The sequence below is a fragment of the Homarus americanus genome, unplaced genomic scaffold (genome assembly GCF_018991925.1).
Source record: "Homarus americanus isolate GMGI-L3 unplaced genomic scaffold, GMGI_Hamer_2.0 scaffold51859, whole genome shotgun sequence".
In the NCBI taxonomy this organism is placed as follows: domain Eukaryota; kingdom Metazoa; phylum Arthropoda; class Malacostraca; order Decapoda; family Nephropidae; genus Homarus; species Homarus americanus.
This window is the reverse complement of record NW_024711292.1, coordinates 2,542,662-2,746,575: the sequence shown is the minus strand read 5'-3', so window position 1 is coordinate 2,746,575 and position 203,914 is coordinate 2,542,662. Positions and strand designations below refer to the sequence as shown.

The 203,914-nt window shown below is 41.2% G+C and overlaps 4 protein-coding genes across 8 annotated transcripts in view; 2 read left to right on the top strand and 2 right to left on the bottom strand.

Moving 5' to 3' along the window:
- Positions 1-35,739: 35,739 nt before the first annotated feature.
- Positions 35,740-155,457, bottom strand: LOC121864587 (putative mediator of RNA polymerase II transcription subunit 24). The gene is made up of 3 exons (XM_042363693.1): positions 155,222-155,457; positions 140,337-140,782; positions 35,740-35,939 (listed from the first exon to the last, which is right to left on the bottom strand). Exons 1-3 carry the CDS (start codon positions 155,293-155,295, stop codon positions 35,740-35,742), a joined length of 720 nt encoding a protein of 239 aa, XP_042219627.1. The 5' UTR covers positions 155,296-155,457.
- Positions 155,458-156,016: 559 nt separating this feature from the next.
- LOC121871911 (FUN14 domain-containing protein 1-like) lies at positions 156,017-169,638 on the top strand. Of its 2 annotated transcripts, XM_042374610.1 has the most exons (6): positions 156,018-156,139; positions 159,963-160,165; positions 161,780-161,882; positions 162,637-162,732; positions 164,856-164,943; positions 169,356-169,397. In XM_042374610.1, the coding sequence occupies exons 2-5, from the start codon at positions 159,993-159,995 to the stop codon at positions 164,934-164,936; spliced, it is 453 nt and encodes a 150-aa protein (XP_042230544.1). In that variant the 5' UTR covers positions 156,018-156,139; positions 159,963-159,992; the 3' UTR covers positions 164,937-164,943; positions 169,356-169,397. The 2 variants fall into 2 exon arrangements, with proteins under 2 accessions (XP_042230472.1, XP_042230544.1); XM_042374538.1 differs by lacking the exon at positions 164,856-164,943 and having other exon boundaries at positions 156,017-156,139; positions 169,356-169,638.
- Positions 169,639-178,790: 9,152 nt separating this feature from the next.
- Positions 178,791-195,832, bottom strand: LOC121871718 (progestin and adipoQ receptor family member 3-like). 4 transcript variants are annotated; one of them, XM_042374426.1, is made up of 9 exons: positions 195,746-195,832; positions 195,129-195,258; positions 192,700-192,840; positions 189,103-189,265; positions 187,670-187,822; positions 187,267-187,346; positions 186,620-186,743; positions 183,141-183,231; positions 178,791-179,543 (listed from the first exon to the last, which is right to left on the bottom strand). In XM_042374426.1, the coding sequence occupies exons 3-9, from the start codon at positions 192,828-192,830 to the stop codon at positions 179,401-179,403; spliced, it is 885 nt and encodes a 294-aa protein (XP_042230360.1). In that variant the 5' UTR covers positions 192,831-192,840; positions 195,129-195,258; positions 195,746-195,832; the 3' UTR covers positions 178,791-179,400. The 4 variants fall into 4 exon arrangements, with proteins under 4 accessions (XP_042230360.1, XP_042230275.1, XP_042230193.1 ...); XM_042374341.1 differs by having other exon boundaries at positions 192,700-192,844; positions 195,132-195,258; XM_042374259.1 differs by lacking the exon at positions 195,129-195,258 and having other exon boundaries at positions 192,700-192,838; positions 195,741-195,832.
- A 2,661-nt stretch (positions 195,833-198,493) lies between these two features.
- Positions 198,494-203,914, top strand: part of LOC121871627 (protein unc-119 homolog B-like) — a 107,837-nt gene continuing 102,416 nt past the window's right edge. Inside the window, exon 1 of the mRNA XM_042374065.1 lies at positions 198,494-198,674. Coding sequence (XP_042229999.1) covers positions 198,587-198,674 — 88 coding nt within the window. The 5' untranslated portion in view covers positions 198,494-198,586. The remainder of the gene's footprint in view (positions 198,675-203,914) is intronic.

Below are 203,914 nucleotides of genomic sequence, written 5' to 3'. Positions count from 1 at the left end.
TTATTGTTGCTGTTGTTATTGTTGTATCGTTTGTTGCGGTTATTGTTATTGTTGTAACTAGTTATTGTTGTAAGGATTGTATTGCTCTTTGTAGTTATTGTTATTTTTGCAGTTGTGGTTATTGTTATTGTTGCTGCTGTAGTAATTATTGTTGTCTTGTAGTTATTGTTATTGTTGCTGCTGTAGTTATTGTTGCTGCTGTAGTTTTTGTTAAGGCTGTAGTAGTTTATTGTTTATCCTTGTAGGTTATTGTTGTTGCTGCTGTAGTAATTCATTGTTGTCTTGTAGTTATTTGTTATTGTTGCTGCTGTAGTTATTGTTGCTGCTGTAGTTATTGTTGCTGTAGTTATTGTTGGCTGTTGTAGTTATTGTTGCTGCTGTAGTTATTGTTGCTGCTGTAGTTATTGTTGCTGCTGTAGTTATTGTTGCTGCTGTAGTTATTGTTGCTGCTGTAGTTATTGTTGCTGCTGTAGTTATTGTTGCTAGTTGCAGGTTATTGTTGCTGCTGTAGTTATTATTGTTGCTGCTGTAGTTATTGTTGCTGCTGTAGTTATTGTTGCTGCTGTAGTTATTGTTGCTGCTGTAGTTATTGTTGCTGCTGTAGTTATTGTTGCTACAGATTTATTGTTACATAGCATATTAAGGCTAGTTATTGCTGCCACTTGTAGAAGTTATTATATTGTTGTTGGCTAGTTATTGTTGGTTGCTTGTAGTTATTGTTGCTGCTGTAGTTATTGTTGCTGGTTGTAGTTATTGTTGCTGGTTGTAGTTATTGTTGCTGTTGTAGTTATTGTTGCTGCTGTAGTTATTGTTGCTGCTGTAGTTATTGTTGCTGCTGTAGTTATTGTTGCTGCTGTGTTATTATATAGTTATTGTTGCTGTTAGAAGTTATTGTTGTTGCTAGAAGGTTGTTGGTTGCTGTAGTTATTGTTGCTGCTGTAGTTATTGTTGCTGCTGTAGTTATTGTTGCTGCTGTAGTTATTGTTGCCGTTGTAGTTATTGTTGCTGTAGTTATTGTTGTTGCCAGTTATTGTTGCTGCTGTAGTTATTGTTGCTGCTGTAGTTATTGTTGCTGCTGTAGTTATTGTTGCTGCTGTATTTATTGTTGCTGCTGTAGTTATTGTTGCTGCTGTAGTTATTGTTGTTGCTGTAGTTATTGTTGCTGCTGTAGTTATTGTTGCTGCTGTAGTTATTGTTGCTGCTGTAGTTATTTGTTGCTGTTGTATTTATTGTTGCTGCTGTAGTTATTGTTGCTGCTGTAGTTATTGTTGCTGCTGTAGTTATTGTTGCTACTCGTAGTTATTGTTGCTGGCTAGTTATTGTTGCTACTGTAGTTATTGTTGCCATTTTGTAGTTATTGTTGCTACTGTAGTTATTGTTGTTGCTGTAGTTATTGTTATTACTGTAGTTATTGTTGTTGCTGTAGTTATTGTTGCTGCTGTAGTTATTGTTGCTGCTGTAGTTATTGTTGCTGGCGAAGTTATTGTTGCTACTGTAGTTATTGTTGCTACTGTAGTTATTGTTGCTGCTGTAGTTATTGTTGCTGCTGTAGTTTATTGTTGTTGCTGTAGTTATTGTTGCTTTGCCAGTTATTGTTGCTGTTGTAGTTATTGTTGTTGCCAGAAGTTATTGTTGCTGTTGCATTTATTGTTGCTGCTGTAGTTATTGTTGCTACTGTAGTTATTGTTGCTGCTGTAGTTATTGTTGCTGCTGTAGTTATTGTTGCTGCTGTAGTTATTGTTGCTACTGTAGTTATTGTTGCTACTGTAGTTATTGTTGCTGTTGTAGTTATTATTGCTGGTTGTAGTTATTGTTGCTGCTGTAGTTATTGTTGCTGCTGTAGTTATTGGTTGCTGTTGTAGTTATTGTTGCTGTAGTTATTGTTGCTGCTGTATTTATTGTTGCTGCTGTAGTTATTGTTGCTACTGTAGTTATTGTTGCTGCTGTAGTTATTGTTGCTGCTGTAGTTATTTGTTGCTGCTGTAGTTATTGTTGCTACTGTAGTTATTGTTGCTGTAGCTATTGTTGCTGCTGTAGTTATTGTTGCTACTGTAGTTATTGTTGCTGCTGTAGTTATTGTTGCTGTTGTAGTTATTGTTGCTGTTGTAGTTATTGTTGCTGCCAGTAGTTGGTTGTTGCTGTAGTTATTGTTGCTGCTGTAGTTATTGCTGTTGTAGTTATTGTTGCTGCTGTAGTTATTGTTGCCGCTGGCATTTTATTGTTGCTGTTGTAGTTATTGTTGCTGCTGTAGTTATTATTGCTGCTGTAGTTATTGTTGCTACTGTAGTTATTGTTGTTGCTGTAGTTATTGTTGCTGCCGTAGTTATTGTTGCTGCCGTAGTTATTGTTGCTGCTGTAGTTATTGTTGCTGCTGTAGTTATTGTTGCTGCTGTAGTTATTGTTGCTGCTGTAGTTATTGATGCTGCTGTAGTTATTGTTGCTTGCTGTAGTTATTGTTGCTGTTGTAGTTATTGTTGCTGTTGTAGTTATTGTTGCTGCTGTAGTTATTGTTGCTGCTGTAGTTATTGGCTGTAGTTATTGTTGCTGCTGTAGTTATTGTTGCTGTTGTAGTTATTGTTGCTGTTGTAGTTATTGTTGCTGCTGTAGTTATTGTTGCTGCTGTAGTTATTGTTGCTGCTAGTTCGCTGTAGTTATTGCTGCTGTAGTTATTGTTGCTGCTGTAGTTATTGTTGCTGCTGTAGTTATTGTTGCTGCTGTAGTTATTGTTGCTGCTGTAGTTATTGTTGCTGCTGTAGTTATTGTTGCTGCTGTAGTTATTGTTGCTGCTGTAGTTATTGTTGCTGCTGTAGTTATTGTTGCTGCTGTAGTTATTGTTGCTGCTGTAGTTATTGTTGCTGCTGTAGTTATTGTTGCTGCTGTAGTTATTGTTGCTCTACAGTTATTGTTGCTGCTGTAGTTATTGTTGCTGCTGTAGTTATTGTTGCTACTGTAGTTATTGTTGCTGCTGCAGTTATTGTTGCTACTGTAGTTATTGTTGCTACTGTAGTTATTGTTGCTACTGTGGTTATTTTGCTGCTGTAGTTATTGTTGCTACTGTAGTTATTGTTATGCTGTAGTTATTGTTGCTGCTGTAGTTATTGTTGCTGCTGTAGTTGTTGCTGCTGTAGTTATTGTTGCTACTGTAGTTATTGTTGCTATGAGTTATTGTTGCTACTGTAGTTATTGTTTGCTGTAGTTATTGTTGCTGCTGTAGTTATTGTTGCTGCTGTATAGTTATTGTTTCTTGTTGTAGTTATTATTTGCTGCTGTAGTTATTGTTGCTATATGATTATTATTTGCTGCTATGTAGTTATTGTTGCTATGTAATTATTGTTGCTATTGTGATTATTATTTGCTGCTGTAGTTATTATTTGCTGCTGTATTTATTGTTGCTGTTGGCAGATTGTGTTGCTACTGCTGGTTATTATTTGCTGCTGTAGTTATTATTTGCTGCTGTAGTTATTGTTGCTGCTGTAGTTATTGTTGCTACTGTATTTATTGTTGCTACTGTAGTTATTATTTACTGCTATAGTTATTATTTACTGCTGAATTATTATTTTCTGTGGTATTGTTGCTGGCTGATTATTGTTGCTGTTGTAGTTGTTATTTTCTTACAGATTACAACTTATTTGCTCTTTCCTTGATTGTTGCTTGCTGTAGTTATTTATTGCTGCTGGCAATTGTTGTTGCTGTTGTAGTTATTGTTTGCTGCTGTGGTTGTTGTTGCTGCTAGCAGTTATTGTTTGCTGCTTTCAGGTTATTGTTGCTACTGCCAGTTATTGTTGCTGCTGTGATTGACACCATTTGCTTTCCTTTCCTTAGTTATTGTTGCTGCTATAATTAAAAGCCATTGCTCACTGTGTTATTATTTGCTACTTTCCTTAATTGACCCCATTTGCTATTGTAGTTATTATTTGCTACTGTAGTTATTATTTACTGTTGTAATTATTATTGCTACTGTAGTTATTATTTGCTACTGTAAGTAATTGTATTATTATTTACTGCTATAGTTATTATTTGCTACTGTAATTATTATTGCTATTGTAGTGTATTGCTGTAGTTATTATTTACTGCTATAATTGTTATTTGCTGCTGTATTTATTATATACTGTGGTATTTGTTGCTATTTTGTAGTGTATTTGCTGCTGTAGTTATTATTTGCTGCTGTAGTTATTATTTGCTATTGTAGTTATTATTTGCTGCTAGTTATTGTTGCTGCTGTAGTTATTGTTGTGCTGTATTTATTGTTGCTGCTGTGGTTGTTGCTATTTATATTATTATTTGTGCTGCTGTGGCAGTTATTGTTTGCTGCTGTGTTTATTGTTCTGCTGTGAATTATTATTTATACTGTAGTTATTATTTGCTACTGTGGTGTATTTATACTGTAATTATTATTTACTGCTGTATTATTTATTATTGCTACTGTAGTGTTATTATTTGCTACTGTAATTATTATTGTGCTGCTGTAATTATTATTGCTATTGTAATTATTATTTGCTGCTGTAATTATTATTTGCTGCTGTGGTATTATTTGCTACTGTAGTTATTATTTGCTACTGTAATTATTATTTTACTGCTATGTAATTATTATTTGCTATATGGTGTATTTGCTACTGTAATTATTATTCTTCTTTCCTTAGTTATTATTGCTGCTGTAATTATTATTGCTGCTTCATAATTATTGTTGCTACTGTGGTGTGTTTTCTATGAATTGTTATTTGCTGCTAGTTATTGTTTGCTACTGTAGTTGTGTTGCTGCTGTGGTGTGTTGTGCTAGTTATTGTTGCTGCTGTGGTTATTGTTTGCTGCTGTGGTTATTGTTTGCTGCTGTGATTTATTATTTTGCTGGCAGTTGTTGTTGCTACTGTGATTATTATTTGCTGCTGTAATTTAACCCATTTGCTTTCTGTGGTATTATTTGCTGCTGTAGTTATTGTTGCTGCTGTAGTGATTATTGTTATTGTTGCTGCTGTAGTTATTGTTACTGATGTTATTGTTATGGTTATTACTACTACTGTTACTAGTTTTCCTTTCTCATCCTGCACCAGATGTCTTGGCAACAACACCCCGTAATGGTACACTAGACCAAGAGTTAACCAAACACTCCAGTAACGCCCGGCTACCTGACTCCTTGTCCGGTAATGAAGTAATAATAAAGCTCAGGAGACACACCAGGGTGATCCAGTAAATTGTGGGCGACGCGTCTCCTTTGTTAGCCGCCGCAGCCACCACCACCGTCACCACCACCACCGTCACCACCCCCGTCACCAGCACCACCGTCACCACCAACACCGTCACCAACAATGCCGGGTTAAACAAGTGGTGTAAATAATTATTCTTTGAGGAGGTGAGGAAAGTTTCACAGCTGCCTTTACGATTTAGAGGACAAAATCTACACTAAGACTCGCTGGGGCCTTTTAAAATCTATCCTAAGACTCCGGGCTTAGAACACCGGTCCAAGAGGCAAAAGACTACAGTAACCCGAAAACTGGCCTTAAGACCCCCTCGGACCTTGGATGGAACTCCCTAGACACCCCTTGGGAACCGGCTAACAGGTTTCCCAGCCGGAAAAACCAAGGATTTTTTTAATTATTTTTTTTAGTTCCAAAGTGGTTGTTGAACTGAAGATAACTCCTGAGAACCGGCAAAGTGGCTCACGTGCTGTGGGAATGACACCAAAATCTGAAACGTAAAATAAATCGAGTGCAAAACATTGAGTTATCAGTGGTGATGATGATGAAGAAGAAGAATAAAAGAAGAAAAAAAGAAAGGAAGAAGAAAAAAGGAGGAAGAAGACAAAAAGAAGAAAAGAAGAAAAGAAAGAAAGGAGGAAGAAGAAAAAGGAGGAAGAAAAGACGAAAAGAAAGGATGAAGAAAAAAAAGGAAGAAGAAAAAAGAAAAGGAAGAAGAAAGAAGAAGAAGAAGAAAAAAAAGAAGAAATGGAAAAAAAAAAGAAAGTAAGAGAGAACGAACTACTACAACACCACGATAAAACAAACAACATACAAACAACCAGGAAGACAAACTCGGGAAGATGAGACAAGGTCGCTGACGGAGACAATCTACCCCACCCGCCCAAGAACTTCTGTAATAGCGAGTTTTCTCTATCTAACAGCTTGCAGGGTGGTAAAGGCAGTATCTCCTGCAGGCACTCCTGACCTTTCACAGCTCTACTCCTCCATCCACACTATCAACTCTCTCTCTCTCTCTCTCTCAGTCTCTTCCACACACACTCTCCTCCATCCATCCATCCACTCTCTCTCTTCCCCACACACTATCCTCCACACTGTCACATACTCTCTATCTCTCTCCCACACATTCCTCCACACTATCACCTCCCTCTTTCTCTCTCCCACACATTTCTCCACAGTCATCCCCTCTCTCTCTCTCTCTCTCCTCCTCTCTCTCTCTCTCTCTCTCTCCTCTCTCACACACATTCCTCCACTATCCACCTCCCTCTTTCTCTCTCCCACACATTTCTCCAGGTCATCCTTCTCTCTCTCTCTCTCTCTTCCACATTTCTCCCACAGTCATCCTTCTCTCTCTCTCTCTCTCTCTCTCCACACATTCCTCCCACCTTCACCTCCCTCTTTCTCTCTCCCCACATTTCTCCCACATCATCTCTCTCTCTCTCTCTCTCACACATTCCTCCACACTATCCCTCCCTCTTTCTCTCTCCACACATTTCTCACAGTATCCTTCTCTCTCTCCCACATATTCCTCCACACTATCACCTCCCTCTTTCTCTCTCCCACATTTCTCCCACATCATCTCTCTCTCTCTCTCTCTCTCTCTCTCTCTCTCTCTCTCTCTCTCTCTCTCTCTCTCTCTCTCTCTCTCTCTCACATTCCTCCCACACTATCACCTCCCTCTTTCTCTCTCCCACATTTCTCCACAGTCATCCTCTCTCTCTCTCTCTCTCTCTCTCTCTCTCTCTCTCTCTCTCTCTCTCTCTCTCCACATTCCTCCACACTATCACCTCCCTCTTTCTCTCCCACATTTCTCACAGTCATCTCTCTCTCTCTCTCTCTCTCTCTCTCTCTCTCTCTCTCTCTCTCTCTCTCTCTCTCTCTCTCTCTCTCTCTCACATTCCTCCACACTATCACCTCCCTCTTTCTCTCTCCCACATTCTCCACATCATCTCTCTCTCTCTCTCTCTCTCTCTCTCTCTCTCACACACATTCCTCCACACTATCACCTCCCTCTTTCTCTCTCCCACACATTTCTCCTAATCATCCTTCTCTCTCTCTCTCTCTACCACACATTCCTCAACACAGTCACCCCTCACGCCCACTCACTCCTTCGTATTAACATCCCACTCATCCGCGTCATCTGTCACTCTATCTTTCCACTGTATACAACCTGTTACCTTACAAGGACCGAGTTAATGAGTAAGTTGTGGTCAGACGAAGGGCTAAGAAACAGGAGAGTATTACACGAGCATTGGAAGGTCTCAGAAGGTGTTGATATTGATGGTGTACGTAAATAGTGTTAATGTGGGTTCCTTTTGTAAACACGTTCATATAAGACACATGAGAATTATAATAAAATACTCAAACGAATACACTTTCACACGCACGCACGCACTTACGCGCACGCACAGAACACACACACAGTAGGAGCAACAACAACCACAGTAACACAAATATGAGTAACACCATTAACAAGGAATACTAGCACAAGCAAAATGAATAAAACTATGGACCAGCAGTTGCAGAAGGGGCGGGCAACAGCTGCAGAAGGGCGGGCAACAGCTGCAGAGGGGCGGGCAACAGCTGCAGAAGGGGCGGGCAACAGCTGCAGAAGGGGCGAGCAACAGCAGTAAACAGCACAACCACAGGTAACAAGAGCAACAGCAAGGAGCAACAGCAGCGGCAGCAACGTGGGGAGCAGTGACCCCGGAAGACGCCCAGCCCCCTACGTACACACGCTCACACCACCACGCACACAACTCTCACTACACACGTACACACAGACACATAAGCCCTATGTACTCTATTCTTATTATCAAAATCAGTTAATATTTTAGGATCACCATCTTACCACAACCTCCCAAGATGTATACTTTTTATCCTCACTACATAATGATGTCACTGCCTGTTTGTCTTCAGCACTTCCGCAGCAAATTGACAAAACCATTCCTGACCGAAGTTTGATTTTAGCAGGAACGAACCAATAAACACTGCCAAGCCCCAAGTGTTCCTTTCTGCAAAATCAAGACATACAGTAGTTCTGATATGTTTTTTGACGATTCTATATGGTGTCGAAGGTGCAAAGAAAGTGGTGTAACAGATAGTAAGATATGGAGAAAAAAAATACTTGTGTGCATTGGGAATTCCAGGTATATTTAATAATAACAAAAATGCACTTAAAAAACCGTAGAAAAAAACATGTACTATAGCTGACCCTCCACAATAAAACACTAATCAATATTTAAACTTTTTTTAACCAACATCAAAACACGACACTGAGTAGTTATACTGATCTTTATTATCATTCATAGTCTTGTTATTGTTTTACTGTCTGTGTGTTAGTCTCATTGCTGTCCAACTATCAGATGCTTTCAGTAATTCCCCATAAACATTCAGAAACGAATTTCCTTTTGCTGATTAATTTTCATTTAGTATTATTCATTTAATTATATTTGGTTATTACTTCTTATGTTTAGATCTGGAGTAGTTAATTAAGTCACCACCAAAGTTTTGAGCTTAGCATGAAGTAATCATGAGGACGGAAATAACATAAGTTAATTATAAATCTTTGTTCAGTGTACCCAGCTACAATAAGAGGGAGACTGTACACACACTGTCCAGATGATGCAGCTATGGTAGAGGGAAGAAGTATCACCAAGAGAGTGGGTGACTGTACACCTACTGTGTGGGGAATAAACATCAAACACACTAAGCCAGAGTGTAAACACAACCGAGTTAATGAGGAGGGAGGGGGTGGGAGGACGGGCGTGGGCGGGTAAGCAGCCTACCGTCGGCTAGCACACTTGAGTGAGGGTGTGTTTGGCGGGCGGGTGGGCGGGTTTGGGTGGGTGAGCACCACCAACACGCCCACCTCAACACCCGCACTGCGCGCCACCCACACACCACCACACACTTCCTGCTTTATCATCCGCCACACACACTCCAGCCTATTTCCTACACCTCTTCCTGAATTTATAGGTGAACAGTTCAGGTAGTCTCCTGCCACCACTCACTGAATGCCGTGCCTAATCCTGCTAGAAAAAATCCACACGTAGAGAATAAACATGAAGGAGTAAAAGGTAGTGGTGGAGGGGACGGGTGAGCGCCTCCTGTGGAAGGTGAGTGCCCTCTCCCGAACAGCTGGGCCTTGAGGGTGAGATGACAAGGTGGGAGCCAAGGTGGGGGGGTGCGGGCCAGGACAGGACAGATAGTGAAGGAATATGAGGGGCCCGCCCGGCCTCCTGGCTACTGGTGGAGGTGCTGGTGCAGGGCGAGGACGAGACAGCGCTCCTCAGCAAACAGTAGCCCCTGCTGTGAGTGAACTGCGCTGGGGAAGAAACAAGCTGGGAGCGCGCGCGAGAGCCTGCCCACTCGGGAGAGGATGGAATATTCTTTACAACTCTGAGCCGTCATTCAAACACTGACGATACTTCCTCAACTACGGTACGTAATCTGTAAATTTTTGTGTGCTTGCTTGTGTTTATTTTCCTATCACCAATTAACATTTATAAAATGTACCCACCACTAGTAGGACATATATATCTCTGCCCAATAGCTAAATAAACATTATGTTGCTACAGTGTACAGTACGTGCAACACACTAAAGTAGTATAGCAACATATCTATATAATATATCCTCTCTCTGCCCACCACCACACACACTATACCTCCCTCCACAAACTCCTTGCTATCTTACGTTTAATCCCCTCTCTCTCTCTCATACATACTGTCCTCCATAAACCACCCTTTTCCTTTCTCCTTTATTCTTAGTCTCCCCTTAACTTGCATCCAGGAAATTTAATTGCAAAATTAAATAAATATGACGGAAAGGAGTGATGGATAAACCCTCCCTTAGATTACTGAACTGTTCACGTATGAGACCAAGAACCACAATTCGAGGAGAGAGAACTAAAAAGTAAGCCACCAACAGCCATCTTTATGTTCAGCAACGTGAACAATTGTCAGTTCCTAACTGCCGCCAACTCGAGAGACAATAACAAAGTAAAACTGTGTTCACCATTAATAGTGGCGCACACCTCCCGTCACCCTGAGGAGTGAGGGCGGGGGTAAACAAGAACCAGACAGGATAAAGCTTTTAGTGATGTTCCGTACAGCCGTACAAGGAAGTTGGTGGGTAAGACTAATAGTGAAGTAATGTCGTGGCTTAAACTACACCCTCTGGGTCACGGTTTACGGCCTACCCGAGATTCCTCACCAAACCCACAATCCCTGACCACGATGACCGCATGCGGCTAAGGGAACCAACACCTGACAACAGTGTCTGAGGAACTACAGAACCTAACAAAGTTGTGTTAGCAATTATAACCACTTTGCACGAGTTATTAAAATAACACACACATACACACACATGTGTGTGTGTGTAATGTCTACACCACATCACCCCCCAAACACTTCCCACTAACTTCTCCCAAATCCATTGTTCACAGTCAGTGACGTAAAATTCGGAGTAAACATTTAAACCTTAACAATGGTCGTCAGCAATTCAGTTTAAAAATATAACCAGGCGAGCCAACCCATTGTGAACCTCAAAATCCGGTTCCTGGCAGTTTCTTTTTCTCGTCACTCAGGATCTGACTTTGAAATTTGGGTAACCCTGCGACTGAGCCTTCATGAAGTTTGTTACAATGTGTTTGAAAGTGTCATCAAATTTACCTGCATTCTGATATTCCAAAGAATTTAAGTACTGTACACCTGGGATAAGATTCTATTAGACCCTTGAATTGAAATGAAACAGTTTATTTGCAAAAAACACAGATACAGAGTGGATAATAATAACAATATTAACATGGCTGAGCCAGTTGAGAACCTGAGCTCTCCTGTAGGCACCTGATATATACTATACATTTATCTCAAGGAAGTATTATGTAACATTTAGTATCATCTGGAATAGTACAATAGCATGGTGGTAATAAGAACATCTCATAACGTTACCACGGTTATCACTTCAATGTGACCAAAAGAGTGAGAGTAGAGGGTAAGGGCTCACGGTGTTAGGTTAAGTTAGGTTAGGTTAGGTATTTTTCCCATAAAACAAGGTCTGAACGTGAGGCCACCTACAATAGTTGCCATCCCAAGACGGAGATTTCAACACACCAGAAATAATGATCCAGGCCCAGAAAAGGTTTGTCCCGCGGGCATCTTAGGGACAGAGTGCATACTGAACACTGTATACTATGCCTTCGGTACCCAATGAGGCAGCATAGCCGGCAGTGCCCTCCACTTCCTCTGCTCTAAAGTTTGGTGCCCATTTACAGAGAGCCTCGGAATCGAACCAGCTAACTCTAGGCCAGGTAGCGAACTCTCTATGTACTCGGCCGCCGCAAGGAGGATAAATAGTGGTTAAGTGGAGGAGGATATTGAAGAAATATAATGGTGGTGATGGTGGTGGGGCTGTGATAGTGATGGAGGGGCTGTGATAGTGGTAGTGATGGTGGTGGTGGAAGGGCTCAACACGTGACAACACAAGCTTGGGGATGCATGGACGGGGGGCAGTGACCGACCTCCATGACGTAACCCTCACTCACACCCTCCCTCCACACCCTCCACCAACATCTTTCACAATTCTTGCCACAACCGGCCTTCGTTATTTTCAATGTCACTTAATCTTATCGATCTCACCCCTCCCGTAATCCATATTCCTGTCGTAAACACCACCACCACCACCACCACTCGCTCCTGACGCAACACCACCAGCACCACCACCACTACACCACACCTCACCTGTCCTCATCACCACCACCACTCTTGCTCCTGAATCCAACACCACCACCACTACCACACCTGTCCTCACCACCACCACCACCACTCTTGCTCCCTGACACACAACAACCACCACCACACTACCACACCTCACCTCATCACCACCACCACTCTTGCTCCTGACGCAACAACCACCACCAAAACTACCACACCTCACCTGTCCTCATCACCACCCCAGGCGCAGCAACCATTCCCATACACTACCCTTGTCTTCATCACCTTAGCCATCTTAATCAGCGCACACACACACACACAATTTGGTCCTACTGCTCTCTCCCATTCCTCTAACCACACACCTCCACATTCCACTTCCGCATCCACGCACACACCTCAACCTTCCACTCTCCCACTACACAAACACACACAAACATTCCTCACACACAAACACCCTACACACCCTCACATACAAACACTCCCCACACACACCAACACCCCTCACACACACCAACACCCCCTCACACACACAACCTCCCCACACACACACCCCCACACACACCAACACCCCTCCACACACACAAACATTCCTCACACACAAACACCCTACCACCCTCACATACAAACACTCCCCACACACCAACACCCCTCACACACACAACACTCCCCCACACACACACCAACACCCTCACACACACCAACACCCCTCCACACACACAACACCCTCCACACACACAACAACCCCCCACACACCAACACCCCTCACACACACAACACCCTCACACACACAACACCCCACACAAATCCCCACAAAACACCCCTCCAACTCCTCACAAACAACCTCCCTTACATACACACCTCACGTCTCACTCACCAACTACACACATCTGTACACCCCATTACCCCCTAGACACCATTACACTGACCACCACCTAAAACCTATCACCAGCAGGTATACCTTAATAAGCCTAGGAACTACCCCCGACTCTCCCATATACTGACGCCGTTATACAATGATGGCAGAACAAACACATTTTTTCCTCTCTCTCTCTCCCCCTCTCCTTCTCTCTCTCTCTCTCTATATATATATATACCGTTTAACACTCTTCTTCTGTTCCTCTTTCTCTCCACCTTTATTCCTCTTGTGCCACGCCAAACAATGACCCGACAAACCAACTTTTCCCATTGTGAGAAAAACAGTTGTGTGCTGAAGCATTTAAATCCGATTACGATTTGGAAGCTGAAAACAATGGTTCAAAACACAACGGGGCATTTATTCAGTCCCCATGTATGGTTTAAGGTGCCATGAGGTGTAATGAAAACGCTAATTTCATGTATGGTTTTAGGTGCCATGAGGTGTAAAGAAACGCTAATTTCATGTATGGTTTTAGATGCCATGAGGTGTAAGAAACGCTAATTTCATGTATGGTTTTAGGTGCCATGAGGTGTAAGAAACGCTAATTTCATGTATGGTTTAGATGCCATGAGGTGTAAAAACGCTAATTTCATGTATGGTTTTAGATGCATGAGGTGTAAGAAAAACCAACTTTCTCGTACCGTAAAGAATGTGTACAACAACGTGACAATAGTTCGGGTAAAACAAAAACAAAATCCATATCATCAATTTTACAAAAACAAAGCAAACACACCAACACTGTATATGAACTTGAATACAATGCAAACGTAAATAAAAGCATCACTATGTTTATTTCGTACACACAAACACGCCAATCAACACGGAATCCATCCATAAAGGCTAACAAACATATCATAATAATCTTAACAACATTCAAATAACAACAAAACTAAAATGAATATATAATAATAATAGGAAACACTAGAATAAAAGTAGAGATAAGGAAGGAATGTGGGAGGGTGATGTGGGAGGGCGTGGTGGGGTACGATGGTAACGTCTACCTGGCTATGATAGAGTGACCTTAACTTGTGGTTATGATAAGAGTGACCTCGACCAGCTAATGACACAGTGACCTTTGTTATGGCAAACTTTTATCTGATGTATGATCGCGAATTCTTAATTTTTTGGTGAGTGTCATTTGTTTGCTTTATGTAAGGTCACCAACTGTTTGGTTTTAAGTAAGACAGAGTCAACAGTTTCACAGGACACAGTGAGTTCCTTTTTGTATAAGATTGTGAGCTATTTGTATTGTTTGATTGTAAACTGCTGGTTAAACCTAAGATCCCCAGACTATTAATTGATTAAATAAAAAACCCAACTAGCTGTCCGTCTCCAATTACCACATCCACACCTTGAGCATATCGTTGGTACACCTAACAACACCACAACAACAGTGAACAAGTGCAAGGAAGAGTTTCAGTTGTGAGCCTATCTCTGTTCCTGCCTCCATCCTTACCACTCCCTGCTCCACCTCCCCTAGGGCATGGCGGTGATGAATTTACAAGTAGGTAGTGGTTAGGAGAGGCATACATAATATGCTAGCCTCGAGTCCCCCCCCTCGCATCCCTCCTCATTCTATCCTCCTGTTCCTTCCTCCGTTCTCCCTTATCCCTCTCCCTACCTTTAGCCTTACTGAGGAGGGAAAGTTCAGTATGATTTCAGTAATTTACGAGATGTCCCAGTAACAACAGCGTCTCTGTTGACCTGTAAACAAGCCCTGGCAGTAGAAGTAACGTGCGCTAATAAACTGTCTCCCGTAAAAAAAAAAGATAAATCGTTCGTTTTCTTGTAGTGTCAACAGGACGATGAAAGGAAAAAGCACACGAGTTGTTATTGTGACCGCTACTGATACTTTACAGCAAACAGAACCGTTCCTCAGGGGACAAATAAGGTCACAGTAAACAATATTAATTCTAACAAATCCAGTGTCCACAATACAAGGCCATTATGGTTGTCTGTGTGTCACTCCATATATACTCGTGGGTCACTGGAACAAGTTTGTAGATGTTTGTTTATTTTGGCGTTTCTTTATGGTGTTGTGATCTGTTCTTCTGACATCAGCTGGCTCGTGATACTAACCTTCCAGTCTATTAACCTATGTTTTGACATTCATAGGGATAATGACCTAACATATAGAGTATTCATGACGGAAGAAAAATCAGTTGGTACTAAATTGGAAAAGTATTATTTTTTCCCCAGCTTTATATTAGTATCAACCATTGAACATTGTGAGAATAAATCGCAACAAGTGTTTCAGGCAGTAACTAGCCACACAGACCAAGTGCGCGGTACAAAACTCAACACCATGACAATCAGTAGAAGCTCTTAATTGTACAGGTAATTACATCTCCTTTGCATTGGTTGTGGATATGTTTATCACCATCCACCTGTATCAGTCAGAGAGGAAGTACTACAAGACCTAGTACTACAAGACCTGTACAGTGTTTACATTATAACTGTATCAAACTGTTAGCCCGATGTTAGTTTATCCTTCCATTTGGAAGATAAGTTTGTCACTGTATAGTTGTATATTTACACTGGCTGCTTAACAACTTTTATGTGGCTTTGTGTATGCCCGAATGAGAACAGATAAAACGGTGTCTTATGTAAAAGTGAGAAAGGTGTCATCAGTTTGCTGGAAGAGCTAAAGAGGAGCCGATGGTGATGAAAACAGGCGTAAAGTGAGGTCAAGTCGGGCATAAAAGTAGGTACATCAGGCGCTAAGGAGCAGAACATTACAGCATTACCGATGGTCTCGCGAGTAAACTCTGTATTTTATAAACAGTCAAGTAGTAGTACGAGAACTAACAGGGGCAGAGGAGAGTTTAGTTGACGTGATCGATGAACAGATTAACTCTCCCCCGCCTCCCTCTCCTCAAGACCAACGAACATAAGGCTATATAACCCGGATAATTAAGCAGTAAGGGACGGGAGGGAGCATACTTGGTGAGATCGGTGGGCAGTTTGGGCGCGCAGGAGCGCCGAGCTTCGGACACACTCCTTAGTTGATCCCTCCTGAAAAATGAAGGAGGACAACGTTTACACGAAGGAGGAAAACAATTCCACGAAGGACAGACACATAACGTTTAAACGACGTAGGAATACATGGTTTTTCGGGCGAGGAAAACATTCTCACGAAAGAAAAAAAAATGACACGAAGAACAAACATTTACATGAATTAAAAATATATATACGGAAGAGAACAAATAAACGCGAAAATGAGAAATCGTACAGTACACGGAGACAACACGTACACGGAGGACAACACGTACACGGAGAAAACACGTACACGGAAGAGACAACACGTACTGTACGTACACCAACTGATAATTTAAGTTTCCGAAAAGCTGTCAAGCTGAGGTTATGTGGGCCGTGTGTAGTGTGGGCCGTGTGTAGTGTGGGCCGTGTGTAGTGTGGGCTGTGAGTAGCGTGGGCGTTGAGTAGCATGGGCGTTGAGTAGCGTGGGCGCTGAGTAGTGTGGGCTGCGAGTAGTATAAGGTGTAGGCTGTGAGTAGTATAAGGTGTGGGCTGTGAGCAGTACAAGGTGTGGGCTGTGAGCAGTACAAGGTGTGGGCTGTGAGTAGTATAAGGTGTGGGCTGTGAGTAGTATAAGGTGTGGGCTGTGAGTAGTATAAGGTGTGGCTGTGAGTAGTATAAAGTGTGGGCTGTGAGTAGTATAAAAGTGTGGGCTGTAAGTAGTATAAGGTGTGGGCTGTGGTAGTATAAGGTGGGCTGTGAGTAGTATAAGGTGTGGGCTGTGAGTAGTATAAGGTGTGGGCTGTGAGTAGTATAAGGTGTGGGCTGTGAGTAGTATAAGGTGTGGGCTGTGAGTAGTATAAGGTGTGGGCTGTGAGTAGTATAAGGTGTGGGCTGTGGTGTTGGCAGGGAACAGCACAGCCGCTACAGTGTCAATGACCGCATCCAAGAGGTGTTTTGGCAAGGCTGATGGTGTGCTCATGGGGAGGGGCAGGCAGAGGGGCAGGCACACAGGCAGAGAGGCAGGCAGACAGGCAGAGAGGCAGACAGGCAGGCAGGTGGGGGAGGGTAGCAATGTAGTGGGCAGGTAGGTAAATAGGTAAGTAGTAGGGAAGGTACACTTGAGGTAGAACAGGTGATAGCTGGTGACAGGGCGTGCCACGTTCAGCGAGTCCAATGGCTCTCCAGGTCTTTGCACACACACACACACACACACACTTCACCCATCTCTACATGTCCTTCCGCTGTTATGTACACTATCGCCATAAATATTAAGTGATATGTGTGTGTGTGTGTGTGTGTGTGTGTGTGTGTGTGTGTGTGTACAAGCCTGGATCAACGTTGCCCCCCACCTCCTCCTCCTCCCTGGTGAAGGAGGCGGCACTGGCTCAGGGTTACTGACCGGCCTCCAGGCACCCCCACCACTCCCCCCTCATACTACATCCTTCCCCCCCACCCCCACCGTCACCTCCAGTTATCCCATCCACACCCCCCCCCACTGCACGCCTCGTATCCCTCCACTTCTCCTTGTCCTCCTCCACTCCTCCCCTTACCCTCTTTCTTTTTTTTCCTGGTTTTGTTTTTCCTATTGTCCTCTTCTCTACCCCTTCTCACCTCTTGTCCTTGATTTTGTCCTTGTCTTTTCCACTTCGTGTCATTGACCTTTTCTTCTCTACAGCTTGTCCTTGCCTCTGTACCTCTTGTCCTTGTCCTCTGTACCTCTTGTCCTTGTCCTCTGTCACCTCTTGTCCTTGTCCTCTGTACCTCTTGTCCTTGTCCTCTGTACCTCTTGTCCATGTCCTCTGTACCTCTTGTCCATGTCCTCTGTACCTCTTGTCCTTGTCCTCTGTACCTCTTGTCCTTCTCCTTTTACCTCTTGTCATGTCCTCTGTACCTCTTGTCCATGTCCTCTGTACCTCTTGTCCTTGTCCTCTTTACCTCTTGTCCATGTCCCTCTTACCCCTTGTCCTTGTCCTCTATACCTCTTGCCCTTGTCCTCTGTACCTCTTGTCCTTGTCCTCTTTACCTCTTGTCCATGTCCTCTTTACCTCTTGTCCTTGTCCTCTTTACCTCTTGTCCATGTCCTCTCTCCTCTGTACCTCTTGTCCATGTCCTCTGTACCTCTTGTCCATGTCCTCTGTACCTCTTGTCCTTGTCCTCTGCTTACCTCTTGCCCATGTCCTCTGTACCTCTTGTCCATGTCCTCCTGTACCTCTGTCCTTGTCCTCTGTACCTCTTGTCCATGTCCTCTGTACCTCTTGTCCATGTCCTCTGTACCTCTTGTCCATGTCCTCTGTACCTCTTGTCCATGTCCTCTGTACCTCTTGTCCATGTCCTCTGTACCTCTTGTCCATGTCCTCTTTACCTCTTGTCCTTGTCCTCTGTACCTCTTGTCCATGTCTCTGTACCTCTTGTCCATGTCCTCTGTACCTCTTGTCTTGTCCTCTTTACCTCTTGTCCATGTCCTCTTTACCTCTTGTCCATGTCCTCTTTACCTCTTGTCCATGTCCTTACCCTTGTCCATGTCCTCTTTCCTCTTGTCCATGTCCTCTGTACCTCTTGTCCTTGTCCTCTGTACCTCTTGTCCTTGTCCTCTGTACCTCTTGTCCTTGTCCTCTTACCTCTTGTCCTGTCCTCTTACCTCTTCCGTCCTCTGTACTCTTGTCCTTGTCCTCTGTACCTCTTGTCCTTGTCCTCTGTACCTCTTGTCCTTGTCCTCTGTACCTCTTGTCCTTGTCCTCTGCCCTCTTGTCCTTGTCCTCTGTACCTCTTGATCTTGTCTTCTGTACCTCTTGTCCTTGATCTTGTCCTCTGTCCTTGTTCCTGACCTCTCTACCTCTTGTCCGTCCACTCTACCTCTTGATTTTGTCTTGTCTACATTTCCCTTAACCTTTGTCCTCTCTACCTCTTCTCCTCTCTTCTATTTTCCTCCGCCCTCCATCTCCCCGCTGCTACCCCCAGACACTGCCTCTTGGACCCTCCACCCGCCAGGGACTGCTAACTCTCTTATCTTCTTAACACCGCCCTCCTCCGCCCACTAACCTTCACCCACCTGCCCACCTCCCTGCTAACCTTCACCCACCTCCCACCTCCCTGTAGTAACCTCCACCCACCTGCCCACCTCCCTGTACTAACCTCCACCCACCTCCCTGTACTAGCCTTCACCCACCTTCCTGCATTAACCTCCACCCACCTGCCCACCTTCCTGTACTAACCTCCACCCACCTGCCCACCTTCCTGTGCTAACCTCCACCCACCTGCCCACCTTCCTGTACTAACCTCCACCCACCTGCCCACCTTCCTGTGCTAACCTCCACCCACCTGCCCACCTTCTGTGCTAACCTCCACCCACCTGCCCACCTTCCTGTACTAACCTCCACCCACCCACCTTCCTGCTAACCTCCACCCACCTGCCCACCTTCCTGTGCTAACCTCCACCCACCTGCCTGCATTTAATATAATCAGTATTTGGACTATCAATGATTTAACCAAGCCTAAAGGAACAGGCAGCCACTCTTGTTCATCTACCATCACAGTTATAAGCTGCAAGGTGTAGAACCAGGGCCAGTGTACTGTACAGGCAAAGGGTCACCACACACTACTACTGAGTACTACCAGTGTACTCTACATGCCCAGGGTCACCACACACTACTAATGAGTACTACCAGTGTACTCTACATGCCCAGGGTCACCACACACTACTATACTCTACATGCCCAGGGTCACCAACACTACTACTGAGTACTACCAGTGTACTCTACATGCCCAGGGTCACCACACTACTAATGAGTACTACCAGTGTACTCTACATACCCAGGGTTACCACACACTACTACTGAGTACTACCAGTGTACTCTACATGTCCAGGCTCACCACACACCCCCGAGGAACATCCACAAACTCACTTGACCGCTCGGTGGATTGTGGATTGTGAGGTGGAGGGCGTCGCACGTGCCGGCGGGGGATGTAGCAGGGCCACTGTCCTCTCCACACCCTGGGTCAGCACACGCCCCCTGGGGACGCCCACACACCCACCCACCCGCTAGATGGAGGCTACACTGCACAGTGCTGGCCCCCGAGGGACGCCGATAAAACCAACTAGTTTTTCAAGGCAAGTTAAATTATTTGTGGACTAGGGAGGAGAATGACAGCCTAGGGGGAGGATTCGTGCCAGCCATCAAGTTGTGGTAACCTGAGAGTCGAAAGAGCGATGACCTCGCCCCACCACTATAAAAGAACATGTTAATCTACTAGTAACGTGAGCTGAAAATTCATTATCTCCCAACTACTGCATCCAAACCTCTTCTATTACATTATGAAAGTCGATGGCTTAAATTGACTGTAAATAATATGCAATAATAATGTTTTGGTTTTTTTTTACGAACACGAAGGTGAAGGTTTGTAAAAATCGAAGTTATTACCAATAAGAGCAGACGATGCCCCCGACTGCTGCTAGAAGGAATATTACTTCCCTCTGTACCATCGTTCCTCCGGGATTTAGGAGGAAGCTTAAGTGACGTAATGGCGTGTGTGGAGGAGATGTATTATGGTGGTGATGGAGGGGGGAGAGGGGGAGAAAAAGGATGATTTACAGGCAAAACCCTGACCTTCACTCCACCCTCCCTCGTCACCCCTCCCTCCACGTGCTGTTAGTCAACACGAGAGGCGTCATTACCACCTGCCTCCCACGTGTTGATATATAATAGACGACCTACCACAATAGCAACACCTTAGCCAGTGACCAGTGGAGAGAGGGAGGGTAACTGGCTGGAAACAATGCGGTATTATGGAACGGGAGGTCGTTAACACCTGCTGCTGCACCACCACCACCACCACACGCGGACCACCAGTTTTTCCAAACACAAACATTCTCAACTCCAGTCTGTGTACGAACTAACTACATACACACATATACATACTCAATACCTATTACTATATACCTATTGCACACATTCCCATTACCATATTATTTACAATTTGATAAAACTGGAACCCCAACAGAATATTACTACTGATAACAAAATGATACACATATTATTTATTGTGATAGGTTTCTAAAAAAGATCCACACTTAAGGTTAGGTTAGGTTCTGTCTACCTACCGAGTTCTTAAGAAGTAAGTTGGTTGGAGGCAAGAACAGGCCCGTAACTACAGTCTAATGACGAGATAGGAAGTGATAAACACCAAAACGTGTGTCCTTCTGTGCCCCCACTGTGCATTCTCCTCTCCCCAACCGATGCACAGTCGATGTTTACGGACATCCCACACAACACATCAGTCCACCAACTCGACATATTTATATTAGTCAAAAACTGTTTGTCATACATCTGAGACGTTATACCACTACGTGTAAATACCAGTAGTGTATGTGTTACCTGCCTGGTGCGTGTCATACCTGTAGTGTATGTGTTACCTGCCTGGTGCGTGTCATACCTGTAGTGTATGTGTTACCTGCCAGGTGCGGTTATACCAGTAGTTGTGTTACCTGCCAGGTGCGGTTATTAGTGTATGTGTTACCTGCCAGTGCGTGTCATACCTGTAGTATGTGTTACCTGCCTGGTGCGTGGCCATACCTGTAGTGTATGTGTTACCTGCCTGGTGCGTCATACCCAGTAGTGTATGTGTTACCCTGCCAGGTGCGTGTCATACCGTAGGTATGTGTTACCGCCAGGTGCGTGTCATACCAGTAGTGTATGTGTTACCCGCCAGGTGCGTGTACACCGTGGTTACCTGCCAGTGCGTGTCATACCCAGTGTATGTGTTACCTGCCTGGTGCGTGTCATACCCAGTGTATGTGTTACCCGCCAGCGTACATACCAGTGTGTATGTGTTACCTGCCAGGTGCGTGTTATACCAGTAGTGTATGTGTTACCGCCGGTGCGTGCCACCTGTAGTGTATGTGTTACCTGCCTGGTGCGTGTCATACCTGTAGTGTATGTGTTACCTGCCTGGTGCGTGTCATACCTGTAGTGTATGTGTTACCCTGCCTGGTGCGTTTACCGATGTTACCTGCCTGGTGCGTGTCATACCGAGTGGTGTTACCGCTGGTGCCTGGTGCGTGTCATACCTGTAGTGTATGTGTTACCCGCCTGGTGCGTGTCATACCTAGTGTATGTGTTACCTGCCTGGTGCGTGTCATACCTGTAGTGTATGTTACCCGCCTGGTGCGTGTCATACCCGTAGTGTATGTGTTACCCTGCGCGTTGCACCTGTATGTGTTGCCTGCCTGGTGCGTGTCATACCTGTAGTGTATGTGTACCTGCCAGGTGCGCTATTGCCTGCCAGGTGTCATACCATAGTGTATGTTAACCGCCAGGTGCGTGTCATACCTGTAGTGTATGTGTTACCACCTGGTGCGTGTCATACCTGTAGTGTATGTGTTACCCGCCTGGTGCGTGTCATACCTGTAGTGGGTTACCCCTGCGTCAACCAGTGTATGCCGGCGGCATTCTGTAGTGTATGTGTTACCTGCCAGGTGCGTGTCATACCAGTATGTTACGCTGCATTAGTGCATGTGTTACCTGCCAGGTGCGTGTCATACCTGTAGTGTATGTGTTACCTGCCAGGTGCGTGTCACACCCGTAGTGTATGTGTTACCTGCCTGGTGCGTCATACCCAGTATGTGTTACCCGCCCGGTGCGTCATACCTGTAGTGTATGTGTTACCCGCCAGGTGCGTGTCATACCCAGGTATGTGTTACCCGCCAGGTGCGTGTCGCACCAGTAGTGTATGTGTTACCCGCCAGGTGCGTCATACCTGTAGTGTATGTGTTACCTGCCTGGTGCGTGTCATACCCGTAGTGTATGTGCCGCCAGGCGTGTCATACCAGTGTGTTACCTGCCTGTGCGTGTCATACCTGTAGTGTATGTGTTACCTGCCTGGTGCGTGTCATACCTGTAGTGTATGTGTTACCTGCCTGTGCGTGTCATACCTGTAGTGTATGTGTTACCTGCCTGGTGCGTGTCATACCCAGTGTATGTACCGCCATCATACCTGTAGTGTATGTGTTACCTGCCAGGTGCGTCAAGTTCGCCGTGCGTTATACCTGTAGTGTTTACCCACCTGGTGCGTGTCATACCTGTAGTGTATGTGTTACCTGCCAGGTGCGTGTCATACCCAGTAAGTGTGTTACCTGCCTGGTGCGTATCACACCCAGTGTATGTGTTACCCGCCTGCGTGCCATACCTAGTGTATGTGTTACCTGCCTGCGTCATACCTGTAGTGTATGTGTTACCTGCCAGGTGCGTGTCACACCGTAGTGATGTGTTACCTGCCAGGTGCGTCATACACCCAGGTGTGTTACCTGCCAGGTGCGTGTCACACCAGTAGTGTATGTGTTACCTGCCTGGTGCGTGTCATACCCTGTAGTGTATGTGTTACCTGCCAGGTGCGTGTGTCATACCTGTAGTGGTGTGTTACCGCCAGGTGCGTGTCATACCTGTAGTGTATGTGTTACCTGCCTGGCGTGGTCATACCTGTAGTGTATGTGTTACCTGCCAGGTGCGTCATACCCAGAAATAGTGTGTTACCCGCCAGGTGCGTGTCATACCAGTAGTGTATGTGTTACCTGCCTGGTGCGTGTCATACCCTGTAGTGTATGTGTTACCTGCCTGGTGCGTGTCATACCCGTAGTGTATGTGTTACCCGTGCGTGACACCTGTAGTGTATCCTCCCAGGTGCGTGTCATACCTGTAGTGTATGTGTTACCTGCCTGGTGCGGTCATACCTGTAGTGTATGTGTTACCTGCCTGCGCCCGCAACCTGTAGTGTATGTGTTACCTGCCTGGTGCGTGTCATACCCAGTGTATGTGTTACCTGCCAGGTGCGTGTCATACCTGTAGTGTATGTGCACGCCAGGTGCGTGTCATACCAGTAGTGTATGTGTTACCTGCCAGGTGCGTGTCATACCTGTAGTGGTTTTACCTCCTGGTGCGCATACCCGTAGTGTGTGTTACCCACCAGGTGCGTGTCATACCTGTAGTGTATGTGTTTACCTGCCAGGTGCGTGTCATACCTGTAGTGATGTGTTACCCGCCTGTGCGTGTCATACCTGTAGTGTGTGTTACCCGCCAGGTGCGTGTCATACCTGTAGTGTATGTGTTACCTGCCTGGTGCGTCATACCTGTAGTGTATGTTTTACCTGCCTGGTGCGTGTCATACCTGTAGTGTATGTTACCTGCCTGGTGCGTGTCATACCTGTAGTGTGTGTTACCCGCCAGGTGCGTCATACCTGTAGTGTATGTGTTACCTGCCAGGTGCGGTCATACCTGGACCTGCCTGGTGCGTGTCATACCTGTAGTGATGTGTTACCCGCCTGGTGCGTGTCATACCTGTAGTGTATGTGTTACCTGCCAGGTGCGTGTCATACCTGTAGTATGTGTTTACCGCCAGGTGCGTGTCATACCTGTAGTGTATGTGTTACCTGCCAGGTGCGGTCACCCCCTGTAGTGTATGTGTTACCTGCCTGGTGCGTGTCATACCTGTAGTGTATGTTACCCGCCCGGTGCGTCATACCCGTAGTGTATGTTTTACCCGCCTGGTGCGTGTCATACCTGTAGTGTATGTGTTACCCGCCTGGTGCGGTCATACCTGTAGTGTATGTGTTACCTGCCAGGTGCGTGTCATACCTGTAGTGTATGTGTTACCCGCCTGGTGCGTGTCATACCCGGTGGGGGTGTTACCTGCCTGGTGCGTGTCATACCTGTAGTGATGCCGCCATACCTGTAGTGTATGTTTTACCTGCCTGGTGCGTGTCATACCCGTAGTGTATGTTACCCGCCAGGTGCGGTCATACCTTAGTGTATGTGTTACCTGCCAGGTGCGTCACACCTGTAGTGTATGTGTTACCTGCCTGGTGCGTGTCATACGTAGTGTGTGTTACCCGCCAGGTGCGTTACCCGTATGTTACCCACCTGGTGCGTCATACCCAGTGTATGACTGCCAGTGTGTCATACCTGTAGTATGTGTTACCTGCCTGGTGCGTGTCACACCCAGCGCCCAGTGTATGTGTTCCGCCGCGTTCATACCGTTACCGCCTGGTGCGTCCCCAGTAAAGCCACCACCTGGTGCGTGTCATACCTGTAGTGTATGTGTTACCCCAGGTGCGTGTCATACCGTAGTGTATGTGTTACCCACCTGGTGCGTGTCATACCTGTGGTATGTGTTACCCGCCAGGTGCGTGTCATACCCAGGTATAGCACCCGCCAGGTGTGTCATACCCGTATGTACCGCCGTGCGCGTGTCATACCCAGAGGTATCTACCTGGTGCGTGTCCAACCTGTAGTGTATGTGTTACCCGCCAGGTGCGCTCATACCTGTAGTGTATGTGTTACCCGCCAGGCGCGTCACACCTGTAGTGTATGTGTTACCCGCCTGCGTGTCATACCTGTAGTGTATGTGTTACCCGCCTGGTGCGTGTCATACCAGTGCAGTATGTGTTACCGCCAGGTGCGTGTCATACCTGTAGTGTATGTGTTACCGTCCTGGTGCGTGTCATACCTGTAGTGTATGTGTTACCCGCCCAGCGTCATACCCAGTATGTGTTACCCGCCGGTGCGTGTCATACCTGTAGTGTATGTGTTACCCGCGACCGAACTGCCGGTGCACCAGTGTTACCTGCCTGGTGCGCGTCACACCAGTGTATGTGTTACCCGCCTGGTGCGTCATACCCAGGTGGTGTGTTACCCGCCCGGTGCGTCATACCGGTGTATGTGTTACCTGCCTGGTGCGTCATACCCGTAGTGTATGTTACCTGCCTGGTGCGTCATACCTGTAGTGTGCGTGTTACCCGCCTGGTGCGTGTCATACCTGTAGTGTATGTGTTACCTGCCTGCGGTCATACCCGTAGTGGCGGTTACCTGCCTGCGCGTCATACCTGTAGTGGCGTGTTACCTGCCTGGTGCGTCATAACCCAGTAGTGTAATACCCGCCAGGTGCGTGTCATACCCGTAGGTATGTGTTACCCGCCTGGTGCGTCATACCTGTAGTGGTGTGTTACCCGCCCGGTGCGTGTCACACCTGTAGTGTATGTGTTACCTGCCCGGTGCGTGTCATACCAGGTATGGTTACCTGCCTGGTGCGTCATACCCGTAGTGTATGTGTTACCTGCCTGGTGTGTCATACCCGTAGTGTAGCCTGCCCGGTGCGTCCATACCGTAGTGTATGTGTTACCTGCCTGGTGCGTCATACCTGTAGTGTATGTTACCCACCGGTGCGCATACCTGTAGTGTATGTGTTACCTGCCTGGTGCGTGTCATACCTGTAGTGTATGTGTTACCTGCCTGGTGCGTCATACCCAGTGTATGTGTTACCTGCCAGGTGCGTCATACCCTGTAGTGTACACTTCCTGGGGCAGGTGGTCCAGTGTTGGTCCACACGAGTCACCGAAGCCTCACGGTAGACAAACACTTCACCCTACACCTGCCCTATGTACTCATTGGCGAAGGCCCGTCTCTTTCTCTCTCTCCCTCGTGTGTGTGTGTGTAACACCAGACCAGTAGTTCCTTACCAATAAACTCCATCTAAACCCACTACACCTGTCGCTCTTCCGGCGGGGGGATGTTGTGAGAGTACTGTGTGAGGCCCACAACACCTGCACCCCTCCCCACCCAACAAAACACACACACACACACACACACATACACCACACACATGCGGATCAAGGATGTCCGCCACAAAAACGGTCCTTTACAGTGAGCCAGATGGCTTTACTACGCCACTCTAATACGTCACACACACACCCAACATACAGCACACACACCCACTCTAAGTACGTCACACACACACACACACACACACACACACACACACTCACCGTTTTACACACACGTCATATAGTATTTGGTCAGTTGCCCAATAAACTTGCCGTCGAGGGTGACCATCTATTACTTGGGCTGTGACTGAGAAAGGTGCACCATTAACTCTGGGCTACAAGTGTGACCCTAAGAATACTGCACCATTATCCTTCATAAGTGGTGTCATCCTGAGACGACACTACAGCCACTCTTAAAACACCAGTCAATCTTGAAACACTACAGTCAAGCTTAAAACAGTTCAGTCACGCTTAAATCACTACAGTCACGCTTGAAACACTACAGTCACGCTTGAAACACTACAATCACGCTTAAAACACTACAGTCACGCTTGAAACACTACAGTCAAGCTTAAAACAATATAGACAATTTTAAAACACTATAGTCAAGATTAAAACACTACAACCATGCTTGAAACACTACAGTCAAGCTTAAAGCACTACAGTCAAGCTTGAAACACTGCAGTCAAGCTTGAAACACTACAGTCAAGCTTAAAACAATATAGACAATCTTAAAACAATATAGACAAGCTTAAACGACTATCGTCAAGCCTAAAACACTAGTCGCACTTCAAACACTACGGCCATGCTTGAAACACTACAGTCAAGCTTGAAACACTACTGTACAGTCAAACTTGAAACACAAGTCAAGCTTGAAACACTACAGTCACGCTTGAAACACTACAGTCACTCATAACCCCTACATTGTGCTGTGAGGGAGGTGTGGTGTGAGGGAGGCGTGGTGAGAGGGAGGCGTGGTGTGAGGGTGGTGTGGTGTGGGAGGAGGCGTGGGGAGGGAGGGTGAGAGGGAGGTGAGGTGGTGTGGGGTGTGAGGGGAGGTGTGGCAGGCGTGGTGTGAGGGAAGGGCGTGGTGAGGGAGGCGTGGGGGAGAGGGAGAGGTGTGGTGGGGAGGGTGGCGTGGTGTCTGTGTGAGGGAGGTGTGGTGTGATGGAGGTGTGGTGAGGGAGGCGTGGTGAGGGAAGTGTGGTGTGAGGGAGGTGTGGTGAGGGAGGCGGGGAGGGAGGTGGTGTGAGGGAGGCGGTGTGAGGGTGGCGGTGTGAGGGGAGGCGTGGTGAGGGAAGCGTGGTGTGAGGGGAGAGGTGTGGTGAGGGAGGTGTGGTGGAGGGGGGGCGGTGTGAGGGGGGCGGGTGTGAGGGAGGTGTGTGGTGTGAGGGAGGCGTGGTGTGTGAGGGAGGTGTGGTGAGGGAGGCGTGGTGTGAGGGAGGCGTGGTGTGAGGGAGGTGTGGTGTGTGAGGGGAGGCGTGGTGTGAGGGAGGCGGGTGAGGGTGGTGAACGGTGTGTGGGGAGGACTAACGATTGTGTTGTGTAGTAAGGTTATGAGTGATAATGAAGTGGTAGGGGGCTGACGTCCTGCCACACAGGGTAAACTTTATACCACATTCTCTCCCCAGCGGCCTCTAGTCTCTATGTGTCGCTGATGACCTCCGGCCTCGCTGAACTAGAAGATCCTCCCTATTACACAATACGTTCTAAATATTGCCTCACCTTCACCACACTGTATGATAACCTCCGCCCTCGCCCTCCCGGATACCCAGACCTCATCTATCACCCACCACACAATACCTCCGTAATATTCCCTCACCTTCGCCACAACACAAACATTACATATATCTGACTCTACCTTTGTGTACCGTCTGCATGTAGCGCCATAGATAAAGAAATGAAAGGAGTTGTTGTTACATTTGTGCCAAGGTAAAAGGTATAACCAAGACACAAATGAGTGAACATAAAATATGACACAACGAAAGTTCAAGGTGGCACATTCACCAGTGCTTGTGACTGGACCATTCCTCGCCCTGTTTGTCTATCTGTCTTATCCTGTGGCTGGCTAGCCTTTCTGATCATTATTCCCCCTCCCCAGGGTGGGTAGGTTATTTGGGGGCAGCTGTAGACGAACACAGGAAGCGGAAGAGGGAGACGCCCATCTTTGCTCATTTAATTTAACATTAAGCTTCTCCCTCGCGGCTACCACCACCAACACTGCTACTGCCGCCTGCCACAACACACCGCCACCGCCACACACATACAGTATAATGAAGGCAAGTAATGTATCAGCCTATTATAGCTAGATACCTAACTTAGTCATTGTCCTTTTAAGGGAGGTGTATTAAACCATGCCACGACAGATATTGGTCTAGGTAGCGTTCGCCTAACGTAGTTTTTATGAACATGACAGTGAGGGTGGGTTAGGGTGGGACGTCAGGCGGTTAACCGCTCGTGCTGCCGCTGGTTTTACGGAATGGGTTCAGGATAAACAAAAGCTCTCTATTTGTTTACTAAATCAAACATATATGAATTTGTTCGAAGCACAATAATTTTTCCTTCATTCTGGTGTTCAAAATATTAACCCAGTAATTCTATACACGTACAGTACAGCACGTGACTGGTGCCACTACGTTCTTTTTTTACGACTTAAGTTTTCAGGTAAGCGAGCACAAATTGAGCCCCACAATATATAGAAATTAACGCCACATGAAATAGTAGTGTGTAATCTTAACTCTTCTCTATTTCCACTAACTATCCACATCACACTTCTCTCACTTGGGTTAAAGGGAAAGGCTTATTTTCCACACACTCAACCGTCGTCTTGATGTTAACCTGGCATCGATTTTAGGATCTCCTCCTACCCCCGGAGATCAATGAGAGACGAGACATACCCAGGAGACCATAATATAATCACTCCCACCCACGCGTCCTCCCACTCACGTGTCCTCCCACTCACGCCATATGACGCTTATTAAACAGAGGGTGACGTTCGCTTCATGGTTCAGTAGCCACCACTCCACTCCACCACTACCCCTACCACTCACCCCACCACTACCCCTACCACTCACCCCACCACTACCCCTACCACTCACCCCACCACTACCCTACCACTCACCCCACCACTACCACCGCTCACCCCACCACTACCCTACCATCACCCCACCACTGGCCCCTACCACCAACCACTACCCCTACCACTCACCCCACCACTACCCCTACCACTCACCCCACCACTAACCCTGACAGGTGTTAGGCGGAGGAGAACAGGTGCATGAAGCTGTACTAATTCACCATCCTCGTTCATGTACTCGGAAACGTCTCCAAGCACGACCAGAATATAAAGGCTCTCACAATCCCTATTTCAGTCAACCAAGGTTTAAAAGAACTTCGCAGCCAGAATAATGATCCACTTCAAGGTATTATTTAATGTAGTTTAAAAAGATAATAATAATATAATTTTATCTTCTACATGCTCGTTCTACTTCAATCATTTACGTCTGGGTGTCTATATGGGTGAAGTTCATTGCCGCCTCCAGTAACTCTGTGTTAGTTCATGGGAAAATAAATGAGGGTATGCCTATTTATTCTTTGCGATGACCAATAAAAAAAAACAAAAAAACATTATAAACAAGGATAAAAAGATCTGCCCCTTGGTGTTTCTGTGACGAGGACGGTATTACCTCAAGTGTGACTAAAACCAGCACTGTACTGTACTATTAAAACAGCGCCAACACGAGCCATGAACAGTGTCTACCGTTCATCTCTATCACCAGTGAATTGAATGAAGTTATGACAGACGTATATTCGCCACAACATTCTGCATACAAGGGCAGAGTTTAGTGGCACAGTACGATCAAAAAGACTCCACAAGGCGCTGTTTTATTGTTAGGAGCATGAACGTCTGCGGAAGGTGGAATACGGCGGGTACTGTACTCACCACTGGAAAGCGTTGAAGTGGAAGTAGACGAGGCCCTGACCGTAGAGGAAGGTGGCGTCTTTCCAGAAGTCGTTGGACCGTAAGTTGTAGAACTTCTGGTACGCAGACATCGCTGGAAAAGGTAAACAATAACGTTAGCACAAACACATTATACAGTACAGCATACACAAATCCTAACAAGAAATCATTAATAATTCTTCACCAGTTCACAATACGACATTATACTGTAGAGCCACACATATGATAATTCTCACCACGTCTTTCAAACAGGATCACTAATATATACCAAAGGCGGGATAACAAGTATGATGAGAGAGCATCAGGATGTTTATGACAAGGTGGACTCTGGGACAAGTTACAAGTCACCAGTACCAACAAGGGCACGTCCAGGTGGATCCCACCTTGATTCTTACACACACACACACACACACACACACACATTTCAAATTATTCTACATATGAATCATACAAACAAATACATAAAATACATATGTTTATTTTCAATCTACTCCCTACAACTTCTCCGTCCCCTCAAAACTACATAGATCAACATACAGACGCTATTTACAAGTCACTATACCATACAGTTACTCCGAGCCTGTTGGGAACTGTAGGGTGAGTCAGTCTGAACTACTGGGGCTTAAACAGAGGTTGGGTGATGGGGAGTAGACGAAACTAAGAGGTCCCTAGACACGTTCCTTAGTTACTGCAGCAGACAAGGATGACCATCCACACTAATTGGTCAGTAGAACTCATAAAACCAGACAGGGAAAAACTCCATTGAGGTGTAGAATTGATTAGTTATCTGGTGGAGGGGAGGGAGGATCTTGTTAACGACACAACACCTCTACACCACACCAAACCAAACCACACCATACACACACCTACTGCCGACGAGATAGCTAATGCCAACATAGCTAGCCCACATAACTAACACCAACATACCCGCACCACGCATAAATAACACCAACATACCCGCACCACGCATAAATAACACCAACATACCCGCACCCCACATAAATAACACCAACATACCCGCACCCCACATAAATAACAACATACCCGCATCTCACATAACAACAACATACCCGCACCTATACATAAATAACAACATACCCGCATCCCACATAACTAACACCAACATACCCGCACCCCACATAAATAACACCAACATACCCGCACCACGCATAAATAACACCAACATACCCGCACCACGCATAAATAACACCAACATACCCGCACCCCACATAAATAACACCAACATACCCGCACCCCACATAAATAACACCAACATACCCGCACCCCACATAAATAACAACATACCCGCATCTCACATAACTAACAACATATTCAGTATCCCACATAACTAAATAATGAACAAAGCTACATCCCATTTTGAATTCAAAAACTGTTCACGCCAAACTTAACCAACGAGGCTAAAAAACCAGAAACAAGATAAAAGCCAAACTCAGTGATAATAAACTGGACAGAACTAAGCCCTTTAAAATTATTCATGTTAGAGCGATGTGATAAGAGCCAATGGCGGGCAGAAACCAGACACATCCAGTTAACAAGAGCCAGAGCGAGCTGGATACAACTAGAGCTAATAAGAGTTAGCATAAGGTCAACTAGAGCCAACAAGAAGTTGCGAGCGACACAACTTAGGAAAGCCAATAAGAGTTACAGTCGACACAACTTTAGAGCCAACAAGAGTTACAGCCGACACAACTAGAGCCAACAAGAGTTACAGCCGACACAACTAAAGCCAACAAGAGTTTCAGCCGACACAACTAGAGCCAACAAGAGTTACAGCCGACACAACTAGAGCCAACAAGAGTTACAGCCGACAGTTTTCACCACGGCAGGGATTACATATCACTTGACCCCGGCGAGTAAAGATCAACAAGTCCATTACAGGTGTGAGAAAAAGTTGTCCCCACTGTGTATGTGTGTGTGTGTGTGTGTGTGTGTGTGTGTGTGTGTCCAGAAATAACTAGATAATTACTGTCAAGATATATCAGCCATCCCTGGTCTCACGCCGTCAAAATGGTCACCTCAATGGTTTTGTCCACACTACAAGATTATTATTATCTGTGTGTGGGGTTTATGAGTGAGTGTGTGTGTGTGTGTGTGTGTGTGTGTGTGTGTGTGTGTGTGTGTGTGTGTGTGTAGAGCGAGTTCATGAAGTAGGAGGTGTGTCAGTAGCGGGCCCTCCATACATGCGTCACCAAACACCTATATAAGCTTTAGTTGTCGTGCAAGGTGAATGTCAAGCTTGAAGTTTGGGCAATGCGTGGGCTGAGTCACTGTGTCGCTGCTCGCTTGTTAGTCCACCCCGGCTATACAGTCTGCCTTACATAAATACTAATACAACGTTGTGCAGGAGACGGACCTGGCCAAGGGCACATCTCGGTACAAAGAAGAAGGAAAGTCTATGAATATATTATAAAAAGTGGAGATCCCTCAAGGTGAATAAGGAGTGGGAATAACATACAGGTTAGAGGTAGTCTAAGAAAGATTATCTGCATCATATGAAAGGAAATGAAACAAAACATAAGACAGATGGGGGGTGGAGGGAGAAGGGAGGACATGAGGAGGAGGAGGGAGGAGGAGGAGGAGGAGACACGAAGAGAGGGGGACAAAAGGAGGAGGGGGGGAAATGAGGAGGAGGGGGGACACGAGGAGGGAGGAGGGAGAGGAGGAGGAGGGGAGGAGGAGGAGGAGGAGGGGAGGAGGAGGAGGGAGACATGAAGAGAGGGGGGACAAAAGGAGGAGGGGGGGGAAATGAGGGGAGGAGGGGGGACATGAGGAGGAGGGGGGACACGAGGAGGAGGGGGGGGGACATGAGGAGGAGGGGGGGGGACACGAGGAGAGGGGAGGACATGAGAGGAGGAGGAGACACGAAGAGAGGGGACAAAAAAGGGAAGAGGGGAAGACACGAGGAGGAGGGGGGGGACACGAGGAGGAGGGGGGACACGAGGAGGAGGGGGGGGACACGAGGAGGGGGGGAGGACACGAGGAGGAGGAGGAGACACGAGGAGGAGGGGAGGACACGAGGAGGAGGAAGAGACACGAGGAGGGGGGGGGGACACGAGGAGGGGGGGTGGGGACACGAGGAGGAGGGGGAGAACACGAGCAGAGGTGAAGGAAAATGAGTGGTGCATAAGGGATCCATGACCCATGGCAACAAGTGACCTGTGATCCCGACCTTTAGGGACCCCGGGGTCACCACCCAGGGAGTTACAGCACCAGGCGTCAAGGAGCTACGACCCCCCTACAACATGTTCCTGCGTCATCACCGCTCTTACCCACCACAAACACCTTCTAATTAGTATCCTAGCGCACAACGTAATAAAGAATTATGTTGGTGTATTTTTAGTCATTATTAACAGTACCTCCACAAGAAAAGAGACTAATAAACAATAACACGACTAAGTATAAATTACATGTTTAGCGTGATCGAGGGGCGTTAAACTTACAATATTCTATTCAGGGAAGAATTCAAGGTCAGAGCGAAGCAGAAGTACAAGTGGGTATTGCACAGGCTGGTGCAACAACATATGAAGAAAGATGCCTACCTTACTGAAGCTACCGTAAGGTGGCAACAGGGCGACAGAGGGAGCGGTGCACCTTCTGGCCAACACTATACCACCTGAGTGATAAACTGAGTATTACCTTCATTTTCATCAGGGAGAAATTACCTTGCAAATTAACCTATTGTGTTCATTAATGTATGTGTACTAAGTCAACACGTCGATACAGCTGTAACTAAAAAAAAAATATATATATATATAAATCTACGTACAACTGACGACTGAATTGTGCGCAAGTCTGTGTGTGTGACATAACCATAATCGTAAAACACCACAAGAAAGTCCCCCCCCCATCCATCACCTCACCTCCACTCCTCAGATATAAATGACAACACACACGGTAGACAACACACACGGTAAGCCAACGTTATGAGTCACCCGCGTTACTACTCCACCAGTTTACTGCTGCGCCAGACCTGCCTGTATTAACTATTCATCACAATGACTAACTCGCGTCCAAACTGATACGAAGGTCTTTTACGGATCACTAAATGCAGGGTATTGTGTGGTGACATTTCCTTAACAACACACTCATTCTTTCTTTACTGCTATTGAATCACTCACACGTCGAGAATAAAATGACAACCCAAAGAATAAAATACAATAAATATAAAGCAACTAAAACATTAATTAACACACCCATTCAAAAGTTAAGTGAAATATTACATTATAGGTTTTAGCGTATATTTGCTCAAGGACGAACAATGTTTAAACACCAGCATCTCCTAGACTAGAGGCATATGTCTAGCTCCAGTCTAGACCATTGGGATATAGATAACATGTGGTCTTAGGGATTTGTATATCATTAAGATGAATCATATGGACAATACAGGTTAACAGACAGACAGACAGACAGATACAGATAGACAGACAGACAGAAACACAGACAGACATATGGACGGTCACACGGTCAACACGGGTCATGATACACCCCCACCGTATAAAAAGCGGCACTGGACCTTGGACCTTTATTTGTGACCTTGATTTGATCACTGACTGACGGACCTGCTTCTTGTTCTTCACACAACGTCTGGTGATGATGATACAAACGTATATGAATCTTCATTAATTAACTTCACTGGCTCAACAGTTATGGCAGCAACAGGAAAAACAACAACAACCACCACAACAAAAACCACAATAACAATAATAATAACAACAACCACCACCACCACAACAACAAAAACAACCATATCAACAACAACAACAAAAACATACATTTATCTCATTAACTCTTTCTGTAACCTTAACTTTTGACGTAAGATTCCAAACAAACTAAATCACAAAAATATGTATATTATGGCGACCTTGAACTAATTCCACCCCTAACAAGCACACCTAGAAAATCAAGTGGACGCCCCCCCTCCCCCAAAAAAAAACCAAGTGGTTTCCCGGATAAATGATGTTCACTTAGGATAAATCAAGAGTGAGAATAAAGTGAACTGATAAAGGATTCACAGATGACCTGGATCGTTATAATGCTCCTTCAGTGTGGCGCGCGCGCGCGCACACACACACACACACCCCAATTACCCAAAAAAGAAAAAAACTCAAGCTTTTAGCAAGGTAATTTGTCATCATCCACGATAACCCACAGATGAACTTTATACTATTACCATCGATCTTCAAAGACCTGAAGAACGTCAATAACAGTCTCACCTAATCAACAATGCATTAAACACTAAGATAATTTTTATACAAACAGCAGAAAAAACTCACAAATATTCCTCGCCTTTCCAACCGAGAAAACTCAATTTTACACGGAGAGTAAATTACGCGAGTTTATGTCATGTAAATCGTGAGCTTTTTTGATCTTAAGTTGAGCGAGCATCCATCAGCAGCGTTGACGGGTACCAGGACATGGGGAAGCCTTGTAAGCTGGGTACCATGGCCATGGGAGAGGTCTTGTAAGCTGGGTACCATGGCCATGGGAGAGATCTTGTAAGCTGGGTACCATGGCCATGGGAGAGGTCTTGTAAGCTGGGTACAATGGCCATGGGAGAGGTCTTGTAAGCTGGGTACCAGGATCATGGGAGTCCTTGTAAACTGGGTACCAGGGCCATGGGAGAGACCTTGGAAGCTGGATATCAGGACCAGGTACACGTGTGGTTCCTGGTAATTAAGAAGGATGGATGGGCCGTCTGGAAGGCTGGAACCCGTCGACCGTCAAGACCAACGTTAACACTAGTGATGAATGAACACCCAAAGCTCATGTCCCCAACGCCCTATCTTGCCACACCAAGGACGAAACCTCCAATATTATATATACACTCTCTTTCCCTTCAATACTTTTCATCTCTCGAAGTAAGGAAATGGCTGTGCCTCCACCTGCCTGTACAACCACCATATCCAAACCAGTTTCCTACCCCCCAGTACACATGACTTACCCATACACTTAACCACAACCACCACAGTCTCCACCACAAAACATTTCCTAATCACAGACAGACAGACAGACAGACAGACGGAGAGTCATGTACCTGTTTGAAGATGTGGTTTATACAGGCAGTAATGGTTCACGCCTTCAACCCCAATTACTAATTATATTGATCTTTATATAAGGGAGCAACCTAATCCTCTACACTTGGGTTAAGGTTCACCCTCACACCTAACCTAACCAAACCCAACCTAAACTAACCTAACCAAACCAAACTAAACCAAACCAAACCAAACCAAACCAAACCAAACCAAACCAAACCAAACCAAACCAAACCAAACCAAACCAAACCAAACCTAACCTAACCTAAACTAACCTAACCTAAACTAACCTAACCAAACCTAACCTAACCTTAACCAAACCTAACCTTAACCTAACCTAACCCGATATTCCAAACAATCACTTGAGGGAAAAAATATAAATACTCTTACACAAGTACAGTTCAATACAAAATTTTTTCAGTATGGGAAAAACACGGCCAAGGGTCCAGGGACTACCAAGGCTCGTGTGGTGTACAAGAAACTCTCTGTCCACTTCTATAAGCTGTCGGTCTACCTCTATAAGCTGCCTGTCTACATCTATAAGCTGCTTGTCTACCTCCATAAATAAGCTACCCGTCCACCTCTCTATAAGCTGCCTGTCTACCTCTATAAAGCTCCCCGTCCAGTTCTTTAAAGCTCCCCGTCCAGTTCTTTAAAACTCCCCGTCCACCTCTATAAGCTGCCTGTCTACCTCCATAAATAAGCTACCCATCCACCTCTCTATAAGCTGCCTGTCTACCTCTATAAATAAGCTTCCCATCCACCTCTATAAATAAGCTCCCCCGTCAACCTGTATAACCTACCCATCCACCTGTATAATCTCCCCGTCCACCTCTATAACCACCCCGGCGACTTCATGACCGCCACTCAACACCCTAGTCGTTCCTCGTTCACTCCCCGGAAGCCACCAAGGTCTACAACAATCCTGCGAGTTTATCTCATGAATATTTTAAAAGTTAAATACCACTTGCATCACAAAACCAACAAAAATAACATCGTGAGGCAATTAATCGACAACGAAAATTAGATTGTAAGGAGAGTCCATCGTGAGGCAATTAATCCACAACGAAAAATTGATTGTAAGGAAGTCCATCGTGAGGCAATTAATCCACAACGAAAAATTTATTGTAAGGAAGTCCATCGTGAGGCAATTAATCCACAACGAAAAATTGATTCTAGAGAGAGAGAGAGAGAGAGTCCATCATGACGCAATTAATCAACATAGAGAGTCCAACGCGAGGCAATTAATCCACAACGAAAAATTGATTCTAAAGAGTAGTCCCCAAATTATAGATTCCTCCCATTCATTCCCAGGCCTTTAAAGCAATATAAAACAAGCTTATGACCAGTGTATGTTTAGAAAAGCTTACTGTACCGGATATTATACAGGAACCCCCAAAGAGGTGAAGAAGTAATACACAATAAGTGATCTGAAAGGGTCCAGCATCAAGGGAGAGGAGTGTGTTATACAGAAAGAGGAGAGTGTGTTATACAGAAAGAGGAGAGTGTGTTATACAGAAAGAGGAGTGTGTGTTATACAGAAAGAGGAGAGTGTGTTATACAGAAAGAGGAGTGTGTGTTATACAGAAAGAGGAGAGTGTGTTATACAGAAAGAGGAGAGTGTGTTATACAGAAAGAGGAGTGTGTGTTATACAGAAAGAGGAGAGTGTATTGCTACAGAAGAGGAGTGTGTGTTTTCTAGAGGGAGAGTGTGTTATACAGAAAAGAGGTGTGTGTTATACAGAAAGAGGTGTGTGTTAAACAGAAGAGGTGTGTGTTATATACAGAGAGGAGTGTGTGTTATACAGAAAGAGGTGTGTTATACAGAAGAGGAGTGTGTGTTGCATACAGAAAGAAGTGTGTGTTATACAGAAAGAGGTATTGTGTTATACAGAAAAGAGGAGTGTGTGTTATACAGAAAGAGGTATTATTTATAGAAAGAGGAGTGTGTGTTATACAGAAAGAGAGTGTGTGTTATAGAAGAGGAGTGTGTGTTATACAGAAAGAGGAGTGTGTTATACAGAAAGAGAGTGTGTATTTATACAAGAAAGAGGAAAGGTGTGTTATACAGAAAGAGGATTGTGTGTTATACAGAAAGAGGAGAGTGTATTTATACGAAAAGAGGAAATTATTATGTTATACAGAAAAGAGGAGAGAGTAATGTTATTTATACAGAAATTAATGTGTTATAGAAAGAGGAAAGTGTGTGTTATACAGAGAAAGAGGAGAGTGTGTATACAGAAAAGGAGAGGTGTGTTATACAGAAAGAGGAAAGTGTGTTATACGAAAGGAGAGTTGTGTTACCACAGAAGAGGTGTGTATTTATACAGAAAGGAGGGTGTACCCATACAGAAGACAGATACTATGATAAATGGCCTCCACCACTCACAAAGACAGTCATAACCTACACAAGATGCCGCCCTAAGTTGTGCTAACCAAGTCGCTAACACACTGATTAACTTGCCTACCTCAGCACACCACTCACGTTGTCTCCTCACCACAACACCTGCTAGACCTTCAAGGATGAACTACACGTATTTCCAATATTTACTCAAGCCCATTTAATCAATGTTATTTCACATTTTAGTTCGCATACGCTATTTCCAACACCTCACGTTAAGTGCAGAACATCTGTGGTATGTGTGGTGAGGGAGCCTTGGTGGGGTGAGCCTTGGGTTGGGAGTAGAATCTCAGGTGGGTGAGGCATGGGTTTGGGGTAAAGTCTCGGAGGTGTGGTGAGAGCCTTGGAGTTGGGTGAGGGAAGCCAACTCGGTGGTGGGGTAGGCAACCCCAGTGGGGGTAGGCCTTCGGTGAGGTAAGGCCTTCGGGTGGGATGAGAGGCAACGGTTGGGGTGAGAGCATGTGGTGGGGGCTAAAGAGCCTTCGAGGGTGTGGTGGGAAACCTTGGAGTTTGGAAATTGAGAGCTGGGTAGAGGTAGAACCTTCGGTGTGGTGAGTAGGTTGGGGTAAGAATCTCAGGTGTGGTGAGAGCGCTTGGGTTGGGGTGAGAGGAGCCACTTCGGTGGGGTGAGCCTTCGGTGGGGGGTAGAGCCTTCGGTGTGGGGTGAGAGCCTTGGGTTTGGTGGAATCTCAGGTGTTGTTGCAGAGGCCTTGGGTTGGGGTGAGAGCCGCTACGGTGGGGGTAGGAAGCCTTCAGGTGTGGTGAGAGCCTTGGGTTGAGGGTAAGAATCTCAGGTGTGGTGAGAGCCTTTGTTGGGGGTAAGAGTCTATAGTGTGGTGAGAGCCTTCGGTTGGGGTAAGAGTCTCAGGTATGATGAGTGCCTTAGGTTGGGGTAAGAGTCTCAGGTGTGGTGAGAGCCTTATGTATAGAGGTAAGAGTCCCAAGTGTGATAAGAGTCTTAGGTTTAGTAAGAGTCTAAAGTGCGGTGAGAGCCTTAGGTAGGGTTAAGAGTCTCAAAAGGGGATAAGAGTCTCAAGGGATAAGAGTCTCAAGTGGGGTCAAGCGTCTCAAGTGTGGCGAAAGAGCCTTAGGTAGGCGTAAGTCTCAGGTGGAGTGAAAGAGTCTCTCAGAGAGAGAGAGATGAGTGAGCATTTCCTGGTTGGCCCCTTAACCTCTGGCCTCCCCCCGCAGTGGACCAACACACCCACAGTGCTGATCACCTTGGCCGCTACACCCTGCCACACACACACACACACACGTACACAGTATGCACCCACACAGGCACCTACACTCAGTAAACATGGGAGTGCACACAACACAACACAACACCTCCCTCGGCCACACTATGCACCTACCCCACCTACTAATAATAAACTGGATAATGTAGGTTAATTTGCACCAATAATAAATCATACAAAACTATATCTAATGGCCAGTTTAAACAAATATTCAATACCATCTTGACAAGGTAATCAATTAAATTCCTGTATCTTGCAAGAGAGAGAGAGAAAAAAACAACAACTTTACGAGCAAAGAGAAATGTAATAAACTTAGTGACCAATAAAAACTCCCCAACGAAGGCTAGCGTCCGGGTTCTTCTCTAACCTCCCAAACCTTCCCTTAGGCTCTGATCCATCACACTGTTACTAAACCTCGTGTAGAGACGTAGAACAACTCGAGCGAAAATATTATATAAGTAATCTGAGTTCTTTTTTGATGGTAGAAGTGAAAATTTCTGATGACGTCAAATGGAATCGTATACAATCGTGTCTGCAGGATTTATTTATTTTTTTTATTATTATTACTATTATTTCTTTTTTACGAAGAAAGCTTCAGTCACGGATATGACTTCACCGAGGCCAGACCTTGTACGGAAAACTAAAAAAAAAAATGAAAGGGTCTAGGAGTATTTTAGATGATGTAACACTTGCTACTTAAAGAGGTACAAGTTATCAGGCGTGAAGGGATAGAGTTGCAGAGTTTAGCTGAAAAGAAACAAACTTGACGACGACCCACACCCTCGAGTTACCAACAGATTCACAGTAACTTGGTGTGGGTGGTGGTGGCACACGTCGGAACAATCACTGATATCAAACCCTAAGAGATATATTCCTGCCAGTGTGCCATGAGGGACGTTTTCTGGTGAGGACATAATTGTTGTCTGCTTTTATGATTTTTTTTTCTGCACCCACGAGAGCTTGTTCATTCTCCTATACCTCCCCTACAGTAGTACCCCTTTGCCTATACCTCCCCTACAGTAGTACCCCTTTGCCTATACCTCCCCTACAGTAGTACCCCTTTGCCTATACCTCCCCTACAGTAGTACCCCTTTGCCTATACCTCCCCTACAGTAGTACCCCTTTGCCTATACCTCCCCTACAGTAGTACCCCTTTGCCTATACCTCCCCTACAGTAGTACCCCTTTGCCTATACCTCCTCTACAGTAGTACCCCTTTGCCTATACCTCCCCTACAGTAGTACCCATTCTCCTATACCTCCCCTACAGTAGTACCCCTTTGCCTATACCTCCCCTACAGTAGTACCCCTTTGCCTATACAGCCTCTCCTACATTATATCTTCTAATTAATTTCCTACATTCTGAGCTGTCTCGTTTTGTCCAGTCACTCCCTTCTCTCATGCGATGCAAGATCAGTCACCTCTCTCTTGAACCCTTGTTGCTTTTTTTTTCTATCCCTTTCTCATCACTTTCTCTCTTTTCCCAATCCTCCACCTTTCTCTGTATCTCCCTCATCCTCAACCTACCCTTTCTTTCTTTCATCTTATCTTCCTCATCAACCTTTCCTAACTTGTCCCTCCCTCTTCTCTATCTCTCCTTTCTTCCCTCCTCTTCCCCTCCCCCCCTCCCCCCACCTCCTTCTTCTTCTCCCGTTCTTGAATAGGGTCTTACACAAGAGCTGGGGTGCTGGTGTCTCCCAGTTTTTGGGTGTGAGTGTGTTGGTCACGATGTTGTGAGTCCCGTCTCCTTCAACAGGGGTAGAGGGGAGGAGGGGAGGCATCGAGCACACCCTTGAATGAATCGTGACCTCACCAACTCATGACTTTGCCCGTAATTCACCTTACATGGTCACTCCAACTCACCCTTCTCCTGTTGTCACCGAAGAGAATGAGAACAGTAATGATGATACATAACAAATAATTTTCAAAGTACAGTAAATATGTTGCTTCTTTGGTTCCGATCATCAAGAGACCCTCGAGTATCCAAACAAGACAAGATTGTTAAACAGTCCTGATCTCTTAGTAACAAAGACTCAAGCAACGTCCACCCTGCAGAAGCGAGACTCGGGATAACTCAAACTAGCAAGGCAAAACGAGAGAGGAGATATGTAAAAAATCTTCAATCAGGATATTTTAAATGTTATATAAGACTGGATGATCTAAAGTAAATAAAGATGAAATATGATGGCAATGGAACCCTGAAGGAAGATGATCAGCTGACAAACACAGGAAGAGGTGGTATGACGGTAAACAGAAAACACTCATAAGATACGACCCACCGAATACAGAAGACTCCAGAGAAACTTAGCTAATGCTTAACTGTTAAGTCTTAAATTTATGCCTACAAGGATAATCTGGTGGCGGCAGATATTACCCATTTATGACAGACTATATGAACCACTCTATATGAACTCTGCGTATGGACACCATATACATTATTTTCGTAAGTCTAAACATGTTTCTACAATACTGGATATCGATTCTATAAATTAAAATAGGCCCTACATCAGTAATAAAAAGTCTCGAAAAGGAAAGCAAATTAGTTATATATTACCATCTTTCACCAACTTCACAGTCAATGGTGCAATTACCAAATCTGTCTCTCTATTTCACCTTAAAAGTAGAGAAAGTATCTACAAGGTGTGGGGTCCGATGAATATCAAAATGAACACTACGACTCCTGTTGTCTCGGTAGGGTTGCCAAAATCCTTCGTCCGTTATGTAATATTGTCTCGCAAAAAAATCTACAGATGCTTTTTTGTGGCGAGTGTACCGTACCACTGTCACCCAGGCACAGAGTTTTTGCTGCTGCACATTTATTTACCCCTTAAGACTTTTTGGAATCTTTCTCTGGGTAAAAGTTAGTGTTGCCCTGTAAAACGTGTTCACCAGCCATACAATATATAGCATACGACACCAACAACTTTTTTCCACATACGCTACTGGAACTTCTGCAAAAACTATAAAATAATAAAACTTGTTATATCTATTTTTTTAACCTAACTGGCTATACGACACCTCATAACACCTGACTGATAAGCAGCATCGTGAGGAACTAACTACTTAGACACTGTACAAAAAAAAATCATAATTAACACATGTATCAGCAAGTCAGGAACAGGATTGGTAGCTTGGTAGCGTTGAACTCTCCATCCTTTGCCACCCACCCTCCCCACACACAGACACACACACACGCGGAAACAACTAGACATCACACACACACACACACACACACACACACACACACACACACACACACACACACACACACACACACACACCATTTACTTCCATTATTTGTATTTAATTTTACATATTCAGTCCCACGCTTGGTATTCATATATACTGTAATTACGAACCGTTTACCACATATTTTGCATTTATTCATTCATTTATTCATTAAACTCATTTATGTTTCAAATATGAATAACAACTAACTTAATTCCTATGGCTATTCAAAGTTTCAATTCAATCATAAAAATCGACTTACACAGCAAAGGAAAATAGCTCAAATCATCATCAAAACACATTCCTCATTGCTACCATCATAACATTCTACTAATGTACAGCTTTACCTAACTTACTTAATGCAAAACTCTACTGATCTCAAAATAATGAAGGATTTTACTAGGAGTCACCGAGTCAAACAACACAAGAGAGAGAGAGAGAGAGAGAGAGAGAGAGAGAGAGAGAGAGAGAGCAGGTTGAAGGTGACGTAAGAGGATAAACAACACTGACCTATGACTGACACACACACACGCGCGCATCATCAGTCCCTAAGAGCACAGCAGTTATATGATTGATACTTGTCTCGGTGATGAAATGGCTACCTTAAGCATGGCCAAAACTTGTTAAATACCTGAAAATAAAAAAAAAGGAGCAACGGAAATACGAACATGGCTAAAAGAGTAACACTAATGATAAGAGATAACGGAACAATATTCATCCAGACATAACTGCATGGTTTACTGATATGCTCGATCATATGCCACTGGGCGGATCTGAGAGATGAACACAGACGGAATGGGTGATTATTTCAAGGTCATCGAACCACAAGACAGTTTTATTACAACAACAATAACCCCCCCCCCCCTCTTATACAACGTATACAACAACAAGCTGCTCCACTATGTACGAAAATTTTCACCAATGAGAAAATCTATCCCAGACAAAACAACTTTTCTCTCGGCTTCCTTGTTGTTGCATTGGGTGTCCTTGACGCCACCAGCTGTCTGGTGAGTTTGAGAGAACTGCGTACAACGTGCTGGTGTCCCCCAGACGGTAGAAGAACAACGACTGAATGCCAAACACTCATTGGTAGATAAAATAAATTAATCCTAAATTAGAACTTAAAAGAAGTACAACAAGTTCACTACAGCTGGAACGTAATGTTTGGCATAAAGTACCAGTTAGCGGCCATACACACCCTCTGTAGTAACGCCAACCTTCACACAAACAGGAGTTGCTTAAAAAAATTGTGAGCAGTTCATTCCCATTACCTTACGATTAAATATCGCCAAAAGCAGAAGCCAACAATCTCACCCTCATCACTTACCACCCAGCTGTTTTTGAGTCATCGTGGGCCTCAACAAACACAAAAACTACTTTGTGAAACATTCTCACAGGAAGCCTTGCTAGTGGTCTCGGTCTCTTGTTGTCTGCCTGTCTGTCTGTCCTTTTTCGTATTTTGTTGAAAATAACCAAAGTAATATCGGACACTTAACTTCTACATGTACACGTTCACAAGCAACAAATTTACTTAACGAAGGAAGAGAAACATACAGGCCTGACAGAGAAAGGTGACAAGGAACATGGAACAATGCAAGGACAGGTGGAACAAAGACAGTCTCTCACACACACACACAGAAGGACGAGTATGCAGAAGCAGGTCGCAGATGATCCCCAGCCAGCGACCTGATATCTAAAACCCGATCTTAAACGACCTGTATTCAACGACCCGTAGAGAAGAATCATCTTGACTGGTCAGGAATCATACGCACACGAGTGAGAGACACCAACACTTTCACTTTAGGTCCCTGGTAGTTCTGTCCCAAATTCACAGACTAACAGAGGCGAAAGAGTTGACTAAACTCTTCCTGTAACTCCCAATGTTGAGAAGCGTTATTTTGTCCAATACTTTAAGGTGTAAAACGAGTTTATAATCTACCCGGTTGTTGGCCTCGCTCAAGACTGCTGCTACTATATGTCACTCAGAGAGGCAGAGAAGCAAGTGTTCACCCAACCTAACCTAACCTCACCCAACACTATATAATAATCCGAGACATGTTAATGCCTTTATTCTTAATCGACTCGTGAAAAAAAATGTTACGGGGAGTCACAAACGACACAATATGCTCGTCCAGGCTGGTTGTGAGTAATTACATATTAAAGGTTTAGTTTCTTTGATCTAATTATTACATTGCAATTTCATCTTAATTATTACCATGGAAATAGGAATTTATACTCGACATTTATACACCACATGAACCAATGAGGAAGATAAGGACTACAGAAGATTTTCCTTTGATGTTCACTGAAGCTCGAAATTTAGGTCGGAGTCATGTGAGTGTGGTAGGACACACCTGCACCCTCAGCTGCACCACCACACCACACCAAGTTTGGAGACCATGTACAGTACAGTATGAAAAATATGGCCCAGCGACGTACTGTATGATCAGATGAACATACCTTAACAAGACCCGTTTTTAGATGGGTGAATAAAAGTACAAAGTGTTGAGAAACATAAGAACATTTCACTAAGACAAGATAAACATCCACGAGAGGAGTGTCCGTCGTCTGACCTTACATGTCAGAGGTCAACGCCGAGTTAACCTCCATTCATACACTCGCCCGACCAAGCGGAAGTTCTTAGCCTTGAAAAGAACAAAAAGCAAAAACTATCCTTGGCAAATAACAAAAACATATAAGCGGTAATGTACTCTTGAAGTGATGTTAGACTTGGTGATGCTAGTGATGTTGTGAAGTAGTTAATGTCACATAAAAGCGCCTCCAGTTAAGGTGTACACATCAACTACTCACTCATCCCAAGTTACTGTGAGTGTGGCAGCCCAGAGACACCCCACATGTCTCTTAGTCCTTCCTGATTGGTCTTATGTCCTTATGGTAGGTTTTCTCCCTAGCCCCTTCCGTGCCCCTCAGCCACCCACCCTCAGTGCCCCTTACACCTTCCCAGACCACACGTTTACCAGACAAAAACTTGTCTTCCCCCCCTACACGGTTTCACAACAATAAGTTTAAAGAGCATTCCTTGCGCCAAGCTGATGGGGCATCCTCACTACAACTTTCCCTCGTCCTTCCCCCTCACTCAAACATACAGGTTCCAGCCTTCACATCCCCCCCCCTCCTCCTCTCGCTTCAGGGAGATTATAGCGATAGTGAAACAACTCTCCCGGCACCTCCCTAGCTAACTATTACGCGAGGGAATCTTTTTATTTATATAACACATTAATTCTCCCGAGTCATCACACGTGAAGCAAACTTTCCTGTGCCATTAGAGTTGAGAATAATAACGTGTGGTTGCGCCAGTGTGTGAGCAGGGTAGCGAGAGAGGGAACAGTGAGGGAAGAAGGCCCCGGAATAGGTCACTACAATGCCAGGCGGGGTCACCCAGTCCGGTTTTATTCCCAAGGGCTACCACTGCTAACACCACCACCTTCACCACCATCAACCATTGCCTTCTTCAATCTCTCTGCTGACAGTACCACCACCACCACCCGCAGCCATGGCTATCACAGCGGAAAGGTTATCACCGTCACCTCCACCGGGAAATCCTCACTAAGAGATACAGCACACTACCCAGTACCCATTCTGCTGTTATTCATGTCTGTATCTTGTGCCTTTTCTATACCTACCATCTAAGAACAGAGAGAATAATAAAATACACGTGAAAAAAAAATCAACAATACTAGACAATAATTCTTTCCTAAGCATATCATGTATGCTAATGATATTCGTCTCTAAGAATATCATAGACTAATTAATTATTCAGATAAGGCTCAATCATATTCATAAAATGTCTTTTCTGAGTATCATAAATTAAATAATTTGCCAAAATCCCAAACAACGATTCAAGACCCTAATCCTTTTATCATTTTATGTTTTCATTCCTGTAGCATTCTGAAAATTTCATTTGCTGCTTACTACTACTACTACTACCACTACTACTTTTATCTTTTTTTTATTGGCCTCCATCCTCCCCCAATAGCCATACCTTCGCCACCATTTTATTACCTTAATATTAAATATCCTAATACATAAGTAGCTATCCTAGCTGTGTTGAGTCAGTTGAGCCGCAGATCTAAACGGCATTCGGTGACTGTAGCCTCATAGTCAATATCTGCAACTGTTGTCGGCTTTGGGGCAGATGCTCTCGTTCCCCTGAGGCAGAGCAAAGCCGACTGATGAAGAGAGAAGGACAGTCGACATCTCATCCAGGTTTTAACCTAACTTCTGGGCTGCTGCTTCTGTTCGTTTATCACCTCCGCGAGTCTGGCGTAGAAGCGTCTTGTACTTGGTCCCATCCCACCAGAGGTTGTGAACACTACTAGATGAGTGAAGCTGCCTTGATCAACGTTCTGAATTCTTTCCCCGTATGCCCTTATCTTGTCGTTCTCGTTCCTCCTGTGTGCAGCATCGAGACCTAAGTTAAGGTGACAAGCAGCCATGGGATCAAAAATCCTGATGTCGAAGAAGGCTCGCTGTCTCCGCATCCAGAATCCTCGAGCACTGAAGTCAACACGGGCTTCGTTGGATGTGTTTGAAGTCCTATGTTGGAAAATCTCACCGTCCAATGGCAGGAGGGTCGGTTCTACCCTGACATCATGGCAGATTTCCTTCAACATATTTGCTGTGAGATCCCTTACTTCGTCATGCCTCATGCATATGAAGCCCCCTTTCTTGCACACCATGGCATGATCGATGTCATAGGAAGAGCCACACACGCATTGGGAGGGATCCCAAAATTCCCATAAAACTTCGTCTCAAGGAATTAAAGACAAGAGCAAAATATAATAAATTAAGAATATAAATAAAATAACAAAAAATCAGTCAAGATAGCAACACCCAGAGTGCCAGGTGTGAAGAGGCATTAATGGGATCCCCACACCCTTATCACCACCAGCACCACCACCACCAACCACCTCCACTATCACCAACCACCTCTATCAGTTCCACCAACACTATCACCACCACTACCACCAGCACCACCTCTACCAGTAGCCTCATCAGCAGGTGCACACCACTGGATCATGAGGAAGCGTGGTACAAGGTAGACAGGACAGGTGGGATGGAGGGACCAGTTCATGCCACACACACACACACACACACACACACACACACACACACACACACACACACACACACACACACACACACACACACACACACACACACACACACACACACACACACACACACACACACACACACACACACACACACACACACACACACACACACACACACACACACACACACACACACACACACACACACACACACACACACACACACACACACACACACACACACACACACACACACACACACACACACACACACACACACACACACACACACACACACACACACACACACACACACACACACACACACACACACACACACACACACACACACACACACACACACACACACACACACACACACACACACACACACACACACACACACACACACACACACACACACACACACACACACACACACACACACACACACACACACACACACACACACACACACACACACACACACACACACACACACACACACACACACACACACACACACACACACACACACACACACACACACACACACACACACACACACACACACACACACACACACACACACACACACACACCTTAATACCACCAAATCATTACATATTACTGTATTATTTCTTATATAAAATAATGGTACAGAAACAAACACACAATCGACCATAAGAATATATATATAAAAACACAACTCAGTATCAATATACATTATAAAGTCACAACATCAAGTACACACACAAACAATCAAGGCAACTCTTACCTAACTCACACACACACCTGTTCAATTACCTCCTACGTAACTGACCATTCTGTACAGTGTGGTCAGTTCTTTAAACAAAAAAATATTATGGGGAACATTAATCAGTCAGAACGTTCTCTCACACATGACCACGACTCCTACTAGTATTTCCTTAACACGTTCTCATGGCGAAATGATACATAACCATTACGTCACCTAACCTAACCTAAGGAAACGGATGTCATGACTCATAAACGATGCGTGTAGTGAGGATTGGTCATGAAGGAGGGGATAGAGGAGGGTCACGAGGGGAGGAGCAGAGGAAGGTCAGGATGGAGGAGAGCAAGGCCGCGTAGATGGAAGGGGAGGGGGAGCTATGAGGGAGGGGAGGGGCAATGGAGGGTCATGAGGAAGGGAAATGGAGGGTCATGGGGGAGGGCAATCTCGGGTCAAGGAGCTGGGGGCAAGGGAAGGTCATGAGGAGGGGCCAAGGGAGGGTCTTTAAGGAGGGGTAGTGTGGGGGTGAGTGTCATGAGGTAGGGAGGGGAGTGGTCCACCTTCCTGTCGCAGGGTGTGGGGGGGGGGATGTCAGTGGGAGCCAGGAGCAACCTCGGGGGGCAGGCACGAGCCCGCTCTCCTGGCCTCCAGTATCATCCACCCCGTCATCAACTCCCCTCACCTACCATTACCACCACCTCCACTATCACCACTACCACCACCTCCACTATCATCACTACCACCACCTCCACTATCAACACTACCTCAACCATCAGTATCACCAACCTCCATTACAACCACTACCATCTTCACCATCATTACCACCACCTCCACCACCTCTATCACCAATACCTAGACCACCAGTGTCACCACCTCCACTACCACCACCTCTGTTATTACCACCACCACCACCTCCACCACCAACTTCCCCATTACAAAGACCATTTCCCCAGTAACACGCAATCCACCTCTCCCCACCTACAGTGTCGCTTCCACTAGTTCTTTACCTTTACCTTTAACATTACTACCACCACTATCTCCACCACTACCACCACCATTATCTACACAACCACCACCACCACTATCTCCACCACTACCACCATCTACACAACCACCACCACCACTATCTACACTACCACCACCACTATCTCCACCACTACTATCTCCACCACTACTATCTCCACCACCACCACAATTTCCGTTTTGTAATCACTTTTAATATCATCACTTACTAAAAGACCACACGCATCACTTCCACCACTGCCACTACCATCTCTACCACTACCTGTACCACCATCACCATCTTTTACACACCACTACCACCACCATCACCACCACTACCACATCTACCACCACCATTAACTATGACTCCAACATCACCACAACCATTATTTCCACCACAACTTTCATTCGCCAACACACACACACACCTCTTATACCCTATCACCATCATCGTGTCCCCAACAGCTACTTCATTATCACCTGTTCCTCTGCCCTCTTACCTTTCCACATATATACCACTCTCTCTGTAGCCTACCATGTATGTGTCTCACTCCCCTTCACCACCATTATCACCACCATTATCTCCAAGCACCACCACCATCTCCACTAGCACCACACCTTCACCCTCCCTCACTATCCACCTCACACACGGGATCCTTGGTGACGACGTGGTATCCCTGCCTGGCCAGTGTCGGAACCACGCCCATAATATAACACACACACACACACACACACACAATCAAGCACACACACACACACACACACACACACACACACACACACACACACACACACACACACCATTATTCTTGGGTGGTAATACGCCATTCATTTCCGTTTCACCCACTCACCTCTCAGGTGTCACACGTCAACAAACCACAATACACAGTGTTGAGAAGCTGTCAAGGTTATGTTAATTACCGGTACCTGGCGAGATCAACAGCCAAGATATTACTTGTTATTGTCGCAGTTTACTGTATAAAGATATAGTCATGGATTCGGCCAATAATGATACAGCATCAGTATGATTACACCTGTGTGTACCATGAATAAATAGACCACTTACCAGAGTTCTGCTAATTACATGACGTAGTCGGGTGGCGTGATTGTATCTGTTAAAGCTGCTACTGAGTCTAGAAGGATATATCAGTGTGGGGATAACAATATATACCGTAACGAGTATACCGAGAACCTGCTAATTACATTATAAATATGACGTAATTATCTGGCAACATTATATTTCTTTATATACATTATCAAGTTTTTAAAGTCGTACAATTATCAAGAGACATTAATGTGAGTACTTCCATCTCTACTGAAGTCCTGTCCAACAATTGCCGAGGTAATGATTCTAATCAAACGTGGCACTGCTGATTAATTGGCTAATTATAATAATTGATGACAATAATCAGATTTCTGAGGATATACACAAAGTATGTGTTGATACCGCTATAAAAGTGTAAACAAGAGACAGCTGATTGCCTGGGACACAGACACACACACACACACACACACACACACACACACACACACACACACACACACACACACACACACACACACACACACACACTACTCTAATTATGGAGACATTTTGCTTCACTTAATTAAAAATATCCGGTTAATCAATTCATGGTGCGCAAATGACAATGGGAGATTGAACGCCTGACAAGAGTTGCTCCTGACAGCTGGGGGGGGAAGGGGGGGGTGGTTTGTTCCCCCAACTGTAAGATAACAACAAATCCATAACATAACACAAAGGTTTTTGATGATCCTTGTGCAACCCGGAACCAACTCACCCTATATATATAAAAGGGTTTTCTTACGGATAAAATACCTTAATAATTTACCTGTTACTGATTAGTCCCATTTAATAATTTTACAGAGTACTGGTCAGTGGATGGTGAATCATTTATACGTCGATTTTTTTAATGAAGTTGGCTTCTATAACACTCAAGAGCAATAGAGGGGTGTGAAGGACTGATGGAGTATGATAGTGAGAGTGCCAGGTGTGTGTGTGTGTGTGTGAGGGAGGGAGGCGTGGCAGAGGTTAGCCAGGTGGGAGGGAGAGAGGTGGTGTGGTGGTGGTGACTGTGAGGAGGGAGCAGCAGCAGTTTACCGCCTCCCCACCAAGGGCCATCTTCCCACTATGTAGAGACGTGACTTTCGCCCTTAACTACGCGCCACACATACACACTCGGCCTCGGGGACAATACAACACTCTCCAGTACCAGACACACACACACACACTCTCCTACTTCCTAAAACTCCAACATCAATTTCTGCCACATAATTACTACTGCTGAAGGACACGTTTTTTTTCCCTTGTGTTTTCCGTGGTGGAGAGACATACATGCCATCATATCCACCTCGATGTATGGGATGTATTCGTGTATGAGAGGGAGAAAGTTCCAGCTGATGATGACGAGCTGTCAGACATTCTACACGAGGAGGAGGACGTACTGGCCATGGGCTTCCTACCAACCATGAATAATAATATTTCATTAACCACGTGACGTCAACAAACACAAATCTAGATAATATTTTCACAGAACAATCTGGAAATAATGTCTCGTACAAATATCCATCAATAAACAAATATAAAATAAGATTAAAACGGTATAATAACATAACACAAGCAGCTAATCAACGAGTTACCTGTTGGAATTAGTAACGGGAAACAACAACGACTGTTGCTTTCTGTGAATAAATATTTACATAAATAAACTGTAAACTTGAAGCAATCAGATAAAGGGGTAAGTTTTGTAATGAATCAGACATTACAAAAACCCCACTTTGTTCTTGGATCTGCCGGACAAGAGCCAACAGCACATCCGCACCATCAACTCGGTGAGGGTGGAAGATACATGGAAGGGAGACTTCGCGGAAGGTATTCTACCAAGAACACGCAGCCCTAAATATAACTTCACGGACACTCTTAGATGTCGCAACACCTTTCCTGCGTCCTCTTTCCTCATAATAGATTAGTTGTAATCCTCGTATGGCCCGACCCTTGATGCCGTGGCCTTAGAGTGCCCGCCCTTGGTGCGTGTCGTGGAGCTGGTGTGACCTATCTAATCGCCCAAGACTATTAGAATGCAGGCAACGTAAGGTGGTGGTTTTTTCCGCCTTGAACCATATGAACACACGTCATGTTATTCTGGAGGTCAACATTAAATGAACACGAACACTGACCGAACAAATAAGAACTGAACCAAACATAACCGAACCTAATCTAGCAAGGTATTCAAAATTCAAAGAATCTGATACCATGATATTTTGTTAATTTTAATCCTTGAAGTGGTAAGATTTCGTCCAAACATTACTATAAAAAAAATACGTACTACGGACACTCAGAGAAGCGAGATAAATAAGGTAACAGGCAGGGGGTAAACGAAGTATGGTGTTCTAAGGAGATGGTAAAAATAGAAAGCCATCTTGTGACGGTCATTAGGCAGTACACTAAGAGAGGTATGAGAGACAGATGCTTACAGACGAGAGATGAAGGAAGCAAATGGTATGACAGAACACACGGAGGAATGATGGTAACACGGAGACAATAAAGAGAGGAGCAAAGAACTAAGAAGACTATAGGAGGTAGATTATCCAGACACAAAGAGAACTGAAGGAGACAGGAGGTGGTGTATCAAGGAGACAAGACACCTGGAGGAAAATCATGACGAGCGAGGTGGTGGCTGCAGCAGGTGGGGCGACGGAGGGTGGACGTTCGTGCTTGGTGTGTGTGTGTGTGTTAGGGGGGGGAGAGGGGGGCGTGAGAAATCCTCGATCATGGCGGGTAGATGACAAGAGCCAGCGACCACACTCCCGGAACTGAGCTTTCAGACGGGAAACTCCCTCCCTCCTCTCGCGGCTCCACATCACCAAACTTTCAACGGGGAACACTCACGATTAATGTCCTCCAGTAAAACCCGCGACTGGGAACAAACACCGCTGCTGCTGCTCTTCTAACAGGACTTGTAATTGCCTTCTTACGATGAAGCACTAGTCATCCGGTAAGGGGCGTTGGCTGATGCTACACATACACAACACAGGAACGACTCCCCCCAAATATTATAACCATCAGCTTTTATGAATTTTTTTTTTTGGTCATAAATAAGTAACTGCAGCGGTAAACAGACACGAATAGGAATAAGACCAAAATAAGAGGTACAGGTGCAGACAGGTAGTTGGTAGGTGGTCGCTGAGACAAACAACGACTAGATATGCCAGCACAAACCCGTACACGTGGAGACAATAGTGTAAAAATAAACTCACAAAGAAGGAGCTACGCAGGTAAAGGCTAGCTAGACAAGCAAGAATCAGAACAGCAAACAAATGAAGGCAGGTGTAGACAGAAGGAGAGTTAGCCGGACGTCGACTGGATGTGCCACGACTCGACGCCACAAATCACACCAACCAGTCATCATGGCAGCCACAAGGATAACCAGATTTGGCACCTCAACTTATCAACACATTTACCTCCAACACTTATAATAACACCCAAGATAATGGCCGGCAATCCTTCACAACTATAACAATAATCATCCTATAACACCCATAATAACCCCGTGATAATATACCCTCCCCTCAATATATAATCAAGACACATTAAGTATAGAATTAAACACAAGGCATTTTCTATAAACTGGTCTTTTCGTGACTCACATGGATCTGGCCACACTTCTAATGGTTCATCTGATCTGAACTGTGGTACAACGTGGCCAGTACAGTTAGTGACCACCGGTACTGATCTCTCAAGTAATCATTTTTTATTATTATTATATTTTCTTGCGCTGTCACTATAGGAGGTATATTAATTGAGATAAAACCACATACTATTATTAGTACCTGTGGTTCTTAACTCCCGTATTATCCTAGAGTTACCAGGAGTTAATTTACTATTATTACTATTGACACCTCATGTAACAACAAACGCAACTACAATAACACAACATATAAGCTTGGCGTTACTGTCTCCAACAAGAACACAATTATGTGATGTCGACCCAAACAAGACCACACATAAGGTAGGTGTTGCTGTTCTCCACATAAACACACACAAGATACTGAAGGCGTTGCATGAGTGAGTGACCTTGGTGACGTTAGTTAAGTTCCCTCGTACCTTCACTAAGAATTCTTGCTGTTGTTTTGTGCTACAGTGACTGTCATTCTACCATATGCTTGTTGTGTCACCCAGGCAACACAAACATAATAGCTGTACAATAATAGTTTTCCCTCTGGCCTATTTTCTTACACAAGCTTCCGAGTGTCCATTTACTTACCACACACACACACACACACACACACACACACACACACACACACACACACACACACACACACACACACACACACACACACACACACACACACACACACACACACACACACACACACACACACACACACACACACACACACACACACACACACACACACACACACACACACACACACACACACACACACACACACACACACACACACACACACACACACACACACACACACACACACACACACACACACACACACACACACACACACACACACACACACACACACACACACACACACACACACACACACACACACACACACACACACACACACACACACACACACACACACACACACACACACACACACACACACACACACACACACACACACACACACACACACACACACACACACACACACACACACACACACACACACACACACACACACACACACACACACACACACACACACACACACACACACACACACACACACACACACACACACACACCGTAGTACTGCTATTCACGACTATATATTCAAGCTTCAATCACAAGTGTTTCTTTATTACTTCTACTCGCCTTAATAAATGAGCAGCAGCAAAGAAAAACGATAACACATCTTTGGCAAATAAAAGCAATAAACCAACTGAAGATCATTAACAGCGGAGTAAAGCAACAAGCAAAATTAAAGGCTTTTGAGAGAGAGAGAGAGAGAGAGAGAGAGAGATTCAGCGGGGAATGGAAGCTCGAGGAGAAAAAAAAGAGAAAGAGATGAAGAAAGAATGAGGTGGAGAAGGAGGAGTAAGAAGAGGTGTGAGAGGCAGAGCGCGGAGGTTGGGTTGAGCTAGTGAGCCAGCCAGATGACCTTCTGGAAAGTAGGTAAAGGCCGTGCCCTCGGTCAACCCGGCCTGGCTATACAACACTGTCCCCCCCCCCCCACCTCACCCTTCTCCTACCCCAATTCCACTACCTGTTCCTCTCAATCTGCTGTGATCCGTAGCCAAAGCCCCAAGATAGGAGACGCCAATAACCCTATGCCTGTCACACCAATACAATCCAACGAGAAAAAACAAACTTAGGTGTAGTCTAATGGCGGACTAGATAAGCGGTACGTGACGTGGGTACCGGCCATGTGTGAGTGTGGGGGGTGGGGTGGGGTGGGGTGGGGAAGGGGAAGTGGGATGAGAGTGCCACCTTGACCCTAGACAAGTGAGGTGACAGCGCCCAGGTGTTCAGATAATATAGAGTTCCGGTGTTATACTTGTTCTCCCCACACCCCGAAGTTATTGACGAGATCTAAAGCGCCTTGGTATAAAAATAGTAACCCAATCAATGACCACTTATGACCGAAATACTGTGTTAAAATGTTGAGTAGAGAGGACAAGACGTTAGAACAATAAGCACGTGGAAAGAAATGTAGGAGGTAGGAGAGACAGAAATGGAGGGAAAGGGATAACAAAGATAGGGGATGAGGGATGAAGGGTAAAGAGAGCGTATAGGGAAGAAGGTCGAGGAATAAGAGATCTTCCCCGGGAGAGTAGAGGCAGTTTGTGTTATTAAGGTGTTCCCTCCCTGCTGCTCATCCAGTCAGTCAGTGAACTAGCGGGGGATTACGGTACTTATCTTAAGAACCCTCTACATCCACCTACCACCCCATACGCAACCACACACCTCTCCCATATCCATCATCACCCCCACCACCACATCTTTCACTATCATTACAAACCCAATACACTAACGCGGGAGTGAGGGAGGGATTGCGGGAGGGAAGGAGGGAGTGCGGGAGGGAGGGAGGGAGGGACACCGAGTAGCGGAGCGTTATACGGGACTTGCTCGCTCTGCCGTTACTCTCTGTCCCGTTCATTCTGCCGTTGTTGCATCTCATTCATACCCTCTTACCTGTTGATACCCCGTTGTTTATACCCTCTCACCTGTTGATACCCCGTTGTTTATACCCTCTCACCTGTTGATACCCCGTTGCTTATACCCTCTCACCTGTTGATACCCCGTTGTTTATACCCTCTCACCTGTTGATACCCCGTTGTTTATACCCTCTCACCTGTTGATACCCCGTTGCTTATACCCTCTCGCCTGTTGATACCCCGTTGTTTATACCCTCTCACCTGTTGATACCCCGTTGATACCCTCTCCTGTTGTTGATGCCCGTTGTTTATACCTCTCACCTGTTGATACCCCGTTGCTTATACCCTCTCACCTGTTGATACCCCGTTGCTTATACCCTCTCACCTGTTGATACCCCGTTGTTTATACCCTCTCACATGTTGATACCCCGTTGTAAATACCCTCTCCTGTTGATACCCCGTTGTTTATACCCTCTCACCTGTTGATACCCCGTTGTTTATACCCTCTCAGGATGATAACTTGCAGCCTCTCATACCTCCCTAGGATGATAACACAGCCTCTCCTTACACTCTGGGATAACTTTGGCCTCTTATACCTCCTGGGGTGATAACACAACCTCTCATGCCTCCCTAGGATGATAACACAGCCTCTCATACACTCCTAGGATAACACAGCCTCTTATACACTCCTAGGATGAGTAACACACTCATACACTCCTGGGATGATAACACAGCCTCTCCTTTGCTCCTAGGATGATAACACAGCCTCTCATACCTCCTGGGATGATAACACGGCCTCTCCTTACAATCCTAGGATGATACCCAACCTCTCATACCTCCCTGGGATAACACAGCCTCTCATACACTCCTGGGATGATAACACAACCTCTCATACACTCCTAGGATGATGGCACACAACCTCTCCTTACACTCCTGGGATGATAACTTGCAGCCTCTCCTTACCTCCTAGGATGATAACACAACCTCTCATACCTCCTAGGATGATACCCAACCTCTCATACCTCCCCTGGGATAACACAGCCTCTCATACCCTCTCAGGATGATACCCAGCCTCTCATACACTCCTAGGATGATAACACGGCCTCTCATACACTCCTAGGATAACACAACCTCTCATACACTCCTAGGATGATAACACAACCTCTCATACACTCCTAGGATGATAACACAACCTCTCATACACTCCTAGGATAACACGGCCTCTCATACACTCCTAGGATGATAACACAACCTCTCGTACACTCCTAGGATGATAACACAACCTCTCATACACTCCTAGGATGATAACACAACCTCTCATACACTCCTAGGATGATAACACAGCCTCTCATACACTCCTAGGATGATAACACAACCTTCGTTCACTCTCGACAGCACATGCTTAAAAGGTCAACTCAGAGCCCACTTTTTTCAGTGTTATTGCAGGATCTATTTATAAAATGGATAAAAACTTGAAAAATATATTTGTTGTCACAGAGTTTTAGCACAAAACCCGATAAACAAAGACTAAAAAAAAGACCAATGAAAATTTCCCCAAACTGGGCCTGAGGTTATCATGAACAAGAGGCCACGAGGTCTAGAACATAGTTATTATCCTGGTGATAAATTTTTGTGGAAACCTAAACAGTGTATATTTGCTTGTGTATAGTTACTGATTAAAAATTTATCTGAATAATTTGAACATTGATTTCTAATGAATTTATATAATATCCTGCAATTTAAAAACACCATCTGAAAAGAATATACGGTAATGCAACTTCCAAAAGAGAACCCGAAAAAATACGACACTTTTTTCGTATTATAAATATTACCCCTTTAAAGTACAACATTAAAATAGGTAAAAACTGATGACGGATGAAAAGGTAATGAATAATTGACAACATACACAACCACACTTGAAGGTTATTCTTATAAAAATAAAACTTGACATAAAATCCAGTTAGTATTTAAGATATACGACCGGGAGTCAGATCAGTGAAGTCTTCTTTCCTTCCCTTACATGAGGTCACCGGGAGCATGGGTGACGTCAGACGCTTTCTCCAGCAGTTTATATCATCAATGTAAATTTTTGAATCAATTTGTGCGTGATTATTAAGTCTGTTGCTTGTGTGTTTCATAAGTCAGTTGCTTGTGTGTTTCATAAGTCAGTTGCTTGTGTGTTTCATAAGTCTGTTGTTTGTGTGTTTCATAAGTCTGTTGCTTGTGCGTTTCATAAGTCTGTTGCTTGTGTGTTTCATAAGTCTGTTGCTTGTGCGTTTCATAAGTCTGTTGCTTGTGTGTTTCATAAGTCTGTTGCTTGTGTGTTTCATAAGTCTGTTGCTTGTGTGTTTCTATAAGTCAGTTGCTTGTGTGTTTCTATGTCTGTTGCTTGTGTGTTTATAAGTCAGTTGCTGCTTTGTGTGTTTCTTAAGTCTGTTGCTTGTGTGTTTCATAAGTCTGTTGCTTGTGCGTTTCATAAGTCTGTTGCTTGTGTGTTTCATAAGTCTGTTGCTTGTGTGTTTCATAAGTCTGTTGCTTGTGTGTTTCATAAGTCTGTTGCTTGTGCGTTTCATAAGTCTGTTGCTTGTGTGTTTCATAAGTCTGTTGCTTGTGTGTTTCATAAGTCTGTTGCTTGTGTGTTTCTATAAGTCAGTTGCTTGTGTGTTTCATAAGTCTGTTGCTTGTGTGTTTTATAAGTGCCTGTTGCTTGTGTGTTTCATAAGTCTGTTGCTTGTGTGTTTCATGTCTGTTGCTTGTGTGTTTCATAAGTCTGTTAAGCTTGTGTGTTTCATAAGTCTGTTGCTTGTGTTTCATAAGTCTGGTTGCTTGTGTGTTTCATAAGTCTGTTGCTTCTTGTGTGTTTCATAAGTCTGTTGCTTGTGTGTTTCATAAGTCTGTTGCTTGTGTGTTTCATAAGTCTGTTGCTTGTGTGTTTCATAAGTCTGTTGCTTGTGTGTTTCATAAGTCTGTTGCTTGTGTGTTTCATAAGTCTGTTGCTTGTGTGTTTCATAAGTCTATTGCTTGTGTGTTTCATAAGTCTGTTGCTTGTGTGTTTCATATCTGTTGCGTCACCAATATCAGACCTGTCACCTCCTGCATCACTTACCTAAACTCTTCCTCTGGAGTTGACTTTCATGTTTACATTAGCAACACTAAATAGACTCTCTGACGACTGGTATTTTTTACTCTCACTGCTCGTCACAACACACTAACTAAATATATTCTTACATAACCAAGTGTACTAAAATGTGTGTGTGTGTGTGTGTGCGCTTGTATGTATGTATGTATGTATGTATGTATGTATACAAACAATAATGGGTACTATTCTTCAACATTCCTGATCTCCTGACGAGTATTTTCCAGTACAGAGGAAGAGTGACTCGCCAGTAGTACCTGAAGCTGTAGTCCCATGTAATTTATTATTTTCCCCTGCATGATAAAGCCTCAAGAGCTTTAAGTCAATTCAAGAGTTTTGGCATAAAAAATAAAATAATATACACGAAGGCCAGAACAGAGATTTTAAATCCAGTTTTTATATGACTTACTGAACATAATTACCTAGTGTCTATCCCGCTCGACCAGGAAAATGATTACCCAGGCCCTAATAATCATATGTAACAGGAAACACCAGATGTGGACCTCATACAACCACACGATACCCGCCCCCACCCCCCACCCACCCACCCACTCCCGCCCTCATAGGTAAATACTGTAATACCATCGATAAACCCAAGATACGAAACTAGAAATTACCGAACACATTTATAACAATTACACATTAACATTACAGAAAACTCGATACAGCATCACCCAGGAATCTTAAGTGTTATGGATCCCCGAAATCAACGTCAGATAATTGCCAGGTAATTCTCAGGTAACTAAGCCAAAGTCCATCGATTGACGTCACACTTACCCAACTAAACGAGCAATGTTTTTACTGATAACATTCTGAGAAGCATGACTCGTTAACACCACATGAAGACGCCTCACAGCAGATAACTGGAAACATGACTTGTCTACAATAACTACTCATCGACAACACTCAATTCCCTAACCTAATTTAAACTAACCAAACCTAACCCAACCTAACCCAACCCACAAATACTCCAAAACTCGACGCCTATAAAGGATTATTGTAAGATTTGATAAGTATAAAAAAATAACACTTCTAGACTGACTCGTTATAAAAACATGCCGATATATTCCTGGACCTGACTATATAAAGATTGGCTATTTTTGTAGAATGAAAAACTACCAATGCTTCCAAGGACTTCAGAGCTGTGAAGCGAGTGTTGGAGCTGAGACAATACACTCAGGGAGTCTTCAAGCCAAGCCAAGCCAAGCCAAGCCACTTCCCTCATAAGAACTTGGTGTAACGTGGCAACTCCTCACTGCCAATCAACACCATCACATAATTGGTCTTGTTTTTTTTAAGCCAGTGGATCACACGATGACATTTGGCTCATGACGAAGGCTGGTGTATGAGGCGCACGCGCACGCACACACACACACGCGCTCATGACAAAGACTGGAGTAAGAGGAACACACACACACAACTACTACTATAATAATGGTTGCCCCTCGTGTAACGAGGATGGCCGGCCCAAGAGCCACCCAGGCTTGAATTTGTTTAAGGTGTAGAAGCTGTCGTCAACACAACAACTACACCCTGAATTAACGAGCTGCATGACCCAGTGTCAAGGAATAGTCCGAGAAGACTTGCTAACCATTACCCCGGAACACGATCCTTCAAATTGATTAACATCCATGTTCCCAAATAAACGCTCATGACAAAGACTAGAGTATGAAGAACACATACAAACAAACATACACAAACACACGTACACACACTAACGTACACCCATACAGACATAAACGTACACAAAAAAACATACGTACACTAACACACACACACACACACAAATGTACAAAACATACGTAAACCAACACAAACAACCACACACCCACATAGATAAAAACGTACATAAACACCCATACACACACAAACACACGTACACCCACACAGACAAATGTACATACAAACACCCATACACCCACACACAGACAAACGTACACACAAACACACGTACACCCACACACAGACATAAACGTACACACAAACACACGTACACCCACACACAGACATAAATGTACACACAAACACACGTACACCCACACCCTATTACCCAAGCACAGACATAAAGTACACACAAACACATGTACACCCACACACAGACAAAACGTACACACAAACACACGTACACCCACACACAGACATAAATGTACACACAAACACACGTACACCCACACACAGACATAAACGTACACACAAACAAACGCACACCCACACACAGACATAAACGTACACACAAACACACCCACACACAGACATACACGTACACACAAACACACGTACACCCACACCCAGACATAAACGTACACACAAACAAACGCACACCCACACACAGACATAAACGTACACACAAACACACGTACACCACACACAGACAAACGTACACACAAACACACCCACACACAGACAAAAGTACACACAAACATAAACGTACACACAAACACACGTACACCCACACACAGACATAAACGTACACACAAACACACGTACACCCACACACAGACATAAACGTACACACAAACACACGTACACCCACACATACATAAACGTACACCCACACACAGACATAAACGTACACACAAACACACGTACACCCACACACATACATAAACGTACACCCACACAGACATAAACGTACACACAAACACACGTACACCCACACACAGACAAGAGAAAGGTGAGGGCAGCAGGTGACCACTCTGACCTTGACTCGGCTGTCACTTTGGCCCCACCTCACACCACATCCGCGTATATACCCATCCACCTACCTGGCTCATCCACCTTCATCCATATGACTCACCAAAAACCAGACACCTGACCCATTCAATGAGACATGACTCAACCTATACAAGCAGACCTGATCTCTGACTCACCAAAAACCAGACACCTGACTCATTCAATTAGACATGACTCAACCTATACAAGCAGACCTGATCTCTGACTCACCAACAACAATCCATATGACTCATCGACTAACCACCTGGTTCCATACCACATCCATCTAACTCATCCATATCCATCTATCTGATTCATCCACATAATTCGAACCTATCCATCGACTCTAAATTCAATCCAATCTGTTCTTTTCCTTCATCTAAACCTATCCCACCCACCCACCCACCCACCCACCCACTACCATCCAAATGATCTACAACCATCCACTTCGCTCATCAACACACACACACACACCTATCCATACATCCACACTGACCTTATCCAAATACATCATAACAATCTACCACTGAGCTCATCCATCCACACCTTAACTGGATTCACCACTTCATCAACTCAACTCATCCAACTCATCACTGTCAACTTATTCATCCAAGTCCGGCCGGCGAATCTAATCTCATAAACACCTGTGCCTTTTGTTGGTGATCCTAGGAAGTTGTGATCATAAATTCATGAACAATATCTCGCAAGTTATTCCCAGAAGAGCAGGAGGCTGTGCTTGCTCAATTTTCTCTCTCTCTCTCACACTCACACACACACACACACGGGTCTGGTATAAAAAGTGTAATGCAGTCTATAATCTCACTCAGAACATCGAAATACCTCCAGTCTCGACCTTTGTCACATGTCTGTAGTCAGCTCGTGGCCCAGGTCCTCCCCTCCCCCCTCACGTTTCTTTCTCTCTCTCCTTCCTCCTCCTTCATCATCAGCCAGAATCTAAGGTCTTCTACAGTACATGATCCAAGACTATTGTTCTTTCGTCACGTGGTTCCATACTCTAAAACGTCCTGTATCACATAACCTTGGTGGTCCATGTGATAAGGCAGCCATTACTGTTTAAAACCCTATATACTCTTTCTATGGCTTTGGTCTCTCTGGTCTAACTCCCTTCCCTCCCTTTTCTTTATCTTCCTCCTAGTGGTTCCTTTACCTACTCTCTCTCTCTCCCTAAAAAAGACCCACAATGCAAAATCAATCTTCCTAAGAAAGTTTTCACCCGGGTTAGACAGCTATGAATATATGTACGTAAAATAGTTCTTGCGGGATATCTTTCCTTAATATACCAATATATATCATTATATTATATTTTCCACCTCTACTATAGTAACATTTCTGGGGTGATAAGAGGTTTATATATGCGGTGGGATATCGTGTTAGGAGATATTTACAAAGTTATCGTAATGGAAGTTGAGACCTTATGCTTTACGCTACTGACTGACGACTTGGAGATGCTGTTGGTTATCATTCCTGGGTAATATTTGTCGAGGCCGTGTCAACAGTCAGTCTTTCAGCGTCAGTCAGATAGTTCAGCTCTCTCGCGCGCGCTTGGGACATACTCGTGAAACAATAGAAGACTGACGGACGGGACCTGTGACTTAAGCCAGTGGCGATAACAACACCGCCTACACTTACAAAAGATCAACGTCAATGAACTCGGAGCTAACTTCACACTGGCACTGTTTACAAACATTGTATAACTTACTACACTACTCCCGGGTACTGGTGTTCTTACTTATATGACACACTTGTTCACACCTGCACAAAAGACAATTCCGATAGTATATAATGCACTGTACAGCCATCCATTCAACATACCTAGAGCCGATATACAACGATTTAAACCTAAAACTATAATATCAGTTTTATTGATTTCAAGGACGAGGAAAAAGTTTTCAATAAAGTTTTATATAAATTGTTAAGTTATTATTTTTATCAACACACACATGAAGGTCCGCATACTTTTGTCCTTACCTCACTAAAAAAAAGAAGCTTATCTTCATCTTAAGTAAAGGTGCAGTAAAATCCTGGAAGGTTTACCTCATCAGAGTTGGACATTCTTAGGAATAACAAACTGCATGGTGTATACTGTCAATGTAAATAAGATAAAAACCCAAACACACTATATGACTTTACTTAATTTATACTCGAGCTTATAGGACACTAATAATGTACATAGTCTTTCGAGAGCCATTCACTTAGAAATACACTTTTACCTGCATTACGTAATATGTAAGTTCTCTTCGTTGAAAGACTCACAATAACAAATGTGCCTTTATTACCGGTGACTCAAAAGGCATAAGAAATTACTACCCTACTGATAACAAGTATGTCCACACCGTTCACAGAAATACTTAACACCGGATACGTTTTCAATTTAAAATACACCCGTAATACAGTGAATATACAAGCATTACTGAACCATTCTGACAACGAAAGACAATGTTTCTTGTGGACGAATAATTCCACGCGGTAGTAACGTATTATTAAGTCACACACACACACACACACACACACACACACACACACACACACACACACACACACACACACACACACACACACACACACACACACACACACACACACACACACACACACACACACACACACACACACACACACACACACACACACACACACACACACACACACACACACACACACACACACACACACACACACACACACACACACACACACACACACACACACACACACACACACACACACACACACACACACACACACACACACACACACACACACACACACACACACACACACACACACACACACACACACACACACACACACACACACACACACACACACACACACACACACACACACACACACACACACACACACACACACACACACACACACACACACACACACACACACACACACACACACACACACACACACACACACACACACACACACACACACACACACACACACACACACACACACACACACACACACACACACACACACACACACACACACACACACACACACACACACACACACACACACACACACACACACACACACACACACACACACACACACACACACACACACACACACACACCATATCAGAATAAGCAGAATCTGTTATCACTGCTGGTTCCTCTTCCCGACGAGGCACGTTCTTGTCAGAGATAAAATTATGGATTATTTGAATTACAACACCCCACACACACCGGAATGATGTCGCCTTGAAGAAATGAGAAACATCAAATTGAGTGATATAACAGACCAGAGAAATCGTCTACAGTAGTTTCAAGGATCAAGTGGCGGGAGGATTCGGAACTGCTAACTGTGTTAGTTTCTGAAGAAGTTATATCCTTCCTCGGGATACTTGAGAGAGAGAGCCGAGGCAGAGAGAGACTTGCCTGGGGATAAAAGCGATTAATCACACAATAAAAATAAACAATAAAAGTGATATCAGCTGAGCAACGGGGAATCTCCCTTGAATTTTAGTTTGGTTTACACAGGTGGATAATGTCGACAGGTTTGGCAGGTACCAGGTACACGCGCACACACAACACATACATTAGCACCCCAACATGTCATAAGCATAGGTATATGGTCATATCATGTTGTGACGAGCCTTCTATATGAGACATGATACCTCACACATTTCCCTAATTTATCTTCTACTCAAAATATCCTATTCCTGTTGTCTTACCCACCTTAAACTGGTTCTTACGGCGACTTACGTATCTAGTTCACATGGGTTATCTTTACGACCGTCAACGTTTCAGCTACTCCGATCGTAAATTCTCTTAACGTCAATTCCTCTACTTCCTCATACCGACATTCATTCCGCACTCTCCTCTCCTCATTTCTTAATACTCTTCCAAGTGTTTTCTGCCCCTTGTTGGTACTTGTCATTCCCCCCATCTCAAGTTAACTCACTCCCTACTGGCAACACTGTCCAGTCCACCAAGTACTGTAGAGTCAGCAGTCAGTCTTACCTTATCCTTTACCTTTCCTCTACAAGGGATTACCATTATCAGGTACCAGAAAAGATCACAAGAACGCACCCCCCTTATCCTTGGCCTCTCATAGATGGGAATATTAATATCAGGTACCATAATGGGTGACGTGGATGTATCCTTTACCCTTTAGTTCATAGGATAAGCAGGATCAGGAAAGTGGGCAGAGAGTAAGGACTCCTCCCTTATCCTTTACCCTTCCATGGGAGTCCCACCATCAGATACCAACCAAGAGGGATAGCAAGCACGCCTCCCCCACCCATCCTTTATATGGGAGTCCCACCGTTTACCTCGTCCCAGACATTATGTATTTACCTGGTCATCTCACAAGGGTAATTGTCCCTAACGCTGACAGGTGAAATAGACAAGTGATGGTCCAACTTCCGAGTGGGGGGGTTCCTCCCTGCCATAGTTTAGGCCACTCTTTGAGGTAATTGCCCATTGGAAGATCACTGTCTCCTTCAGGACATTCCAGTCGGGAGATAATTATCGCTGAGTATGGGAAATATCTCCCTTTACCATCGGGTAAGGGAAAATATCCCCTGGGCAAAAGGTAACAGAATTATCCACGATGGCCGCACACCTTAATAAGTTCGTTTAGCATTTTATACCACAAGTGACCTTCCTAAAGCTCTACCCTTCAGCTCCATCAATGGTGTACCATGGTGGGTCTTTTGTCTCCCCACTGCCAACACACCACGTCGTCCTCCATTAACCCACCCCTTCACAATTCTCTCCCTCCACCTCAAAATCACCGCCTCCTCTTAACTCTCAACCTTCCTCAAATTTCCTCTAAACCACAACCTCTTGTTAAACAATAACCCTTACTGCTTCTCTTACGACGAGCGTGTCCATTACCCTTATAATGTGCACGTCCACTCTCCCTACAAGGTACACATCTACTCCCCCTACAACGTACACGTCCACTCTCCCTACAAGGTACACATCTACTCCCCCTACAACGTACACGTCCACTCTCCCTACAAGGTACACATCTACTCCCCCTACAACGTACACGTCCACTCTCCCAACAAGGTACACACTCCCCCTACAACGTACACGTCCACTCTCCCTACAAGGTACACATCTACTCCCCCTACAACGTACACGTCCACTCCCTACAAGGTACACATCTACTCCCCACAACGTACGTCCACTCTCCTACAACGTACACACGTCTACTCCCCCTACAACGTACACGTCCACTCCCCCTACAACGTACACGTCCACTCCCCCCACAGCATGCACCTCCCTCACCAATATAAGCGTCTAATCATCCCATTCTACAACCAAACAACAACTCAATTTTACTTTACTTCCACTGTCCTCAACCTCCCGGTCTACCTCGTCTACCTTCATTACACACGTGCCCCGCAAACCCAGCACACCAAGAAGAGATTAACAGCACCACATGCCCTCAGTCAGCATCTCCGGCCCCGGGTCACAAGAGAGTAGAAGCCAAAGAGGTGATGCGCAGTGGCAGGGCGTGTGTTCACAGCCATTATTGCTGGTGGGTCTTCCGGGGCAACGGGCGGCTTGAAAGCAGCAGACACAACCCTGTTTCTCTAACCTGCTGATTTTACACCAGGTAAGACTTCCTGCTCCTCCGCCTCTTATTCTATCTGCTACAGGCTATCACTCAACTCTTCCACCTGTTCCTCCAACTACTCTTCCACCCGATCCATCATATACAGTATTACCAGCTCCTCCACCTACTCTCCCCATAGCCATCCACCTCTTATCTATATCATCGTCCTAGAAAGTGTTCGCCCACAGCTCTCATCCATGGGTTGTTCACTCTATTCTTCCACTTACAGTATCTCCACCTGCCAGTGCTAACTAGCTCCTCCACCCATTCCACAACTAACAACCCTCTTACATTCCACCAAAGCCCACCACACAGACAACATCTTCACCAAGTCGTCCATATCCTCCCAAACAGCTGGCTTGTCCCCCACATGCTGGCCTCCATCCTCCTACACACCCATCCTTAAACACACTAACACTTGGCTGCCACCTGACGCATTTCAATCCTCACCAAGTCTTCTAGAGAGAAACTTGATAACCTTAATTAAAAGGTTCTTCTGGATGTAGAGGCTGTCATGATGTGTAGGAGGGTATAAAAACCAGGTTGATCAGAGTCATTTATGAACTTTAAAGGCAGACTTCAGATAAGCCGGGTTATGGTGCACCTGCTGTTGGGGAAGGTCGTGAGTGACGGAGGAGGACCCGACGATGCTGTGTTCGCCCCGCACCATCACCCTGCTGCGTCATTTTCCGCGCTCTCACCATCCCATGACCGGAACAATTCTGCATAGTTCTTTTACCTTGTTAACTCGCCATTTTGGAAGTATTTTTCTCAAAACCCCCATCTGTCGCATCATCTTCAACTGTTCCTACATGTATTATTTCACCTGCGTCATCAACTACAACCAGCCGTACCTCTCTTAACGCTTACATCTGTTTCATTAACTATTTCCCACGCTGCTTTTCCATTTAATACCACCAACTCCTCTTCTATCCCATGAACTACAACAACTCTATTTGCCCCCCCCCCCCAACTTTTTTCTCACGTTCTGTCTCTTACCCTTCCCGTACGTTCTTCGTGCAAAGTTAGATGTATAAATATTCACTACTAGCCAGGGCAGGATAGGCCAAGAAGGCTCAAGAATTTAGATTATTGCGTCGCAGCCAGCAAAGCAAGAGAGCAAGAGTGTGGCGCCCTCCGCCATCATCACCCGTCCTTTGATCCTTCTGACAGAGGTCGTGAAGGAAGTGAAGCGAGACGAGTCTTGTCCAGGAGCCGCCATGCAGTCGATGATAAAATGTGGTCCTTAGAAATGGACAAAACAGCGAGTTGTTAGCAGAAGGGCGCGAGGGAGTGGTGGAGGTAAGGCAGCGGCGGAGGAGGCATTGTCCTTTGGTGTACCATCAGTTTCGGTGTAACGTCCGAGGGGTGTTTGGCCCGGTTACCGCGCGCCCGCACCTCCCACCACAACCAACCCGCCCCCCTGCCCTCTAACTCACGCACAAATTTCTACATGCAGTCCACGAATTATAAATCATCAATTATTATGTAGAGAGAAATAAGGAAATATATCAGGTAACAAGATCACTTAAATCACAAATAAAAATAACACGACGGAGACCCAGCCTCGGCAGGTGAGTGTTGCCTACTTCCTTATACAGGTACACTCGCGCTATTTTATATTAAACCTCCTTACAGCACACTATAGCTTTTTATTAATTAAAATACCATCAAATAGTAACTATGACGGTAGATAACGCTATATACAACAAAACAATTGAGATTTAAATGAAGAATAATGAAGGTTAAGTTGTGCTGTGTGGCGGGCAAGGAGCAGTGGGACGAGCCAATGACCTTCACACACACACACATGGCGGTTGTTGCCATCCAACACACGTCGGCTTCCTGCACTTGGGATTTTCCTAATGCTCGCCACCTTACCTCGTCTCTCTCCCCACCCTGGCATATACCCCGGTTAGACATGCTTGTATTATGAGGATACTGAAGGAGTAAGAGGTATGTAAAGGGCACAAGACGGAGAGGGAGGGTGAGTGAGTGAGGGCGTCCAAGTGTGGGAATGTTAGCGTGGAGGCGGCGGGGAGGGGGGAAGGGAGAGAGGGAGGACGAAGAACCCAGGAGGGAGGAACACTCACCTGTGGCCCCGCGCCACTTGGTGTGTGTGTGTGTGTGTGTGTGTGTGTGTGTGAATCAGCCGTGTGTTCGTTGGCCTCATCACCTCCTGTACTCACTCACACCTTTCTCACCCTCACTCACCTCCATACTCACACCTTCAATCTACTACCAAATATCCCCAGGAATACCTACACAGGACTACTGGTCGACACTCTGGGCTATCCACAACACCGGGCCAGTCACGTACATCCGTGGGCTGCTCTCACTCCTTTCTTGTTTCTTCTTCATGCCAACTCCTTCCTACGTCTATCACTCCTCCCTCACCCCCCCCCCTTGATATTAGGGAGACTCCATCCTCCCACTACACCTACGACTCCCAAACCACACACTCCCTATTGTGAGGGAGGCGCCCAACTTGTAATGTCCTTCCTCCTAGGTAATCATTCACACCTGTCTGCACCATTAGTCAAAAACTCCAGAAACTGTAGTGTATACAGATATCCCTCGAATAATCTCTTCAACGCCTACAACACTTTATCTATACCTTAATATCCACCTCTACAGTATCTTACCTCAACATAGGAAACAATTCTTACAGATACACTTTATACTTGGAGATCTGGAATTTAACTCGGCTCAAGGGGAGTGCAGTCTCTTACTTTACCCTTGACCATTTAGTTATTAATCAACCATCCAACGTCACCAGAGGTATGTGATAAGGTGCATTGCCCTCCCCGCCCACCCCCCTCCTTGGTAATAAGATTGTGGGCTTCCTTCTATCCTCGGGGCAACATTATGAAGGAATAACACATTCTCCCAGCGCTCAGTTCCACGTTCTGGGGGGCTATAGCTTAAGGGTTCCATGTTTCAGCTGAGTTATGAGGACTAAAGACTTCCTTCTCACCCCCTGGTCCACCGTATGATGGGCTACAGCTGTATGATGGGGTTATGACCATGACCACATTATGAGGAATACTGCCTCCCTTAAGTGTCCCCATGACATAATGAGGCATTACCTGTAACACCTTTTCTTCCTTTGACCATCACCAGGGCAACGATAGGTAATATTATAACCTATCCTATTGTCCTCATGACCACGATGAGTATCAGGCTTCCTTCTGTGGGCCTCCCTAGCAACAAAAAAGGTGGGGGGGGAGGGTAGAGGGAAGGGGGAGAGTGGAGAGGGGGGAGGGGGGAACTGATGGTCGGGATTAATTTCATATGTGCATTGGTCCAGCAGGTCTCCCCTACATGCTCCACCTGACCACCACCACCAATAACCCTGAGGCGTTCAACCCGTCCTCCTACCTAGCCCTTCCTCGGGATTATCACCCCCCCCTCCCCCTCCCTCCTTCTCCCCACTCTTACCTGACAAACTGATGGTTTCCTGCTCTCTTCCGCCATAATAAATCATAACAAAACTCTGCAAACACAACTAATAATAACAGTGATTACGTTAATAATAATAGTAATAATAGATAATAATAAAAGTTACGGGGCAGCAAAAAAACAATCAACTACCACAGGTTACAATAGGGTGATGTTCTTTTTTTTTGTTTATTTCCAAGTAAAACAACGCCACTGTCATAAACATCAGTTGTTGTGTAATCCGAACTGTCATCTTTCCTAGGTTTTGCCCAACTTGGTACACCGATGTTGGAGTGAAAAATGTTACACTTTAGGTTACAATACGAACTAAAATAATGTTAAAAACACTTGATCAGGAAGGAAATACTGACATCTCTCTCTCTCTCACCTTGTCCTCCACTCAACCTCTTAGTACCTCCAGTGTTCAGAACCTCGCCCTCCAGTCAACCTACAGCGTCTAGTACCACGCCCTCCAGCCAACCTCCTAGTACCTCCAGTATCCAGAACCTCGTCCTCCACTCCAACAGCCTCACGCCTCCAACCTCCAAGTCACGAGAGAATTGTCCTCACCAACACAATATTACGGGTCGACAATCACCAAAAGTCTTCAATGTCGTTTTGTACACCCAATGACCCCCCACCACCACATACCGACGTGTCTTATCTCCTGTAATACAAAAATATACATAAAAATACAAGAGAAGAAAATGTATGTATATAATGTAAAAATAAAGTAAGAAATATATTAAAAGTGATGATTGAGTGAGTAAGTAACCTAAAGTAAGTAAATAAGTAAGTTAGTAAGTAAGAATGAAAGTACGTAAGTCCAACATATATTAGAAATAAAGACAGATCTGACCTACTTGGTGATCTAAGCAAGTCAAACAACGCGTTCAGTAGTTAGTTATTGTTGTTGTCGTAGTTGTTTTCATCCTTGAACACTGTTGTTATGATAGATGTAATGGTGGTAAATACGAGGATGATGAAAATGATGAAGATGATGAAGATGATGATGATGATGATAGTATAATAATAATAATAATAATAATAATAATAATAATAATAATAATAATAATAATAATAACAATAATAATAGTAATACTAATAATAATAATAATAATAATAATAATAATAACAATAATAATAGTAATAATAATAAGGGAGGTGGTTGTATTAATTCACTGGGGTGTGTTTATGAATAGTTATCGTAAAATTACTCACCAAAAAGAGAAGAAAAAGATGAAGAAGATGAAGGAAAAAACGACAAGAAAGAAAAGAAAAAAAAAGATGAAGACCAAGAAGAAGGACAAAAGGAAGGTGGGGGGAAAAAGAAGCAAGCGAAAGAAAAATGGTAGATGTAAAACCAAAGATCAGAGGAAAGCGAAAGAAATAAAATACGTGAAACATTAAACAAGAAAAAAAATACAACAAGCGACGTCTGGTTCACGGAAGTAAGAGACGAACAATCGAGACAAAGTGCGCAATTTACACTAAGTTCAGGGCAACACTAAACCACAAGTGCACCCACCACCATAACAACAACGACTACAAGTCCTAGGCATAATAATAATACTGTAATAATAACAATGATAATAGTGTACAAAATAATAATGATAATAATACCATAAAAATAATACACTACTACTTTTTTTAAATGGTCTCCAGCCTCCCCCAATAGCCATACCTTCGCCACCATTTTATTACGACTAATAATAATAATGCTGTAATAATAATAATAATAATGAAAATAATACAGCATTGTAATAATTGTATAATATAACTGAAAATAATACAACAATAATATACAGATATATAAATAATTACTATTATAAAAAATAAAAAATAAATCTACTGTATATATTAGGTAGTCCTTAAAACATGGGTAAAAAAATTCTCGTGACGTTTGTAAAATGTTCAGAATCTTTCAACAAAAATAAACTACCATGTACTTGTACAGTACAGTATGTAACTACCAAATTAAATAAAGAATTGAACCATGCTTTTGTTGAAAATTTTCATTATTAATTGTTTGAGACGTACTGTTAAAAGAACTAGAATTAAGTTATGTATAGTAGTAAGTAAAATAGTAATAAGAAAGAATAATCCGAAAAAAATTGGAAGATTATTTTTTTCGTAAGGATAGCGGACATATACACTAAATATGTTTTGTGAATGGAACTCTTTTTTTTAGGTATTTTTCTCACGGGAAAAAAATAAGAAAGTCCAATTTATAATTTTTTCAAGAACTGTTAATAATTTTTTTCTGCTCACAACCACCACAATACAGTAACAGGGTTTACAGAGGCTTATGTTAACGAAATATGTAAACTATTACAATCATAAATCCTACACCTCTCGACCACCATTACCTACAGTAACACCACCTCACCACCACCAAAACCGCATCACCCCCACCAAGTCACCTCACCACCGCCTCACGACCCACCAACTCCAAAAAACCCCGACCACCACTAGCAACAAATACTAGAGAGTGTAGAATGCAGTTCACTTCCCAGGTAACGTGCCTCAGGGTAGACGCGGTCGTCATTCATCCAAGGGTTTTGTACTGTCCCTTTCCTTATGTCCACTTGCTCCTCCCTGTCTTGGACTTTTCCCCGTCCCTCTCCTTTATAAACTACCTGATTTGATCCCTCTCTCCCTCTTCACCCTTACTCCCTACTTGGCTTGCATTGTCCCTTGTTCACTTAAACTTGCCCTTAATGCAAACCCAGCCCTCTTTTCCACCCTTCATGCTAACCTAGGCTTACCCCCCCCCCACCCCTCCTGCCCCCAGGCTCCACACTGCACCCGCCCGACTTTTACGTAGCAACCAGGTGGAGGGTCGTCATCCCAGGTAAAGCGATACCGACCGGCCCCTCTTTGTTGTCCTTTAAACGAGGCTCAGCGTCAACACAAACTCGTCCGAAAACTACGTTAAATTGTTACCAGGACGGATGACGACCCCAACCAGGTAGGTAACAATCATCTTTTCCTCGCCTCGTCAACTGACACTGATGACACCAGCCAGATGACAACTTAGTTACTACGTCACCGTCACTTTCACTCATCCCACCATAAATGTTTACCCAAAGTTATACTCGGGTAAGCAAACTTCTTTTCTGATTACCTGTAGCATTATGAACCGCCTTTACATTTTCTTTAGATGTATCAAGATGTTTCTGTTGACACACACACACACACTTAGCGCTAGAAAAAGTAAGAGTATAATAAAGTTTAAAGCTCCGATACGCCGGCGGGCTTTAGTCACTTGTAGGGTAACCATCTCATGCTCAGTGACCCTCACCCCATCTTTTGGTACCTACCTCACCCCCCCCCCCCAGGTAATCCAACTACTGGACTTTTTTGGTGATGCGTTGCCACTTCCTATGTCCTACCGAAGCCGTAGTTTAATATTTTCAAATCCCATGTTGCCCACAGTACTGACTGTTATAACTGAGCCAGTGAAGTAGACTTGTCAATGGACACCAATCACTGTACACCATAGCAGGTGTGTTACTTAAGAGCACGTGTGAGCCTCAGCTTGGTCACGTGAAGTAACCTCGGGTCTGGCTTCCTCCCTGGAGGGGTGGCCGGTGCCTTCGTTCTCTGGGTAAAAACTGAGCAGTAAACCGCTCCAGTTTACTACTATTTACATTATACTATTATTTCCAGCAGTTGATCATCTTGGCTGCGTGTGTGTGTGTGTGTCGTGCTTAAGAAGGTACTTGCAAAAAATAGCAAAGATTTAAAAACCTCGAGATTCAAACTGTCACCATCATATTAACCTAACTTAACTAAACCTAACCTCACCTGATCTAATTTAAGTAAAGTTTTGTTTGTTATACTGTGTTCGTAAACGACTTCTTATGTGAAACACAACAAATGTTACCATACATGAACTGATTTCCATCAAGTTACAGCAATAAAAAAAACAACAACAATAGGTTTCCCTATCTGGCTAAACCGTCAGATTTAGGGTAGAACAATACACCAAGGTAGCCTGCCCGACAACACACACACAGAGGCCTCCCGGATACAAAGTCACATTGGTCAACTACGGTCATGCCCCCCCCCCCCACTCCCACGTAACACATCACGTGGCTCTCGACATTATCACAAGTCACCATGATACATAACAATAAGGCGCGCGGTACTCACACAAACAGTACATACATCTATAATTCACGTGATCTAAATAACACACAGGGTCAAAATTCACGTGTTTCCCATAATATATAGTTCATAAGTCACGTGACACACCAAACACCTCGTTATGTCACTTATATGAAAAAAAATTCTTGTCATGCGTCAGTGATCCGTTATATAAACGTTCATGCATAACTCTGCCACTATATCATTATAAGGCCACGTGCGTTACAGGGCACCAACGTTATACGCAACGATGCGCGTCATATGAATCAAGCGTGTTGTGTTATATAATTCACGGGACTAATACTGCTGGGAGTCACATACTGTACGTCATGATATTACTACTTTAGAGGCTCATAATTATGTGTCACGTTATCACCACACATAAGGCCTCCATCACCCGCCTTCAATATAAGAGATACATCAAACATCACCCCCACCCCACTACTTTCCCTTCCTGGTTCTCACTCTGAACTTTCCCTCTCATCTCAGGTAGGTAGCTATTCAGGAAGTGGTCAAACACCTACATTCCCTTCCATTTCTCTCTCTCTCTTTCCTCTTACTTTCCCTCTCATCTCAGGTACCCAAGGCGGAGTCATAGCTTTTACTCTCTCTCTCTCTCTCTCTTTCCATCTCAGGTACTCCCAGACGTCATTAAAGACCTTAACTTTCCCTCTCACCTTAGGTCACAGCTCAGGGCGGCGACACCACCACATGGCGCAAGAAGGTAATCCCGAGTACCTGAGGCTGACATACATCTGTTAAAGCTCCGGACTTTTAAACATTTTCTTCCCCCTAACTGAAGCCCAGAAAGAAGCATTTTACTGACTGACTGACTTTAAACTACGACGAAAAGCTGGGAAGACGACAATGGCGTCGAAATTGTCCCTAGACTCTTACCATAGTTAGATAGATTCCATCATCCCCAGCTAGGAAAAAATATATCAGCCTCGAAAATATATCCTGAGGCTTTGGAGTATTACTTTCTTGGGTAAATCCTTTCTCTATTTACCTAGAGTCATCCAGTAAGGCTCAACATGTAATAAACAACTGTATGGTGAACATTTATCCATTTAAGGCCATTAATACATCATACACCATCAATGAGAACGTTTATACACCACCAATGAGAACGTTTATACACCATCAATGAGAACGTTTATACACCACCAATGAGAACGTTTATACACCACCAATGAGAACGTTTATACATCACCAATGAGAACGTTTATACATCACCAATGAGAATGTTTATACACCATCAATGGGAACGTTTATACACCACCAATGGGAATGTTTATACACCATCAATGGGAACGTTTATACACCACCAATGAATGTTTATAAATTACACCACAACAAATACGATGTTTACAGAATACAGTGTCAACAACATATCGTCACCAAGAATGTTTAAAATATACAAATAAAAATATAATCTCCCTACAACATTGATTACAATACATATCAGCAATAATGTTTACAATATACACTGTCAGCAATAATGTCTATAATATACACTGTCAGCATCAACGTCTACTATAAACTGTCAGCAACAACGTCTACAATACAAACTGTCAGCAAAAGTAATAGGAAGTAAACATGGAGCAGGAGTGATTTTTATTGAGTCTTGACAGAGGGAGGAGACCCCAAGGCATTTCCTCTGTGGTACACACTATCTGCTGAAGGGGTCTTCTTAATATATAAATAGACGATAGAGATGGTAGGCTGCCTTTACAAAAAAAAAAAAAGAAAAAAAATACAGGAAGTACAAATCAAATTTTTTTTAAATATATTGTTTGACTTTAACTACACACAAGTATCATTTACAGAAACATTAAAACTCAGGAAGTAACTAAAATAATATACGAGATGCACCTCTCGCAGCGAGGCAGGGAACACTATAGAGAGAGAGTGTGTGCGTGTGTGAGTGAGTGAGTGTGTGTGTGTGTGTGTGTGTGTGTTACTACCTCCTTCTCTCACGTCCTCTTGCTCCCCGCCGATCCCCGTTGCTCCCCTCGGCATTCCCCGTCTTTTCTTCCCTCTATTCCCCCTCTCCTCTCCACATCTTTCCTCTGCCCATCTTTCTTTCCCAACATTTCTCACTCCCTACTCCCCCCTCCTCTCATAACAACCAACCTTTACAACACCCCCCTCCAATTTGCTTCCCCCACCACACGTAGCACCCCCCTCTCTGGTTGGCCACTATACCTGTACTAGACCACGCCCCTCGCCCCACCTCCATTGTGTCAGAAAAGAGAAGAGGGCGAAGGGTAAAAATGGCGGAGATAAAAAGGATAAGGAGGAAGGGAGGGTGAAGGATAAGGAGGAAGGGAGGGTGAAGGATAAGGAAGAGAGGGTGGAGGATAAGAAGGGAGGGTGAGGGAATCGTTCAAGAGGATGGAACAGGGGCGGGTTATGTAGAGTGGAAGAGGCAGGAGATGGACACGGAAGAAATACTAAACAGTGTAGGACGGAGACTTGGATGGGAGGCCCAACCATGTCAGTATTGTTGCTGTTGATCACTTTTATATCTGTATTAATCAAGTAAAATAAACTGTTTCACTTAAAAAACATCATTATTATGCGGGGTGAGCGAAGACCACCTCAGGTTAGGGGAAAGGGGAGCGCTAGAGGGCCATGAAGAGTGTAGTAAAGGGGGAGTGGGTGGGAGAGAGGGGCAAGGCAAGGCAGAGAGCGTACAGTAGTAGGAGTGTGGGCCAGTGGGAAGTGAGGACGTCTAGAGGACAATGGCCGGACGATGAGTGTCCACCACCACGTCACCCAGAACCACCACACCCACAACACTGTGTCATCTCCTCCCGTCCTCAAATTACCAGAATCTTTTACTATCCTCCCAAGACAATAATTTATTTTAGTACACACACACACATACAAACGAATTCCTGTTTTCGTACAACTAACAGAACCAAATAAGCACAGCAGATATAATCCAGTGGCCGCCTTGGTTCCTAGTAGTGCACCAACTCCATGAAGTGTTGAAACCCATCTACCGAGTAATTAACGGGGACCCATACCATAATACAGCACCAAAACAACAACCAGTCCTGTGACACGCTAACGGAAGCTACACGCCTGGGGAACGATGAACCTCCTAAGCCAACAATGGTGTGTTCTCACTCGGTCTCAGCTGCAAGACCTCACCGCACCCATCAAACCAACTCCTCACTAGAAACCAAAACCACATATTCTAAATTTTTCATTTTTTTTATTTCAAGATATTTTCCCCTAAAATAAAACTAAATATTTCAAAATACTGTATCGTCAAAAAAAAAAGGATGATACATAAAGAAGTTGGTGAGCAGTGATGTTATTGACCCAACAACAACCTGCTGGTCTAGTTCACAGAGAATCAAGTACTGTATATAGACTTTGTAGTGCTCCTTGTTATATCATTTAGTGAGAGATACAGTGGTACGACTTTTTTATGTAACAAGAGAAGCAGTATGACTATCACACATACAACACAACACAAGGTTACTACACACACAGCTTATTAATCAGACAAGTGGACTCCCTAAATGTTCATTAACAAAAACAATCTTAGACGGGGAGCGACTACAATATTTTATTAAGCAATCTGTCATCCTTTTACAGAATATTCAGTAATCCTGTCGAGACTGATATCAATAGTAAAAACATCAATAATAATAATAATAATAATAATGCCAGTAAAAGTTTTCTTTCTGTTAAAACCATAAATGTATCTTGTGAGATATATACAACCATGCACACATAATATAAACACTAGAGGCATGAGTATTAATAAACAAGAAAATTATTATAGTGGCAAGTCCACGATAATGAAGAAAGTGGATGACCAGGTCGTCGTCAATTAAGTTTCTACCAGACCAGACGGGTCAGGGTCAACACAGTTTTGGGGTCAGCCTGCCCCGTTGTGTGTCGTACTGCCAGCCGGCTTGTTTGATAACTTAATTACAAGCCTCTTTGCTTATCAGCCAGTATATATATATATATATATATATATATATATATATATATATATATATATATATATATATATATATATATATATATATATATATATATATATATATATCACGGAGACGCCTTTAGCCACTATGTCCGCCGAGTACCACCCAACTCTACAGTTTAGTAACATCCCCCAGAAGTGAATGGATAGACAATGAGAATTATTATCAGGAAACATGGCGGCCATGATATCACCCCTATTGTCAACCATTTGTCCGAAGTCACACAAACAAATAAATTAGGAAGCAAACGAGTATAAAATGTTATAAATATAATGGTTATACGATAATATGGAACTGTAAGCTATCGACAATCGATTGGGAAGTTTCATAATTTATAACTAACTTATTTTGCACAAGTAGAGTACTGTGCATTAAATCTAATTGCATTTAGCCTGCAAAAAAGATAGATGGTGAGTCGATAAACATATGTGTTTTGACAAAGGGTTGCTAATTGTTCCCACACTGTCGGAAAAATATATTCAAGATGTTGGGAATACTGACATCTTTAAAACACACTAAATTACTAGACGCGAAGGAGGAGGGTGTCGGGGGAGGGAGAGAGGGCGTTGGAAAGGAAAGACGTGAGGTAGAGAAATATATTGAAGAGACGTGTGGTGAGGAAGAATGTTGGGGAAGGAGGGAGGGGGGGGCGAGGGGAATTGGAGAGAGAAGGGAGGATGAGAGTGAAGCACGATACAGAGAGAAGGGGTGAGGAATAAGAGCAAAAAAGTTAGCGGAAGGGACAAGGCACAATGCACTATCATGGTGGTGGTAGGGGCAAGGGGAGACAGAGGGAGGGAGGAAGAGGGAGGGAGGAAGGGGGGATAAAGACAAAGGACACAACAGGGAATTTAATTTACACAAGTTTGCAGCGCGTGTCGGGGTGGGGGTAGGTGGGTGGGGGTAGGCGGTTGGGGGGAAGAGGTGGAGGTTAGGGTGAGGTTTAAGGGGTAGGGGAGTGGTGAGAGTGACAGCAACCCTCCGTACACGACACACCTGATCCACCATATCGAGGCACCTGCACTCCTCCACAAGGCTGTAGTAACAACAAACCATATAGAGATCGGTCTTCCCTACATATACACTTCATCATACGCACAGAGTTCACTATCCCTTACGCAGACGTCACCATCCTCACGTAAAAAACTCCTCTCCTAACGCATGCATTCTTAACCACCAACTCTACCTACACCCTTCCCTCCCACAGCATTCACACCCAAAGTAATTAAATACACGATACCGCACCAATGCTAAACAAACACTACGATACAACAACTGCACATTATGGTGAAGGAGTAACATAACTACTTTTTATAATGTTGAATACTCGGGCATGAGAAGGTAATAACAGAGGTGCCAGTTACTGTGTTATTATAATATGCGGGCAGACATTAATTCTCCAGGCCAAACCTCACAAGGATTTTCTCGATAACAACACCGCCCCCCCCCAATCTCTTCCCCACAAAACACACACACACACACACACACACACACACGGCCGAATTCGCCTGCAATAAATAATGATCTCACCTTCCAAAATAAACAACAATTAGTAAGGTAGAGGGTTACCGAAATACGACTGATTGAATGGCAAACAAAATATGTGTGTGTGTGTGTGTAACAATAATAATAATAATAATAATAATAATAATAATAATAATAATAATAATAATAAACGGTTTATTAATAGAGTTGCAGCCGGTGGCTGAAAATATACAGACTTACATTTGATTTAGACATAATGATATAATATGCACTGAATACATTTACAGGGCTGTACAGTACATAAATCAGGAGTTGTTTATTATTTTAACAATAGAGGGGATGGTGCTGTTCTTATATCTATCGGTGCGGGCTCTTATGGGCTGAATTTTGTTGTAGTGGCGGACTGCGCGAGTTGGGTGGGGTGCTGCAGGTGGCAGGAGGCGGCGATGGCGAGGGTGGTGCAGTAGTCCACTGCCAAACCTTTCCAGTGCTTGGTGGTGGAGGTCACTGAGGGATGGCATTTCCAGGGTGGAGAGAGCGATGGTGTAGCCGGAGTATTCTGCGCCGAGCATGATTCTGCAGGCCCTTTTCTGTACCTTCTCTAGCTGACGTTGTTGGGTGGAGTTGAGAGAGCGATGGTGTAGCCGGAGTATTCTGCGCCGAGCATGATTCTGCAGGCCCTTTTCTGTACCTTCTCTAGCTGACGTTGTTGGGTGGAGTTGAGAGAAGACGACCAGGCTGGTGACGCATACGTTAGTTTGGGAGAATAAAGGCGTTGTAGATGGTCCTCAGCTCTGGCGTGGGTGTCCCAAGTGTGTGTGTGTGTGTGTGTGTGTGTGTGTGTGTGTGTGTGTGTGTGTGTGTGTGTGTGTGTGTGTGTGTGTGTGTGTGAGACAAACATAAAGGACAGACACATCCTCATCAGATAAGAACTCTCTCAGGCGCCAACCAACCAACCCCCCACGGCCCTCCCAGCTTAAACCAAGAAGGTCAACAATATATATACTGATCTGCCAGAACGAAAAGAAAAGAAGAAAAAATAAAAACAACTCCCCGTGACGACGAAGGGATGAGTAACGACACACCAGATAAGGGCAACATGAGCGTCGGGAACAAAAACAAAACAACAGGAATTATGAGAAAGGAAGACCATGGAGGCGAGGTGAGGGAAGAGAGAGGTGAGGGAAGAGAGGAGGGAAGAGAGATGAGGGAAGAGGAGGTGGAGGAATAGAGGCGGGAGGGGGAGGTGGGGAGGAAGAGAGGAGAGGGAAGAGAGGTGGGGAGGGAAGAGAGGAGGAAGAGAGGTGAGGGGAAGAGAGGTGAGGGAAGAGAGGTGAGGAACAGAGGTAAGGAAGAGAGGTGAGGAACAGGGGAGGTGGGAGGAAGAGAGAGGTGAGGGAAGAGAGGTGGAAGGAAGAAAGGTGAGGGAAGAGAGGTGAGGAAGAGAGGTGAGGGAAGAGGAGGTTGAGGGAATAGAGGTGAGGGAAGAGAGGTGATGGAAGAGAGGTGAGGGAAGAGAGGTGAGGGAAGAGAGGTGAAGGAATAGAGGTGAGGGAATAGAGGTGAGGGAATAGAGGTGAGGGAAGAGAGGTGAGGGAAGAGAGGTGAGGGAAGAAAGGTGAGGGAACAGAGATGAGGGAACAGAGGTGAGGGAACAGAGGTGAGGGAACAGAGGTGAGGGAACAAAGATGACGGAACAAAGGGAACAAAGCTTAATGAGAACGAGGAGTAGGAGAGGCACAAAGAACAAAATAACACGATGAGAGACAACGAAACGAAGGCATAACCAGACACAAAGAACGTGAGCCATAATGAGACACACAGATTACGACACATGCAGGATAAGGAACCAGATGAGAAACAAATAAGATGTACTGAGAAACAAATAACAAGAGAAGTAGAGAGAAACAAATAACAAGAGTAAAGTATTAAGAAACAAATTAGTGAGAAACAAATGACTAGAGAAGTAGAGAGAAACAAAAAAGAGAAATACCGAGAAAAAAATAACAAGAGAAATACAGAGGGCAAAAAATAACGGGTGTATAATGAGAAACAAATGGAAATAAGAGACAGTGTGAAGGATTATTGGTAGAAGTAAAAAAAGAGCACGAGACAACATGAAACAAAAAGAAGACCAAGAGACCAACAGACAATAAGAAAAATTATACAGCAAGACCGAGAAGCAGAAAAATTGGGGGAAACGAAATAAAAAGAAGGGAAAATGAATAAAAAGAAGAAAAACAATAAAAAGAAGGAAAACGAAATAAAAGAAGGGAAAACGAAAAAAAAACAAGGAAAAACGAAAAAACTACTAAATGAGTGAAGGAAAGAAATCAATGCGACATATAAACACATCAACAACATCAACAAAACATCAACACAACACAAGACAACATCAATGCAACACATCAACATAACACCAACATAACACACCACAACACAACGCTTATCATATGTGCAACGATGTCTCTCTGTGGTCATGATGCAGTCGATGTAACAAATAGCCCGGCCAAGAGGGTTATACTCGAACACACGCCAGCCACACAATGCTTCCTTAACCCTGGTCAAGTCAAGGTCGGTCAAGTAAACGTCCTGGATGGAAATTTTACGAGGCGGAAACGTTCAAACCAAAAACGTCCATTTACCCAAAAGTTCAGGGGCCGAAATGTGTGGTGGAACTGAAGTAGTATTATTATTATTATTATTATTATTATTATTATTATTATTATTAATATTAATATTATTATTATTTGGGAAATTAAATAAAAACTAATATAAGGAACAATTATAAACTAAAATTCCACATCATGATAAGTAACTAAACACACACACACACACACACACACACACACACACACACACACACTTCAGCGGCTTTCCTTCATACATAGGTAACGGTGGTGGTGTTGCATTTACAGTGTTTTTTGTTCCATACAGTTTTTGTTCACTAAGTCAACAGGTGATATGAGCCAATATTAATGTAATTAAACTAAATTAAAACAAAAAAACTGACTTAGCGAGCTGAAATTATTTATCTTCAGCTTCACAACACATACCGTACACCTAGGGCAAGTGGGATCTGGTGTGTGATGGTGTGGGTGATGGTGAAGGTGTGGGTGATGGTGAAGGTGTGGGTGATGGTGAAGGTGTGGGTGATGGTGAAGGTGTGGGTGGTGGTGATGGTGTGGGTGGTGGTGAAGGTGTGGGTGGTGGTGAAGGTGTGGATGGTGGTGAAGGTGTGGATGGTGGTGAGGTGGTGGTGAAGGTGTGGATGGTGGTGAGGTGGTGGTGAAGGTGTGGATGGTGGTTATGAGAAGGATGGTAAGGGTGGTGATGTTGTTGATAGCAGGGATAGTGGTGATGGGAATGATGGTGGTGGTGAACTAATGGTAGGAATGGTAGTGATGATGAGGACGGTGGTGGTGGTGATGGGGGAGGGGGGAGACGGTGGTGATAGCAAGGAGGGTAGTGATACCATCTTTCACTCATTCCCACAACAACATTCAAGGACACTTGTTATAGCGCAGGTGGCCAGACAGGTGTTGTGCTGTGTGTGTGTGTGTTGTGGATGTGTGGATGCGTCTAATATCCACCAAACAAACCATTCACACATACGCACCTACCCCAACACGAACACGGATCAACACACATCTCAGAACACTTGCAATTTTCGTCGACCTCCTCTCGTTTTCTCTTCCACCAGGCCAGCTCCTCTTTACAGGGGAGATGAGAAGTACATTGGGAGAGAGGAGTGTGAGGAAGATGGAAGGAGTGTGAGGAAGATGGAAGGAGTGTGAGGAAGATGGAAGGAGTGTGAAGAAGATGGAAGGAGTGTGAAGAAGATGGAAGCAGTGTGAGGAAGATGGAAGGAGTGGAGGAAGATGGAAGGAGTGTGAGGAAGATGGAAGGAGGTGAGGAAGATGAAGATGGAAGGAGGTGTGAGGAAGAAGGAAGTGTGAGGAAGATGGAAGGAGGAGGAAGATGGAAGGAGTGTGAGGAAGATGGAAGGAGGTGGGAGGAAGAAGAAGGGATGGAGTGTGAGGAAGGGAGGAGAGGAAGATGGAAGGAGGTGAGGAAGATGGAAGGAGTGTGAGGAAGAAGGGAGGAGGTGGAGGAAGAAGAGAGGAGAGAGGAAGATGGAAGGAGTGTGAGGAAGAAGGAGGAGTGTGAGGAAGATGGAAGGAGTGTGAGGAAGAAAGGAGGTGGAGGAAGAAGGAGGAGCGTGAGGAAGAAGGGAGGAGGTGGAGGAAGAAGGGAGGAGGTGAGGGAAGGAAGGAGGAATGTGAGGAAGGAAGGAGTGTGAGGAAGGAAGGAGGAGGTGAGGGAAGGAAGGAGGAGTGGAGGAAGGAAGGAGGTGGAGGAAGGAAGGGAGGTGGGGAAGGAAAGAGGAGTGAGGAAGGAAGGAGGAGTGTGAGGAAGGGAAAGAGGACTGTGAGGAAGGAAGGAGGAGTGTGGAGGAAGGAAGGAGGAGGTGAGGGAAGGAAGGAGGGAGGAGGAAGGAAAGAGGATTGTGAGGAAGGAAGGAGGAGGTGTGAGGAAGGAAAGAGGAGTGTGAGGAAGGAAGGAGGAGTGTGAGGAAGGAAGGAGGAGTGTGAGGAAGGAAAGAGGATTGTGAGGAAGGAAGGAGGAGTGTGAGGAAGGAAGGAGGAGTGTGAGGAAGGAAAGAGGAGTGTGAGGAAGGAAAGAGGACTGTGAGGAAGGAAGGAGGAGTGTGAGGAAGGAAGGAGGAGTGTGAGGAAGGAAGGAGGAGTGTGAGGAAGAAGGGAAGCAGACTTCACCAGGTGGGGTATATTAAGAGCTGGGGCAGGCGTGGTCACTAAGCCTGGCTGACGCACCGCTACCAGATAATTGATAGTTAAGTGTGGGGGCAGAACACACACACACACACACACACACACAAAAACACAAATACACACATAAAAACACACACACATATTCATTAAACCAGGGACACCAACTATCTATTGTGTTTGTGCTCTCTCTCTCTCTCTCTCTCTCTCTCTCTCTCTCTCTCTCCCTCCAATTCACAATCTAACTTAACACCGACTCATATATATAAAACATTCACACATCTCTCATAATACTACTAAACAATAATAACCATAATAATAGCCATAAAACTAAAACAATACAAATTCTCAGTAACACCAAGACTGAAAGTGACAACAACAACAACTAACACCACACTGTTAACCTGTCATAATCACTATTCCCATTATCACCATCACAGTCATGTCTTCGGCCAAATGCCCATCACCATCCTCTTTACTCTCATTATCACAACACTTATAATAATTAGGAACACAATCTTCATCATGACCGCGGCCATCATCCCAGGCAGCAGCACAACAGACGCACACAACAAATAACAGGTCTCCCTTCAGGCTGTGGAGCTATTATAACGGGCGGACAAGCCAACGTCCACCAACATTTGCTTGCTTGCTTGCTCCTTAACACAACACCAGTACCACAACAACACACACTACACCGTTACCCTCCTGCCACCTCCCCCCCCACAGCCGACCACCGGAAGTGTGTGGGCGTACTGGCTAATAAGACACAAAGGTAGAAACCAACTTCCGGTATCCTTAAGCCACCAAATCTGGGCGTAGCAGAAAAAAAGTCAGAAAAAAGAGCAAGAGAGAGAGAGAGGGTCGGGTCGTGAATCAGACGGTGGAGGTCCTTGACGCACCGACAAGTTCTCCTCCAGGTTGGACACCCCCGATACAGCCAACCACGCATTTAACCCCACCTGTTTTATCCCGCTAACTACTCTTCTAAATATACATCATATTTATCTACACACATCTGTAAGCTACGGTTCCCCCTAAACTGCCTTAACAGAGGTGAGGTGGTAATAGGCTTCGTAATAGTGGGTGTGATCTCTTCGCGGGACCCGGATCTGAAAGAGTGGCTGTAAGTCTCGTCATCACCAGGTAACCCAGAGCACACACACCTCACGCTAATGATCCACCTACCTGTTTCGCTCGCTCCCGAAGTAGTTATCATCCACTTGCCCTTTTATTATTGACTTACCTTGACCTACCTACGAGCGAGGTCATCCCAGGTTATCACAAAACAATAACAAAAACTGTGATTATTGAATGAGGTTGCAGATCCTATACATAAATATATAGAAGGTTTAAAAAAATAATTGCACGCCGAGTACCCAAGAACTTTTTGTTGACATGTGGGTTACCAGTTTATAATTTGCCACATACTGTCTGGAGACGATACTTACCCTACCAAGTCTTAAAAATTATCAAACAGACAAAACAAATATAGATAAACGAACGTACAGACAGATAGATAGACATAAAAAACTGCCACAATAAAATACATCTGAAAATAAACACCCAAGACACAATTATGTACACAAGATTTAAAATTACATAGAAACACACTTGTTCACCGTCACCTGAGCTCCCATGTTGTGTTCACGGTCAAGTAAACAATGAACCATCACGCCCAGGACACGTGACTTGTCATCTGACCTCTTTGTTTTGTGGTCGGTAGAGACTGAGGACGTTAACTATACGAGCAACAGATGATACCTAAACCTGAAGTTCCTATTTGTATACACAATTCACGGCAACTCATCCTCGTGTATGTGTTAAATATACTGGCAGATCATGGTAACCATATCTTTGGTGTATAATTTTAGTCTAAACATGAAACAATGACATCACGTGACAAGAATACACCAACATAATGAGGGACGTGTGCCCGTGGGCCGCCTTTTGTACCTACTGTAAAACTTGTGTGATAAATCTTAAAGTAACTTGGTGGGAATGTTACAGGTTAAATGAGTTTATATGATCACTCAGATGACAAGAACACTGAAGAAGACGCGGTCAGGTCAAACACAACACAATCAGTTTTACATGTTATGTATTAACGCTGCCGACTAGCACTAGTGATCCTTAGGATAAACAAGCCGAGTACTGAAGACTAATCAGACAGGTGTTTACAGCAAATGATCACCCTACTGTTAATCTATTCTGATCTGTCCTGGAATTCTTAAAGACTTCGCCACTCCTTCTGGCAATGACCCCTGAGTGTCTTTCTACCAAGGTTATTGACACTCTTTATTATTCACACAGTCACTCCCTGTCTACCCGACCTACGTTAATGACCCATATTTGTCTTCACTACGCGGTCAGTAACTCCTTGTATTTACTATATCGTCTACATCATACAGTACACTCCTCACTTCCAACCCCCTAATCTTCCTATACTCGGGAAGTGCTGCCATGTACCTTCCTTAACCAAGAACAGATTGTCTGCCTCCACTGGTGACAGTACAAGCGTCACTGACACTCTCTTGTCTCCGGTTTACCTCTGAGGTGACCCTCTGTGTCTGCACTGTTCCACTTTACAACAGCAAGTACTGGTCATCTCGTGTCTTCATTACCCAGGTACATTATACTCTACTCTCTTACACCTACCAAAACACAGTAAGACCTAAAGATAAAAGACCCAGACATTATATAGAGTCTCAGGGAACAGAGACACAGCCCTGGGACACTACACACTCAGGGCTAGGACTTAAAAGAAACAAGACCACAGAGGAACGAGGTAAGGACAACACACCAAGAGACTGGGGGTATAATTTAGAGGGAAGGACTCTGGAACACGAACCCATGAACCCGGAACAATATGTAGACACAAGAGTACGACCTGAAAGAAGAGCCCACTGACAAGATCTTTCAATAATGAGTTTGAAGGGTACAGCAGTATGAAGGAACTCTGGGACGCGGCCGACAAAGAAAATTATTCCCTGAGTTAATAGGACTGGTGTATCTAAAACCTTCCCTGTACGGTATTAGCCACAGTTTTAACAGAGACAAGGTGAGTACAAAACCTTACTAGCTCTCTCGTACCTCCACATCCACCTGTCACAACACCCAACACAACCATTGACAGACTGAGCTCCAATATTACACCTTTATTTATATTACATTTTTTACTACGTATCACCTCTATATGAATACGTCACTTTTACTAAGTCACTTATTCACCGTTACTAACTAACTAATTTGCTTAAGAAACTTACCAAATCCATTTAATCTAAAATGAACGGATTTTCAATTAAGCTTAATTGAATTCAGGTGCGCCTTAACGTTAATGTATATGTGATTCACTCGCTCCAGAAAGAAAATTAATTTACAGAGGGGGAAAGTTGCTGGGGTGACAGTACTAGATTCTAAATATAATAAAACGAACGATAAACAGAAAGCTGCCCATCCACACGTTTAAGCATGTAATGGTCAGCCGGGAGGCGCGAGGGAGGTTGACAGCGCTCTCAGTGGTGGTGGTGGTGGCCCCAGGTGTCATTTACACAGTCGGTCACGGCTCCTGGTCAACTCCTCCACTGATCTTGGTCAACGTCACGCAAGGTCTCGGTTGTCGTATTAGTGGCGCCTCGTAAATTCTCAGCAGTCATCTCTCTTCTCTCAACACCGTCACCGATTCATTTTCTTAAATTTTCTGGTGTGTGTGTGTGTGTGTGTGTGTGTGTGTGTGTGTGTGTGTGTGTGTGTGTGTGTGTGTGTGTGTGTGTTACTGTATATCATGACCACTGCCGCTTCTACTTTGATTTTCTCTTATAAATAGCACATTTTGTTTAATACTACAATACTATCTCAGTTTTTTTTTCACATTAGGAAACCTAATAACCCCCCACCGTATATGGGCGTATATACAATTTATTTTGCATAGCTCTAAACAGATCTTAGCCACTACCTTCCCCCGAGGTGATATTCAACAGTGTAAATTCAGCTTCCTGAAAGTGGTCAGGTCAGCCAGACTCGTTAATTGGCTACATACATGATGTCCTTCGTGCCTCATCCCCTGTACCAGATAAAAGTAACCCCGGCAGACGACCATGGCAAATTAATCACTAAACTATACCATAAGAAATTTATCAATATGCCCTGATTATAAAATTCATCGGCAAACCTCGATGAAAAATGATGATGTGAGTCACACAAAAAACTAGAGTGGACTGAAGCACAATCTAGATGAATGTGTTTTACTGCTACAGTTAAATGGTGCGTGTAATGCACATTAATTGTCCTGGCAATTCCATTAATTTTCTTGACATTGCTGTTGATCTCCAATTATCCAATACGGTTAAAATAATCTAAAACATTAGATTCATGGTGGGTGACGTCCTTGTCGGATGTGTTATCTTCCAAGGTCACTGACAGTCCGCGTTCTCACCTGCTGAAAAGTGAGAGTGGGTCCCATAGGCATGACTACTCTTCGGTATATAGCCGGGCCAGTACCGCACTCTAACGCCTATTCCGTAGCTGGGTCGACTCGGGGTGCCCCAACCAGTGGTCACATGTGTGACTGGAAGGTTGTTACGCTCCGTTCTCCAGTACTGATAATTTCTGAATCAAATGTTATCATCCTGACGCAACACTTTACTACTCTTGCAGTTTACCTGGTCCTGGAGTGGGTCAACTCCATGTAGGTAAAGTGAATTATAAAGCCAAAAATTCTAACTTCCGTTAAACTACTATAAAAAACAAAATAAAGTTGTGCAGAATATAAAGCGAGTGTTGGGTATGAGTTCAGTCTGAATGACGACTCAGACCTCACCTTGAAGAGCGGCTCCCCATCTGGGATGCACCAGCAGGTTCCTGAAGTAACGTTATCAACAGGTTTACCACTACACTGCTCCACCCCATTATAAACGAAGACGTACAATGAACCACTTAATACAGTGCTATGTGCTAACTATCCCTCCGTATTTACACAAAGTTTTTCATCCTATCATATTAAGCATCGTTTAAATGGCCAAACATTATCTACTAAATTAGGTAACGTACCACAGTGAACAACCTCGCATCCACTTCCCTCTCATTTAGTCAACATGTCCACACTCAAACGATAACGTGTTGACTAGTTTTACCTGAGAACATGTTACCACAAACTTCCTAAAGTACACACATGCCCAGCCAAGAGAGACGGCCGTGATCTTCGTTATGGATGGTCTTGCGCAGTTCTGTATATGGACACGTGCAGTAAGTCATCTACGACATGGAACTTCTTGCTCTGGTACGATGAATCAAAGGTGTGTGGAGGTGGTGGTGCAGGACGGCATGAAGAGTAACAGGGGAGAGCTGACATCATCAAGAATGTGGTAGCGGGAGATACTATACGAGAACGTCACGCCGAATATATGCCGGGGGGGAGGGTCAGACAGGACGTGTCCAAGGTGTCAGAACTTAGGGGCCTGACAGGTAGAGGAGGCGGCCATCCGGGTGTGTGTGGGCAGGTCGGGTCCCGCCGGGTACAAGTCCGGTATTGTGACCTCGCCTAGCAAGGTTGTTGTGAGGAGGGAGGACGGGAGGGAAGAGGGGGAGAGTAAGGGCTTGACAACTTCGTGAGTGTATGAGTCTACTGCCTCACAACCTCCATGGCTCTCACAATATGACTAATCACCCGTGAAGATACACATGCGCGCACACACACACGCAGACGCACACGCACACTAGAAGGGGGTGCAGCAGTTAGTCAGTTAAGGAGGGGAGTTTCCAAAATCAAACAAGTTTCTCAAGGAGGAAGAATGTGATGACCACCATATTTGTATACAATTTAATTCCGTGGACTCCATCTGAATATGTAGGAGCTGTCCCACTCCTCCCTCATACACTTACCACGTCCACACACACACACACACCGAAATTCAGAAACACCACAAAATTCGTAAACTTGTGGTCTGAAGATGACTTAATGAATGTTCTTATATAATTAGTAATAACAATACTGTATTAATAACAAGAACTAGAACAACAATAATAGTAATTAGTGCTAGTAGTAGTAGTAGATCTGCGGCTCAACTAACTCAACACAGCCAGGATAGCTACTTTTGTATTAGGATATTTAATTTTAAGGTAATAAAATGGCGGCGAAGGTGTGGCTATTGGGGGAGGATGGAGGTAAAAAAAACAGTAGTAGTAGTAGTAGTAGTAGTAGTAGTAGTCGTAGTACGGTGGTAATAATATAGTTCAGTCTTTTATTAATATTATCTTAACTATATCAATATCATTATTATTATTAATATTATTATTATTATTATTATTATTTAGGAATCTTAGTTATTAGTGTTAACTTTAAACTAATTCTTCAAATAATAAATTCAAGATAATACACTCAAGTCTTGGGTGTGGGCAGCATCACATTCAAGTCTTGGGTGTGGGCAGCATCATACTCAAGTCTTGGGTGTGGGCAGCATCACACTCAAGTCTTGGGTGTGGGCAGCATCATACTCAAGTCTTGGGTGTGGGCAGCATCACACTCAAGTCTTGGGTGTGGGCAACATCACACTCAAGTCTTGGGTGTGGGCAGCATCACACTCAAGTCTTGGGTGTGGGCAGCATCACACTCAAGTCTTGGGTGTGGGCAGCATCACACTCAAGTCTTGGGTGTGGGCACATCACACTCAAGTCTTGGGTGTGGGCAGCATCACACTCAAGTCTTGGGTGTGGGCAGCATCACACTCAAGTCTTGGGTGTGGGCAGCATCACACTCAAGTCTTGGGTGTGGGCAGCATCACACTCAAGTCTTGGGTGTGGGCAGCATCACACTCAAGTCTTGGGTGTGGGCAGCATCACGTGCCTACAGACAGGAAGGCGACAAGCAGAGGCGTGGTCACTCTACCTGACGCCTCCACCACCACGCCCTCAACCCCGTATTGGCCACGCACCATTATTCATATACATACATATCATATACAAACATGAACGCACAAGTGTGTATGAGAGAGAGAGAGAGACAGAGTCAACAGCCATAATCTCCCTTTCTGGACAGTTTCATCAGAGAGCTCACCTCCACTACCACACCCCCGACAGACACACACACAAGAAGCCAAGGATCACCCTCAACAACCCAACCAAATCCTGCTACAGCATTATACCCTTCACCCAAGAGACAGTTATACCCCTATAAACCAAACTGACTCGTAAATTTATACACCGTAGAAAAGGGAAGTCGTGTACCTATCTATCTCAACAAGTTCGTTATGTGAGACGTCAGGCCTACATGTGTTAACACCTTGGAAAGAGTCGTTCATCATCTGACAGTGAACCTAAGTGGTCAATAAACCAAGATATCACAGCCTGTCAGCCATAGGTGGTGTTAATGAAGGTCCAACCCCAACTTTAACAGCCAATTAACCCCCAGCAAAGGTAACTACAGTACGTGGTTAACCAGGAATGGCGTAACAACAGCACAAGCCATAACAACAGCACACTCTTAAAATGCCGATGGGAGTCACGTCTTGTAATAACATAAACTGGGGCCAACGACAACAACCTCTCCACATAATTACGAACCCTACCTGGAAATCACATAAACTTCACACGATCCACGATAACGATGTCAACAAAAACCCACTTTATCTCGCCAAATCCGATAAAAACTTGTCAACAGGGCTACTATACCATTCCACCTGTTTTTACTGGGTGCAAAAACCAACAGCCCCGTTACAATTGGTGAGCCCGGCCGGGAGGGATATGCATTAGTTTGCGAGACACACCTCCAGGGGCGGCAGATGGTAGATAAGGAGTCAACACCACATCTTGTTGTTGTAGTACAGTTAAACAGGACAATACGTGGAGAGCACAGGGACATACAGGAAGAAAGTGAGGAGGGAGTTCTACCACACACACAGTTCAGATGTCACGCCCTTGTTACTACTCAAACGTGTTACTGGGCCTTCACGTGTCACATCATAACATAAGACTCTTCCTATCAACATCTTCACCCCATCACTTCACTACCAAATCTATTCACCTTCCCCCTCTCCTCCAGTTCCCCCACACTCCATAATTCTACAATGTAAAAAAACATGTACTGTACTGTATGCCTTTACTGTCATTCATTTAATACTAATTTTTCCTTTTTATTTATTCAACTATTTAAAAATTTACTGATTCATCGTTATTATTAGTTTTATGATTACGTTAATTATTATGATTTGACGACCAATGCCATTATAATTACTATGAATAATTATCATAGTTATTATTCTTATTGTAAATACCACTTCTTAATATAATTGTTTCAATACAACCCAAAACACTTACTCACACCACCTCACCACTCACACCCACCACGCCTCACACCACCCCACCACACCACCACACCACCTCACCACACACCCACACCACCTCACCACACACACACACACACACCACCCACCACACTCACTCACACCACCTCACCACACTTACTCCACCACCTCACCACACACTCACTCCACACCTCACCACACACACACACACCACACCCTCCCACCCACCACCACACACACACACACACACACACACACACCACACTCACTCCACCACCCCACCCACACCACCTCCCACCCACACCTCACACCACCTCCCACCACACACACACACACCACCACCACACTCATTCACCTCTCACACCACCTCACACACACACCACCTCCACACTCACTCACACCCACCTCTACTCACACCACCTCACCACACTCACTCACACCACCTCACCACACACACACACACAACCTCACTACACTTACTCACACCACCTCACCATCCCACACACACAACCTCACTACACTTATTCACACCACCTCACCATCCCACACACACACTCACACCACCCCTCCACTTACTCCCACCACCCCACCAAAATCTCACTCACAAATACCAGGTCACAGCGGGTGTGTGTGTGTGTGTGTAGACTTGCGTGGTCAGCCAACACTTGCAACACCCTCACCACACGCTGGGGCCGGAACTCTCGCCCTCACACATACGGGGTCTATTTCTGCGCCAATTGTTGGGTCATAAACATAAACTCGTGAGATTCTGTCTAGAGACTTATAAGAAATTTGAGTTACGGCTGGTATTTTTTTCTCCGTCTATATATTTGTACTCTCGACAAAAAAATAAATCATACGTATACAGGAATAAATCATAAGTATACAGGAATAATTCATAAGTATACAGGAATAAATCATAAGTATACAGGAATAAATCATAAGTATACAGGAATAAATCATAAGTATACAGGAATAAATCATAAGTATACAGGAATAAATCATAAGTATACAGGAATAAATCATAAGTATACAGGAATAAATCATAAGTATACAGGAATAAATCATAAGTATACAGGAATAAATCATAGGTATACAGGAATAAATCATACGTATACAGGAATAAATCACAAGTATACAGGAATAAATCATAAGTATACAGGAATAAATCATACGTATACAGGAATAAATCATACGTATACAAGAAAAATCATACGTATACAAGAAAAATCATACGTATACAAGAAAAAATCATACGTATACAGGAATAAATCATACGTATACAGTGGTGTTAAAGACTCCCTATAACATGTGATTACGTTAAAATTCCTCTAAAATTAACATCTACAATACTTTTTTTTAACCGTTTACCAACAACATTCACAATAACACAATAAAAAGTTGAAGAAAAATATCTAATAAGCCCCACCACCTGGAGAAGAATCACAGGACCAGTGTTACATGTGACAGATGAAGGTACTGTGATGTCCAACGTACTCACATAGTATGGTGGAGGAGAATGGGTGAGGGATGAGGGGTGGTGGGGGGGGGGAGGCACCCAACTATGGCCGCCTCCACCCCAACACTCAGCCCAACACCTTAATACATGGTGTTTCCTTTACCTGTAAAAAAAGAGGAAAAGATAATTAATATCTTCAATATATGCGTATGCAAATATGTATACATTTGTCGGTGTATATTCGTATGTATAACAATGAATGAATGTTTGTGGATAAGTATGAATGAACTCGTGCGCGTACAAAAGGTTATGAAAATATAATTGTTGCAATAAACCGTTCTATATGTTCATATTGAATAAAGCTTTAAAACCGTAACATCACTTACCTAGACAGGCCTACGACCTACTGTAAACATATATACACCCAGCCTAAAAGAGTAAATAAAGACATAACGGAGGAACAACACCATGTAATGAGACAACTGTTTTCTTAGTTTGGTAAACCTTCCAAAAGTAACAAGTTTCTGCAGCCTGAAGACAAGCGCGGGTCACGGAGGCCATGTGACTAGAATCTGTGTGCATCACGAGTACATAAAAAGGCAGTATACAGTCACAGTCAAAAGTCCTGTCGCTCTCGCCGTGTGTGTGTGTGTGTGTGTGTGTGTGTGTGTGTGTGTGTGTGTGTGACATGTACTCACGAGCAAAGTATTTCAATCAATGCCTGACATGTACAGTACACACGAGGGAGAGTTCACATACCAATGTATCAGACATGATCAAGAGGGCATAAACATGGCAGACACGTACACAGACGGGGCAGTCTGAATGTTGCATGCACGCAAGGCAGCGTATATGAGCCAGTCTGAGACTGTACGTAGGCGGCAGCATACGGGAGTCATACATAATAAGTACACACTAGACAGTGTATATGAGCCATACATAACAAGTGCATACTAGGCAGCGTACACGAGCACACTAGGCAGCGTACATGAGCACACTAGGCAGCGTACACGAGCACACTAGGCAGCGTACATGAGCACACTAGGCAGCGTACATGAGCCATTTCACAGCAGGTACACTTGAAACAGCATGCATGAACCTTCAAACTAAATGTATCCAATGACATAAGTGAGTGAGCCAGTACACGAGCCATAAAGCTGTAGCTAAAGATAAACTTGCAAGATAGGATGCACCCAATGTACACACAAGTGCACACAACATACCCAGGTGAGTGCACACGATGTACCCAACAAGGCTGTGTGCATGTAGTGTTCATGAGACAAGTGGGCGGGCCTGGGCAGACCGCATCGGCCTTCGAGGTTCACAGTCGACCCACTTCCTGTAGTGCCACCATCACCGCTACTACTACCACCACTACCAGCACTACTACCAACACCACCACCACTACCACCATCACCACCACAAGCACCACCACCACCACCACCACTACCAGTAGCACTACTACCAACACCACCACCAGCACTACTACCACTATCACCACCACCACTACCACCATCACCACCACCAGCACTACTACCAACACCACCACCAGCAGCACTACTACCACTATCACCACCACCACTACCACTACCACCACCAGCAGCACTACTACCACCACTACTACCACCACCAGGCAACCAACAACACATCATCACCATCAATGTCACACCAACCATCAATAACACCAAGCAACCACCAGCCACTAACATCATATTAATAACAAGAACAACCGTAACATCACAACCAGCAACACGTAAACTAATGGAAGGGAAGTAAACTAAGGGAAGGGAAGTAAACTAAGGGAAGGGAAGTAAACTAATGGAAGGGAAGTAAACTAAGGGAAGGGAAGTAAACTAATGGAAGGGAAGTAAACTAAGGGAAGGGAAGTAAACTAATGGAAGGGAAGTAAACTAAGGGAAGGGAAGTAAACTAATGGAAGGGAAGTAAACTAAGGGAAGGGAAGTAAACTAAGGGAAGGGAAGTAAACTAAGGGAAGGGAAGTAAACTAAGGGAAGGGAAGTAAGGGAAGGGAAGTAAACAATGGAAGGGAAGTAATGGAAGGGAAGTAAACTAAGGGAAGGGAAGGGAAGGGAAGTAAACTAAGGGAAGGGAAGTAAACTAATGGAAGGGAAGTAAACTAAGGAAGGGAAGTAAACTAAGGGAAGGGAAGTAAACTAAGGGAAGGGAAGTAAACTAATGGAAGGGAAGTAAACTAAGGGAAGGGAAGTAAACTAAGGGAAGGGAAGTAAACAAAGGGAAGGGAAGTAAACTAATGGAAGGGAAGTAAACTAAGGAAGGGAAAAGTAAACTAATGGGAAGGGAAGTAAAATTAATGGAAGGGAAGTAAACCAAGGAAGGGAAGTAAACTAAGGAAGGGAAGTAAACTAAGGAAGGAAGTAAACTAAGGGAAGGGAAGTAGAAGGGAAGGAAGTAAACTATAAAGGAAGTAAAACAAGGAAGCGGAAGTGGAACTAATGGAAGGGAAGTAAACCAATGGAAGGAAGCAAACTAAGGAAGGGAAGTAAAACTAAGGGAAGGGAAGTAAAACTAAGGGAAGGGAAGCAACCAAGGGAAGGGAACTAAACTAAGGGAAGGGAAAACTACAAAGGGAAGTAACCAACGGAAGGGAAGTAAACTAAGGGAAGGAAGTAAACTAAGGGAAGGGGAAGTAAACCAATGAAGGTGTAGTGGAGTGCCCAAAGGGGTGTAGTGTGGGGGTGCCTAAAGGTGTGGAGGTGGGTGTTGAGAGGAGGATGTGGCAGGAGTGGGGCCTGGTAAGTGGTGTTGAGGAGGATGTGGCAGGAGTGTGGGGCTGGCAAGTGTGGTGTTGAGTTGCAGGGGGATGGGCAGAGGGGCTGGTAAGTGTGGGAGCTGGAGGGAGGGGATGTGGCAGGAGCGGGGACCTGGGCAAGTGGTGTTGAGTTGGAGGATGGGCAGGAGGGACTGGGCAAGTGGTGTTGAGGGGAGGGATGTGACAGGAGTGGGGCTGGCAAGTGTGGTGTTGACTTGGAGGGATGTGGCAGGAGTGGGGCTGGCAAGTGTGGTGTTGGTGGGAGGGATGTGGCAGGAGTGGGACTGGCAAGTGTGGTGTTGAGTGGGAGGGGATGTGGCAGGAGTGTGGCTGGCAAGTGTGGTGTTGAGTGGGAGGGAATGTGGCTGGCAAGTGTGGTGTGGTGTAGACAGGGAAGGCGATGTGACTGACAAGTGTGGTGTAGAGAGGGAAGGGATGTGGCTGGTAAGTGTGGTGTGGTGTAGAGAGGGAGGGGGAGGTAGCAAGAGTGGGGCTGACAGGGAGGCGGGCGGCCGCGGGAGACCTGTCAAGGTGGTCTACTAGTAAGGACCGTCGCAGAAAGCCCACGCCACACTCCCGACGCCACACCACGCTGTTTTTTATCCCCACAGGCAAACAACATCACTGACGTAACCACTCAGCAGGCAGCAGGACGATAGTTACCTACACTACCCTACTTCATATCCATCTACGTACACTACAGCCGCCAGCCAACCAATTACTACAGCACCGCCAACAACAACTTTACAACCATCACCAAAAAAACTTTACCACCACCACCACATCACCACCAACAACTTTACAACTACCAACCAAAATAACTTTACCACCAACAACAACTTTACAACCATCACCAAAAAAACTTTACCACCACCAACAACAATTTCACCATAGACGACAACTTTCAGAGGTTTTCATGTATATTGAGGATACTACCTGTACTGTACAGTGTCATGAATTCTAAATCGCATTGGAATCGTTTTACGGACAACTCTGAATATATTTTCGATTACTCTGAAATAAATTTAGCATAATCTACTGTTTTCTGAAGTATATATAACTGAAAAATCGGAAATTATGCTCTATTAATTATTTCTCAATAATTATTACACACACACACACAAACTTAACTAAGAGTTCTGAGAAAAGAGGATCTGGCCAAACAATCTAATCACACGGTTGAGACAAAATAAGACTTGTATTATGTAAATGAGGGTAAAGGGGAAGAGATTAAAGTACTGTACGGTGTTGGGAAGTGCAGCAGTGTGTGTGTGTGTGTGTGTGTGTGTGTGTGTGTGTGTGTGTGTGTGGGTATGAGAAAACAGGAAGGAATAAGAGGAAGGAATGGTAGGGAAGGATGAAGAGGTTGGAAATGCATACTGAGGAGAAAAGGACACAACGCTTCTAGCTGCAAGGGAGAGGAATGAACATCTCAGAAGCAGCTGTGTGTGTGTGGAAAGCTTGGCGTCGGGTGATGTTTTTTATGGGGGGGGAGGGGTACTATTGATGGGTGATGCTGTCTTGTGGAAGAGAAACACCAGAGGAGAACACAGCTTAAACATATACTGAACACATCAAGGTTGTAATTATGTTGCATCCACGTCAAGTTTGTAACTGTTCACATCACGACAAGTTCGTTCCATTTCTAATGCGTTGAATGCGTAACACACTGCAAAGAATGTCGAAGGTCGTAACATGTGGCAACACGATGAGTTCGCAACATTTTGTAAATACAATGACTTCGTAAGAAGTTGAAAACGCATCGAATTCGTAACACATAGCAGACATGTTAAATTCACAACATGAAACAGACAATAACAACACGTAACATGTAGCAGACAGGTCAACTATGCATCATGGGCCAAATAAGCCTAATTAGTAATAGTGTAACCAGTTCTTCCCTCTTAAACCTTTTCATTTTCTTCGGTCTTGGAGTTCTATTATCTTCTATATCGGTGCGAGCTAAGGAGAGGTATAACTTACACGGATTATGAGTCACTACTCCTAACCTGTTTAGTACCTCCACCAAGTGATCACACCTGTAGGCGGCGTCCACCATGCACTGCCTTGTTGGGTGTCACGTGATGGCCTGCACCACGACTCCACCCGCCGCTACCAACGCCTTCTAAGGAGATCCTTCTTTAAGAGAAGCTCCTCTTGCTCCACTCTGGAACTTCCCAACGGTAATTTACACCTAACCTGCCTCCTGGCTTCCACGCACCATCGTCTTTTCTTATTTATATATACTAACGTATACCACCCATCGCTGTGACCTCCATAGTTTACTGTTTGCAAAACGTCCGTTTATTGCACTGGTTCCGCATGTAGCAGGCGTATCTCTACCACTATTAAATAATATTACCGGTATAAATAAAATCATAGAAACAGATTAATAAAAATTGGACTCGGAATAACGTAATAAACCGGCGTGGGGGGGGGGGGATTAACGGAACAATACATTCCAGTGTGTCTGTCCACACAACAGTGGTTGATAGAGGCACAATTACCAAGCACTGACCGTATTCCAAGTAGCCACATACCAGGCCTGGCCGGGTGGCGCAACACGAGAAAGTTGAAGGTTACCAACAGTACAACACAGTGGCAGGTACTCCAAGGTGTGACCTGTTCTTATTTACACAATGAATGAACCATTACTCCTGAATGAAGAACACGCACGAGGGCCAGCAGTAACAAGACAATTTCTTCACTTTTAAGAGACTAAATAACTCTGACCACCCCGGAAGTGCAATGTTTTAAGAATGTAAAAATAAACTCCCCTTTGGCCACGACAGCTAAATAAATACGAATCTGAACGGAACCCGAGACACAGTACCTAAAGACGCACATTCGCACACGTGTATAACGCACCTACCACCAAGCCAACTATGTGCCCCCCAACAGGCAGGAACTTAAAATAACGAGCAAAAAACAAAAAAATATGATATAAAAGCGAGATGTTTATTTTCAAATTCAAGCAAACGACGACACATAACACTTAAAATAATGGTGTGTGTGTGTGTTAATAACTGATATAAAAATAAAGAGAAAATTGTATATACTTTGGGAGACGTAAATACACAGAACTGAAAGTCAGATTTAATACTAGACGCAGTTAACCATGACGAGTGGTAACAATGCCACAAAACTGCTGACACACACACACACACACACACATACCTACCTGTAACAGGGTATCATTAGGTATTAACTAGACAGTTATTCTAGTAATCACACTATACGAGAAAGCTCACTCAATTTTACTCAGAGACAAGAGCACGAAAAATCTCTGCCCGTATCCAGCCCACCAGCAGCGTAATTGGGGGGGGGATATATACGGAGGGGGTTAGGGGGAAATATCTACGGAGGGGGAGGGGGAAATTATTATTTTTCGTTAATATATCCAAGTTTTAATATAAAGTGTTCTTACTAAAACCTCTCCGCTTTGTACTTAAGATCAAATTGTGCAATACCGAAAAACCTACAAAAGAAAAACGCTGTTGAATTCCTCCTCCCCTCCAGAGACGAAGTACAGTACAGGGGAGGAAACTTCGATCAGTAAGACCCAGCGTGTTTACATCCGGCTTAAGTTGAACAAGTAACTCCCTCTGGAATGCCGTCAATCTCCTGCACAGGTGATATAAACAAACCGTGTTCTACTAATTACCAAACTCGTCCCAGCTCTTAGGGGAATCACCGTCCCGGGACTGTCACGTTACAAGAAAACCTGTCCACTCCTTAATGACTTTACTGCCTTGGATGAGACTGGACAGGAAGGGACGAGAAATCCAACAACAACCCCCCCCCCCTCCTCAAGTCGACTGGGGATAACAATATCAGTTTAATTCATTATATTTTGTACCGCACGAGATCCAAATTTCTTCAGCACACCAGCAACTTACTGCACTGTTCATACCAGACTTTATACACTCGGCTCAAAACTGGGGTAAGTACAAAACAGAATACTTCACAATACAGTAACTAACACATAATTTACTCGAATAATCCGTAAACTTCAACACATACCCGACTCTAATCTCCACAACATATGGCACACATCACCTTTGTTGTACCGCAGTATTTGTCTTGTAGTATTAGCAGGGTTCATTGTTCCATTACAGCTCACTGGAGTGCGAAAGTGACTTTAGGTGTGTGTGTGTGTGTGTGTGTGTGTGTGTGTGTGAGTCACTGTAATCTAGCAGCACAGAATGCGTGGGAATCAACTGACTAAGATAAAACCCAAGGAAGTGTATACATGTGTCAAGAATAGGCGAGGAATTTATATGCCTTCCTAGTCAGTATTAAACACCTTTAGACAATGTTACCCCGCACATAACTCTTACAAGAATAAGACACAAAATACCCAAACCACCGTCATTCATAACATAACACACCACACCACACAACAACACACTGGTCACTTAGCAGAGATTATCACCATCATCACTACACAATCTTGTACAACATACTCTCCAACACAATGTCACCATCACGATCACCTTGCTCACTATACTCCCCAACATACTGTCACTATTGTTGTGCACACGGCAAGAGTTAACTTACAGGATATTGTGCCCAGCTTCCACGCCCTCTCAGCCTCAGCATTATTATTACCACCATCTTGTTATATCCTTCTTGTCTTCTCTTCGTCAATCACCAAGTTAAACGTTACCGGGTGTGTCGGCCTGGTGAATATACAGCTCGCCTCCTGCCCCAAGGGTCACTGGTCTCTCCTCTCTCTCTTTTATATCCCTCTACTTCCAATCATCCCTTCCCCTCTAACCCTATTCCCTCTCCCACTGTTTCTTTATCACTACCGGGGTGACCTGTACAGCTCACATCATACCTGACACACTCCTTATAGCACACACTCTACAATAACCCAAGTAACATTTACTCTGCAGTACTTCTTAATATGGCAGGTCATATTAACACTTTATCGTCAACCAATAACACCAATAATACATTACAATAACGCTATAGTTTTATTCTCCAAGAACCACAATGATTCACCATAGAAACTACTTCCTTACATCTTAATCCACAACGTCAGTTATGATCCACAAGACTAAATGAAACTCACAACAACCATACACAACAATAAGTAACAATAATAACAATTCTTCTATAAGCAAAAAAGAGTAAATTCCAATGTCTATTAAATCAAACGGGATGAATTATTACTGTGTTGATGTACGCAAAGTGAAATATTTTCAATAAGTGTTTCAATTTCATCAAAGAGAAAACCCAACCAGAAAAATACCACGATGTTACAGAAAAGTTAAACGAAACGACCTGACTTTAACTGCAGAACGAGGCTGACGGTTACTTATAACATGATAGCTCAAACAAGTTTTTTCCTAGCTTGCACTTTCACTACGGTGTTGGTGTGCAGGCCGAACCACCATGGTCTGTATAGGCTGAACCATGGTTTGCCGGATAAACAACCACCGTTTGCAAGCTGAGCTACCATGATGTGCAGCCCCAATAAGCATGACGTGGGGCAGGGGGGGGGGCTGAACTACCCATGATCAGGAGGCTGGAAGATAATTATGTGGTTTACGGGCTACAACACAGTGTGATAAGCATGAGTGAGTAAGGAGCCACCTAGTCTTACGCCGCTACACACACACTACTACAACACCACCCTGGCGGATTTGATACTAACACCTCGATTGAGAGAGAGAGAGAGTATATATCCCCAAGCTCAAAAAAGAAAGGCAAGCAAACAAAAGAGTAAACACCAAGCGTGCCATCAAACAAACACCCAAACAACTTTTCATTGCAAGGTCACACACTCACCTTGAAGTAACAACAATGAGAACCCCCCCCCACCTCCCCCATGTAAGCAGCCCATTATAGTGTAATCTATAAATGACGACGGTGGCTCGGGGTATGTAGGTGCATATAAAGTCCAGTATTCTCCAAGTATCTAAGCCTACGGAACAGTTTTACAAGGCCTATGACTGTGAAAATCGTTTGGTCATCTGGAAATTCTCACCGGAAGTGTAAAATAATTAGTACGGTAAGTGAAATGGGACACAGGAGTTTATATTCATGATAAAATAAACCAAATAAAACCCGTTTCAACACTCGAGAAATGAATTATATAAAGACATCAGCTGATTTTAAATATATACTTTCAACCCGTCAAAAATAATAAAACAAGGATATACAAAAAATACAATCCCAATAAATAATAATAGTAATAATATAAATAATTAGCAATTACCTAAATTATAGCAATCGTGTGATAAGGTAAAAACGAGAGTGCAGAATCAAGATGACGTGCGAAATATATTAGAAATGTCACATACTCAACACACGACTAACATCACAACTCAGCCGATGGCCAAACACGGTATTATAATTAGTTGATGATGAGTCAATAATCAATAAATTGCCCAAAACCAGGTGGAAAAGTTGACGATTAAGGCTAATTCTGAAGTGATGATCAAATCCAGTAGTCAGGTGATGACCAAAGCCTCATCAGCTGGATCACGAGAGTTCACACGTTACATAACAGCCAGGAATAGAGTGAAGGAAGTGGTAAAAATAGAGGTGAGTCCAGCGTGGGCAGCAGCCAGGAGGAGGCAGCGGTGTTGGTGGTGGTGCAGGTAACGGAACACCGTGGCGTAATACCCGAGCTCCTGCCTCACTCACTCACACTCACTGCCCCTCAGGCTGAGCCAGTTCACTATCTCGCTATGCACACGTACATGCACCACACGCGCACACACAAACAAGCGAAATATACACACACACACATACATTGAATTTCTCTCCCTCACACACCTGTTGATGATACCTACAAACACTTCATAATGTTCAGGTGATAAATGTTATCATCATTCACAACTATATTAATTAGATGCTCCCACACCTCTTAAACTCCACGCGAGATGAATTACTTTTGACACAGATATAAGGCGGCACCACCACCACTACAAAAATCACAACCATAAAAACAACAACAAAACAGGTAAACAAGACGATGTAACACCACTTAACTGCACTAACTCTAGCTGGTTTTAGTGATGGTTGATGTTATTGATGTACCTGATATTATTACTACCATTTATAATAAAGTGTTGATGGCGTTTAAAATTTACAGTAGTTCACGCATGTCTGGAGGCAGCTTTGTGTGTGGTGGTAAAAAGAAAAACTAAACACATCTGGTTATGAAGTGCTCTGATTTGTTCCTCCCCAGTCTAACCTAACCCAACCTGACAGATCCACAAACCTAACCTAACCTACATTTAGAAGAAAATCAGACCCATTATTACCTGACCAAACCTAACCTACCCACAAAACTCAAACCCAAATTGGTAAAGTGGGACTCGTACTATAGCACCAGCGTACTATACCTATACACTAGGTTGCTTCTTAATCCACAGGAAGCGATTGCAGAGGTGTATCAATATTGCAGAGTGTAGACAATGCCATTATATAACTACCCAAAGAATTATTACTTATGAAGACAATAATGCTAACTAGACAACACACACACACACAAGGGAGGTAACCAAACAATTCACTCCTTCCGTGTGATGACGTGTTCAAAGTTATATGACCTTGACCTTTTGACCCCCAAAACAACGAGTCTTGGAGTTGTCGCGGTGGAATAAATGCCAAGTATGTTACAAGTTCTTTCCGTTCTTGGGTAATGCTGGTGACCCGAGTCGTCTCTGTGAAAAACATAAAACACAAGCCAAGCGAGGTAACCAACCGGAAGTCAACAGGAAATACGCGCGACCTTTTATTTTACAAGAGAATGAGGAACGGTGTGTGTGTGTGTGTTACATCTTCAGAGGGTGTGTAAAATAAAAAGCGAAATGATGAAATAAAATTCAAACTCCTCAGACTACCACCATACATCATTACCTTTAGAGTAACTACATAAACCACAATCACGTCGGGATACATAAATCAGGTACAAACGATGAGAAAAAAAAAATCCAAGGCTGGTTAAAAATAGCTACCAAGTCCAAACACTCTTACAGACTATCAAACTGGTTTTAACAGTGCATGTTTTCATAAGATATTTAAACCATAATGTTCGGTGTATAAAAAACACCCAACAAGCAATTACAGATTTATGGAAACATGGATGGATGAGTATTACAAACCAACCAACTCCCACCTCGCCTCACACCCCAGAAACAAGGTTCTTTAGTAACCCACAATAAGTCATCGGGGACTGTGTCGTAGTGAATAAAAACAGAAGGATCTTTAAGCCCTACTGAGTTCACGCACACAAGCACAACACGAGACCTCGGTTACAATACAAGACACGAATGCGCCGGGCTCCATGATGAACATACAATAACGTCAAGCAAGCAAGAAAAACTACAGTCACTTACTCAAAATAAAAATATTTATACAGAATTGTGTTGAGACAATATGACACATTGGACGAAAGATTTTGACCCCCCCTACCGAGACAACAGGAGTCGTATTGTTCATTCTGAAATTCATCGATCACCCCAAGTACAGATAGTTGGGGTTTTTTTTTTGAGTGTCTGTACATTAATTATGTAGACATGAGCAGCCATCCTAAAACAAAATTTAAACAGAAGTGGAAGCCAAGGAATAGCTCAGTAGCCATATTCGTTGACTTTAAGGTCAAAATAAAGTATACACAAAATAAAGGAGCAAATAATACAGCTAACTGAAACGTAAAAATACTACTGATGAAGAAGATAAACAAACACTCGTATAAAAATAAAACGACAAATTCCTATCAAACAAGAGGCGCCCAGATACTAACAAAGCAAACACGAACAAACACATGATAAATAAAAACGAGTACAAGCAAACAGGAAGTGAACATAATAAACCGGTCGATCTAGTAGATGATTATCATGTTCACTGAGAGACACACACGGGATCACAACTCGACGACAAACAAGCAAGCAAATCTGTCAGCACGACGAACAAGCACACACTGAGGAGGCAAACCATGTATCTCTTTCATTAACGCAGAGGCCACATGTAAACTACAGCCAAAGACAAACATTGGAAGGACAGTAAAACAATCGATTTATACCAGTAAAACTTCATCTCAGGGGGACAGCAAAATGAATAACTGAAGCGACTGGCGTTATATGTAGGGATAAGCAACGATGATGAGTAGTTCTTTACACTTGAGAAACACAACCGCTAAATTCACTCACACCGGCTCCTACTACCACCTGAGATCCCTAGCCCGAGAATTGCTGTTCGACACCACAACCACATCCAGCCCATACGTGCACGAACTGATCGCTATAAGAACAGCCCAGTCCCAACCATTGTAAAAATTATCAATAACTTGTAATAAACCAGTGTATTCACTCCCAGTAAATACTACTTCTTGCACTGTCACTATGTTGAAATGCCCTGTAGTTTGAGCTTTTCCCCATCTAGTTATTATATATCTTATTTGTATCACTTATGTTACTTGTATATTATTTATAATTCGAAACCCATTCCCCAAATATGTAACTGTATATTTTCAGCCTTCTGGCTGCCAAGCTCTTTCAATAAACCGTTAATTATTATTATTATTATTACACACACACACACACACACTGGTAAGCAAGACACTAACAGGCATCAAGCATAACGCGTGGGATAATGAAGTTAAAAGGGTAAAAATTGGGCGTCAAACATCCATGCAAGCAAATCTATCTCTAAATTATTCTTCCGGAGAGTCAATTACACACAAGCAAGCACAGATGGCAAGGGTAAACGATGGCGGTGATGACGATAGTGACATGGTCGATGGTGAAGGTGAGTGATGACGACGATGATGATGGTGGTGGTGGTGATAGTGAGGTCGATAATGGTGGTGCTGGTGGGGATGACGATGGCGCGGTGTGACTTTGGTGATGATGGAGGGCGATGGAGCAAAAACCTGACAGTCGCGGAACAAAGAGTGCGTCACCGTGGAGCAACTTGACCTACATAGCGCCGGCCCCCACACACACACACACACGTCCGGGGTCGCGCATGTTGGGGGGTGAAAGGGGAAAGAGGAGGGGGGTCATGCACGAACAAGAATAGGGGAGAGACACAAGGGAGGTGTAGTAGTAGGTAAGATGGAACACTACTGGTTGTCTCAAGAAAATGAATCATGAATCATTTTCCCTTTTTTTCTGTATTATTCTTCCCCGGAACAAGTGTACAGTACGTATGAGAGAAGAAGTGCATATCTAGGTGAAGGTGAGGTTCATGGGACGCAACCTCAAGACTGGGTGACAGTGAGGGAGAGAGGAGAGTAGGATGGGAGAGGGGGTGAGGTGTGGGTAGGATGGGAGAGAGGGGGTGAGGTGTGGGTAGGATGGGAGAGGGGGGTGGTGTGGGTGGGATGGGAGAGGGGGTGAGGTGTGGGTGGGTGGGAGAGGGGTGGGGTGTGGGTAGGATGGGGAGGGTGAGGATGTGGGGGAGATGGAATTGATTGAGGAGGTGAGGTAGGAGGGGAGAGGTGGGTTGGATGAGAGGTCGGGGATGGAGGGGGAGGGAGGGGGGGAGGTGTGGAGGAGGAGGTGTGGTGGGGTGGAGAGGTGGTATGATGGAGAGAGGGGGTGGAGGGGGAGGTGGGTGGATGGAGGAGGGTGGGTGGGATGGAGGGGGGGGTGGGATGGAGGTGGGTGGGATGGAGGAGAGGTGGGTGGGATGGGGGGAGGGTGCAGGATGAGGGGAGGGAGAGGTGGGTGGGATGAGGGGGGGAGGTGGGTAGGATGGAGGGGGAGGTGATTAAAGGAATGAACGGATCTTGGGTACACATCTGTTGCCAACGACGACACCTTAAAATATGTACACTACAAACATTCCCACACGCGTTTCTGCTACCATACTGTCGACAATTTTGAAGTTAAACCAAACCCCCAAAAAAAAATCTTGTGAATTCAAAGCCAAGCGTGACTCTCAGACGGACATATAGATTGGATTAAAAAGTTGTTCATGGCAAAGAAGGCTAGATTGACCAAATTCTTCCCATGCTCGACTGTCGTTGCCGCCACCACCGCCGCGTACCCTAACCTCAAGAGGAGTCCGTCTGGCTGGGGGTAGTGAGGGCAGCGGACTCCTTGAATTTACCCTCCTCGCCTGATAACCATAACTACTGTCACTGATGCTTCTGGTGACGTCCACGACACCTGACATGGGTGGGTTTTTGTGTCTCCCAGTTGCCAAGTTGAGAAAATAAGCTCACTCAGGTGTCGTTCCGGGTGTTTATTTAATGGTCGTAGTTCGTACCCAAGCCTCGATACCCAAAGTGTCCGTCGGTTCGTCCATTTAGTTTTGCCAGCCAGTTGTAGTACTTCAGGCGTCTGGGATGAACAGGTGGTCACCAGACTGCCGGGCTAAATAAGTGGTATTGGATTCTACATACACACGAACGAGAGAGAGAGAGAGACGTACGGACGGCTGCAGCTCACATCAACAAGTTCATCACCATCTGCTTACATCTATTTCTTATCCTCACATTTCTAAAGAAACTTCAAGCACTGAAGTGTTAACTTTTAATCTCCCCAAAAACCTTATTGAATGAGTTACCAGGTAAGGATGACTCCAGAAAGGTCTTCAAGCAAGGGACACGTTTTTGTTTTTTCTCACTAAATTCCTCAGAAAATACAAGACGACTTTGAGGTTGCTGGCATTTCCTAAGTTTAGTGAGTGAAGCAGCGTTAGTGACTGGCTGATCAAGTGATGCTGGTACAGCCTCAAGAGTGGCCACCATAACCCATCTGGGTACGAATTATCCCCAGATTCTTTACCCATCCCTCCATGAACCTCCAGACACAGGAATTCAGATTTTCACATATTACTCACCCTTCAAAAACTACTACTCCTACTACTACTACTAAAACTACTCCTACTACTACTACTACTACTAATAATAATAATAATAATAATAACACAAAAGGTTAAAAATCTCCGTGAACAATAATTTAAAAAAATACTAAGCATTAATGAACACTACTAATCAAACTTACATCTCTCTCACACTCTGGGAGTCAAATGTCACCAAGAGCTGAGATACTGGACTAGTTACTTCAGCCCGTGCACGGTAACAGCTGTGATGGGGCAGTTCATACACTAAAACTTGGCCAAAACTCAAATTTCAGTGGCCATGGCCTGTGACAGACTCTTAATAAAATCTACCAGTGCCTAACTGTCAATGAGCTCAGTCAAGTAGAATAATTTTGTGGACTGGATACGTAGATATTAATAAAACGATGAGCACAGAAAGTAGTTCTAATCCTTCATATACATCTCAGGTTACCAAACATACTAGTAACATAAAACTGTGTTCTGAATTTATTTTACATCTGTACAATCATTCTCAAATAATCGGAAGTGACTTTTGGCCTTTGAAAGACCATTAACCATAAGAAACAAATATGGTGATTATAAAACTCAGCATAAATATTTGTATAAGTATCAAATTTATCTGATACTTGAGAACTCTCTCAAAACAATTAAATTGAAACTTTGACGACAAACGTACTGTACTGTAAGTATGACCAAAGTTCGCTGCATAGATATAATAATAATAATAATAATAATAATAATAATAATAATAATAATAATAATAATAATAAAATTAATTATTATTATTATTATTATTATTGGCCAACAAAATTGCTACACGAATTAAAAGGGTACAAAATCTGTTAGTTCAGGACCATTTGTTCACAACCTTGAGGCTTTCCAAAAATTGAACACACCAGAGTAGTAGTAATTAAGACAACGGGTGGACATATAGAGGTAAAGTGGAGCTTCTATTGTGCAGGTTTATTTGAATTATATATTTTGTTACTTGGACCTATCTAGTGAGGCGAAGTATATGTCCTACTTATAGACCTAGTAATACCCTGTCAGAGAACAAAATTCAAACGTACTGACAAATAGAAGGACAAAAACTTACAGTACGTTAGGATGGTTTGATACAATATTGTAAGTCAAACTACAATGGTTAAGAATCTGGAAACTTAAAACAGGTTGGTTAGCCGAGGACCGCCTGGAGGAGGCAACACCTTGAGATCTCTCAAAATGTTAGGCAGGTGTAGTGAGAACTTACCACAAGGTACACTGGGCTGCAAAATGAGGACAAGTTAAAACAAACAGCAGCGTTGACAAGTTACATTCAGCTACAATGGGTCAACAAGTTACAATAAGTAATTAACATGGAAAAGTGTCAAGACGTGTGGGATGGGAGGGGGGGCAGGGGGGTGCCGGCATCTCTGTCAACAATCAGTCCGGGCCAGGGATCAGGGTCACACCCCGACCTACGTCATATGCCAACCCCCGCCTTCAAATGCCTCCCACACCCTCCGGTGTAAATCAAGATCTTGAGCTATTTACCTCGAAATCATATTCCCAATATAAAGAAATCGCATTCAAGATCAATTTACAAATTTCATGATGCAACATCAAATATTTAAACGTCAACCTCATCTGTATTGAATACAAAATAAAAACCGGTAACATTAATATTAAGCAGCGATAAACCAGTCCTGCTACAGTAGCCATGACGAAAACGGGAGTTTCCTACTGAAGGAGAAAATGGGAGTTCCCTACTGCAGGGTGTTCCCAGTACTGGTCAGCTGACGCAACATAGTAGACGGGGTACAAGGGGAGCAGGAGGAAGTAACACGAGGAAAGTATGCCAAGTGCAACAGGCCATGGACTACACTACACATCCTGCAATTGACTCCAACTCCCAAGCTTGTTCATCGTTTTCTTCGGCTAAGACTGGGAATTAATACAGTCACCCTGGGACGACAATAACGATCACAGCATAACACCCTTGGGAAGACTCTAACCCTCTTCTTTACGTCCACTGATCAAGGTTACACTTCTCTACACATCCTATCCCTTCGCCTGGCTGCACTACACTCTACACCTCCTTAGCTCCGCCTCCTCTTTCATTAGAACACTCATCTTGTCTGTCTGTCTGTCACTCTATCCTCCACCATCCCATTTCAGCACTGTTCCCTCCCTCCCTCTTCAACAACCTCCCCCTCCTCCCTTCATCCCCTCACCCCAATTCAACCCCTTCATCTCCCTCACCCCAACCCCACGCCTTCATCTCCCTCCCCTAATCCAACCCCTTCACCCTCACCCCGCCCCTCACCCTACGACCCCGCCCACTCTCTCCAAGTCCCACCTGGCAAACACCTACTCGCCTTGTAAGCAGTCACGACTTTTTTCCTCTCCGTGACCCTGAGTGGCTGGTCTGCTATCTCCTGTCTGTAATGAGTCGTGTTACCATGTAGCCTGAAGTCTGTCTCATGTAGCCTTCAGAGTCTACCATGTACCTTATTATCTCTTATCATGCACACCTAAGTCTTTATCATGCACACCTAAGTCTTTATCGTGCACACCTAAGTTTTTATCATGCACACTCGAGTTCAGTATGCTACCTAAAGTCAGTCTACCATCAGTCCTAGTCTCTATCACACACCCTATAATCTCTATCCCTTCTTTCACCACTACCATGCACCCTCCTTCCCTCATGCACACACCCTGACCCACCTTAGGAGCGTGAAACACACCAGGATACACCTCCCATGACACCTTTCATCTCACAATCTACCACGGGTCAATCTTCAGCAGTTAATAGAGTTGGCCATGCGAATCGTCTAATTATTATTCACTGTGGATAATTTGGAATACCTTTATCTCATTAACCTCATTAACACCCAATTATGCTGAGAGCTATCAAAAGTATTATTAACTAGGCCATTACAGTACTGAGGGTAGGTACAGAAATATTTTAGTGGCCCCCATTACTAGGGTAAGACGCTAAGACCTTTTACAATAACGCATCTTGTCTTCTCATCGTTCTTACTAATCCTCTCACATTAAGGAATCCGTCAGAGAATTATTATATTTCCACTATCAACACCACAACCTAACCTAAACCTAACCTAACCAAACACGACCTCAGAATATGAAGATGTTTAGGTGATCACAATCTGGTGTTTATCTAATGGAATGCAGGTGATTAATTAGGGGAACAGGTACAGGTGTCTATTGTTTACCCCTATTATAATATTGTTGCTGTTTGAAGAGATGACTGTAGTTAAAACAGGTGATTGTCGTCATAGCATTCTAATTACTGGTTAGGTTTGGTTAAGTTAGGTTAGGTTATGTATAGTAATAGTCGAGAGATGATTGCGAAATAACGATATATTTATATGTATTGAAACTAGTCGGCATAAACAATCAGGTGCATAATCACAATAATTAGTATAAGTAAACAGCATGACTACTAACTTAACCTAACCAAAACTAAACCTAACCTAACGTAACCTAACCAAACCTAACGTAACCTAACCAAACCAAAGCTAAACCTAACCAAACCAAACCTGACGTAACCTAACCAAACCAAAGCTAAACCTAACCAAACCAAACCTGACGTAACCTAACCAAACCAAACCTGACGTAACCTAACCTAACCAAACCCGAACCTAACCAAACCTGACGTAACCTAACCAAACCAAACCTGACGTAACCTAACCAAACCAAACCTGACGTAACCTAACCTAACCTAACCTAACCAAACCAAACCCCACCAACTCAACCCAAGCCTCACCTCACCTAAACACAGTCATCCCCGTTCGTCAACAACGTATATAAGCTGCGTTGAAAGGCTTGTATATATATACTGTATACATGTATATCCTGACCTCCTCAACCTAATACCAACCAGTTTTTATCCTGATATCCTTCTTCCTCCTAATTCCCTCCTTGTTTCCGAAATCCTCCTTTTCCCTCAGCTTATTCTTCATATCTACAGTTACAGTGTGTTATTCTCGGGGACCTGTAACATCTCTTCTCGTCTCTCTGTCTACAGTAGCAATCCTAAACCAACCCTTACTTTTCTCTACGTTAATCTACAGTAGTAATCCTAAACCACATAACTCTACTTTTCTCTACGTTAATCTACAGTAGTAATCCTAAACCATAACTACACAACTCTACTGTTTTCTCTACGTTAATACTCTTATTCCTGTATGTATCTTCCTCTGTAGTACTTCTCTATGCTATTAACCCCATAACTTCTCACTGCTTCTCCCAGTTATATACAATACACAACTATCAACTTGCTTCTCAACGCTTACGATAGATTAGTTCATTCACGAATTATTTTACGTCATGGGTCTAGTAACAACACACAAACAAAAAGTCATTGAAGTAAATTTACCAGAACTTAAGAAACGGAAGAAATTTACTGTAATATGATTGAACCCTTTCACTGCCCCTTTCACTGCTAACACTACGGAGCAATTTAAGGATAAAATATAACTCCCTTTTTCCCTTCACTACTCCCGTGTAACTCCATTATTTCACCAAACTTTCCCTTGGACAGTCGGCCGTACAAATGGAATAATTTCACGCATGACAAAACTAATTACCGAAGGAAAAAAAAATAATCACGAATTTCCAAAGACATAAAAGATTTAGTTGCTGCCTTGATGTACCCGAAGTCTATTTATTTCACATCAATAATTTTTTTCTACCTATTAATAAAAACCAATTATCTTATTTTTCTACTTATCTATGGAACTTTATCGTTACTTATCTATTCACCTATTTAATCCTCCCTCATTCTATCCTTCCACCTGGCACTCACGATCTTCCACTTCCCCTCCTCTTCGCCTGGAACTTACACATCCTCTGCTTACAACGCACGCACACGCACAACCTTGCTTCACTTACTATCACGAGGAGAGCTGGAAATCCGACCTCCAGGCTATCTAACCTTTGACCTCTACAGCCAGCAGTCCCGGTAAGTCCCCTGTCAAACAACCTCTCTCTCTCACCCCCGTCCCTACACAGTCCGACACCTGTGCCACACCTGACACACAACTAATTCACCTCTGTGCCATTTCCAGCCAATTAGATCTGGTGCGTCAAAAAAAAAACCACCTGGCCGATACACACCTTATCATATATTTGTTATCTTCAAACACCTGTCAGAACACTATTACTACTACCTACTACTACATCTTTCCTCTCTACATCTACAAGACACACCTGTAGAAAACCCAACTCTCTCTCTCTCTTACTCCTGACCAAAGTGTCACATCCTACTTGAGACCAGTACCACTTCCTGCCAGACACCAGCGTCACACCCTACCAGACAGACAAGTACCACACCCTACAACACACATCTCGATCGCACCTACTCGCCCCGCTAGACACCTGCTTCAACATACCAGGAAAAGTCGAATAATGATGATAAGGAGAAGAAGAAAAGATTGAAAGAAGAACAGAACTAAAGTAAATAAAATATAAAAAAAAGGCAGAAGGCAGAAAAGACATAACCCTGGGGAAAGTTAAATGCCAAGGGAAGAAAGAAATGGAAAAAAAAAACTCCAATTGGAAGAAAAAAAATCCAAGCGAACAAGGCGAGGAATCCAATAACAAAGTGAAATATCGAACAAGTGAGGTGTAGAGACCTTGACGAGTAAGACAGACAAGAAGAAGAAAGAGAAGGAACAAAAAAGGAGAAATAATAATAATGTAGGAGACAACTTACAACACACAACTTGTCAAGGCAACACAGCTGAGAGGGACGAGAGAGAAATAAAGATGAGGGGGAGGAGAGAAAAGAGACGATAGGGGTGAGAGAAGGAAAACAAGACGAGGAGGAGGAAAATATCAGACAAGATAAAGGAGAGAAGAGTAAACTAAGGCATGAGGGAGATAATATGAAAGGAAGCAGAAGGGGGAGGAGACATGATAAAGGAAGGGAGGACATGTAAAGACGATAGATAGCAGGAAAGCACGAGAATGGGGAAAGGAATGAACAGGATGTGGAAGAGACATCATGAGGGAGGGTGAGGAGGAGGTAACAATGAACAGAGAATCGACAGAGAAAAGACCCAAAACCTGAGAAAATTGCCTTGAACATCACAACATAAATCTCCACATATCAGAAAAAAGTCCTCATTAACAACATAAAACCCACATCACAACACGTAAAAGTTCACATCATAACAAAGTCCACATCAAAACATAGATCCAACATCACAGCATAAAACCCACATCATAACGTCAAAATCTAAGTCATCCCAGAAATCCCACAATACGACATAAGCCTCAGAGCGTAACACCAGAATATAAAACACAATCGACTAGTCATCATGCTTGCCGCAGCGCTGCCGGCCTCTGCTCGGACAAAGGTCATCGCCATGAGACACGCGGAAAAAAAAAACCCGAAAGCCAAAAAGGTGATCCATTTACTCGCACATAAACACGGGTGGACCTACGACCTGACAGCTGAAGGATGGGTCAGCTAGTAAACTAACACACGTGGACCTACGACTGACAGCTAGAAATGGACAGGAATGAGATGAATCATACGAGAAACATTAATTAAAAAGAATCCAAAGAAAACAAAAAGAAGATATGTAATAAAATTTGAATCCTAAGAAATATGGACGTGAAAAAGGGAGGGGGGGGGGGTAAAGATTAAGACGTTACAACAAAAGGAGGAATTAAATAAAAAATGAGTGAAAAAGGAGGAAGACAGGAACAAAAAGCCGACTGGACACGAATAAGACGGAATATTTGAAACATGACATCAACTGATTCTAAGTATAAGACAAAGAAGAGAAGAGAAAGGAAGAGTGGGCAACCCGACCTGGAGATTACAGAGAAAAGAAAGTCTGGAAATCGAGTCAGTGGGGAAAAATGAGATGGAAACACTCACTAACTCTGAAGAGAAACTAAGAAGAAACAATGAAAAAAAACCCACACAAAGAAGTTAAAAGAGAACGAAGATAAAATACAGTGGGGAGGTTACAGGCAACATTTAGTGAATGGCAAAGGTAAGGAGACACGCCGAGCATTAGACACTGCAAGGAAACGTGTCCGGATACGTGAGGTGAAGGAAATTTGGCAGCCAGAGTTAAGACAGGGACACGCGGGGCGGTGGACGGTGCAGAAGAGCGTGTCCGGACTGCTGGTCGCCCCGGCATTTCCTGCCTGCGTCCTCTAGCCGACCCTCCTACACACCGTCGGCGCAACACCACGATGCACACAGCCATCCCCACAATAAGATCACCAATACACTATAGCCATCAGTAGTCTCATCTACACCCTCAGTCAAGGTGTGGTATAAAACAATTATCCATAGGCCTCCGTACCCACCCACCACGAGGGAAACAGTGCCTCCTCCACCTAAGATGTTCACCATCACCAGCTCCACCACATGTAGCCTTCCACACACTACTGTACAACCTTTACTACACCTCCTGTACCACACACTACAACCTTTACTACACCTCCTGTACCACACACTACAACCTTTACTCCACCTCCTGTACCACAAACTACAACAACACTTCCTTCATCTTTTTCATCAGGATTTGCAAACTTCACATCAGACACATGAGGGACAGCCGGGGTCAATAAAACAGCTAATGTCTCCACCACCATAACCGTGACCACATCACAGGTGACTCATACCCAACCATTGCTGAAATACCTGAGAAAAAATATCCGCCTCGTACAACTGAAAACATTACTCTACTCCATCCAACACACAATGTATAGACAGTACATACCTGAGCGCCACCACACTACTACTACTATTATCACAGACACAATGGGAAGAAAAGTTGCTGACAATAAAAACAGCGTGGGAACATGACGTCCCCTCCCTTCATCGGGGGACAAAGTAAGCCGTTTCTTTATCCATGGAATCCTTCTATTAGTTTGATCACACTTTTATTATCTGATGGTCTATGAAGGGTGAGGTGTGAGGGACAAAGGACAGACACGTGCACTTTTCCACAATACTGTTCCCCCACATTCAGACATAATGGGTAATAACGGCGGACTGTGACCACCGTGAAATAGAGTCAACCCCACATGTCTATTACGGGCTGTCATCACACAAGTCATCTTATGTCTAAACCTGGTACACTAATAAACAAACACTTAAGCACTGATCAATGGTCATCGTCATCAATTATAAAGACTAATGAGAGGACACGCTGCCGAACCGACACAAAAAGAAGAGGAAGCTCACCTTGAACGATGCTTTAGGGTTTAAGCAGTGTTGATATACCTACACACATCATTACTCATAATAAACCCGAAGACAAAACACGAGACGTAAGTGTAATATATTATTATGTCATTCGTCAATTTATTTTATTGCTCTTTTAGTCTGGTAGAACATACACGTATTATTAATCATAACTAAAATACAAAACCCTACGTGAAGTCTGAACACTATAGAACAGATAATGGTTTTAGTATCAAGTTCTACACTTGCTGCCAAAAGTATTTTTACGATTTTGTGTTAGAGTTTACAATATCAAACCCTCAAACAGTATATCCATACCGGACTATAATCTAGACAAATACTTGCAATCCTTGACGACGACGTGACTAAGCTCTAATAAAAGCGCTTATGCTAACGTTTATCGCACAATGACGTCACTCTTACACTATCACAATTCAATTATCCGGTCAACTTCAGCAGTAGGACTTTCTAAAACTATTCATGCGTTAACATAATACGCGGAACAATGAATGTTAAATGTGAGTCACAAATACAGATGGTTCAGTATTGATATCTGAAAGTCACCTTACATCTTAGACGCCTTTAACAGTTTAGATAAATCAAGTACCTTTTGTGGAAGAGTTTGTACATTTAACAAATAGAAAGTATTTTAGTACCAATACACAGAACTCGTCTTTCCCGTCATGTCTCGATAGTCGGCCTTCCATATTTTTCTTCACAAAAGGTCAATATGGACGGAGATTTCACAAAGATGAGTCACGTGACACGTCTTACACAACAGGTAATAATCGTTTATCACCAAACATTTCTTTGTTTACGCTCACATGCAGAGTTCCCCCTCCCCCCACACACATATATATATATATATATATATATATATATATATATATATATATATATATATATATATATATATATATATATATATACACACTAAGGAGATGAGAGACGTAGAGTAAGAGTGGGCGTCGTAATAAAGGCATGGGTGTCCATGAAGGCTGGTCATAAACCTGATGGGCGTGACCCCAAGACGCTCGGGGTTACTGGGTCTGCCAGACCTAACGTGACCTCCATCACGTGTCACTCTCCAAGCCGATGGGGGCCTGGGAGGACCCAACTTACTTTCTACTTGTGAGATATAAAAAGGTTTTCCGTACATATATATTTTTTTCCAAATTACCATCACTGTCGAAACATTTGCTCTAGCCTTTCTGTATCACCAGAATTAGAATAACTTAAAAATATATACACCGAGGAACTACTATTCATGACAGTATCCGACAATGTGTCAAAACAGGATAAAACTGCGGGGTTCACCTATGATGAGTGTGTGACTTATTTCCGTTTTCACAACTTGTCTCTTCTTGGTGGTCACTTTCCCGCCCGGAAGACAATGTATATATCAACACAGGTCTTTGTCTCACTAATCGCTATGCACCTGTAACGGTAAAAACTAGTACTGGTGGTCAGAGTATCGCCTCTCAATCAATCACTCCGATGTTAAAACATAATGAATTCATCAGTGGTGGACAGCTCAAGTGTACCCCAAAATGTGGAGAGTCAGTTAAAACTACCAACATATTACTCTCGGGAAATACATAACAGCAGAGATATGACACAAAATCAACATTATCTGACACAAGATTTATCGTCCAGTAATTCTAAAGAAAAATTGCAAAACTAAATTTACATAAAGGATCAATGTTTATGAATTTAGAGGATAAAATATGAAGTGGTGAACCATGGAGCACTGCAGAAGACTGGTATATGACAGCCGCTGACGACTTCCCATTAGTAACAACGACCTGCACACCTATACTCTATTCAGTTAACTTATAACTTGCAAGTACATTCCGAAAGCTACATTACAGTGAGAACGATGACATGCAAGAGCACGACACCAGCGTTGTGACCTTGTGTGTACTACGTCACCTCGGGCTGGCTGACACACTGAGGCTGGGCGTTTCAACAGAACATTCCCACTGTGTGTAATTTTCCTTCTCTTCCCGACAACTAAATTGTTCTTTACCTTGATAAACCTTCCTAATATAATCTAACAACGATCAGATAAACTAAATTACCTTTTCCTTAACCAGATCATCCCTGGAAATAACCTTTTCACCGACACTTCCAACCTGAAAAAAATTGCAGCCTTTCCATTAACAATTCCTGACAAAGCTCTTTCTTCGTCGATCCATGTCTCTAACAATCCCCAACACCACAACTCCTCGCAACTCCCAAAACCATACTCTTGGCTGACAAAATCCCTCTCTTGACACCCAAACCCCACGACATTCAATGCCACCTAACTCCCCTTCCCCTCCCACCTTCACCTCAGGTATCCAATACCATTTCCTCCTCCCCTCTTCCCCCTGTACCCCCGAAAGTAAAGACATGATAGCTATAAATCGTGGCTGTACTAACTGATTGACTACTAGACTTCTATCACGAAAAAAAGACGAGAAAAACTAAGACAAGGTATACATCCAACTCTCTCGTACGAAATGGCAACCAACCGCACCTCATCGAGCACAAGATCGGGCAAAGATAGTAATTTGGACTCAACTAACTCGTAAAAGAGAAAGCTGAATCCAAACCCAACTCCCTTGAAGTATCGTAAAAGGACGTTTGACACCTAAATCAAACTTTAAATGCGGTAAGCACCAGGCGTCCTTTCATCTCCTCACCTGATAATTCTAATCATTGTCAAAAAATAACATATTGCTTAAATCTCATTCTCCTCCAATATTCACCGAGAAGCCATACCATAAGAAGATATACCAATTAACAAGATATCAAATTACAGGATCTATATTATAATCTATACTTAGATAGTCTATAAAATAGATAGTACTCTAATTATATCGAGAGATCTAGTAAAATGATTGTACACTATGAGGAAATACAATATAGGTGATGTAAGGAACACAGAAGGACGATTTCATATACTATACAGTAGTGACCACGTTAAGGACAAGACACTTAAATTCTATTATAACCATCACACATCCATTACTCGGGGCAATTATAACCTCCTATATCATTATACACTATTCCATGGCACCACATAATTACTATAACCCCACAAACTTAATTATATTCTCCACAATTAATCTAAATTAAATACAATCTAACCTTTATTTAATCACATCTCTTTTAATCTTACGCTGCATTATCAAATTACAACAGCCAGAACAGATGCTCATGTCACTCTCTCTTAAACAGAATCAGAAAATAATAATCATCAACTTGCCGAGTGGAGACGTCGGTGTTAAATACTGAAGACCAGCACAAAGCCACCACACGTAAGCCAGAAATGGACGGAAGCGAGGGAGTGCCTGTGTACCTCAAGGCTTTCCTCAAGTCATTAGGTCAGTGGTCCAACAGGTGGTGAAGGAGGGCAAGGGGAGGGGAGGGAAAGGATAGGGGAGAGGGGAGGGGAGGAAGGAGAGGGAGGCGACTCATGCTCGACTATAACCACATCCCAGAAGATGACGGAGCGTATCATAACTAACACACACACACACACACACACACACACACACACACACACACACACACACACACACACCTTACAAGGCTCATATATATCAATACGTGCATGACATCAATGACAACAGTAACTACAGAAAAACAGTTCCATTAATAGTAGTAGTAGTAGTTTGAAACAGTAAGTAAACAATAAGTAAACAAAAACGTATATACAGTATATGTCACAAGAAAAGGCAAGGAGAGGAGGAGGAGGAGGAGGGGGGTTGGAGACAGAAGAATTAATTACCGAGGATACACCTAAACCATCAAATAAGCATACCCAGTAACTACCCCTGACATAAACAACCTGGGCATTTGAAGAACTAACCATTGTCATCATGCCATCTTGGTGAGGAAAGGAAAAACGCTATACCCTCCACAGCCATAACCCCATAGAACCTTCCTACACCCCTCCGACATACCCCCAGAGCTCAGTCATAACCCCATATAATCTTCCTACACCCCCGACACCCCCAGAGCTCAGTCATAACCCCATATAATCTTCCTACACCCCCAGAGCAATACCATACCCACATATAACCTTCCTACACCCCCGACACCCCCAGAGCTCAGTCATAACCCCATATAACCTTCCTCCACCCCCCGACACCCCAGAGCAATACCATACCCCATATAACCTTCCTACACCCCGACACCCCAGAGCAATATCATACCCCATTTAGCCTTCCTACACCCTCCGACACCCCAGAGCAATACCATACCCCATATAATCTTCTCCTACACCCCCAGAGCAATACCATACCATATAACCTTCTACACCCCCGACACCCCCATCATACCCATTTACCTTCCTTCTTCCTACACCTTCCCTCCGACACCCCCAGAGCAATACCATACCCCATATAACCCTACACCCCCGACACCCCCAGAGAATATATCCGATAAAAAATACCAGGATAACCTTTTAAAACCTTGACATAACCCAGGTGACTTTCTTATAATCCCCGAAATAGTCCCAGATAACCTATACACTTTCGACATATTGTACCCCCACATACACCGACATACCCACCCCCACATAACCCTCCACAACACAATACCCCCTCATACCCCCCACATAACCCTCCTACAGCATACCCCCTCATACCCCACATAACACTACACCAACTAACCCTCCACTACAGCAACATACCCCCCTCATAACCCTCCACTACAACAACATACCCCCTCATACCCCCACATAACCCTCCACTACACCAACATACCCCCAAATAACCCTCCACATACACCAACATACCCTTCACCACACCAACATACCCCCAGACGACCTTCGAACCATCTCGACACCTCACCAGATAACCTTCCCCAACATCATACATTTGTGGCGAGTAATGACACCCATTTCTCAGAACACCGGCCAGAATAATAACAACGTACATCAAGAAACAAGCACACAACCTCGAAGTGAAAAGACATCAAGGACCCCATGAGAAACACACGTCCGCGTACATGTGTGTGTGTGTGTGTGTGTGTGTGTGTGTGTGTGTGTGTGTATTTCCTGTATCCAAGAGGGAGGAGCGAGATCCAACTGGAGAGTTCTCATGAGGCAGCGTGAAAGGAGTCTTGATTAATCCTCCCAAGACTGCCTAACTGCCTGTGTCATATCTGCTCTCAATTTGTCATAATTCCACTAACTCGTCTTTCTTCCGAATGAGGATAAAATATAAGAGTTACACATCAGAATAAGTTAGTTATTACCCAAAGCAATATACACAAGTGACATCGAACTCAGTGACTCAAGTGTAAAACAAGAATATAAGGCAAGATTTTTATAAGAGACACAAGCAGCTAACACTACACTGTATGTATAACGCAAGAGGAAGTATCCCGCGATGAACTACCGACCCATGCACTTAACAAACACTAATGATGATAACAGGGTACGAGGACCTCCAGCAAAACCCACAAACGCAATAATTTTTTTTCTTCTTCAGGGAACGTGGGAGTATAACCTGTACACAACACAACAAACTTCTAACACCGGAAAAAATAAACACAACTGTCTGGGACTCTGGGTAATAACTGCAGCCGTTACAACTTACAACCCAAACGTGATTATTACTATAGTCCCCTTCACTAGTGCGTTCACAGGGGCTCGTCTGTGTAGCAGCCCTGTGTTTGTTTACATTCGACAGAAGAAAACTCGGAAATTGTAAACATATGAGAATCAAATTAAAACAATATTAAAACAAATACATCAATGATTTGTGGAATGTTTACATGGCTAACCCCTGTAAACGCACAAGTGAAGCGGACTGTATACTGGAGGACAGACGTTTAAGCCAAGAACGGTGAGACAGTGTCCATGGGTGGGAGGGAAGGAGGGAGGTGCAAAATAAACGTCATATAATAATAGAAGTGACATGATGAACTATGAGGGCGGGGAAGACTGCACCCCTCCCCCACCACCACCACCCACAAACACACACACACACACACTGCTTTACATGTCCAGTAAGAACAACCACGCCCACTTGCAACACCTGAGAACAACCACGCCCATATACAACCCTTTTGAGAACAACCACGCCCATTTGCAGCCCTTTGAGAACAACCACGCCCACTTACAATCCCCGAGAACAACCAAGCCCATGTACAACCCATGAGAACAACCACGCCCACTCACAACCCTTGAGAACAACCACGCCCATTTGCAACCCTTTGAGAACAATCACGCCCACTCACAACCCTACAACCCTTGAGAACAACCACGCCCACGTAACGTCTGATAACGACTAGTAAACCAACACACAACACCTGATAACAACTATCAACCAGGCCCACGTGCAACACCTGAATCTTAACAACACCCACGCCCGCGGACAACACTTATAAACACCTACGCCCACGTACAACACTTATAAACGCCCACGTACACATACAACTTATGAACACCCACATCCAACACATAAAAACACCCACACCCACCACTTACAAACACCGACACACACACGCCCACCACTTGAGAACAACCCACACCCACATCCAACGCCGACTTACAACCACGCCCACCAGCATTTACTTCACACACACACACACACACACACACACACACACACACCTCGGCAAGACAGGTAAAAGGGTAAGACCGGTCTAAGTATACAGCCGGGGTGAATACAATAATCATAAACATTCTTAGAAGGCTGAGAACAACATAGTCAGCCGGTGATTTATTTTCCCGGCAAATTATACATTACCGGGATTGGATCTGGGGGTGAGAGCAATCAGGAGCTTATTATACATAGATAATTGAGAGAGAGAGAGAGAGAGAGAGAGAGAGAGAGAGAATATTGCTACTCCATGGCCGTTCTACCAACTAGCAGATAAAAAAAAACAGGACACATGATTGATAATAATTCATTGTCTGTCTGTCTATCTTCACGTGTCATTACCTCTCCAAGCATTACTCTTTCTCTCTGTGTGTGTGTGTCTCAGTATCTTCCTCACTCCCACCTCCCTCTCTCTCACACTAGGAATTCACACTTACTTTTAACCTAACCTAACCCTATAAACAAACCTCCAGCCATGAGTGCATATAACTGTTCTTACTTAGAGCCTCAAAACGAAAGCTTCATATAGGGTCAATAGTCGTTCTTTCCCATCCACTTATTTAAATGAAGGTCCAGCCAAGACTTTACATTCATTCTTACCGTCTAAATGAAGGTTCAACCAAGACTTTACATTTATTCTTACCGTCTAAATGAAGGTCCAGCCAAGACTTTACATTTATTCTTACCGTCTAAATGAAGGTGCAGCCAAGACTTTACATTTATTCTTACCGTCTAAATGAAGGTCCAGCCAAGACTTTACATTTATTCTTACCGTCTAAATGAAGGTGCAGCCAAGACTTTACATTTATTCTTACCGTCTAAATGAAGGTCCAGCCAAGACTTTACATTTATTCTGGATAGTGGTGTGGTGTGTCGTCATCACGCTTGACCTTGCACACACCGGCCTGGCTTCCTCAACACAACAACAACAACAAAAATCCGACAACAAAATCCCGTTCCCCCACAATAAATAATCATCGTCGTATTATGTCAAAACAGACCTCCTTGATAGTCACGAGAGACCCAGACCTTCAACGGTGACTAATGTTTTTTGAGCTGAGAATGTGGGGGGAGGGTGAGGAAAAAGAGGCCAGGTGAGGGGGATGTAAAAACCCTAGGGAAGAAAGGGAAAAATAAAGGAGAGAGATACACGGTGGAAGAAACCGGCTATATAAGGTGGGAGGAGGACAGGTGGAGACAGTGGGAAGAGGGGGGAAGGAAGGAAGGATTGGGAAATAATCGTGGGGGGTGAAAAAGAGAGTAAGGAGAGGGGTATAAAGATGAAGGGTCAAGGAAGGAGGGAAGGAAAAGGTATACAGATAAAGGAGGAACAAGAAGAGACGAGATAAATAAACAGAAGGAGAGAGGAAAGAGTGGGACTAAGATGCGTGACGAAAGTGAAACGAAAAGTGACACACAACGAGAGAGAGAGAGAGAGAGAGAATTTTTTTTTAAATAAAACAAGGAAACGAAGGCGAACTAAACAAACAGGAAAATACAAGGAGCTGTGTACGAGCGTAGGTGCTTCCAGGATGACTCTTATGACGAAAGCAGCCCTGATCCTTACCCCTGCCCCTCACCCATGATCACCACACCTGCCCCACACCCACGACCACCTCCCTCACACCTCACGCTTCACCCATCATCCCCCTAGAACCTCACTCACCCCATCACTCCCCTAGAACCTCACTCACCCCATCACCCCCCTAGAACCTCACTCACCCCACACCCTTATCGCCCCCTTAGAACCTCACTCACCCCTCTCAAACCCCATCCTTCACCCCCTAGACCGCCACTCACCCCCTTAAACCTCACCCCATCACCCTTAACACCCGTAGACCCTCACTCAGTAACCCCACCATCCCCACCACCTGATCCCTTCCCCACCACTACCCCGCCCCCCCCACCCTACGACACACCGTCAAGCCCCTTCTCTGCAGCACCAACGCGACACCTCCACACATTAACGGAATCCCAAAGTTGAAAGGTTACTTACTGGGACACGATAAGGTAGCTCCATACACCACCCCAATGCAAGACTTATAGCACTATAGACCATCAAAACACACACACACACAGAACAGCACGCAGAGTATTATTTAACATTCAGGCGCAACATGTCTCGAATATTGGCCTTCAACAACCTAACCTAACCTAGTCTTCCCTGCCTCTGGTTATCATCGCGTGCTGGTCGTTTCATACCAGAGAACCACAGTCATTTCCTACACAGCCTTAAAATATATATATATATATATATATATATATATATATATATATATATATATATATATATATATATATATATATATATATATATATTCCATTACTTATCATTATTAAATTATTAAGTTATGCTAGGTAAGGTAAGGTACGAATGCTAATGTTAATCACCTTGAACATTTGCACGAGTCGATTTTTGGAGTCTATGGTTTGTATTCTTAAAGTTTGGTGTCAGGTAGAAGCACGATTTTAGGAAGGTATAATGAAAAAAAAATAAAGCGATACTTTTTTAAACTGTGAAGAAACTACCGACTGTCTCATTACATTATACTAGTTTGCCTCTCATTCGTTCATCACAGTAACCCATATTCCTGACACTAAGGCTTAACAACAATACGACCCTTATATATGAAACGAGCTGTATAGTGTAGATTAACTATCCGCTGAAACTCATCCCTAAAAGGATCCAATCGACGCCAGCTGGTATAACTTCCCCACTTGTTTTCCTACATGAGCCTCCTACAGTATCAAACATCACAATAGCTACCTGCAGGGGACGACATAGCCTTACCACCTACAGTATATATCCGCCACCAACCTACCTCACCTACCTCGTCGTAAAGTCAGTGTTCATTTCTCCTCGCCATCTTTTATCACCACCTTTCCTCAACTCTCGGTAATTATCCGCTCCCAGGTAATGACTTTAAACCGGGAATTATCGCGTGTTTGTTCCTCATTTGTCACTTATAGGACCAATGTCTGTGTTTAGCCAGTCGTGGTATACAGTACTATAACCACGACAACACGACATGTAAACTTCCTCTCTCTACAGTTCACTACAATATATATATATATATATATATATATATATATATATATATATATATATATATATATATATATATATATATATATATATATATATATTCAGTAAATCATTAGTGAGTCCCTGAAGTAGAGTACCGCCGCCCTAGAAACCTCCAGGGCTGATCCAGACAAATAAGGAGTTGCACCCCAAGTACTCCCCACCATCATCCCCTGGACCCGCTGAAGGACCCAAGACTCCCAGGGCAAGCAAGGCAGCACTACCACCACCAGCAACTTTCTCGCCGCAGCCACCCAGTATAATTGAGGAAGTCGGGGTGGGTTCGTTTGTGGGGTCTTGAAGGGAACTTGACGCTGTGTCCTCACTGAGCTGTTCCCACCCCTTGGAGGCGCTGCAGCGGTTGAAGTACCAAGGCAGATATTCACCACCTTCTGTAGGTTACTCTCCTACAAGGCTGATCTTCCATTACTTTGAAAGAATTCTCCTTCGGTTAATTTCCTCTAAGCTCACTCTGTTAAGATAATCATATGACCTCATCGCCAGACATAACAAACTTCTCCTATTAGCCAAATGAACTGAAAAAAAAACGCCGTTCTATGTAGATGCATCGCAGGGTCAAGAATTTACGAGGCTAGCTATGTTAATTAACAACTTCCCTGCAGCTACAGGTGAAGTTTCATGTTTTTTTTTTTCGACTATCCGCATCATTGTGTACTAGTTACCCCGAGTCAATCCACCAACAGCCAGTTCCCACGGACTAACACCAGTTAATTCTTGCAATCTTCAGCTCCCAGTACGAGGATATCACCACTGTTCGTGTTACTATTTGATATATACAGACGGATCATCAGTATATATCAAATAGTAACAACTTTTGTGTAGGAATAATTTCAACAAACACCTTTCCTGGTGAAGGTCACAAGAGCGACAGCATCAGGAGCAATTCTTAGAGAACATGAGAGCAGGAGCCGCCAGAATGGACAACACTGTGTTGGTAAGGCAGCAGGAGCAGCCCCGCCCAACAAGGAGGTCCGCCACTAAAGGGAAAAACAAACTGACGACTTGAGAGTCCAAACACCTCAACAACTTCTGAGAATGAAGGGCTTCGCAAGTCTGTAGCAAGATGGTCACTGGCACACAGCTTCAAAACACTATGTTATACATATACTAAATATCATATGTCATTCTTTAAACATTTTCATCTTTATTAAACAAAGAACTAAAACGGTGAACTATTCTCTAAGTATATACAAGAACTATATAATTCTAATACAAATGAAACAATACCTCTAGTTCCGCCAGCTGTAAATTAGTCAACCACCCTCTGAACCTTCCCGAGACCAGGAAGAAACCAACCATTACACTGGCGCTACCATTAACTTTATTACTCCACCAGACGCAAGTAAACTACTCAGTAATCCTTCCTTATATTATCACTCCCACCATAGCAAACTTTACCATCCATCCACAACAACCTTCCACCACAACTCATTCAGCAACCCACACTCCCTAATTCCATCTATCCATCCAGCATGTAATAGTAAATCCTTATATTGGACACTAAAGTCATTATCGGGAGTAACACGCCTCACTGCCGGGTGTTTGCTCATCAACCATGATCACGACGCCAGGCACTAATGGAGCAACACCACTCGAAAAAATTCTGAACCAATTACACGAGATCTGGGGGGAAAAAAGTGCACCATTACGTGTCCACCGTGGCTCTCACAGTCATCATGAATCATTGTTAAGTGTTGACCGCCATACTCACTGACCTTTCTTAACCATGATAAATGTGGTAGTTCAATAGTGAAATAAATAAATATACTATACCGATAATAGTCATAGAGCAACAAATGACAACTTACACTGACTGGTACCAATGTTTAATTTTAGTTTCCTAAGGCAAGTCTGGGGGAAAAAATCCATATAAAGTATCTAACGCCATTTACAACCCAGGTGAACGTCCACTTCCGTCGTCAGCGTCAACGCCTCTGCCGCTGCCACCGCTGCGGAGCATTTCTAAATGACGGACAATTTTAAGGGATGGGCGGCGATGCATGCCCGCCCGCTGGGGATTTCAACGCCACACCACAGACCAATCTTCACTTGAGACGTTGAGGAAGAATTACCTTGATAATGAATTTGGAGTGATTTTCCCTAGTAGGTCAAGCTAAGCCAAGGCAAGAGCCATGGAGAAATTTACTGGCAGAAAGAGATCGCTGTGATAAATAAAACGAAGGAAAAAATTTTTTGTGTAAGTTTATCATAACTTATGTCCGCGGTATATAGTTCAAGCTTTTTTGTTCAACAGGATCCTCAACACAGGCTTAGCCTGCCACATACTAGCCATAACGACACGGCTGACCACCCAGGTCTTAAGCCTGCCACACACACACACCAATGTTTTGTTTTTATTCATCAAAAACGTCATAAACATGAATTTCGTCAGGTTATCAATGACGTCAAAAGCATAGGAGTATCTGCGCCTTGTGGACGATGACGTCGTCAACGCAGGAGCTACAGTTGTGGTGGACGTCAGCTTCTTCCTCCTCTTCACGTCTCCTGTTTTACCCCCAGGCAGTCTCTGTTGGCCCTCAATATATAACAAACATACTCAGTCTAGACAAAAACACTTTTCGTGGTGTGTACTGACGGTCCCTGCCGCCCACCACAACACACAATATGGGGGACACATACAACTATGTAGAATATATTAGGATAAATACACAAAAACATATCACAAATAAACACCGAGTAAGATACACACAATAATTATAAACCTAAAACACAAACAGTAAGAACACACACAACCTGGAATAGGGACACCTGGGTAAAAAAAACTAAACAAATGAAATATCGTATTCTGGATTTCAGGTAAACTTCGAGAAGTCACCATTAAAGTGTACAGACAAAGGAAACTCTATGTCCCGGGCCTAATATTAACCATGGCTCACGCAGGATCACCACATAGTTATATGGGCAATAGGAATGAGTGTGCTTATACGTATTCGTGTAGGCTACGTGTTCAACACTAAATATGTCGCTGCAATCCTCCCCCAAAAATATATATGCTCTTATAACACACACACACACTATATATATATACAGTATAGTGTAGCTCAGTAAGGTGATTCGTGACTCGCCGACACCACCACTGAGCGCCGCCCCCTGACAAGACAAGGTCTACTCGGGCACCCCTCTCGCTTGTGTTCCTCAAGTCAGACTACCCCTACACTAACCTTTACTGGCTGCCCACACACAACACCCGGCACCATAACACCAAGACAAGCAAGTGGGCGAGGGCAAGTATGGTGGGTGAGAGAAACAAAAGATAAATAACAATTGAAAGAAAGTAAAAAGAAAGGAGACGAGTAAGAAAAGGGGAGATGAGAGACGAGAACAAAACGGAGGGAGGGAGATGAACATGAAAGACGGGGGAAGAGGGGGAACACGGAAAACAGCAGAGAGTGAGGAGAGAGAGACAACAGGGAAAGACGAAGATGATGAAGACAAAGGGAAGGGAAAAAAGAGACGAGGTAGAAACAAAGATGAACAAACAGAGACACATACGAGAGAGAGAATGAATGAAGGAAGAAGAAGAAGGTTAGGAAAAGAAGGGAGACACTCGATATAAAAGACACAAGATAACTGGGAAGAAACATGCAAGTGAAAAGTTAGACAGACAGAGAGACCAGACAAGACAGACAAACCAGACAAGACAGACAAGAAAGACAGACACAAACACACACCATTGTATTTACACATTGAATTCACAAACTGTTTCGTAGATCAAACATGAAGTCAAAGTAAAAACAAAAAACAAAATCAATTTGGGATGGATAGCAACCACCCGAGAAATTATATCAAATAAAAGACGAAACAAAGGGGGATAAAAAATAAACGATTAGTGAATAAAAAGACATACGACCATTAAACTCAAGTTGCAATAAAGATGGTATTACACTCCACCTCCTTCCCTCCCTCCCATATTAGTTACTGTGGTAATTGTATGGGCTCGTGACCTCACCTCCACCCATACCTATTATACCCTCCCCTATAACCCACCACTATACTGCCGTGCCCCCTCCCTCTAGTCTTCCTCCATCACATTATCAACATCACAAGAGGTGTCAGGTGATAATCCACGGGTAATTACAGTACCTGCACTGGGTGGGTGAATGGCTCAGTACACCACCATCAAGGTCTTTATAAACACGTTCGACAAGAGCTTCCCAAGTGCACGTGATTCAAGGATTAATAACTTGCAGGTACGTGAAGGCTCCTTAAAGATACGTACTGCTACATCCTGTTTGAGTTCTGAACCAGAGTCTAAACGCCATGAAAGTGAAAGTGGGTTCCACAGTCATGAATACCTGTTCGCGACAGTATCAAAAGGTAAGCAGAAATTTCATGAAGACACACACGCCAGGGTCCTTCTTACTCACACAAGAAGCACAGCTGTTTCCCTGCCTAAACGCAACATATAAACCATAAACAGGGGCCTAAGATGGGTTCACGCCAACACCTTACCTACGTCACTTGTATCGCAACACAACAACACTCCCTCCCTCCCTCTCAGGTTATTCAATTCTCAACCATCAACATAAAATCCTTCAATCTTCGTGAAACTCAAACCGATGTAACTTCAGTAAATTAGGAATCTGATTTGGTTACTGGTAATACGAGGCAGTGCTGTGAGAGGTCCTGAGGGGTAGAGGGAGTGGGAGAAGAAAGGAAACGAGACACGGGGGAGATGCGCAGGTGAAATGTGTTGGAGATTTGAGGGAGAAACTTTAGAGAAAGTTGTCCTGGGACTTGTTCCGTTGCCCAAGTCTTAAAATTCGCCCACTCCTCTCTTCTGTTCCACTGTTCCATACCCCCCCTCCCCCAACACCGCCCGTGGACCTTCTTCAGTTGTAAATATTCTGCTCGATACTTTGGCAAAAAATGCTCCATACGTTAATGCTACAGAATAATAACAAATTTACAGAACAAATCGTAAATGCTTTCGAAAAACGTTGTGTGCAAAAATCTCTTGGCAAACCTAAGTTAATATTGGATAAGTAATTAACTAGAAAATCTATTAACTTTAAAACAAACTCCTTTCCTATCACCGGAAGAAAAATATTAATATCGTTGGTAAGTCGTATCAGTAGAGGAAAAGGTTATTGGGCGAGTGAAAGACTACACTAACAACAGCCTGGTTACAGAGTTAGCTCCTCCTCCTACAATGATTAACATGTGTTATCTCACAACACCCGGTAATATATCTGAACAATATTTCAAAAGACAAACAATAATACCTCACTATATAAATACAAAATAGGGACAAAAACAAAAGGCTAAATGCACAAACGCGAAGAAATTCAAGTTTTACGATAAACAGACGAATGTACAAAAGAAGAGGAAAGAGAGTGACACAAAAACCTGCTAGAAACCCAATAGTTGACACGAGGCCACATTACTGATAGCAGGCTTTAGTTAGGCTCATAAATTACTCACATCTCTGTCAAGTTCTTACGGTGATTCATATTCAAAAATCTTATCCAGAATAAATAATATACGAGAGAGACCAGGAAGTGCATTACTGGGTGTCTCCTTCGTTTCGCCCTTGGCTCCATCTCGACCTTGTTGCTCTCTCAAAAATTTCTGTTCAAGATTTCCTGCCCAGGTGATACATTAGGGCGTGTCAGTCCCTACAACAATAATACAACCAGTGTCATCAATACAGTGTAATTTTCTCATAATTATACAAGTAAGGTTCACGGATCCTATGAGAAGTGTATATATTTTATCAGACTCATGACGTCACAGTAGAGCCCTCGTAATTCTAATGGTCTATACATACAATGACCTAACCTGAACTTCTGCCTCCTCAGCCCCAGGTGTTTTTGGCTGACTAACATCACCTTTGAAAGTGTTAAGATGATTCGTTGTAATGCTTCTCTGTGATAGGTGACGGTAAATTACACGGTTTATAAGTATATTTTTGTATCATTATTATTTTTTTTTGCATTACTGATTTCTTTTGAGCAACGAATAAAAATAAAACAATTAAAGGTAAATTGTTACTATACGCAACCCTTTTCAGTATATAAAGAGTCCTAACTTACCCCAAGAACAATTCAACTTAACAGTATATTCCAATGGCATCGACCCCCATGTCTGGAGGGGACAACAACGTATTAATGACAACAAGTCTGACCCCGTGTTTACCGGACGTGTAGCCTCTGTAGCTAAACAAACAAACAAGCAAACAAACTACACACAGACAAAAAAAACAAAACAAGTCACGCTCAATGCCGAGTTTGAGTACAATTACCGACTTATTTTGGCGAGCGAGAACACACGAGTCATTCACAGGGAGGCAGACAATGATCACCACCAAATTTATTACCATGCTATACGCTTCACAGTATAGATCACACAAAGTTCAACGTAACGCCGACGCCATTAATATTACCATATGATTAACACGAAACTTATCATCATCTTTACCAGCAAATGTCTGTACAGTATAAAAAATTCACCATAGCCATTTATTCACCTTGAAATCACTGTAACTTCCACCATGATGACTTAACTACGGTAGTGTTTATATAAAGATCTGTTCTACTTTTTTTCACAATGACAAAACTGAAGAGAATAATGGACACGTTTAACACTATTCTATATTATCATTAATGTTTCAATAACCTCTAATCACCGTGTATTCGTGCAAGAAGAAACATAAAAAAAGTGTCACACAGGTTGCATACGAGTCATGAAATAAAGCAGTTAGGACGTGGACACTACTCAAGGTACTGTACTCGACGTAACCAGTACCAAACACCCCGGGTGGAGAAAGAACATAGGAACAACTTGGTAAGCTATACTACGTCCCTTCACATTCAGTTGCCAAAGGTTGTTAATTTATTTATTCTTATCCCTGATGTTACGAGCTACGATTTGAAGTGAAGAAGAGTTGATAGTTGGGGATTTTTTCTTTACTTATTAGGTATTGGGAAAAAATGGATACTGAAATCTTGTATGACAGTAACGACAATATTAAAGAGGGAATAACTGTGAATCTATTAAGTCGAAGGGAAAAAATAAGTTAGAGAACCTTCGTATTCACCTCCTGTAAATTTACATATGTTGTGACGACTCAAAAACGAACCCTGTAAAACACTGGCCGGGTTCACCCACCATAATCCAACACAACGGAACCCAAGTATTCCCCCCGGCAACGTATCTCCAAGGTGACCCCCAGCAAACCCCTGCAGGGGAACCTAAACAACACCCAAGGACACCTATAGGCAGCCCTGGGGTAATACGGTTCCCCAAGGAACCTCAAAACCGCCTGTGTCAAGAAGGAAGTCGTTACTCAGCACAGCCACGACCACATAACACCCCTCCTCCTCTACACGACACCACCAGTACTGCTCCACCACCACCACACACGGCCCTTAAGGTAAAGTGAATCAATTATAATAAAAACATCAATAAATACAGAAGTAATATAATAAAATATATAATAACATAATAATACAATCATAATCACTACATGAACAATATATAATGAGCCATAACCATCTACACTACACATAGACTAGGTTATAGACAGCAGGTGCCGGAGTGTAGTGGTAAAATGTCGACCCAGTACCCGCAATGGTGAAGAACCTGCCCAAAGAGTCACCCTTCCATCCCGTGGCGTTTTGTGCCACGGACCCGCCAGACGAGTCTTCGCGAGGGTCTTACTATTTTTCACTTTCTCCGTCGCACCATTCCCTCTCGGGGGTTTCTCATTAAACACCACACACCATCACCTCAGCCATAGTAATAAAAATGACACTTACGTTTGTCAATATTCTAAAGCCCTTCCTGCATTATACCCTCTGTGTATATACAGAACGTAACTAACTGCGATGAAATGATGCTGGGATAAGAAACTTACCATTCAAGTTGTATAAATCAAATACAGTAGTAAGTTATTAACACACATTAAAATTATATTAGTTTCAACGTGACAGATCATTCTTAACATTCTAGCCCCTTCTTTAATGGTAATATTAAACATGATTAATGACCACTCAAATGCAACCATAACTCGGTTCCTACCTAAAACATTCATTCACAAGTTTATAAAAAAAAGAGAATGAAACAAGAGGAGTTATGTATCGTATTAATAACATTTTGGACTACAGACACACCCACAGACATCAGGATGACAAACCCTTAATCGTAAACACCCTAAATTAAAAACAAAATAATATAAATCCTTAAGAAAGGTTCAACAGCAACGGCATCGCAACCACACTGTCCAAACTTGTAACTTAAAAACAACATATCTTTCCACGTTAACGCATGATCACAACATACGAACAGATGTGGTTCTATGGACGTCAAGAAAACGCCTAAATCAACCACAATATCCAGATACACTCGCAAATATACCTGAGTGTACCCATGTGTGTGTGTGGGTATACCAGTGGTACAGGTCGATGGGAACGTTGGTAACAGCCAAAGAGGAAGAGGGAGGGAAGGAAGGTCGGGTCGGGTCGGGTCTGGTCTGGTCGGGTCGTCCTAACTTACCCGCCTAGCTCACACAATACCACCAACACGACAGGGACGCCACATCAGAGATAATCCCTACGTGTTCACATCATTACCGGCAGTGTAGGAATTCTAATAGTTACTCTTCTCTTCTCTGGACAGCTCATGCCACGGCGGTCTGGATGAGGAGGCGATGTAATGAAGGAGTGGAGGAGGAAGAGGAGATGTAATGAAGGAGTGGAGGAGGAAGAAGAGATGTAATGAAGGAGTGGAGGAGGAAGAGGAGATGTAATGAAGGAGTGGAGGAGGAAGAGGAGATGTAATGAAGGAGTGGAGGAGGAAGAGGAGATGTAATGAAGGAGTGGAGGAGGAAGAGGAGATGTAATGAAGGAGAGGAGGAAGAGGAGATGTAATGAAGGAGAGGAGGAAGAGGAGATGTAATGAAGCAGTGGAGGAAGGAGGAAGAGGAGGAAGGTAGAGCAAAAAGAAGAAAAAATTGTGGGAGATAAGGAGAGGAACAGCAAAGACGATATGAGAGCAAGAGGATAAAAAAAATAAAACGAAGAGTAAGAATTAAAAGGAAGAAATCTAGAGGAAAATTTGAAGAAAAAAAACCCAGCATAAATGGACAAGGGGAAGAAGAATTATTTTTTTGTTATAATAAAGGAAATAAAGGTAGGGCGTCGTCTAGGGTAATAACAGATGACAGTTACTGCAGCCTCCAAATGCATGAATTAGTAGGTTCAGCATCAACAAGCTCAAATATGGTATACTCCTTTATTAACATCTTACTTCGACTAACAGCTAACAACACCAAGAATGTCTGCAGTTCCTTTCAAAATTATCACAGAAACAGTTATTATTTATGGTTAGAAGTCACAGATTTTTTTTTTTTTTAGTAAATATTCGGAAATTTCTCAAGTGGCTTTTTGTTACAATTATATTTGTGTCCACTGAAACAAGGGTAACAAAGAACGGCAATTACCTGTCTTACGCCACACTTGTACATGAGTCCCTCGCACACAATAACAATTTTCAGATAGCAGAGACGAAAATCAGGCTGACCAACGCATCCCAAACCATAGACAGTGCGGTATTTACTAGTTTTATAAATAATTTTAATTACATTTAACTGCATGTCCCCAAAATTACTCGTACAAAATGAGATATTAAAACAAAAATCAAGCAAGCAGGAAACAGACAGATAGACATTAGACAGTAAAATATACTGTATATACTGTACAGACGACTGGCGACGGCGTCAACAAGCAGCAACTCTGACATCACACACAGCCTGGCCTTTAAATGCCACAAGAAACTTGCTGCCAAACCATGGGAAAACTGCACCAGCCTGACTCTCAACCTCACCTGCTCCGACAAAAACACAGGACAACTTAAACAGTGATGAAATGCCACCATCTGTAGACCTCACTGGGCTAGGGGCACATCTGAGCACTGCCAATCGACCCCAAATTACCTACAGCATAAGAGGTCAGACTAAGGCTGACAATATGAGGAGAGCTGCCTTTAAATGAGACTAAATTTACTCGATCTGTAACAAGGACACAAGCGTTATGTGGAGTAATTCAACTAACATTGACGCCACACGAAGATCATCAACAAACACCCATCACAAAAACACAAGAGCCTATTCAGCAACGAAAGATCATAAACTACTCAACGTATACATGAAGTACTATATGTGATCCTTGAGCTGAGATATCATTATCCTACCATGGTAAACTGACATCAGGGGCTGACACATGAGTCTGGGGGGAGGCACTAGACTTTCATTAACAATAGGATGGAGACTAAATCAAGCTGCGGTAGTGGTGTCAAGGTGCTCCACCGGGTGTGGAGGAGAATCAAGTTGGGAGTGCTTTGTGATACAACAAGCTGCCTTACTAAGACTTAAGGGTAGCAACCCACAGGAAGTGTAAGCCAGACACACATACGGACAGGGAGTTGGACAAGCATTTCATTGTTTAAAAATAAATTCTGGGAGGTTGCCACACAAGCACAGCGAGGGGAAGAACACATACACGGGCATCATCGGTAATGCACCCAGAGAGATAAGTGCGACCGCACACATGGAACAAGAAGGTTTAGCATAAAAGGCGATAGGAAATTATGCAGAAGGCATATAGGGAGATGGGTAGAAGAACATACTTAGGGGCAGGTAGGTCATATAATGAGGCAATAAGACGGGCATACAAGGTGGGAAGCATAAAGGTAATGGAAGATAGACAGGCTGGCGTTCAAGGATGAAAATACGAAGGTTTAAAATTGAGGTAAAATCAGAAAGGCAGACTCGTGTGTGTGTCCAAACTGGAGGGTGCTAAAGCTTTCACTTTCAACAACAAGTCTCCTCGCGCCCTCAACACTACCTGCACCGCCGGGGTCAAGGGAGCCTCGACCCCCCATCCTCTCCCTCACGCATCCTCCCTTACCCTCTTCTACACCTATGCTCCTCTTCCTTACACCCTATTTCCTCTCCTACCTTACACTATCTTTGGCCATTTCTTCTAATTTCTCCCCAACTCTCCATCCTCACACCGTTCTTTCAACTATTCCCCATCCCAACTAACACATCTAATTCGTAATTCTCAACCCCTCACCACTGTTCTACAGGTGCAACACTTGAAGAAGGTACAGAGGGGTTTTTTCCCTTTAGTGTCTTCCGGTGATTTTTAAAGTATCGCGCCTCTCGTGACCCATTCAGCTATTGCACGCCACTGACGAGTCGTGACACCAACCCACATTCGTTCTAACTTATGATGATTAACCTATGACCAATGTAACAGAGTTCCCGAACTTTTAAAAACTCTTGAATGAATATAAAAGATTAATCCATAATGTCGGTGTAAAACTAGAAATTTAGACAAACACAAAGTATTAACTTCAATGTCCAAAATATTAAGACAGAAGTGTAAAATATACAGTGAGCGTGTGTGCATAGGACTGTACTTACCTTTAGGATAGTCCTCCAGGAGAAGGTGTAGGTGGCCAAGCTTGCAGTAGGTCCTTGGTTCGATACTGATATTTGCCTCACTGGTATTGTGAGTGGTGGAGGAGGCATTGTTCTTGTTGGTGTCATCGTCACCTTCCTGTGAGATGGCATCCAACAGAGTGGTATCCGAGGGAGGGTTGCCGGAGGAGGTGGTGGTGGTAGTGGTCGTGGTGGAGAGGTCCGGCTCCGTCTTAATGATATCGGAAGGGGAAAGAGAACACCTTTTGGAGTCGATCTCCGTGTTGCCTTCATTATTGTTGTTATTATTATTATTGTTGTTGTTGTTGTTGTTTCTGTTGTTATTGGCGTGGATAATAAGAGACTCGAGGTAGCGCACCGCCTTCAGCACCAGCGCCCGCTTCTTGCTGTTGGCCGGATCGTTGAGCTTGACGAACCCAAACTTGCGGCTGTATGGGAGAGTGCAAACACAAACGCCCATTAGTTCAATCATCATTATAATATAACACGTACAATATAATAATCAAACACACATGGAAATAACACACTACCAGATTTTTAACACATACTACCACAATAACATGTACAGTACAGTAGTTCACGGTACACGGACAACCGCACCTCGCTCCCCCTCTACATGCAAACAGCCAAACCCATCACAGTCCTACCTAATTAAAAACATAATCTTAATCTAAATTTACAATCACTTCAAGATTAGACATAAGGATAAACTTGTATGATGATGAAACAATAATATGCTGGTGTTAACATTTATCCGGAATTGTGTTTCTGAGGGGTAGGCAGCCGAGAGGATACTGCGTTCGCCTCCTATTCTAAAGGTTGTTGGTTCGACCCCGGGGCACACTTGCATTCCACCCAGTTCGAGATGTGTAGGCATGTGAGTGCAGTACCGGCCAAATTTCCACCTTTTGTACTGAATGCTTAGTGTACCGTACAGGATATTGTTCTGTATCCACAATGCCCCTAACGGGTCATTTATAGGCCTATGGAACCCATGTTTAGTGTTTCTTTACTGTAACAAAACATGGCGGCTACCATCATTACTTTAATACTTACATTTTCTCAAGTTTATTATTAATATTATTATTATTATTATTATTATTATTATTAAAGGTTATATTACATTAGTCTTACAGCCCCAATTATTAATACAGTACCAGTGTTATATATTACGGTATATAATATGTGAGAGATAAAATAATATTAATTAATAAAGCATATTCATAAAATAAGTAAAGCGCAATGCTTTGGCTTCAATATAACTGGAAAACACACGCAACTCTACACTAGGACACAGCCACAGTCGGTAACCAGATAAGAAATGTGAAGAAAAAAATTCCTGAATAAATTTGCCTTTGTACTCAACATTTTTATATCATTTTCTTCAGTAAGTTATGTTTTAACTGGGAATATTTCCAAGCAAATAATAATAAAAAAAAAATAATAATAATAAAATAATAATAATAATAATAATAATAATAATAATAATAATAATAATTATAATACACTTAAGAGAAAACGATGTGCGAGTGACTCCTGGACAAATTTTCATTCGGTCAGTACAAATCAAATACTGCTTCAGTGTTGATGACCGACAACAAATTATATATATTTATGAATGAATAAGTGATTGAATTAAATAATCATCTAGCTAGCTACACAAATAGTGGAACCGAAAAAAGTTATTTAAATTACTAAGCTATACTGTACAATGCTTTCAAGTCAGCAAAATATCCTACCATCAACACTACCGTAATGAGGAGGACTGAATACTAAGGTCTATATTTACTGGAACATTAGACCTGTTAGAAGTAATGTACAATAAACAAATACAAGGACGTGCGAGCCTTCATCTACACACAAAAGTAGCTCCATACTAGAATGTGTGGAATGTGTATAGACCAAGAGAATATGAGAAACATCACACAAAACAGTAGATGTTTTTCAAGAATATAACCTGATGTGTTCTTCAGAGTACATGTATAAAAGGACTGTAGTCATTATAGAGCCTTGCAATTTGTCGGCTGCAATAGGCTGACTGAATTAGCCAAAAAATCACTGAAGACATGACAGGTATAAAAGTCGTGTTACACCTCCCTAGCCTTATGTTCTGAAACCCATAAAGAAGAATTTGGGTAAAGTAACAGCGAAGTTTTGAGTCTGAACGGGGAACTTTTTCAAAATTCTTCGTTGTGGGTTTCAGAACACGAGGCGTGGTAAATGTAACGCGACTTTTTCTTTGACTGTACGTGTAATGTACAGTAATCAATCACCAGGAACCCCGGTAAGAGACAAAGGACCGGTGAAAATAAATGCCAAACAACTTTTCTAGGTATGGGACAGATGTGTGAGGACCAAGTAGCCTCTTGAGAAGTTTGGTTTGAGTACCATGAATCGACTCCAGGTATGACCCAGGTGTAAGTTGAAATATTACATGTGTAAAAACAGGGGGGTGGGGGTGCCTGTAGGGCCTCGACGTAAGGCGTAAATCTGGGAGGAAGCGAGCAGGAAGGGAGGCGAGCGGCGGTGTGACTGACCCCTGGATGGAGCCAGAGGAGGAGGGGGGACTTCATGGAACAATCCCCTCCCCCCACCACCGCCACTCACCACCACTACAGTCTCACAATTCTCAGTCTCACTCTTTTATCACTAAATTATTTCCTCTTCTTGGTGAAACACTATGTACTGCACTGTACTATGTTACCAATGTTTTGTCAATAAAACCCCAGTGTTTGCTGGTAGGCGTCTCCCAGTTTAAAGGTCCGCGGAATGACTCTGGCCATGGGCCAATCCTAGGCTAGATACACTGGTCCTTGACCACAAGTTGGTTCACTTTATATATATATATATATATATATATATATATATATATATATATATATATACTCCCTCTTTCGTGTTTCCTTAAATTATTGTATTTTCATCCATCCTTCCCTCTCTTATCCACTATATACATCACTATATGTTTACTTACCTTCCAATTCACTCATCACGACATTCTCACCCACCTCATTCATCCACTTCACCATATTCCCCAGTTCCTCACCCATTCATCCACCGACTTACACCACCAAACATCCACAAAACAGTTTAACTTCTAAAAAACACTAAAATTTATGTAAAACAACAACATTTAAACGATGATTAAATTATTAAAAACTTTAATTAAAACACTTAAGGTTCCATAAACAAATTTAAATATTCAGAAAACCAATGACACTTCTCAACACGAGGACAACCAAAGATACACACACACATTATAAGACCACTGCACAAACACTCACCCACAGACAACACGCAAATTCACACACTCACGCAAACCCACCACAACACACTCACGCAAACACAGAAAGCACCCCTAGACTCATCCTAACACACACATACAAGAATCTCTGAATCCCTGGGAACCACATGCTTCTCCCGTGACGTCACCACATGAACAACAACAACAATAACAACTTTGTTCTCAGTCGTCATAAAACTAATTACTTCGCGGATGACTCACCAGTCGCGCCGGCCCTACGACGACACCACGACTCCCACGCCAACCACCACCACCACCATCACTACAATACCACACCAACCACCACCAGCATCACTACAATACCACGCCAACCACCACCAGCATCACTACAACACTACACCAACCACCATCAGCATCACTACAACACCACGCCTACCACCACCACCAGCATCACTACAACACCACGCCAACCACCACCACCACTACAATACCACGCCCACCACCACTACAACACCACACCAACCACCAGCACTACAACACCACCACAACCACTACAACACCACATCAACCACCACCAGCATCACTAAAACACCACCACCAGCCACCACCACCACCACCACCAGCATCACTACAACACACCACCACCAACCACCACCACACACCAACACCACAACCACCACCAGCATCACACACCACACCAGCATCACCACCAGCACAGCACCCACCACCAGCATCACTACCACACCACACCACCACCACACCACCACCAGCATCACCAACACCACACAACCCACCACAACACACACCAGCATCACTGCAACACCACACCACCAGCATCACTACAACACCACACCAACCACCACCACACCACACCACACCACCACCAGCATCACTGCAACACCACACCAACCACCAGCATCACAACACCACACCAACCACCAGCATCCACACAACACCACACCAACCACCACCAGCATCACTACAACACCACACCAACCACCACCACCACTACAACACCACACCAACCACCACCAGCATCACTGCACACACACCAACCACCAGCATCGCTACAACACCACACCAACCACCAGCATCACTACAACACCACTTCACTACAACACCACACCAACCACCACACCATACCAACCACCACCACCACCACAACACCACAACCCACCACCAACCACCACCACCACCACAACACACAACACCACCCACCACCAGCATCACTACACACCACACCAACCACCACCACCACCACCACCAGCATCACTGCAACACCACACCAACCACCGGCATCGCTACAACACCACACCAGCATCACTACAACACCACACCAACCACCAGCATCACTACAACACCACACCAACCACCACCACAATACCAAAAAGTAGTAAAAATTATATCTATGGTAATACAACTTGACGATTACCCCCCAGGTAGCGTCAGGGTGTTTAATAATCAGGTAAAATAAGCTGGGGTGCCTAATCTCCTTGTGCTCCGAAACGATAACTTTAGGTTCGTGACAAGAAATATCATTTACGTATAGATACAGTAACAATATATCAGAATTTCACTATACTCCTTACGCAGTAAAAAAGAAAACGTATGAAATTCAGTACAGTATATTTGAATTTCATGGAAAATACTAAACTGGCAGACAGTAATATCATTATCACAAGATGTTTTATTACGGAATAAGTTACCAATCATTTATCAAATTTATGCAAACTAAAAGTCCATATATAATTATTAAGCAACTCGGGTAACTTTTTATAAGTTTTCAAATAAACAAACTAAGACAATGTAAATTACCAAGCGATGAATGTGTCAACCTTTTATAGGAGAAAAAGTGGAAACGTTCCGTTATTAAGCTAATATGATAAGTGTCTGGATGCCATCTTAACGGTACAACCGACCCCCCCCCCACGGAAAAATGTATATTAAATCTATTCTCTCACACTGTATTTGTTATTAATTCCCATAACTTAAACATGTGTGTGTGTGTGTGAGATATGGACTTAATTCATAATGCAAATTGGTCTAGTTCTATAACGTTATTGTGCAAATTTATGACTTTAAATTAAACCATTTTGTCTCATTGTAAGCTGATAAAAAAAGTAACTCCAGATCCGCAGTCAACCAGCTTTTAATGACAATTCAGACTTAATCAACATGGAATTTCGTTAATGTGAAATTCATTCTGCATCAAATAATTTACAAAATTTAAAGCCGCAAATTTAATGTGTAATGAGTAATAACTTTAACTTAATTTCCTCTATGGAGTAAAATTTTAGCAATACTGTTATGCTTTAATCAAGGATTTCCCTGATACTCGAACACACGTTCATTCAGTATAATGCGTGCCTCCCTACTGCCAATATGCAGTCACATACCTGGGGGTAAATGATCAGTTTTACAGTGAAAGTAAAGAGCCAATGACCAAATACACTATTTATAACGTGACTCAAGATTTACTGTATATCTGATCAAATGTAATATAAAAATTTAATAAATTATCTACAGCAACCATACTCTTGAAGTACATAAAACATATGACATAAATATATCTTAAATTATATAATATAACATTAAATGGATTACAAAAACGAAGGCGGACATTACCGCCCCCTTAGGTAACGACCTCTGAGCTTGACCTTCAAAAATAAGCCTAACCAAGGAATTCGTGGGCGAAAAGCCTTGCCCTTGTGACTGTATTTCTGGTATCTCATGACTTGAGAACTGGGTTGAAAAAGACTTAAATACCTGCAATACTTAAGTGTTCTAACTATTATATTTTATCTCAATAGTTCACCGCAGCTAAAATATTATATTATCCTCGTAGAGTTTAACAGCTCCACATACTATAGTTATTTTATGCGTCGGCATATTCATTTTTGATAAACTGCTATTTATTTTTCCAATGCATATCGAGGTTATAAAATAAACATGGATATCTTTTAACTGACATTAATGCTCTAGAACAGTGAGTAGCCTTATTTTGAAGGTTCAATAAATTAGTTCTAAAACCTCATTGGTATACAATGTTTCATTCACAGATACAAAGGACGTTTGTATAACTGGTTATTTAGCAAGCTGGTTTCCTTCCAATACTCCGATTTCCTCCTGCACGAACACTGGACAGACCAACTGTAAGAGAGTCGGGTTTGATAATCATGATCAGAAGATACGGAATTAGCAACACAAAATAAATCGGTGTACAGTATCTACCGTAAATATATATATATATATATATATATATATCATGTAGCTCCACAATGAAAACGTAAATAAGATAAATCTTGATAAAATCACACGGGGAAAAGGGAAACAACGGAACACCTTAGCTTTCGTCTTTATTCAAGACATCTTCATGTATTTATTGAACCTCGATATATATATATATATATATATATATATATATATATATATATATATATATATATATATATTTCATGTAAATATGAAAATGATATCTATATATATATATATATATATATATATATATATATATATATATATATATATATATATATATATATATATATATATATATTGTAACAAACAGTATATAAACGTCAAATGTGATATTATCGGAATCACTCATTTAATTTTACTTTACACATTCTCATTTACGTTTGTACGCCATTACATGTAGTGCTGTATTTTACTAGCAATTTATTTCCTTCGACTCAAATATTTAAGATAAAATTATAAGATTTCGGCCATTATTAAATTTTCTATCGAACACCAAGGTCACATTATGTTGCACATACATTATGTCTAATAGCTTTTTTCCTCCATGATCTGATGTTTATGTCCTTAAGGACGAGTGTTTTGACCGCCACACTTCGAATGCATAGGGGTTTGTTGATAGTGACGTCATGATATCATGTAACTGTTCCTACCCAATACGTAATACTGTACTGAACTATGGTATTGAATCTTTTCGGATTCATGTACCGCACTCAAAACAATGGAAATATAACTATATATGTTTTAATGTAATTTTTATGCTTATTCCACAAATTTGATTTTTTAAAAATGAATAGCAAAAAATTATGGCCCTTTAAAATTTCGATGTTCTGCATTGAATTGTTACCAATTTTAGCCTAAATTGCTTTAGCGTATGTTTTTCATTACAGATCAATATGGGTGATAGAGTAAATAACACAAAACAAACCTTTAAAAACCTTACATAACTTATAAAAATCCAAAAACTATAGAACGCTTACATTATTCGTGTTTTCGGTGTTTAGTCTGTGTTGGTGTAGTTTTCGGTGTTCAGAGGAGGGGAGATCCATGAACTCAAAGGCGATTTTAACCTTTTTATAGGTTAGGTAAAGTTTTCAGAGGTTTGTTTGGTCTCTTTACAGTATATATTTTACCCCACACAGTATATAACATTTCAAAGTAGAACATTGAAAGTTTAAAGGGCATTACTTTTTTGCTATTCATTTCTCCACAAAAAGAATAACAATTTTGGAATCAACATAAAAATCTACATTAGAAATTACAATATTTGCATTTTGTTTTTAGTGCAATACAGTACATGAAACATAAAGGATCCATGGTATTTGACTGTTACACAACTGGAAGAATATACTATAACATATCAATCAATATGTTATGATATAATATTTTTTAGACCAAAGCCAAAAGGATTGACGAAAATATTAGTTTGACTTTATTTCACCATACTCAATGTTTGTATATATTAATAATATAAAACATAACTTTTTTCACTTTAATACCTTTGGCTAATTATGTACTTTCGGCCAAATGAAGCACTGTTTAATAATAATCTATATACACAAAACATGAATCTCCATGTATCTTTTTTTTTTTTTTTATTTATTGGGCACCCCCCTACATCCTTGTGTAAGGTGAAGCGCAGAAGCGTTTACAGCGCCCAACAGGGAAGCATGCTAAGTTCATGCTTGCCTTTATGTCTCACGTTTTAAGGGCATAGAAGCCTGAAGAGTCAGTGGTTTTATGTCATCAAGTTATTGGAAGCTCCAACAACTTTCCCTGAATACGAATTCGCAACTTTCGACTTACAACAGGTACCTACTTTACTGCTAGGTGAACAGGGACTAATGGGGGCTAGGAAGTAAGTCCAAACAACTTCCACCGGCCCAGGAATCGAACCCGTGACATCTCGCTTGCGAGGCAAGAACGAATCTCCATGCATGTACTGTACAATAGAGTGCTGGCATTTAATTTTTATCCTTTTTTTTAAAATGATTTCATGCTGCACAAACCTGCCAGTTTGTTTCTTATTAAATAAAGATTACAAAAATTCAGAACACATACCGGTAATCATGCTACTGTAGTTTGTTTACACCCCTCTACCAGTTCCAAACCCATTTAACTAAACTAATCAAACACACTAAAATAAATAATAATTTCCCATATTCATTTAATGTAAAAGCCGGTTCGTAGGGCTGATGGCCTGCTAGGGGCAGCGCACATAGACACTGTATATACTAGATCTTTGGTACATAAGTAACATGGCTGGCTCTATACTCAACTACCTTTTTTCTTCAACTGCAAAGTTAAGTATCCATTCACAATTTCACACCTGGGTAGACTGAACACTATTATAAGTTACAACAACAAGCACTGATAATTACAACTGCCTGCTCCACTAGCACAGAGGTGACTGAAAAGTTGAGTGGCTATCAACTTCCAAAATAGTGAAAGTTCATTAGTCTGCTAGTGTTTTGCTCAAGTTACTTGCAGCTAGTAGAGCCGTTGACACGACACGTCGACACAAGTAAGGTGCTAGTTGCTATCACGCCATTACAGTACTTGTGCATAATAACACACCCCATGTAAACTCACCCTATGGGTTTGAATTCTTCCATGTAAATAAAAAATTAATAAATTTCACAGAACTTACAATCTTTGTACTGTATCCTCTCACAAACTTCAAAAAATACTGGTTCAGTACTGCAATGTAAGTATCACATACTGTACTTTCTTCCTTCATTGTAGAAGAAACACAAAATACATTTTGTACCAAGCATAATAATAATAAAAAAAATTATAAAGCATTTCATGTGCAGTCACCCACAAAAGTTCTGTCAGAACCCTCTACTGTCCGCAAAGCCCGTCAATCTCAAACAAGTCAATTCAAAGAACAGGTAGATATGCACAGCTCTGCCAATAGACGGCATACTGTATTCCTTGGTTACTATACATTTGCACAAGGTGATTCTGTTTTACATTTCATCACTTAGGGGACACCTTTCACAAAACATTAGACGTTTCCGGTTTACCGCAAATCGATAGACGAACATGTTCAGGACATCCCCTCGATCAAGTTTCTTGTGTACCAACTACAGTAAGAAGTTCTGAATGCCCTACACTTTGCACAGACATACACACACAAATGCTGTAATGACTCACTAAACTTTGTCGTTCTTTCATGATCTACCTATGGCACCCCTTACAATCATGAGTGCAAAGTGAGCATTAAGTGATGTGCTTCTTTGACCAAAAAGCAAGGACACTTTTTCATTATAGTGAAAATAGAAGTAACTGACCTGAATGAGCTACAAAAGAACAATAATGAAGTATAGTTGATGTAGAAATTGCTCACATTCTGACTAAAACAGATTGTTAAAAGAATGCAGCCACCCCCACCCTGAGATACCAACCACTATGCAAGATGCAACCAAAATGTTTTGTAATAAGAATAATTAAAATATTATCCACAGTATTTTATTTATATATATACCGGTACTTTAGCCATACAAACAGCAATGCTCACATGAAGATTAGGAGGCACCACAGCTTATTTCACCTGATGATTAACAACTTAATGATATCCCGGGGTTAGGTTATGTTAGGAGGTTTAATCATCAATGTGAAATAAGCTGGGATGCCTAATTTTCAAGTGCTTCCAGTACTCTACTAAGAACATAATATTAAAATATTTGTTATTCACAATCCCCAAAATACACAGCCTAACTTTTTACATGTTTTCCTTTGGGTATTTTAATTCTACTTTAGCTACACATTTCTGCTTTGCATGATACTTTCTAGGAATGTAGCATTTGTGTTATGTGAGGAATATTGTACCATACTTGTATCTAACACTGACTCTGGGTGCTATATAAGTTAATATTTTTCACGTGACCAAATAATGTTGAATTGATCATTAGTAATGGATAAAGCTTCTTTTTAAAAAAAAATCCTTGTTTTATATATCATGGTGATACTGTACAGTACTGCACAAGGTATAAATCGTAGCTAGTAAAGAAAATACAAATATCTTTCTGACCTTGATTTTATTGCAAATCCTTACTGGTACTGTACAGTAATTTCACAGATGATGAGGTTCCACTAATCAACAGAGGTTAATTACAGTTAATCATCATATATCGCAATTTAGATTTATTGCAATAAATTATTTAGATCTCATGAAGATTGGGAGCCTCCACTCGTTTTATCTAATGTTTAACCCCTTGCATACGGGGGTCTCTCTGTGCTGAATAAAGGCGTCCGACATTAGCCAAATAAAATATTAATAGTAGCATCCCCCATAGTGAAGGGTTTAAACACCCCCAATACTAACCCAATTAAACCAAACTTAACATAACCTAACCTCACTCCCCAATTTAGTTTTAAGGTGTTAATCCTCTTGTAAAATCTCTAATTATTTTTTACAACCTCTCCCCAAGTCATTCTTAACACAGTACCCATCTTTGTTTTCAGATTTGAACAACTCATCATTCTCATCACTATTGTTTTGTGGCCTTTTTCCATTTTACATGGGCAGGGTTGTGCTTTAACCTAACCTAAACTATGAAATTAACACTGTTCCGACTAATGAACAAATCAACTTACAAACAAGGTCCAGGAACGTAACCTGTTCATAACTCAGGGACTGCCTGTATTGCACTGCATATACCCATTATACAGAAGAGTAAAATAAAACCAAATTTGGGGAGTTAGCAGAGATTTTAACATAACTGCATCCTCCACTTCTCATCACGATTGTTATTTTAGCTAAATTCACTCGCGTTATTTTTTCCTATTTATACACTACCATATTGTACAGTATTCTACTATTATTTCTATATTTTTTTCCATTCTTTTGCTTTATTATGATGATTATCATGCATTGCATTGCTTCTACAGGCATTTATTGAAGAAATGTCATTTACAAGGTAGGTTTACAGAGGTCAAAAATGGTAAGTAACTGGCTATACTGTACAAGAATTTTGCTATTTGTGAGGATTTCTGGAACCTATCCCTCATAACCTAATCCAATGATGACTTTAAAAAGGGAGTCAGATTCAGTGTACCATACCTGAAATTATTTTATACCTTATAACTAGTAAGTTCGTTATCTCCAAAAATGCTTACTGTATACAATATGGTATATAAAGTAGCTACCAATAACGTCATTTTGGCAGCAGCTCTGTAGCAAGCAAAACAATTGTAAATACAGTACAGTATTGAATAAAAAGATAAATTGAATTTCCAGGGTACTGCCAAGTAATATATGTAGATATGTAAATATATACAGTAGCTACAGTATATGCACAGAGAGCAAGGTCATGATAGATTTTGTACAATTTATAAGAACAATGAGACCAATGGAGGTGTATAAAACCTTTTATCATAAGAACAAAAACTTACAACTTCTAAACCGATAAATTTGCAATAAAAAACAAGTAATGTATATATAAAAAGTGATATGATGCATATATAAATCAAATACTGCAGATCATGACAATACAGAATAAAAGTACGGAAGCTACAGGAAATCGGATAATAATATATGTACATGTGAAGTACAGTAGTCTAGGACATTGTCCTGCTTTAGCTTGGAGGCAACCCTGTGCAGAAGGGGTTAACCAGCAACTTAGAAAAATGTTCCATAGAAGATAACTTCTTTCTTATTTCAAGAACATCCAAATACAGGAGGAGGAAATGCAATTTACATTTTTTTCCTCAACATGAATACATGTCAACCCACTAATTCCCAGCAATGCCATATTGACTGCTTGCAAAACAGTTTCTGATGTTCGAGATAAGAAAGACCAATCAAACCTATCTACTTATCCCAAGAAAGTACTGTATATTACTGTACTATATTTTATTTTAGGTTAGGTTTGGTGGGCTAATATATATATATATATATATATATATATATATATATATATATATATATATATATATATATATATATATATATATATATATATATATATATATATATATATATATATATATATATATATATATATATATATATATATATATATATATATATATATATATATATATATATATTAAATAAGGTTGCTGGGAACCATTTAGTTGCTTAGTATTCTGTCAGTCGCTGGGAAGCATTTGTTAACACTCCAAGTGCAAACATGTGGTCCGTGGGTAGATGGATTGTATTTAGTCATTAAAAAAATTTAAATAAAATAAAAAAATAAAAAAATTCCAGTACAGTACCGGTACTAAAATTGCAATTCCTCCACGTGTTATGGGATATACTTTCCTTTATAATTTTTCTGAAGTGGCTGGTTAATCCACGACCATGTCTTAGACCAAGAGTATTACCTGGAAAGGGGGCACACTAAATACTGAAAACAGTAATCTTGCACTGAATGGGTGTAAAATCACAAGCACCTTTGTTGACATTTGTGAGACTAGAAATTTTTTGAAGTGTCAGAAACTGCTATTGTACAGTATGTAGCGACTGCTAATGTGCTACATTTTTTTAACCTAAATGGACTAAATTTGAACTTCACCTCAGATACATCATTCAGTTGAGTATCCATATTTGGAGCTAGCAGATACTCACTCCATAGAAGTCACAGCTTAAGATTAAAGAAGCCACAAGTTCAAGGAATTCTGAGAGCAAACTTTCTTGAAATGAGGGTCATGAACTCTTGGAACAATCTGCCAGAGTGTGTTGTGACAGTACCGAGTTTGAGCTCATTTAAGACCAGACATGACCAACACTGGTGCAGGTACAATTACATCCTGGAACCAGTACATGCCTAGTACTTGCCAACAATGATTAACAGAGACGTAACCGACCACCCAAGCGGCTAACAAGCAACAAGTGGCAAAGAGGATAAAGTATTATTATATAATTTAAGTTAGGTTACGAAGGTTAGTAAGGCTCATTTTATGAACATTAAATTATATAACGTGGCAGTTTCTGGTACGTTGGAAGTTCCCGGTCTATAACTGGATGTCAATAATGGCGTGCATGTTTTATTGTCCATTAAAAACCAGATTACCCCGAAAAGGACTGAAAGGGAGCAAAAAGGACCTGACCTAACCTAATCTTATTATTCACTGTATTTTTCAGATCACTCTTATAGTCAACTCTAACTTGCAATGTTTTTGTAAACCAACTATTATTCATTTATTATTCATGTACTGTTTTATTTATCAGAGAAGACAATCTTTTATTGCATTCATTAGACATACTGTATCTACGTTTGCATTGGCCACTTTTTGGCTCACCTGGCTCCTTTCCAGTACAGTACCTGTATTAGTACTGTATGACTCCCAGGAAAACATCATGAAAAGGTTCTGTATAAAATGCAATACATAGCTTCTTGATATATACAGCAGCAGGTAAATTTTTATTTTTGGCCAACGTGGGAATCTTAAGAATTTTATCTTTGCAATCAATACTTTAGACAATTTTAAGACACTTTTCTTCTATGACGATTCTCTCACAAAAGACCTAACCTAATCTCCTAACCAGGGACCACTGTATAAGTCGTTTGCGAGGGAAATATGAAAGAAGAAAAGCGTCTTGGAATTGTCTAAACTGATTGCAAAGATAAAATTTATAAGATTCCCACGTTGTCTGAAAAATAATACCCAGAAACAATTCATCCCAATCTATGAAATGCAGCTTTACTATTCTATTATGCAAGGGCTGCTATACTTCTCTTTCATGAAACAACTAACCTAACTTGATTCAAAAGTACCTTATGATTATTAGGTACATTATGCATATTTTAATTAAAATCATCTTTCACAAATATCAGAAGCCCAGAATGATACACTAGCTACTGTAAATAAGTTTGCTACTCATAGTGCATCTTTAAGGTGATTTAGAGTAACATGAGAGTCCGTGTTACTGTACCTGACTAAAAACTCTAGAATCAATAATTCTGGAAAATTTTGTTGAAATGTAAGGTGGTAACTGGTGCCCCCCGCTTCCTCCACATTTACCAAAACTTTTGTACAGTAGTTACAGCACCATATCAGTTAAAATATTTTAATACAATTATTCTATTACATTATGTTCTTTGATGAAGATGCCTTGGATATGTTGTCTGCTTTAAACTATCAAGGATGTTTGTCAAATGTTTTCTACACTGTGGTGTCCTCTGCACGCACACATATTAAGGGCATGAGGAAGGAAGGGCATGAGGAAGGAAGGCCGGAGAAGGAAACAGTGTGACCGGTGAGGCTCTAAACAACAATGTCCCCACACTCATCTTACATACTATGGGCGAGGTGCTTGGAGTCTCATGCAATGTTAAATTTTACAGGAAAAGTAAGAGTGAACGAAAGGGAAACAGTGAAGGTTATTCACTGAGACGACTTGTTTTGTATCCCTCACCTGTCAAGTTCCGAGAGAACTTGCAACTCTTGAGGTGTCAAGTTTATTTCCTCCGTCGTCTCCGTTACCTCCATTTTCGTCACCGTTAAATCACTTACACTGATTCCATATGTACAACTAACACTCACTGTAAAGGTAAATCACTCATATTCACTGGTAACTCTATACGGGGAGCACATCGCATGTACACTGCACAAGAACAACTTTACAAGTACACGCTGCGTGTGCTGTGCAGGGCGACCTGAGGCTCGCCTCCCACCACAGGTACCGCCTACCAGTTATTTTACCTTTAGCGTCCCTTTCAAACTTGTTACAAAATAAACATTCGTCTTTTGAATTAATGTAAGATATATTTAGTGACCGTAAAAATTTAAATACCAATATAATAATTTGCATGAATACAGTAGTTTCAATAGTAAAAGATATGTCAGATTTGGCAACTGTGCAGCATTATTTTTATAGATTTTCAGTTATGATTCTTACGTCGTTTTGATTTACAGTTATACTTTACTGATATTAGATATATCATATACTGACCTCTTCTAGCGTTTATTAAACAATCTACAAAACAGATAAGATAAGATTTTAAGCTAAGCACAGTTTTCTCAGTTCCCAGTTGCCCCCACGAGTGTGTTTTGACCTTCCCAGGAGTTCATAATCTATGTTTACCTATAGTACCACGCAGACTCTTAAAAGGGTAAAACAAGTCGAGAACACCAAAAGGAACATATACAATATATTTTCATCTGATAAGAGTCAATATAAATAATTTTAAGAGTTTGATTTATTCTAAATAATTGGAATTTTAACAACGATATCTATTATTTACGGTAAAACCATTATTATTGGAACATGTGCACCATTCTTAGCTTGGTCATCAGCTGGTCAACAGCGGAGGTGGAGCAGCTGGGGGAAGAGGTATGAATTGTATATGAATAAGGTCTATATTTTATTATTACACATTCATTACCAATTACTTTTTGTCACTTACGATTAATGTCCGAGAAATTACCAATTTGTCACATTTTTAGTGTTTGATGACATGCATTTTATCACTAGATCAGTGTAATTACGGTATTTGGATTTCCGAAAAGTGAAGGATTTTTCTAAGTTGCCTAAAAATCACAATGAAGAAAATTAACACGTACAAGTGTTAAGGTGGAAAATATTCTGGGATAATTTCGCGATCGATTCTCTTGCATTTGGTGTTTATTCCACAAACGTAGTAGAGAAAATTAGATCTCATGAAGACTAGACTCCCCAAAGTGTCACCTAAAAATTCGCCACCCTAGCTTAACCCACCTGAAGTTTAAGCACCCCAACACAACTCCAGGTGCCTAATCTTCAAATGATCCCCCCAAAAATCCCAATAAGGTAATTAAAACTGCTCACTTTGTGTGAACAAATTTGCATTATTTAAGTGAAATTGGAAAGCAAAAAAAAAAGGAAAACATAATTCGACAAAAATGCTATAAATCATTTTTTTTCTATCTCCCTATACTGTATACAAATCAATATAGAGTTCTGTGTGTTCCTCTGTTTACATTCAGCAGGTTTGGGAACTCTGAAGTAACATCATAAGAACATATGAATGGAGGAAACTGCAGCAGGCCTATTGGCCCATACTGGGCAGTCCAATTTACACCCAACTCCTATTGCTCATATATCCATCCAACCTGTGTTTGAAGCTATCCAGCGTATTCGAGTTAATGAAGATATTTAGTAACTTGTTCCACTCGTCCACTACTCTATTTCCAAACCAATGTTTACCTATTTCGCGCCTAAATCTAAATTTTTCTAATTTAAAACCATTGTTACGATTTTGCTCCTGGTTGGATAGTTTGAGTACCTCTGTAATGTCACCTTTGTTTAGCCCTGACTTCCATTTAAACATAAGAAAACAAGGAGTCTACAATAGGCCGGTTGGCCTGTGCATCGCCCCTCACTCTACAGTACGTCTCTCGAGGGAGTGCAAGTTAAGATGCTTTAACCTGTCTCTGTACTCAAGGTTCCTAATGCCCGGGATTAGTCTTGTCATTCTCCTCTGAATTCTTTCTAAGGATTCTATATCCATTCTGTAGTACGGTGACCAGAATTGAACTGCGTAATCCAAGTGAGGTCTCACAAGCGCAAGATATAGTTTTAGGATGACCTCGCTAGTCTTGTAATTAACACTCCTTTGTATGCCTTGTTTCAAGCAAATAAACATTGTTTATTTGGTTTAAGATTCCTACTTATCATTACTCCCAAATCTTTCTCAGTCGGATTTATCTATAACATCGTTATTCATCTGGTTTCTCTGTTTACATCTCCTAGACTAAATACTTTACATTTGTCCACATTGAATTTCATCTGCCATTTTTCAGACCATTCAAAAATTTTTTTTAGGTCTTCCTGTAGTTTTGCGTAGTCCTCGTCAGATTTAATTACTCGCCTTATTTTAGTGTCATCGACAATATACAGTACTTATGTTGCTGTCTACGCTGATATCTATGTCGTTTATACTGTTAAATCATTCATATATTGAACCAAACTGACTTAACCTAACCTACCAAAGCTTGGGTACTTTATCACCTAAACATTATGATATGGTTTCCACATACCACTATATGTTAAGGCCCGTCCACACGACCGAGCAGTGCCCGGCGGGCACGCGCTAAATGCCCGTTATCAGGCAAAATTGGCGGGCAAACCATTGGAGTGCCCGTTCCCGGCATTGAGCGAAATCATGGTCCGCCTGCCTGGTGGTTTGCTGCCGGATATGGCTAGAAGTTTGTAAAAGGTGTTGGGGTCCATTCTCATGTAATTGGTGAAGTCTAGCTCATGTCCATCTTGCAGTTCACGTAAAATCGTGGCATGACTTCCCAATACTTTTCTTCGACCTAACCACTCTTTGCACCATTCCCTTTTCTGCATTTGTTTCTTCTTTTTGCACATAGCAACAATTATTATAGTACACAACGCTATGCTCTTTGCTTTAACTGTCCGGCGATTATTCCTGCGACACACCATGGTGATCGTACCGCACCCGCCACTGCCGACCACCTACTAGCTACCGGCGCCCGACTATGACTGCCGCCAACCACTCCCGTGTGTACAACAACACACAGGCTTTGCACGGTAAATGGGCAAAGCCCGCCGGACACTGCCCGATCGTGTGGACGGGGCTTAAGACTTCCAAGTGCCCTCTTAGCTGGCGAGGTAGTGTTGCAACTCCCTGAGGTATGGTAGTTAAAGATTATTGTACCTGCCTACGGGTAAATGCAGGGAATTCTAATCCCCCCTAGTCTAATAACATAATAATCAAGATCCTTGCCCTGTTTCAACCTTTTCTACCAAAGAGCAACCAAATACATGCAGGCCTCATTTAACAATAGAAATTTTACCAAAACCAAGAAACTTTGCTACAACACTTACATAATTGTTTGTGACCATGCTGAACATGCCATTAATAAAGCAAAAATAATCATACCTTCAGTCCAAAACAGCACCTTCCTGCTGAATTCACAATTGACAAATCATTTGGTAATTTGAAAACCTAGTGTAGGAAGATGTGGGATGGGCTTTTATGGGTGTTTATATTCCTAGCCCTGGTTTCAGTTAGATGGGTTCCAGATGTCCATGCTCTTGGAAGGGGTTCTATGTTTGTATCCTTAAGAACTTTTATTATTTTGACTTGTATTTGGAAAAAGCCTGACTACTTAGAATATAAAAAAATATGCAGGTTTAGCCTGAAGGGCTTCAAGTTTACCGTAGTTATATAAAACTGATACTGGTAATGGGTCTCATCATTTTTGTGTCCATAATGTGTATGCAGTACAGTATAATATTATGACTAAGGCAGTTATAATCTTCAGATATTTTCATCTGAATTACAGATCCAAATGTGGATCATTCAAAGTATAAATTTCCAAAAGAGTAATTAAAGTGATTAGAAATTTACATCCAGGCTTGCTGTCAGAGAGCTGATAACCTCGAGGGATTCACAACTTTGTTAATTTTCTTGAGGTAAATATCCCTATAGAAACTTTAAAGGGGGCTCCTGATCCTAGGGAATTGGGAATTGCTTATACTACAGGTATAAGGATATAGTTCAGGAACCTCATGTGTCACTGGGCAATTGTAATGTTTGTGCAATAATTGTTTTCACTATCTTCCAGTTTTCTTTCAACTGAAAAAATAAACTGGTGTTAGCCAGATTAAAATCTGTACCTAAATGTAAGACTATTCCTTAAAGAGTTAATTAAGACAGGTTTTAACCCCTTGTGTATGGAGCCCTCTGCTGAATAAATCCATCAGGAATTGCCCAAATACTAAAAGTGGCATATGTAGTGAAGGGGCTAGGCGGTAAGAGTTTCTCCCTTACTGCCTAAACCCTACACTACAGGAGGAAATTACAAGCTCTATTTGGTAAACATTTGCCTTCCTGACCACTTTTGATGGTTATGGTTATGATAGGCAAGTTGTACTACCAGTAATTGCTAAATTATTGTCATGTGTTATTGCTGTGGATTAATTTGGGTTTGGCCCATAGACTTGATGGATGAAGTCTTGAAACCATGTGGCCCATTCAGCTGTAAAATAAGATTCCAGGATCATTACTTAATATTACACGATATAACTTTTATTTAGGAAATGTGATGCAGGTAGATTTACTTATTTTGATAAAATATGTAAAGATAAGAACCAGAATACAGTTGTAGAGGTGAATATGGATTTATGGATATTGTAATTATTTCAGACACCATTATATATCTGATTAACACCTGCTATGGGAGGAAGTAGCCAGACTAAGCCTAAAAAACCAACAGACGAAGAAGAGTTTGAGGTTCTTGATGTTAGAGGAACTGCTAGAAGTGGAATGTCGTGGCTCCAACAGTTTATGCAGGATCTGACCAAGCAGCCTGTCACAAAACAAGTTGCTGTTGGTGGCTTGTCAGGATGGTAAGTAAAATGCCCAAGTTTATGATTGTATTAAAAAAAATCAGCCTTTTCTTTTCTCTTATCCTTCTTTTCACTTCAATATTCCAATACCATGTCAGCCACACTTAACAGAACATCCTTTTATTTGACCCAGTTCACGAAACACTACTCCGCACACTGTTGGCTGATTCTACTCCTCTAAAATTTGCAACATTAGATTCTGTTTCTTCAATTGCCACACCTTCCTTCTAGGAGCATACAATTTCTCCCGTTCCGTCACCTTTTCAGCAACATGTCACACACAAGCAATCTGTGCTACAATGCATATTCTTCCCCAACCTTTACATCCCTAACAAGTTTCTTATCTGATATCCTCACAAATATGTAGTCAATGTGGGTTTTTGTGCCACGTAACTCATACACGATCAGTTTATACACATTCTTCTTAAGAGCCCTTCTCGATTAATCATTTTGAGGGTAGTGGTGCAGGTATTTTATTCTGGCTAACTCCAGACAATTTTATTTGTCTGAGAGAAACCATTACCCTCAAAAGGGTTAAGCAACATGTTCCATTCAACCACATCAGTTCATCCCCAACTTCAATTATATTATTATTATTATTTATTTATTTTTTATTTTTTTATTTTTTTTTTGCCTTTAGTAGTTCTTGTACTGAAGCTTTTCTCCACCCAAATTTAATTCATACCAGGCAGAGTTTTACCTAAAGTGGCTGCTCATTGCTGCTGCTTTCCTGCCTCCCTGTATCATCCATCCAACCCTGCACATTTATGTCACTTGTTCGGTTGAATGTTTTGCCTTTTTTTTTATTACTACAGATTCAGTAAATTAACTAAAGTATTGTGCAATATTTATGGAAGGTTTACTGTACATTAGGAGTGCAGCGGTTGAGTGCATACAGCGCTCGCCTCCTGTTCTGAGGGTCAGTGGTTCGATTCCTGGGCGCTCTTACTCCACCCAGCTGTAAATGGGTACCTAAGTTTACAAATTGGGGAAATGAGAGCAGTACCAGCCATGCTGCCTCCTTTTGTACCGAAGGCAGTCATGCCTTTGGGACCCACTTTTTTTATTTATTTTTTACTGTACATATTGAAGCCCAATTTTTCATATAACATTAAATTGCAGGAAACTGCTTTGTAACCTGACTGTCTTTGATAACCATAGTTTATAGACAAACTTTTACTTATATTGTACACCAGTCCTTTGTAGGAACACAACCCCTGGTATAAATGATAGCAACCCATATAGCCATTTTAACTGACACAAAACCAACCTTGTCTAGTGAAAAAAATTTCAGTGTGGTTTGCTTAGTTCATATTTGCTGTCATAGTAAATGGGGTATGTTTGCCTTTTTCATTTTATAAAATAAGTTTTTATTCATTCTTCTGGCAAGATAGATTGAATAGTACGGTCTTATGAATTTCAACACAAATGCTTTGTGGTTTTAAGGTGGCTAGGCATTGGGAGAGCGACACGTTTAGAAAACTTTAAATTCACAAATTCATTAGGATCACAGCCACATCAGTGCTGGATTTCTGAGGTTATTCTATAGTTTGTGATGTGAAATGGATACAGAGAAGTTCTGTAAAAGAGATGCAAATCATTTACCTTTTCCAGGGTGGTGGGATATTTATCAATGAAGGTGGGCAAAGTTGCAGCAACAGTTGTAGGTGGTAGCCTCATCATTATGCAACTGGCAGCCCATAAAGGATATATAAAGGTACTGTACTATATTGTATTGAAAGTCAATGTCCTATACCTTATATAAAGATACTGCGCTATATTGCACCTTTTTCTTTCTTCTGAATATTTATCTTAAGCTTTAAAGGTGTCCGTCTCTTAATCTAGTGTACTGTATTGTACTTCATTGTTGCTGGGGTTTTAGTTGCTGCCAGAGTGTTTTGAGGGGTTATTTTGTTCCTCGGTTATATTGTTTTAGGTACTTCAGTCTGATTTTTCCCACTTTATATCTATCTTTGTACATTGTTTCTTATTTTTTGAAATTCTTCATGTAACTCATCATCATATCTGTCCCTTTTAATCTTTTGAGCAAGTTGATCTGTGATTTTATATCCCACGATTCATCCAGGATCCAGTCCTAGTTTTTATTCTTATTTCCTTTAATGGTACCACATCATCAAGAAAATCAATACTGTAATAGTACAGTAGTTTTGAACTTCTCCAAGGCCTCATTTACCTGCATGCAGATTGTTGCATGAGCCCAGTAATTATTTTGTTTTGGAATAGTTCTTGGCTCATATATCATTGAATATATTTTAATTACTATGTTTTCGATCATTTTCCAGACATTTATTTCCTGCTGCAGCAGGTGATAAAGTCGTCACTAAGTTTTAATGGATTGACTTCTACCTGACTGATTTAGTTCTTCTCTGGGGTTGTCTTTTTAAAGTGTCTAACAGCTCCCATAATTATAATTACAGTTTGATCTCTTGCTACAAAATTATTTTTTCTAGGTGGACTGGAATCGAGTGAATAGAGATCTTGAAAAGAATGCCAAGAAGCTTAAACAGGAAGTGGAGTCTACTGTAAATGCTAGAGCTGGAGATGAGGTTTGTTAAGTTATTTTTTGCTGCATCTCTCTCATTTAGTCCATGTGTTTGTTGTCCATATTAAAATTTTCTGTTGTAGACTGCATGAGAATGAAATGAATGCTTATGATATTTCATAAGTTTAGTTCGAAATGCATTGCAGCACCAACTTATTTGTTTATTGTGTGTTACTGTGTTAAACAGTTTGTCACATTTTAAGGAAATATACCTTAATGCAGTGGTTTCACTTGATGTTATGGCAACCCCCTTAACCACTCAAAATTATGGTCACAATAATTATAATAATGCTTGGATAAATTTTATCAAAATAAATGCATTCTTTAAATTTGTTTTGTTTACACGTCAGGACATGTTCCAGAGAAACGCAACTTATAGTGAGACGTTTTATAATGACGAATTTTCTCCAAAAGAATTAATGTAATTAGGGGTATAGCAAGTCCTCACTTAATGATGTGGTTACATTCCCCTGCCTCCTTTTGCCCCATAAAAATAAATACAAACTAAATTAATGGTTAATTAAGAAGATAAAACAATTTTTTATTGTACTCACCAATGAGTCTTAATCTTGTCTGTGTTACTCTGGATACTATGCACTATTGTGGGGGTTAGGCCCACTGATACACCAATGTCCATATCACATTCACCTTCATCAAAATGGTTTAAAACATCCATTTTCATAGCAAGGCATATGGGCTTTAGTTTCTTCACAACACTAGCATCACTTGATGGGTGCTGGAAGCCATTTCGATGGGTTACAGTACAGTATTTGCAGCCAAAACACTTTTGTACGCTGTGCAAGGAAGCTTAAGAAAGATAGGAAGAAGACCCTTGGGGATGCCATGATGCTCCAAGACAGAGCTCACAGATGAGGACGTATGATGTATATATGAAACAATTGACATATATAATGAAAATTTCTTCCGATATTTGTTAGGGACGTGTATCGGTACTAAGTATAATGAGGACCCCCATGTACAGTAATTGTTTTTGCTTGCAGAACTTTTAATGCATGAGTGTGTCTTTCAAATGTGTTTGAATTTTTATATTATTGATATGTTCAATATGTTTTGTACACAAACTAAAAGCTAAAAAATATGTGAACAAATATATTGAAGTTTTCATGTTTTGTATAGACTCAAGTTAGTGGACTGAAGAGGAGGATGGAAGCAATAGCAACAGTACTCCTCTTTAAGCTGTTGGGTATTGGAAGGTTGACTTTGCTACAATGAGTAATTTATATACAAATATACTGTACATTTAAGGACTCATCCTTGTGGATTTTTTAATACTGTGTATGGCTCAAGTTGGATCTCTTATGGATTCTTCCGTGTTTATAGATGCTTTGATTTTAGTCCTTGTGGAAGGAAATTACTTTCCTTCAGATCTCAGAGAAGAGCTTTAGTGTGACCAAGTGCATTCTTTCACTCATAGCTTATAATTCATTCTTCAGGCTTATAATTCCGAGTACATTTACCTTTACTTATGTGCTATTTAGTTTTCTAAGACATCATATTCAGTATCATGATTTTTTCATTTTGTCTTAACCCTTAGACTGTGGCTATTGGAAAACCTACTTACAGCCGTGTGCAAAAATATTAACTCTTAGGAGCATGTTATATTTTTATTGAATTAAAGTTATGCTGTGGTGGAGTGTTTGAGGGGAGGAGGGAGGATCTAGTGGGTGGCAGGGGGCAGACTGCCACTAACAGTGACAAACATGGATCTTCCATGATGACAAAGACTATTTTCATATAATGCAGGTTGCAGTTGTGTAAATGGACTCGAGTTTTGTCACAAGGGTTAATGAAGAAGTTTCTCTTAAATAGTCACATTCCTTCTGCATAATTTTGAAAAATTCTGAATCTGGTCAAGTTTTGGTTCTAATTAAAATTTGGCACTGAAGTTAGACTATAACTAAATACTGTATCTATTTAAGTATGTCTTTCAGGAAATTTATGATTTGGATTGTATTTTTAGCTTTTGTGTTATAAGTGCATGAAATTTTGTTGCATATTAATATCTTTCAAACGTAATTTAAGTGGAGAAGAGTTAGAGCAATTTTTTTTATTTTTAATAAATTTTTTTTAGGCGATAGGTTGAATGTAAGAACTCCATCTTTTCAGGCGGTGCGCTTTGCCCGCGAGAACATAGTGTTGGCCACAAGCTTTGGTGGAGGAGTGCTGTTGGGTATTGCTTCCTCCTAGATCCATTGTAAGTCACTCCAACCTTATACTGCGCTTAGAAAATATATGAAAAAAACAAAAATATTTGGTTAGTGTGCAAAGTTGTCTGGCTATGCAAAGCTTGTCCTTTGAAGAGGGGACCAGTTTCCAGGTAAAGGTAAGCCAGTGATTACCTTACTAACATTTTGAATGAAGATACTGTACTTCGAGATATTACAAGTACTGTATATATAAAGCTGAAATTTCAATAGTATTATTATTTAAAAAAAATAAGGATTCTAATAAAACTGGACTATACTGTATTCTGATTGTAAGACCTTAATTAAGATCCTTCATCTTTACTTTCTGTGGCACCTCACTTCTCCAGGAAACTCCTCTGTGGGCATAACCATAATACAAGAGCATCCAGGCTGCCCTGTCAATACAAACCTCCCTTGCCTTCTCTATTTCCCATGAAACCTCCCCTGTTCTCTCCTTAATTTGGTGTTCCATCTCTTGCATCCAAGATGTAAACAATCTCTCTACCCAACTAATATGCTACAGTGCCCCTGTACATCTTTCATACATAACCAAACCATTTTAGTGTACCTCATCACTGATTCCACGACTCCATAACTTACACCCATTGCCTCCTCTTTCATTTCAAACCATTTTTTACCTTTTCCACCCTAGTAGATTTAGCCCTCTGTTAAATCATATCTCTACCTTGAATTTTAAAACATTCTGCTCTATTTCAAGACAATGTTTTAATGTCAGAAAATAATGAAGGAAGTATTGTCTCCAAGGTTACATTTCTTCAGTCGATAATATGGTACTGCCTATCTCCAATTCCTCTCATCCCATTGATTGTTCTCTTCATAACTTCTTTTAGCATCATGCCATTCTTAAGGTGGCGGCACACTGAGCACTTTTCCTCTCAACACGTTGGGCAAACACGGTCCGGCCAGCAAAACAAAGAGACGCTTGCATCACACTGGGATGTTTTGTTGGTGCGTCTGCCCAACACAACGAAAACAACAACAAAGGGTCTAGACGAGGTTCGCCATGGATCCCGTTACTACATTCGAGGGCTTGTAGTCTTGAGCTATAGTTCTTCAATTGTTGAAACAAATGAGGCATCTGCAAAAGCTTAAGAAAAGACAATAGGTGTGTTGCGAAGTTTGTTTACAAGTGGCGGTGGCTGGCTGGTCAAAGACCCTGAATAATAATTTAATAATACAAAAAGATTTAAAGTGACAAATAAATAGAAACATGTCACCATTTTATGTGTTACATTTGAAAATATCATTGTTTCATGATTTATTTCAAAATTTACTTGAATATTCACCTAATTGAAGCTCATTTGACCACTAACTCGGCCAACAAATCCTGCTGCTTGCTGGGCCATCAAGCCAGCGACCAGCAAAACGGACAACATATTTGGAGGAAAGTAACCAGTGTGTCACCACCTTTACTTAACGTCACTTCCAAGCACTGATAAATCTTTAACCAAATGCAGTGGTGTCCTTGGAGACTATGCAGTCATGTTAGTTTGCTGGCCAATATTGGTGCACTCCCCACCAAAAGGAATGTGATGTATCCTTATACAGGTGGTCCTTGTTTATTGCCAGGGAGGTAGAATTGTGATAAACACAACCAATTTTCCCACAAGAAATAATGTACTATGTTAACAATATATTCTTGGCTGGGAATATTGAGGGTACTTGCGGTGATTTTACATACAGGAACATTTATAAAAAAAAAACACGATATACTGTACAGGTATTGTACATACAATTATTTGTGAACCACTGATCTACCACCACCATTTACACCTATTTTTACTACTCTTATGGCATTAAAACAATAAGCATCTAATAAATGAAAACTGTGGTCATGACTGATTTATTGAAAGGTGGGTGCACGCTCGCCCTCTCATGGTCTTGTGTCAACTGACGCATCTCTGCACATCTACAAGGTTCTCGCACATGGTATTCATTTTTAAAGAGCATTGAAAAAGAAGAAAAGTGCAATAAGTAACCATTTTGTCATAAAGATTAAGTTGCAATAAATATTAACCATGATATGCAAATTTACAATAAACATCATTTCACATACAGTTTATGTTTGTAAAAAACTACATTTTCTACTAAAAAAAAATAAATAAAACTGTTAAGGAATAAAAGATAAAAATTTAATTCTATATTAAACTACTTAGGTTTTCAATATTTGGGTAGTGCCCACCACCCCTTCCCTGTCACCTCCACCCTTTTTCTACTATTAGAAAGAGTGGGGGGTTGTTTATTGCTCATTGAGCAGTAGCCCATCAAGATGCATTGCCAAACTTGTTTTGTCTATGTTTCTTAAAACAAATGTTTATAGTGTACAAGTACTGTACAGTTGCTCGTTAATCGAAAAATTCGTTAACCGAAACCATTGTTTCAATGGGTTTTTGGGTAATTGGTTCCAGCTCACTGAAAATTGCCTAAAGTCAACAATAAAGGTAGTAAAGTACACTTACTTTGAGGTGTGTATGCAGAAGGCTCCTGGATGATGATGATGATGGGAATTAGAATGGGGGTGGAGGAGAAGGGAGAAGAGAAGGCATTGGGGTGGAAGAGAAGTCACCCCATGGCACCATTTCACCCATAAAATTTTTGTTCACTTGGTGTAATTAAAGATTATTTTCTTTAAATCAACACTGCATTGCATTATATATTGTCAATATGTAAAATAAATTTCAAAATGACCAATAATTTGCTTGGAAACACAGAAAAAAGGGCATTTATGTTGAAGAGTCTGAAGCAAGATGTTACCTCCACTGAAAAGACACAGAGACTGACACCTGTATGGTGTGTTGACAGGCTGTTTGGCGCACAAAAAACTAGCTTCCTATTCTTCCATTATGTTCAACAAGTGTTAAAATGACGAAAAAATTTAATATAAAACTTAAAATTATTGAATAGTACAAACTTCTTGATATTTACTAAAATAGTAAGGAATTTAAGCCCTAGAACCGATTACTGTATTGGTGGACTAATACTACAGCTGGTGGGCCGCCAAATGCAAGCGAAAACATGTTGGGGAGCGCTCGTAAGAAATTCGTTAATCGAGGGATTGCTCGTTAACCGAAGTTAAGAATCTTATGGAAGGTAATTCGTTAACCGAGGGATTACTGTACATGAATACAGTAATTGTTATTATACAATACACTGTACTACCAAAGCAAAAAAAAATTTTGTCACTCAGACTCATTTATATATTAATTTTTATTTTGTTTGGACAACTTTCCTCTTTTTACTCCAAATATGTAATACCGTTTTGTATTCTGTTGTTGCAGAGTAAAAGCTTGAATGTTGTATAATATGTTTAGAATATATTCAAAAAGGTCACTTTAATATTCTGTGGTGTCTTCTGTGCTTTCACATTTTAGAAATTCTGATAAAAGTATTTCAGTTTTGCATGTTTAGATAAAGAGCATGGTTATTTTATTTTATTTAAATTAAGAACAATTATTATTTTTTTATGATTTTCATCCATTTTATCTTGGAATTCTAATTTTTCACTGTTGCATGTGTAGCCGAAGAGCATGACTAATTAATTTTTCTTTACAAATACTGTACTCGTGATTCACTTTAGTGTATCAGTGGAGGTTAGAGAAATTATTTGAGTTAACACTGGATGATTAGGCAGGTGCTCATCTCTGGGTTCATTTAATTTAGCAACTAGTCAGGGACTCCATCCCCTGGCAGGATGTTAGTCGACAAGTGCAATCAAGAGCACACTTTATATATATATATATATATATATATATATATATATATATATATATATATATATATATATATATATATATATATATATATATATATATATATATATATATATATTATCACACAACCTAATTGGACTCACGTGACTTTCATTTACGTCGACTATTAATTCTCGATATATAGATTAAAAAATTCTTCAAATGACACATGCATTTTCTATACTGAACGTTTCCAGTTAATGTAGTCTCCATGTATAATTAGAAATTGGAGCCCCATGGCATCAGCCAACTGGCTACATTAAAGGTTAAGTGCTCAGTCACACTCATCCATTCCTTATTATTTATTACTTACTGTACTGTATCCATTCATCATTATTCATTACTTTTACTGTACTGTATTTCATTAGATTTTTATTAATTTTTTTTTTTCCTATATCGGACTCTACTACCATGTCAGATATATATATATATATATATATATATATATATATATATATATATATATATATATATATATATATATATATATATATATATATATATATATATATATATATATATATATATATATATATATATATATATATATATATATATATATATATATATATATATATATATATATATATATATATATATATATATATTTTTTTTTTTTTTTTTTTTCACACATGTTTGTTGTTTTACAGAACATACTGCAAGAAACGACTCGACAAATGGATAGAAAGCTTGAAAAACTGGACCGTAAGTTAACCAGGTCAACAAAGGCAGAATCCTGGTTTAACAAGCTTAATGAGTTCGACAAGGAAGATGTACAGGAAACACATACTTGGGGACAGTAGTAACTTTACTGTAGATGAACTATATATGCTCAATATGTATATTTTGGCTTTTTCTGCTGGTACAATGTTAGGAGTAGGAACTGCTAAAATAATCCCAACATTGCTAAAAATAAGGTTTGTGTGTACAGAAATATGCTGATGAATAATCCATAACTTCATTTCTTGTCAAGTGCTGAGTAGTGGGAATCTTACTATAAAAGATGAAAATAGGTAGTTCAGTCTAACTACAGACTAAGAGAGATTTGGTTGTTGGTGAAAGAAGTTACAATAACAGGAATTTAACAATATTACTAAATTATTTTTTACATCTTATCTGTAAAACCGTGTGGTGTGATTAATTGGCATGCTCATATTGATTAATTGAAAATGTTAAGCAATTGTTTCAGACATTTTACCTTTTTATTATTGTAACCTTATAAACTTGCTTCAGATTCTCAGCTCATGTAAATACATATATTAGATAGTATCATATCATTCTGGCTGTGCAGTATTACAGCAAGGGGCATGTGGAGCGCCTTCATTAATGGTGTAAAACCCCCCATTATATTATTCATATGCCTAGCTGCAACTTCAAAGTGACATGACGATGTTTTTAAAACTGTAGATACAAATTATAGGGTTAGAGATAAAATGCTTCCCTGTGAATAAATTAATTTTCAAAACAAGTAATGTCTTCACGGGCCAAAGTCAAGTATAGTCAGTTAATTAGTTAAAGATTAGTCGCAATTAAACTTAGGGTTTTATCTCATCCTCAGAGAGATGAATTTAATAATATTTTTTAGATAAATTTTCCTAATGATAAAAGATTTTTACTTTTTTTGACTTGAAGAATTTTGTTAGTTATATACTGTACACTGAAGATGCCAAGATTGTACATTGAGCACTCTCATAAATTTTTTCAGGTTACATAATTAGATGATTTATGAACTATTTTATTCTAAGATATAATAGCCAAGTTGTTTACCAATATACATATGGCATATTATAAAATTCCTATTTTTGCCTTCATGGTATTACCAAAAAATGCTGATATAGTACATTTCTGTACTTACTGTAATCTAGTCTGCTGTATTGATTTTGAATACACAATATGATGCATGTGCATATTTTCTCTTTTCCCTGAATACTATATATCAACTGCTTATATGCACAATAAGTATGAAAGAAAAATACATCTTAGCTAAAGTGAGTACACTGCAATACAATAGTATCTACAGGTACACGGTAAATGAAAAAAAAATTTGTAACAAAAATCACGTTTTGACTCTTTTCAATAACAGTATATGAAAGCAAACATTTGTTTCAAAGAATAACTCACATTCTTTAACCCTTTTCTTTATACTATCTTTAACATTTGCTTTGAATAAACCATATTTCAACAGTTTCTCCTAATTTTTTAATTTATGACAATCATAAATGTAGTGTTAGGTACAAAAAATGGCACAAAATAAGAAAATAGCACACCCATGCTGCCTCCTACTGACCTAATGACTCACAGATTCAGTGGTAACACGGTACAGTATTGGGTAATGGTTATGCATGTTAACCAGCAACTCTAGGAAAAAATTATTTTATAGAGGACAAATGCTTTCTTATTTCATGAAAAGCCCCCCAAAAGTGGTAGGAATAAGTTTTTGTAATACAGTAGTCGGTACTGTATTATTTTCACAATTATTTCTGTTGATGAAGCGAAATCAAATTTGTCCTGGAAATAATCATTGGAGATAGTGCATCGCAGCGTGTAGCCACTCATTTGTGATGGCTTCCACACGTTCAACACTCGCCACATAAATTGTGTAGAAATAATTTTGCATATTTACACCAAGAATTTGTGACTGGTAAATCTTGCTACTCGCAGTTTGACAACAGGAGCTCTATAGTGTCTTCATTTGCATGCATAGTGGACTTCCGTGATAATTTATTGTTGAACGTAACTTATTTGTCAAAGGTATGTCTTGGATTTCTGTGTAAAATTAATATATCCTGTAACCCCATAATTCACTTATATAAATAATGGTGATGGATTATTATTTATAATTCGTCTTAACGTAAGTGACATCAGATTTGTTCACCAGGTTGAATCGCGTTACCAGTAACTATTTCTCTTAAATCACTTTAATCCTGGTGAATTAATTTATATGAATAAAGTAAGATTATATTATACAGTACAGCACAGTAATTGTATTATAATAATTAATTTTATGAAATAACACTGAGCCCATTAAAGTGAAGTACAGTATACTGTATAAACTTATTAATTTGAAAAGACATACGTGTCAAGTAATATTGGTAACTGCGGTTTAGGCAGGATTCAAATTTATCAACATACTGTAGTTACTGTATAACTCAACATGAGCAGAGCCTCAGTCGAACTACATAAAGGACTTATAACCCCTTTCTGTTGGGAATTCAGCTAAGTATCTAGCAGTTCTGTTGTGAGAAAGATTGATTATGGCAAGATTTGGGTTACCGGTAGGTGGAAGTAAACCTCTTGTAAAAAAAATTTCATCTTCTTTTATGTCACAAAATCTTTTAACAGTAATGTATAGTGAATAAAAAAAAATTCAATTATCAAGAAATGATATCTTTATCAAGCTTTGTTCATTAAATTATTGCTTTATTACTTATGAATGGCTTAATGGTAAGTCAGTGATTAGCAATTGGCTACATTTCTCATTCTTTATTCAAGTGCTGTTAACCTATTTCCCACTTCTTGCTTTTGTTGTGTCAGTGCTAGGCATGACAACCTTCATTGTTTTATGAGGAATTAATATTAATTTAATGAATAACATTCTCTGTAGGATTTTAACTGTGTAGTTATCATAAAATAATTTTATGGTTACATACCTAAAAAAATTTAGTTTTATCTAATTGTACAAAGATTTTTATTGTTTTATAATAATTAAAAATACAAGAATGAAGCCAATGAATAAGAACATATTGGGTAATAAGCACTCTGTGTTGTTGTGGAAGCGTGGTTACTCTCTCCAAGTCATAGGCTAATTTAAATCAGTCGCTTCTTGTCACACATTTATTCTTTTAATTTCAATTTTATGGCTTTATTTTATCATCATTATCAATTACTATCAATATCAATAATTCATAATTGAATTTATTAATGATCATAAAAATTATTTTATAGCTCCTGCCTACAAAGATTTATTTTTATCATCAGCTTACAAGCCATTTGGGCAGTTGGTCTGCCCAATGTGTGTACAGAAAGGAAACCTGTGATATTTGGATAATGCCCTTCCTATATTGTGCAGCCCAAGCAGGGCTCAAACCCATTGATAAGAGGTACACGTGTTGACGCTGTACCACCAAGATCAAGTATACTGTCTATTATATTTTTAAAGAACTATAATGCAGTATTGTTTCTTATGGTAATTGTGAATATTTAATGCCGATACTTTAAAGATAAGTAAAACCTTTATGTTGTATTGGCAGGAGAGAACAGTTACTGTACTGGATGCTCATAGAAATATTTGTATGTTATGGAACATTGATGTTTTGTTTTTAAATGGTAAATCTGAATATTACCATATACGTACTGTACTTTGTATTCACCGAATATAATTTTCTTTTTTTGCTTTGTTGACATTTGCTTCCATTAATGTATGCAGTACAGTGGTCCCTCGGTTAACGAGCACAATCCGTTCTAGAAGGTTGCTCGTTAACCGAAACCATTGTTTCAATGGGTTTTGGGGTAATTGGTTCCAGTTCACCGAAAATTGCCTAAATTCAACAAAAAAGGTAGAAAAGTACACTTACTTTGAGGTGTGTATGTAGAAGGCTCCTGGATGATGATGATGATGATGATGGGAATTAGAATGGGGGTGGAGGAGAAGAGAAGGCATTGGGGTGGGAGAGAAGTCACCCCATGGCGCCATTTCACCTATAAAATTTTAGTTCTCTTGGTGTAATTCAAGATTATTTTCTTTAAATCAACACTGCACTGCATTATATATTGTCAATATGTAAAATAAATTTCAAAATGACCAATAATTTGCTTGCAAACAGAAAAAAAGCATTTAGTTGAAGAGTCTCAAGCAAGATGTTACCTCCACTGAAAAGACACAAAGACTGATGCCTGTATGGTGTGTTGGCAGGCTGGATGGCGCGCATGAAACTAGTTTCCTTACCTTCAATTATGTTCAATAATTATTAAAATTACTAAAAAATTTAATAATATACTTTTAAAATTATTGAATAGTATAAACTTCTTGATATTTACTAAAATGGTAAGGAATTTAAGCCCTAGAACCGATTACTGTACTGGCGGACTAATACTACAGCTGGTGGACCGCCAAATGCAAGCGAAAACATGTTCAGGTCGGCTCATAAGAAACTCGTTAATCGAGAGATTGCTCGTTAACCGAAGTTAAGAATCTTATGGAAGGTAACTCGTTAACCGAAATCTCGTTAACCAAGGCGCTCGTTAACCGAGGGACCACTGTAATAGTAATAAATATTTTGCCAGCCTTGAATCTACTATTTGAGCCATAACTGAAGCACTTCATGGTCAAGTTCATCTAATATTTAAATTTTCTTTTCTAAATTAAAAATTTTTCTCTCTATTTTTCACTTGAACTGTAAGGGGAAGCAGCTGTTGAACATTTACACATCTTGGTAAGTGGTGCATATGGTAAACTCAGGGGAATTATGGATGTAAGGGGCTGACTTACAATGCTTCTAGCCTACTGTTTCTCGCCAAATAAAAAAAAATGGCACCCCCAGTACACTGCGCCTTAAATGAATGCCAGTTAGCTAGGCCTCGAGATAGTCTTGCCCTTAAAAATAATATCCTTCCTCTCAATGCAATGTAAGACATTTGTGACAAGACAACAGAAGTTCTCTAGGGTCTACCATCCCTCAAACACTCCTGTATACCGATTAGTATAGGAAGGTGTACTGTTTAACATATTGGTGTTTTTCAGCTTTCCCCTCACAAAAATAAATTGCAACCTTTAGAATTACCCAACAAACTTAATTTGATGATAAGTCCAAAGTGATGGGAGCAGTTTAATGAGTGAATATACAGTGAGCGTATCGATTATCCATGTCCATAAATTTTGGAAATTAGCAATTTTAATGTGGTCAAAAAATATATGACTAAGTTCAAACACATCTGGGTTGTATGGCTAGAATGTGCCAGATTATTTTCCGGTATTGCTACATTTAGGTTGGCATTTTGGTTCAACATGCTCATTGTTTGAATAGAGTCCTGTGGACTTTTTATTCCCTTTAATTTTTAACACCTTTTGAGCTTTGTGAAAAAACTTAAAAGGCAGGCAACTTGTACTGTGGCTGGTGAAAACAGCAAAGATGAAGCATTTAAACACTTACTATTATGAAGAAAGTATCAATACTGAAGAAACTGGAAAAGGGAACCTCAGAGAAGTTGAATGAGGAGTATGGGATGAGGACCTCCACAATCTACAACCTAAAGAAACAAAAAGCACAGCTATTGTAATTTTATTTTAAAACTGAAGTGCCAGAGCTCAAATGAGATATAAATAAATAAAATTAATCCTACAGACACAACTTTTTCTGTGGATACATTAATAAAAATACAGTGAGTATATAACGTTATTTCATTTTCCCAACACTCAGTGACATACCGGGTAATGAACAACACCCGACATAAGTGACACAGGTATTTGAGTGGCATGACTAACCTATAGTCTTAATGTTCGAATAGGTGGTGGTAGTAAAATGATAAGAATATAGCAAGAAATGTTACAGGTACTTATATGTAGCACAGTAGATTAGTAGTGTTTAAAAGTGTTGAGAACTATTGCATTGAGTGGGTCAGGCTAAGAGTGTACTGATGCTTATCAGCTTATGTTATTACAAATTTTTTTTATAAATACCTGCACAGTACAGTATAGCTTTTACAATTACAATACAAGTAAACAGGTATTTAAGTTTTTTTGTTTTTTAATTACTGATGGTCATGTATATTTTATTATCTTTTTATTTTACATATTTTGCAGCTGTATGGAGACCTCATCCTCTAAAATTCAGAATATTTTTCCGTAATTTACATATTATTATGTCCATACAGTATTCTAGTTCTAATATTTCCAAAATTCGAAAAAAAATTATAAATCTGGACAGTTTGCACTCCCAAGGTAGACAGATATACTACTGTACCTGTACTAACATTTGCTCAACTGCATAATAATGTACTGTATACACAGTGCCATGTCATAAAAAAATGTTAGTGTAAGCAAATGACACTGGTTAATGACATACGTACAGTTCTTCTATCAAGTACTATGAGTCTCGTAAACTGGGATACAGAACAAAATGATTAGATAATTAATAGTTATTTTTGGTTAGCCAATTAGTAACCCTCAGTACATCATAACTTAATTTAGATTTATTCACAATGAAATTAATTATTTTGCATGAATTACATCAATGGTAAAATGAAATATCTAATTATTCAAAACAAATCATAAATTGATTTGAAATATTGCTTGTAAATTTACAGTACCTGTAATTCATTGGTTCTTCTGTTCACATCTCCCAAGCATTCACACTCAAAGTTTTTCTTTACTGGTGAATTTTACCATAATCATGGCCCCTAAGAGGAAAATTAGTGGCAGTGCTCGTGGTGGTGAGGGTGAGAAAAAGAAAAAATCTCATACTGTGGGTTTGTTACTTTAGTATAAAAAGGGGTTATATGTATATACAGTACAGTATACAGGGGGACCCGGATACTGTATAATGTACACGAATTCACACTTTTGCAGGGATCCCAGGAACGTATCCCTCGCATACTCCGAGACCCTACTGTAATTATGTAAGTAACCACTGAATCAGTGGAAAAATCATTTCAATGCGCTAGTGTGTCTCATGAAAAAAGAAAATAATGTATACTGTACAGAAATATAAAAAACAAGAAAAAATAAGAGGGTAAGGATATATTGTGTGTGGGAGAATACTTAGTCTAGAAATCACCATAACACGCAGGCACTTGTTAGTTGTGAGAAGGCTGTGCACTTGCCATTGTTATATAAGAGATAATAAAAGTTGTGAAAATAATCTGCCACTGGTTGTAAGTTCATTTGCCGAAACTGCTCTCTATAAGAATGCATCCTTAGCTCTCAAAGGGTATTACTGTACCTACATGTTGGAATGCATATACCCCTAATTACATTAAATTTTATGGGGAAAATTCCTCGCATCCCTGACATATAGTGAGGACCCCCCACCTTTAATTAAGTACTGTACAAGATCTCACTATTAATTGAAAAATGTCATATTGCATATAGAACCCAAATAAATTTTACACCATTAGTCTGTGGTATGCAAACTACAGTCCATGTTAACATTTACCCTGCCCAAACAACCACTGCATAGTCCTTGTTAATCAGAACTTATAATTAATTTATAATTGAACTGGTTCACTGTTGCATTATGGAAACTTTTAAATTATTATTACAAAACTTAACCTTAGTTGCATATGAATACTCTAATCTGGCTCACAGAAACACTTGTAACTTCTAATGTGTCCTGCAAAGCAGGGAGTTTGTCCACTTCTACCATAAGCAAAACCCTACAGTGGCTACAATGTCGGGTGTAACAATGATGACAATCTTCTCAAGATAACCATCACCAAGCAATGAAAATGAGTTCCACTGAGAACATCACAACATATTAAATACTGTACTGTACAGTAGTTTCCTTAACAACCTTGTGTTTAATGGCTCAGCCTAAACTACCTTTATTAGCATTACTCAAACTATGACTACTGTAGTCTACCTAATAACTCTAAGAGTTTAAGTACAGGGTACATGTTTAATTACACTATGACTACAGTAATCTCATCAATAACATTTAGTTTAACTTTGCTTGGCTACTGAGACTATAGTAGGCATACTGGTAATCTCTAGTATAGGTTAAACAACACTACTCAGACAATGGCTACTGTAGTCTCACTGGTAACCTTCAGTATTGTAGGTATATGGTTAATACAACCTTGACGGCTTGAATACAGCTATTTTGGTCGTACTACAGGTATAGACCTTGAAATCTGGGACCCTTGGGAACAAGACTGAACCAGTTTTGAGTATTTTCCAGTTTCCTGGCTTCCAAGTTATCCATCTTACCTAAAGCCTACAAGAAAACTACATCAACATTTGTTTCTACACACACAAAATGAATGTTTGGTTTACTTCTTAATTCACAAAATATAGAAACTATTGTTGTATTCATACTTTAAATAAAAAAAATTATTAATTAAATACACCACTACAGTATTTAGAAGTTGAAAATATTCTAAAAGTGAATTTGTTTGGCTTGTTGGTGTTCCAGCAGCTTCTAGCGAGTCATGATATTTGACGGAAGTAACGAATTCATAAATGATTATTGTCTGATTGAATAAATAGCCTTGACTATCTTTAATTATATTTATTTACATAAATATATTATTATTTTCATGTAACTTTTGAAATCAATCTTGGTCAAATTAAATCAAAGATTTGTGGCATCCCATAGTGAAGGAATTAATATTTTTTTTATCTAAAATATTAGCACACCTTTTCTTTATTTTATTATTTGAGAAGTAAAACAATAATTCAAATATGTTTGTGTGAGTATGTAGAAGCAAAACTTGACTTAGCAAGGGAAGAACATTTAACCAGACCCAGGGAAAAAAATGTGTGGCTTTCCTGAGATCCGGTTTCAAGGGCCTCTACCTGTATTAACCTCCAGAACTGTATATGGTTAATATAACTTTGACTACAGCTACTGTTATCTTACTACAGTAGTAACCTCCAGAACTCACACTGATTTTGTTATAAACTGGTACTTTCAACTACATTACATATTTCTATTATCTTAAATCTACTGTAGGGAAAACATACAAAAAAAACAAGACCATTCATTCTTCCTGTCTTCAGTTAATACATCCACATATGGTTATCATAGATGCAAAATATCTTAAATGCCATGTATACATTTTTTTTTACTAAATATAGGGACATGTTAGTTTATGAGGAGCAAGTTTTATATACAGTGGGGTATGCTATAACGAACGGATCCTACTACGAATATTCCTATAACGAACGGTTTTACCTATAAAATTGAGAATGCTATAACGAACGAAACTCCTACAACGAACATTATTTAAATTTTTTTTTTTTCTAATTTATTGTTTTTTATTACAAATATTAATGATATTCTTTATTTCAGGGGTTTAGATGCATATTTATGCACTTTTTTAAAATTTTTACAATTTTATATTATATTTTTCAGTGTTAAGTGGTTGTATTTGGGGGCCTGGAACGGATTAATCCTATAACGAACGAATGCTATAACGAACAAGGTTCTAGAACCAATTAGATTCATTATAGCATACCCCACTGTATGCACTGTAGTTCATACATTTAATATATAACCCCATAAGAAAAAAAATATAGGGGAGGAGGTGGAAGTAATGTGTCATATTTTGCATCTATAATTTTCATATTATGTTATCATTTAATCAGAATCAGAAGTTCTGAGGTAGGCATATCATGGAAGACTGTTAAATTTGATTATCAACAGCAATCTTACTGGTAATAATGAAGAGGCTTTTGAGCACCAAAAGTTTTCATAATCAATTCTATACTCTGTATGTATAAAATCTACAGCCACAGTTCCTTCCATTTTTTACAGTATCTTTATCACAGTAAGATCGAGCAACCATAAATACAGCTGTCATAATACCGTACTTAAATAAATTGAGTATTTGTGTATATATTATGTAACAAATATAATGAAAATGTGGGAGAAGATATTAATTCAGTAATCACTGCTAATAAATATCAGTACAAGGTATTTTTGGTGCAATGTCTTGCTAAAGAAATTCCATTTAATAATATATCCTTTGGCAAATCTTTCATGGAAATATCATACTTGTGTTGCATCCATAGGCTTGCCTATACCGAGCATACTCCAAGCCTGTTTGGTGCCAGTGTACTAGAGCAGCAACAATTATCACGTGCCATAGCTGGTGTGAAGCTCCAACAAAATCAAAGCGACCTGTAAAGTGTCATATACTTTATTAGATTGTTGGATATATGCAGACAGTACAAAACGTAAAAAATAATGCATAAAATTATGAAGGAGAAAAGTGAAAGAAAATTTTTATGAGGAAAAAATTATATAAATGATTCCACAATAAATCAAGTTATAAGAGTCAGTAACAAGTAAAATATTAAAGCACAAGAATGCGATTGTGTGAAACTGTCATTATACATTAGAGCATGGAAGAAAGATAACATTTCTATAACCCTACAACTGGCCAGAAACAGTCAATTAAATTCTATTCCATCAACACAGATGGGATAAAGCAATCTAGATTTATCAGCTTGCATTCACTAAGTACAGAAGAGCTTATGCTATATCCCCATTTTCGAACTTGGTGTTAATATATTGTCTCATCTTCTCACCATAAATTCTTGGGAGCATAAATCTCCCATGAAGTCGGCGCCTTCCTCTCTACTCTCTTCCTCACCCTGCAAGCTGTCACACACCATAGCATCACTTTTTGACCAATCACCATTGTGCAAATGAACTGATGATATAGCCTGTCAAAATTCCAGGTGAGGGCATCTTATAATGCCCTGCCAACCGGCATATTCAACCATTATTACTCATTCACTCATCCCCTGTCCAGCATCTCCAAGCCTGTGTGTGTGAGACATCAACTCTCACCACTTGTTTCTACTACTACCCATTGCCAAGTCATATTTGTACTTTTCTCTCTTCTAAGTGACCCTTTCAACCTTAGTGCTAATAATGAAATTGCAGTACAGTATGTGCTCTTATTAGTGAACAGTGATTGTTATTCCACTCTTATCAGTGATACTATGTAGGTCCATACTCTGAAAATTACATACTTTATGTGCACCTACATACATGACCACTGTAGTGCTCTTGTTATGGTGTTTATCAAGTTAGCATCATCTAAAATCCTTGTAAAATTTATGTGTATTTAATTATACCTGATTCCATGTTTCTTTGTATACTGTACATAAATTAATATGTAAGTGTAATTACAAGAAAACTTTTGCTGCATGTTTAACTATATGTAGTACTGTACCACGTTTGGAAGCACCACTTCATGTCCCATCAGCGAAGTTAAGCAGTGTTGGGTCTGGTAAGTACTTGGATGGGTGATCGCCTGGCCCTAAGAACACCAGATGCTGCTGGCATAAGGACTACTGGAAGCAAGCCTCTCATGGCTTTGTCATCTGTTCTTGATCAAACTGACTAAATATTAATTATTATTATTATCCTCCCCATACTTGAGATCTGAAGTATTACCAGCTATTTCACTGGAAAAAATATCTACTTTGCTCACGAGAGGAATTTATAGTTATCTTCTCACTTGCACATTTCACTAAGCTTTCCTTCAAAGTTCTAAGTACACATTAAACTGTTGACTATAAGTTTTAATACATGACAATATATCATATACAGTATACTCTCGATTTAATGGAATCCGATATAACGAACTCTTAATTTAGCGGAAGGAATTATTTCCGTGAATTTTCACTCGATTTAGTGAACTAGTTCGCTAAATCGAGATCAATTCTGTTAATACGCTCACACCTCAGACACATGATATGTACATAGAACTATTATTCATGGCTTACCTTAAACTAGGGGGTTCGGTGTTTGTTTTAAACTTTTTTCTATTATTTCTACACTTTTTTCTAATTGATAGCCACATTCCTTTGACATTCTCCTCCACACCACTTCCTTTTTGAGACTTCCGCGAGACTTTTGGTATGATGTCTAAGCACAGTAGTTAGTTGACCGAGAGGTAGCAGAATAGACGGAGTGGATGTAAACAAACCCCACTCGATAAATGGCACATGTGGCGCAAAATTTAACAGAATCATGCTCGATTTAGTGAAGTACAGTAGTTCGCTAAATCAAACAGCGGAAATTCGATTTAGTGGAAATTTCGATTTAACAGAAAGGGGTGGCTCAAATTACTTCGTTAAATCAAAAAAATACTGTACTGTACAAATTTAATGGGTATAATCTAACAATACTTGGTCATCTTTAAGAAAACTAAATCACTGATCTATTTTGGGGGATGTATAGGTTACATTAGGGTTCAAGTCCAACTGCTTTTTTCACAAAAGCAACATGTTACCAGGTGCCGAATTACATGGCCATAGATAACACATACCGGTAACAACTCTCTTAAAGTAGATCACTCTGAACTGCAGTTAGGACAATTTTGGCTATAACATGCTACATCAACAATATTTCGAGGCCAAATTATTTATAGATGCATATTTACTCTTCAAAAATATATCACTGCAACCAACTTTTTGAAACAATTAGGTCACAACATACTACAATCAATAACAGGCCAGTGGTTGATGTATAGATTGCAGTGATCTACTTTTGGGGAAATAAAAGTCATAGCATTCTACAATAGACCAACTTTCTATGCATTATTACATATTGATTATCTCTAAAAAACATTAAAGATTAATCCCAAATTTATGTTTTCTATATGAATTGGTCTAAGGCAACTCTATACAGTTAGTAAGGCTTCAATAAAAAATTCAGGCTCAATCTAAGACTGATTAGTAAACTGAATTTTAATTTACTGATTACTTGTTCCGCTGGCCCCTACTGTAGAAACATCTGCATACCTCCTCCATATGTGGTGTTAGTGGTGGGAGGTGATGTTCACAAACTCAAAAATTTTGTAAGTTAACAAATCACGAATCAGGTACTGCTATATATCTAGCCTTTTATTATATTATTTATCCAATTTAACAAGATTTTTTTTTATTTTTTTAAACTCTGGTTTAATTACGGTATACCGTACTTCCTTCCTGTAATACCCAATAACAACCAAATACATATTTGGCTAGCTTACTGGAATTATGGTCACAGATCTAGTACCTGGTGGTAATAATAACAATTCCTGTACTATAGTGATTGAGAAAGGTGAACTACAAGAGCAATGAAGAGGCAGCTCATAACTACCAAAAGCGTGTTAAAAGCACACAGGAGTAGGTCAAGAATAACATGGGAAGAGGGTGTAAGAAATGACATTAGAGTCTACAACCTGACATGAGAAACTGCAAGAGACCGTGCAGCATAGAGAGCTGCATCATATAAACATGGCTAACCAACAATGATGATGATGATGACAGCCACTTTCCACACTGAGACACCAACCATGCACATAGTTAGTCTCTACACATAAATACAATATCATTTGTACAAGAAAAAATCATAAAAAAATAACCCCAAAGGCATGTAAGCCCAACTAATAGCACTGGGCTCATGGTAGTTTTGGCTTCAATATCACAGTACAGTACCAACATCCCATGCTAATTCTACCTCCTAATGATTCCTGCAGTTTAAGTACAGTATCTGCAGATCTACGTACATTAGCTCAGACATATGATACTTTTATCAAATGTACATATCTGTAGATGTACTTAAACTTAATGTATGTTGAGGGGACACTGAGTGTACGGTACCTTGTTTAATGGCCAAATTTAAAAAAAAAAATTGAAATTCTGGCTATGGCCCTGAATTCAGCACAGGTGCCCACATAGTTCCCATTTTGATTTAGATAAAAAACAGACAACTTACCCGGGAAATATCTTTCAGGAACTTTCCATACATAAACAATCACAGCAGTACCACTGATGCCATACATAACAAAGATGCGTGGCAAGAAAATCTGAAAGAGAAAATAAAGGTTGGACCATAGAAAATAACTAATGAGGTTTACAAATGAATAATGAACATTTAAAGGGAGTTTATCACCAGATTCCTAATGAAAATACTTAAACAATTCAAGAACTGATGGAAATACAAAGGAGTAAATATAGATTTAATGAATAAGTTTGATGTACAGGTAGAATGAACAAAAGGTATGAATGATGGTTTTTAACAGTCCACTACTGTAAATCCCCCTCTTATTCGGACTAGTCACAGCATTACCCAGACAAAGATAGAGAAGATTCCAAGGAAAAGCGGGACAAGTTCCCGGTCCCTGAAAATCAATATAATCACAATTAAAACCAGCTGAATGAAATAGTAACATTTCATTTTTACAAGACACTTTTCTAATTACAAAACAAGAAAAAATGAATTACAAAGCTGCACAAGCAGTCTAAACCACACATATTATAAGGCAGGTAAAGGGAAAATGGCCAGGGTAGGAGGATACAGTATGTATGTGAACCAGTGTCAACAGAGATACTGTACTGTGTATCATACTGTACTCAGATGTGTTAGTGTACACACACTGCACAGGCATACATAAATAGGTGTAGGTATAAATTATAATAATAAAATTAACAATTCACAGCAACACAAACAACCTTAGAAATCTTCATGGAAATGAAACATATGCCCTGGATTGAAATACTGTACAGTGCAGTACATGATAACGTTCATCATAAAAGCTAAAATTTTTACTGGTGCTGAAAATATTAAGGATTACTGTAGTCTCCAATATTCTACCATTACCTCCATGACACTTTTTTATTTGTCAAATCTTAGAAATGCTTCTAAGCAACCAAAAAGCCAGAACTTTTTTAGGCCTATGTATTTATATAATAAATAATTTATTACAGGATATAAACAATGTTGTGAAGAAAACAAATACAGTATACTACTGTAGTACTGTATGACAAAAATTTCATGATTAAGACAGATGCTATTCAATAACATTAACTGCTAACTGGTGAATAAGCTCATTAAAATATTCATAACACTGTATTTAGTTGATACTTATTAATGGAACTGGACATCTAACATCACCAAACATACCGGTACACGAGTGTATCATCATCCTCAGGTGACACAATCTGGACTTGACTAGGGCTTGGGTATTGGCCAGTCCTGAACCACTGACAACTGCAAGTTATGCTGATAAGTGGTGAAATGCTAAATAGAAAAATCAAATAAAAGGAAGTAAACACTGGCACCTTGAAGTGATCCGCCACCTCAGATAGTCCAAGTATAATGTAATGTTTGTTGAATTTATCAAAAAACTTTTACTATTTCTCCTGTAGACTTACTATTACTATTTAAAGACCAAGCTTAGTCTAAGCAAAGGATCCTCTCGAAAATAAGCACCTGAAAGATTTGTTGGCTATCCTTGTGTCAAATTGGCATACTGTTCAACATTGTTGTATAGCTGCACTGTCTTGGCACACAGGAAACCATATACAGTACTGTACTTGCATGGCACACATACACTGTGTAACTACTCTGTCTATATTCATGCTAAACTGGATATGCAGTTTAAATATTATTATTATTATTATTATCATTCAAGTTTTTATATGTCCAGAACTTGCCAACAGTGTTTAACAGAAAACGCACTGACCGCACGACCGACTAGTAAGCTAGAAAGTGGTGGAGTATATGCATGTAGGTCATAGTTTTATCGATTTTGGACTTTTATGTTTGCATTTATATTTCACTCTAAGGTCATCTGGGAACCAATGTCTTAAATGGGATAGTTTGGACTTTAGTTTTGTACTGGCAAGCACACCCCCCTGAAGTTAACCTTTTGATTTTGATAGATGCATTCCCTGGAGGGGGTGGGGAGCACCCAAGATTAGAGAATTTTGTCTTTTCCAAAAATGGGGATAATAATAGGACTGTATACCTATAAAAATAACTCCCATTCATATAATACATACAAATATTCTAGGCACAAATATTACCTTGCTAACCTCAACTAGTATATTTTCAGCCAAATATTATGGTTGATTGTTGCAGGTACAGAATATATATTAGCTAATAATTTTATACCATTTGAATAACAATAAAAGAATAAATAAAAACACGAGCTGGATGGCAGTGTTGTACATTGACGCCGTTAATTTAACGCGATCAATGGACGGCGGCAACTTTTTGTTCACGCTGACGCCATAAATTTTTTGGGCAGGTGGCACTACAGGTGATGCAGTCAACTTTTCACCCAAGCGGAGCATCAATTTGTTCATCAACTTCTAAAATTTTCGATTTTTCCAAGTTTGATTTTCCATTATCTTGTTATAAAGACGACCGGGAAAAATTTTGCCGTGCCCACCGCCCGCGCACCTGCGCAGCTTTCTACGGATTTGAATTTTCAAGTCAAGAAAAAGGCCACCAACCAGCTGTCCAGGTTGGTGGAGAAGTCCGTGCACGAGACTGAGAGCAGCAGCAGCAGCAGTGAGGGAGACGACAAAGACCATGACGTGGAGGAATAATTGTTCCAGACCCTGTACTAGACCCCCCACAGGAATGAAAAAGACAGTGACCTTTTCAAGCGTTTCCTGGGGGAGAAACCTTCAAAAAAATCTTTCGACGAGGACACCTTCCCCAACAAGGCCATGAGGGAATTGCTCATCAAATACAACACCCCCATCCCTCTAGTGCTGCCGTGGAGTGCATGTTCTCCATGGGCAAGGACGTCTTGAGGCCCAAGAGCTGCAGAATGAGCGACAAGCATTTTGAGATGCTAGTATTCTTCCGGGGGAACAAATGAATACAATTAAAATGATGTAATATAAATCATAATAAATGATTAAAAATTAATTTTTTTTTTTGTTATTTTGCATACCCGGCATGTTACTCCCATACACAGGAGAATACGCATTTTGGGGCTGCATTTGTACATCACTGAAAACTTGTTGATGCTAGGTGTTGACAATGATGCTAACGGTGTCAATTTATAAAATCATTTACGCCGACGCTGACGGCATCAAATTTCTCGGCCATTTACGCTGACGCTGGCGGTGCCACTTTTTTCGTTGACGCGTACAACACTGCTGCATGGGTTCTGCAAATCCATGGAAGCCCTCTGAGCCTCAGGGGAAGAACATAGCAAGTACAGTACTGAAGTTAGTTAAAACATACCGTGTGAAAATAAAAAAGCAGGACCCTGCGGTAACTGACATCAAAGGGTTAACCCTCAGCATACAAGATGCAGGGTAATTTTGGGAGAAATTCTTTTTTTGGTGGGCAAAAAAGTGAATCATATATAGTCGAAAACATTGCAAATTTTCAAAGCATTCAAATGAATTTTTGAATGAACAATAAAAATTAAAGATTACTGGTGGCCATACCTGTACGATGCCAGAATCAATGCCGCCATGTAGGATTGTCCAATGGATTGTTGGAAGGAGTCCTGATGCTGCCCACACACTGAAAAGAGTTACTCGAGCCCATTCCCACTCTTCTCCCAGCAGTCTGCAAAGCACAGTGGAGAAGAGAAGTAAGCAAGTAAGTTCTGGGATAGATTCTTAAAGAATATTATAATGACATTTTTAAACAATTACTTAAACCCTAATTTATTCTTTTAAAAGTATACCACAGAAATTTATGAAGTTCAGAGAACAAATCCATTTTTATCCTATAAATCTTCCAATGCTCTACAGCAGTGATTCATATATGGTATAACAAACACACTACAGTACTGCAAGTCTGCATACAGTACAGTACAGGGCATATTAATTATTTCCTCAACTGATTTATCTCCCAAACTAACACTTCCCATTCTCACCTTACCTTTAATTTTCCTCCATATATAATCAAATGTACCATACAGTATATACTTACTGTACAGTCATTTAAACTTTCATCATTCTCTCTACCAATCAACACATCATCAGTATACAGCTGAACCTGTACTGTGTATGATCTCTGCTAAACACAATGAAGGCCTAATGGTTTTCACAGTAAACAGGCATAACTTAAATTTTATATTTCTTACCTAGGTGTTAAAAGAAACGCCATAGCTCCCGTGAACAGGAAACACACCAAACTCATGTATACATAGCGATGAGTGAGATACTGAAAAATTTAATCTTAATAACAACACTGCAATGAGAGATTAAATCTAATTAAAATCCTAAAATGTACACAAACCCTTGGTCATTATTCATATTCAACCCTTTTTTAGGTATAGTTTTGAATAATCTTTTTCTTCTCTTTAGACAGTAGAAAATGAAGATTACTCTTAAATGATTGAGGAGTGGCAGGTCTCCAAACATGCAGTAAGAGGGGCGAATCATTTCTGGCCAACATGACAAACAACGAAGTGACCAAAATATAGCTAATTATACCATCTCTTAATAATTTTTGTGTATATTACTAAAAAAACAGTACAGACTTACCTCTGGACACCAGAATCCATAGTATATGCCACTAAGAAAGATAGCCAGAAAAGATGCTGATATTCCAAATATATCATAGGAAAGCCATTTTCTGCACGAGTCTTCAGAGCGACAATTCAAGGTGTGGTAGAGAGACGACAGCAGCATACATATCTGAAAAATTTATTGGGAATAAAGATTACATGTACTGTACAGTACTATATTTCTACGTGTGTCATATATTCAAACTTTTCATTTTGAACTACAGGTTGACAACCCTTTACCCGAAATTCCAAAAACCGAAAAGCTCTGAAAACCGAAAGTTTTTTGTGGAGCAATCTTTTTTGGGGAGGGGGGGGGGTATTAGCCCACCCGGGCACAGGTCACTGATCCACATCGGGGCCTGGGGGGTGAAAATGTAATAGTAATAATAATTATAATAATAATAATAATGATAATACAGTAATAATAATAATTATTCAGAGTAAATAAAATTTTTAATAAAAAATACACAAAAATAAAATAAGAATGATAAAAATAATAATAACAATAACACTGTAATAATAAAATAATAATAATAAAGAAATACAAGAATGAAAAAAAGATCAAAAGTGAGAAACACGACCTTGACCTATGAATTATTATTACCCGGTATTACTATTACAGGTATTATAATTATAATTATTATTATTATAATTAAAATTATAATTATTATTATATTTTAGCCCCCAGGTCCCAATGTGGGTCAGTGACCTGTGCCCGTGGGGATCCCTGTGTGTATATATATATATATATATATATATATATATATATATATATATATATATATATATATATATATATATATATATATATATATATATATATATATATATATATATATATATATATATATATATATATATATATATATATATATATATATATATATATATATATATATATATATATATATATATATATATATATATATATATATATATATATATATATATATATATATATATATATATATATATATATATATACATAATATATATATATATATATATATATATATATATATATATATATATATATATATATATATATATATATATATATATATATATATATATATATATATATATATATATATATATATATATATATATATATATATATATATATATATATATATATATATATATATATATATATAAACCTAACCATTCTGAAAACCGAAAAATTCCAAAAACCGAAATGCATCTGGTCTCAAGGATTTCGGATAAGGGATTGTCAACCTGTACATTGAAATACTGTATTTCTTTTTATGTGATGTGTATGTTAGGATAAAAATGCTGATAATATTGCCATATATACAGAAGCTGTAATACAAACTCAAAATCTGCATTAGTTCATTATAATGTAGTACTGCACAGGATTTGCTACTCCAGTATTATGGTTTTACTTACCATGAAACAGAAGAGGACAAATGATGCAATAATGGCATCATATTCAGTGCCTTTGTACTTGTAGAAAACTACAGTCATATCGTACACAAAGAGTCCGAAGAAGACAATAAATCCAAATAGGTGAGACCATATGTTTAATGTCTCGTTATTCCATGAAAGGACACTGAAAATTAGTGGAGAATATTAAATTTCAAGTTCAAGATGGTGGTAAAATTAAAATCATATAGTACAGTATATATATATATTTTTTTAATATAAAGCCTCATAAGAGGATTAAAGTAAAAAGTAAAAAAATTTAACATAATTATCGTAAGAAATGAAGGAGGATCAAAAAAATCTTATTTTATGACCCAGTCCAGACTAAAGCAACAAACAAGTTTAGTAGTTTTATCCACCAAGTCTACAGGGATAAAACTCATGAAAACCCTCAGCAACAGGATAGTTTTAACCTGCATCCACCGTAGGACACAGGCTAAGGAGTACAGCAGAGAATAAATAAAGTGTAAATAGTTTTTAATATTTGGATGATATAATAGTGCAAATTAATTAATAAAAAAAATTCCTCCCCTCAAAATGCCAATTTAATGAAGTCATGAAGTACAATTGAGTGATCAGATACCAGAAGAAAGTCAAATGGCTTTCAAAGTGTTAAAACTAGGATAATTGACTGTAATATCTCGACAGGACGAATTTAAAGGACAATAAGGTTGGGGATGTAAAAAAGGAAGGGATAATTAAGGAGCCCAGAACCAAAGTAGCACATGAGCCTAACATGTCTCTCCCAGGCCCTGGGGAGAAAAGATGGTAACTAAGTTGCTTTGTCTAGACTCAGTCATAAAATGATATTTTCAAAATCTATCCTCCAACTATGGCCTTATGCTTGTCCTCAGCAATTCATGGACCAGAAACCTGCCAAATACAGGGAGGATGCAGTCAATTAAGCTCTAAGTGCTAATGTGACATGCACCCTACAAGGGAAGATAATCATACAGATAGAATTAGGTATAATACCTCACCTTACAGATTCTAAAACCACAGAGTGTACCGGTAATTACTGTAACTGCATGGCAGGATATTGTTTTTGGTCCTGTCTGTCTGTCCCCAAAGTAGCTTGAGAATGGGTTTATGGATCTGACCACGTTTGGTAGGCTTAATTGAGCGGTAACGTGCATAACTCTCACCAATATGCCAAGGGTTCGAGCCTCGGCCCGGACACACGTGAGAAGGGTGTTATCCAGTGTGTCCCTACCAAACACCACAGGTTTCCTCCTGTACTAACACTGGATAGACCGTTCAAACGGCTAGTAAGCTGATAAGTGGCGAATATGTGAGGGGGAAAAAAAAAAGTGACAAGCTCCACGTGATAAACTCTTGGTGCAAATCACACCCTAAGTGTCCAAGTGTTGCCAAGGTAAGAGTTCAAACAACGATACTGTACAGGGTATTATATAATGGTTTTCAGGGTATTAAAAATAAAAGATGAAATGAAATAGTCTCCAGTGGTGACTACATTAATTTACAATAAAAGTGTTACTAGTTCGATATTTATTCTGCCATGGAAATAGTTCAGAGGCAGGGTTTGCATCTGCTCAAATGATGTTTATTTCTAGGTACAGTATCAGCTAAACTAAGTCTAAGCTGTTAGCACCTACCCATTTTACAGAATGGTCTTGACTAAATCCTTGGAAAGGTTCTCAATAGTGTGATGCCTCTGAGTTGCTGAGCCATAGCTGTGCAGCCCAGTTGTGACAGTAACTTTTGACAGTCATCTCCAAGATACCTAAGAAGCTCTTAATTTATGACCATGAATCGATATCTAACGCACTGATTGAAAAAAGAAATAAATAACCCAACAAATAATTACAAATGCTTCCAAAAGAAATTAATTGTCTTATGCCAATTTTGAAGGACGCCATGTAAAATCTTGCTACTGACATCATCCTTCGTACAATATAAAGAACACTTCCTCTAAGTTTCATCCAAACTGAAGTTAGCAAATTGAGGAACAAGACTGTTGACATTTTCTCCCACCCCCTGACTTAACAACAGGGAAGAAACTTAATAAGGATTCTGACAAAGCTGCAAAAGAAGAAACCAAATCTTGCTTGACCAAAAATAATTCCTTGGAACTGCAGCAGTTATTCATTACAGTAATATTCTAGTGAGTGACAAGAACAGATCAAAATGTTCCAAGGCATTTCAGTCAAAGGAAAATGGATTAATCCTTACAGAAACCTCATGAGAGATAGGTGTTGCCAAAACTTGTGTGCTGGTGACTGCCTGCCATTGCATAACAGAACAACCAAACACAACTAGGCTAGTACTTGAGGGTATACATATATACAGGTAGTCCTCCCTATGCAAAGCAGTTGTGTTCTACGGACGATGAGTGTAAAGCAAAAATTTTTTTAGTTAAACTGTTTTTCCCACAGACATACTTATGAAAGGAGGATACATTCCTGGGGACTGGTTTTCAGACTCCTCATGCAACCAAAACTTACAAAAACTAAGTATAAAAAAAGATAATAAATCAATAAAGAACATCACTAATGTATAATCCAATGAATACTCGCCCAAAAAAATTAAAATAATAATAAAACAGAACAAAAGAGTAACTTTAGATACCACAGGTAATGATTTTGACTCTTTTGCAGTACAGCACAGTATGTTTTATCTCACTCCACAACTTCTCAAAGGTTCCCCTCACAGAGAAAATGGACAGTGGTGCAAAAGCCAATATTGCTTCCATGTGTACCTCCTCCCTAAACTATAAAGAGCCCAGACCAGTGACTGACTGAAAAGGACACTCTTAGATGGGGATTACGTTCATATAAAAAAAGCTCAAGATAAAAATTTTCATCAACAGAAATCACTTCATACAAAAGACAAGTCCCTGACCTAATGTCCTGGGTTGGCAAAGAATAGTACCTGTGCAGTGAACCCTATTCTGTTGAGCAGCACATGTTGTAGCTGAGTGGTGCAGTCCAAAGTAGCTTGAAATTTGCATGACAGGGGAAAATGGCTATCAGTTACAATACATACAGTAGTGCATAATGAAAGGTGTTCACCAATTCAGCACAGTACTAAGTACAGTACAGTACTGTATAAGTGAAAATACATATACAGTGAAACTTCTATTTAACAGACTATAAAGAGAGGAAAGTCCATTATATTGAGGGTCCGTTATATGTGAAACTTCCATCTAATGAATTATATAGAGTTGAATGTCCAGTATGCCAAGGATCTGTTATAAATATGAGAGACCCCCAACTAACAAATTATTTGGAGAGAGACGTCTGTTATATGGAAGTTCCACTGTAGTGGGAGTGTGTATGATGACGAATGCCTGTACAGTACAGTACTGTATACTGGTTGTGTATGAGGGAAAGAAGAATGTGTGTTAAACATTTCTGAACATAATACAGTATGTATTTGGAATTGGAAATAAATTTTATAAACTAAGAAATACTTTAAAAAGATAAGATACCCTGTAATGGATAACAATGATTATTGAAGAAATATAGCAAAGACTAAAACCAGAGTTAGCACAGACATTACATAACTTGCTTTTAGTAAATTATTTAAAAATCCATTTACCTGTGAAAACACTGAGCTGTTGACAAGTTTGAACGATATCCTTTTTTAATGAAAGGATTAAATCTTAAGAAAGTTGGAGCACGATGATATGGGAGTGTAGCAAGGGGCTGCTTCTTCTTTCTCTGACACATCTTAACAGCTTTACCTACAGTGTAGAGAAAATAGATAAGAGAACAGCCTAGTGATTAAGCAAAGATATCAAAAGTGACATTGGGATCATAATACAATACAAGAGATATCTACATCTGTGTATCAAAATAAATCCTTTTTTCATTACAGTATCTTATTCTTAGATTACTACATAAAAAGGATTATCTCAAGATTTAACTACAATCAGCCAGTAAAAATTAACCCATTACAATACAGTATAGTCTGGATTTACACAGTTTTTGTTTACGCGTTTGGTCATTTACGCAGCACCTTGCCAGAATTAAATGTTTCAATTACACGGTAAATTTAATCATTTACGCGGGAAGCGGCGCGGGCAGGGTGCACACAAGGTCGCCCAGTCATCAAAACATTACCAAGTTCTTCACCCGCCACCCACCACAGCCGGCCCAAGTCAGTGATAGTGAGGATATGGACTTTGAGGGGTTTGACAAAGAGGCCCTGCAAGCCTATGTGGTGGATAGTGATACAATTGATACAGGTGAGGGCCAATAATCTGCCCTCTGCCTCGGAACTAACCCCCCATCCCCGTGTGCCCAGCCATCTTTTCTACTAACATAAGTGTTAAAAAACCTAATATTATTTATATTTCTCTTAAATATTAATTGTGTGTGCATACCATCATAAAATTAAGATGTTATTTTTACTACAACGTACGTATTGTGTCGGAAAAAGTGGAGTTTGGGGGTCGGCCCAGTCTCTATTTCAATTAATTCCATATGTTCTGTTATTTCGTTTACGCGTTTCTCGTTTTACGCGGACCTCCACGGGTTCAATTGACAGCGTAAATGCAGACTATACTGTACTAGTGCTGATACACATCAACACTGTCATCACATTAAACATTGGAAGTCCCATTTTACCTATTTAAAATATTCCACCAAGTCCACAAGTTTGAAACTGGGGTTGAACCCACATGATAGCTAGGTGGTAGATTAAAAGAAACAGTTTCCCCAAAGGGCTGAGAGATGAAAGGGTTTTCGGGGGCAGATCCAGGAATATCAAAGGGGGGGAGGGGTCAAAGAAGTTGTGGATGGGGGTACATGGCGAAACAGTGAGCCTACCCAAAAGGAGGGCTGGGGGGGATAGTGCCCCCAGAATTTTTTTTAAAATCTGACCAATATCATGGTCATTTTGAAGCCATGTACACTTGATATATTCAGGGATATTCTGAAGTCAACACTTTTTACTATACAAAAATGACTGAGTACAATACTGCATTAAAGAAAATGTACTGGATTTTTCAAGTGATATGCGGGGGCCAGACCCCCAGGACCCCCCCCCCACCTGGATCCACCCTTTGTTTTGGTGCTACATTAACATGTGATAATCTTACCTTGTCTATCAATGGTTACTTGGAATTTCCAGTCCTGCTATGCTAAGAATGAACCCAAACAGAAGAAGGAAGGAAGAATCAAGGAAGAATTCAAATTAAATGGGGAGAAAAGATTTATTTTATTTATGTCTTGAAGTGCAAGTAGCTCTGGTAATTTGAAACAATCCATCACTCAATTTTTCTAATTCTACCAGGAACTAACAAAAGTTTGGCAATGATTAATAGTGTGTTTTTGTTAAAATAAAAAATTATCATTTGCTTCTATTTGCTACACACAGAGACAGTAGCGATCTAGCTGCTTCTTAAGTGAATTCAAGGCATTTCTTTACTTGTTCCCTTTTTAAATATACTTTCTATGATTCAAGCATTAAAAAACATTTTGTCCACTGATCAATTTACTAACCATTCAGGTAGTCGGTCTGTTCTTAGTACTGTACTGGACTTTTTATGACTTTCTCTGCTCAGTGTTAGTACAAGAGGAAACCAGAGTATCCAGAATAAACCTGTGATGTTTGGTAGGGTTACACTGGATAACACCCTTCTCACATCTGACCCGAGTCAGAGATCGAACCCAGGAAATAAAAGTGAGAGAAAAGCTCATTACTGCAATACTACCATGAATAAATCAGAGACATTCTAGACACTACCTTATCCAGTATTGAAATTTATTATCCAGAGGGAAAGACTGATTTTCTCTCACATTTCCAGTCTAACCTATGGTATTGACACAACAATTAAAAGAAGAAAAAGATAAGAGTTTATTAAAAAACTGAAAAAAACCAAGTTTCAATGCTCTGAGTTAGGTTAGAGTAAGTGCGAGTTGAACACAGGACAAAAGGCACTCTACTGAAGAAGATGACAAAACTTAACCTCAACTGCAGCTTTTCTTGATTTAGCTTAAACTTACAGTAAAAAAACTGGTCATTACCTTAATAATGCTAGTACACTGTACTTTATAACTTGAATCAGAAAGTGATGGAAGATGTTGTGTCTTTTGGTTGAGTCCAACACTGGAGCAGGTACAGATACATTCAGGAGCCAGTGCATGCCCATACCTGCCAACAGTGTGTAACAGAGACGTGACCGCCCGCCCAAGTGGCTAACAAGCCAATCAGTGGCAAAGAGGATAAATGTAAAAGTAAAAAGATGTGGCAGAACCAGTAAGGGTAAGGTTGGCTATACAGTATAACTTGGCCCACAACCTAACCCCCACAAAAAATCTTACCTAACCTTACATAATTTATTTTCCCCTTTCTATTATGCAATAGTTTTCCCATTTTTGAAATGCCAGTCTAATTTTGTGATTAAATAAATATTGTAATATCTAGAAGAAATGTTCAGAAAATCTTTGAATGGCAATCTAAATAAAACTCTACAATAGTCTGGGGGCTTCTTGGAATCCATTAAAACTAAACAAAAAATCACAAAAAAACGTTCCCCATCTCGTCAAATCGGTAGTAATTGCATTTCTGAGCTCGAAATCTTTTGCCATACAATTAATTACCTTCACATTGTGCCCTAAAATGTTTTAGATTAACTTACCTCCAAATATAATGGCTAGAAGAGTGACAGTCAGCTGCTGTAACCTAAGAGGACTGGTGGATGTTAGTTGTGACTACTGACTGCAGACGACGGACCAGCTGATACTTGTGCCAAGTCGGCATTTAATAAACGCTTAACAATTATTCTTCTAGACACCTTATTGGCCCTTAAACAAACAAATGGTGAATACTATATTACATTCCACCCAAATTGTGATAGTATTAATATGATTTTTCATCCGATTCGATTTATTTTATTATAAATATGGTCATCGGCACCTCAAGTTGGACCGGCGTTCGAACTTCGATCATAGCGTGATGTGACAGCCAGGCTCTGGGGTCATTGGCCTTGGCACTTTTTTGGGTATTTATTTTTTATTTATCATTTCACCACTTATCAGCTTACTATCCGTTCGGGAGGCTGGTCTGCTTTTTGTTACTTTGTTATGACCACCATAAAACCTGTGATTTTGATACCTGGGAAGATATTGGAAGCATAATGGGTTGTGTTGTCTTTGGTAGTAGACCCTGCTGCCATATGGCATCACAAAAATAGTGACCAAGTCCCAGGTTGATGATCTGACTTTCTGCCTCATTTCACACACAATTGCAGGGTTTAAATTGTTTCTCTTACTATTGACAACACAACATGCTGTATATCGTTTCTCACTCTTGATTTATTTTTTCTTTTGTGTTAATTATTATCATTAGTATTTTTTGGTTATTTTTATTATTTGTTATTTAATAATAATAATAATAATAATAACAATGACAATGACAATGACAATGACAATGACAATGACAATGACAATGACAATGACAATAACAATAACAATAACAATAACAATAATAATAATAATAATAATAATAATAATAATAATAATAATAATAATAATAATAATAATAATAATAATAATAATAATAATAATAATAATAATAATAATAATAATAATAATAATAATAATAATAATAATTATAATTATAATTATTATTACTATTATTATTATGATTATTATTATTATTATATTTTCGCCTCCCCAGGCCCGGAATTGGTTTGGCAAGGTCACACTGGAATCACCATTCTCACATTTGTCCCGGGACGGAATTGAACCACACTTTACGGGTCTTTCCCGTGTACCGTGCTGAAAGTACAGTACCTTCCGTAATCTGAGCACACAGCAGTAACTTTCTAAGATTATTACTGTGCAGCAAGGTAAAATCTCATCATGTCACACCAGAATTGGTCGGATTCTTACATCGCTCGAAAGTTTCAAAACACTTTGCCACAGCATGTTCCTTGCTTGCGTCTTCACTTAAATCTTCCGTGTCCCCACTGACACTCTTCCTGCAATCTCAACATTTGCATCTCACCTGTCAGGGTTTAAAGTGTCCCTCCCTCAGCAATTTAGGTGTTTTCGGATCCACAACCCTCCCCCCCCCCTGTAGCTGAATCGATAATTGACATTGTTGTATACTTGTCGTGCCTAAGCGCATGAAAATCAAAACAATGAAATACTTTTATTATTGCTTAAAAAGAAGAGTTTTCTATGATCAGTGTACTGATCATTTTCTTTGTATTTCCTCATATGGGAAACTCTACTTTTTGCTATTGCATTTGCTAAGTCGAGTACAGTTGTTCTCAAGATAGGTTTTAAGATTATTTCATTAGATGGCCAGGGCCCAAGGCTTAAAAAAATAATCTAATACAGAATACAAACATTGTCTTCAGCCATATAAAGTGACGCTCCTTATTCACATCTGCGTTCACGAGTTGAGTCCCCAGGTCAGAAGTGAAAAGGGGGCTTCCAGTATGACTACTGAACACGGTAGGGTTTTCCAGTATTTTGATTTCCTCCTGTACTCACACTGGACAATGGATATAGTAACCAAGAAAAAAGCGGCCTCCCGAACAGCTAGTAAACTGATGATTTGTGGGAATGCTAAATAATAAAAGGGAATAGAAATACATCCATGACTGCTTTGTAACTTTTATCATCAACGCAGTATTAAATTAAAAAATATTTTATGTTGGTGTTATTAGGTATAATCTATTATCCTTGGTCAACTTTCATTGAAGACCAAAACACAATCTCGTCCATTTATTGCAAGCGACATGGGATTCATCATAATCAAAATTATTTGAATTTGTTCCTACTATGGTTATTATGTTTTCGTCATCTATGGAATATCCATATATTAATGTACTTATATTCTAATATATGTTTTACTGTTTTCAATTATATTTCCAAGTCAAGCACATGGATACACGAAAACTTGCGTCATTTTCTTTAAAAAATTCCGGTGTGTACTGTCTGAGATCAGACAAAGTGAGTTATCCTGTTTTTTTGTTTTTTTTTGTATTCAGATACCAAGAGATGAGTTATAAATGCTAGGATATATAGTTTATATCTTTTAATTAGTTCTTTTCACGTGGGTAACGATTCCGCTTATTCGTGTGGTGAGGAAAGCGTGAACGAAAGTTGGTGAAACACCGTAAACAATCATCTCAGTTTCGTCAAGTATAAATGCCAGAAGTTATTGATCTTCCGCACCAAGTATGTCGACAGATGGCGCGCGCAACGCTTAGTTAGACCAGATATAAAATCCAACTCTATAATAGACAAGCCAATATAGAATCGCGTATTATATTATTGTATTCGGGATTATTATTACGATGTTCAGGAATTTTATTTTTCAGTGCGTGCATAGAGACAGTCTGAATTTGACAGGTGTTTCGCTCCCTGTAAATACCTCATTCAGTTATCCATCCCCGCTGGTTTGGAAGTGTTGGTTGTGAGTCCTCTTCCCGTGAAAACTATCAATTTGACGGGGTTAAAGTACTATGAGTGTATTAACTGCTGATTTAACTAAAAAGAAGGGAGTCATGAGGACGGCAAAGTCAAGAAAGGATGTACCCAACTATGAGACACGTAAGTACAAACTAGCAATGATAATAAGGCTTGATATTCTTTCTTTCAACCAATTTGCCTTGTTTAAAGGCATAAAACCCGTGTCATGTTTTCAAGAACAGCGACATATTAAGTGTGGAACATACGATGTACACCTACACATTGTTTGTTGATATTTCAAAGTAAATTGTACACATGGTTGATTATCATGCACAACAAAGGCACTCTGGAAAGTTGCAGCGTTTACCGTTTTATAGCTGGGCGAAAACTTGTCGAGTTTGTGATGTAGACTCTTTTGTCATTAAGAGGAAGTGTAGGGCTTTGGTTCTCCCATTTCGAGTTATAATTGTGTGTGTGTACAGGAGTAAGTATTGACGGAGAGTTCTGCAGGCAAGTGCATATATCTGTTGGAGATGATATAACCATGAAGCCTATTAACACGTGAATTAAGTTTACAATTTAATAACTTAGCAGCTCAGTGCAACAAAGAGATACAATTGCTGATGTACATACAAGCCATCAGGATATGTTTATATCGAACAAAAATCATTATTGTCGAAAGATGTTTCCCGTTTATATGTCGTTCGACTTAGCCCAGTACAATCTCACAATCAACTCTGTACATCTAACACACGCAGATAATGCTATAATTTGTTAACTTGGGAACATTCCAATTTTCCACCTCATGTCGGGTTGCTCACAGGAAAAAAAAATAGGGTAGACCTGAAGTGCTGTTAAAGTATCAATAATAATTTAGAAAGAGGAAATAAAGTGAAGTGAGAGAGTGGATAATTAACAAGATCTGTACGGTATATCTCTTATAGCCATGGAAGTGTAACGAGCATACTTTATCTGACGATGATTCCGGAGCTTTTACTCTCTCACTGCACCTCTTTACCTACGTGTCCATTATTTATATTACAGGTATCTTAGACTAAGCTTTTGGTAAAATGGTTAAAATTAAGTACACAATTATTAGTCCCTGTGATATAATTGGCGTCGATATATCACTTCTGGAAACTTCCTTATCAGATACACCACCCTATATTCAGTATAGCTTTAACATAACCTATTTTATTCTGTTATTTACTTTCACTGATGTGCACTTAGTAAATTCCGATTTTGTATTTTTCTTCTTTAATTTATGGGGTGCCCAGGAGCAAGGATTTTATTTGGGGGAACGGAGAGAGACATTTCAGGTATATAATAAATGTGTTTGACTACGCGTCTTTTGTATATACAGTATTTTGCCTCCAACGTCAGGGAGAAATGTAAGGAGGCTGTCGCTTCTTTTCATAGCTCTAGTATACTATATAGAGAAAACCCTAAGGAATTTACGGAAAGTGAATATGGGAGGGGTTTCACGAACCACCTGACCCCTATGGATCCGCCAGTGGTGACTGATGATGAGCCACGCACTGTATAAAGTCCCACAAGCCAAATTCTATAGGAGGAACCCAACCAGCCAGTTTTACATCGGATTAACCTCCTCCCCCCCCACACACACAAAAGAGGGATAACATTCGACCAATACCCAAAGGATAATCCTCCCCCAGAACAACAGCGAGTGTAGCTACAAGTTGGGTTGAGTTAAATTACGATACGTTAGAACGAAAAGTACAATTTCGTTAGGCGAAGTTAGGTTAGTGTAGCTTAAGTTACGCTAGGTTAATTATGTTAAGTTAGATCAGGCTAAGGTAGATTAAGTTAGATCAGGCTAAGTTAGGTTAAGTTAGATCAGGCGAAGTTAGGTTAAACAAGATCAAGCTAAGTTAGGTTAAGTTCCATCAGACTAGGTTAAGTTAGGGGACATTAGACTCCTTACAGGACGGACTTCCCTCCCGCCATTAAGTCCATTTTTATGTACGAGAAAAAATCCTACCTGACCAATCCTTACTCAGCCTGAAGTACTTCACCTTGGTCTAGTGCATCCAAATATAAGACCAAGGTTTCTTCACGTAGGTTAACGTATCCTAACGTACCCTATTTAACCCAAGATAGGTTACGGTACGTTATGGTCAAGTTAGGTTAAAATACCGTCTCATAATTTTGGATATAGTAGGATAAGTTAGGCCAGGATATTTAAGGCTAAATTTGGCTTGGATGCATTAAGCCAAGTTAAAGCTACTCGAGACTGGGAAATCCAAACATAAGAATTTGTCTGCATGTTGAAGTAGTTGACCTCATGCTGTCTGCACTGAAAACTAGATGTGTTGTATTACTTACGCCATTGTTATGTTTGTTTAAGTGGCTGCGCATTGAATCCTTCATTTGGAAATATTTCAACATTTTATTATGACATATCAGTTTGTGATGACTCTTCTGTGCTCATCTTCCTCGCGTGAACACTCATTCTCTTGCTCTGATATTTATAAAGGCCAACGAGATTGAGTGACTTAGTGGCTTTGGTTTGTCAGACAGAAAAAAAAATCATCCAGGTTTTCAACACAGTGGTTGATTAATTCTGGAATCATGGTTCACGTCAAGAGATAGCATGTCATATTACCGTGTGTATGATTAACAAAACTACATATATAATGTAGTAAATTTTTGTTAATATACCAGTACTTGCGTGTATCGAAAATCTGTCTTGATCATTGCCGTACATTTTTCATCATTGAAGGAGAGTTTCGATATTTGTACATTCTTTGTCGTGTGAACATTTTTGTATCTATAAAGTGTATATATATTTCTATACGTCTAGAAGTATATTTCTGTGTAACTGAAAATCTATACTTCTTCACTCCTAAGAAATAACGGTGCATGCTATTAAAAGTAGATTATAGTAACTACCCGGTACGGAAATATGATGGCATATGTATATTTTTGCAAGTTTGTGGCAAAATACTCACGTGCCTGGTACAAGAAAGTCTGTAAGGAAAAAAAAAGTATTTTATCGTAAAATCTGTGAGAAAATATATTGTTGAATTTGTGTATTAGTTTAGTTGTGAATACATGTTTAGCTTAGGTCTAGTCTCAGGAGAATCAAAGTGTGTTGTGCTTGTGAAGTAAGACGTTGACATGGCCATTTTTCAACAGCACAAATTACTTATACTGTATATCTCATACAAACGTACTTATACTGTACAGGCATTCAAACATAATAATGACTACATCTATTGATCGAGTGCAAATGATACTGCTTAAGTGAATGAAATAAAAGGACATTGACAGTACTGTACATGTAGACTTCCCCAAGTATTAAGTAACTAGAATCTCATAATGTTAATACTGGTGTAATAACTGGGATCATTATGGATTGTTGTTGATAAGTGAGAGATGCTTGAAAAGGGGAATTCTGAATTACATGAAGTGTAATGGATGGTTATATAGGCGATCTCCCCCAGGGTTTCTGCCCATGGTGTTAAGTCTTGGCCCTCCCAAAAGTACTTAACCTTGCTCACCACAGACTAGAAGCCACAAATCCTCCGTGGCCAGGGAGGGAGGCGGAGGCTAATACTGAGGTGGTAAACCCAAGGTGCTTAACACAGGCGGTCGCCATAACGCTATATTACCCAGCAAACTTCTGGCCCACCCTCTTCCTCCCAAACTTTCCTCGTGACGTTAATACTCCAGTTTTCTTCATTGTGAATAAAAAAAATTTAAGTATGTTTTTAATCGGTTGTAGATTTCATTGTTGGGGTTTTGCATCGTTTAGTTGCATATTTGTCTCGATGTTTACGAAGAAAAGCAAACTAAAAATGCACTTGAAGGTAAAGCTGTATATCGTGTAAATACAAGGAACTACATCATGAAGGATGAATAATGTTTTGATCTCGCTGTAAATACCGTCAGCAGTAAATTAAAAAGTTTTTGATAAATATTGTCACATGTGCCAGCTGGTGATTCATAAAAGTTACCTTAGGGCTGCCTTAGACGTTACTCTCACCATAGACAGTAAGAATGGCATGCCTGTTATGTACAGTCGAGTTTTCACAGGAATTCAATTTTTTGATCGTAGTTTATCAATCTTAATCCAGTCAAAATACGTTCACATACATGTAGTTTTTCCTTAAAAAATGTAGTCTAGGAGGGCAACGTAGGTGAATGATTGTGATGGTAAGATTCAGCCATTTAGTATCTATGTAATTTAACCTCCGTAACATTAACTCAAAGTTTTAATACAACATTTTGATAACAGTATTAAGATATAACAATAACTTTAACATTTTAACATAGGCAGGTCAATTAAGTGACACCGTGTAGTAGTTGAGTGTAGAGACCCTCGTCGACCAGGAGAGAGAGAGAGAGAGAGAGAGAGAGGCTGAGAAAATGAGGTTGTCTCTTAGCTGGGTTTAATCCCCCTGACTCACATTTTAAGGATTATTACCCACTAAAGATAATCAAATGCGTATAAAAAACAACCGGGGAGAAAGAAGGGGGGAATCTCTCAAAGCCGTATGTTCACCATCAGTTATTTAACGGGTCATTATGGTGGTTGAGAGTTGGTATATGGTAATAGTTTTATGCCGATGTTTGCACAGGAGTCATTAATATTTTGTCTATGGCATTATACTTCACCACAATCCTGCCAATAGCTACTGGACCCCAAAAAATACCGTGCTCACTCTGAACTCTGGGTGTATGAGGGTTTGTAACTTAACGTAGCTACTGTCTCTTAGTTCCCAGATGCTCCTCAGTGTTACATTAATCTTATCTCTATCTGGAAATTTGAGGACATGACTTCGAATCTGCCACCGAGGCCTAAGGATAAGTAGATGCCTTCTCATAATCCAATTAAGGAAGGAGGAAATACGTTTTGTGTGGGGTGTGTGTGTGTGTGTGTGAGAGAGAGAGAGAGAGAGAGAGTCGCTTACACTCCCGTTATTGTTGTTGGTCAATTGTTGACAGTATTAATGTGTGTGCTGTTATAGCGCGTCTCTCATTACTCCACCTCCCTCTGACGTCTAGTATTTCTCATCATAACACTCCACCTCCCTCTGACGTCTCGTAATTCTCATCATATCACTCCACCTCCCTCTGGCGTCTAGTATTTCTCTCCATATCACTCCACCTACCACTGACGTCAAATGTTTCTCATCATATTACTCCACCTACCTCTGGTGTTTAGTATTTCTCACCATAACACTCCACCTCCCTCTGTCATCCAGTATTTCTCACCAAAACACTCCACCTTCCTCTTACGTCTAGCAGTTCTCATCATTTATAGTTTTATTCCTCATCCTGTATTCTAAGTAACCCCATTTCTCATATCCCGAGAACTTATAAAAAATAAAATAAAATAAAAAATCTCGGTGCGT

Bases quoted from the DNA above. Each gene is read 5' to 3' on its own strand.
- LOC121864587 (XM_042363693.1), bottom strand. From the start codon at position 155,295: ATGGAGGTAACGGAGACGACGGAGGAAATAAACTTGACACCTCAAGAG. The intron at 140,783-155,221 runs GTGAGGGATACA...TCTCCCATACAG, and splicing joins GTTCTCTCGGAACTTGACAG to CCGCAAGTTTGGGTTCGTCA. The intron at 35,940-140,336 runs GTAAGTACAGTC...CCTGGTACCCAG, and splicing joins CCTGGAGGACTATCCTAAAG to CTTACAAGACCTCTCCCATG.
- LOC121871911 (XM_042374538.1), top strand. From the start codon at position 159,993: ATGGGAGGAAGTAGCCAGACTAAGCCTAAAAAACCAACAGACGAAGAA. The intron at 160,166-161,779 runs GTAAGTAAAATG...TACCTTTTCCAG, and splicing joins GTTGGTGGCTTGTCAGGATG to GGTGGTGGGATATTTATCAA. The intron at 162,733-169,355 runs GTTTGTTAAGTT...GTTGTTTTACAG, and splicing joins ATGCTAGAGCTGGAGATGAG to AACATACTGCAAGAAACGAC.
- LOC121871718 (XM_042374259.1), bottom strand. From the start codon at position 192,830: ATGTGTCAGAGAAAGAAGAAGCAGCCCCTTGCTACACTCCCATATCAT. The intron at 189,266-192,699 runs GTAAATGGATTT...ACTAATTTTCAG, and splicing joins ACAGCTCAGTGTTTTCACAG to TGTCCTTTCATGGAATAACG. The intron at 187,347-187,669 runs GTAAGTCTGTAC...TAAATTTTTCAG, and splicing joins ATGGATTCTGGTGTCCAGAG to TATCTCACTCATCGCTATGT.